Raw genomic sequence first — 259,245 nt, forward strand, 5'->3', positions numbered from 1 at the left:
CCTGAATAATTCGGCACTACCCTATTAATCCAGGAACACACTGTACAATTGCCAGCATCAGCAAATCAATCATGAGCAGTAAACCATGCTGGCTTGCTGGAGGAGGAAGGCAGGAGCATGCTGCTCCCATACCAAGCCCCTCTTGTCCATAAACCCCATCCGACATCTCCATCCTCCCCAGCTGTGCCCAGGCAGGCTTCCAGCTGCAGACAGGGAGCAAGGAAGGGCACCAGGCAGCAGTCCAGCAACGAGGAACAGTGGCTGGAGAAGTGGGAGGAAATTAATCCCCTCCAATACGTAAGGAGTGTGCATGGGTAATTCCAAAAAAGGCTGAGAGTCAGGAGGGCTGCTCAGCCCCAGCAAGCCCACAGCATGACACAAAGCAGAGAGCCATGCCTGCAGCTAAGCGGTTAAATAAGGCGCTGCCCAGAGTTGTGCATCCTCACCCCCAGCTGCTCAGGCAGCAGAGCCCAAGGCTGCAGCTGCACAGACTGGATGTTACAGGGAGTGGGACAGAAAACTTACTACTGCAGTCACAGATTTTCTATCATTACAACAGCTATTTTATAAAACAGATCTGGCCACGCACACAAAATCCATTATAATTGCACAGATTACATCTACACTTCTTTCCCCACAATAAGGTCAGTGCCTTGGAAAGACTTCTCTCGTCCTTACAATTGAGTGCTTGCAGAAAGGTCCAGTCCCACACTCAGTGGTCAGCCACATATTATTATTTTGCTTTCTAGCAACTTACGTGAGTTAATTTGAGCTGATACCACACAGAAACACTGCCTTTATTATTATGGTCATGGAGAAAGTAAATTAATGCAAAGGATTGCACACAGAGGCCTAATCCATTTGAGGTAAATCAATGCATTGCACATTTAAATTGCTCCACTTTCCTTCAGAAAAGTACATTGTAGTGATTCATTAGGCACTGAACTGTTCACAAGAAACAGACCAATTCTCTTAGGCATGCCAGTGCATCTCTGCTAGTTAAATTTAAAAAGCAATCAAATCTACTAATAAGTCCTTTTTTCTGACATTTACATCAGTAGAGAACATGATTCCTGACAATTCAGATTAAATAAATGAGGGACAAATTATCTCAGTTAATACGTAAAACCAATGTAAAACTTGACAATTTGTCTTTTAATAAAAATAAATAACCTATCGGTGATGCTCCATTTCAAAGTGCCTTCAATAACCTTTAGCAAAGGTTATCAAGGTATGAAGAAGAATCACATGGCACAATCAGAGTCTATTTTAATACAACTGAAGCACATATTTATAGTTTCCTTTTAATATTTATCTATTCCCAGAAAAAAGAAAAACAACCAAACCACAGGTATTTGCAGAAAGGCACCTTTTCAATGCAAAGAAATGGTGTCTCTCAGTACAACAGCACTGTGCTACGGTGCTCCCATCCCCACTCCGCTCTTCAGGGAGGGCTGACCTGGATAACAAATGGAACAAGCAGCACAGGGAACCCTCACTGCCTCGCCTCTTGTTCTGCTGCCATCCCTGCTTGTTATTTATTGCAGAAGTATATTCATCCCTCACCCCCAAAGACCAATTTTCCGAATTTAAAATAAAAGGCAACAGGAAACGCGCACGAGATCGCCGCATTTAAATCACCAAAAGTCACTTTGTGCTTTATTAAATGGTTAGAGCAGAACTGAAAAGGCCTAATAGGGAACATGAATTTTTTTAATCCCTTTAAGATGGTCTTTAAGAAGTCCAATGCCATCTGCAAACAGGCCTTATCCATTTAGGGAGCTATAGTGCAAGCTTTAAAAACGTGAATTTAAGTTCATGACCAAGGCGTTCGAGCTCAGGCCTTGTAAGGGGATTATGCCATGCAGCCTGCAGTACGGCAGTGCTCCCACCATCCCCTCAGGGCCCCCGGCTGCAGGCTGCACCACTGCCCCATCACACCGCATCAGGCCCAGCTCAGCTCTGTGACAGCATGAGAACCCCACAGCCACGGTGGGCTGTTCCCTGCCCTTCTCCAGCCTTTAGGTCACCAACACTGTGGCTAAGCGATAGCCCTGCCTAATTCAGGCAGTATCCAGATGCAGGAGCGCTCGCTACCAGCCTCACAGCATGAGTAGCAACAAGAAGCCAGCACCTGACATTGCACAGGCTGCGACTGCTCCCCAGGTGGAAGGCAGAAAGGGTTTCTGCTCCATCAGCATCCAGTGGTTTTTAATCGTCCACCTCCTGCCAAAGCTGGACAGAATCTCGTCATTATCAGCCCTGTGCATCAGAGCACCTTGGCACTCGCCGAAAGCCCCTGTAGACAGGGGAAACACTGCACTGATGCAAAACCCCTGCAGCGGCTTCTGCTACACGGATTTTCCCCTTTCAAGCAGAAGCTGCAAAAAGCCAAACACGGGGCACACCCCAGGAGCAGCTGAGTGCCAGAGCTGATGGCCACACTGCCTGCAATGAGCTGCCTTCTTCCAGGGCTCTACCAGCAAGGAGCCCCACATGCAGCCTCCTAGGAAAAAATTGCTAATGTAACTCCCACCATATTGTCTAAGAGTGAGGTGATTAATCTGTTCGATCGAAGGAGCCAAACACCATAAATGTTTGAATGCATCTTTTCTTTAGATTTTCGTAAGATGCCCCTTGATGTTAATTAAACTCTTCCAAATCTTCTTACATGGCAAGGACGCCCATGCAGTGCCAGGGCTTTTTTGCCACAGAATACAAGGACATGGTGCCAGCGTCAGATTCTCCCAAAGCCAGCAACTTCCAGCCCTGCTGCCGGCCCAGCAGGCTTGCATGAGCTGCCTAACACTGCCTCCAGACTTGCTGGCTCCAGACTTCTGAGAGCTCGTTAAGGACATCTCCTCCTTCTTTCAATACCAGCCAGAAGGGACACCAAGTACAGCCTGACCCCTATCCACTGCCACAACTCACCCAGTGAGGGTACAAAGTCATGACATCACTTAAAAACACAGGTAACTGTATTTGCTCCCACGTCTCATTACATTTTCCAGCCTAACCCCAAGCCCTTTTGTTTCTCGCAGCGGTGCCACTGGATTTATTGCTATAGACAAGTTCAGTAGATACCTCCCATAATAATTAGCCAGAGCCGAGTGGAATCTCAGTCGTGGGATGCTCTCATGCACAGTTGCTTTGAATGCTGCTTCAGTTCAGCGTGCCAAAAGCTTTGAGGCTTCCACAATCAATCAAGTGACCCAAGTCAGTCACTCATGACTAGGAAAAGGCACATTTCTCCTTTCTCACCATCGATGCCAAGTGTTTGAGACAGCCCCTTCCTTTCCACCACTGCCATCAGCCCACTCCACCAGTCTCCCAAGCAGCAAATCCAGAGCTCCCAAAGCACCAGCTCTGCCTGTGCTTTCCCCCTTGGCTTTTTTTGACCTTTCAGGATGCTGCAGCGCTGCTGCTCCCTTCCATGCCCATTTGGTAAGGCCAACTAAAGCAAAATCGGCTTCAGGGACAGTCTGCCATCAGTCAGGAGGACGAGGCAGCAGCTCTATTTATATACTTAATTCATATTAAGGAGCACAGGCCGCCGCTACAAAGAAGGGCAAGTTTTGGTAACTGACATGCTCAGAGGCAGGAAAGTACTGTTGTGATAAATCCGAAGTAAAAAAATATATATATACCTATCACTAAGAGTCATCCTGAGTATTTATTTCTACAGCTCCAGTGCAGGAACTTCAACTCTGTGATTCCCAAAGAAAACACAGGCAGATTACTGATGGGATTAAGAGCAGTGCCTGAAGAAGTGATGCAGGCAACTAGATTCTCCACAGGCAAAGCCCCAAGGCTGATCCCATCAGGTCACATCACGGTGATGCTGAACCTTAGAGATCCAGGACAGGGGATCTTCTGGACTTCCTAAACAGAGGCTCAACTTCTATTAAAAAGCAGAAGCTCCTAGGGAATGCTCCAGCTAATTGCCAATCTAACCAGCCTCAAGCAGGCACCCCGTGCTCCTCAGCACAAACCTCTGTGCAAACTAATGACATACAGATGCAAACCAGAAAGTTCGCTGGAACAACTATTTCTCATTTCTATTCCCAGACAAGGCTAGGCAGCTAGGATACAGTAACTACAAAGCACCAAATGCAGCTGCTGAGCCATCCAAAACACCCTTACAGCAGATTCACTTTTAACCACTCTCATTATAAGCAGGAATTCCCACCCTCACCGAGCTTCACTCGAGGATGCCGTGCTCCCCAGCTCCTGACTGAATCCTGCTCCACGCCCTGATGCACCCACCCTGGCCTTGCACCCCTCCAGCCCCCTCCAAAGACCACAGCACAGGGACAGCCAGGCTGGCCCCGCTCAGAGCCGCAGCCAGCACGGCTCCTCCGCTCTGCCACCTCATCCCACACCTCCACCGCTCTGAAAGGAGCGATTATCTGCCCAGAACGCGCCTGGATGAGTGTCCGTTACCGGCACTCCAAATAGGAGCTAATTAACTGGTTGTCAGCTGAACGTTGCTAAATCGAGAACGCAAAGTAAAATTAAAGACTGGACGTTACAATGTGTAGAAAGACCTGAAGAGATTATTGCTCATTTAAGAATGTCTCTGTATTTTTAAACATTTAGAAGTTGCAGTCCAAATAATTGCTTGTCAAGACATTATTTGAGAGAATAACTGTAGCTACTAAGCAAGCTGTGTAATTAGGTTATTAAAAACGTAACATAATTTCAAAGGCTTTTAGAGAGCAGACCTCTACCTAACACACAATCATCACAGCTTTACCTTCTTCCCCTCCCTGGGTTTCCATCTCAAGTCAAGAGGCCTCACAAAGCCAGTTCTGATGGTACACGTGGCTTTGCTGGACAAGGAACCATCACTATGTGCTGCTGGGAAGGTAGATGTAACTCTTCTGCTTTGACTCAGAAAAGCACGTTCAGGAATGCAAAAAGAGAAAGAAAAAAAAAAAGAGAGAAAAAAAAAAAAGAAAATCCATCAAAGCCAAAAGCCACTGACAAAAACTCAGCTCTCCAAGTCCAGCATTCCCTTCTGCCTCACACAGCCCAGGACAAGGGCTGTCCCATCTTTCTGACTAACCCTGAGCACCAAGGGGACCCAGTGACTCCGGGGAGGGAATGGAATCAGTGCCCCAAAGCTTTGCAGGGCAGAGCCATCTCTGGGGTGGGGAAAGAATTCTCACTTGAAGGTGTTCTGCAAAAGAGACAGCAGTTATGCATTTCCATTTCTGCTGATAAACAATGCACTCATAGGACAGGTAAAATAAAGTACATAGCCCGGGAAACTGGGGAGATAATATGCCCAGAGGGCAAAGACTTCGCTTCTGGTGCTTGCAAATGGAGCGCCACAAAAACAAAACAACTGAATTTTGAAGCAAGGAGGAAAACAAAAGAGCAAGAATCACAATAGCTGAGTCTCATGAAGAGCTTCATCCTGGCTACAGAAAGATAACGACGCTAACCATTTTTCTACTAGATGGCAGTGTGGTGTCACGCTATATAAAAGGAATTCTAGAAAGAAATCGCACTCTATTTCAAGCAGATCTGTGCTCAGACTTGACTTCAGACAGCATGATGTATACCAGCACCCTCATTGTGAGGGGACCTGCCATTAATCTGCCAGCACAATAGGACCGACACCCTTAGCTCCTCAATTCCCAGCGAAGCAATGGGAAGGGACACCCAAACCCTAACCGCAGTGCTGCACAGCGCTCAGCCGTGGACGGGCTGCATGTTGTGACCATCGCAGTGTTGTGGAACGAGCTTTGGGAATGCAGGGGCACCTCCGGCCGGGCAGCCAGCTGCACTCCGGTCCGATTGGCAACTTCTATGGAAAGTGCAGGGGTAAAGAGAACAGCGCTGTTAAAATCCTAAACGCAAACCTAAAATAAACAGGGTTAAGGCTGGAGGGCAGCACAAATATTTACAGCTAACACTCAGACGCAAAATAACCTCCGCTTTGCCAACATTCGCGTAACCTAAACTTCAGCCCTTCCCAGTCAGCACTCATCCGAGGGGCACAGGGAACTGCAGCACGGCCAGGGGATGCGCCAGAGCCCCGGGGCAGCCCGAGGAGCCCCACGGCAACCCGGGCCCGACCTACACTCGCCGTCGGCAGCTCGCTAAGCTCCTTCTAATTGCGGCAGCCTGCGGGTTATTATCATTTAAACGCTCAGAGCGCAGCGCGGGGGAACGGCTTTGTTCGCCCCGAGCTCGCTGCCATCCGCCGCAGCTCTCACCTGGAGGGCCGGAGCCGCACCTCCTTCTTGCTGTCCACCACCGAGGGCACGCAGTTGGTCAGCTCGGTCCAGTCGGCGTGCAGCCCGCAGCTCCAGCCGGTGGAGAAGCGCGAGAAGAGCCACGTCTCCCGCTTGCCCGGCCGGTGGCAGGTGCACTTCTTCTGCCCGGCGCGGCACTCGCACGGCTGCTCCAGCTGGATGTTGCGGACCAAGTGGCGGCCGAAGGTGGTGCCGCCCGTCTTCTGGATGTGCAGGAAGACGATCAGGTCGTCCCCTTTGATGTTGAAGTCCACCCTCCGCAGCAAATCGCCGGCGGAGAAATTGAAACGAGGCACGAAGCGGGCCGGCGTCTCGTCCTCCGCCCGGTACGGGTCGGCGGCCGCGGCGGGGCTGAGGGCGCGGAGCCGCAGCAGCTGGCACTCGGTGCCGGGGCAGACGTACTGCAGCACGATCACCGCGAAGAGGAAAAGCATCACCAGCGCCAGCAGCACCTTGTGCGACCGGTCCTCCATCGTCGCCGGGAGCGCCGCGCATCGCCGCCGACCGCCCTCGCCGCTCACAGCCGCCGCGACCGCCGCCGGGGACCGCCCCGGCCGCGCTCCGCCGCCATCGCCCCTCCGCCGCCGCCGCCGGCCCTTCCCGGCAGCCCCCGCGCCGCCGCCCGCCCCCCCTCAGCTCCGGCTCGGCACGGCCCCGCCCCGCGCTCCGCCCCGCCGCGGGCCCGGCCCTGCCGAAGCGGGAGTGCCGCGCTGCTCCACGTGCGCGCCGCCGCTGTTACGGTCCCGGAGCGAACGGTCCGCAGCCGGCCCGCACCCCTCGGCTCGTCCCGCGCGGTCAGCCCGCACGTACGGGCCTGAACCTACGGATCGCCTTTCCGCTGAACAGACTCCCGTCCGTCCTTCGACCGTCCCCGTGTGCTGTGCTCACCCCCAGCTCAGCTCCAGCTGCGCTTTTTTCCCCACCCGACCCCCAGGTTTTGGTGCCGGGCTCATCGCGGTGCTCCACACGCCGAGTGGATTCCTTGTGTTCAGGTGGCAAACACACACCGTCTCTGTCGGCGTATTTTGAAAGCCCTCTGCGCCGTGTGAGCGCTCTAAATACAGCAGTCACAAGGACTCTCTGGGCTCATCACCGATCCAGCGCTTCGTGTATTCATGCCATGCCAATGATGCTCAGCCCTCGGCTCCTGGCATGTGTGCTGCTTTCCTCTGCTCACCCGATCAGTTAAGAGCTGGATTTTCCAATGCTCACAGCAGCCAGCAAAGAAAATGATTCAAAACCACCCTCCCAGACCGTTATTCATGATAAAAAGAACAAAAAAATCCCAAGCAGCCTCCATTCTGCTCCTCCCATGGGGCAACCACAGGTTACCTGAAGTCCTTTCACCAAAGACGTGGGGCGTTTGGAGAGGATGTCCTCATGGTTTCTATCCCTGAGCAGCCTATCCTGCCCTTCCTGCTTTTTTTCCTGATGCCTCAACTATTTGAAAACATTTACACTCACAGTAATAGGCAATTTCATCACAAAGATTCCAGGCATGAGAACTACTGAGTTAATTTGCTTGTGTTTATATCTGTCTCTCCAAAATGAATGGATTGCAGCGTTTAATGAAAACGCTGTGTTCTGAAATTCAAGCTTTAAAATTATAAAGACGTTTTCGTGCTTTATATCCATCACTTCCTCACAATCGTTTGTATTAAAAAAAATGTATTTGCCTCCAGCTTTATTTATTTTACACTATGAAATAACAAAGACGTGTGCTGGGTTAAAACTGATCCTGAATGCTAAGACATGAGAATTAAAAGGAGGGAATAATGATGGCCTAATGTCTACGCTAAATTAATATATACTATAAAAGATATGATGCATACTGGGTTGGTGTTCCCAGCAGAGCCATTATTCTGGAATGAGCTAAACAAACAATGATCATCCTTTCAGCGATGAGTGATGGCCTCCAGCCTGCTGCCTTCTCACCCGCTTTATGCAAACGATGCTCCCAGCTTTCATCCGGGGCCACTAGCAAAATGAAGATTGCCTCAAATGAAATGAAGGTCTGCTGGTTCCCTATGGGAGCAGGGCTCCTGGTCAGCAGGCACAAGGCGAGGAGCTGCTGGAATAAAAGGAGCTAAAGTGACAAAACGGACATGAAAGCAGGATCAAGCTGAGCTGGTGCAGGAACTCCTCTTGGGCTGACCCCGTTCACCTGCAAACCTTTCTGAAAGCAGTGGTTTGTGTGTAAAGGCAGGTATTTGCCCAGAGATGGATCAATGCAAAGCCTCGTGCCTCAAGCACAAAATTGATCTTTGCAGCTGTGGGAAACTCTTGTTAGCTCTTTGTGCGGTACAGATTATCACACCCATGTCTCTCTCATAAAGACCTTCACAGCATCTGAATTTCACCACTGTGTTTGGCTGACAAATGGTGACTGCTTTGAAAAGGCATGGCAGCTCCAAAGTAAGCAGGCTGTCAGTGTGCAAACTGAGCTTTGCTGGGCATTAACACCTCTGCCTCATAGGGAGGATCATGGTTTCTTGTCAGCAGGAGCTGCGAGCCCCATGGGCAGGGACACACCAACTGCTGGGAACCACAGCAGCCAAGGTAGGGTTATTCTGAAATCAGAGGAGAAACCATATTTGTACAACGGCACAATTAGAAGAACCTGGTTAAATGAATCATAAGCAAGCCCTTTGCTTTGCTAAATCCCCTTGAAAGATGATGATTCTTATTGAGTATCTGTGCAGGAAGGTGGAGAAGAAAAATGGAATGACTACAGGAGAGCCTCCTATGTTACAAAAATAGCATATTTCTTAAAACAATCATCATAACTGTCACCAGCCTAGCTTCTGCAACTTGCTTTTATGGTATGATTTCTCTTGGCTGGAGACAGCCAATGGCTAAACGCATTTGTGGTGAGGGCATTCAAAACCACTCTTTCCCCAGCACATCCTCAAAACGATGGAGCTCATGCTCCAGCTTTGCCCTCCACTGCCCAGCAGGACCCCTCCTGCTCCCGCAAGCTTTGTACAAACCCAGTGCTTTGATAGCCTTTCTTCTCTGTCCACTCTGGGTGAAATTGGATCCTGGAGTCAAGACACGTCAGCCAGGTCAGCCAGGCAACGTGAACACACCACCTTGTTGCTGGAGGAAACAAGGCTTAAGAAAAGCACTGAGCAGAAAGACCTTCTCTAGCCAGGGCACTACATGGGAAGAGGAGAACAGCTGGGAGCAAGGAAACATCCAGCAAAGGGCTGGGGAGATGGGATCATGGGACAGGAACTTCCCCGGTGCCTCACAGCATAAGGCCCTTATCTGGAAAAAGGGTATGCAAATGAGCAGAGGCATGGAGCAGCAGGGTGATGAGTAAAACTAATTAGAAAATGAAGCTTGATTATTCATGGACTTGACATATCAGAGAGCAGCTAATCAAATGAATAATACAAGTTTGCATATTCTTTGTAACATGGGCATCAAAGCCCTCAAAGCCTCACTTCTAGTCGCTATGGCATCACCACTGCTCATTCCTAACACCAAGCACACTTGACGAGAGTGTAATGTCTCTCTCTGGATCATGCAATGCTTCGAGGAGAGCCTGCAGTGTGCAAAAGCTCCTCTTTCTTCCAGCTATTGAGCTCACCTAGCAGTTACCCCTCCCTGTAGATCTTCACAAATACAAACATTGCTCAAAGCTCTGTGGTGCATGGGGAACTGGGCAACCCTTGAAGGCTGGAACCAAAGAGCAGGAAACTGGACAACCTTTAAAGGCTGGAGTTAACGACCTGGAAATGGAAAGGACCTACCTGAGATTGGAATATAATCCTTGATGGTTTCATTCCACTGCTGACTATTAAATAAGCTTTGCAGAAATCACGTGTTGGGTGATGGGCTCAGTGGGAGGTATGTGTATAGTATCTGCTGGGTGCAGGAGGCTTTCAGAAGTGTCTCCTTCTGTACACATGGCCTCAGATGCCATCCATCCAGGATGCTCTTTGCAATGAACCTTGGATTTCCACCATCCATTGGAGCTGGCCAAAAGGCAGGCTAGTTTTCAACTTATGAGCTGTCAGCAGAATTCCCATTTCACACATAGATCTGTGAAAGGTTTTAGAGGACCCTAGGAGGGGCTGGACATATACCAAGCTAGTGGGCAACAGTCAGTATCATTCATTCACTCTCTATCTCATCACCACTGATCCTTATCCCAGCATGAAATTGGCCGAGAAACTGCTGAAACATCAAGTTCCCTTTTGATGAGGACAGCCTGGGACAAGTCCAGGGAACAGGATCCATGGGGATGAAAGGACTCTTTCAAGTATGCCACTGAATCAGTGGGAAAAGTGAGAAGTTGGGACGGCCGTACTGCTGCCACTGTTTGCTTGTCTGAATAATTACAGTGATGGGTATATTAGCTCCATCTGGCATTGGAGCCAAAGAGCAACCAGGCCTTGAAAGAGATTATGGGCAAGGTGTGCAAAGTACGAAGCACCTTCTTTGGAGGGACTTACCAGCAGATTAGCTGGCATTAGAAAGGGGGTGAGCACAGAAGCCATATGGCCTGAAAGACATTTTGTGCCTAGTCCTGAGATCAGGTTGGGGCCAGTCTGCAACTGCAGCCTGGCAAAGCACTCATCCTCCCAAATCCCCCCACCTCTATTTACTTTCTTGTACACCAACTTGCATACATCAGCCTCATGGTTCTGACCTCTTTCAGAACAAAACCTGCAGCACTCTCCCTATTAAGGTAGCTAAAAGCCTAACTCTAAGGTAATAATAATAACTAAGGTAATGCAAAGTGGGCTTCAGAAGCAGTTTCACACCTTAGGGAAGACTATAAAACAATATTTGTTGCATCTTTCTAAAGCCAAGAGGGAAATCATTTTGTGTTGCTCTGAAAGGAACAATGGGAAAAGTCACAATATTACCTAATGTTATTACAATAGATACTCCTGTATGGAGTAAATACAGAGGGATTTGGTCCAAAGGGACTCAGAAATCCAAGCAGCCTATGAAATCTGCCCTCCGTAGTGAAGGATAGAGCAATTAATTTCATTGACTTTGAAAAGGATGTAGGTAAAATGGTATCACCCTTTTGCCTGGACACTCTTCGCTCCAAGAGTAGTTAATAATCACTTGGAGTCATTCTGCATACAGATTGCACCTTAGATGCAATATTTGCTTCTTGAAACTGACGCTGAATTCAGGAACCACAGAATTGGGGAATTAACCCTGTGTGAGAGGGGAATCACATGGAGGAACAACAAAATCACAGGAAGAAGTCTTAAATTTCCACAGATGGTTTCCTGTGGTTACCTCATTTGCAAAACAAAGTGAAGAATAAATGAATGTGAAGTCAAAAGAACCCTGAGTATAATCAAATAAGGAAAGGAAGCTCTGAGGCTGGCTTCCTATGCGGAGCCTCCGAGCAGCAGCTGATGGATCTGCAGGGAGCGATCTCACAGCCCAGCGAAACAAAGAGCTGCTCTTGTTTCACAGTGAGATTCTGCAACAGCAGATTTACCAGAGACAGCAGATGAATAATTCACCCTTTACATAGATGTGGCGATAAATTTTCAGTCCTTTATTTTCAAATCTAGTCTTGTAAAAGAGCATCCAGCAAATGTTCCCCTCCAAATAAAAAAAAAGCAAGAGGGATAAAGCAAGACTTCCACTTTCCTGATGTGTGAAAGACTTCTCAGAGAAGAAAACGAAAAAGAAGAAAGAAAAAGGTCACCTTTCTCTGTATCTTCCTCCTCTGCCATTGCAAATCCATGAGGAAATGCAGTATGTATGTTATATTGCAGTGAAACTTCTGGATTTAGGCAAGAATCAACATACAACTCAGCAGACAAACCCCAGCTGGGCCACGTGCAAATGAAGGACATGGAGCACGGCAGCCTCGTTGCTTCCTGAGAATGCCTCGTGTTCAGTGTTAACACACTTTGCAGTAGCTAAAAGGAAGAAAACAGGAAGCACAAATCCTTACCTCCTCATCCCAAATTGGAGCCACTGGGGCCAGATGGCCTGGGGCCACGTTTTGCCCTGCTCTGCATTTGCATTCCCAGAAGCACAGCTGCTCTTTGAATCCCAGCTCTGACTGCCAGTCCTGCATGTGCAGCGCTGCCACCTTCTCCAAATTAAAACAGGAGCAGCTATTTTCATCTGCTGCTGGAATCCAGCTGCAGAAATTCCTTGCAGTGCTTGTCTTCTCTTCCCAGACGACCCAGAAGCATGGCAGGGTGTTAACACATCCCATGTGGGTCTGTCTTGCAGGACAGCAGGGTTTGGAAGCTGCTGGTGGTGCTCATGCATGGTCAAGCACTTGCCTTTTGCTTTGTAAAATCCAACCCAAGGAGGCTTTTAAATTATAGGAGCTAACAGAAAACCTCTTTTATTTTGTCTTGAACCTTTGTTAACTGCTGATTGATCAAATTGGGAAATAATTGGGCAAAGAAGAATGGTAATGCTTTTGTTCCTGCTCAGCCACGGGTGGCATGGTCTGCTGGTGCTGTGCACACACTATGCACTGTGCTGTGTTTGCACTAGATTACAGTAAGCAAAATTACCTGTGCAAGGAAATGGTAAAACAGCGATTATTTTATTGCACTGCACTGATTCTATTCCTTCTGCCTACCTTCCCCTATTAAAGATAAGCAATAGCATGGTACTGTTACAAGCAGCGTATGACAGCACCTCTCAGCATCAACATTCAGCACATCTTCCACAAGGAAATGCATCCTCCATCTTCACACAACTTTTACAGACCTGCCTGGGTCCCAGACTATATTTTTATATAGCAGTGGTAAATTCTTGCAGTTGGTTGTGCCTGAAAATACTCAGGAACAAATTGATACATTTCTGTATGCTCTCCCAGCCTGCCTGCTTGATGCCTGTTGGTATTCGCAGTACGCTGATCCTGGGCAGCTTCAGACTCAGGGTCTCAGCTCCTACCCAGCACAAACCTCTTGGCCAAGAAATGCTGCCCCGAGCTCTTGGATCAGTGCTGTGGTGTACCATGAGCTGAGGAGTTCCAGAACTCCCTCAGGTTCTGAATTTTCAAGAGCTGTGAGTCTGACCCTGGATAAAATCATCTGCCAAAGACCTGGGACTGCCAATTGGAGGCTGTGACTCTGTGCAGAACACTATCTACCAAAAGAAAAGAAAAAAAACCACACAAAAACTTATCAGAAATATTATTTTCTTTCATGCAGAGAATCAAACTTTAAATGATTCCATCTGTCACTTTCATCTGCACCCTGTTCCATTGGCTGGATTTTGCTCATTAAGATAAATTTCAAGCCGACAGATCATTTTTACCTTCAGGGCTTTGCTGAAATGTGTGTGGGACTTCTTCCCCTCCTCCCTTTCTGACAGTGATGACAGAGGAGAAAGGGTATTTGTCCTATGCTGCGTTGCCGTTGTGTGCAACAGCTTTGACCTTCCAGAAGAGAAAACAGTACATTCAGATTCCTCCGCCTTTCTCCCATGGGACAGAAGCTGGCCAAGCCTCTCCAATAAAAGTTTCCCATTCAACCTTGCATCGTAAAACCTTCTGTTCTTTATGACTCTCCTCCTCAAAGATCCCCCAGCAAGCCTCCAGCCCTTTAAGGACTCATGCTGAAGAGCTTCTGTGTTGTGCAAATGGTTCCAATGTCTTTGTTTCTTCCCTGAAAAGGCATAAAAGAGATTTGCTGGATTCCTTACCTCACAGCCAAACACAACTACACGCCGTGCACTTTGCACGTTACAGCTCCCTACGCCATCAGCCCCAATGACTTATTTTACTGTAAATGTAATTAAGCATTGGAATGGTTTCGGGAGGAATGGGATCAATCATCCATCACTTAGAGTCTTTAAATCAAGGTTGGGTGTTTGCAGCCGGGTCCTGCTCTGTGCTCAGGCACACAGAGGCTCTCATAGTGCATTTTCCTGACTGTATATAATCACACGGTCATGGTCAGGCTTGGTATTGAGGAATTAGGGGATGGGCGGGATGGCCTTTGTCAAGCAGGATGTAGGATTAGTTGGACTTAATGGTCTGTTTTGGCCTTTAAATCTATGAATAGAGCAAAGGAAAGAGAAAAACAACCAAAAAAAAAAAAAGAAACCACAACAGAACAAAAGTGCCTGTTATAACCAGCATGTTTCTCCCTTCTGAAAGCAGAACTGGAGGGACTGCAGGCAGCTGGTGTTAGAAAGGAGTGCTGGAGAAGACCAAGGACACTGCAGTGCCCAGGCACTCGCATCCAGAGCCCCTCACTTCCATGCAGTTGCTGCAGCCAACCTGGCCACCCAAACCCAATGGGATCTTCTGAGCTCTCATGGCAAACACTGGGTGCGAGGATGTGCTCAAAGCCCAACCCATTTTCACTTTCTTTCCCCTTCCCCTTGATATCACTTGTGTGTTTCAAAAGAGCTGTAAGTCTAATGCTTTTTCTGTTCCTAAATTAAGCTAATTAAAATTTTAATTCGGTAGACATTATCTTATAGCATAATTAGAAGAGCTTATATTTCAGTGGTTTGGTTGGTACCAATCCTTTTTACTTTAAATCGTGTTTCATTAATTGAACAGAGCTTAGATAGGTGCTTATAAGGTAATAAGCTAACTATCTGTTCTTAGCAAAATTCTCCATTTTCCCCAGCGATGCTCCCTCTCTGACCCCACATGCTTTACACTGGAATCGTTCACCCTCAATGCTGATGACATCCCGTGCTCATGTGGGCATTTGGGGGACTGTGGGCACCCCTTGTGGGCACCAGCAAAGCAAACACTAACGGTCCTCTTTGGCAAATGGCAAACACAAATTCTGCCCACTGACTGGATGATAATATCTGCTTAACCATGGGTTATTGCATAATTAATTACTCTCAGAGCTTTATTAAGTCCCTAAGAATCTTTCTATAGACTAGGCTGGTATTACTCTGCCATACATTTTAAAGAGATTACTGTTAATTAATTTAACTTGTCTGCGTACCTAAAACTCAACTAAACCCTCTTTTGTGCCATCTGCTGTCATTTCAGACATGCAGGATTTCCAAACTCCCATTGAACTACAAACAGATTAATGCTCTCTACTCAGATACAAAATGTCCAAAAAAGACACTTTCCAGCACCTCCTGCTACGCACTGCATGGTGCCTGGGAGCAGCCCACAGCACTGGGATCGCCCTTCCTGTGAGTTATCCATCCCACCAAGAGAGAATTTCCCTCTGGGACTATCGACCCAGAGCTTTCCAAAAGCACTAAATTCCCTGAAAGTGTGAAATAAAACATTAAGCCACAATTTATCTACTCCTGGGGCTAAGGCGCCCAAACCAGTGAACATAAATCGCTCAGGACATTTATGATCTTCTGACAGATTTCTCTCCTGAAGTAGGAGCCTGACACACGTAAATCCTCACAAACGCTCCTCCAGAGCAGAGCTGGGCAGTGGCAGAGCTGACACACGGAGGTGGGCTGCACGGCTTCCCATTGCTCACGCTGTGGGGCACGAGGGTTGTTTGCTGAATGCGAAGTGCAGCTCCCTCCCCTTCATTCTGTGTGCCTCCATCCCCAGACATGGCCTCCAAATCAACTCAGCACCCAAGACCAGTGCAACCCATGAGCTGAGGGCTCCTGGGACTACCAAAAACCAAACAGCAAGTAATGATGTTCATAACAAGCCAGACCTTCCAGCCGGCCAGGCCACACAGGCTGGAGAAGATTTTGTCAGAAAACAATTTCAAGTGAGAGGAAAAAAAAAAAAAAAAAAAAAGCAAAAAGCAAGAATAACTGACTGACCCAAGCATAAAAATTCTTGGTTTTCTGCTAAAACACACACAAAAACTCACAAGAGTTTCTGAAGGCTCTGTTTGTTCATTTCTCAGGTAGAAGCCGCTTCTGAAAAGAGGAATATTTTTAGCATAAGGTTGTAACTAAGGTTAAAAAAAGAACTGTTCCCACCCAGCTCTCTTTCATAAACTCATTTAGGATGAGCAATGTGACAGCAGCTGGCTCCCACCACGCACATTTCCGGCAGCATCCTCTCCCAGCACCAACCTCCCACACAGGGATGCTTGGCTGCAAGGAGCACACAGCAGGCACACAGCCCTCTCTGGGGGGCCAGACCCACCTGCTGGCAGAGCCATAGTGTCTGCAGGGACCCCAAGCTCACCCCCCATCTGTGAGCTGTAAGGCATGGCATGACCAGAGCAAGCTTGCAGCATGGCTGGAAGTTGGGCAAGACCAAGGAGCTTCTCGCCACCTAAGCTCAGATGCTCACCTGCTTGTTCAGATCTTGTTTCGAAACCAACACAAAATTGCTCCACAGCTCCAAGCAGAGTCCATTTCCTAACCAATAACTCATTTCCAGAGCAGTCAGTAGTTCTGCATAAAGGCCCTGTTTCACCTGCACACCACTTTGGCTCAGGATGCGCTCCCTGCATTGTAACCTCTCCAACAGCAGCATTTTCCAGACTGGCAGCTAAGTGGGTGCTTAGGCAGACATTCATGGAAACAGAAAGCTAAATCTGCTTTGCATTATGCTTGCTCCAAGAGGGGCTGGATGGAGAGCAGCAGCTTGCAGCTAGGCAATGGGTATGAGCCAGCACCTCATCCAGACAGTTCGTTTGCACTTCCCAACAAATGCTGTTTATTTGCAGCAAGCGTACCACGAGGCTTATGGCAGGGAATGGTCCCATCTGACACACTCTCCACCTGTCTGCCGAGGTGAGGTGCATCCCTCAGTGAGGCGCTGATGGATCAGTCCAAACACCCTTGCCAGCCAAAACGTGGGTGAGACAGGCATAAAAGAGACACGCTCGGTTCTGATGGAGCCCATTCACTGAGCTTGGGTAGGCATTAAAGCAGCTGCAGTGGCTGTAGCTCAACAGATGCTACACAGTGGCATCCCACTATGTCCTAAAGCATTCACAGCCTCCAGCCTGAGTCAAGTCCTCCCTTCCCACTTGACTGCTTGGTTTACACAGCAAAACAGCTCTCCCAAATATTCTTGCATCACACCCAAGGAGCTTGCTGTTGGGCCCCAGATTTCACAATTTCACTGTGATTTGTAATCAGTGCATCAGGAACGGGTGATTAAAATATCTGTCATGAAGAACAATGCAAAATTAACACAGAAATTGTATTATTGTGGGTCATTTAGTTCTAAGTGCAACAGCCTCTGCTTTTTTTTTTTTTTTTTGCCACTTAAGCGATATGCAGCATGAAACAGCACAAATAAATAAAGATGTAGAGAACATTAGATACACTTTGTAAGAGCAAATTGCACACGTTCACATTTCATTCTAGTTAGATCAAAATTAGATGGTTTTCCTCCATTATCTCAGTGGATACGCTAAAAACCAGTGATTTATGAAAGAAACCAGTGTGAATGCCACTATAATTGATTAACCTAAGAGACTGGTGACCTACTTGTAGGTATACAAATATGATTATAATTGTGCAGTAAGTAGTTGAATGTTCCGCAGGACTTCTTTATAATGTGACTGTAATGCATAAAAGCAAGAGGGAAACGAAAGGTTTCCATTTGAGAATAGGTGCTGAGAGCTTTCTGCCCCTCTCAAGGTGGATAGGGGCAGAACCAACCCCTCCTGACCAGCAGTTCATCCCATCAATAGGTTGTCACAACAGCTGGCAACAATCCCCAGGTGCTCACAGCCTGAAGACCCCTGCACTGGAAACCCTGGAGATGATACGGGATGTGGGAGTTGTTAGGGTGGGATTGAGTTAATTAGCACTGTGTCTGATGAGGGCCATAATGGCATAATAAAAGAAATGAATAAAAGCAGGCTGAACTGACGTCAGCAGATTGATGGGTGCTTGCTGCTGGGTCAGGGCTGGAGCAGCATGTGCAGGGCGATGCATTGCTCACAGTGAAGGAGATGGGTGGGGAAGGGGTGTTGGAGGGGACCCTGCAGGATCTGTGTGACATATGGAGGGCAGAAAGAGGAGAAGCATTACAGGACACTCATAATTAAGCTCTACCACAAGTCCACAGAAGAGTTCCAGAGAAGAATTTGCACCCCACTTCCCTAGGAGTTACCTCTGACTCAGGCACACAGGTGACAGGATGAAGATGGCTGCTCTTAAGTTCTGCATTCATCCATCCAGACGCTGACAACCACCCAGGGGTGACTGACTGGCTCTACTTTTGTATTCTTTTCCATATTCAGTTGTCTGGAAGAAGGATATGTTGGCCACAGCAATGCTGCATTTGAGAGAGGCACTGGCTTCCTGAGTGAATAGTTCAGGAGATTGTTATAGTCAGCCTGAAGACACTGACAGCTCTGTCATCATGCCTCAGGCCAGTAAGGAAAGTGTAAGGAAGAAATAGAAAACCACAAGTTAAATCCGTGCTTTACAGCAATCAGGCTCTGCCTCTTCACTTTTGACCTCAAATTCCAACTTCCACCTAAATGAATTAGTGAAGAATAAACACTGTTTAAGTTGCAGTATTTTGAAGCAGAGAGATGACTCCTAGCTCAGCCAGCTATCCTGGCCATCCAACATAACATGCATTAAAGTGACAGAGGATGACAAAGCAGAGGAGCACATACTATCTTTAGCCCATGTGCAGTCCTGCATTCACATCTGCTATGGGAAATTGAAGCTGTGCTCTACATCCAGTACTGTGCAGCACCTATCTACCAAAATCAGCTGGGGACAGATAGTGGCTATTTACTAAACTGGTGGAATAGTACCTGTAATTGTCCTTAACAGGGAAAGGCCAGCACACCAAGCCCACCTCTCTTCACCTTCTTCATTTCAGACCCCTGGTACTTCCAGTTTAAGCTCTGCAAACATGAGTGTAGAGATCAGCCTACTAATATGAACTGTGGGGCCAAATGAATCTCTATGGGGAGCACCTGTGCCCCCCTCATGCCCTCAACAGACAGCAGCTGTTCCTCCTTCCAGAGTGTTGCTTTAAGTAAAAATCCTGCAATGCAATAATCCCAGCTTCAAGCCTATTGCAGAAATTAAAAATGACTTGCTTCTGGTTGGATGCAAAGCTTACTAATTACCTACCAGCATTCGAGTGGCAAGTTTGCCACATGAATAATTGTGTATCCACAAAAGTGTTTCACTGGAAGGGTTATTAGCAGGAAAACAGGAATTCAGTTGGAAGGCATTAATAAACCTTGAAGACAACAGCTATTATGGTGATTGATCCTCAATCCAAGTGTACACAGCTCCTGCAGGATGGAGGAGCAGGAGATGCTGTGCAGGAGGGGTGTTCTGAGAGCAGGGAGGAAAGGCAGGGCTGTTGCAGAAGTCAAGGGTAAAAATCGGTACTGTCACATCCAGAAGGGTTAAGAAAGAAAAACACACTTCCAAGGCAAACTCAAAATTAGATCGCTTTAGCAGTCTGCAGAACTTAAATCCCAGTCCCAGCCCTCAGGTTTCCCCCAAGTCTCTGCCTGTTTCAGGTGGGGGCTCACAGGGCTCGCTGCCCCCTACCAGGATCACCATTGGGTGATGGGTGCAGCCCATGATCTGAACGGAGCTGCTCGCACCACAGCATTCCAGTGCATGCCAAGATGCAGGGTGTTGAGCTCATTGCAGTATTTTTCCTTCTGAACGGAAACAAAAACAAACTCTTGCCAGTTTATTATTTCAGCTAATTATATGAACCAACAGTATTTCATCCAAGCCATTTTAGAAAAATAATTGGAGAACGTTCACAAAACCCAAGCAACCATTTTTCTCCTGCCAGCGTGGCAGATGCAAACATAAAGAGTAACATGTCCATACATCTCCAATCTCAACTTCTTATGAAACAAAATAAAAGCAATCTGGTTGTGAACTGATCCAAAGCAAATACAATATTTCAGAACACTTGCATTCCGTAGGTGGGGCTGATTTATATGCAATCTAAGGACCAGTGTGCAAATGTGAGGGGAAGACTATTGTCCCCTTCACACTTTCTGAACTCACAGGCATTGTTTTTGATCTCCATGCAAGTGAGGAGCCCTTGGCTTCCACAGTAACATCTTTTGAAGGAAGAACACTTGACAGATTTCTATGGCACTCCCAAAAACAGCTGTTTTATCAGCCTGAGGTTCCCTTTGCCATAGATAACACTTTGACGTTTATTGTGTGATCTCTAAGATCACACACAGTGGTCTTCCAAACAGGAGCTGCTGAACGCATCCCCTGCCTGACTTCCCTTTGCAAGTGCTATTTCTATTCCCATTTGACAGATGGAAAGAGAAGGAAGGAGAGGATGGCATCTTCCTAAGGCAGCTCCAGGCACAGTCTGGACATCAGACAGCAGCCGCCACAGCCCAGGGCAGGAGGACACCTGTTGCAAACACCATTTTGTGCTCGAAGACCTCATTTGTGTTGGAGTTTTCTGCCACTCCTTTTCCAAGGAGGTGTTGCTCCACCTGCTGTCGCTTTCTCGTGCTGAGTTTTCATGATTAGTTTCCAAGATTCAGCAGCTTTTCGATAGGCAGAAGAACACCTTGGGTTCGTGGCACTGCAGTCTGACTTAGAGTTAATGGCCAAAGTAAATCAGAAACGAAGGGGAACCTAACAAAAACTGGAAATTGTATGCACTGGAAGTGAAATAAGAGAAAGAGGAAAGGGAAAGAAACACCAAAAGGATAACTGTCATTTTGATAACTGTCATTTTCAGAAAGGAAGCCATTGGTGGATTTCCAAAACCAGTCCCAGTTCTGTTTTCTCTGCCAAACCTTGGTCTATCATTTTGCCATGAGTATTGCACCCAGTTCCTCAGGGACTCTGAATGCAGTCCTCCAAGCTACCACCAGGCTGGGCTGGCTCTGACAGATACCTCCCAAGAGTGGGGGAGGCCAGCAGCAAACATGAGCTCATAAATTTCATGCCCAACAGTTGCATTTGGCTGTGTCTGCACACCGGGAGCGTGAAGAGTGCACTGGGGGACTGCATCCCAGAGCACACATTTCATAAGCCAGGCAAACCAGTCGCTCCGTGAATTAGTGGCAAATCTTATGGCAATGCCAATAAGCAGAGACACTAATTAATACCCTCTCGTAATTCAATTCATTTAGGGCTCGGCTTGCTAACCAAAGCTCTTCTTCTCCTGCATCCGGCTGCTGCAGACCTTTGAGGAGGGCTGCACGCTTCCTGGCTGCTCCTTGGGAGCTGATTTACTGCTGCTGTGTCGGGATTCGCACAACATTCAGGGCCTTTTCTGCAATGAAATATGCTCAGCATGGAGGTCAGGCAAACTGTGCCACGCTGCATTCATAAGCATCCTTCAGTTAGCACTGCAGACCATCGGCAGTCTCACAGTTCAAATAGTGGGAGTCTGGGGGTTGTTCAGGGTTGAGCAGGGGTTCAGCTGGGACCAAGCCCTCCATTTATTTCCCAAATGCTCACTCTTCTGCCATTTTTATTTACCATGATTAGTACTCCCTTAATGCAGACTCTCCCTGGCCTTGCTCTGGGATGTGCTGTACTCCCCACCACAGCGTGGCCATGGCTTGGATTTGCAAAGGCACTTTGTTTCTCATGGGATTCATATTATCAGTGCAAAATATCTCCTTCCTTTTCATGGCACAATGGCTCGCTCTGATCCAGATGAAAATGTGGATGTTTCCATAATTGCACACTGACCTGTGCTGAACAAGCCTGCTCAAATGCTATTTCAGTTCTGCATGGCCAGACTTTATCAGATTTATTCTATCTGGAGGAAGTCACATCACAAATAAATAACTTCAACCGTACATTGGCGTATTTTAAAAGCAAATTATTTGGCAGGTATTCTCCCTTTCTTCTCCTCCTTATTCACCCAGTTTATAGCACCATTAACAAGCACGCCCTGAGCTGGAAGAGCAGCCTTCCCAATGACAACCTCAGTGCTCTTGCACTTTGTGAAGTTTTGAGTTTCCTCTTCCTCTTGCCCCCCAGAGTCTTCATATGCTGCAACATTTTGTGAGTTGCCGCTGCCAGCCCAGGATCTCCATGCTTGGTGCTTGCTCCTTGTGCACTGCTGACCTGTCCCCTCCTCGCGCCATGCTCCTGCCACCTGTCCTTGTCCCCCGTGATCCCCTGTAGCAAAACCATCCAGCCCTGGGCCTGGCCGTGCATTAAGGACCATGTATAATCCCAGCCAGGTCAGCAATTTGTTTTTCCATCCCCAGTGACACTAAATTTGCACACCACTGCCACCAACTCTTCACTCAAGGTTGCTCCTTCCATTGCCCCTGGTCCCTTTCCTCTGCAACTTTGACGAATGGCAGAACTCCTCAGCCATTTTCCTCCAAGAGAATTAAAGTTTTAATGATCAACCTTTATAAATTACAACAGTGATGCTCTAAATAATAAATAGTTTCTGGCCAGGTCTAGCCCTCTGAGCTATTATTCTCCAGCATGATATGCTGAGCCCCTATCTGCATATATTTTCCATACTGTATTCAAGTCCTCTTATGTCATTGAGATAAGCAGTCAGGAGATATGTGTTTTCCAAAATGATGTCCTCGTTCATCATTTCTTCCTCACTGCTCAGCCTGATTACATTTAATTCAAGAAGAAAGAAGCCTCGCCTGGGCCCACTGAGCATATAAGGTTAAAAAAGCAATGCAAATGAAGCAACGGCTTCCTGGAGAAATGGCTACAGAGCACAAAATAACAGCATGTCTTATCAGCACCGGGGCTGTGTACTCTCCTCCTCGTTTCAGAGAAAACTCAGAGCACGAATGACCCATTCATCAAGATCAGCAGGTACAATTCTGCTTTAAACACATATGCTCAGCAGCAGCCACCCTCCCGATTAATAGGAAAAGAGCTCTGAGCCTTAATTTCATCTGATATTAATGCAAAGCTTAATTACAAATACAGATAGGGGAGTAAAAGCTTCCTAAAGCCTTAGCCCTTCCCAGCCACACTTTGCTTAGGGAGAAATATCTTTTGTTCCTACAAGTTCTTCTCTGTCACAGTATTTGGCCACTCCATAATACAGCAAGGAGGGGTAATGCCAACAGATGCCAAGGCACAATGCAGCGGTGAGTGGTGGAGTGGTGGAGGAATCCTGGTGATGCTGCACACACAACTGTGCCCAGGATGCAGCCTCCAGCATGGCCACTGCTTGTCCCCCTGCTGCACAGTGGCAAAGATGATGCTGTCGGGAAGGCTTCGTGGCCTCAGCTTGGCTTGGACATCCACATTTGATGCCTTTGGAAATCAGCATTGCGGATGCTGTTGGCTGCATGGCTCTGCAATGCCCCCCCCTAAGCCCTCTGCCTCGCCGAGCTGCTGCAGAGCCAGGCTGGCACCCATGGGGTTACGGAAGGAATTTCCCACTAGGAAAGGCAGCTCAAATGTTTGCTCTCATCAGACTTCAAAGAAACGCCAAAGGAGCCAGGGAAATGAAACACATACCAAGCCAGCCAAATGGGCAAACAAACACAGGAGAAAACGCTAGAAAAAATGAACTCAGACCAAAACTCCGGATTTAAAATGGGAATTGAAAAGGTCTTAAAGAGCTGGGCAGCTTCCCAGCACATCCGGAGAGCAGCGGATCTGCAGCTCCAGGAAAGTCGGAGAGCAAGCCCAGGACTGAGCAGTGTCCTCAGCGTGTCCACAGCCTGAAGGAGCTGAGCCCATGGGCACATTAAAAGTGTATTTTCTTACTGAAGAAAGTGCCTGCGTTTCACAGGAAGTGCCTATTTTAGGATGAAGGCAGCAGCAGTTATCATCTGTGTAACTGAGTTTGCATTAAATGTGATTAGAGGCAGTTTTTAGCATTGGGACCATTTTTGCCATGTGTGTATCTGAAAAACCTACCCAAAATGTTCTGAGTTTCCTAAAGCCCACCCAGAACCCAGCCAGCAAACAGGTTGTCAGCTGTGTTCCCCAGCTGTGTGGCATTCTGCTCACAGTCCCCATGAATGCTTTTGAAACACAGCCTCAAAGGGATTGGGATGCCGAATTCCCATTGTGGCAGCTTTGAAGACTAACTCATCCTAGTTTGGTTCCTCTCCAGCGTGGTTCAAACTCAGGCTGTTCTTAGGGTTTACTACGATCAGAGAACTACTGGTTATATACAAGTACAAGAAGAAAACATGCAGAAGATTGGGAAAAAAATCTCACTCCTCCACCTGGAGCAGGTGAGCATGTTATTTGGCCAGATTGCATGCCTATAAAAACTCAAAACACCACAAAAATAAACACCATAAAAATAAACACCTACTATGCACTCCCATATAATAGAAGTCATGGGCTGAATGAAAAGCCAAGATGTGGAGATGGGAGAGAAGCAGCCCATGACCTGTCTCTGCTGGAACCCACCTGGGTGAAGCAACCCTGGGTTCAACCTGCCCTCACTGAGGCACCAGCAATCTCTGCCCTGCACAGGGAGCCAGGACACCAAGGAAGGGAAGGCATAATGTCCATTTGAAGCTACAAAAGCAGGCAAAATGTAATTATAATTACCCAAACTGGACTTCTGCCAGGACATCAGGGCTAATGGTCTTGCTCTTGCAAGAAGTGCCAATGGGATTTTTCTAATGATCACAAGTGGTCAGGACCTCAGTTTCACATCTCATTTGGAAGATAATGAAGAAATCTCCCATTTATTTTGGGTCCTAAGGGAGGTAAGAACAAATCGACTATGTCAAAGGGCGTGAGGACTTAGAAATGGGGATGCTTTTACTGGAGGTGTGACCGAGAGCTCTGACAGCCGGGAGAGATGGCAGAGAGACAAGAAGGAGCAAGGAGGAAGCGTGTGTGATTTCATACAGCTCCTGCTGGTGCCTCCACTTTTTCTGAATGTGCCGTGACTCCGGTGACATTGCTGAAAGGAAGGTGAATCTTTTTTTCATATGAGTTATTCCCGCTGTAAAATGTATTTGGAGGGAATGAGTTTATAAAGCTATCTCTGAGATAATTGGCAAGGATACTCCACTCTCCTGTGAAGGTTATGAGTGGGTTACAGGAGGGTCTTCAGTTTAAACGTGGAGCGATGAGAAATTAATAGATCTTACAGTGTCAGTCCCAAGGCAGAGGATCGTGATAAACTGGAAATGGGCAGAGAGGCTCTCTTCAACTCATGGGGGAGGGCAGAGAGATGTATCAGACCCCTGGGAGCTACTCAAATTCAAACTGACACCTCTGCAGAAGACAAGGGTGGTGGTTACCAATAGAAGGTCAGTGCAATTGGAGAGGCAGCAGACGTAGCCTTACCCTCTGAGGAGGACAAGGAGGGGTCCGAGAGGCTCCGTGTGCTCCTGGGCTGGAGCAGGGAGCTCTGCCCTGGGAAGATACACACTGACAAGCACTGGATTTCAAAGAGAAAGCTGCCTTACACATACAGGGTGATTTCACTGTTTTCAGCAATAATTGTTTCTATATCTACAGAATTTGCAAGGCCTATATTGCCCCCTTTTTTTCTGCCAGGAGCATAAGAAAAAGTGATCACACATAACAGTAGGGAAAGGCTTGGACAAGAGGAAGAATTTGCAAGGCCTCCTCTGGAAGGTCATCATGTGGATGCTGCATAGATGGAGTTGCCCAAGTGGAGAAAGAACTGGCTGTGATATTGATGAGAATGAGTTGTTAAAAGAAAGCACTTTGGGCTGCAAAGTATACACTGCCATTGAGATCAATATTGGAATCGGTTTAATTAATTTGTATGGTCAATAACCTGGAAGGGGGAAGGCACACGCCAGCTATGCAATCTGTTCACAGTACAAAACAAGCACAGCAGAGCAGTCAACACACAAGGCGATGGCTCTGCCTTGCACCACAGAATCATAGAATCATTAAGGCTGGAAAAGACCTCCAAGATCCCCAAGTCCAACCCCAGCCCACCCCACCATGCCCCTCACCACATCCCTCAGTGCCACATGCCCATGGTTCTGGAACACCTCCAGGGATGGTGACTCCACCTCTCCTTGGGCAGCCCTGTGCCACTGCAGCACCACTCTTTCTGAAAATAATTTTTTTTGTAATATCCAACCTGATCCTCCGCTGGCATAATTTAAGGCCATTACCTCTCGTCTCCTGCAAACACTCACCCTGCAGTGAATGCCAGGACAGGAGAATATGGGGAACGTGCCATCATTAGTGCACACCAGCACTGCTCCCATTTCTGGTGTGAAGGAAAGGGGACAGCTTATGGGAAGGTGAGGACAGAAATATCAATCCTCAGGGAGTGAGGCTGAGAATTCCCTCGTGTTTTCTGATCTGCAAACCCTGTCAGGGTCTTTCGATTCTCTCGGAGCAGAGAAAGGAAGAGAGAGATGCTGAGATAATTACTATCCTGGCAAAGAACTTATTCTTATATCCAGAAGGAGAGTTACAGCCTCACAGCTGTCTTCAGGATGGAGTGAAAGCATTTTTTCCATGGTACATTGCAATGGCAATTAATTTACTCAATAAGCTTAAACTAACCTTTATTTTAAAGGGGAAAACAACTAGTTGTATGAGACATCTTCCAACGTGACATTTACTAAGGACAACGGGATAATCATTTGAAAACCAATTAAAGGTACATTTTTCACGTTTCCCCTCTGGCAGCCCCCCGTGCTCAGTGTCTCTCCTTCCACGGCACATTTCCAAATGCTCAGGGCCACATAGAGCCCTGAGTGCCTGGGGACAAACCTTGACACAGGCTCTGTAAAAAGGGAAATGTCTTCTTCTGGATTGGTGATCATAGCATTGGACAATTCTCCTGCACAGGAGGCATGTGAAACTGTTCAGGTTACCTTCTCTACTGCACAAAACTGGGAAGCCATTTTAAAGAGCTCCAGTCTTCCAGCAGATGATGTTGAAATGTCAAATTCTGAGTTCCAGCACTCTCCTCCAGTCTTACAGAAGACTTTTTTTTCCTGGACAAACATTGCTGAAGTGCGTTCAAGAGGAAAAATGCCAAATAAGTGCTCAACAACATTCTATTCTACTAAATAATCCCTTTATCTTAATGGAAACAGTATTTGGACCATTTAAAATAATGCATTCTACCTTTTTAATCAACAAAACCTTTATAATAATGCATGTGTAATTACTGCCAAGAACACGACAGTATCTCATTCTAAATTACAATAGAGGAGGCAGCAATGAGCTGAAAGGCACAGTTCATGGAAAAACTAACAGCTCGGTCTGGCTGGTGCTTTTCTTATGAAGCATTTAGTCAGGAGTTGGCATAAAACTGCCTGCAAGGGCACCGAGGCTGGTGCCAGCCAAGCAGTGGGAGGTGGAAGGGAATCAGACAGGTCACTGCATCAGCAACCACCAGCCCTGAGAGCTCTGTTTGTTTTGAAGCTCTCCTGCCTTCATGCCTTTGACATGTAGCACACGGAGCAGCAAGATAAAATGCCTCCTGTCCCACCTATTGTTTTGTGGGATGACCTGTCAAAGCCTAATTAGATCATTCTGTGCATGGTTCTTCTGGAGAAGCTTTGTGATCCTTGAATGTCAAGCTGTCAAGGAGATAACCTAACCTTTGGAATAACAGTATGTTAAGAGCAGGAGCTATTTGTTACTGGCAATGCCGCCTACTTGTCTTTGGTGAGGAAGGGCAAACCGAAAATCCAAGACACAATAATTCCAGTACAAATGAGTGAAACAAACATGCAGCAAATGGGATCCGATAAAAAATGTCTGCACAAATCAGCAGCATTGCAGAGAGCTTCAGGAGGCCTCACGGAGCACCATGCCTCGCTCGGACCCGTCTGCTTTAATATTTGATCTCCTGTGCTGGCTTCAGCTGCTCCAGCATGATATCTTGGGGCTTCAGATCTCTGAAAACTGTGCTGCTGGATTCTAGATGAACAAGGAAAGTCTGGATAAGACTGCTTACCAGAGGGAATTAGCTTACAATATTACTTTAGGCAGAGAGACCTGTGGGAAAATGAAGTGTTCTATATAAATAACTCCTGCAAATGTGTAAGAGAGACCTGGGACAAGCTGATAAGAGAAAACAAATTGCATGCAAACAGATATTATAACAGACAAAAACACTCAGCTGTCACATTGACCGATGCAGTGACCAGAGAGGCACCAAGCACGATGAGATGCAAAGTGTGGGTGAACACACACTTACAGCAGCACTGATGCGGCCGCAGCCCCTGCCCAGTGGGCAGCCTGTGCCCCTCTGCCCACGTGGTGGGATGCTGGGTTGTCAAACCAGGGGACCAGAGTGCAGCACTGAGCGCTGACTGCAGACATTTGGAGGGGAAGGGGATATGTGTGTCTGCATACTTTCTGACATGCGGACAGCAGAACCCAGCAAACCCCCAGCAGCTGTGCACCAGTGCCAAACACGAAGGTAACGCAACTCCCTACTCCTACTGCCTGCTATACTTAGCCATATACCCAGGAAACGTACTGGTCTTTCAGCTGCAACCACAAGTGGGAAATCACATGCATTCAGTTTTCCACTGCTCCCTTACTGAGTTACTGCTTCCTGAGACAGCGTCCTCCTCCTCCACTAGCCTGACCTACATTCTTTCTTTCTAAATGCTCAGCCTTGCATCTGCATGTCTTGGAATGCATACTTGTCCGCTTGCACTTGGCTTAGCTACTGCTCAGGTTGTCTGTCGGTGAGCAGCTTTTTCTTCACCCCGTTCCCAGTCTTGTAATCACTTGGAAATCTTATCAGTACATTCAAAATTTTTTCTTCCACGCTGTAGATAAAAATATAACAAAAAGCTCAGAACAAAAGCTGATCCTTGGGAACAAAAATAAGATAAAGAGATTTCATTTTGGACAGAGGCCACTATTATTATTAAATGTGTGCCCTAATGATTAAATAGCATTTTTGATTGATAGAAAAAGTTTGCATAGAGACATCTACACATATTAGGTCAATAGTATTGCTTTTATTGAGCCTGAGTGTAATCTAATGACAAAACATCGTGTTAATGTGACAAGGTCTTGTTCTCACAGCCTTACATTGACTGACATGAATTATCTCACTTTCCTTCAGCACTTATTCACCAGGATCTGCCCTTGCATTACTCGACCCACATCACCACCCAGCCCCTGTCACTCACCTTGCCTCCAGGCTCTTTGAATTGTCCCTGATTTCTGAGATTAAACATTTCTGTCTAGCCTAATGAATCAGGTCACTTGTTGAGCAAGTTGATTGAACTGGGTTGCAAAATAGGTCTTTCTTGGGTACATGAGAGAAGGCCGTATCTTCCACGCATCCAAGGCACTTCATCCCACTTCTACTCACAGTAAAGAGTGCCATACTGTAACCTGTTAGCATGGAAACATCTCTGTAGGTTTGGAATTGGTGAATTCTTTGACACCTGGAACTTCTACTTCAAGAGATATCAGGTGAAGTGTCCTTGGTCAAGTAAAGAAATCTGGCATAATGCAAGACTCAGCAGAGGAACCATGTGATTTCTAGGCCAGATCAAACCATTAGAGCAGTCCTAGTGAATACAAAAGCCAAAACGCATTGCTCAGCCTTCCCCACTGTGGTGTCATAGAACCACAGAAACATTAATGTAGGAAGGACCACTAAGATCCCCAAGCCTAACTACAGCCCACCCACACCATGCCTATAACCACATCCGCATGGTTCTGGACCACCTCCAGGGATGGTGACCCCACCACTGGGCAGCTGTGCCAGTGCAACACTGCTCTCTTGGAGAAGAAGTATTTGCTAATATCCAGCCTGTTTCCAGACACTTCACAAGAGGTCACATTGTCCTTATGTTCCTTCTTCATTATGTTCCTTCTTAATTTCTGTTTTCCAAGGGTCAGGGGTTTTGTTTGCCTCTTTATGACAGATGTAGTGTAAAAATAATCCTGTGGATCCCCTGTTGGCTGGGTGGGCACAGCTGCCTGGAACTGCTTCTGCCCACATCTGCTCACTGAATACCTTATGTCCATAAAATGGGCATCAGCATCTTCCAGCTGCAACTGTTCCATTAAGACACATGTCAAGAAATATCTGTCACACCAGCCCTTGGTCAATCCTGCACTGGGAGAAAAGAGGAGGCAACTCCTCCAGTGCCCTATGAAGAGGAGAAGCACAAGGGCACACACCTGCCACCAAGGAGAGAAGGCTGCTGTGAGCTGAGCAGCAGGTGGTGCTCCTCCTGCCCTTTGCACACACTGCAATGAGGTGATGACATTGTGCCATGTTTTCCAGCCAGGAGATTATTGGTATTTATAGCAGTGATATAGCAGATCATTTGGACATGGAAAAGAGACAGGAAATCAATTAGCATCGATGCATGTCTCCAGACTGTGAATTTGCTCATACAAATCCAAATAACCTTCCCTCTCCACAGCCTGTGGTGCTCAGGATGGAAACAGGTCCCGATCGTCCTCCAACAGGCCTCTGAGCACAGGAAGAAATGCAAACAGGAACTTGTGGAAGCAAACAGCAATTGCTTTGCCTTGCATGCAATGAGGACTGCGACTCAGCTAAGCACTAAGTGGAACTAACAAAGCACCAGCAGAATAACAACAGAAAAAAAAAACATTAAAACTGAGCTGTAAAAAAGGCATTACTAATTCATGTGGCAAGCACAGCTTTATTGCTGCCCATTCTCCACTCTGCCAGGGGTGCACACAGCAGACAAGATGCAACACTGCTCTCTGCTCTCCCAACCCCACTGCAAACAGAGCTCCTGCAACCTCTGTCCCTCTGTGAGCCTCGTGCTCTGACCCAGAAAAGGAAAAACCACAAAGCAAAGTTTTTGTGTGATCAAGATGAGTAGATAGAGTAGGATCTCTATTCCACAGGCATGGGAGGTGCTGATGCTCCCTGGATGCCCATCACGCATGTGTCTGTATCTGCTGCAATGGCATGGTGGTGCTTGGTGCCCAGATATTCCAACCAAGTTTTTGACTGAAAATGTTCCAATGTGGGGGAGTGGGAGGGAGCGATGTGCTGGCCGTCTCCCTGCAGATAAATCGAGGCTTTCTGGAAGCTGTAGCGCTCTGAAGCACAGCTTGGGGAGCTGCAAAAAGCAAACCACCAAGGAGCTGTGTGATGTGAAACCAACTCCTTTTGAATATCATCTAAGAGTGAGAGCATTCCCCCTGGAACTGCGCACAGATGAAGGAAGCGGCCCATACAGGAGGGAGAGACAGCACAGAGCGAAACAAACCGTGTCTGCATGCCGTGAAACCTGGAGCGTGTCAGCACTCAGAGCAGAAGGGGGATGGACAGCCTGAGACCAAATCCCTCGGTGTTTGGGACCAAGGAGGAGCTCGGCAGCAAATCACCAAATTGCCCCTGGGGTTTGCAACCCCTGGTTCAAACTGAGCATCTCATCATCCTGAGCGTTTGGTGACCCACCAGCCTGAGTGCGCGCCAAACCGTTCTGCAGTCGTCTGCTGTTCCTGTCAATCTGTCTCCCTGTGTACAGACAGGGAGAGAGAGAGCAGAGATCTCTGACAGTGGGCAGATTAATAATACATTTATTTTCTGCATGCATCATGGGGAATGGGAAGAGCCGTAATTCAAGAGCCTCCCTGAGAGTTTTGCAAATTTTTCACAATAGGAGACAAGAGCAGGAAAGGAGCTTTGTGCCTCAGCCCCTTAAAGCTGGTGCCACTCTGTATTTTAATGTAACATTTAGAAGGTGCACAAGGACCTGTGTGCACCATAAATACAAAGTGCAGATATGAAACCGATCAATACAACTAGCACATCACTTTCCACAAGCTCTTAGGACAGGGAGACAGCAGCTCCATGTGCATCTCATAGCACTGGTGCTTCTTGACATCGTTAAGAAAGAGCTTCTGGGGCACCCGTAAGGGCTCCCAACTGGAGCTCATCTCCGTGGGGGAAGCAGGGCAGGGGTGGTTCTCCTGCGTTCTTGTCCGCTTAAGCACCTGCATTCCATTTTAGGGAAGGAAATGGTTATTTAGAAAGCCAAGGCTATTTCTTGCAGTCTATTTTTTTCCCTCTTAGCTCGTTTGCACATTCACCTAGTTTCAAGCAAAGGGAAGCAGAAGATGAGATTTTCTGATATCAGAGTTGCTTTACACATCTGACAGGTGGGTACAAAACAAGGTGATAATGAAGGCATGTTGGCGTGTATTAATCAAAAATGCACGCAGAAAGGCACAGGCTGAGACTAGTAATTTATACGTCTTGCTTTTTTTGCAGCTTTTTGAAGCCTTAAGAAAAGGAGAACCTAGAGAAGTCTGAATAAGAATTACCACTGGATGTCTGCATTTCAGAGGCAGATCTGAGCAGGTCTCCCTGAGTGCTCCCACCCCGCGAGGTCACCATTTCCTCAGGGCTGCACAACTAGAACAAAACCAGCTCACACTGGAGCAAAAACCCCAAATAAGACATGCAGATCAGGACATGCTGGGAAAAGTTGAGCTTCTGGCTTGGCTGAGGGGCCTGTGGGCTAACCTGGCCAAGAAACTGCCTGTCAATTTCACAGTTTGGCTGAGAGGTTGAGGGTAAGGAGCGGTGCAGAGCAGACGGCTTTGTTTTCTAATAGCCAACTACTGTTTTGAGACCACAGACCCTGTCAGTACAAGTACACAAAGTTTTTTGTTGCAACTCCTGATAAGAATGATAGCATAGGACAATGCTGTGCTACCAAGAGGCAGTGTACTCCATGCCAGTAAACCACCAAAGTCAACCCCCACAGTAGAATCATAGAACACCCCAAGTTGGAAGGGACCAATGATGATCATCAAGTCCAACTCCTGGCTCCTATAGGACCACCTCATTCTGCTCTTCTCTGGGCTGAACGAACCTCAGCCACTCCTCATCTTCCTCCTCCTCCTCCTCCTCATCTTCCCCCTGCAGACCCTTCACCACCTTTGTAGCTTCAGTATATGGGACCTCTTGGGAAAGTCTTGTTGAGCCCCTACAACATCATGCAGATGCCAGGTGCCGTAAGAGTGGAGAAAAAAACAATTTCAAAGGAACTGGAATCAGCTAAGTCATATTTTTCAATATATCTGCATTATTGGTAACTCTTGTGATCATGGCATAGTATTCTGCAGCCTTATATATGCCCATGCTAGATTCTGTTAGGTCATCATTTGAGTCAGTAGAGCTGCTGTTCCATCGGCATTTCAATTATAAAACTCCTTTGCAGAGATTAATAACATAGCTCATGCTTTAAGCCAAGAAGCAATTTTTTCCCCCTTCAAAATTTCATTAAAGTCTGCTGATAGAGCAAAAAGCACAGTGACTTTCTTTGTACTTTCAGATGCTACTTCTATACTCTCTCACTGTAGAAAAATTATGCTCCAGGCAATTAGTTCTTAGCTGGGACTGGTTGTTCCTGACCTCCAACGTTTCAAAGGAAAATCCAGATCCTACACAGCTCAAACACCACTGCAAGAAGTCCGTGCAACAGCAGTGATTCCCCAGATGTACTAACGGCTATAGTCTGTATAACAAAACAATTAGTATTAGTCTCAATATACTGGATACAGCCAATTCCCTGTGAAATAACATTTAGAATTAATTCTGCAAATGATTTCATGCCTATTATAGATGTGAGCTGCACTGTGTGGTTTGATGGGTCTGAGACACTACTCTTAAGCACATGGAACTGCTGCATTCCCTGCCTGTTTTGCATCAAAGTAATGGCTACAGGCCATGAGAACAACATTGCTACGCTACTTCATATCAGTCCCTTAAAGACACTCCTGTGTCTTCTCCAACCCCAGTTGGAGCTGGATTGTTCTCCCAGTTTTCATTGTTTTCTCCCTACATTTTATTGTTTTTATTGTTTGTTTTTTTTTCCCTTCCCTCCCTGTGAGATTTTTCCCCCCTGCGTTTCAGTAAGCCAAGCAGCTGGATTGCAGAAACAATCATCTTTACCCAAAGTGAAATTGAATCATGACATTATAGGATTTCTGTCCTTTCAGTTCTCAATTTCAGCATGTTTTGTCTTACTTTGCCTTAATGGTCAATAGAAAGATTCCCCGAGACCTTGAGAGGATAAAAGAAAACTTGTTAACATAATAACAACATTTCAGGGAATCATTGCTAAGCTGCTGATGGCTTTCGGCTCCTTCCAAGCTGTGTCAGTGGCTTTGTTCTGAGTACTGCTGGTAAAGATCTCACCTCCTTGCCCCAACAGAGTCCTGCAGGGTGGGTCCAGAGCCATCTGTGAATCAGAAATTCAAATTATTAGATGAAAAGATGGCTGAATACACACAAAAGAGCTCTAAGAACATCAAGCCCAACCGTCAACCATGTTCACTAACCATGTGTCTTGAATTACTGCCAGAGCCCCCAGCTTGGAGATCTCATCATCTTTTAAACAATATCGGAACAAGCAAAGGGTGGTAAGGGCCAAGACCTTGTGTGTTGCCTTTGTTGTCTGATAAGGAGCAGAGAGCAGACAGCCCTTCCCTGCTCCGCAATGTGCCAGCAAGGCTCAGCTCTGGGCAAGGCTTCACTGCCCAGGTAATGCAATCCAGCCCAGGAAATGCAAAGCCACGGCTGTCCCTGTGTTATTAAATCACAACCTGAGCACACTTTTACAAGTACAGTAGCTAGTTGTTTGGTTAATTAAACTATTAAATTAGGCTGGAAAATAAGCATTTGAAAGTTCCAAGCAAGACAAAGCCATGAATACTAAGAACTCCCCAACTTAGTGTGATTGATTATACAAACAAACCCTATGTATTGAAGAAGTGTTGCGAAATAACATCGCTTTCATCAACTTGTAAACGAACAGTTGTAGAGCGAGAGTGGGGGGAATAATTAATTACACCCTGAAACATTTTACTGATTGAATCCATGACCCCAGTTCTTGTAAGGTCATCAAATGATAGATTAGTGCTGCACAGAGTATCACAAATGGCATTTGTGCTGGGAAGCTCATTATATGAGACGTCAGGTCATGTAAATCATAGGAAACAAATACAAACATCCATCAGAGAAATGCAGACACTCATTACAGGCAGCAGAGAGGAGTTGAATTATTATGCAAAATTTATTTTGACTATTAAAATACAAAGAGATGACACAAAATTGTCCTTTAAACAAACATAAACTACAAGCATTCTGACAGGAGGTTTTGTTTATATATGTTTCATCTCTTCAGTGTGCCACGGCTGTAAACAGTGCCTGGAAAACAAAGGAGAGAGGGAAAAAAGAAACAAACAAAACCCATCGGTGTTCCAATATTTGGGTCTCCAGATCTTTGCTTTATTCAGGAGAGAGCTCATCTTCCTACCTCTGCATAATCGATGCAGAATAGGACGGAATAGAGTGTAATTACTGCGTGTGAGTCATTTGTTACACATCCTGTCTGCTCGGAGAGAACAGAAGTGAGTGCTGCTTCCAGACAAGCCGTTTTTTGTTGTTCAGGGAGATGCACTACACAGGTTGGCAGGTGGGTGTGGATGCTCAAGAAGAGAAGACCAACAAGGAGGAGCCACTGTAGAGGAGGGTTTCTACAGGCCTCCCAGTGTTGGGACAGGAATCCACTCACCAATTCCCAATACTACGAACGGATCCGGGAGTTGAGATGGCTTCTTCTGGAGTCCGTTTTCTTGCACATTAAAGGAACCCTTGGGTGTTCATCCTATTTCTTTTTCATTTGCTTAGTGAAGCCAAATTTGTACCTTCTAACAGGGCAGATGGGTGTATTTTTGATTTGCCCACCAGGGAAGCAAGTTCTTTCTTAGCTCCGGGTACAAGAGCTGAACACCAGAACCATAACAAATACTGGCCATTTGAAGCACCATGAATTACAAACTAAGCACAACTGCCCCATTTTGAATGCAAGAAAAAGCATCTTTTTCACTTTTAAGAAGCTCAGTGACACAACGAGATACATTTTTAGAATCATAGAATGGCCTGGGTTGAAAAGGCCCACAATGCTCATCCAGTTCCAGCCCCCTGCTATGTGCAGGGTCACCAACCAGCAGACCAGGCTGCCCAGAGCCACATCCAGCCTGACCTTGAATGCCTGCAGGGATGGGGCATCCACAGCCTCCTTGAGCAACCTGTTCCAGTGCGTCACTACTCTCTGAATGAAAAACTTCCTCCCAGTATCTAACCTGAACCCCCCTGTCTCATTTTAAAGCCATTCCCCCTTGTCCTATCACTGTTCACCCTCATAAACAGCCATTCCCCTTCCTGTTTATACGCTCCCTTCAAGTACTGGAAGGCCACAATGAGGTCTCCCCAGTGCCTTCTCTTCTCCAAGCTAAACAAGCCCAGTTCCCTCAACCTTTCTTCATTGGAGAGATGCTCCAGCCCCTGATCATCTTAGTGCCCTCCTCTGGACTCGCTCCATGAGCTCTGCATCTTTCTTGTACTGGGGACCTCAGACCTGGACGCAGCACTGCAGATGGGGCCTCACAAGAGCACTGTCATAGAGTTTAAGGGTAAGAAGGAAGGTGGGGAGCCTTTCCACAGAATTGCTTGTTTGGCTTCACAAAAGGCAAAAGCAGGGATGGTAGGTCATGTTTTCAGGTACAACACAGGTACTTTGGTACTGAAACACCTCCAAAATAAGTCTAAATCCCTGGGACTGGAAAATCACAGCATCCCTTCTTGAACGAGGCTCCTTCCAACAGGCTCAGGATGATGTCTAATGAGTCACATCTCCTCTCAGTCTTGTTCCATCTTTCTCTATTGTAAATCACTCTAATCTCGTTTTATGAACACCATATAAGAAGGTAGGCACTGAAAATTACAAATAATCCGTCAAACTGTGATTTGTGAATAAGGAACGCAATATCCCTCCTGCTACCTGGAAGTTGTTTGTTTGATGGAAAGGAGGAACTGGACCTTACAATGAAACGGAATAAACTAGATTTATTGGATCTTTTATCGTCTGAAAAAAATGTTTACACTGTTACTAATGTAAGACCGATTGATACCATTTGTACTTTTCTTCTACTGCTGCTCCATGGTGGGATAAATTAGTATGCTCTGAACTTTCTTTGGGTAACAAGCCGTGAGCATGCGGCCACTGCCAGTCTCAGTACATTCACTGCTGCCAATATAAATTGCCTAGTCCCTTTGCAACCAGATAAATGGAGTACAATTCCAGTAAAATAAACACAATCCCAGCACTGGAAGAAATTGCATTTGTTGGTAATCCCTTTTCTAGTGAAACACCAATGGGGGTTGTGTCAAGGAACTATAAACAGAGTTGCTGGAGATACAGTAAGCAGTACTTGGGTTCAACCAGAGATACAGAAGAAGAAAAATGCTGTGGGATCCTGCTGGCCATGTTTTAGGAAAGCATTGCAAATAAAAGCATTTGCAGGGTTAGTGCTTGGGAAAGCCCTTGGGCCAGTGGGCAATGAGCTCAGCAAAGCCAACAACAGCAGTGAAATAGGGGCAGGGAGGGTGCTGTGGTAGAAGCTAAGAAATAATTCATAATAAATAAATGCAGTGCCATTTTATGTCAGGAAAGGCTCCCAGTGCCACCACAGCCCCCAGCATCCCTCACATACCTGCTCAGCTCCTATGGACAGCTTGACCCCCCCAGGAGCTACGCAGTGCCTCAGTGATACATCACAGTGTGGCTTGATATATAATCCAAGAGGAGCTCACCTGGTGACATCTCTGTCTTGATAGAAGCAGCAGCAGTCAATGCATGCTATTTTCAGCTTGTTTTGAGCATCTCCCCTGCTGCCCTCTGAGTCGAAGCCCCAGGTGAGTTCATCCCAAAGGGAAGAGCAGCGATGCTGGAGGTGGGCACACAGGGCTTGGTCCTGTGCCTGGTGTGGGGAAGGAGCTTGCTGGCTGTCCCCCCCCCACACGCCCCATTCCTCAGCCCTCACCCCAAGTCCCTGTTTACGATGGGGACAATCCTTGGGCACCCACCCCACTGCAGCTCCTCCAACCCTGATGTGCACCAGCCATAAAACCAGCGCCGTATTCTTTTAAACGAGGGAGGCTTTATTACAGCCTCCTGTAAATCAGGCCTGAAATTACCGCTGTGGTTTCTCAATAAGCCCGAGTCCTGCTGAACAGCTCATGCAGCTTCTGTTTGAAATTCTTATTTTAAAACCACTTTTGTTGCTCCCCCATGAAAGCAGCTCGATTTGCAGCCGTACAGCATGGAGCAGCACGGCCCACCGAGCGGGAGAGACTCTTTCCCTTTAATGACAGCCATCTGCGGGTCCCTATAACTTAGCAATGTTCCCAGCTATGATTGATGGAGGGTGCTTAGCTTTACGGAATAATCTTTACTATTTTACAGGGTTCCCTTTTTCTCAGTTAAATGTTGTTTTCTGAATAATTCCAAGCTGCCAGCAGGTTTACAGAGAAGAAAACCGGAATGAATCTCTCCTCACTTTTATTTACTCCTCTTTGAGCACTGTGTTTCTGCATCCATTTTGGAGATTTACGGCAGCATTAAGTTTGCTCCCCTCGTCCTCGTTTTATAGATTTCTGCCGCAATCATTTTGAAAGCCAGAAAGCTGACGGGAAAATTAGGAAATTAGATAGTGTGTTCCTATTCCCTCCAGTGCCCTGATGAAGAAGTGGGGAAAGAAGGAAAATGAAGGTGTAATAAATATCAGAATGCAGCCTGGGGGCTTTGTGATGGAGGTGGCACCTCCCCTGGGCATCACCACTGTACCCCAGTCCTCCAGTGCTGCTCTGATCAGGAGCAGCTGAGCCCCAGAGTGGCTCTGCAGTGGCTGTCGAGGCAGCAGTGATCCCATGTGCCAAGTTCACAGGCTAATTGTTTATCTCATTTTAATTGCTAATGGTGGCCCGTGGCGCAACGGCTCCCTGCACTGAAGTTATCTCTGCTGAGTTTTTAGGATTATTGAAAATAATCACCGCAGAAAGAGAAAAGCAATGGCAGTAACTGCAGGATCGGGGGACGATGGATAGGATTCCTGCTGGACATACCGTGCGTGACCTGGGACAGCCCCACCACCAGCTCCCACCGAACAGCCTCTGAACACAGAGGAATCTCATGCATGTGATGCTCAGGGCTCATTACATATCATCCAAGCTCCAGGAAGATTGCACACACTGCTGGACAAACCATGTTTGCTTTCACCTGAGCTTCGCTTCTTGTCCAAGGTGGCTGCACTGGCCAAGTGCTGCCCTGCAGAGACCCTTCCACCACCTTCAGCACACAGGATATTGTGCTGGTTTGCTCCAGCAGCATCAGCTTGCCAGGAAAACAACCTTCAAATCAGCCCTGCAGATCATCCACATGACTGCCTGGACTCCGTTTAAACCTCTCAAATCAAAATAGGCATGCTGAGAGTTGCAGAAAGTTGCTTATCTAGCGACAAGCGAGGGCTGGGTATCTCCCAGGAGGTGGTACCACCCGCAGCCAGTGACAACTTTACCCACAGCATGAGCAGTACGCACCCAGCTGCAGGTGTCTGCTCTGCTTGAGCTCTGTAGTCGTTGCAAGCAAAATAAAAATGCTGGAAATCCTCCCATCAGGTCAAAAAGTTACCTATTTGCTTGAATTTCTTCCCATACTGGATTACAAAGACTGATACAGTTCGCTCTTGCCCTGGTTCCAGGGATGCATTTACTATGGAAGGAGTTTTTCTTACTCATTTTACCCAAAACAAGACTGATTTTCTACCTACCTTTAAAATCTGACTCACCCATTTTGTACGGTGCACTGGCCCTGGTTTGGGTTATGAACAGATATTTTAAGCAGAGAGAACATGCAGTCCAACTTTCCTGCTCTTTATAGAAACATCTGCAAAACGAAGCAACAAAACACATCAGAATACTGAAATTGCCCACGGAGTGAAATTCTGAAATTGCATTCTGCAAAAACTGACACACCATTGTCATTTAGCCCAGTAAGTTAGAAAGACATTCAAATATAGCTTTTATTTTGTCATCACAGACTCCAGCTCTATACGACACAAAATGTGACTATATTAATGCGTGATATGGTATACAAATAAAAAGGTGCCGCTTCTTACTCTTCACATTGGTGCAACTTTATACTTCAGAATGTAGACCTAAAAACTCATTTAAATTATAATATAAATGATACTCACTGCGCGACTTGTACTTTGATTTGATGTCTGATATTCTGATTGGCAACGGAGCATTTTTAGTGCAGCAAGTACAGCGGGCATAAAATAGAACGGTTCAAATGAAGTAAAAAAAAATTAAAAAAAATGAATAGAAATAGACTAATGACAAAGTAAGGAAAAATCAGGCATGCTGCTGGCTGCGGTGTGGCGGCCCAGCTGTCCCCATCAGCCAGCCAGCTGGGCAGCAGGCGAGGAGGCCGGGCAGATGTCTGGCTTCTGCTGATGGCTTGATGGCATTGACGTGTTCCCACAAAGCATCTTGATCCCATCAAATCAGCGCTTCCCAACAGAAAAAAAATTGTTCTGCTGGAAAATTGTTGACCCATCTATTGGCGGCTGATTGTTCAGCTGAGTGCTGTGCCTCCAGATGAAGAAAGAATGCAGCAAACCCTCTTCTTCCTGGATCGGAAGGGCCCAGTCCCTGTGTCCCTATGTCTAAAGGTATTTGTTGTCTTCTCTGTACCTTCTGTTCTCCTTTGATATTTCTATCATTGGCAAACAGACCCTCAGGTAGGACTGAGCCCATGAGGATGGCGCCAGCGCTTGCAGAGCAGCAGCCATAAGGGCACATTCTGATTACAGGCAAGTGCTGATTGAGAGCCCATCATTCTTCATTTGTGGGTAGCACAAACATCTCTAGAATTTCTGCTGAGTTTTCCATCCATTGTAAAATCTGATTGGACTTGATTCCTAGTCCTTACTTCCTAACTTTTACCAGTCCAGGATCCCATGAAAGCCTCTTTAGTTGCTTAAAAGAGGTCTCTGGTTATAATGTCCATCAGTCAGTGTTGTCCTGCTGGCTTACTTTCCAGTGCATTTGCTTTTGTTAAGTACCCAAATGAGCAATATCTGCTTGTAGGTATCACTAATGTGATTATATATTTTTTAAATTTTATGTTCGTTCCAGTATCTTCTTAGCTTGCTTCCTCATTCTTCTCTATCATCTCCTGCTTTTAAAGTGAAATGCATCTTTTCTATGATGCTGTTCCATAAGGATGTTGAATTCGATAAGAACAGTCACTACTATAGAGAATAGCTCATTTGTAATCATCTTCAGTGAGTTCCTCAGGTGTGAAACAAGAGTTGCATTTTCTCACCTGGGCTTTCCAATTGCTTCGAATAGAAAAGATCTCTTATGTCATTTCCAACCCTGACCTGAGTCTCATGACCCCACATTGCCTGGAAAACTACAGGCTCCTTTTACTACCGAGGTGCTGCCTTCTTTGTGCAGCTGTGAAAGTGTGCAGGGTTTGAAAGATATTCAGTAAAGCCTTGGCACACTGGGCCTGGGAAGGAGACTTCAAAGCTATCACGGCACAACCCATCCCTCTCCCATCTGGTGCAGCGACGCTGCTCCTTATTGACTGGGTTAGAATTAGAATTGATTTTCATAGAACGGCGCTGTTGATCCTCTTGGATTGCATTGCTTTCTTCTCTGGCTGCTTGTGCACTTTTCAGCAAAGCTGGAGATTTCTCTGCCACGTGTTTGGCTGTGCCCAGAGCTCCTGCTGACGGTGGGAGTGATGGGGAAGGGGCTGCTGGCACCGGGAAGCAGGTGATGAAATACTGTACAAATCCTTCCTAGTAAATCAGATTTAATTCTTTTATGCTATTACAAGCTCAATTGAAAACAGTGCAAAAAGTCTTAGTAAATCTGTCCCCTAGGTGCCTTATGTCTGTATTTATTCTGTCTTTATAAATTCATTCATTTACCCCGTTCAGTTTTAGCTTCTGGGTGTTAGTTTTTATCCAACATGATTTAATTTTATACTTGGGATTGGGTTTAAAGCTTGCACCATGAACTAAATAAGTTCATTAAATGCTCTAAGTTTCTCTGGTTACAAGTATAAATTCATCAGCATGGAAATAATGACATCTTAAACCTATTAAATTTAAAATATCTTTATGCTCAACCCCGGAGCTCAGATATGCCAGCCAATGGTAATCAAATGCCACCCGACCACTCAAAAATTTCCAGGGAAGAGAAAATGAGCTGGCTTGAGTATGCCTGCGAGGCAAATCAGGCTGTCAAAATCCTATCATTCTTGGGAGAAATTTACATAGCTCATATTAAACACACCGGTGAGACTGGGAACCCGGAGTAATTAAATGCCAGGGGGAGGATGAGGCCCTGGGAGGTGAGAGGGGTGCCGGGGGGGGCAGTGGGGCTGGGGAAGCACCGAGCTGCGCACCCACAAACTGCAGCAAAGCGCTGCGGATGCCCGTGGTGCAGGAGGAGGTGAGCAGATGGGGAGCAGCACCTTTTTGCGTGCTCAGCCCTCGCTGCAATTCCGAATCCTCAGCCCCAGAGCAAAGCTGCACTGCGGTTTGGTTGTTTCGTTTGGTTTTCCGAAAGGCGACCGCTTCGGTTTAAGGCGGATAGATCCACACTGTGCGGAGTGTGAGGAGCTGTAAGCCTCCCCTTATTGACGTGACATATTGTAATGGCTTCTTTGGTTACCTATCAAGTTACTGTGTACTTAGAAAGCTTTAATCTGTAGATTATTTACTCAATAGACTGTAACGGCTTCACATAATAGCCCATAACGGCTTCCAGCAGTTATAGCCTATTGTGTCAGGGAGTTGGTGTTGATTTTTCCACCCTAAATCTAACACAAAGCATCTGGGATAATATATGGCATTGTGCTGGCCTAATAGGAAGTGCCTGCGCTCTCATTTTGTTCAATTCTTTTGCTTTTAAAAAGTCAATATCAAGAAAAGTGTTTGTTTTCCTAAAAGCACAGGAGGAATTTTGTTACTCTCAGTGCTTCTATGGTCAAAAGTGGGCAGAAAGCTCAGAGATGGTGAAGGCTGAGCGTGCATTGCCAGCATCCTGCCATGGTCATCAATGACATCAATGAAAACATAGAATAAAGAACCACAGCATCACTAAGGTTAGAAAAGACTGCTAAGATCCCCAAACCCAACCCACCTCCACCATGCCCACCTCCACCATGCCCATAACCATGTCGTCCAGTGCCACATCCCCATGGTTCTGGAACACCTCCAGGGATATACAGATGCAATATCTTCAACACATTCTTAATGTTTTGGGTTTGTTTTTTTTTTTTTTTTACTTTTAAGATATTTGGCATTTAAAGGACAATTTCCACCAGGTGAAAACATCTCTAATTTTGAGCCCAACTGCTCCAAATTGATTTGATTTCATTTAAAGCCTAGGTAATTAATTAAAACCACTTGACAATGCCCCTTTAATATTTAACCAAAGAACACACTGTGCTCCAGCTGAGCTGCTAGATGTTTACGTCTTATTAGCAGGCTTCCCAAAGCTTGGAGAGGAGGATTTCCGTGCAAGTTCTCACCCCACCTTTTAATTACACCTAAACAGCTCATTATGGTTCTACTACAAACTTTGCTCACGAGAACATCCTGCAACATGCATTTAGCATGTACCGACAGTGCATCCCTACACACTGGGTCTCATACATCACTCTATTTTTACTCACTGGAAGATCTCAGGAAACCTCCCTGCTCCATTTGGGGCAGAGCGAGCACCAACGCTCGTTTCCATATTAATTGCAAACATGAAATAAATGCTCTGTTAAGACACGCATTCATACCAAGCTATAATTAAGCAATATGTAGACGTGCTCCCAGTACTCAATAAGCTCAGGGAAACTGCAAGTAGCTGGGGCTGTGGGCGGCATGGGGAAGGGTGAGAATGGCTTTCCCTGGGGGATGTTTCACCATATGCTTCTCCCCATAAGCTGTGCATGCAACGGGGAGCCACGCTGATGCTCAGGGCTCCCATCCCAGCCCCTCTCCCACGCTCTGCTTTCCATCCCTGCTGCACTGTCCCCATCCTGCTCCACACCCATACCCCACTGCAGCTCCCATTCAGGCATTTATACAGGGTAGTAGAGCCCTTTGAGCCACTTTTTTGCATCTCCCTGGCTGCAGGGGCAAGGTGCTGGTGTTGCTTGGTCAGACGGGGGTGGGATGGATGCTCAGCATCCTTGGGGGGGTTTCCACGTGGAGCAGAGAGAAGACCCAGTGCAGGTTGCAGGCGGATCGAGCCTCCCTCCTTTGCTCAACCCGGGGGCTGAGATGATAATTTGCTTGCACTTGAGTAATTTCTGAAAACATAAACAACATCTTGCCATGTGTTGGCCTTTTTCTGTTTCTTGGGATTGATTTCAGCCCGTTGTGACAACAGAGGGATTCTGCAAGAAAGCATTGGCTGAGGGAGTGAGATCATTAACGCCAGCTCACGAGTCCTAATTGCCCCAAATGAGTTACACACTGAAATAGCCTGGCCCAGTTATCAGCCAGAGCATCCCTGAAAGCCGGGCACTGAATGCAGAGAAGGCTGCATCTGAAGCACCATTCTCAGCCCTCTCCCAGTTGCTTTTCTGAACAACTCCACCAGGATTTATACCGTTGATGTGAGATTATTCCCTATACTTCTATTTCTTGTTCAAATGTATAGAAATTAATTTTCTGGTCATAATTTCAGTACCTCTGGGACATTAGCAGGATGGAAGTAAAAATAGAACATCATTACGGTGTCAGGTAATGCGGATGAGTGTGACTAATAACCTGAGTGTCATTGATTTAATAATCTAATAATGTCTCTGCACACTCAGCTCGCAGACTCACAGTTTGCAGATCAAGATTTAAGCCCGGCTGCAGCTGCAGATCGGAATCAGTACCTCTGCTTTAGGGCTTGGACCGATGATAAGCAACCTGCAGCTGGTTTTCCAAGATGAAGGAGTGGGAAGGAAACGGCTGGTGTCTGCAGGTGTTGCATTCCCATGGGTAACAGCAGTGGCAGGTCACAGCTCCCACTGGGGACATTTCCCAAGCTCAAAAAGAAACGCTCATCAAGCAGCAAAGGTCTGGCAGCTTCCAAACAGCTGCTGGCCCATCAACAATGTCACCTAAAAATGCAAAGGAAAAGAGCTCTAAGGTTAATTATGACACTTTCTTAGAAAGGTGTGTTCCACAGCCTTGGAACGAGAAGGAAGGGAGGGACTGGTTGGACAGGCAGTCATTGCCCCTTCCCTGGCATCCCCAAGGGCAGGGTGACAGATGAACCCACACTTCTTTCCCTTGCCACTGTGTGTGAAACTGCACAGAGATGCCCACTAATGAGACATGACATCATGTTTGTTATAATTCGGGTGTAACAGGGACTATTGACCTTCTCAAACAGTGTGTGAAAATCCTGTCTGGCTAAGCATCTTCAGTGCAGTAAAATTTGCCTCTACCTCGGTGCCAGCCTCTTCTCACAGGTAACAGCAACAGGACAAGGAGGCGATGGCCTCAAGTTGCTCCAGGAGAGTTTCCAGTTGCATATTAGGGAAAAGTTCTCAGAAAGAGCAGTGAGGCACTGGCACAGGCTGCACAGGGAATGGTGGAGTCACTGTCCCTGGAGGCGCTCCAGAACTGTGGAGATGTGACACTGAGGGATGTGGTTATGGGCATGGTGGGGTGGGTTGGTGTTGGACTTGGGGATCTTAGTGTTTTTTTTCCCAACAATTATTCTGTGATTCTATTCTATGATTCTGTCTGGGGCTGCCCTGAGGCACCTCAGGAGGCAAGTGGGTTTTAAGCACAAGCTTTGACCCCCGGAAAACCCTTTGCAAATAATTCCACTTTTTCCAGACCATGCCCCAAAGGCCTCATTGGTCTCCAACCCCTCTTCATCTCAGACATATTTATTTGTTTCCACTTAACTTCTCCCAGATAAGAGGAAGACTCCCCAGGGAGTTACCATAGAAACACTCGATGCAGACCTGGCAAGATCAGGGTAGCAGAGCCCAGAAAGATGGTAGAGATTATGAGAAATTTCACAACCACTCTCCAAGCGCCATTCCACTGGAGGATGAGCAAACCCAGGACTTAAAATAGAAAACATCCCACATGGTCACCAACAGAGTGGCTGCAAATGGCTCCTCTCTCTGGGGACACTCAGTGCCCTGAAGCCACAAACGTCCACTGGAAACTTTGAAAGAGCTCTCAGGGAGTTCCCATATTGTCTTTTCCAGATGCCTCGCTGCAAGCAAGCCCTGCAGCAGTTCTTTGCCGCACTCTGGGAAGCCCTGCTCCATAGCCATGGTCCATTTCTAATTAAGAAATATCCATCTGTGGTAATTAGCTTTCTACTTGCTGGGGGTCTCAGTTGTGCCCTTTGGGTTTTCCCAGCAGCCAGGCATTGGAAGGGTTCTCTGACAACTTCCCAGCCTTAGCAAAGCCCTGCTGACTCTCACACCGTCTGCACAAGTGTTTAAAAAGCACCCAGGTCTTGGCTAGTGCCTGGTGACATTGAGAACCCTTTAAGCAAGGAAATGTCCTTCTGCATAATGGACTGAGAATGATGGGATTAAATGCAAGAAGGAAATGTAAGAAGTCAAGGAGCTACCTGCCATTAACAGCTGTCTGGTGTCTCGTTCAGGGCGATTTACCACTGCTTCTTCTGTCCAAGCTGATCATTCAATAAAACACTATTGTGAAAGCAGATGTCATTGGAAGCACTTTTTGATATAGAAAATATTAATTTTCTGCTATTCAACAGTGCACCCAATTCCATTTTTTCTATTAAACTCTTCCTAGACTTTGAACAGAAGACAGTAAGAAATTAAGAGTCATGGTTTTCCAAGTGAGCCAAATTTTTGGGACAGTTACTGTGCTTCCTCCTGCCTGATGCTCATACACAGAGATATTGAGAGCCATTAGAAATAAATTATCCTTAACTGCAAAATAGAAGGGGATTCATCAACAATATTGATTTCTCTTTCACGTACGTGGAGTTGCTTTGGCAATTAGCCTTGGAATCACTGTTTCTTTCCTGTAAACCAAATTTTAGTTGCAGAGTTAAAGAAAGGAAATTGGGAAAGGAAATATTGGGAAAGGAAAAGGCAATTTGTAAGAAAAAGCATACACTGTACCAAACACGTGCCTCTGCCTCTAAATGTAGGCTGGGAGGTTGGCAGGGCTGGGTGGAGTCCTATGGGGGTTTATGAGTACATTTATCTTAATTGCATTCATGTGGCTGTGGAATGGCTTGATCTGGTGATAACTGATATCTGATTTTTATGCGTATTTCTGACAGATGTGAAGGACACACAGAGCAGGGAATGGATTGGATGTATGGATGGAGTTGTGGAAAAGATTCTTAATACTGTAACATAGTCAGGCATTAAATCTCAAAAAGAAACAGGCAAATTATGCATCTAACTACTTATCATGTAAACTTAGAGTGAATGTGAATGATACTCATTTCTTGGTTTACGAGCACCAGAGAGGCATGTCATAAAAGGGAGAATAATATGATTAAAATTAATGTAAAATACTATGGGAAGCATAACTTTCAAGTTTCATTTTTGCAATGCTGGAACTTCTAGATCTAGCTAGAATAAAATAATCTCAGAGCACATCGCTTTCCACTGTAACTACACTCACAGAAATTAATGCTCCTGGAGATGAGCACTTGCTTGAACAACAGCACTGCAACTGATCACTAACTGGCTTCAGCATCACTGCAAATACCCAGCAGAGCCCCACGCTCTGCTGCCCCACGTTCACTATGTGGTAAGCTAAGCTCCTATGCAATAAACACAGTGAATAAAATACAGAATTTCTCTGACCATAAGATCATGATGGTAATCCCTGGAATGGCAAAATTCAGGAAAGAAGTCACACTTCAGGTTGGATATTAGGAAAAAATTGTTCTCCAAAACAGCATTGCTGCAATGGCGCAGGGCTGCCCAGTGAATGGTGGAGTCACCATCCCTGGAGGTGCTCCAGAACTGTGGGGATGTGGCACTGAGGGACGTGGTGATGGGCATGGTGGGGTGGGTTGGGTTGGACTGAATGATCTCAGTGCTTTTTTCCAACCTTAATCATCCTATGATTCCATGACTAGCCCATTAACACCACCCCAGCCAGCCGTCCTTCCTACAAGCCATTTGCTCACTTGGGCTGCCGCGCACTGCTCTTCCAATTCACCACAACACATCATTCACTAGTTCTATTATTCTGTGTTAAATTCACTCATACAGGTTTTGTAAACTTACTTCCAAATTTTTATCTTGATTCTGTTCTCCTAGAGATTATTTATCCTTAATTTCCATGCTGATCTATAAAAAAATGCCTAAAACATGCAGCTCTAAACTGCCTAAAACTTTTCAGCTATACATTAGCCGAACCATGCAGATTATTACAGAAAGCATAGCTTGGAAAATCCCTAAGCTACTGTAATTAACCTATTTATACCTTAATTTTCTTATAAGATGCAAAAGAGTTCAAAAATTTAAAGAGTGTCTGTGCTGTTTCCAGCTTTGTGTTGGAGTTCAGGCCGTGCCTCCTCTGCTATGCACAGCTCCTGCCATGTATTGTTTAATCATTTTGAAGATGAGACGATTGCATCTGTGACCCACGAGGGCTTGCCAAGCAGCTCATCACATCTGCAAACCCCCGAAGCTCATGTGGAGAGTTCCCAGACCTTCTCTTACATATTCTGAAAAGAACTACTGCTGTTTGTGCCTCCCATCAGAGCTGCTATTTCATTTCCAAGCGGATGTAAATTAACACATTTTATTAATCAGACAGCATTAATGTCTGAGCAAAAAAATTTCAGCCTCCTCACAAAACCGTAGCATAGCTGTTATGAGATCCCCCTGGCTTTGCTCATGACCAGGAACAAATCTTTTTTTCCAGTCGCAGACATGCTTGGAGGCTAACAGAAACAAAGCCCAAGAGAAGCACGTGCAAAAGGACAGAAATATTTTCCCACATACCTGCTAAGAAAATGCAGCTTACGTGGTGCATTGAAGTCACATTTCCAGTAGGATCAATCTTGGTTGTAAAGCATCTTACTGGAAACAATATCAAAAGGCGAATCAGTCACACATGAAAGTAAGACAGGATATAGGAGTCTGTCTCTGTAGGACACCATGGAATTCTTTCACTCTCACTACATATATATAAAAATATTTTTTGCCAGACCGCTCCCCCATCCCCTCTAAATTATAATAATGTCAAAATGTAAAATGTTTGGGTTTTTGTGTGCACCTGGACTTCTGGATGCTCACCAATCCCACCCACAGACATGAGACCTCATGCCTGACTGATTTCAGTGTGGGTTGTCTGAAGTGTTTTGGAAGATCACCAGAATCCCAAGAGATTTATCCTCATAAGCTTTCTGGATTTAATAGTGACAACTTCTACTGGGCAAATTAGGCAAGTCAATTTTACAGCAAAGGCAAGTCAAATATGCTATAATTAATTCAAATTAACACACCCACAAGATTCTGAAGCCTGTGATCAGTCAGGTGGGGATGCCTGCAGGAATATCCAAATAGAAGTCATTATTAAGAACCTTGAGACTAAACATTTCAGAGGAAGCCAGAAATAACCTGCACAAAAACAGGCTGGATTGCAGGAAACCAAATGTTATCTTTCTGTAGAACTTTACTATTAGCAGTGACCAGCAAAGCGAAACATTTCCTGTAAATCTGGTTCTTTAACATTGCATTTAATTGTTCAGTATTCAGCCTCTATGGAGGACTACTGGAGTGCATCTCGCTCCACATATGGTCTATAATAGGAAACGATACCTCTGAAACTCTGAATAGCACAATGCCATTCAGGAAATTAGAAAATATTACGTTTTGTAGTTAGAACCTTCACACATCACTTGCTGATTTTGTTCCTTTATGAAAGCACAGTGTCCAGCATGAGTATGTACTGTGATCAGGCATCGATGAGAGAACCAAGGTGAAAAAAGCTTATCCTGAGACAACAGTTATTATTTAGATGCAGGGGGAAAAGAAAACAGTTTTGACGTTAGAATGAGAGCGTGGACTCATCACTTCAGCATTATATTTCATGCCCTGGGCAAAGCTGCAGGAAATGGAGACCAGGGAGGGATTTTGGATCATAAGGATGTGGATGGCTCATAGGCCATCACTGGAGGATGGCCAAGATCTTTTGAGCTGTCCATGGGCTACTGAAAGGAATAGAGACTGAGCAGAGATTCATGTGAGAAGAACCATGCTTGTTTGTCGGGGCTGGACACAGGCTGCCCACTGCTTCCCCTCCCATCCCCATAGCAGGCAGCAGAAGGGCACCACAGAGGAAGTAAGCTCAACAACGAGGGACACATTTTCTACAGGCTGTACTGAGACACGACATGTCCAGGAGTGATGCTGAACACCATCACTCTCCTCCAGCTCACTTCCCAGTTGCCTACTTACATGAACATTTGCCAGCTGTCAAGCTCTTGCTCAGTTCCAGTGAAAGCTCCTGGATTTTCTCCATTCCCGGTGATTATGTTGAGCTGCTGGGATCAGCTCCTGCTGATACTGGAAATGCCAGATCACCCCTCTTTAAATCCCTCCTCCTTGCTAATATGAGCAACACATCCCCAACACAGGCAGAATGCTTTTCAGCAGGACACACAGATGATAGAATCATTAAGGTTGGAAAAGTCCACTAAGATTATTTAGTGCAACCATCACCCCATCCCCACCGTGCCCACTAACCATGTCCTTAATGCCACAATGACAGCCACCTCCTCGGTACTGGCTCCTAAAGTTGAGCAGAGGTTCTTTGTAGCAGAAACAGCTCTCAGAGATGCTAAGGGCTCACACCACTCATGAGAGAGTTTGTACAGATGTAAAATCTTCCAGCGCTGTCTAAATGAGAAGAAAATAAGCCATCTGGCCATGGCCAACAAGCCACAAGCCATGAGAACGGCCAGTTTGTATCCTCCAGCCCACTATCCTGTCTCTGACTCAACAGAGCTGTTGATGCCTAAAGAAGGGGTTCAGACCAGGGCAGACACACAGCCTGTGTTCTCTGACTGTCTCCAGGGAGCTATGCTTAGTGACTTTCTACGCTTGAGGCGACTTCCATGTGTTATCACCCTTGCTGTATCGCTCTTCCATGAACTCGTCTAATTGCCTTTTGCATCATTTAAGCTTTTGGCAACCAGTCTCCTGTGGCAGTGAGTGCCACAGCTGAACAACATATTGTGATAGGAAACAGCTCTGCTGTGTGCACTGACAAGTACCCAAGCAGCTACTTTGGGTTTCCCACCCCGGGCCAAGCACTGTGTGATGGTGCTCTGCTGTGCACACCCCCACAGACAACCATGGCACTGTCTTCAAGCTGCAAGGCAAGCCCAGCCTTGGGGTCTCGCCTGTGTCTCCTTGTCCCAGTGCCAATTTCTAATGGTAAGAAATAATCATTAGAAGCAGAATGAGACCAGGACCCCATGACAACTAGTAATAAATATGAATGGCTGGAATTTAGGCATGGTCCAAGTTCTACTTTCTCACAGACCTACAGCTCAGCAGCCACATCTGCTTTACCTGAACACCTTTGACCCATTCTGGCCATCAGACCAGAAAATTTTGCCAAAGATGTGGAGATGCAAGATCTATCTAAGCACTTAAAGATTCCTCTATTCCATTCTGTTGCCTTTTTTTTTTTTTTTAAATCATTTTCTCCTAAAGCTCAATTTAGCTATCACAGTAGAGATGTGGTGTTTTCATGCGAATCCTTAAATTTACAGACGTGCTGAGCTGAAATGGGATTTGCAGCGAAGGCTTCCTTGCTATTCCTCCTGTCTCTTATATACCATGCAGGGATATGCTGGTGGAGGCAGCCAGAAATAGCTCTGAGACTTCCAAAGTCAGAATTGAATCCTGGGGTACCGAGAATGGGTGAGAACCAGCACAGCGCAGCCCTGGTCTGAGCACTCACTCAGGACTTCCCAAAACAAGGTTGAGATAACAAAGCCAACACTGGTGAATGCCATCACCCTGCAGCTAGTATTTTCTGCCAAGCTGGATGAACTGATATTTTCTGTTAAGAAATTGTTTTGCTGAAAGTTTCTGCCTGGCTCTCTGAAGCACACAGCACCCCAGTGCAGGAGCACAGTGCTGCAGACAACACACCTCTGCACTGTGACACCCAGCAGCTTTGCTCCCAAACAGCACCAGCCAGGCTGCAAGAGTTAATGACAGTGTGTTGCTGATAGTGTCAAGAGAGTTGCTGGGTCACTGTGTCTTTAGCCTGATTTAAACTGGTAGCAGCCTGGATCTCATTTTTAATTACATTTTGACTGTAGCTGTCTGGTTATTTGTATAAGGAAAAATATTGGCATGCCAACCAGGTCATAAACTGTCAGGCAGATCATGTAGAGGAAAATGCCATGTATGCTACTGTCACAAGCATCATTCCTAATAACAATGCACTCTGTGAAATATAATATTTAGCAAGTTGTGCTTAAAAAGCAGATTGCATTTCTGATATCCCCTGCCAACGAGGTATTTAACAGAGTTGTGCTGGCTCTAATGTCCCTTTTGCATCCTTTCAGAGACAAGAATAGATACATCACCATCGTGACGTTAGCAAACTTGGAGACTGCAGACACTTCATGAAATAAATTGGGACTGGCAGGCTAAGTACTCGAATTGGCGATGCAGGAACCACTGGGCCTGTCTCTCTACTGACACACTATTGCTGGGAGAATCGACAATGAACCTCGCTGCCTTCAGCATTAATGACTGCAGCTTTGCAGCAGCGTAAGCTGGGGATACGGCTGCAGCATCGCCTCCACACAGCCCAGCGTGAGGCAAAATTAAGAAGTGACAGCAGTGCCTTGGCAGGTGATCTTATAGACATGCTGCCATCCTGCTATTCAGCCTGCCATGTGCCTCACCTTCTTTAAATGTGCTTTTTTCCTCCTCTCTGGATGCCTCAAACGCACTGCCGCATCCGCTTGTCAGAGCGCTGTCATGAGCAAAATGACACATCAGCTCTGAGGCTCTTGACCTGATCTTGGACTCGATGAAAGAATGGTGAGAAAACAGAAATAGCTTATGTTAAGGAGTAAAAATAAAATAAGTAGCAAGAATGACTTAATTGAAACAAGAAACTGAATGAAGATCCATTAATGTATTCCTAAGGGATCAGGAAGAGGATGGCACTTCCAGATATGGCTCTAAAGCTAATCCAGAAGCATCATCTCTCCTCTGGGGATCCAGAGGACGACGTCACCTGTCTGTGCTGGAGGCACCTTGGGAAGTGCAGACCTGCTGGACAACCTACCACCTGCAAAAACAACAGAGAAAACAACTCAATGCCCTATGTGTAGCTCAGCAGTAAGAAGATGGGAATGGCCAACAAATTTCACAGCAAGTCACAGCAAACCAACCTACTTCCCTTCATAGCAAGATGATTAGTGTGTAGGGAAAGGTAGCAGTGGACGTCATACATCTTGGCACAGGAAGGCTTTTGACACCATCACATTTAACTTTCACATAAGACAAATGAGAAAATTGGAACTAAATGAAATTTCCCAACTTGTCACTATGGGCAACAGGATTGTGGTTCAGCACGACCTTCCTAAGTGGGAGAGATGACCCAGTGTAGTGCTGGTAAAGTTCAGGCAGTCTGTAGAACACAACTACACAGCAGTTTGAGACTCTCTGAAGCCATACTTTTTCTCTTCGAATGGCAGAGCAACATCTGGGTTTCATCCTAGTCTCACTTTCATGCAGTTGGCAGCGTGGCTTGCTTCTGCTTCCGTGCTATGTGCTCCTGAGGGGCCTGGGTGCCAGCCTTCATCCCTGACCCACGAGCCATTAACTGGTATCTGCAAGGAAAACCAACTCCTGAAAAATCTGAAGTTCTTTCCCAAATTTTAACAGCACCCAGATATTTTTCCAGTTTTTCAGTGGGGGTATTTTTACCCCTTAGCATAATCTTGCCTTTAAAACATTACAAACCACATTTCAATAGATAAATAATTTAAAGCAAAGAAAATAAATGCTCCATCAAAGAGCCCAGCTGTTCAGCCATCCGTCGGGGCACGCTATGCTGGGATAGTTGGGGGCTGAATGCAGACCTGATTGCCCATTAAAGAGACGTACATTTCACGTTGCTGCAATCAAGGCTCTCTGGAGAATTTTGCATTGTGCCCACATGTAATATGTCAGATACTTGCCAGCAGGGGAAACACTGTAAGAAGTGAATGAGTTTTCCTCTGTTCAGTGACATTACTAATGACTCATGCAGGATTATGGGTAACAAACCTTTGAAATGAGAGGTTGAGTTGTACACTACATTATACATCTGAATTTCATGGTATATTAGTGACAGTGATTGGTAATACAATATGATGGGAAATTGCTAACATCAGAGAGAAGTTAATATGACGCACTGCGATTTCTCAAAGAGTTCCATACTTTTTCCAGCACCACCCATAATCTGCTCATTACTGCTCTGCAAAGAGCAATCCCTCTCATGGAGTGAGGGGCACCAGTGCTCTGACAGCTGGTCATAAATTTGAATAGAAGATGTGCAATCTGAAACGTTCCTGTTTCCATGGATCGTTACCCAATTGTATCTCCTCTAAGAAGCAGGTGATTTTTTAACATCCTGCGACAGTTTGTTTCTGCTGATATTTTCTCTCTCCAGATAAATCTGATGCCAGCTCATGTCTTACAGTTTTTCTTCCCATTCTTGGTCTATTAAAATGGCTGATACAGTCTGTACGCACGTTAACTAAACACCGGTTAATGGAGTGTAACTAAGAAGAATGAATATATTTACAGAAAGAGTATTTCTAGGCATTAAAATAAGCGTACAGTTCTTAACACAAGACATTACGTTTACAAATGTAACCACAAATTTATGTTTATAGACTGGCAAACCCTGTGGCTATGAGTGTCCTCTCAGTTATTCCCACTTCAAACAATCTAAACAAATTTTTTTTAACTCTTTACCTGATAATAACCTGGAATATTTTGTAGCTATTTTACAATGCCAGTAAATGACCATCTGGACTTCTCTGTTTTTAGATTTAGTTATTGCTGGGGGAAATGGGTGAATTTACTGGAGTGATGGCACTGAAGGCCGAAGCCAATGAACCCATATTGTAGCTGCACCAAGACTGTCACCCTCCGGAGGGGACTTGAAATGATAAGTCATTTTCAAGACAAAGTTAGCAACACCACTTTGTGCCTTGTCCATATTCACCCCAACGACATTCATTTCTTCTTCTTCTGTTTCTTCACTTCTGCCTGCAATGGTGGAAGTGGCCAAGTGAAATGTTTCTAGCTATTCCAAGGCTATTTCTGAGTCCAGCCATGACTGTACAGAAACACTCCAGGTTTAACAGCAAAAATAGTTCAGTTTTATGGTTCACTCATCTCTGACGCTGACCTGCTGACCAGTAGCAAAAATAATCTCTGCTGTTACGTTGCCCTGTGGAGCTGAAGGGATGAACAAAAGGTCACTTATAAGCTTCAGTACCATCAAGTGCCTCAGTGCTTGCATCCATCAAACCTACTTAGGAGCACAGGGTTGATCCAGTAGAATCTTGAAGTCAATGGCTCTGAGGCTGAAGCACAGTCACCCCTCCTCTGTTTATCCACTCCTCTTCTACCTCAGGTCTGTTCTGTGCATTCACATCTCACCCAAACAAATACCTCCCAGAGCTGTTCAGGCAAGATGTCCAACACAAAAGAACCTTCACACGTCCTAGAGACTTCTGGCAATACCTTGAGTAGATGAAGACAGAACTACACCTCCTGCTACTGATACAGCTCAGCTCACACGCCAAAGGAATGGATTTAGAGACTTTTTTTTTTTTTTTTGGTTTAATCTTCCTTTTGTTGGAGAAGCTTTTGGATGGATGTCCAAAACTCCTTGTGTGGCAAGTCCACTGAAAACCACAGCTGAGATCCCACCAGTGGGTTGGACAGGAACTGGGTGATAATTATGACAAGTGAATGGAAGACAGTATCTCCCTCCAGCATTAAATTCAAGCCCTGACCTTTTCCAACATAATGACTAACTCAACCTTTACATAATAATGTGTGTGATATTTGGAGAGTATAACATATGTGTCATTTTAATTAATTGAACAGAAATAGATTTACAGAAGAGAAATGAATTAACCAATCAGCAATCACCTTTCTATCTATTCCGTGTCAGAATAATTAGTTTATTCTCCTAATCTCTTGACTCCTCTAGAAATCATAACCTCACTGACCTCCTTGAGAATAGGAGCTCATTTGAATAGTGCCATAATTGTGCTCTGGGTGCGTTATCATCCAGTTTCATTTTTATTAAGGTAATCTTATCCCTTCTTATTATGCCTGTCTCTGACAGCCTGACCGAAACCTCAGCAAAGACTGCTCACTAACAGGAGTGTTCTGTGGATAAAGACAGTGGCAAAAGAATCCTTCCTCCTAGAAGACGGGCTGGTTTTGTTGACTGGAGGATCAGCAATAACTTCACTGCCATTCTGTCTGTCTGTTCAGACATGTGTCCTGACATTGGCAGTAGCAGATTGCTACCAACTAGCAAATGCTTAAACAAGATCACAATTTGTTCCAGAATGATAAAATGACCCTACAAAGTGAATTACACTGTGAAAAATAAATGTAAAATACTGTGTAGATGCACAAATGATTATTTCATTATCTGGCCAATGTATGAGCGACAGATACAAATTGTTCCAATCATAGCGTGATGAAAGAGTAATGAACAATGGGTTCTTGAATGAGCACAGGAAGAAAATAATGAATTGCAGTTTAAATGAAATCAGGAGTCAATGGACTGGATCACAGACTGTCCTTCAGATGTAGGAATTCTGCATTAGTTAAACACTGTCATTTGAAGAAACGTCCTTTAAGAGAAAGGAATCTAAATGGGTCAGAAAAAGAGGCAAATAAGACAAGCCTGGCCACTGGCTTGTTTTTGCAAGCTGGATTGGAGCATTCCTATTCCTGCTGCTTTGCTAATTCACATGGCAATCTGCAGATTTGTATCTTGCACTCAGCAAAGATAACAGATCATTTGTAATTCTGCCTTTCCCCTACTTTAACCTTGTTTCTTCTCTACTACTTGGTTACCTTTAGGTGACATCTCTAGAGATCCCTTGCCCATCACATAATTTCTGCATGTAATGAAGACCAAGATAGCAATAGCTTCTGGGAAGGAAAGGGTCAGCGAAGTTGAAATAACTCATGGCAAAGGCCCCTTTATTTATGTTTGTTGGAAGTCTATCTGCAATAGCTGAATTTCTCTTCTTCAATTGTGTTTCATACCAATAAACCAAGAATTAGGATTTCTAACATTATTTCCACAGATACGTGTCATGTTTATGCATCACATCTATCTGTCACGTTACACAACATCTTGTTAGATCTACAGAGCAGCGGCATTTCTCTTGTGAGTGCAGGACATCTGACCATGCTTGCTCACCACACAGAATTTCTTTACACTCTAATAAGACATCTTCCTCTGCAAGCAGCCTGTAGAAACCAGCTGGTTTCACAGGCAGGGCTGAATGAGTGACACAAACCAGCTCTGTCACTGTCTATTGCTGCTCTACTGCTGCCACATCCAGAGCCCACACTGCTCCCCAGCAAAGGGCACAGTGCTGTGGGCTGGGTGTCCCCAAGGGACATCTTTTGCTGCCTTCTGCTCAATAACCTCAAGACATTTGGGTCACAGAGTCATCAATTTTAGGAAAGACCACTAAGATCATCTAGTCCAACCATCAGCCCATCACCACCATGCCTGCTAAACCACTTCACTCATTTGAAAATGAGTTGCAATCCCGGCTCTGCTGAACACTGTCAGAAGACAGAGAGTGATGGCAAGAAAATGTCCAACTGTCAGCTCACTGTAGAGCAGAAACATGTGGCACCTTACCTTTGTGGGTGAAGAGGCTCGGGGTGAGCGCCGACATGCGAGAAAGATGGCATCACTGCCCACTCCTGGCTCAGGTCCCTTCTGTCCAGTTTGATAACAAGTAACACCACTCTGGTCTTGAAGAGCTGGATATTAGGAAATATTTCTTCTCTAAATGAATGATGGTGCAGTGGCACGGGCTGCACGGGGAGTGGTGGGGTCATCATCCCTGGAGGTGTTACAGAAATGTGGAGATGTGGCACCAAGGGATGCAGTGATAGGCACGGTGGTGATGGAGTGGGGTTGGAATTGGTGATCTTTTCCAGCACTAACGGTTCTACAGTTCCAAGAGGCATCAGTCAGCTGGGGTGCTTCTTCAGGATGAAAAGTGAGCAACAGTGTCCATGCTGTAGTTAAAAGTGGGGAAAAAACCAAACACATTAGATTATTTTGAGTCTGGAGATATGACCTGACATGAGCACAAGGACAACCAGGCTGACCCGTGCTCTTGGTGCCATGGCTGGAAGCCCTGAGATGAGGCAAGGCTCCAGCCCTGTGACTCCAGCAATGCCTGCACAGAGCCCAGAGCTGCAGTGCAGAACAGCCAGCTCCTCCATGCCAGCATTCTCAGCCAGCAGCCACCCAACTCTGCGGAGCATGACAGCACTGAGATGCTGCAGGGTCCTCTGCAAAAAACAAAAAATCCAAAGCGCTAATTACAAAGTTACACCCTGTGCTTAGCAACTGAACTTGGGTGGCAGAGCCCTGCCCACCCAGGAACTGTATCACCCCAGGATGACAGCACAGCCAGGGCCAGGCTGTGCAGCAGGGATCCCCAGAAGCCAGCCTGCTCATTAAGAACTCATCCACAGCAGGAAAACACCTGGAAAACTTTGCTCTGCACATCAGGAAACAACAACAACAACAAAATATCCAAAGCCAGAAAAGCCAGTATGGGGAGCAGGGAATATTTACAGTGGGGGAGGTTTGCAGGCTGCACATTATGAATGTGCCTGGGTATGTTATGCACCTTCCATGCGAGCATGCGTCACTGCAGGGCTTTCTGTGGGTGTGCATTTGTTTGGTTGGATTTACTCTGTCCTTGTCTCTGCGTGCATAGCTGCACAAGTAATGAATGCGCCTATTAAAGCGCAGCCAGAACATTTGTTTCTGAGGCTGGTGGAGAGGAGTCCTCACACCAGCAATGTGCTGCGTTTCTTTTCGTTTGCTCAGAATGCTTTGCACGCTCGGTTCAGTGTTCTTCCGAGGCAAATGCACTGGGTTGATTTCTAAGGCAACTCTTAATTACATATACCTGGCAATGGTCTCGATGTGAACACCTGAAGCAGATTTGAAGGCACAGATTTGCTGCACAGGACCATGGCTCCCCACATCCTCCATGTGGTTGTGGTGCACAGGACATCGTTCTGGATTAAACACGAATGAGATTTCAGTCTCATCAGAAAAACACCCAATATCAATTACAGTGAGTGCTCAATGAGGAGCCCAACACAGCCTTTATCATAACTCTTTCGCATTAGCGAGGCTGTTAAAACAGAGCTTAGAGAAGTTCAGAGTGAGCTTTCAGCACTGGACATTTCCTGACTCCTGGACCTTTGATTTTCTTTTCTCATCATTACATTAACACTTTTGTTATGGAATATTTATGATGCACACCACATGCTTAATGGATTTCCTCCTTTATTCGCAGCTAAGCTGCATTAATACAATACTCACACTATTCAATTTGAAATCCATCAAGGATTCATGGGCTTAATATCACCATCACTTTTAATGAGAAAGGAAATCTGTAAATCAAACGAGCCAAAGCGAAGGCTGAGAGGAAGCAGCAATAGCAGTTCAACAGTACCCTTCATATTAAAAGCACCTGGAAGCAAACTCTGTTAACTGGATCAGTTTTAAAGCAGTGAATTACTAAGAAGCTCAGTCCTAAATCGTGGCTGTGGCTTCTAGAACAGATGCCATCACATCACTATGTGTTCCACTCCCTGTTTTCCTGTGCTGTAATGTGCAGGTACATGAGCAAGGTGATAGGAAAGATGGATTAGAGCTGAACATAGGACTCAGTGGTATCACCACTGCTCCTATTTATTTATTCTCATGGGAGGAAGAAATCAGCTGAAGACCAGGCATGCACTGGTGTGTTTGTTTAGCTCTCATTTGCTGGCATGAACTCCTTGGCCTTGCACTGTTGGCACAATCAGATGCAGATGAGCACTCACCATTCCTCATCAACCCTGTCATCTATAGTTTCTCCAAGCAAACTTTCTCCAAGCACACACACAGCATTAGCAGTTGTGTCACTGGGAGCAGTGCAGCAAAGGAACAGTGACCAGTGTGATCGACAGCTGTTGTTGCTGACTGCCATGATTTCCTGGACTTTTCTGATATGTTTGTCACAATAAAACAGCAATATTGATAAGGAAAGAATGAATTCCTTTCTCCTACCTTTCCACACAAGCAGGAGCTAACCCTGAGGATTAACAGATGTAACAGATGCTCCTACTGAGGCCGCCACGATCCCCTACAGCCCAGTCCAATTGCACCAAGTCCTAGCCCAACATTTAGCCCCATTCAGCTGCAAGACATGCCCAGAAAATAAATATAACAGTGCAAAGACGTGTCAATGCTTTGCAGGCTCAAGAGAGATAACTATCAGTGGATGATACTTTTATGAAAGCACTCTGGGAGCCTTTAAGGCCAGACCTCCCCATTGGATCTACATTAGTGCATTTCAGCTCCCCACGTTGTCGGATTTGAGCTCCTTGTATTTCTTTATTGTCAGGCTCTGTTTCAGCAGGAGGCCTCAGGAGGTGCCCAGCTTTGAAGATAATGGGGCAATCACACATTTGAAGTCTTTCCCCCCGTTGGTAAGAGAGGTCCTTGTACTGAGTTTAAAGGAAGATCTGGCAATATTTCTATTCATCATCGTGCAAAGGGCAGAAGTTACAGATTTAAGAGTGGAAGGTGATTTCCCCTTCTGCTCTCAGCAACGAGGAGCAGTGCCGCAGGCTTTCAAGCAGCTTTGCTGACAAGGTTAAAACCGTCAGAAATGTACTGTGAATGTATTGAAACAGAGCTGCTTTTGCTCATATGCATCCGATTTCTACCAAGAGGTTGGGTAAGGAAAAAAGCGATCAATAATGTGAGTTTGTAACCAGTGGCAGAGTCACCAGATGGGAGGCAGAAGAAATTTGGATGCGGGCTCATTTGCTGTTTGCTAAGCATTTGACTTCCAATGAAACAAATGCAGTCAATGAAGCAAAGCCAACCCGACAGTGCAGGAACCGAGCTGGGGGATGGCACATCGCTCCCAGTGTGCTCAGGGGAGAAATGGGGACAGCAGAGATGTCATGGGCTGGAGGGAAAATCTCTGGAGACAGCTCCACTTACCTCAGTGAATGCCAAGTGCACACCTGGTGAGATATAGGATGCAGTCAGCTCCAGGAGTGCTGCTCAGACAGGACTCACTGCCCAACATGGCTTCAATGAGGGACTTCCAGGTGTCTGCACATCACTGCTGAGCTGACATTATTGCAACTCGCTGCTGTTTGGCAGTGCAACACCAAAGGCATCAGTACCCAGAACCTGGCTGAGCCTGGGCTGAAATAAACCACAAAAAAACCCCAAGGAGTAAATCAGCACCTAAAAAGAAGCAACAAGAAATAAACAGATTAGTCAGCATTACAGAATTTCTGCTCAAAAGCAGAGAAGGCTGCTGTAAATGCAGACCTGTGGCAATGGAAAAGCCCTTAGGAAAGCTCAGGGGGTCAGGAGAATCACCTGGAATGAGTTCATAGCTCCATGAGGACAGCAGCTCACAGATCTGGGCATGTTCTGCTCAGCATTTTCATCTCATCGTTTAATCTATCCAAAAACACAACACTCTGAAGCAAGGTTAGGCTTTTTTTTTCTCCTGTCCTTTCAAAAATTGAACAAAGGTGGCAATGGAGACAGACGGACTCCAAGCTGAAAACACGGTGACTCATGACCTTTGGATGAACAAAACGCTGTAAGAAATAGCAGTATGGATCAACGTGGAGCACTTGCTGGTGGCTGAAGACAGATCTTCCCCCCAGCGTTTTCAGATGACTTTGTGATATGCATCTTTCCCTTCCTACTGTTTGCCTTACGCTTGGAAAAAAAAAAAATATGTTATCTCAAGAGTCCTTTGAACATTAAAATGTATGCCGTGCATGTGACTTCCCTCAAATATCTTAAAATATTCTAAATGTGAGGATGTTGGCGCGGTGCCTGGGATCCTGTCTTTTTGGATAAAAGTTTCAGATAACCGACACTTTCCATTACCATTTCTCCCTGAAGAGGTCATCTCCGATCCGGCTCCACTGCAGAGCAGGGAAGGTACCTGGGCTCCCAAGATTCACAAAAGGTGACAAAGCTGCACAGCTGCTAATGAAAGCCGCTGTGTGTGTGTCTGACCTAGTTCTGCCTCGCTTTACCTGGGTATCTTCAAGCCACTTAAAAATTAAAATGGTTAATAATGCATCAGAGCCAAGCGTTACCCAGGGGGAATCTCAGCTTCGCAAGTGAAAGGAAACACTGCAAGTCTTCTTCCCTGCCTTTATGCCAACCATGCACACACTTAACGTCAATTGATTGATATCCTGAACCTATTTAGGCTGATTTTTAAGAAGTGGTAAGTTAGCAAACATTCATTCACTAAAAGAGTACAGAGTGTTGCACTGACACAGCTGCCCAGGGGGCGGTGGGAGCACCGTCCTTGGAGATGCTCCAGAACTGTGGGGCTGTGGCACTGAGGGACGTGGTGATGGCACGGTGGGTTGGGCTTGAGGGTCTTAGAGGTATTTTCCAGCCTAAAAGATTCTATGGTTCTGTAACAAGTCACTTCTGCACACTGTACACCTCCCAAGGAAAACCCACGTGGATTTCCACAGATCCCTCTTACTGCCATCTCCTCCCTAGGTGTAGCTTCCCGGGCACCACAGGGCTCAGGAATTCTGTTGATGGCTGCTGCACCTTGCACTGACGTTAGAGGAAATATTTATTTGGGAAAGTTTCATTTTACCATAATTTTTACTTGACTGCCACTTAGTGGCAATTTAAAGTAATAGCTCAGGGAGGTTTCCTGGCAAACCCACAGCCCCACAAATGAACCTGGCTGTTGGTGGCTCTTCCCAGTGGTGTATGGTTACTATCTCAAGAATTCGGGTTTCATTCTGTTCTCTATCCACAGGTTGGGAAGCAGGTTATCAAATCCCATCTCCTGTACAAAGCATTGAAACATCAAAGCTGTTATGAAGGCAACTTCCAACTCAACTGTGCTCTTAGTTCGTTCAGAGGCTGCTGCTTTCCAGCAGGTAGGACTTCCAGAGGTTGGGATCAGATGGTCTGGAACAACACCAACGTGGGAATTACCACAACAGAGCAGAACACTAAAAAGCCAAGTGAGATTTTCACACTTCCCAGTGCCCAAAGCCTGACATCCTTGCCATGCAGCACCTTTCATTGCTCCAACTTCCATTTCTACCTCCATAATTGCACTGTCGAAAAAGATGTTCTTTTTTGGTATCCTGCACAGAGGTGGAAGACAGATGCTGAAATCACCACTTGCTGCAGCCTGCACATTGCAAAGGCCGTGCTGTGCATTCCTTTCTTTCCGTATTAATATACACATATTTTTAAACCAGCGTTGATAAATGTCAAGACAAGTTTCTTGGTGTGAAATAGAGGTACATCCTTGTAACCAGACCCTGAACTCAGGCAGGCATTTCTATGACCTGATTTAAATAAATTAATAAATACTAATACTCAAACCTCAGGGAAGCCCTCGGTTCACCTCTAACCCCAGCTCCTGTGGGGTTCTCTATCTCAGCTTGCCTGCAGCAGTCACGCCTGGGCCTGGCTGCTGCTGTATTTTGCCCTGCAAAAACAGCTTAAAATGCTTTAGAAGCACCATAGGCCATGAAAAGATGTGCTCCGGGTCCTGCTCTTGGCACACACAGGCACCACAGCAGCACCCCAAGACAGCAGATCCAGAAATAGGTCGGAAAAAGCCATTTCTTGCTGCACTGAATTTCTTTGTGATGAATTTTAATGGCACTTCAGATTAGTTCAGCTGCTGTGAGCGGTTTGCATCCCATCTCTACCTGCTCTGACACCAAGATGAAATGTTTACCTTTCATATGGCTGCGCTTTGTGCTGTGCTGTGGGAATCCAGCTTTTCAGAGCTTGAGCCTGACGAGGAATTTAGATCCTTTTTCATCTGCTTCATCAATTGTCTCCTCGAGGAAACATTTTGCCAACGCTGTGGATGATTTAAAGGCTCAGGAGCACATGCCAGGAGGTGGCCTGGAGTTCTCCATCTTGGGGATGTCCCCCTGCAAACACAAGGGATCTCAGGCAAGGTGACTTTGGGCTGACACCATTTCCATCTAGCAACAACCAGTGCTACAAGCACAGGATGCAAGAAAGAAGGAAAAGAGTCTGCAGCAGGATCTGTTGTGATAGGACAAGGGGAAACGGTTTCAAACTAAAAGAGGGGAGATTTAGTTTGCTTATAAGAAAGATGTTTGTATGATAAGGGTAGTGAGGCACTGGCACAGGTTGCCCAGAGAGGTATCCCGTCCCTTCAGACATCCAAGGTCAGGCTGGATGGGTTCTGAGTACCTGATGGAGCTGTGGGGTGTCCCCGTTCAGTGCAGGGAGTTGGACCAGATGACCTTCAAGGGTCCCTTCCAGTTCAGTCCATTCTATGATTCTATAATATAGGGCTGATGGTGGCAGGCTTCACAGCTTCCATAACTCTGATTTTGACTCATTTTCAACATATTTTACTCCCTTGGAACCATAAGAAGCACTCATATGGGGATGTCTGGCACAGACATGCCGACAGCTGTATGCAAGCAGGTAGAACCGCAGAATCATTAAGGCTGGAAAAGACCACCAAAATAACCAAGCCCAAAGCCAACCCACCCCCACCATGCCCATAGCCACATCCCTCAGTGCCACATCTCCACAATTCTGGAACACTTCCAGGGTTGGTGACCACCATCTCCCTGGGCAGCAGTGCCAGTGCAGCACTGCTGTTTGGGAGAAGAAACTTTTCCTTACACCCAACCCAAACCTTCCCTTGTGCAACTTGAGGCCATCTTGTCTCATCCTAGCGCTGTTACCTGGGAGGGAAGGCTGACCCCCACCTCATCACGACCTTGCGAGCTCATCACTAGCTTATCACAAGCTTGCACAAAACTGTGGACATCAATGAGGTCTCCCGTGAGCCTCCTTTTGTCCAGACTGACCCATCCCAGTTCCCTCAGCTACTCCCCATCAGACTGGTGCTCCAGACCCCTCACCTGGTGACTGCAATGCCTTGGCTGCTGATTACATGCAACTTCTCAGATCTAAGAAAACCCATCTGTATCAGGCAGCAGCAGGAGCAGGTAACATTTAGTTCACTTCTTGATAGAAAAGAGATGATGGTAACAATATGAAATCAACAAACCTAAATATACACAATAGAAATAAATCACATCAGTGGAATAAAACACAATAAATCTGCCAGTAGTACAGGTTTGAACTCAGACTGCTTAAGGCACAGCTGGTTATTGGGGGCTCTCTCAACCTGATGATCCTTTGCCTTCTCTAGGGGGATATTTCTAAGGAGGCCCTGGTGCCTTTTGCTTGCCCATAGGCAGTGAGGGGCAAAGGCCAAGGGGAGCCCCTGGGAATGCATTTGTAACGCACGTTTCATGCTCCCTATGCAAAGTTCAAGGCACTTTGTAGGTGGGAGAGATTCCCCTCACCAACACCCCCCAGCAATGGGCTCGGCAGGACAGCATTTTTCCCTTTCAGCCAATATTTTAGGGGAAATGGGATAAATGTGTTCCTTAAAAAGGGCAGCGTTAACATTCTGGCGCGCTCTCCTTGCCTCGCCCAGGGCAAGTAATTTTTTTGACAGGTGAATAAAATATCATTAGCTTCTCCACTGTCATCAATCATCAAAGTGAAGGATGGGCAAGTAACCTCTCCAGACAGTCCTGGGGACTGCATTACCCCCTGGTTTCTAAAGAAGCAGAGCTGGGAGGCTCCCATTCCATCTCAATGCACGGGAGGCAGACAGCTAAAACCTCTCCCCAACTCTGACTTTTTCCCCTTGACTGTTGGAAGCTGACAACGGCATAGAAATGTAGATTTCACGTCGCCCCTTCAGCCTTGCCCAGCCATTTGTGCCCAGGTAGCCCAAGAGCTCACAAGCTGCGCCGCGCGTTGAATCGCGGCGTTTCTGAGACCTCCGGAATAAGCGAAGGAGAGAGAATGACAAATCTGAAGCTTTTGTGCAGAGGTCACACACTTGATGCTTCTTTCGCATTTGTGTGAGTTAATTTACTTTAAAAAAAGGAAAAGAAAAAGAAAGAAAAAAAAAAAGAAGAAAAAAAAATCTTCACAACAAAGAAAAATGAACAGAAATCTGTCCCTGAGACTGCCGTGGCCATGAACTTCCAAAGCTATTGTGATTTCAATAGAAGAATAGAAGACACTGCCATCGAAAATGCCATTGATATTGTAACAGATCATTGCCTAAATAGACCATAACAGCTCCCATTTCAATGGTTACCGAGAAACGCTTTAACCCCTTCACTTCTGAGCGCCTGCACAATCTCTGCGTGACACATCAAAGGAGACACACCAGATAGTATGAATTTCACACCCTTTTTTCGCCTCTGTCAGCTCTTCTGAGCTTCCCCGTCCCTTTCCTTTTCCACACTGAATCAGAGCTATCTGCCAGCTCAAATCCTTTTAAGTGCAGGCAGAAAACCTGCGGTTAGGGCATTGTCTCAGCCCCCCAGCAGCATTCCCCAAACCACCCAGGAGAAGGCAAAGCCCCCCAGCATCACCGCCTGCTCAGTGGCAGTTAAAGTGCCAACACTTCACTGAGGAGAGACACACATACACTTTATACACATGCACATATCTGGTTTGAGTTACCAGTGGACCCAACTCCAAGCCTTTCCAACTCTAAAAGGAGTTTTGACAAAAAAGTTAAAAAAGAAAAGAGAAACAGAATTCGAACACCTTTGAATGACAGCTCTTGTCTTCTAGACCCAAGGAGATCTCTGTTCAGGTGTTCTTTGAGATCACTCGTTTACCTCATTAAGCACTTTTCTTCATCCCACTGCTGGAGCACTGTACATTGGCCAGAACCTTCCCAAGCACTACGTTCCTTCACCACTATGTGCTCTTCCTTGTCACCTTGATTTATGGATTCTGGGGAGGAAAAGAACACAGGCAGGTTTCTATGGGAAAAAAAATAAATCTTTCCATAATGCTCCATGTTAATTGAATCTAAATCCTTTAATTCTTTACTAATTGAGCCTGGAACCACGTTTGCCATTATTTAGCAGAGGATGGGTGTTGGGCAGACTGCTTAGAGCATCATTCCTTCTTGCACCGAGCTCCAGGCAAAGACAAACCTGGCACAGAAATGCTCTCGGTGCTCTGCATGGATGAATGCAGCACCCATGCTTCAGCACACTTTGGTGCTAAGGGCTGAGCCAGGTGTGCCTCTGTAAGGCACCAACCAGGACATCATTCCTTTCTCCACCACCTCTGGGGAGAAGACAGCAATATTTTCATGGAAATCCCATTCTTTATGGGCTGCAATTACTTTTACTTTTCCAGAAGACTCAGGGAAATAACCTCAAAAGCCACTCCCATCAATAACAACAACAACGAAAAAAGCAACTGATTCACAGTTGCCACAAAATGACTCTGATAACCCTCTGTCCTGTTCTCGCCTCTGGGAGAGCCCAGTACAATGAGAAATAAAGCTGCACATTGGAGGGCTGCAGTGGCAATTTCCTCCCCATATGTTTCTCAAGACACTCTCTTAATTTAGTTTGCCTATAATGAATTCTGTCATTATTCCAAACATCCATTCTCATGACCTAGACTTATAGTGTATCACCACCGAGTATCTTTTTTTGGCTATCCAATCTCCCCGGGGAACTGAAAATTGTCTCCGTCTGCAGCACAGCAATGCTGGGGAGCAGCCTGGAAAACAGATCCGAGATTATTCCTTTCTGTGTCAGTCATTTAAGCCTCTTTGTGTTAAAGTTGACATTTGTCTCGATGCTGTCTCAATAGGCCCTGCTGGCTGGGTTTCATTCAGTGCTTTGAGCCGGGGGAGAACTTGCCTCTTGTTTTACTTTCAGGCCATTCTTGTGCCAAAGCGTGAAGGGAGGGAGCTGAATAACCACAAACAGGTGAGGCGGGGAGAGGCTTTCTGTCTCCACTCTCCATTTGCGAGAGCTGAGCTCTTTGGATGCCTTTCAAAGCCAGGAGAAGCCAAAAGCAATAATCCTCACCATGGGAGCAGGCAGGAAGGAAGGGTATCTGGTGTTGGCCAGAGCTGTCCCAGCTCAGGGACGTGCATTCCCATGCAGTGACATCGCATCACGCCAGGGCAGCTTGTTGAGGCCAGAAACGCAGGGATTGACACACATCCAAGCTCCACACCCACCTGGAGCAGCAGCAAGGATGCTTTTTAAGTCTAAAGCATGAGAAAGAGGTGTTAAGATGAGGGGTCTTTGCATTTGCCACTGCTGCCGTTCTTCACTTCGGCCTGACTTCATCAGCACCACCCGAAGGTGTCAGAAAAAGGTTTTTCAGCAAAGTACAACTGTTTTTATTCCCCTCCTCCTTCCTACCCCATGCTTTCATTTACTCAGGAACATAAAAGAGCTCTTCTTTTTGCCGGACATTCACACAGCCCTACGGGCTGCCTAGGCAGAGTGAAGCACCCTCCATGCAGGGATGGGATGCAGGCTCCAGTCACCCTGCCCAGGGCTCTTGAAGGAGAATGCTCTCCAAGGCAGGGATCTCTGCCAGCTGTGCACCTGGCAAAGCATCCTTCTCCTAGAGAAGCACAATTATCCACCTGTGGTAACACCCCAGCAAGGTCTGCGTTCCTGCCCCAATGATATCCTGTCTGCATCCCAACCCACGCTCACTCTCTTCAGGCTTCACATCCCAGGGAAGTGTAGAATATTATGCCAGCATCATCCTCTTCCTTAGGTTGGATATTAGGAAAAAAATATTCTCAGAAAGAGCGGTAAGTGGTGAAGTATTGGAACAGACTGCCCAGGGATGTGGTAAAGGTATTCAAGAAAAGGGTAGATGACACACAGGACACAGTCTAGAGCGGCCACAGGCATGGGCTAGATGATGTTATTGGTATTTCCAACCTTAATGATTCTATGATTGATTAGTATCAATCAAGCAGGACAAGGAACGACAAAGCATTTTGGGTAACATCAGGTTTCAGCCTCTGCAACTGCGTGAGCTCATCAGTGGTATTACAAGCACATCTCACACCAAAAGCTCCTGTAACAAGGGGCTAGGGCAGAGGCTGGGGAAGTTATAACTCTCCCAGGCAGCCCAGTGCCAGCTCTGGCCTTTGGAGGTAATGCAGAATTATTGCTTGGCACCAAAGACCTCAGGCCTTAGGGACCCTCATTCAGCACCTTCTCATTTCCCAGCGTCTCCTCTTCTTGGAGTTGGGACAAGGAATGCCTCTTACGGGGTGTTTCTGTGACACCTCAACACACAACATGGACACCATCCCAAGCACAGGAGGACACGAGCACCCAGCTGCTAAATGCACATCACGACCACAAAGGGGTTTGAAACATTTGTGGTCAAAACAGCAGTTTCACTTTTCAGGGCCCATGCATGAAAGAAAATGCTTCCCAGCCAACACTAGCTGGCAGAGCTGGTTTGTAATCAGCCAGGACAGATGGGAACACACAATACCTTGAACCCAATCAAGAAAACATCCCAGGAATGCTTGTTAATGTGAACCTTTAGAGGGGTAAAATGGTCATTCGAATCAGAGCAGGATGATTGATTCCAACCTAAGAGAAAAGCACAAATCAAATTGATTCCTATCCAGGGGACAGAAAGGTTTGATCTGAAGCAAGGCTTGACAGCAGATGAATTCAAATTTTTTCAGCTTTCAAGATAAACAAATGCAATGGAAATGTGGATGTGCAGGCATTGAGGAAAGCCAAGTGGGGAAAGTCCTATTTGTATACCTTGCAAAATCATGGAAGGGTGATGTGCCAACTCCTTCCACCCAGATAGCTGAGTTTGCTTACCTGGTTTACCAATAAGTGGCATCTACCACTTGGCTGATCACCACAAAAGCAAACAAGAGCTGTGCCATGGAAAAGCTTGGGTTTGTGAAGGCAGTCACTTCCCCTTCTTAAAATTTCCCTCCATGCAGAATTATAATCTCATATGTCAGCATGCATTTTGGTTTATAAAACAGGAATGCAACACATTTAGAAGAAAAATTGCACCTGTCAAATGCCTTACCCCATGAAATAAACCTGTGCAATTTCACTTTTCACCTAGTAAATACCCAATCGCTTCCCAGAATGGCCCCTCACAGTATTCAAATCTGTTTCCATTAATATTAGAAGTTAGGAGGGGTTGGGAGAAAAGGAAGGAATTGATTAAAAGCAGATGGTATTCATTATCTTGCTAATCACAATCCTGCAGGGTTTTTACAAAGAAAAAAGAGAAAGAAAAAGCAACATCAAGAAAAGGTCATGCTAGGACTTTTCAAATAAAACATTAGAAAAATAACACTTCCAAGGATTTACTCTCCTCTCATGAGAAAATCAGCTTGTTTCATATCACAGCTCAGCCACGCTGGGAAAATGCCTTTGTGATAGAGACATCATTCTCACATTTTGTGTTGGGACTGCAAACTTTGGTGGAAAGTCTGAGAGAAAATACGTGGTAAGGATGGCGACCACCTGCACCTCCCAGTGGTTTTTCCTGAAGGGAAGTCACAAATAAGCAAGTAGAGCAAACAAAACCAAACAGGAACAAAACAAATAACAAGTTAATTGGCCAGAATCAGCGTAACAGGAAAACACTGAGGTTATGTTCGAGATGACTGGCTGGAGTTCACTCACTGCAATTTTCTTGGGAGGATTTTCGCTGTTGGTATCTGAACCTGCTCCCAATAAAGCCAATGGAAACGCTGTTATTAACTGTCCATAGCACTGGGTCTGGAGAGATACCTTTACCAAAGGCCTTGGCACTTTTTCACACTATGAACTTGCCAGATTCCAAAGAGTCGTGTTCAGCTTTGCTTCAAGACAGCAAAACAGGACGCCACTCAAGAAGAGGCAGTTTGCAACACAAAATCCCAGTGGCTTTTTTTTTGCAACTGCAGGAGCACAAGCATTTATTTGTTCGCCACTACCCTCCCCTCTGCCATTCTGAAATGCACCAGTTCTTCACAAAAAACTGCCCAGAAACCAGACCTGGGGGTGCTCCCACCCACCTCTGGGCATGTGGAACATGAGCACCGGTGGGCTCAGGGCTGGAGCCACAGCAGTGGGGCTGTCTGAAGACAGGATGCAACAACCAGCCAGAACAGGCTCATCCTTCTGGAATGTGAAGCACTGAGAAACCACCAGCAGTTGTCACTGACAAAAGGCTTCATTTTTTTTTTCCCCCCTCTTTTTTTAAATAGGAAGTGGTTTTACAACACAGGGCCAAAATGTTCCGCAAGCAGACATGGTGCTACGTACAGCTATGTGCTGGTGAGATTTTGTGGTCTTCAGGCTGAGATTCCTAAGCAGCTATTTATATGATAATTTATTTTTTAAACCACAATGACTTGAGTGCCCAGAATGGCAGCAGATTCATTGTCAGCTCTCTTTCTGTGCCACCTCACGTGGTTTCCAATAGCTGAGAGAGGCAACCAACAGCATTCCTGCTCCCCACCTGGGTGCTGCCACCCATCTGTGCTGGTATTTAGACTTGACCTAAGGTTTTCCATCAACTATCCCAGATTATCCTGCTGTCATTTTCTTATTTCCAGGTCAGTCCTTTTTGGTAGGCAAGGGTCTTGTCTGCAACAAATTTCATTTTCAAGATGGGGTGAAAACATGTGAAATGGAAAGAGAGAAAGATAGATTTCAGCTTTGTTTGGAGGCACAAGTACAAGAAAAACAAGCAGATCTGTGAGCTGTTGTGCTTAGGAAACCTAGCTTTCTGCAGCTTTCGCCTGTGGGTTTTCTGAAGGCAACTAACCACAGCTGAGATTCACACCATGACCTCCTGCCCAAGGGGACCAATTTGTGTCCCTCTCCACCACTATGCTATTTATTTTCACGAAACTTAAATCTCAGTCACTGGGACTTTTACCCACGAGAGATGGAAGCAGGCAATTGAGTCAAAACCTGTTCAGAGTGGGGAACACAACCAGACAGGATGATGCTGTAAGTCTCACCAAAGCACCATTTTCTTATGAAGCCAAATGAAAAGCCCCAAAGCCATTCCTTGGATTCCACACCGCATCCTGATGGAGTTGGCAGATCTTATTAAGGGTTGAAGTCTGACCACGCACACAGGTGGCATTCCTCAGCTTACTTTTCTCCCCCCATTATTATGCCCACAAGACCAAGTCCCAGCAGTATCTGCGAGAGCATTGCCAGAAAGCATATATTTCTGATTAGCACTTATGAAATAAAAAGATCCCAGATAAAACGAAGGGACAGCGCACTAATGCTGATGCTGCAGAAGGGAAGGGGCAGCCCAGAGCCCTGTTGGGTGCTCAGCTCTCAGGTTCCATGGAAAAACTCCACCAATGCACTGAGAACAAAGCGCGACACGCGTTCATGGCCAGCTCAGTTGTGGCCGCCCAGTGGTGAGCTCAGCCCAACACCCGGCCAGGAGAGGCCACCACACCCAGCAGAAGCAAAGCCCTCCAGGAAATACGATTCTCCTCCATCGGTTTTTGTTCTCATAATTTTGTTTTACTTCATTCAGCTGCCTTGACCTGCAAGTAACACTGCTGGGTCAACCCTCTGTTCAAAGAGCTCTTACTTCTCTCTTTCCCTCTCCCTCTTCAGGTATAGATACACTTAATGAAGGGAAAAAAGACCACAAAACGACGGCATGTATTTCATTTTAAGCTCAGTCATGCACAGCTATTCTGGAAAAGCACAAGGAAATATCCTACTCTTCATACATCGGCCACAAGTCAACAGTAGCAGAGCACATTTCCATTACTCCTTACTGTACGCCATGATCCGATGCTGAAGTCAAAGACCAAGTCAGTTGGTGGAGCTAGAAGAAAGGCAAAACATCCCACAGTGGTACCAGGCACTTCAGCCTGGAAAACAACACAGAAAACCTTTCAGTTGGAGCGAGCACATTGTTCTTCTTCCTTTGCCCAAGCCACTTGGTTGGACCTAAACCAGATCTTTAAACAACTATCATTTGGTCTAGGACCAGATACAGCAAAACTGCAGCCAAAATGGCCATCTTTTCAAAGGGAAGTCTGCTTGCCAGGGTAGGTGCGGGTGGTCATGGATGGAGATGGGGTGTTTATCCACCACCCATATCTAGGCCATCAAAATTCACCCAGAGGGGTCTTTCTCAAATGGAAAGACATCACCAGCCAAAACAAAAGCTAAACAAACAAACACTAAACATATTTCACAAAATATTTCTTGATTTTTTTTTTTATTTTTTTTTATTTTTTTTAAACGTTGTCACTTGTAGGGCATGGAGGAGGTTTGCAGACTGACTTCCTCAGGGAGTTCAGCCCTGGGAACTCACCAGCACTACTCCTGCACTCATGGCACAGTGTGACCACATTATCTGTGTCCAGGGGGCACCCCCAAACCCCTCAGCACACAGAGCAAAGGAGCAGCCATGGGAACTGCAGCAGCTCCTTAGCCCTCAGGAGAGCAGCTTTGCAGGAAGGGGCTCCAGCTGAGAGCATGAGATTTTTTTCCCCAAGACAAAATGCCTTTCCTATCCCCCTCCCTCTCCCCCAAACACACACATTGAGTTGATGGGAAACTGCTCGCGAAACAAGAAGTATCCCCCGTGGAAAAGTCTGAAAGAATTCAAAGAGTGAAACAGCTGCATTCTTTAAAAGTCACTGGAGTGGAGTTTGATGGAAGGTAAGATCTTCTCCATAGTGTTTTTTAATGCCTTTAAGAATTCAGTGACAGAGATCTAATTTTCTGTTAAGTTCCACAAGGAGGTTACAAACAAAATCCACCAAGATAAAACCTGCTGCTCAGCACCATGTGCTCGAGGTTTTTTCTTTCTTTCTCACTAGATAATCAAACCTTCACCTGGATACCAAACAGCAGAGGCTTAGCCATAATTTTAAGATAGAGCTCACACGCTGAAAGACAGATCATGTCTTCAGCACGTCCTGAAACATGCTGTTAGATATTAATTCTGTTGTAAAAGCGCACAACTCGAGGCAAAGATGGCTCTGCACTCACAACACAGCAATTGCCCCAGTGCATGTGAAGACCACAGCTCACCTCTGCCTGCTTACAACACCAAGGTGGGCCGGGTCTTTTATAGGGTGACAACATTGTAGTTTTACAGCCTTTCAGAATTACGCCAGGCTTCACCAACAGCACACTCTATGGAGCCAAAGGAACTGCTGCATGGAAAGGCTTTGGGTGGACTTTGGGAAGTATTCCTGACCTGCTCTTCCAAATGAAGCCACCACAAGGTCATGGAGAGGCAACTTTCAATGAAAGATTTTCTCAAGACGTCCCTACTTTAATGAGCAGCATGAAATGGAAGCAGTCAAGCCTGGCAGAGCTAGGGTCAGCTAAATACTCACACAATTTAAGTTGTAAATACGATGCACTTATTCACCCAGCAGATGGACACAGCTCAGAGCGACCATAAAACGGTGATATTTGGACACCAGTGCTCCAAGTTCATGCATTTGATGGTTGGACTACATGATCTTAGTGGTCTTTTCCAACCTTTATGATTCTATGAATCCCCTATATCCCCTATATCCCTATATCCCCTATATCCCCTAATATCCTATCTATATCCCCTTTAATAAAGCTGAAGACTTCTGATACTCTGCGATCACATACTCATTTCTGTAGCCTCCAGGATCATGCCCATACACACGCTCCCAGCTCATCCCCCTAAGAAGGACATGAGAGATGATGACGCTGTATGTTCATTGCCTTAAAGATATACGCTGCATGTCTTGAGGCCTGGTTGTTTTGGGGTTTGTTTTTTTTTTTTTTTTGCACAGGGAATATAATTGGTTTGAGATCACATGAATCTAATGAGATTTCTTTCCTGAGCGTGCAATAAAAATGCACATTTCCTGTCCACATCACAGACCCAGATACAGATGTTCTGGTTCTCTGAGCATGTCACATTACCCAGGTCCTTAGGAACACTGAGAGCTGAATTTTACTCTTGGTGCTTTGAAGCGGATGGGGGAAAAAGGCAAATTTATATTCTTTATGATGGCAGATTTTTTGCTTGCTAAGACAGTTAGCATTTCCGCTTTGCTTAGAGAAAAAAAAAAAAAGTCAAAAAATGCAATGCAGCTCAAAGCTGCCTTCGTTCTTTGCTGCAAATGAAGTTTTATGTCTCTGAGAGGGTAACAGAGCCAAAGATCATACAAAATATATCTCATGCAAAACAAGGCATGAAACCAGGAATCGATGATTGACAGCACCACAATGGCCCAAACAACACACTGAAGCCAAGTTCCTCTCCCAGGGAGCTCAGCTGCACACTAGTGCACACTTTCCAAGAGCAGCTCTGCCCAAATCTTTGCAGTGGGAGGCAAGGCAGCCAGCTCGGCATCCATGCAAACAGAAATACCCCAACAAAGTGGTGTGAGCACCTCTCCTCACAACCAAACGTTTACTTGCATGCAGGGAAAAGGCTGTTTGCATGTCTGCAGAGCAGTGCTGTACTGACAAGTCTCTGTGTTATGGGGGTTGTTTTTTTTTTTGCTCTGGCAGGGCTGGAAGTGCTCAGAGCACAAACACCCAGCGTGCACCACACAGCCCCAGCTGGTCTGGTAACAGAGAGCACACCCTGGAGTACAGATACAAACAGACATAGAGGAGCACAGAAATAACAGTGAATACCTTCAAACAAGCTCAGACTGCACGAAGCAAGTGATAATTTCAGAAGGCTCACAGGCTTACGGTTCCTCTGTTTTCAGGACTGCCAGGCATTCAGCACCATTTCCAAGGAACCAGGTTAAAATCACTCAGCTACATCCTCTGCCCACACAGATCTTTGTGCACCAGCACCTGTCACCGATCCCAGCATACACAGCCAGGAAAGCACTGAAGCAAAGGGTTGATGCAAAGCTACGGCTGTAGGCAGCAAAAGGCAACGACCTGACCCAAAGTGATGCTGTGGGTGAGGGCAGGGGTGCCGCCGTGCCCACAGGGTGGCTGGCACAGCCCTTTGCCCAGCCCCAGGCACGGCCCGCTCCCCTTAGCTAAGTTGGCAATGCCATCTAGTGCATAGAGGCAGAAATAGCACAGTGTCCGCGGGCAGACGAGCTGTGCAGCGCCAGATGTGCAGCCCAGATGTGCTCCCAGCTGGGGCCAGCAGTGCCACCAGGCTCCGTCCTGCCGCGCTCAGCCCTTGCAGTGCGCATCTACACAGCCTCAAACATCGCCTGCCCAGGATTGTTTCCCACCAAAGGAGAGCCTGGCATTATGCAGAAAGCCCCACTTGCCTTGAGAGGGAGGGGAAATCCTTTCCTTTCCTTTCCCCAAAGGGTTTCAATTTAATTGTTCCAGCTTCATCAGCTTGCGGTCTTACGGCCAACACAGCTCAACGTTTTGGCTCTCTGGCGTCACTCGAATGCAAAACATCTCCCACAGAAACATTTTTTTCATGCAAGACAAATACTCTTTCAGTAACAAGAAACATTTTTCTTAAGGCACGAACAAAGGGTGAGGTTTCTGCAGACAAAGGAACTAAAGGTTTGGTTTTATGGGGCACATTCTCTGACGCAGACCGAAATCTTTTTGCACCGGGGGTTGTGTTTATCCTGAGCTTTTACTCTTTCCAAAAATACATCTCATCTGATTGTAATTTTCACCAACAATTTAAAACTTCTTCTCTCTCTCTTTTTTTTTTTTTTTAATGGAAATCACTCGGCTTTTAAAAATACTTTTACCAAAAAAGCCACCATCCTTCACTAAGAATGTGTGACCTCTACAGGCAAAATATTTCAACAGCCATTGAAAGCAGAGAGCCTGTGAAGAAAATAAGTTGTGAACTTCTTGTTTTGTTGACAAACAGGTCCATGTCTCAATCCCTAAGACACAGCTCTCTCTCCCAACATTCTCCTGAGCTGTTGCTCAACCTGGTGTAAAGGAGACAGATTTATTTAAAGGTATGAAAAAAGTTGAAAGCTTTATCACAAAAAAGTCATAGACTTGCTGCTCCTCTTCGCCTTGCAAATGCAAATGTCCTTGGTATGCTTTATAGACATGAAAAGTCAAGAAAGGGAAAAAATAAGTTTACCTAGGCTTGATTTGGGAATAATTTAATAGGGAGCCCAGGTCTACCCACTTTCAACTGAAGGTTTCTGATCTGTTTTGTTTCCCCATGCCTGTACACCCAATTAGTGGGGTGATTTCTTTTCAGGTAGTGGCATGCTCAGGTTAAACCCACCTGAGCCATGCATGGACAGGGCACGAAGCTGCATGGAGTGGGAGGGGGACCAGCATGGGCTCAGCCCCAGCGCTGCTGGAGGCAGCAGGAGCTGCTCCATAGACTTGGAGCAAAGTCAGGGCTTAAGTAGCAACTGGAGGGATAAAAGCTCGTGGAATCAGGCCTTAAACAAGCTTCTGACTCACCACAGCCTTAGAGAATGTCTGAAATAATTAATACCGTTACAGGCCCGCATGTTAAAATAAATGAAAATCAATAATGTTAATAGACATTAATTCATGCTAATGGAATCACTCCTGCAAAAGCGGAGTTAATAAGCCCAGCCAGACCACTACCACCGTCTACACATTGAAAAGATCCAAAACATTTAAATATTGACCACATTCCTTTGAAATTAGCAGTATTTCCTTTGGATTACGCATTGATCTCGGCTGAGCTGTGCTTGACATCTGGAGCAGTTAAAACAGCAACCTGAACAGCCATAATCTGCCCCTCGTTTTGAAAGGAGAAAACCAGTTTTAACTTACTTGCTCTCGTTAAAACCACTCGGCTGTCTCGGTGAGAAGCCAGCAGAGCCACAAAACCTCTGCCTGCAATTGGCTGAGCTGCAGCTGCTGCCAGCGCTTGGGGCAGTTTGCATGGCTCCCCAAAATCCCTGCCTTCATCAAGAAAGGTTCCTGCACAGCCCTGACACTCACTCCTGGATGCCATTTTGTTGCTTTTTGCATTGACTCACCCAACCAGCGTGCGTGCTGTGGGGGGATTGGAGGGAGGTTTGGGTTGTTAGTTCTTTTTTTTCCCCTTTTGAAAAGGATGGAATACAACCTGCATGCATCAGGACAGGTCCAAACCCAGGTTTGCTCATGGCTGTACACAAATCATAGCATCACTGGACCACAGAACCAGGTTGGAAAAGACCACTAATATCAACCAGCCCAATCCCAACGCACCCCACCATGCCCGTCACCACGTCCCTTAGTGCCACATCCCCACAGCTCTGGAGCACCTCCACGAATGGTAACCCCGCCACTCACTGGGCAGCCCTGTGCCAACACCTCACTGCTCTTTCAGAGAAGAACTTTCTCCTAATTCTCTGTGCAGGGGAAAGTTCTCCCTTCCAGAAGCCTCAGTCCTGCGATCATCTGGAGGATGCCGCAAGCAGGAGTGACGCTGGAGTGGCCACCAAAGGCTCAGCAGAGCTATCTGCTGTATAGACATTACCTTTTAGCTAAGAAGCCAAATGTCAGAGTTATTCAGCATGAAATACACAGGGAATACAACACACCTAATTTATTTGGCTAATTATTTTCAGGCAGCGAGGCTCTGGAAGACCTCCGTCAAAGACAACAGCGTCTTTGTAATCTGTCCTCTCTCAGTCCTTGGCTGCCTGTGGGGAGTTGTTCTCCCACATACACACTGCTCCTCAAACGTCCCTGCTCAAACCCCAAAATCCCACCAACTATTTTGTGGCAACAAATGCTTATTTAATAAAGAAGTCTACTGTTTCTGAAGGCACACACATCCTAACATCCTCATAATGAATAAATAGCTGTTATATATTCTAAATCTCCTCCAAATGTGGGTATTCTTGGCTATTGTTTTTTTTTGGGGTTTTTTTGTTTTGTTTTCCTTTTTCCCCCCATGGAAGCAAGCAAAAGAAACAAAGCCACAAAACACAGCCAAACGTCACCCCCTCCCCAGCCATGGAGGCACCGCTACCTCACAGCTCTCAGTGCCTCCTCTCATTCCCCAACACGTTTTACCTGGAACGTCCTCAAAAAGAGAGCATGGAAAATTCAGAGCTGACAACAAACTCCTTTAGGACTGTTTCAGCAGGATACAGGTCCTACTGGAGGAGGAGGAGCTTTTTGCTTTATTACACAAACCCACGCATGCACTGGAGCACAAATCCCCCCACCTGCAACCAGGGCATGGTGAGCAAAATCTCCTAAACTCAGAGGGAGGGTCTGAAGACCACTGCACTGAGAAATGCCTCCAAAACCCAGCCATGAAGGCACAGATATATATATATGGGATTGCCCATTTCAACTCTGATACGTATCCACCCCATCATGGGGCTTTAAATGAAGGCATAAAAAGGAGGAGAAAAAAAAAAAAGAAAAAAGGAGAAAAAAAAAAAGGGGGGGGGGGGGGGGGGGGGGGGAGGAGAGGGGAAAGGGGGAGAAAGAAGAAAAAGGAAACAAACAAAAAAAGAAAAAACAGCTTCTTTGTTAAATCAGAACAGTTTTTCTACTGAAAAGCACCGTTGATACCTCCCTACGACCTTGCTTAGATAAAAGTCCCTGGAAATGCAGATGCACCTCCTGTTAACATCACTGAAAAGCCTCCTGCAGACTTCACAGCCCTCAGATACACTTCTTGCACAGAACAGCGAACGTGTGTGGCACTGGCGTGGGGGAAACAGCTGAGCATGTACAACAATTAGCTTTATAAATGTAAGGCTTCAGCTATTGTCTTAGTGGCCTGTCCCTGGGGATCCTCGGCGTTACTGTATTATTGATGATGCTAAATGGGGTTTTCAGCAAAGCTGTTTTGAAGGCTTGCAAATGCCAAAACAGCATTTCAACCCATTAAAGTCAACAGACAAAACCGTTTCTTCTAAAAATAATCACTGGTTCTTCCCACCAGAAAAATTTAAAAAAGCCAAAAGAAAAAGCAAAAAGCAGAAGCCTGGCCAATTCCTAATGTGCCAAGTTGCAGGCAAGCCTCATTTTACAGCGAAAGCTCAGAGAAAAAATCAGATGATGGAAGCAGCAATGGACATGGATGGTAGGTGAAGAGTGGCCACCCTCCACAATGGGGCTGAGCAACGCGGGCAACCACATTCCACCCTGCTAATCCCAAGTATTCCTGTTCCCAGGAAAAGATGGGATGTCTTAACTGCCACTAACATCCTCACCATTACAACATCCTCACCATTATGTGGATGCAAATACAGTCACGAGGCAATTACCAGCCCAGCCAAGGGCCAGGCATTGTGGGGCCGACAATAGCTCCTCCAGCCATTTAGAGGAGGAATAAATACCCTCAACCTTCTCCAAGATTTTAAGTCTCATTAGTATAAATGAGTAACCCAATTAATGAGGGTTTTAGCATATTGATTTGCATCAGATTACAGGAATTAATGACACACATAGCAGGAGACAAAGCAGCAGGGCATGAAGATGAACGGCGATGCAAAGCAAGGTGATGCAGAGCGCTGATTCCCACTGAGCCTCCTTTCAGAGCAAAGGTCTCCTATCAGCTTGCTCATCCTCTGCTGGAGATGTGGCAGTGCTGCAGGGGCACAACCCCAGGGTCCTCACCCCATCCTCAGTGCTGAGCTGCTCAAAACATGGTGGGCATTACTGGACCAAAACCCCAAGCAGGTTTGTTGGCTGATTGCTGCCCTTCCCACGGCATGGCCCATCCTGAGCTTCCAAGAGAGACTGGCTTATGAAACGTGCAACAAGGGCAGGAGGTGGAGATTTTAAGAGCTGCTTTGGGATGAATACAAAAACCCTTTTGTCTTAACAGGTCCAGGGCTCTGCTGGAGGTTAAAAGGAGGTGCGTTGTGGCAAAGGTGACAAAGACAAGAGGATCCACAGCAAAGAACAAGAAGTATGGGAAAAGCCAGCCAGGTCAACACGGAAACAAGGGACAAAGTAAATGACAGAAGGATCCCAAAGGGAATGTGGGGATCAAGGCAGAGCAAGTTCCAGAGAAGCAGCACCCAGTGGGAGGGAGATGGGAGGGCAATGCAGCACTGGGACGCACCGCCAGCAACCTCTGCTTGGTGTCACATGCAGGGTTTAAATGTGCATTTCTTACCTGGTAATCCTGCACCACCTGCCAGGTATGGCCAATATCTCCTTCCAGGCCCCGTCTCGGCAGGCTGCCCAAACCAGGGCAGCCAAAGGGGAAGGTCCCATTCAGATGAGGACAAAGAATGCCTTCCCCTCCCCTCCAGGCAGGCAGCCCCTCCTTGCTCCAACAGTTATAAAAGGGCTCTCAATCCATGTAATCCATTAGATACAAATTACAGCAATTTAAGCACACTTGACTCAGAATTACAGCTAGCCCATAAAGAGCTGTGTCTTCCCAGGCAATTTACACTGTTACATGCCCTCAGTCAAACCGCTGCAGAAGATTAAAAAAATATAACAACAAAAAAGAAACAAAAAACAAACAACAACAAAGTGGTGGTACTTGAAACAGCATTATCACAGACTGTTAGTACTGAGGTTGGATTACATTCAGGTGGTCAAAAAAAACCAAAAAAAAACCTGCCACTATTACACAATCGTTAGTCAACATATGTCTTGCAGATATGGATCACCTTAAATCATTAAATCATTGCCATGTGAAAGGAAATGCCACAAAGGAATGCAGCACAACTGCTCAGGACAGGGAGACAGCAGCATCAAGCCCAGGGGCACTGGTAAGGACAGCACAGGACAGGGCTGACCCAGAGGCATTCGCTCTTGGCCACAAATCCCACTCTGTAGTGGGATTCTCACCAGCCAGGAGTGGGACTACAAAATGAAGGTGCCATTTATTTTCTTCTAATGGGAGATGGATGTATTCAGGTTGTAGCAGCAACGATGCCCTCCAGCTCCCACTGGCACAAATCCTTGCTGCTCAGCACCCGAGATGTCCCAGCCGTGCCCGTGTTGGCAGGACCTGCCCATCTGCTGCCCCCAGGATGGGGATGTGCCAGCGAGTGGGCCTTCCACAGCTGAGAAATGCTGAGGTTGTGTGCTAGAAAGCAAAGGCAAGGCAGCAGAACTGACTTGAGGGCAGCCACACAGCAGGCAGCCACTTTCACAGCAGGAAGGTAGGAAGGAAGAGAGTGTCAGAGGTGTTGGTAGGGTGACAAACAGGGCCACGGGTTACTGTAGGACACGCTACATTAAAAGCATATAAATAAATGGGAAGGTTTTTTTGTTTTTGTTTTTGTTTTTTTACATGCCTTGCTCCGAAGTAGCAAGTAGAATAGCAGGTGTCAGTGCGAGCAAGGAGCCAGCTCTGAGGCAGAGGTCCTGCATCCAGCCAAACAACAAGCGAATGGCAAGGGAGAGTTCAGCACCATCAGGTTTCAGAAATAATCAAAAATTACAGCAGCTCCTCTCACTGGATTCTTTATTCCGACTCTGGAAGTACACCACCTTCTCTTTCGAAGCCCACCAGTACTTCATTCATTTCAGTAATTCATCTATGCATGGAAATTGTTCTTTAAAGCACGGCCACAATGGCAATGGTTATATGGAAAAAAGAAACACTGGAAGGAATGGAGCAGATGCCTTCTGGCCAGCCAGCAGCCCGCCTCGGTCCCACCCGTATGGTTTAGTTTATGAGCTCATGTCAGAGAGCCGATTTCACACACAAACACAAAATAAAAGCAGGAACACAACTTTTGATCATCCTACATTGATGTTTACTCTTGTTTCCTGTAGCCCCAGGTGACAAATCTGTCCTTGATATAGCAGAGGACTGTTGCGCTGTTAACAGCATCAGCTGGACATGTTTAAAACGCACGTCAGGTCTTTGCATTGTCCACTTCTACCAAGCTAGTGAGTAATAATTAGTAAGCAATTAGACGTAAAATGATAAAGTCAGAAACGTTCTTCTTTAAGTACACGCTGGGCAGAAGGCTCAAAAGAGGAGAATTTACAAGCAACGTTCTGACAGATGAACACTTAGGCCAAAAAGTGAGATGTTGGAAAAGTCAGCCACTCCGAACACAAGGGCTTTTGTTCCACCATTCTCTGAGCTCTGAAGAAGTTTAATTTATTTTTTTTTTTTTCTTCCTTTAACTTTGCCGGCCTGCCAGCTGGGTATAAGCCAGAAGGGTTATCCAGTCAGACCTTAGCGTGGTATATTTACAATGGTAGTGCATCTAAGGTTTGTTTATTTCAGGGTTAAAATTCAAATGGCTAGAACCATTTAAATAATTAAAGGGCAATCAGAAAAAAATGCCATGAAACCAAACAAATCAGTAAAAGTCATGGAAACCATCAGCAATATTTAATTCAGAAATTCTCTTTGTTAGGGAACTTAGCTGAAAGAAAACAGCTGGATGTAGTTCAACCCTCTAAATTAAAAACAATCTAACAAGGTCTATAGGGATAACTCTTTCAGCTACATATTGGAGACCAGATTCACTTCTACCAAGTAAATGTAATAGCACTCAAAGCTAGAAAGGAAATTCCTCAGAACTGAGGTAGTTTCTAAGTATCAGCACATTTTCCAATTCCTCACAAGGCAACTTAGCTATTTACAATCCATTTTTTCCCACACATAAATTTATAACTTTTTCAGTTTTATGCTTCCGTGATTTATTTTCTAAAGAAAAATAGCCAGAATATCCCTACTCCACTAACATCATGTTTTAATAAATAACGGGCTACTTCTAGCAAAATTAAGCCTCCAGGATTGTTTCCACCGGCCAAGAATACTTCATCTTTATAGCTTTGCAGAAATTTGGTGTGAAAATAAAGTTGAATATAACGCTGACCCTGAGCTAACAAGTAATTAATGCTTCAATATAAAAATAGAAAATTATCCTTACAACACAAGACTGGAATATAGCAAACTTTCTCTCTCTCTCTCTGGATTGTGTTCCTGGCTGGATCCCAGCACCCAGCCAGACCTAAAGGCTATACCTAAAGCAGGAGACACGCGGAGTAATTCAGAGTCTTTCTGAAGACTCTTTTTCACCCCCCCAAACTCTTTAAATTCTTCTTTTTTTCTTTCTTAAAAGCAAAATTTCTTTTATTTAATGAATTGCTGTTCATCACTATGCTGTTCCAACCACAAAAGGCACAGACAGAGAGAGAAGGGCATCTCAGGCAGTGCTGGAAAGCTGTGCTTGCTCAGTGCCAGGGCACCAGGTCCCAGGTGACCAAATGCACCAAAAAGGGGCATTTTCAGCCCAGCCAGATCCTACCCCCATCTGTCTGCAGCACTGCAGCTCTGCCTGGCTGGTCCTTCCCCTTTGCACCCAACCAAACCTGCAAGAACAAAACCAGCAGCCCCCCTTGCTTCACCCTCGGCAAAGTATTCCTAAAAACAATAGTAATAATAATAAATCCAGCGCTCATCTAACAGATTTGCAGTCAAGACAGATGTTGGCATTTGGATCTGTGACACGACAAGTTGCTTCCAACTGAACAAGTTTAATGCCTTATTCCCATGGGGGATGCATGTTGGGGACTGACCTACACGAGTTACAGCTAATTGCAAGGATCCGGGGGAACACGTGATATAACTCTTCTCAGCATCCACGAAACTGGATTTCTCCACAGTCTCTTCCAATTTAACCAGACATCCCGTAAAGAAAGTACAACCTGCTCCTGGCATCACCACCTTCCGCACATGGGGCGTTTGGCACGCTGACCAGCTCTGCCTTCATCTTCTCTTTCAGCATATCATAAAGACAAATTCCTTCCACTTCTTTCCAGATAAGGCAACTAACATAAGGCGGATAAATGGGAAGTTAACTACATGAAACACGTTTTCTGCTTGTTTGGTAATTATTTTTCCCCACAAGATAACATGATAAATAAAACCTGCTTCTGTACAGATATTCCTCATTTCAGAAACACATACTTGTTACATGCCAAGAGAGGACCGTGGGTTTCTTCTTCTCGTAAGAGATGTGGTAAAATAAAATAACATTAAAAAAAAAAAAAGAAAAGTGATAAAGACGAATGCAGAGCTAACTACAGGCTTGTATATACATTTTTGTTATCCACCTCTATCATGGACTCTTGGTGAACGGGACAGACTGACAGGCCCCATTCCTGTTAATCCCAGAATAGCAAGGGAAAAAAATACCAGTATCTTAAAACCAGTGGCAACATAGTAAAAACTGTACACTGTTGTCCATTAACTTAAAAAGCAAAGTCACTAGATGGTATAAAAGAGAAAGCAGGTGCCTTCTAACGTTTGATAATAAAAGTCTTGTTTTCCTCCCTATGCTGCACAATTATCTCCATTGTCTTTGCATGGCCAAGACCAAAACGCTAAGGAACAAGGCTGCTTGTGATAAACCGCTACTGGGAGCGGCAGAAGCGTTCACTTTTTTATCACTCTTGTTGGAGTTTCCAGTAACTTCAGTCGCGTTGAACTCGAACTCCGTGGAGCACTGCTGGAACTCACAGCCGCTGCCGCTCTCCTCCCCGCTGCTCTCCTCACCTGCAGGAAAGAGACACGCTGCAGCCCTCTGCCTTCTGCAGCCCAACGCTTTGCTTGCAAATGGCAGAAGAGAGAGAGAGAGAGGGAGAGGAAGAAGACAACAAACGCACAGACATTTCCGTGATGCTCTTGGTGTAAGGAGACGGCTGATGCCCCGCAGTGCAGAGCACTTTGGCATTGATGAGCCCCCTTTCAGAGCCTGCCAGACACGTCATTCCCCACCCTCCTCACCAACACGCTTGTGATAGCTGACGCTTAACCAGCTACCCTGCGTGTTAGCATGAAACCCAATTAAAAATAAATAAATAAAAGGCAAACGACAGCTAACGTACTGACGTCAATGAAGTCGACGTCGTTCCCACTGTACGCATTCTTCAGCTTGTTGGTCATCACCCTCAGAACCATGATTTGCCGGCGAATCACCATGTCTGGCTTGGTAATATCAACTTCCACCTCTGGGTTGTTCACTTGACTCGCTAAGCCGTTTCCAGTCACTGCAAAGTCATACCTACAAAGAAACCGCGGCGGCTGTTACTGGAGCTGCGCTCAGCGGGGACCATGACAAAGGGTGAGAGTGGGGAAATCCAGTGATGCCACCCCCCATCTGGTGATTTCCTGAGCCTAATGCCTTCTTCCCACACATTACCCCTCACAAAGCACTTCTTCAGTACCTCGAAGCCTTTGGAGCATGGAAAAATCAAACAGTGTTTTCAGATACCCTGTGCCCCTGTGATTGGAAGGCTAAGGAAAAGAATTTTCTTCCCAGTCCAAAATAAAAAAAAAGGAAGATTGGAGGTTTATAATAATAATAGCTTACAACAGCATAAATCAGCTTGCTGCAGGCAACACAGCAAACGAGCCGTTGAGCTGCCTGATGTCCAGTTAGATGACACTTCTGGGAAAACAATCTTTGGGGTCATAGCTACACCCACGAAACCTATGGGAACTGTGGGAGGCAAGAGACATTCTGGTTTTGCATAATGTGCCTTTGCAATCAAGCTGTGGTATTATAGACGTACTTCTTACCACGCAGACATGAGATGCAATTTCTCTAATAACCCCGGCAGGAAAAAACATCTGTGATTTTGAAAATGAGATAACATAACCCAGCTCATCGAAGCAGACAGCAGCCGTCCTGCTCTGCCTGAGGAGGTGTGCGTGCTTAGGTCTGCACTGCTGCACACCTCAACAAAGACAATATGCTGGTTTAAATGAGAGACTGAGCAACAAAACCCACAAGAATATGTCTCCTGGAACAGGTATTTGCAGTACTGTCCTACAGAGCAGAACTCGACACCTTTTATCTTATAGACCACAGATACGAACTTCTCTTTCTTCTGATCCTGGTGCTGGGCAGTGAGATGTAAGCAGATGTCTAAAGGCCTTGCTCAAACCCTAAATTTTTAAGAGTTTCTTTTTATTATTTGTTATCAATAACACATGTTGCTAAGAGATCAAGAGACCAAAGTGTGGATGAGCACTTCTAGCTGCTTGGAGCTATAGGGAAGAGAGTAACAGTGAAGCCCAATCCAGCTAGAATGGCAGTCAACAGGGGCCAGCATCCCCCAAGGTCCCCCCACTACTCCGTGCTTAGCTCTGCAAAGTCTCCAGCTCCCCTCCTTGCTGGTGCCAGACCTCATGTGCAGCAGGAGATCTGCTTTGAAAACCTCTGCAGAAGATGCTGATGAACAAGACCTCAGGAGAGGCAGAGTCATTTCTTTTGACAGAGTCCCAAACCATTACCCTAGCTGAGCAATGCAGAGTTCAAGGCACCCATGAAATGATGAAAAATGAATGCAGTGTGGCTCAATCTTGTGCCTCAAAAATATCAGGAGCAAAAACTGTAAATGCTAAGAAAAACTGCTGGAAAACTCTGGACTTTTTTTTTGTTTTTAATGGAACAACTTGGATTTTGCTTATTTCTTCAGTAAGCAAACAGAAGAAAAATAAATTTCTATTTCCAAAATAAAAGTTAAACAGTTACATAAACCATATGACAGAAATCCTCTGGCTTACTTATGTGTTGGTAATTTCTTCCTTAGAAGGATGAAAAAAAAAGAAAATTTGTAACTATTTTTCCATACAAAGTGTGCATGAAAACCACTGGTCCCCTTGGGCCATTGTCCTCAAACAGAACAGAAGTTGATCTTTCACCAGCCTCCATCTCCTTTGCCCAACAAGAAACCCAGCAACAGCTGCCGGTAAGCATCGTGTGAGAAGCACAGACTGGAGACACTGAGGTAACAATCAATGTAGGAGAAGCATCCCCACTCTTTTGGCCAAGATTTTGTACACATTGCTTTCCTAAATCTGCAAGCAGTCAGTAAAACATCTAGGTGCAGAGAGATGCTGCATCTGGATATACCCTGAAAACAAGCCACCACACAGGGCTTAAACAACCCTTTAGTTTTGCTTTAGTGAAGCACTGGCACAGGTTGCCCAGAGAGGTGGCGGATACCTCATCCCTGGAAACATCTGAGGTCAGGCTGGACCAGTCTCTGAACAACTTGACTGAGCTGCAGGTGCCCCTTTGCCCCTTTTCAGTGCAAGAGAGTTGGACTAGATGGCCTCTAAAAATCCCTTCCAACTGAACAATTCTACAGTTCATTCAAGCTCCCCTGCCTACATGAAGGGAGCAGCCTGTGTGCGTGTTCCTAAGAGTAAAGGGCTCGAAAGTAAAGTGCTGGGCTGCCCAGGGGGATGGCTGGGGCAGGAGGGGAGTGTTCACCCAGCACAGCCGCGTCTCCAAACCTGCTCTTGGCGCTCCCGTTCCAGCACTCATTCTCATTGCCCGTGCCCACTGATATCTTTTCATCACTGCAAATATTGCCAGGGAGAGATGACCAAAACTTTTTGGCCTGCTTCAGCTTTTCTTTCACATCAGTAACCTATTAAAAAAAAAAAAAAAAAAGAAATGCAGGACACAGTCCAGAATACCAAAGACTCATTAAAAGTGAAGCTGGAAAGGTATTTTTATCACAACAGACGTGCACAGGCCAGCTCGTTAGGCTGCATGTAAAGCTGCGTCGTTTTGATGGTTGATTTACTTTTTTAATACAAAATTAAACACCACTCTTCAAACACATATTACTCATAAGCGAAGCCTTTAAAACAGGCACTTTCTGACACACAAGCATTGAGGTAATTCACATGCAGAGCCACGGGCAGACTACACCCCTCAGAGAGTTTAAGACAGCCAAGGAGTATTAAAAAACCCTATAAATCACCAATGGAAAAAGCACACTGCTCAACATGGGGGAGCAGCACCCGAGTGGTACCAGCAGGACGGGGCACTCACCAGCCTGTCCAAGCTCGTGCCTGCAGCTGTGGTCGGCCGCTCTTCAGGGTTGTAGGGTCTGAAACGAGCACTGAAACCACCCTCAGAGACGGAGCGAGCGGTTCGACCTTGGGCGAGTGTTTTTGGCTGGCCACATCCCTGGAAAACCTGGGCAAGGGAAAGAAACGAGCTTAGAAAACGGGAGCTCACAAGAGGCCTCCACTTTGGAGCCTGCAGACCGCCCTTCAAAATAATAAATCAGCTCTCTGTATACTTGAAAAGGCATTAAGGAAAAAAAAAAAAACAAACACAAATCAACTAGAATAGGGGAATATAAGAGACCGGATAAATAAAACCTGTGCACCTGTTGTCCATTTACCTTCTGAGACACTTGCATGCTGTTCTCCTGCATATTCATGATTGCATCTGAAATTTTCACATCAATGGGGTCCATGACTGACTCAATATTAAAAGGCCCCTCCAGCCTCTCTGCGACCAGCAGCATTGAACCTAACACAGAGAGAAGCAAAGGTTTTTAACGGAGCTGCCTCAAAGATAACTCTCACCAGCATCCCCCCAGACACCTGTAAAAGGCAACATGGTGTTGGCATTTGGAACTCCACACGACGCAATGTGAACAAGACACTGAGACAAGATGCAGTGATGACCTGGTCAGTGAGGACCATGAAGGTGCCACTGCAGTGTTGCTTCTGACCAGCACGCATCTCCAGGAAACATTCTACTGCATTCCCAGAGGTTGGAACATCACCAGGCTGCTTGTCGGCACTTCCCAGCCTGCCAGCACCTGGCCACGGGCTCATACACATCAAAAGCAGCACTAAATGAGGGAGAGCCTTTGCAGTTTGCCAGAAGGCAGTCTGTAATCAGCTACTCCCATTAGAACAAGCATTACTAAAACCCTCCTCTCCATACTCCATACTTATTTATTAAAGGTTTCCTTGTGTCATTTGTTTTTAGAGACTGCTTTCAGCGCTGAGAGAAAGGCACCAGGGTCTTTGTGCTAGTCCTGAAGATGACACCAACATAGAACACCGCAGCCTCATCCTTACAAAAAGCTCCAGACTTTGCTGTGCCTGGAGAAGAAAGATGATTGCACAGTCTGGCCTTGCGTGGACAATTTACTCAAGGAAGGTGGCAAGAGAGCAGGGTAAATGCTTGGCACATGTCTACTAAAGGGGCTATGGAAAAGTCCCTCAGCCAACACTAGGTCAGTCTTCCCATGCTGACGTGCACGTATTCATCAAAAACATCATTAAGCAGAGGAGTTACTGAGCTTCCATTACTTCCACCTGGAAATTATTATTAGTGTTGAAGATTTCAACCTGCGTTGCTTTCAAGCCTTTCCCAAGTCACTCCTGAATGGCAGCTCCAGGCACACGTCTTGTGCTAAGTGCTCATCTTTTCTTGCCCATTGCATCGCTTTCTCTGCAGTCTTTCCATCCCCAAAGCACTGTTCTCTCCTCTCCTGCATCACTTCACGCTGCTATGCCACAAACTCCTAATTTTGTCTTTGCATTGAACTCTTTGAATTCCCCCCGCTGTGACGCAAAGGCCAGCGCCATGGCCCCAAGAGAGCCCTGTCCCAAGGAGCTCCTCCCTCCTCCCAAGGATACGCCTGTTCTCCTCCATTAAGGAGAAATGGGTGTTTCACATTCAGCCTATTAATTTCCCTTGAAAAGTGTTTCTAGTGACATTCATTCTCCTCCTTAAGTGCAGAAGGGTACTTAGGAAAAGCAGAAAACTTCTGTGGACTTTGCTTATCATTTAAAGTCCATTAAAGATGCTCCACACGTGAAACAATTTACTGATAGCGCTGCCTCAGTGTCTAATTCTTTTTAAATGAAAAAACACCACCCTAAAAATTATAAATATATATAATCAAGCTACTTGCATATTTATAAAATTTAAAAAATCTATACGTCCCAAGAACTCAACACCAAGACCACCACACAAGCTGCAGAAGCATTCCTAGCCGAGAAACGCAGTCTGTAATGACAACTCAGTGTAATAAAGTGACTGGGCATTAATTAAGGACTGATCAGTGGATCAAGGCAACCTAAAAATTGCTTTGGAGGAAATGCAGCATCAGAGGGACCAGGGGTGCCATCCAAGGGATGTTTAGGGACAAAACCCACCAGGAGCTCAGCACCCAGGAAACACCCTCACCCTGCAGATGGACAAAACCACCATTAATGCTGGAGCTGCTGCAGGGCACGGCTGGAATTTGGCCGTCAGTGACTACAAACAGGTCTGGACTAAATGCATTTTCTTTTTTTTTTTTTAAGAAGGTAATAACAAACGAAACAAAGAATCTTAGACTGCATTGTGGTGGGCTCCAATAAAGTGATGCTTCAAATCTCTGAGTAATGACTGCTAGCATGAATATACCATTGTGCCAGGGGGGAGAAAAATGCTTTTGATGTGCTACCAAATGGAGACTTTTGTAAACAAGTGGAGCACAACTTAAATGTGTTCATCATTGTCAAAGCGCTTGCGGTTTTTCACGCGCATAAAGAACATCCCATCACAGTTTGCAGGAAGCTGCTCGTTTCAAATAAAAATATTATGAATGGGCAGATAATAAAAGCACGTTTAAAAAAAAAAAAAAAAAAAAAAAAAAAAGCATAGTTTTAAAAGAAAAAAAAAAATCATTCCATTTTGTAACTACTTAATTCTCCGAGTGGCCGGGGAAGGCCGCAGATCAATAAAGTGTTTGTGAAAGACTGAAAGGAAACATAAACCCCGATTCTTCTGGCTGTTTGGCGTCTTTGTAAACTTTGAGCCGGGCAGGCCATACACAAGACCATGGGAATGTAGAGCGAATTGGGCCCTTTGTTACCGATGGTGCCATGGCGTTACATGTATCACAGAGAAGGAATGCAGCCTCTGCTTTGACTGCCGATATAGAAAATGCATTCGGCCTCCAGCAGAGCTGCCAAAGCTGGCTATAAAAGATAAGGAAAGTAATAATTGCCTTTGGAGAATACATTCGACTGTAGCTCTTCACGAGCGGCGTTAGATACTGGCAAGGAGCACTAAATGAAACCAACTTTCATTAAAAAGAAAAATAAAAGGAGGGGAGAAGGGGGCTCCATCCAGCCCTCAGTTTTGATTCGGGGGCCATCCCACAAACTTCTACCTCCCACCAGGAGCTGGCTGGTGTCCCCACCAGCAGGCAGAGCCAGCGGTGGATTCCCTCTGGCAGCCACATTTGACATTAATAAGGCTGGCTGGGATTCAAGATGACATTAGCATCGCGGCACTTTGAGAGGGGAGGCAAGTTGCACTACAGCCGTAAATAAAGCCTAGGTGCAACTCGTCTCCCCAAAAGATCTTCCTCTCCTCAGCCCTCCCCAGCTCCAGCTCAAACTAATTGACATTTATAAGGCAGGGCAAGGTGGCTCAGCAAGTTTGATCTGCTTCACAAAAAAAGTCCAGCAGAGTGAAAAATGTACCCTGGTCACTTATTACAAACACACAGCGTGACAAAGACCGTCTCTCCTCAATGTGCTGGGGGAGATGGAAGTGGATTTGGAGGGGGGAGGAACAACAAAAACACCACACCGTACAGCTCCGTGCCTTAAAGACCCTTTTCCTCCTGCATACATTTGTCCTTGCTACTGGCATTGAGACAATCCTTGGCGACAAAGCACCTCGCTCTCATGAAGGAAAGCAATTCTTTTGCATTGTGCCACAAATAATCAGAAACCCACATCTTCAGTCTCACTGTCTGACTTGAAGAACAAAAGGCAGTTCTCAGTCTTAACCCCAAGATCTGATTTAAAAGGGGAGGGAAGGAGGGAGAAGACCTTGACCATTCATTAACAACAATCATCATTTCTAAAAGGGAAAAATTCTTTGTGCGCAAAGTAGCGCTCCAGATATGTATATGGAGCCTGAATTCTACATCTTCGAGCAGAGTAAATCTTTGTAAGGAAAAAAGAAAAATCATGAAAAGGCACTGGAGATTAACACTGCTCATTCAGGAAAGCCTCACACACCCCCCAATCGCAAAGCTTGCTTGAAACAAAGTATACCCCTGTCTAATGGGTGCACAATTGTGCTGAGGATGGATGGCGAAATAATTTAAAGACAGTTAAATGAGAGAAAAAGAGTAAAATTCAGCCGTTATGTCACAAGCTGCAACTTTAAACGGTACTTTGCAGAAGGAAGGCAGGAAGGAGGCTTTGTCTTGAAAAACCTACAGACTCAACATCCCCGTTTTGGAAAAGCTTTACACAAGTGACTTTCACATAGAGCCGCTAGCCATAGAATACTGTCAAGCTGGGAGAAAACAGGCAATGGACATAGAGAGAAGCAAGGGTTACTGAAGAAAAGGAAAGGCAAAGATAAGAAATAACGCTTAGTCATACTACAGTGAGAAATACTCCTATAAATTAGGTGCTTCTCTAAAAAACAACAACAGGAGCACAAACACATGCATACGCAGATGCTATTCTACACTCGCATGTAACTTTGCACATACTTCCACAGTATTTATTACAAGTTTCCCCCTTCAACTGCCTTTATTTTACTAGTTTCTACTTTTTTTACACGCAATAAATAACTTGGTATTTAAGCCCAAAATGCAAAACAGCAGAGCCCTTGCAACTGGGTTGCTGCATTTTTTTTCCTTTTAAACTTTTAAAAACATACACAAAGGACATTTGTCACATGTTTCCCCCTCAAACACGAGATCTATTTAAGTTTATTTGCCTCAAGAGTCAAACTGAGATGGAAAAAAAGCCTGCAATGTAAGCAGCACCTCTTCAGTTATTAAACTGACCATAGAAAGCACAGCTTCAGTTTTCAGTATCTGTACTTCACCGCAAGAATCAGCCCAGAGTGCAAAAAAAAGCAGCAAATACTGCCAGCAAATGTAACAAAGCCTAAGACTGTACTTCAGTAATGAGTGGCCAAGAAGCCCTTTAGGGAGGAAGCGCTGCAAGAAGCTTTGCTTCCATCCTGGAATCGTATTTATTTACTTTGTCTTGTTTAATAATCTTAATTATCGCACGCAATCCCTGATCAGCCTCATGTGACAGGGCTCGCTGGCTCCCCCCAAGTTTCGTTTTTAGTTGCATGCCACCTACAGCAATTAGCTGCTTGTGCTTTTGTCTGTTTCCTGGCATTATGCCCTTCCCTTTCATGGGATTCCTCTTTTCTACTTGGACTAGATGTTTGCAAGTCTCCTGGCTTTGAGCTGTTTCAGCAACAATCGTAGCTGAAATACTTAATATTCTCATGAGAAAGAGGGCTGGGAGGAATGGAGGGGGGCGGGGTGTCAGACTCCCAGAGAATGACTTGGAAACCCAATTTAGTGTCACATTTAATTCCCTGTGTGGGATATACAGGCAAAAATATATGCCTTCTGAAAATATTATCCTGCACACAAGTTGGCACAGTCAGTTAAGTGAAAAGCTGATGCACAAAACATGAGAAAACAAGTTCTGTGATTTGAATGCAGCCTGAGATGCCAATTATCAGCAATTTCCCCCCAACCTTTTTTTTTTTTTTTTTTTAATCTCACAGCTTAATGAAAGGGAAATCTTTTCTTCCTAACAGCTCCTTTTTCCAAGAGCAGGATTGGAAGAGCACCACAGCCTCGTCAGTAGCTGCAGGAACTTCACATGTGCACTTCATCACACATTAACTGGAGTGAAGTGACTGCTCCCAAAGGATGCTCTTACACAGATAAATCAAGATCCTCGAAAAGGAGAACAAATGAAAACATTTAATGTTACCTATTGCCTGTGTCCCCAGAACATTATGCGCCACAAATTCTGCTGTCCTGACCCTGAGGTGGAATTTAACATTTCAGACTATTCATATACCTGACTTGTCAGTCTATTGCATATACCAAATAACACCATTAATAAACATGGAAGAGAAATAAACAGGAGGAAGACGATGGCAGAAATGCTTGCAGAGCATCACTTACAGCCTATCAACATTTCTAAAGGACAGCAGCTGAGCACCAAATGAGCTGTTTAGAAATGGATTTAGACACATGTTCCATTCAAATTTTTAATGTAAAATACAGGCCTACAGCTTTTCCCAAAGCTCACCACGGCTGCATAGCAAGAAAACTGGCTTTAGGAAGGACAGCTGTATGGTGACAAAAACATGCAAAGAGTCATATGGAAAAAACAGCTTGTACGTACATTACAAAGAAACCAGAGAAAGGATATGAGAGCTTCGTGATGGAAATCCTTGGAGGCAGAGGGAAAAAACTAGGGTCTGATCCAGCAAGGGAAAGCAGAGGCTGCAACAGCAGATCCACTGGCAGTATTGGTCAAAATAGCTTAGAGGTAGCAAGTCTCCACACTAAATTGGGACTCTCTTTCCATGCTTCTTAGAGGTCATAATCTAGCTCAGCTTCCAGGCTTTTGGACATTGTGATGAATCAAGATAGAGGATGCGTATCACGTACAGCATATATTCTTGCTATAGCAAGAAAAAAACACTCCAAACCTACAAACACATGGCAGCTTTACCCTCCTAAAGTTTGCTTCAATAGAGATTGCTGATGCAATGAAAGTTTCGTTTATTCAGAAATTAACATGAACTGCAAAAGCTTTACCATATACAGAGATGTAAAAGAAAGAGGTACCTGCCACAGACACCTTAAAATCTGCTGTAGCAAACATGGCCACTGTCAAAAGCCATTCACAGGAGGGACATAATATCAGGGAGTACTTACATGCAGTTTTAACCCATTTTCCTTACCCATAAAGATATTCCACTCTGTATCCAAATCCCCTTGGTTGGCCAAGCAGCCTCTCATGACATTAAAGCAGTAATTGTAACAGGGCTTCACTGATATCAGACCTCGACAGTGAGGGCAGTACATCATTTTCAGCAGTGCTTGCGTACCCTGCGGTGTAGGGTTCACCTTTAAAAGAAAAAAAGAGAAGAAAATTAGCCCTTAGTCATTAAAGCAAATACCCCACACATTTGCCATGGGGCTGGTGGGAATGGAGCTGTGCAATCAAGACCCGTCAGGTCTTCGCTGACGTGTGTGCTTCCAGGGATCCGGAAAGTGGATGAGGAGTTTTTGGCCCTCCTCCTTGGGCAAACCTGCTCTCAGGGGTCGCAGCCAGTCCTCCCCTCAGCATGAAATCAGCACTAAAACACACCCAGACAGACGTCATGGGTCCCCTCCTTGTGCTGGAAGGACAGCAGAGCTATCTGCGGTCATCGAGTCACCCTTGAACCCTCAGCAGAGTTGTTCTCAGAAATGACTCACGGTCATTCATGTTTGATTCACTCCCTGGCCTGGCTTCAAAACATTCATTGAAGCAACTTCCACGCCGTCTGCCTGCAAAGCACTACCACCAGCACCACACCTCCCTGCTGGCTGCATGGTAGATCCATCTGAGGCACTGAGCAGGCTCTCCCCCTCAGCAGCCAGTCTGAGGGCTGATCAGCCATATGCAAAAATGGAAAATTAAGTCAGGACTGCAGACATGCTGACAAAATAGAAGCAGTCTCCAGAGTTTTTAAGCAATGCACTTGTGACCTCCCATAAGGCATTTACATAGAGTGCTCTAAATAGGTTGTGATCCAAGACTGAGGGGAGGAGACGCACGTGCACCAGAGCAAGAGGAGAGGTCATTCAGTACATGTGGCACACCTCTGCAAACTTCTTGCTCAGGACTGTGCAAATCTATGGAATAAAGACCCACACAGAACTGCCACGTTCACCTCCATCTTCACCAGCCTCTGAGCAGCAGTTTCTGGAAGCTAGGAAAACACCTGAGAGGTACCCCCATCGCCTGCCCTGTGCTCTCCCTTTTCCTCAGGCACCACCACTGGCTTCAGACAAACCTCTACCTCTTGACGTCCCCCAGGGACTGGGGAGATTACCAAAACTGGCTGGCTTTGCCAGTAATGGCAGCAGAGTTTTTTCGGAAAAGAGAGGAAAGATAGAAATCTGTTGTCTTTGTGCCAACTCCAAAAAGAACACAGTTTCTCTTCAACAGGCAAGGAAACCAGGCAGAAAGACTGAAGGACAATTTTCTGTGGTTGAGCTGGGTTTTGGCTGGCTAGCAAGGATCATTCAGGCATCATCGGTACCCCTCTTATCTGTGAGGAGCACTGATTGCAGCTTCCACTACTCAGGCACTCAGGGTGCTCAGAGCCTGCTGCTGTCAACAAGAGCCACTTGAATTTTTAGAAAGGAAGCGAGATGCCTTCACACACCCCAGACAGAGGGCCCACGACAGTTCTGAGACATGAGTTAAGATCCCAAGAAATAGCTCTGTGCTAAAGAGGCAGACAGCAAGATGCCGTCAGAAACCACCGCATGTCTGGCCAAGACAAAATCCTCCACCATCGCTCTGCACTGAGCAGCAGGACAAAGAACGGTTGTCCCTCATCCTGCTGGCTGAGCTGAGCCATTTGGGGACTTGACAGAACTCAGCACTGAAGCAGGAGCACACTTGGTCCCAAACCCTTACAAACAAAAGACCCCGCTGCCCATTTGGTGGAGCAAACGGAGCCGTGGTGCTCAGTGCAGAGAGCTGTTTGTGGCAGCAGGGGAATCTGATCTGGAGGCTTCAGAGCACGGCTGTCTGGAAGGCGCAGCAGGAGCAGGAGCCCCAGCAGAATGCTCCCCATTGGGGCAGAGCTAGTTCAAACACTGGGAAGAGCTCATGCAACAGAAAACAGCCAAATCAGATGATTTATAGTAGGAAAACTGGAAACAGACAAATGTAAAGGTATCATCTGCCAGCCAGATGGTTCAGTCCTTGAACAGCAAAAAAGCTAAAGAAGGAACAAAACATCTCACAGCCACAGACAAGAGCTCTGAAGGACCCCCATTTCCGTCACTTTTCTAACAAAAATCCAGTCAGTGCCAGGATCCCCATGCTTAGCGAAGGCTTGTGAGCAGATCTTGCCCATCTCACCATTGCTCGCCCTCATAGAAGTGCCTTGCATCCCTCTTGGGAAGAAAATCAGAAATAGCACCATGATGCCCTTTAGCCAAATGCCAGAGCAGCGTTCAGCAGAACTGAGGACTCCATCAACCCCATGATAGAAAGGTGAGGTTTTATGCAAGGGACCACATGGCAGCACGTTATGAAAAACCATCAGCCCAGCACCTTCCTATCTTAGGCTCCTTGTTCACACCAAGCGGCTGTGACCTTGCAGCATCCACCCTGCTTTGATATTTCATCGGGTTGATCTTTATGGATCCCAGCAGATGCAGGGGAAACCGAAGCTGCCTTCCCACGTTCCACTGCGGACGAACGGTGCTACGAAGACATCGGCCGCTCGCTCAGATTTGGTGCTGCAGGCATCCTTGGAACAAAGACCTGGTTTGATTTTAAAAACCAACAGAGTTTGACTTCCTTTCCTATACAGGGTCATTCTGAACCTAAGATAAACCCCATAACAAACCTCTGCCCGCAGTGACTGCCCAGTAGAGCCATAGCCTATGATGGATGTAGTCCCACAGATAAGCTCTTATTTTACAATACAACTGCAGGAGGGAGACAAAGGAGGAATTCACCAGTCCTGATTTGACATTTTATGGCTTTAGAGAGCAACGGGAAAGTATAAATAGAGATTGCCTATAAGAAAGGGTTTCAGGGAAGATTATGAGTAATTACGCCTCGTTATAATACTGATAAATGCTTAACTACCACATATCACTGCAACAAGAACCTTAACCCCTGGCAACACGCCCGTGCCCAGTCCAGACCAATTCTGGATCTGTCAGAGGGATGTGCCATATGTTGCACTGGCAATTCTTCACAGGCTTTTAATGTTCACTCTGCCATGCCAGGTGCAAGCTCTTAAAACACCATTGTATGTAACAGAAAACCCAGATATGCTTTGTTCTAGGGTTGTGTTTATCTTGGAAAGCAACTCAAGTTCATTCAAACGCTACTCTAGAATGACCCTCAAAACCAAGTAATCTCCTTTCTAATAAAGCTGAGTCCCAAAGAAAGCTTTATTTGCCAAAGAGGATTTACTCCAATAGATTTGAACCCAGGTAGTACGTTGCAGTGCACGTAGCTTCCAAAAAGCTTACAATAGAAGTAAATGCACTCCAAACCCCTCCTTTTATCTTGTGAAATTTATTTCCTTTCTATGCCATTCCATGCCACTGCAGCAATCCATCACCCTGTGGTTTCATCATGGAAATTACAATTTGTCCATGTCTATATGCTTTGTCAAACGTGAAGATTAAAGGTTGCTGACAGATGTATTTTGGCACCTATCTTCACATACAGATACAAACTTCAAAAAATTACAGATTTTCACACAAAAAAAAAGGTAAAAAGAGACAATTACGGGATTTCTGAGTTTAACTTCAATGTTTCATACTGTATTTGTCGAGGTACACCCCAACTTACATTGACTGGTGAAGATGCAGTCATGTTCCTGTTAAAAGGAAGCGTGTTCTGTGTAACAAAACCTGAGTTTTGTGGATACCTTGCTACATTCACCACATTTTTTCAAGTTTCACATGTTTTACTCTGCATCCTTAGCCTTCTCCTAGCAGTTAGGACTTGTACCTGGATGCATGATGCTAGTAGAAACTTCACCGTTGAAGCACCTACCTACCAAGGGAAATGCCTCTTTAACAACCTCCATAAAGCCACCAACACTCCAGAAAACCAATTTGTGCAAGCAGCGAAGGCTCAGAGGCCCAACCAGCCTCCATTCCCTCGCTCCTAAGGCAGGAAGGAGCTGAGGAGGGATGACAGAGGTCCAGCTGTGGTTCTGCAGGGAGCTGCAGCCAGGCAGGGAACTCCCACCAGCTGCCAGAGCCACATTTCATTCTCTCACTACCCGAAAGTTAACATTAAGAATCTTAATAACAACATTTAAAATCCTGTCAGCTTTAATAACTATTTATAATAACACTGATAACTTAGGCTTTCTTATTTTCCAAGCTTGCACAGTTACAGTGTTGCCATGCCAGCAGCACTGCCACCAGAAAACAAAATCCAACAATTTGGAAATAAGAGCAGTGAAATTACTTTTGATTTATGTTGTGTTCACTTCACAAAAACCAAATTAGGGCAATACTAGAGAAAGAAGATTTTAAAAGCGACTCCTCAGTGATATGGAAAGAAGATTTCATGACAAAAAAGGAAACAAGAACAACAAACCAAGAAGCCTCCACGACCAGCTGAAGGACCGGTGAGCAGCCACTTGTAAGACAAGTGAAGCATCGTTGGTTTTGGGGACTGACACAGCCTCACTTGTGTAATATTTTCCTCCACTCCATGTTTTGCAAGAGCACACACCAGTCAAACATTCAGCTCCCTGTGAAGATCACTCAAGCGGTTCTTGGTTTGCTTCCCCAGCCCAAATATTCCAACGAAAGTGTTTTGGAATTAACAGCACATTTCAGTGTTTAACTGACTCTGCTGGCCCAGCGTTGGTGCATGAATAATTTAGAAAGCATCTGATTTAACCACAGATCTGGGCCTCCAAGGTGTTGCACAACAGAACGCATTTTAAGAGATTTGGGAACAGCACAGCTCTGTGCCTCGTCAGTATTCAATACCCAGGATGATGCTTTCTGCAATTTTATCTGTCTGGTTACAGTCACCAGTCCTCTGAGCAAGAAAAAGTTCAAGAGTGCATTTACACTTAATTCTCTTCTCACAGTTTGCCTTTTCTCTTTTCCCCCTTCAGTGCATGCAGACGTGACACTGTCAGGCAGGAACAGCAGAGTTCCTGAGAACCAACGCACCATGCACTTGACCAGCTCAATTTTAACATTAATGTGTCAAAAGCAGACTACTACATGCTCATCCTGAAGGGTTTGTATTCTTTAGCAGTTGCCATAGGATTATACCATCCCACACGATGCCACCAAACACAAGCGCCCTTTAAATACAGCTTCTTCTCTGAGCACCCGCCTCTCTCCACAACCCAGAGACACAACACACAATTCTGAGCTTTTTGTTTGCTTAAAGAAGCCGAACAGTGAGACCGTTTGTTTGGGAAACGACACCAAAAAACTTCCTTAGTTATCCCTCCTATTGTTTTCAGAATTAAGAGCCGAATCACAGTGTGGGGAATGGCAAAGATGGAAAAAGAAAGAAGAAAATCCATCAGACTGGAATGCTCCTGCATTGTGCCATCAGCTCAAAACCCACAGCCATATCCATGCATGTTCTCAGCCCCTTAAGCCTGTAATGACTGCTGCTCAAGCATGCTTTGAAGGCTATGCCTAGCTCAGACCCTCAAATGGCTGGAGCTGAGGCAGATGCAGCCACATTCTTGGCAGGTCTTCTCAGGGTCATCTTTGATGTGGAGAATTGCTTGGTATTGTTTTCTGCATTGACGTTTGCCCTTGGCACGTGGAAGGCAATGTCCTTGTGCACGGTGGCCCCTCGGTACAGCCCCACAGTTTGCAAATCACTGTCTGGACATAACTCTTCCAAGGCCTCTCTGCAACACTAAAAGGGCTCCTTTGCTCTTATGGTTGGTTCTCAGTTGCCCACAGAGCAGCAGCATCTCTCCCTCATCTCTTCTCGGTGCATGCATGCAAGCAACAAATTTCATTACTGTCCACATCACTTCACTGGGAGGATCTGCTCATGCCCAGGGCGTGCCTAGCTTCATCTGATATAGAAAGATGAACTTTCTTTTGGAAAAGCATTAAGGATACATTCTCCTTTACCAAGGGCGAAGGCCACACAGAAGGAGATAGGATGGTAATTAACTAAACTTTTAGATCCAAATGGTAATTAGGAGGGGCACAATATTTAAGAGCTTACTGTCCACATATTTTTGCTGATTGAGGCCTTAATTACATTCAGCATCCATGTAATGAAGGGCAGGAGCCACTCTCCAGGAGATGCAGTCAGAGGTAAGGGAGCTCACAAAGGCCAGTAGTAACTTGGTTCACGCAGGTTTAACTTCACCTTGGATGCCTTGTTGGAGATGAGCAGCTCAGAGCAAAGAGTTTAAAAGTCATGGGTCTTCCAAGCAGCTGTGGGAAGGCAGATTACCTGCCCCCTCCACAGTTAGCTTCCATAAATGGTTCTCAAGGGAATTGCCTCCTCGGCTGCTATCATCACACTTCATTAGAGAAGAAATGGCGATACCAAAGAAGCTCTTCTACCCACCACAAACACCTCCAGCAGCTCCCTCATGGCTTTTAATGTCTTTTGAGGACAGTAGATCACAAAGTAGGTGCATTCTTCGTATGGACCTGTGCATCTATTTCACGCGGTTTGTATCTGCTCTTCCAAACTGAATATCATTTCTTGCATATAACTTCAAAGCTGCTGTCTGTCCCTTACAAAACAAACAGGGCCCCTGAGGACAGGCTGGAAGTCCCTTTCCAGAGACTCAGCTGTATTGAGGCAACTGCATCTCATGTGGCTTTCAACACATAGTGGATGTGATTCGGGAGCCTTCACTGCTCAGACATAAGTGTAAGGAGGAAAAAAACAGTAAAAACTTCAAGAGAATAGTTTATCAGCATAAATTTCCTGGATAGCTGCAGCAAACTCTCCCCACTGGCACAACAGTAGCCTGGTTTCCCCACGTCTCCTCCTGCACTTCATCACATGGAGATGGGGGATGCAAATGCAGCAATTCAATGCTTCATGGCTGCACTCTGCATCCTCCAGAGGCCTTTGCTTCTGACTCTTGACCTCTAACAAAACCTTCTCTGCTACACTTTGGGTCAAGGATGCTACTCCTGACCCTACAAAATGCTGACAACATGCTCAGTTCTTCACTTTTTTCTTCCCCCTAACAACAGGAACCTCTGTCCCATACCTGCACCCAATGAGCCACCAGGCATTTTGCCCTCAAAGATGTCACGACCCCAGACAGGGACATGGGTTTAACCGCGTGTCACCAATTAAGGAAACGTCTCTGCAGCTTGAGAACTGCAGGATTCCTGGTTCTCACCCTTTCTCAGGCACTCTGAGCTCTGGCCTGTATTTGCTCTGTTTTTTCCCCCAGAAAAGAGCCCGCTCAGCTGGGGCAGGAAATGTCAACGCTGGCAGCAATTTAACCCTGCTGATTTTAGTGCTTGTCAAGGGCTAAGTAGCAAGCGAGTGATTACGGGATGGGCAGATTTCCGTCTCCCAAAGGCAGGGGCAGGAAGGTCAGAGAGAAAGCACCAGTCTTCAGCAGATGACAAAGGAAAGCACTGGAGGCCTACAGCCAGCCATAGATGAAATCCCACACAGGAAACATTTCAAGCAGGCGTAAGCAACAACCTGAGTTTTTTTCCTTGGATTTGCAGTTCAGGACAGATCTGGAGAACTATGTACTTTGGACCCAAATTAGGAAATTTGAGGGGGGAAGACCTGAATACAACATTAAAGTGCACTTTATAGACAAAGTTTGAAAAAAAATCCATGCTTTCTCTGAAAACCGTATGACTGTCTCACAGTTGTGTATTTGGGCAGCAACACGCACCTTCTGACCCAATCAGTGCTGAATTGAAGTTATTTTCTAGCATTCTGGCTCTGAAATCACACATCTGCAGCTTTTCAATATTCTTTTCCTTTTCCCCTTTCGTCCCCAACTTATGCAAGAACAATACTTTCTAAATGCATCTCCCTAGTGATGATGTAAAAATATATAGTATCATTAAAAAGCTATCAATGCTGCTCTTCTGTAAAGTGCTCCTTGCTCTCCTAACAGCACCACTTGAAAGCAAAAAACAGCTGGATCTCGCAGTAGTTTGTATTTCTCCTCCTGAGAATTTTCAATTACGAATTTTTGACTTACTCGTTACAAGAAGCATTAAAACTAATTTGCATTACTTTGGACATTTTTTCATAAAGATGAAGATTTATTCCTCAAGCTAATCCCCAGTACAAGCAGTTATCCCACTACAGCTCCTCAGTAAAAATAATAAGGAAGCAAAGACAATGAAGTCATTATATAGAGCTCAGCAAAGCTGGACTAATCTATATGTAATGCAGGAAACCCCAAAACGCAACCACAAAGCAGCAGGCATAAAAACATTTGATTTTAAACCCACGTATGGAATTTCCCAATTGTGTCTTACAGAAACGTGACGTTAGGTTTTCACTGAATGAGACTAAAACACCACTAGGAAGATTATTCCTTCCACTGCTGCAACTAAAGCTTAGTGCTCAGCAGCACAGACTTCTGCTCCAAAAAGCAGATCTGTTACATGATCTGTAATGCAATTTGTGAAACCGAAGTGTTAAGTGCAGTAAGTGTAATTCTGCATGGAGCATGAGCTATTTTTGCAGCTGAGTGGGTCTCTGGATAACCTTGCACACTCAAGCAATTAATTCCAGAGTTGAAGGCAACTCTACAATTGAGGATCTTCAAAAGGGAGAAAGAAATCACAGTGCCACCTCGGGTTCACAACTTTGATTCGTAACAGATGCGAGGACCGTAGCCCTCGTGGTACCGTGTCAAGTCTGGAGACATTTTGATGAATTCTGAGCAGATGGAGCATGAACACAACCCCTCACTCACACAGGTTTACTGTCTATCAACTGATTGCATTCCCCAAAGCCATACTGGCATTCAGCATCTGGACCCCCCAAATACTTCATCTTCACTGCCCAACATTGAAAACTCCATCCTCTTTTTCCCTTTCTTACTGACCATATCTACCACAACACCAAGCAACCAGAAATGAAATAACAGCAACTATATCTGAAACCTCAACCGAGAGGCTGGAGGCTTTGCCATGATCTGACATGGAAACAAACACTTGGTCTGATCCAGCTCCAACACTCCCTCTCCCACAACTCCTTTCCCCCATAGGATGGCATCTCTGAGGCTGGAGGATTTTGTGATCCCATCAAAGGGACCCCACATAACATCCATGGAGCCCCCAGTGCTCACCCTCACCTAGATGAGAGCAGCACAAAGATACATATGAGTGTCATTGCTATTAAACAAGGAGCCTAGGTGTTAAGTACCTACAACGGCTAGCACTAGCAACATACTCCTGGAGATTGGATGTATTAACAAAGAAATTCCACCCTTGTTAACATTCTCTGTCCTGTCACACACATGCAGTCCTATTACAAGAAAAATTAACGTGGAAACAGATCTTTTTTTTTTTTTTTTTTTGCAGTCACAGTATTTTCATGTCTTCCCTGTAAGTCAAAGCAATCTGAATGATCATGTCACTTATTAAAGTTAATTGTGCTGCCTCCAAAATTGCATTCTTCTTCTAAGAGTGCCTCATTTCTTTTTTCTTTTTTTCTCTTTGTTTTTTTTTTTTTTTCCTTGCACTTAGGATGATTCAAACTCATGCCTGCCCTTCCAGCCTGGTGCTTTATTACTCTGCAACCAGGTAAAAAGAAAGTAAACCTTTCTGTTTGATTAAATGATTATGCTACATCTTCTAGACCACAGGAAGTGAGCCGAGGTTGTTAAAAGGAAATCACTAATTTTTTTTTTAATCTTACACAATCAGTTTAAGGGGATTATCTAATCCATCTGTTCCATATACCACACAACTCAAAGTAAATTACAGACAAGTCTCAGGGAAGAAAACAAAGTCATCCCATTTAGAACATTCTATAGTGGTCTATGAGAAGAGAGAGGTAAACATTTAGGTGAACAATAACGTATTAGTTTGAACCCCCAAAAGTGACAGCCATGGAAGACTGAGGCCTGACTTCTGCTACATCTGTGGCACCAAATACAACAGGCTCTTGCCCTGCACATATGGCTCCAGCTTATTATTATCATAAAAGTACTGTTTGTTCATGCTAACAGCCTCTCTCCATGCCTGGGAGCAAGGAGCAAGTCATCAGCTGCTCCGTAATAGATGCCCATAACGTCCATGACTCGCTGTAATTTGAGGGCAATATTAAGAAGGTACAGTAATTACACAAGCAAACATGTTTATCTCCACTGCAGATGGAACTTAATTTCCAACCTGTTGCTGTTCCACACGCAGGAGGACAAGCACCAAACAGGGAAACACCCCTGCTGTTGGCCTAAAGCACTGGACTGTGGTGGCCCATGGGCAGAACATCTCCAGAACGTGACTATCACAAAACACACAGCTGGGCTCTCCTACCAACAGATGGAATCCTGTCCCATCTACGCTCAACCACCCGTCATGCGCTTAAGGCACCTATGGAAGAGCCAAGTGCATCTATAGCATTCTGCAGAAGCGTGATGACAGGGAAAGACGCAACCCACGGCAGGTCCATGGGAAGGAGGCATGAACACAGAGCTCACCGCGGACACTTTGCTGACGACGTCCCTGGCGACGGCAAGGCCTTGCGCGAAGGTGCGGGCTGCCACAAACGCTCGAGTCACTTGAAGCTTCAGCTTGCGCGGCACGTCCCCGAAGGGCTTCAGCTGCTCCGTGTACTTGCTGACACACTCAAGGTACTCATCCGTGAAGTGGTACTGCGGGTTCACCAGCCGGAACATACGCTCCAGCAGACGTGCCCAGAAGTCGTTGAGCATCTCCTCTAGGTTGACATTGCCACCCACGTAGTACCGCTTCAGTTCCACGAAGAGGTCCTTGAACAGCTCTGAGTTCTGCATGTACAACCGGCCATACGTCCGCACAAACATGTCGTTCAGCGACTTCTCGGCGTTCTCCAGAAGCTCTTTGAAGAACTCTAGGAAAGAGCAAGAGAAGCCATGGTAAATGTTGGTACTGGGTTAAGCATTTGCACGTTGCTTAACTTGAAAACGCAGCACAAGGAGACCCAGGAGAAATTGATTTTTAAATGATTTCCATACCTGATTTTCAAATAATTTCTCAAAATTCTTGCTTGCTTCTCATAAAGTCAATCACCCTTCAAAACCACTTTCTAAGGCCTCCTAAGGCTTGGATGAGTGAAATATCTTTTGTCCAGTACTAAATATCATGACAAAAGTCAGTAAAATGGAAAAAATTAAGCAGCCTTTACGTTACCATTCAGCCAGCTTGAAATGTTATTCAGAAGCCCCAAATTATCAGAAAGTAAAATATTTTAAACAGTGTTCTAAAAAAGCTGGTTTTCAAAGTAATCTTTTTAATTACTGTCAGTTCACTTTCTGCAACGATGATAAACCAACCTCAAAAACTAAACAACTTTAGTACATTTTTAAAAACAGACCCAAAAATCTACCTTCGTGTTCTGTCTCCTCTCTTTCAACTCTGCCAGATCTCAGGGCAGGGCCTGTCTCTAATTATGTAATTGGTTCTGATTGCAGACAGGACTTCAGATGTTTATGGCAGTACAAAGAAAGTGCAATTAAGCCCGAATTTGCTCAAAATCCAAGGGCTAAACGCTTGACACTGACAAGAAGGCCAAGAGATTTTTCAGCTGACGGAGAACGGCTCCGGGTTTCGTGGCTTTCAAAAAGCAAAGGCCAGCTTCAGTTCAGTGCTTGAGAACACCAGACAGGCTGGTGCCGGAGAGCAGCCACTGCTGGAACACCGTCACGGCATCGTGGCAGTGACGCACACATCTCTGACGCCGGCTGCAAGGTGACCCAGTGACATCTGGCACTCCTCATGCATCTGCCAGGTCAATTTAAAGAACATCCCCCTCCAAGTCAGTGCTGCCAAAGACACAACGCTTGGGAGAGGCTTCGTTTCCAACGGAGGGAGGTGCAGATACTGCTGAGGGCAAACTGGACACTGCTAATTAAGCTGATCTACATCAGCACAAGTGAAAAGACAGTCTGCTCCTATGTAAGTGGCAGCGGTTCAAAGGAGAAATCCCAGCATTTAGTAGGTCTGATGGAAGATCACAAGATCACTCTACTTGACAATCTTTGCCTTGGATATCTGTTAGATGAGATAAAGTAATAGAGGAGAGATCCATTAAGCTTTTTAGGCCCTTTTGGAACACAACTCCACTTGTATAGGCATGGGAGGGAGCTAAGGCAAGCAAGACTACCAGGGGGACTTCCACCATGTGCTGGTAGTCAGCATAAGCTGCTCACAATTGAAATTTTCTCTGCCCACCCAACAGGACCTGCAAAACTCTCCCAGGAAAACAAAAACCACAAACGTGCTGGTGCTCATCCATGTGCTCCGAGCCCAGCAGGACATCGGCACCCAGGGTGCAGCCTCAAGGGGGGCCTAGGGAGAGGGTTATTTTACGCATGCCACTGCAATTGAGGATTCTGACCTCTGCTTTTCTGTGACTCATATTCAATAAATATTTTTTAATAAAACATGCCTCTGTTGGTTTTTTTTTTAATCCTCAAAGGAGTAATGTTTAAAGCCAGAAGTCGTTAGAAGGAGGGGGTAGAATATTTTGGCGTGGTGTGAATTTAAACCTTGTTAAAATGTATTAAAGTATGCTGAAGTTCAGATTTTAGTCTTCAAAGTGGTCCAGTACAAACAAAGACTAACACAGAAAACATTTTCTGGAAAAACTGAAACATTCTTCGAGTTCCTGACGAACAAAGTCATGGGGCTTGGTGGTTGACATAGCTGTATATAATGCAGCCTCTTAGGAGCACAAGAGAAATGATCCAGGGAAGAAGAGATTGATTTCAAACACCCGACACGTCCTCTGTCCAATATCAGCAGGAACCTCCACTTTCGTTCCCATGACTGGCATTTCCTCTCCAGGAAGATTTTTTTCTGTTGAGTTTATACTATAGAGATTAGCTTGGTGTATATTAATTTCTAATTCACTTAATCATTTTGAAGGCTCACTTCCTTCCTTAGCTCAGGCCTTTTAATATCACTAAATAAGCTGTTTACTTAAACACTTTCATACAAGGCACAAGATCTGGCAGATGCATCAGCAGAACTCTTCAGTAACAACTGTATTTTAAAATGACATTGATGTGAAATCTATTACGTATTTCCAACTATTGGTCTAAAGGAACCCAACGCAATGTTTTAAGCCAAGAAAGTTGCCTCAAGCAATACATCTATATTGCCATAACCAATTCATTCTCCAGCCTAGACTTAATTACTGGTTATGCTCTGAACTGAAAGTTGAATAAACTGATTCAGGCTTTACAGCCGTTCGTCCCTTCACAAATTTTAATCTGGGCTAAAACCAGGTATGTTCATTAATTATCCTAAAAAACAAACAAAGGAAAAAAAAAAAAAAACAACCCATAAACCAAATTAGTTGTAAACATATGTGCACAGAGTCTTCCCTCTCCCCTTAAGGACATCAGTTTGGGTGAGAAACCAACACTTCCCCTGTGCAAACCAGGGGTAAAGACATCTGCAGCAAAGAGAGGAAAGTCCAAAAGTCCTTTTTATGACTTAAATGCTAATCTGACTGGTAACTCAGTCTGTCTCATTAGATATTAATCCTCCCCTTCACAGAAACAAGCTGATTAGCAAACGCCAGTGTAACCCAGCATTAACCTTGCCACCACAAGAAGAAAAATGGCAGGTTCCTCTCTTACATCTTGACTGTTTGCTGGGTAAAATAAATGACCACCTTTCATTTGTATTAGAAGTTGACTTGTTCTCAAACAAAGCAAACACACAAAGGACTTGGTTGCTTATTTTACAGCACTGTAAAAGCACGTTTTACAGCTGTGTTGCAAGCAATCTGTACTCATTAAATTATCACTCTGACAGGCTTCCTGTGAAAAGCTGTCAAATGCAAACATTTTTCACAGACGACAAACCATAGTTTGCCAGTGCTCTCCGAGACTCTGCTATCCAGAGAGATGTCAGGCTCGCTTTGGCTTCTCGGTTATCTGGTTTAAACTCACAGACCAAGGGGTGGCCCCCAGACAAACAGACAAAAGCAAGCAGCGCACAAAATCAGGAAACGTTTCACCAATTGATCCCCAGAAGCAGCAACGTGGTTTTCGAGCAAATCCAGCACATCTCACCTGCCTGGTCTCCAAGCTAACAGCAGAGCACAGAGAGATGTTTGGGTTACAGGGAGAAGTTCTGCCATTTTGCTGGGTCTGATCCTCACAAATGCAGGTCACAGGCACTTGCCAGCAAGGCTGTGGCACAAGCTGGGACACAAGTTGCAGGACAGACAGCAGACAAAGTGCTGAGAGAATGGACAGCAGCAGCATTTGGGTTGCACAAAATTAAGGAGCAGCATCTGGGCAGTCAGCATCAAGGCAGAAATCTCACAGAAACAGAGGCTGCTTTAGACAGAAATCCTCCACAAGCAGTGTTCACGAAGACCCACTTTCAAGCACCTACACCGATCTCTCTGTGTTTGGTACCAGTGTTATTCATGACTTACTGAATGCTGCAAACTGTAAGGAGGTGTATAATGAGCTGTCATCTCCCTAAGAAATGCTGCCTTCCCAACACCTCATACAATCCTTGTAAATTTATTTCTGCTTGCACATTTTCCTACTTTCCCCACCTCAGCTGAGACCCACTGATGGAAAACCACCTTGTCACTCAGGAAGGTGCCAGGAGGAAGGGAGCAGGGCTCGGCCATGCCAACCTTTGATGGTCCCAGGGCTGCCATTCACAGAGATATCCACTGGCAGCAGTCAGAAAATCTTTCCTAAAACCAGGATGAAACTCTGAAATTTGTAAATAAATCCTCTGGACTCCATGGACTTTGCTGCTCAGAGGAAGATGACATTTATAATGCAATTAACTTCTCAGGATAGAAAAGGATGTAATCTGCAGACAGGCAATCTACGGCTCTGGGCTATGTTTATTCTTTTAACACGTTTGAATTTCAGTGTAGAATTTCAGTGCCAGCACTCAGGGGAAAATCTAGGATGTCAGGAAAAAGTAAGAAAGACTGGACATGACACATCTGATATTTCTGTAATAAGAGTCCTGGAGGAAAAGGAATTCCTGCTTTTAAACAAGCCCTTCCATAAAACAAATTTCCACAATGGGAAAATTTAACCACAGTTACTTGGCAGTTTCCTTTTTCCAGGTAATACAAGCAATCACCTGCTTGCAGCTTGAGGGCAGACAAGCCCTGCTGGTAACCCAGCACTTCTTGAAGGTGCTTCCACATTACACCAGTTTCCACAGCCAGAAAAATTCTAAACAACCCTCCTTCCAAGCTGTGGATATGTTAGCTATTTGAAGAAACAATCACTCCACCCACTGTAGGGCACAGGGCAAATTCCACCTACAAACCATAAATCCACTTCCTTGGACTCTTTTTTTTTTTTTAATGCTGAGTTCACAGGTCTCATCTGAAAATATCCTCAAGGAGGAACGGATGTAACATTTTCCTATTTCTTGTGCTAACATTTTCAGATATTTAGAGTGGGATTTTCATATTAGATGGCTTTTGATGGGGAAAGCCCTCTGCTATACAGTACAGCCCTACCTAAATCAAAGGCAGCTCCTGGAGATTAGAAGAACACATCAAAGGGGCACGCTGCAGTTCACCCACAGCCCATTGTGGCATTTCCCTACAAACACTGGTAGGGAGGGCAGCCCCAATCCAGGAGCCCTGAGAGCTCAACCCAGAGCTGCTCACCCTGGAGTGTGAAGTTTTGCTTTGAATTTCCTCATTGTCAGGGATGAAACGCACAGGTGCCCCTTTGTTGGCACGTGTGTCCTTCCAAACCAGGGCTATGCCACGTTTCCCTTCCCAGCAGCCTTCAGACATTCTAAATTTCCCACGCATCAGGTTAACTTATTTTATAGCCACGTTTTCAACTGGCCTTAGAGTTATTCTGATGAAGATTTCCAAATTAACCATGCAAACTGGTAGACGTGCAATTATTGAACACACCCTAAGAAACAAATAAAACCAGATTCAAGCACACGGAGGGAATATGCTGTATTTTTATGGGCACAACTAATTAGTTTTAGATAATTTGCCACCCGCACTTTTCAGGTATACTTTTAATATGCTGTCCAGATTATGATTAATTAAGGACCGTCTGCCTTAGTGAAACCTTTAATTTGCTTGTCTGTATAGATAATGACATTTTCTAGTGTGTGCAGCAGAGTGCTGCCACAAAGAGATTAATTATACTTTCCCATGAATTGGTTTACTCATAAAACGTGCATAGCAGCAAGATGGATTCCCAGGCAGACACCCTTGTCCAAGCTGCAGCATAGAGGGGCCAACCCCATCCCCTCATATAGGTGCATATATATATATATACACCCATAAGTGCATCTGTGAATGCAAAGCCCAGCCTACAGCTCCTCTGATGATGCACGCAGAATTCACATCTGATAGAAAGGTCTTGGGAAGAAAAGGCACCAAAGTTTCACAGTTTCAAAGCTGAAGCTATCCACAGCTATGCCACCTACCCCAAAGGAAAAAGATTTTTTTTTTCCTAAACGTGCCTCATTACTTTTAATACGCTTTCACTTCCTTTATTACATATATCACATTTGTAATTTCCACCAGGGAAAAACAAACCATAGCTTAACAACTTTTTTCCAGAAGTGCTGAGAAACCGATGAATACATAGTGTTAACACATTTATTGAATATGAACTCAGGAAGGGCAGGGCAAATCCACAAGCTGTTCCTCTGTCCTGCTTTCAAACATGTGTTAGCACTTAGTGACATGGGAAGAACTCTTCCGCATAGTAAGAAGAAACACAGGCTTAAATCACCAGTGTCACAGAAACAGCCATGATATGTGAGCCTCAGAGAGCTGGGAGGCACTGCCAAATCTCCCAGAACTTTGCTTAATTATTCAAATGCTTCAAGACAAAAACAACTGGGACACAACCTCACAGAGGGGGAAAAAAAAAGTAATAATTTAAAAAACAAGTAAACAAAAAACATTCCTAGAACTTCTTGTTTCTGATGGGCCCAAGAACATTCGTGCGTACCCCAGGGCTGGCAGGAACTCAGAGAAGCTAACAGCCCAAGAGCAGTGCTGTCACACAGTGATCAAACTCTGTAAACGAATGAAGCAATGAAAGAGAAGGAGAAGAAAAAGCATTACTGTCTGTGATTCAAGAAGCAAATAACAGCACATCATGTCCTGCTCCACCTAACACCTATCCTAACAATTAGGAAAGCAGAAGTGCTCCAGTCCCTTCTTTGTGCATCCTGAAGGACAAACACAAGCTTCATATCCTCCTCACCTCCATTTCTAGAGACCTTCCATGCTCACAATTCTTGGGCCATCCATAGAGGTTTTATCCCCCAGTAAAACACCCTTCATCCCAAGCTCCCAACCCAGCAACCACGACTCGACACCATCTTCCCCGTCACTCCTCCCTTACTGCTGCCTCTCCTTGCTGCCCAGTCTCCTCCTGGCTAATTTTCACCACACCCATTCCCCTGTTACTTCCCAGCTGCTTTAGAACTAGGTCCAGCTGGTACCAAAACACCAACTTCCCACCCCAACAGAGCAAACAGCAGCTGTGAAACTTCGAGCTGCATCCTGCACTTCTTAAGAGCACTCAAGGGTATTTGAGACGTGCATCTTTTTCTAAGTCTCCCTTCCTACAACTGCTGTTGAAGAGACTGAGGAGGACCTGTGCTGCTGAGTATTTGACAGCTTTCTCACTCCTCTTTCTCACTTCTCGCTCTTTCTCACTCCGTCTCACATTGCACTGAGCTCTCCCAGGCAGAGCCAGTGCTCTTCTTCACCCAGTGTGCAAACAACTGGATGCTAAGGTACGTGTAACACTGATAAGGCAGCAGCACAAGCCAGCTCCAGGGGAATATCATGCAATCAAGCCCACGGCAAGAACCCAAACGCCACCAGCTCCATCAACATCCAGGGAGCAGCTCCTGATACTGCACATGCAAAAAGAGTCTGCACAATCGCTAGGTGGTTTCTTTGTGCAGGAAGGAGGAAAAGAGAGTTAATTTTAAACAGACAAACAATAGCTCATTGACAGGTTGACAGCAATTAGTAACCAGAGAACACCAGACATGTTTCCTGTAACAAAGTATAAAGCGTGCGGCCCACATCTTTGTCTTTTGACAAAATAAAAGCATAAGAAAGGTTTATCTGCAATCCTAACAGCAGAACTGCTTGCACCTGAGATGGCAGAAAGAAAACTGACCACACAGAAAGTGGTCTTGCCCATAGCTGAACCCTTCACTCACTTATAGAAATCTCAACTTTTTCCCCTTCATCTGTGGGGCAAGAGATTCCCTCTACATAGGGTTTCCTTCCCCCAGTGATGCTGTGACCTCAAGATCTTTCTGGGCCTCCCAAATCAGAGGTCAATTCCCCCTCACTGTTAGCTCAGCGTTGTGAACCTTTTCAAAGAACGAGAAGAAAAATCATAGTGTTTTTTTGTACCTTTTTAAAGATCTCCAGATGGAAAGGAGCCAGCTACAAGAAAAAGAATAAACAAACTTCCAGGGCAGAGAGAGCAGAGAAAGCAGACAAAGCAGACAATTTGCTTCATTATTGTTGGCGTGAGTGGGAAAGTGCAAACAAAAACCCACAAGTGGGATTTTCTAAAGGAAGTGTGTTGGTGGTTGCTCCCTTCTGCTTCTCCTAAATCACTCCATCTGTATCCCAGACAAGCACAAGTCCAAAACCAAGTCTGAAGGACCAGCTCTCAGCAGGAGGCAATGTTTTTCATTGCAAAGCACGAGGGATCATCCCACCATTCTCCACCCAGGTTGCTATGTGAGGTTTTGTGACGATCCTTCCTGGAGAGAAAAGAATGAGGCTGGTCATTCACCTACTCTTGAGTGGCAGCAGATAGACCACTCTGCTTTGTCATCTGTATGTTAATGCAACTCCAGCAAAGCTGTCAAAAATTTATTCAAAAAACACACAGCTCTTGCACAACAGGCATTAAAGGTCCATTGCATCTCCAGTCTCCCTCTGCACAACTCCTGATGCACTGGGATCCTCAGAAAAGCATTCTACAGGTACCAAAAGAATGAGGTAGCCTGGCACAAGAGCAGGACAAGGCTCCACTTCTCTGCTCTTGCAGGCAGTTTCTGATAAAAGAGTTAATGTGACAGTAAGGTCCCAAAGGGCAGTTATTTTGGTCAGGTATAGCATCCTGATTATCCGCCAAATTCTAACTTTAGGAACCAGACAGCCACAGGGTTCATCTTTCACTGTTTGTCTCCGCTCTGTCCGAAGCAGTGGGAAGGAGACCACCAACATGGAGGACAGAGAAGAAAGGCCTCGATTAAGGGAATATGCCTTTCCTCTTCCCTTGGGATGGCAGCTGGCAGCTGCCCGCACCCAGTGCATAGTGCAAAGCAACACAAAGGCTGTATGTGAGCTACCCATCACCTGCAAGGGGACAACGGACCAGGAAAGTTGTGTCCCACTCCCACCTCTCAAAACCTGCGCCACATGCAAAAGCCCTGACCTACATCCAGCCCAGAAGAAATAGCCCCACTGAACCCAACCTGTGGCCCCACGTGCCCCTTGGGGACCACTGCCCAGCTCCTGCTGCTCGGATTCGCTTTCCTTCCGCTCGTTGTCCCACAAGGGTTTCATTTTACACTTTCATATTTGTTTTATCTTTGATACTAATGGAAAAGTCAGGGGGCAGCGGGGAGGAGCAGAGCAGAAATGGGACACTCAGCATTTAATAGCTTCCCAGATGCCGGCTGAGGCTGAGAAGTTTTGTGCAAATCCTCCTGTTGCTGAGGCACAGCGAGCACCAAGCCTGCTGCACTTTGCCTCTTGGACATAATATTCTTAAATATCACTGGAGGCAAAATCTTGCTCGTCTTCCCTAAATACAGAGCACTCAGAAGAAAGAGACAAAACTTGGTTTAAATGCAGCAGCTTGCTAAACTCAGAGGCAACGAACCAGCCAGCATTTCACAGCAGTCATTTAGCAGTCCCTCTGCTTACAAGGGCTTTAGAAATTTGTTTTCCCCTCATTTGCTGTGCAGTGAACCTAGAAAACAGAATTTCTCCCTAAAAAAGGCTTGGTACAACAGTTGTGTCTTCTGAGAGATTCAGAAGGCGTCTTTAACAAAAGCAGACAACCAAAGAACAGCTTATCTAGGAAGAAACAGGATAGCAGAAATGCTAAAGGAGAGTTATCTGCTGCTTCCTGCCCTGCTCCAATTCCTCAAAACAGCTGAGCCCAATTTCTGTTCTGGCATTCACCTCATCCTCCCAAAACCACTGCCCCCAGCATGGAAAACTTCAGCCTGAAAGGTCAGTGGAGATGAAAGTTCAAGCTTAATAGAAGGGATCAAGCATTTAAACAATCTTAATGTCACCATTAATCCTTCTAAAATTATTAATCCTTAGGAGAGCGGAGGGGCACTAAGCGGTGAAGATGAAAAAAGGCTGCAGCCACTGCTGTGCCGTGAGATGAGGTCACACTGCACAGCTTCACAGCTTCCTCCGTGGCAGCTGAGGACAGACACCACATCAGAGCACTCCTCCTGCATCCCATGGCTATTGTCATATAGGGAGATGCTTATATGGCCAGGGAACATCACCCACTAGTTTCTCAGTGAAACCTGTAAACATGTATCTGACATCACATATATTAGAAAAACAAAACCAGCAAATCCTCACCTTAAAAACATCTAGCAATGGAGAGTCCAACAACTCCCAAAGCACGTATTTTTTATTAAAAAAAGAATTTCCCTTATTGCTGGAAATGTGTACCTTTCTGCTATGCTGAGGCTGGGCTAGGTTTAAATTACAACAGGAGAAACCCCCAGGAGCACGCAGAGCTGTGCTGTAAGCAAATATTTAGACAGGATATATAAGATACTGCACTCCAAAGCTCCAGTCTTCTCCCTGTGTCTGCAAACCAAACACACACAGAAGAACCTGGTGCTGTACAATTACATAGGAGAAGCTGAAGTGACTTGTGGCGAGCCATTTGAGGACTGGTAATCAGGAGCTTGGTGTATGCTCCTGATTAAGAGGAGATAATCCATTGCTGAAGCACACGGCTTTGGTGTCAGATCAGAGCAATTCTGGCAACTGTTCCAACATCACACAGCGCTCGAGCAACAGCTGATGCAAAATGCTCCCACAGCAACAGGGCACTGCCGCCTCCATCCAAGGACTGTCCTTTTACAGTGGCAACTGCTGCAAAGGTCAAGCACATAGCAGAGGCAGCACAGATTTGCCTCTTCTCTTGGACCTGAATGTCAAGGCTAAGAGATTAGCAGCCAGAGAGCCTGCACCAAAGATTTCCAGAGAGCTGGGAGGTCATGGTTTGCTTCGCGCTGTGAGGGAGCTGCTTCCTGGAGTGTCATCGCCAAACACAGCAATGTGACCCTGCAAGGGGAGTCACTGCTCCATTTGCTGGGAGTTAAGTGAATTTAGGTCTCTGCAATAACTCATCTTGCCTTCAGTCCAGCTTCACAGTGTAGATGATTTCCTGTTAAGCAGAGGAGGATGCATGGCTTGTATTCTGTCAGCTTTATTTTCATTCAAATGGATCTGGCTACTGGTAATGAGGCAGCCCAAAAGAGCTCCAAATGTTAAAATAGGAGCAAGGGGCCATGCAGAGGAAGAGTTTGGGGGGATCGTATGCTTTTCAAATCTCATCCCCAGAGCTCAGGGCAAATACATGGGTCTTGATCATCTCCTCCCCTTCTGAGTTGGACGTGTTGCATCCAAGCAACTGCCAAGCCACCTTCACCAGCTTTGTGTTCCAATCACCTTCCTCTTTCCAGTTATTTCAACTTATTTAAACTGAAAAAACGTTTGGAGTGCATCAGGATTCAAAGATACACCCAAAACACAATCACAACAAACCAGGAAGGCATCTTAAAGCAGTGTTTCTCTCAGTCTCCATTCCACCCACAACTATCATTAACTGGTTGTGTAAAGGATTAAAATGTGTCCTTGCAAAGCTTGTAAAAGACAGGAATGCCACATACTCAGGGCAGAAAAGTCAGACCAACTCAGTGAGGCGTTGGCAAAGTGGAGAATTGATCCAGAAAGAGTAAAAAGAACGCGCCCCTGCCACAAAAGGACATTTGACAAGAAATCAAACATGCAAAGCAAAAAACAGAACGTGTGTGACCAGATTACCAAGCATCAAGATTGTAGAAAGGAAACAACCACCACAAACAGCCTATCAGCCTATAGGAGGCAACACAAACCCCCAAAACCACCACAGCAGTCCAAGCAGAGCTCCAAAAACATAGCATTTTTTTGCAGGGAATCTTGAGAGAGGGAAAGGACTGAGAACTTGAGAGGAGGACTGCTCAGCCACCATCACCAAACAGCACCTATGAATGGGGTGCAATCAGCCTCCAGGTGACTCGGCCAGGGAGAGGGAGGCAGTCCTGATTAAAAGTCTTCCAAGAGATAAACAAGGAAGGATGGGCATCAGTTAATTTCTGCTTCCACCCCAGGTAAGATTTTAAAAAATGCCTAAATCAGTTCTGTCTACAGCAAATAAAGATTTAGATCTGATATTAACAACTGCTTAAAGACGGGAACGTCAGGCTTGGGGACAAGCTTAAGAAGTTGCTAATTCTCCTTTATTAGTTTCAGAAAGGGCAGAGAAGCACGCTTCAGGGACAGGCTGGGCACAGCAAATCTAGCTTCCAGGAACAGTATCACTCTATCTGCTTCCAAATTTGCCTTTCAAGGACTCCCAGGATTAAGATCAGAGGAGCCACAGTGGTGAGAGCAGCAGCAGGCACGCTGAGAGCTGCTGATGGCAGAACCACGCCGCGCCAACAGAACAGCTTTGCAGGGCTCCCCATCAAAGCCCCCCCAGACTGAAGCACTGTGCTTTGAGAGGGATCCAACTTAGCCTAATATCCTCTTCTTGTCACACAGTCCTGTGGCCATAATTCACCATGAAAATGAGAAGACACACCTGGAAATACATCTACACCACGTCAGGGATGCTAATAGAGCGAACCAAGCATGCCCTTTGTGTTCAGTGCAGCATTTTTAAGAAGCCTCGTTGTTCATTAAAGGTGAAGCAGATGCTGTTCCTCTGGCCTCTTTCAAAGGGCTTATCTATGGGCTGGATTTCATTAAGTGCCTTGCTCTGTATTTAATAAGCTTGCAAGTCTAGACACTTTGGTTCTCTCTCTATCACCCCTTTGGTGTAGCAGCAGGTAGAGACAACAGAGGTTTAAGAGGGAAATACTCAGCTAGTAGATTTAGATGCTATCAAGAGGGTTGCATAATTTCACTTTGACTCACTGCAATTTCATACTCGGGGACTTTTTCCTTCTCACAGGTGCCAACTTCTTTTGAAGGAAAAGGGCTGCTACTTGCTGCAGCAGCAAAGAGGAAGTCCCTGGGAGGTTCAAGGCACAGACTTCAGGGTGTTGGTTCACGTGGATTCTCCACTAACAACCAAACAAGGGAGAAAAAAACCCCGAAGAACTGTGCATTGGAATCACCCTCTGCTAACAGATGGCAGTGATGCAATGGACACAAAGGCTGTCCTGACAACCAATCCAGTCCACATAACTCATCAGATATATTCACATGCATCTAGGTGTCACCTCATCCCCACAGTCAAGAAGAACAGTCCTTCTTGCAGGAGCATGATGCTGGGCACACAGTGAACACAGGACACTGGCACAGGTGACTGCCAGCTACTTCCATAGGGATTTTCTTCCATCAGGCTATGAGGAGAGCACAGCCGTCCTGCTGATTGGAGGGCAACAATGAGAAAAGACATTTGCTTATCAGTCAGCAATTGGTGTCACTTGAGCGATGGGAACTCAGCCGAGACTTTGTTCACTTTGCTTCTGACCCTGCATCACACTTGAACCCTCGGTTTCTGCACAAAGACATCTCTGTATTTATTTATTTGCTGCTCTATTTAGCCCCAAAGGCTAAGTGAGCTGATACAAACCCTGCTGGTTCATAGCAGACTGGAAAAGATCTGCATTTTTGTGGATCGGGGCTGCAAGATGTGCATGTTACAATCACATGCACCACGGGGATATACAAACAAACTCACTGCAATCTAAGTTAACAGCAGTACAGTTTTTTGAAAGATTAATCAGAAAAAGATCTCTCTTTAGGAAACAAACAACTGTAATCAGCAAATATTTCTTTCACATGGGATTGCAAAACAAGCCATGCGCTACCCTCGCCACCAGAGCAATGAGTCATGAACTTCCCCAGCAAAAGGGGAGGCAGAGCAGAACAACTGCACACAGAACAACAGGATGGGAATTCTTAGCATTTTATGCAAAGGAAAGTAAGTTCAAGGTCTCTGCACTCACCATCAAACTTCTTGTATCGGGAACTAAACATTGTTTGTAAGTGATTGCTAAGCTCTACGACGGCGTTTCTGAAGTCGTGTTTGCTCAGTTGACTGTATCTCTCTTCCATTTCTTGAGTGCAGCACGTGTAGGCTTGTGAGCAGACTTTCAAGTGGTCGCCTTAAAAACAAAGAAAATACTCTAAGTTAGAGGAATTCCCTTTGCGACACAAAGAGGTCAGAGTGCGAGGCCCCGTGGTGGCACCGTCGTCTCCAGGGAGTTTTAATTACTTTCAGTTCACTCAGTTAATACATAATACACCACATCAATGACATTGGTCCTTTTTGAACAGAAAAATCCTTTTTTCCTTCTCCTTCCCTTCAGCTATCACTGAAGTATTCTAAGAATCAAAGATATCACTGATATGAAAATAAACTTGTTTTATGTAACTGCTTGTGAAAAGACTTTACATTTCCCAGCTTTTAATTTTACGGTTTTCTGTCATCTTGGGTGAAACTGTGTTTGTTTTGCAGAATTCAAACATATTTTTCTTCCCTCACCCTAAAAGATGGCTCTCATAAAAATCTTATGGCTCAAGATTGCTTAGCCAGAAGAATCGTAAAGGGCTCCAGTATCTCTCTTACCCCTGAGTGCCTCAGCACAAGGAGGCAGATGGTGAGAATTCCCCCGGAGGTCCAGCAACAACCTCCAGCACTGCTGGGACTCACCAAGACTCACCCCAAGAGCTGCAGGGCAGAAAGAATCACTACATACCTTCTGAAGAGCCACCCAGACTGCTAAAGCATCGGAAGAGTCTGCAGTGAACAAGAGCTATTTCTGCTCTATGCAAAACAAAGCCAGATTGTGATCAGTGCAACCAGATCTGGCCCACGACTGCACGATTCGCCCAGCTACCAAACCTTCACACTGCTGTGTGTGACTTTCTTGCCTAGAGACCACTCTCAGGCCATTTTTCAAAAGTTAAAACCATACATATTAATTAAACACACACATTCCATCTCTAAGACTGCCCTCTCCTAAACAGCTTTCCTTTTGTGCCATGGGATTTGTTTGTTTTCTCAGACATTACAGAGACCTTGACCAACAGATAATTCTGCCACAACTAATTTATTGCACGAGACTGTCTGCTGCTCCAAGTCCAGTACAGAGAACAGCCCTGCTTAGACAGCCTTCAGAAAACAAACAAAAAAATTCACTGTCTCCTTAGAGACTCTTTTTTTCTCCCTTTTCGTTTTACACACTCCTTTTCCTCCCAGGAACACCTCCAATGACAAGCACACTGCACTAGGACTAAGACACAGTGCTCATGATACCGGGGCATACAGAGCCTGCCTCCCCAGCCAGCATTCAACCAAGCAAGTCCCTAGGCAAGGCCACACTATTTCACTTTGCATCCCTTTTGCTCCACTTCCAATAGAGGGCTAAGTCTCCTTGACACTACAGAACACAAATAAATAGCAGCAAAGTGATAATTCCTGCTAGAGCAACAGCTAGACTTGAGATGTCAAAACTATTTAATTTTAAAACACTTGAATTTTTATTTTTTTTCCTAAATTTCAGATGGAAATATTTTACCTGACACGTGCTCCATGATTCCTGTACCATTTTCATTAAGCACTTCTTCCCTCGGTGATTACAATTTACATACTTGTAATTCTTTTGTGTTGGAAGGGCAAACCTCTACCCTACTTGGCAAGCTCAAGCCTACTGTCAGCGGGATTTCTTTTCCTCACTGCACTTCAGAGACACTTCTGAAGTTGTCCACAAATGCCTTGGGATCCTCACAGCAGTGATGTCTTAACAACTACCGCAATTTATTGATTGATTAAAAAAAAAAAACAACATTAAAATCCATTAAAAGCCCAGCGTATTTCACAAATACAAGGAATGTTTTTGTATCTGTTTACACTACTAAACTGAAGTTAACGTCTCGCCTATCTGACAATGCCTTTTTCTATTAGATTAACCTGCTGCTTATTCACCATTGTAACAACTTTTGCCTGGGAGGTTATAAATAAACCTAATGTTGATCTGCCTCCGAAAAAGAATTACTTTGTTTTATATTTCAGAGTACTGAATCAGGAGCTAACATTTCAAAGCAAAAACGTCTTTAATCCCTTCTGTCTCAGATTTGCACGGTGCTTCTCCAGTACACACTGCAAAGCCAGGCAAGGGGAATAGTACTGATAGGATCTGCACAAGCCTGATTTACTATTTGGTTGATCATTAACGAATTACTCTCCAGAACGCAACTCAGGCGTTCAAAAATGAATGACCAAGCAATCTAATTATGGAAGATATTTCTCGGTCATGTCAGCACTATGTGGTCTTGGCTTGTGATCAAGAATTAGCTCTGTCTGGAGCTGAGGAGCTCCTGCCACTGAGTGCTAATGCAGGGCAGGATGCACTGTGTTACTCCGTGGTTAAAAAACAAAAAACAAAAAAACAAAAAACAAAAAAATGAAAGTTTAAGACTGCGGGCTGCTTTTATTGAAGCTTTACTATGCCACAATGGAAGATGCCACTGAGAAGTCACTGAAGCCCATGCTTCCCATGGGGAGGGTTGTCCCTTAGCACCTCCATATCACTGACTGAATGAAACATCAGGCACTGGTACCTTGTGAGGCATCTCATTTCTAGCTCTCGCTTCACACCAGCTCGTAGGGCTCTCTGCTTTCTCTACTTGGGCAGCACTCATACCCATACACAGGGCTCATTCCCATGTGCTAGTTTGACCCAGAGCACAGCGACCTGGAGTTCAGACCAAGACACCACTCCTAGGTCCTCCTGCTGGCAGCCAGAGCTCCTCTAAAGAAAGGAGTGAAAAACTAGGTATTTAGGCCCACTTAAGCAGACATCTAATGTTTATGTATATTACATAAAGAACACTCATTGTGTGTGCTCGCTGTCAAGGACACATTTGGCAATAATTATTTCTCAAGTTGATACTCATCAAACAATGCCCATACAAGGCAACCCTTCATCTGCTGTTGAGTGTTAAAGACTCTGCAGCTTTTGTAATTTATCACCATATGAGCCCAGCAAAATATAACTCTGCCACAGCTTCCTTTCAAGTTACGCTTTTATTGAATTGTTTGCAATCATCACACTGGGGGCTGTGTGGCAAAAAGAGCTTAAGTAGCAGAGAACTACTCTAAATATCGACTGCACATGTACACCATACCTGCAACTTGTCAAGGACTTGTGGCAGATCTTTTCCATAGCCTGTCACAGCAAGACGTTATATCTATTTTATACTACACACATATATAGAGAGAGAGAAAAACAATGGACCAAAACTAGAAGAGAAGCTTGCTCCTTAGCTAGTTAGCAATACACCTCTGGGGAATGGAATGGTTAAAGACAGAAATGCAACAGTACACCGTGTCACCATCTGCAGATCTAAGGAAATGTGCTCAGAAAGGTAATCTTGCAAACTTATTATTTAAGCCATTATAGAAATACCACATTTAGCAGGCTCTAGGCACATGAAGTTTCTTCCAAATCAAGCAACTATTACGCAACATGTTGGAAAACATGTTTTCATCAAATGAGTAACTGTGCAGTACGAACTCAGGGGCTCCATTATCTTGAAAAGCAGCTCCCTTCACCAAACAATTTTCCAAGACCTTTTCAAAATGTTGTTTCTGGACTTCCAGGCTAAACATGCCATTCCCACCCTGCTCCTTGTTGCCCTGACCAAGTACTTCTGGCTGCAAAAGCAACTTTCAGAAGCCATTAACTGGGAGGCAGAGGGGCGTTACCTCTTGAAAAGTCTCCTGTGCACAGTCTAGCCCTTCATTGAAGCTCAGTCAAGGAGCCAAAAGCACTTTATGGTCAGAGATGTTACTGTTGGACTTGGCTCCTGTGTGTGAAAACCCAGGCTGGTGGAGCATTTGGAGCCTTCCCTGCTCACCTCCAGGAGGGGCACGCAGGGCCACCAGCATCTCAGCTCACACCCCACCACTGCCCCTCTGGTACACATCAGCTCGTGTCATCTTTAAAAGAGCTTTATGACTTCCTCTGAATCTACTACAAAAGGAATCCTGGACTGTAATGCCGGACTCTAATCCGATTTCACACTAGACTTACATTCTAATTATCACAGAATATTAGGCTTCCACCCATCATATATAATTGACATGCTACAGAGGCTTTACAAAACCCCCAACAAAGATGACAAGAAATACTAGCATCACCCTTGAGCACAGCTCTGCTGCTCCAGCCCTACTTTAACAAGGGACAAAAAGAATAAAGAAAAATGTGAGACTGTGATTGTCTCCTGTGGAGTCACGGAGAAAGACAAGGCTATCGAACCATCCATCCAACCTGACCACCTCTAATTGCACCAGATAATACCAGATAATACCAGAAACCTCCCAGTTTTCCTGGCTACAGGAGCAGGGGATGCTCAGCACCTGCAGAACAGCCCATAACGCCTGTGAGCTGTCGGCACAGCCACACAAGAAGGGGTGTGCTGCTCCCATCACTGCTTGTGACGCTTTTAGATATTTGCTCATAAAAAGTGCTACACAAACGTGGATAGCATCTAGTCACAGCAATATTTTTAGGTGAAATTATACTAAGTTTCAAATAGTAAAAGGAGGAAAAAGTCCTGCTCTGGGCAATGCCTGACACCCAGAGCAACCCTGCTGCCCTCTCCTAGGCTGTCTCACATACGAACAATGTTTGAAGGCACACTTGGTGCCTGGTATAAGCAGCAAACTTGAATTTTGAGTGGATGGCTCTTATCTGTGCTTTCCTCTTCCACCAGTTGGTCAGACTTCACTGCTTGCTTTAAGGCAGTGCTGCTTTGGCACTTGTGTTTATTTTCCTATGGAGAATACTCCTGCAGAGATGGTCGCGTGCCAGGAAGGAAGAGATGTAAAACAGCATTGAGATTCTGCTAACAGAGGCAACGCATCCGCCAAGGGCTACAGAATGAGAAACTTCTGAGCGGGTCTGTCCAGGCTGGGACCAACAGACCACATCTCCTTGATGCTCCTGAGCACATGGTGCTATTTCCATTCCAAGTCACAGTTTCAAACACAGCTTGCACACTTCAATCAGAAGTGCTGCATGCAGCCACCTCCCCACATCTTCCACATCGAGCCCTTTCACAACGCCAGGAGCCCTCTATCCATCCAAACATTGTAGCTGCAATGTCTGCCCTGTCTTCCAGCCACCCAGCAGTTTTTAAACCAGAAGCAATCCTCATGCACAGCCATGTATGAGAGCTGGTTATGGAAGTAGAGCAATTTGGCAGTGCATGCCAATGTGCAGTGTATTTTACATCCCACTCAATTAGCAAACATTTTATATAAATGGTTTATTTGCCTTATTAATATTAAAGCCACTTGTTTCCTATGTGTTTCCACTTAGGTTATTAATCAATGCGTGTTTCAGTTTTTTTGCTGATTACTCTAATGGCACAGAAAAATTCCCCAGACTCACAGAGAAAGCTTATAATATTGAAATGATTTTTTTTTCTTCTTGCAAACTTGTCAAGCAGTCAAAACACACTCTTTGATACCCAAACCAAAGCCCTTTCACCCATGCTTAACAACAGTGAACTATTTTCGGTCAAGCTTTACTGCATCTGTTAACTCAGCTGCTAATCCATCTCGCAGGCGTGGGGAATGCCAGCACACACAATACCTCGTCGACATACCTCCCTTCAACACAACAAATAATTCTAATTATTTCCACCGCGCGTACCTACAGTTACTTAAAATATCGTACACAACCAAGGTCTGTCTGGCTTTTATTTTTCCATTTTGCTTTGCTGACAGCTTCAGGTTTGCAAATTTACTGCCAAGAGGGCCAGGGACCGAAAAGAACAAGAGAGATTTATGCGTATGTGTGCACATTAAGCCAAATGCACATTAGGAGCCTTGATTTTTGTTCAGGAAAGAGCAACCTAGGACAGAAAGAGGTCCCTTGCCTTCCAGCCGTTTGAGACCAAATGTTGATGGTCATACTCGTCTTCTGGCCAAAGAAGCATAGTCCTGAAGCATAGTATCATTAAGACTGGAAAAGACCTCCAAAATCACCAAGTCCAACCTCAACCCACCCCCACCATGCCCATAACCACATCCCTCAGTGCCACATCTCCACAGTTCTGGAGCACCTCCAGTGACGGTGACCTCACCAGTCCCTGTGCAGCCCTGTGCCAGTGCTTCTGAGGACAATTTTTTCCTAACATCCAACCAGAACCTCCCCTGGCACAACTTGAAGCCAGCACCTCTTGCCAATTGCACCTGAGTAATCGGTATTAAACTAATCACAGGGTCGTTCAGGAAGAATCCAAGCCTAAGCCAACAGTGAAGCCAACATGAGTGATTTCAGGGAATCCCAGGCTCTTAACACAGTTCTTAAAACCAAAACAAGATGAAAGCCTATTGCCCACCTCATCTGCCCCCAAAACACCAAGAATTAACCTTGCTTTGGGCAAGAGTGAGGCCCTAGGTGTAGCTATGGAGGCTCCAGAAGGCTCCAGCCCTACACCAGCACCATCAGCGAGCCCTCCAGTCGTCTCCAAGAAACCTGCTGACCTGAGGAATAACATCGCTGTTGTTTCATTTCCACACTGACTCCCTCCCATGCAGGGTGGCCCGAATGCTGCAAGGTTTTACACCCTGGCAAACTCTGCTGTGATAGAGCGCTTTCATTTCCACAAACAGGATATTGAGTCAATTAGTGGCACACCAAACGTAAACCAGACAGATGAAGATAATGCATTTCTGCAGACATCAAAAGGGAGAGAAACCACACAAAGACCTGAATATACAAATAAGGCAAGAAGAAAAAGTACATAATTAAGCATACTATTTAAGTAAGCCTGGAGAGCAAAACAGCACTGCTCAACTGGAGGATTCTCCCTGGCTCCAGCTAAAACAGAAACCTTCAATGAAAACCAAGAATTGTTTCTTAATTAAAAAACAAAACCAAAAAACCCCACTTCACACTGTTGAGGGAGAATCTGGGAAATGCAAATTCTCCTTATTATCACTGAATTCCTTAGGCATGAAATTGTTTTCATAATGTGCCTCTGCATACGTGCCTTAAGTGAGAAACAGCGGGCAATTTGTGATGAAAATTATTCTTTTTTTGTTGCTCTTGTGGTTGGCTTTTTTGTTTGTTTGCTTGTTTACTTCTCAGACAAGGAGAATGATGCACACAGTGCACAGAAGATCCATCCCTAGGGCTGTCCCTGTCCCTCCACCAGCATACTTGTAACAGTAATGCTGGGTACACTGAAAGCCAAAAATAAAGCAGTCACGATAAAACCCATTAAAAGCCTGCATACAGTCAGCAATCAGACTTTAGAATACAACAGAACTTGTCTGGCGGATTTTACAGGGATAACATGCACTCCACCACCATCATCCCCCCAAAAAACAAAGCGAACAAACAGAAAACAATCACCCCAGTGAGTATAATTTCATGCAATTAAAGGGGAAAGAAAATCCATTTGGAACAGCAAATACACAGAATTACTGAAGCCTCAGGCGCAAGGAACAGTAAATAGAAGAGATCTGGCTGGGAGACAGTTACTTTCTTTGTAAGACTTTTCATTTTTTCCTTAAATTCCCCAGCAAGAAAGCAAACAAAGCCAAAAAACTGCTCGTTTGTTTTTTTCCATAAAGCTTTGGGATATTTGCCAAAAGGGCAGCTTTTTAACCCAAACGGATTCTGCCACAGACACCGTTATGTGAACTGGAATATTTTTCATTCCTAACAACGTTTTCCCGTGACACTTCCAGCTCCTTTCCTCCCTCATCATCCAGACCCACCGGCACGCACCTCCCGGGATGCTCACCACTCACAGCACAGCACCACACACAATCAGGCAGCAGAGAACAGCAACATACCGGGCACCGACAGAAAGGGTTGGTTTTTTTCTTCTCTTTATAAACATATTTGATTCCAGCTTCGATGCACAAAACCACGCTTCAGAATCACACAGTGGCTTCTTGTGAGATGTACCCAACCTGGGCTGTGCCAGCAGCACGGTCATCTGCTGGCTCAGCTCAGCTCCAGCAGTGTTGTGCCCCTGTGGTCAGCCCCCTACACCCTTGGGTGCCACAGAGAAGCTCAAAAGAAGCAAAGGGTTGCTGTTTGCGAAAGCAGAACAAGCATGCATCGTTGCCCAAAATGCAGCCACCGTGTCCATGTGTTGAATTGCACCAAGAGGAATGGAAGTGATAACAGTATGGGAGCCAGCAGCTTTAACACAAGCAAAAACCTAAGAAAGCTCCAAATTATAAAGATGTTTTTAATCCCTTAAGCAAAAAAACAGAGTTCGTGAAATTCAGCCACCATTTCCTGTTTTTGACTTAAAACTGGACTTTATACAAACAATTGCATAATCTATAAATTGGAAAAAGGTTAATTAACTTCCACAAAGATCATTCATAATTTCAAGACCTACAATAGACACTGCAGAACTTGCTGCCATTCTGGGATAGACTATTTTTGGAAGAAGACAAAAAAACACCCTCATATCAATTGCACAGCATAGCACTGAAGGACCATATACAAATCCAAAATGCCCACACAGTGGCAGGATGATGCTCTCCATCCATGAGGATGCACTCCTTCCTCCTACCTTTCACAGGGCTGTTTTGGGGTAAGGAGGACAGCAAAGGCGAGCAGAGGCTCTGCACAGAGCCAGGGCCAACCAAAAGTTGCTAGACATGGAGTGACCCATGTGCCATTGACCACCTCTACCTCAGCACCCAGCAACATCCTTCCCAGGGAAAAAAAAGTGATAAAAAGCTCTGCATCCAGGAGAAACACTCCATCTCCTCTGTCTGCAGAAGCATCATTCGTTTGCTTGGGGAAAGTATAAACAAAAAGACAAAATGCTTTAAGGCTTGAAGTATAGTCAAGCCCAGCTATAACCTAACAACTGCCCCACGCTAGGAAATGGGGCACTCTCCCCTGCTACCACACGTCTGCCTCATCCATCAGAAGGCTTCAAAGAAGTCCAAATCATGAGCTTAGAGCACTTCTGTCCAAAATGGTTGAAGTTCAAGGACCAAGGAAGAATAAATGCACTTAGGGAACGCTGCCCACCTACACTCGCAAATCCCCCCTTATTCAAAACAAAGAGAAACCAGTGGCCTCCACAAGACCAGAGCCCCCATCCTAAGCTGCTAGGGGAAGTAAGGTCTCCAAAACATCTCTGACACCATGATGACATTTCTCAGAATGAACTCACAGGCATACAGGGTCCATCAGCCCATCCTATCGGCACCAGCTGAGGCCTGGCAGGCAGGGATGTCACCTCCCTGCACAGAGCAACGCCAGCTGAAACAGAACCCAGACATGGTGAGAACCACCCATTTGGAGTACATTTACCAGCAACTGCAGAAATGCCTGCTCCAACACACTCAAAGCCTTTAAGAAGGAAGAACTACCCCTTTATTTTATTTTTTCCCAATCCTCTACTTTCCATTCCTTCACACAGAGCGCAAACCAACCAAACCTACGCACATCCTCCACGAAGAGACCGTAACCACTGAATTTTCCCCTTGCATCGCTCCCCATTTGGCCACATCCTTCCACCCCCTTGCAGAATGGGGCAGACAATTAGCCTTAATCCTCGTTAGTTCTGTATGTTTCCTTTAAATCCTGTTACCGCATTCCTTCGTGCAAGCAAGCGCTGTCTGAGAGCAGGAGGCTCAGCCTCCTCCGCCCGCAGCCTGACCCCTGGGTCCGACCCGAGCCCAAGGGCTGCAATGCCAGCAGACCGAGTGATCGTCACTGATTGCTTCTGAATCAGAAAGGCAGGTGTGAGCTGAGAGCACAGGGCAGAGGTAAATGAAAACCGAAGGCAGGGAGGATTAAAAATATATATATATAAAGATTTGCTTCAAGGAAACGTTCTCCTTTGTCGCTATAGGAGACAACTATGAAAACTTGGTCCAAGGGAAGCGTTTGAAGTCTAGCTGCTTTCATATGCATAACATTTGAGTCACTCTGCCAGAGGAGAGCGGGGCTGCTACATTAATTTATTTTGGAAGTTTATCCAAGCCGCTGGTCAAAGATAAACAACACGCTGGGATGGGAGAGAACATCAGAACTGGGCTGCCCAAGCAGCAGGGAACTTCCACAGCTTTGATAGCACAAATGCACGAGATGGTGTCAGCACGACCCAGTGCTCCATCCCAAAAACGAGAGGCAAAAACACTGAGAAGGTGTTGCTTTTCCTTGGGAGGCATTCTTGCTATAAAATGTCATGCAGGGGATTCAGCTTAAAAATTTCAAGCACAGTCTAGGCATTTAGACCCGACCCATTAGTGGCCAGCTGTTAATAGGCTGAAGCTGTAATTACTCCAACTGGGGGCTTTCTGGTGTTTCAGCCGGTACTGTGAAATCAGTATTACAGCTGCTTTACTGAGCTATTGCTGCAGGTAGGAAGCACGTTCCAGCCCAAACACCCTGAGAACCAAAAGTAAAATTAGACCTTATCAGCAGCTCTCCTCCTGAAGCCAGTAAGTGCATCATTATTCTTAAATCTGCTTCCAGGGGGGACATGGAAAAAAGTTAACAGTAACGTGCCTGAGAAGTTACAGCAAACACTCAGCACTCTTCAACATGCCCAAGGAAAAGCCTCTCTGAAACTGAAGTCTCACAGAGCACAATTCCTTCACGAACAGCACCCGCATGTCAAGACTGCAAATTAGCCCTCACAGGCTGCCCTAATCCTTCCCATTCAAAGCTTAAGGCAAGAACAAGAAAAATTAAAAATAAAACAAAACAAAAAAAGCAAAAAAAGAAAGGAAAAAAAAAACCAAACCCATACAGTTCCTTGTGAGAAGATTTTCCTGGATACCACATGGTTAACATATTGCCCAAGTGGAGACACACCCCAGAGGAGCGATGATGCTAACTTGTGGTACTTCAAATAAATCTGAGCCAATCAATCTGGAAGGTCTGTTTTCTATTTGTGGGTTTGGGTTCGCTGTTTTGTGTTTCTTTTTTTGTCTTTGCTGTTTGTTTGCTTTCAGTTTGGCGGACCTTCCCTATTCTAACCTCCAAAACCCAACATGCCACGCTTGCTGGGAGGTGATGCACAATGTTCATGCGATCTGCGTACTCAAACTGGCTGATGAGGAGTCTGCCAGCTCCTAAAGCATGGCCACAGCCTTCCCTCACTGTGACAAAGGCTTTGTTTCTCCTCCAAATGCCACTGCTTTGATCTTAAATGAGCTTTCTTGGGCGCTGGTTGGCCACGTGCCCACGGCATCTCTTCGGTACCCTCACCCCTCAAGCTGAATTATCCACCTCTTGTGCAGGTCACCAAGAGGCAGCAAACACGCTTTACCAGATGTGAGTTTTATCACCTCAACTCCAACTACTCTTTTCTTTACAGGACTCCTGGTTTTTAAGCTTTTATCAGATCGCTGTGATTACAACAGCTTCACTTACGTGCTCAAAAGCTCCTATAAAACCTCTAGTTCAAGGTTTATTTGGCCTAGGTGTTTTTCAACTTGGAGGGACGACTTACAGATATGAGCAATTTGTCCGTGTGCTTTGACCACTTGTTCAGTGAGCTCAAACTGCATCTGCCTTCCCAGCAAAATTCCATAAACTCACTGACCAAAAGACGTTCTTTTAAGAATACTTATTTAAAGGAGGGGGGGGGAAGGGAAGACCTTGCAGCAAAAAGGAAGTTTCAATTACTTTGTGCAATCAAGCAGAAAAATTAAGATCTAAGCACACTTTATTAGCTCTGACAAGCAAATGTTGGTGCCTTTGTTTCTGATGTTCTGATGTGTGCAAAACTTTTACTGAGTGTGTGTGTGTGTTTTTGGGTTTGTGGGTGGTTTTTTTTTTTGTTTGTTTTTGCTTATTTTGTTTTTGCTTTAATAACTTTTAAACCACAGAAATACCCTTTCTCCATCTTCTCTTTGTTACAGCTGGGCTGTGCAATGGCGTTCAAAGTAAGGAACTGACACAGAGCTATCGCAAAACAGCTGATTCTTCTCTAAGCATCTTCGAACATTTCCATGTGTCAATGCTACTTCACAACCACATTCATCTATCTAAAATCCACATGAATAAGCGTTTCCCCTGCCTACAGAGTTTGCCAAGCACAGTTACAGTGCAGATAACTTCAGAATTTATAGCAAGTTAAGAGACACTGGAAAGAGATACACAAAAGGCTGACTCTTCTCAGATGTATTTTGCATCCATACTTTCTTCCATGGCCTGGCTCTTAAGAAGCATTTAACATTCAGTTTGTAGTCTGCAGCACAGGGGCAACCAAAGAGCTCTGAGGAAGCACACATATAGATAACAGTGCCTGCAATGAAAGGGTTGTGGCTCCTCTAGAAATAAGATTTTTTTGGGGAGGGTCCACAAGTTTAGAGAGCTCAGGAGAGCTGCTATTCACCACGAGGCTCAGCCTGAGACACAACTGCCTTCACCAGCTCATGGCTATCTGTTCCCCAGGGCTGCAAGGCGGTACAGCAGTCAGTCTTTCCAGCTTCAAGGACCAAAAAGCCCCATTTGCTCAGAAAACAACATTCAGTCCAAGAGCAGGTCCTGGCAGACAGAAATGAAACTTCAGTTACAAGCTGAATGTTTTCCATGAGACATTTTCCACGAGCCAGGGGAAGGTAAGGCACTCACTCCATGCCTTCTGTTCCCCAGCTATTTCCCCAGTTCAGCTCAGCACAGGACGAGCTTCTCAGCCCAAACACCAGCTAACATCTCTCTCTGTGGCACACCAGACCTACAGCTTGTCCAGGTTTTGGACGCAGTGTTTCAGATGGGATGCTACACTTGCAAAGGATGCAGAGCAGTTCACCCTCTCCTGGTGTCACGCATAGCAGTAGCTACCATGACATGCAATGGGCTCTCTGCATCTCTCAGATATTCATAACCCATGATCCAGCTTGAGAAAGCTGTGTTGTTTTGGCAGGAGGCACATCAAGAGCATTACAAGGAGCATCCAAGCCAGCTTAAAAGGAGAGGGTGTTTGTCCAAGCATATTCCATTTCTCCATATTGCCAACAGCTCAAATGAAACAAAACTCACCCCAAGTTAACTCAGCGACACAAGGACTTACAGCCTTGCTCCACTCACCAACAACATCAGCAGGCCAGAGATGGCCATAAACACCACCTTTCCTCTACAGAAACAGACCAACCATAGCATTCACCATCTCCACTACACCTTGAGGTGTGCCACAACACAGCTCTCATCCAACCCAGCTGGCTGGGCCACCAGCAGGAAGGCTACAAGGGAGGTTTCTGAGCAACTGATGTACTATGGGGAAATCACTGCAAGGAAGATCATACACTGCCATTTACAGCAGGATGCTGCAATTGGACTCACCTCTTCAGCTTTATGGGTTAAAAACTCACACCTTTTGCAGTGGCAAAAGGCAGGAAAGAACATCTTCCTCAAAGGGAAAATCAGCACAAAAAACAAGGAGGTGGGTCAGATTTAAATCTAAACAGGTCCACTGCACATCCATCCTAGGGCCACTGTTTATAAGCAGAGAAAGGCAACTTTATACACAAAGATTGCACATTAGTGGTTCCTGGCTTTTCCCAGGAAGAAAAGCTGCTTTTCAGCTGAACTGCTAGTGTAAATATGACAAACCTTCAAACCACACATGGCTGAGCCCAAAATGTTACAGGGAGAAAGGCAAATAAGCAGCGCAACTGGAGATGGAAGAAGTCCCGCACCAAAAACACAAGGTGACCTTTGAAACGTCCTGAAACTGGGCCACCATGGGATAAAGCCATCCCTGCGGCCCCGTGCCACCACAGGCAGTCCCTAGTGATGGTTATGGAGGAAAAGTGCTGGGACCAGAGCACAGCCCCCAGCACTGGTGGCAATGCGAAGCACTGCCCACATCTCTCACATCTCAGCTTCATCTCTCCTTAAATGAATCACGTCGGAGCAAAGACCACAGCAGAGTTTGTAAATAAGCTTTTTTTTTTTTCCACCTGAAAAATGTGTTTTTAAGCCCTTGGCTGCTACTCGCACCAAGCATTACTTTTCTAACTGCCCGGGTATCTGTTGTCCAAGGCGCCCAGCTCACACAAGCAGCGCACTGTGCTCAGCCCACATAATGTGACTTATGTCCAAAAACCATCTCGCTGGTGGAACAGACCCCTCATGTATTCCCCCAGCCTGGAATCAGGCAGCCATCTGTATTTGTGGAAAAGGTAACCTTGAGAGCTTTAACCCATCCAAGAGGCGAGAAGGGGGGTGGGAGAGAGGATTAAGATAAGGATATATCAGAATTAAAAATTCCCCCTTCCCTCCCCCATGGAGCCCTATCTGCCATCCCATGCAGCTGTGAACACTGTGTTATCTGCCTGCGGGTTCACACCAGCACTCCTCCTCAATTAGCATAGATAGCTCTCAAATCCTTTCAACAATTTGTAAGCCAGCTTCTTTGCCACCAGCTTTGTTCAAGCAAAATTCTCCCAGGAGGGACTTGGAGGTCCCAGATGGAGGATGCAGAAGACAACTGCCCACAAGGAGGGCTGGAGAGCACAGGAGACCATTTCAACTTCTTAAGACAATCCCATCCTTCTGGTTTCCCCATTATAGAATTATTGAAGTTGGAAAAGACCCCAAGATCATCTAGTTCAACCCCAGCCCACCCCACCATGCCCATAGCCACGTCCCTCAGTGCCACATCTCCATGATTCTGGAACACCTCCAGGGAGGAGGACACCACCACATCCCTGAGCAGCCTGTGCCAATGCCTCACTGTTCTTTCAGAGAAGTAATTTTTCCCAATATCCAACCTGAACCTTCCATAGACCAACTTGAGGACATTACCTCTCATCCTATCAATGTTACACCTTGCCCAGGAAGGTCTCCTGTCTGTAACTACCAAACTACTACAACTGTGGCACCAGCAGCATAGTGGACTCCTGGCCAGTGAGGTAGGAAAATAACCAGCCCAGCTGCCAGCATCTTATCTCCATTCGGGCTATTACTGGCAGGTATCAAAAAAGTTCAATTTTGTTTTTGAAGCATGTCCCTGATCAGCCTGGCTCAGCTGGGGGAACTGCAAACAGACCTCTGCCATCCCTGTCCCAGGCAGCACAAAGTCCGCTCACAGAAAGGCAAATAGCACAGGGCAGCCCAAAGAGATTCAACAACAGCAAAATAGGTTCGATACTAGGAAAAATTTCTCCTCTGAAAGAGTGCAAATGCATTGACACAGGCTGCCCAGTGAGATGGCGGGGTCACCATCCATGGAGGTGTTCCAGAACCATGGAGATGTGACACTGAGGGACACAGCTGTAGGACTTGGGGATCTTAGTGGTCTTATCCAGTCTTCGTGACCCTATGAAAATGCCCCTACCTGCATATCAGGGACTGGTGAAGCAAAGGGACATAAATGCCAGCACCACCCTTAACCCATCCTGAGACAGCCAACGAGAGCTGGATTTTTTCCCAGTCCTTTTTAATAAGGGAGAGAATCTCCCTCCTTTCACCCCAGGGCTGCTTTGTTACCCAGGCACCACCTGAGGCAACAGCACTCTATAAATGTTTGCAGCTAAGAAAAGAATGGAGGAAAGACAAGAAGTCCCACAGCAGGGAGGCATTTAGCAGCCCAATGCTGGCATAAAGTGACGCTGGCAGGGCTGAGATATGGCATCCCATGCATTGGGGTGTCCTCGTGGGGACAGACCTGTCCCATGAATGAACTGCGATAAGCGGGCCAAAAAGCACCCAAAGGCAGCCCCTCTCCTGTTCCCGTGCTATTTCCAAACAATGCCGTTTTTCCAAAACAAAGTGTTTTGCAATCCTTGAGCAATCCTTTCCTTTTGAAATAAAAGTGAAATTTTCTTCGTTCTCCTCTAGGGCAGACAAACACACAACCACAGCAGCAACCACCAGCTCCAAATACAGCCGCCCTGCAGACACAGCGCTGCACCGGCAGCTGCTGTCAGTGCCTCAGGAATGCTCCCAGGTTCAATTTTAACCTGGAATTTTCCTGCTCAACAGCTTGACTTCTTTTCTGCACCGAGTTCCCACAACCGAGGGATTCCACACTATTCAACTCTTGGATGTTCTTAATTTGTTTCCCTAGAAGACGTTGCTTGGTGTCTCAGAATATTAAAACAGACGTATCACTAAGAAGCCAGAGTGTTGAAGACGACCTGCTTCTCACAGCAACATACAGATCTTAGCAAAGGCATGGGAAAAGTGACTCCACAGCAAAATGCAACCAAAGCCAGTAACGTGATTTGCTCCAAAAGAAATGGAGATGAATCAAACCCGAAGGAAGCAGATTTCATGGCTGTGTTAACTGCCCTGCAGCAGTTCAAACTGCCAGTCCAAAGGCAATATACAGTAGAATTTACATTCTGCGGTCATTCAGCCACTCGTGTGGTGCAAAAGGCCTGCACTTGAAAATAAAAACCTATTGAAAACATTTCTGGAAGAGATTCATTGTTTAAAAAACAAACCAAACAAAACACCCACGAGATGAGACCGAGCAATGCAGTCACAGAAAACAGGGATGGATGCAGCTCAGTGCATATTGGTGGGGCAACATGAAGGGTTAAAGTTCGTGGTGGCCTCATGCAGCAAGAGCATGGAGGCTCTATTTAGGAATCAGAAATAAGGAATTTTGCCAGTTTTTACCCCTGATAAATCCGCATTCCAATCTGTCAGCTATCTTGTTATCCCCAGAGCTGCTGAAGTGTCTCTGGCTGTAACCACGCATGACTCCAGCTTTGAGTAATGGAAATAAAGTATGCGTCCTGAAACTGCGGCGTTCCTTTCCCAACCCCAGAGGAAGAAATGGACCCCGAGCAGCTCAGGGCCTTGGTGCAGGCAGCAGGAATGCTGCACACCCCGTGCCCTCAGCTGCCCACCCCAGCAACCCCACATGGGAGAGGATACCTCAACGTTTTAAAGAAGATGCCAAGTTTTCACCTAATTCAGCAGCTTTGATCGTCTTCAGTAACAAACAAATACCCTTGTAGATTCACAGGTCCAGTTTGGTTGGCAATTCATAACCTGCAAACATTTGGAAGCAGTATTGTAAAATTAAACAAAGCTATCATTTACAGGAAACCCTGCCTCGAGTACAAATTATAGAGTTGTTAAGTTTATCTGGCAATGCCTTGCCCCTGAGTGCTATATAATTATTCCTAAATCTTTCAGGAAAGAATGCAAATATTTTAAAGCCGTAATTCACTGACAAGGAGGAAGTCCCATTTAACCTTTTGTGCATATTTTGATACCTAGAAATTAACCCTTCCTCACCACAACTATTCCTGGTGAGCTCGCTGAGCTCTCTGCAGCTTTAGGATTGCTGGAAAACGCCAGCCCTGGAGCCAGGCGTGCCAGTTCCTGCACGAAGCCTTCCCGGTAAGGGAGGTTTCTGCTGCTGAAAAGGCTGCTGTTCTGGCAGTCCCTTATAAAGGAGCCTTTAACAGAGCAGAGAGTTATGCAAAGTTCTGCTCTCTGCATCTCTTCAGCAGGGTGGGTTCAATGGGGCAGAACAGCCCCGAGCTCCATCCGTCTGCTGTTCCAACCAGCCACATCTCCCCTGCCCGCCAAGCCACCGCTCTCCAATTAACCCACGCTAATCACCCAAAGCCACATGGCTGAGAACGGTGCCACCTCTCTCACAACGCAGCCCCTGTTAAAAACCACCCAGACCCAAACCTTGTCAAAAGGCAGCACTTGGGCTATTGTGTGCTCTGCCAAGCAGCATTATTTATTTACAGAGCTCAGCGCTGGGCTGTGTCCCCCAGCAGTTTCCAGCACCGCTGCTCAGGTAGCAGCAGCTGCTGCTGGCTGTGCACCAACACCACCCTTCCTTCACTCACACATGAAAAGCAAACGTGGCTGCACCAAGGTGAGGCATCCAGCTAATCCAGGAGTGTCACAAAATCCCAGCATGGCTTGGGTTGGAAGGAACCTTGAAGATCGTTCTGTCCCGACCCCCCCTTGGCATGGGCAGGATGCCAAACAACCTCAGTGGTGCAGATTGGTGCTTCCAATGCACAACAGACCCTGGGTTTTTCTGCTGGTGGAAGCAGGTTGATGGATTTCCATCCTCACCGCTAGCTAAAACCAACAGTTCTTAGTACAAACATAAACACTGCACTGAGAAATCACCCAAAATGGATTGAAACCCCACTGTGTGAAGAAGCCCAGATGACCCAAACCATTACCTGGCTCTTTCAGAAGCTTCAGTAAGGCGCTGTGACTGTGTCACTGTGCCTGCAGAGTGGACACAGCCCAGATTTATGGTCCCCACACCACCTCTGGGCTACAGTGGGATGCTATGAAACCAAACTGAGTAGTCACTGTGCTAAAGGAAAGCTCTCTCATTATGAGAGCTAATGAAAGCCAACCACAATTATTATGTAAACAGCATTGAATCACAAGCAGATGCTATCGAAGCCATTTTTTCCCCCCAGTAAGAAGAAAAGCACATGGTCCCATGGCATCCACAGCTAAGTGCCTGCATGGAGCCAAACTCAGTTTGTTTGCTTTCCTTCAGCCCAAACATGAGCAGCAGCACTGCTCTACCCTTATCTGCACACGGGGTTTGTGCCCTGCCGTGGGACCAGCATCACCTCGTTCTGTCCCCGGGCCTGCTGCCACCTCAGCACTGTGCACAGCAGGTGCTGCAGGAGCACACCTTGCCTGGCACCACCAACACCCATCACCAGCAGTCTGCAGACACACACCGCTGCTCCCATGCCCCAGCAAAGGGCAGACCCAAGCTACAGAAACAGTCCATTATCCTCCTGCAACCTCAGTGGGAACAAAAAAAATATAATAATAAACCTTACACAACTCAGAGCAAAGGCAAAGCCAGATACCCACACACACCTGGCAAGGGAATTCACATGCAGCAGGTTTCTAATTGTTCTGGTGCCTTTGATCACAGTGATGCCCTGTCCTCTCATGGGAATGGACCAAGGAAACCCAGGATATGTGCATGAGGTTGTTTCCCCCCTCACTGCTATCACACAAAGCCTTACCCTATCTCAGGGAAATTTCTTCGTAACAGCACCCACTGGAGCTGGGCGAAGCTGTTTGCTCTTTCATTTTCCATGAGGCAAAGTTACCTTCTGAGCTGACAAACAAACAAAAAGGCACCTTGTGAAGCAGCTCCCTGAAGCCAGATGGCTAAAACACACTCCAACAAGATCCTTGTGTTTGTAGAAATAGCAAAAAGCAGTGTTTCCAACCAGTAAAATCCTGGCTCCATCCTTATATTAAATCCAAACAAGCTCTGCTCTTCAGAAAGGGAAACAAAATGGACAGCGCAGAGAAGCAAAAAGTTTGTATTAAAACCCTTGTAATCTTCTTAAAACACCATTATTAAAACCTGCAGCACCAGCCAAGAGTGATTTATCATTGCCTGTCATCACACCCTGCAGCACGGGGATTTTTATACCTAACAGTCAGTGCTACCAAGCTCCAGCCCCAACGCATCATTTCTTAAAGCTGGCTCTTTTCTGCCAGAAAAATCCCCAAATCCAGAAGAGTTTTTGGGGATGCCAGCCACGTGGAGCGATGCGACCCAGCACCAAGCAGCGAGCTTGGCATCTGCAGGACCCAAAACTGAGGTGCTTTGAAGCAGGAGGATGTTATAAGTCAATGTAGGTAAACAATACACAGACAGTTACTCCAGCTTCTTTCTGAAGAAGAGTCAATGGGCCATGAAGACTTGGGCTGCCTCTTCCGAAGGCACCATGAGGCACCTGGATCTCACAGAGCTCTCTGAAATCCAGACACCCTGACATTTGGGGTTTTCCTATGAAGCTATTTCTCTCACACACCCCAAATCACCAGCAATTTCTAGAATAGCACAACAAACCACAAGAGGTTAAACCTCCTGCGCTGCACTTAAACTAACCTAACTGTGACCCCAGGAAAGGAACAGCCATTGGATGTTGTGGTTCTGTAGAAACTCAATTACCAAAGCCAATTTCCTATGAGTATTTGAAAAAAAAAAAGAAAAAAAAAGAAGGAAGAAAAGCAGCAACAATGCCGACAATGTGTATGGGCCACATATTTTCACCTCCTGAAAGCTGGCCCGTAAAAGATCAGTTCCTATTCCCACAGAAATGTTGAAACATATTTTAAACATTTCATCATTGTTTGCTCCCATCTGAATTTGCTTAAAATCCAGACAATTCTCAACTCCTCAATTGGAAACATTAAGAGAAACGTTCCCTCAAAATCCTTTGGTCCGGGCAGATGAGAGAAGGATGGACATCCCAAAACCTCTGCTGGAAAGGGAAAGTAGTCCATGAAACACTAAGGAAAGTCTTTAGACTAGGAAGCAGGTGAGATAGCCCCTAACAAAGTCATTCTTTTTTAATTAAAATGCTTGGCAATTTAAAATAACAATAAAGGAGGCAGCAGCTTCCTACCAGAGATGCACAAAACCCAGCAAACAGACTGGAAGAGGTTGCTACAGGGGAGCTCACAAGGTAATTCAGGGAGCAGGGGCGAGAATTCAAGAGTTTTCCTGAGCCCTCACATTGCTTAGCAATGGGAGAAGGAAGTTATCTTCATAATCTCAGAAGAAAGAGAAAGCAGAAGGAATGCAAGGAATGCGAGGAGGTTATTGCCCCGGAGACCAGCGCTGGCAGCCCCCCGCCCCCGGGAGCTGGAGGGGGGGCACAGAGCTTTTTGGTTAACAAGGACTTCCTTGGAAAGGGGAAAAAAAAAAGAAAAAGAAAAAGGAAAAAAAAAAAAGGCAAGCAGAACAAAAGCAGGGAATTGAGTCCCGAGGATCGCTCTTTTTTGGAAGGAGGTGAAAGATTTTGCAGCAGACACAGCAGCACTTTCCAGGGAGTTGTGGGGTCATCAACCATGGTGGTGTTCCAGAACTGTGGGGATGTGGCACTGAGGGATGTGGGGATGAGCACAGTGAGGTGGGTTGGGGCTGGACTTGGACATCTTTCTAACCTTAATGATCCTACCATTCTACCATGATTCTCCACCATGGTGCTGCCCAAACCTTCTCCATCAACACACAGCCCTGGCTGCACCCCAGAGACAAACACATTGCCCACACCCAAGACAGCACCTGCCAGCCCACCCCACCTCCACACACACCAGCACCCTGCTGGGACCCTTCCAGCCTCCATCATTGCCTACCTACACCTCCAAGAAAAAAAAAAAAAAAAAGCCTCATCTGAGACCTTCTCCCATCAGGGTCACCTCACATCCACAGCTCACAGCCTCATTTCAGCCTAAGCATTCCCTGCTCCTAGCCCAGAAGGGATGCACACACAGTGCAGGGAGACACAGCATCCCAACGCACGGCAGCTCTGCCCGGCGCCTCGCTCTGCTGCAGTCTCAGGGAGAATAAAAAGCCTGTTGACATACGAAAGCCACAGAAAATCTCCCTGAAATTACAAAACAGTCCTAAAAACATTGTGCAGGAGGCCTGAGCTGCACAGTGTACACGCTCCCATTCAGCCTTTTAAAAAAACAGCTACACGTCTAAGGAAACATCTGATAATTAAGGCGATTTTAACAATAGATAATCATTTGACTATGAATCGTACGGAATGTAACGACTGCTTATTCTGGCAGAAAAAACAGAACTTTCTATGAAGCATCTGCCAAGGAAAACGATACTCCCACTCAGCCCGGACCGCGGTTGCCGGTAACCACACAGTGCACGAGAACACAACGTGCTGCTGTAGCGGAGCAGCCCTGCAAGCTGCCGGAGCTCAGCGCAGCCCCGGCTTCTCTCTGCCCCATCTCCAGCAGTCTCTCTGCTCCCAGGCTGGTGCTCGCACGCTGCCAGCTGCCCCCCGCTGCTCCCAGTTGCTCGATGACATTAAAAGCGGCTAAAAATACATCCAGGGTTTTGCTCATTTGCTTTTCCGAGCTCGTCACAAGGATGTTCTCCGACGGTTTCCTCCCAGCCCATGGACAATCGTTCTGTTAATGCACCCCAGGGTGGGAGACAGCAGTCCCGGCTCCATCAGGCAGCCAGGCACACTTGCAGGCAGAGCGTGAGGAGCGTGCAGTGCTCCCTGGGGCCAGTCCCTACCCCAGAGCCCCCCAGTGCCCACAGCTGTTTCCATTGCCCAGGAGGGCACAGCTGGGTGACGCAGTGGTGACAGCACTCAGGTGACAACGGGGCAGCAGGGCACTCCTCCAGCAGATTCAGGCAAGATCCTAAAAGCCCAAAGCTGAGGGGCCAAGTGATTCCTCAGCCTCAAGGAAAAGAACCTCTCCCATGCACCACCAACAGACACACCTATTCCATGAGATTGGATTAAATGAGAAATAGAAGCATCGCTCCTAAGATTGCAGAGCTCTGCCTGCTTGCAGCCACCTAAAAGCCAATGTTTTCCAAATCTGCTTCAAGGACTCCTCTAAAACCTCCACACGAGGAAATGAAGAGATGGGAACACATTATACCTCCACAGGGCACTCCCAGGTTAACAGATGATACCTTCCACCAATCAGAGAGAGCTTTTTTCCCTTTTAATTGGGGAAAAGAAACACCTCCTTCCTGCAGCTCGCAGGAAAAGGGAAGAGATTTCCACGAGTCCAATGCCTTGGATCAAGAAGGAGCCTCAGCTCAAAGGAACGCTGGATTTTTGGTTTTAAATCACAGCCACCCACTGGGATCTCAGGGATGCCACCATCCCCACCACCAATTCACTTCCTATACCACACCAACAGAGATGCTCTCAATGCCAACCCTCCACACCAGGCAGCTTTAAGTGCAACAGAAGCAAGACCGCACATCACCGTGACACAAAGTATCACAGGGCCATAGGGCAGAAGCTCCTACAGACCTCATCTTAGGAAAATCCCAGCGCACATTCCTCCTGGTGGTATCTCTTTACACCTCCAACACCAGCTTTAAATGAAAGGAAACAATTTCTCTGCTTTCCTTGCTACAAAGAACAGGTTGTACACCTCTCATGGAGCAAGCAGCTGACCAGCTGTGCGCTTCTTTCAGAAATGCCCACTTACATCGGCAAGATATAATTAAAATACATGATATACCTGCCATTTACATATTCTAAACCTAATCTAAATAAACATTAACTCGAACTCCTAGGTAATTATGCACAAGGAATACCCATTTAATCCAACCAGAACAGCAATGGTGTGGATAAAATAAAAAGAAATAAAACATCAGCCCATTGCAGCACAGCGTTGCACAAACCTGCTGCTCTGGAAGAACATAAATAGGGTGAAATACCCACACGAGATGCCCCCACGTCCTAGAAGGACTCCTGCACCCACCAAGTGAGGACATGTCCCACTTGCTGTCACACAGCTCGTTGCAGAGATGTCTCTGCCCACACTGCTGCATGTTGACAACTCAAGGCCACCAGATCTGTAGGCTGGGTAAGCCCCGCTCTGAGAGCAGAGAAACCCTACAAAAAACAGTTTGCTACAGCCTGTAGGGCACCTTTCTGGAGACACACGAGGAAGTCTGGCTGTGCACCGTGATCTGAAGCAGTTCTGCAGGAGGATGGGAGAGCAGCACACAGCCAAGCAAACCAGCACTGAAACGTAAAGCAGAACCCAATAGAGCTGGGCTCCTTCCCTCACACACATCATCTCAGAGCACATCGCCTTCAGCTGAATCACCAATGGAGACCAAAGGTCTGGCTGATGACTCATTTTTGGAGGCACCATGTGCACTGCAGACCTTCTGTACCCATGTCAGACCTCAGCCCCCATGAGGGTCACAGGAGACACCTGGCAGTGCTCACAAATCCCAAAGCAGCAGGATGAGCTGTGAGCACCTCTTCATTTACATACAATGGCTGAGGAGCAGCCCAAAGGGGGGGGGTCAGGAGCCTTTTAACACCACACACACCAAAACCACCGCATCTGCAGGGGAATATGAAACTGCAGCAGGTGTTGCACCCCACGCAAGGTTTAACTCCAAGGGCAGCAGCATTCAAGGCACGTCGCACTTTCAAGGAGCACGCAGTGCACTGCATTTAGAGCCTTCCACCAAGCCTTTTAACACAGAACTGCAGAGGACCTGTTGCAGCTGCAGTTTTCCCACATCCCCAGCACAGTGACATAACCCAGGTGGTGTGTTCAGCGTGGCACAGCAGAAAGCCCCTTACCTTACCTTGCTCCTCGCACATCTCTGAGCCCTCCTTACAAAAGGTCAGCTTCATGAGCACTGCTACCAGGATCCAACCTGACATCCCCCAGAGATCACCTTAAATACCATTCTATGAGACAAGGACTGGGACAAACCTTCCAGACACCGGGGGTGCAAGGAAACCTGCCCATGTCCAGCTCCTCAAATCAAAGATAAACCCATTTATTAGAGACCTTCCCAAAGCAGGGAGGGTGGAGAAATTGTTTTAACTGCAACTGGTCAGACGTTTCTCATTAAAATATTTCTTGGAGAAGTGAACGGGCCCTCAATTTCACTCAGTCACGGGAGAAAAGAGAACCATTAGTCTGCCAAAATAAAAGTGCATCCGATTGAAATCATTTCAAGGATAACGTATGCGGAACTGGAGGGAGCGCCAATGCTAAAGATTACCCTCAACTTCTCTACCCGCCATCTAAAGGTATTTACTTGGGGTCTGTCTGTGTTGTGACAGCGTCCCAGACTGAAATGAATGCCCCTAACACTCCACATTTTTGAACCATTCAGTCATGCATTTTTGTTATTGTTAAAAGTAGTGCGAAATTGCAGTGCATGAGCCGGAGTCCTTGGTGGTCTCCGAGGATTCCAGCTAAAAAGGCACTTCCTTTGTTCCGCGGAGAATGCGGTCCAGTAGGTCATTCAGAAGGGGAAATAAAAGCAGCAGCCCTGGGAGGGAGACGAAGGATGAAACAAAAAGAATAAAATGTTTTGGGTGTGAGCACATTAGCTACCATTTCCTACGGCTGCCGACTGCGAGCACTCCTGTCCCCGGGATGCGCGAGTACCTCGGGATGGGGGGGGGGGGGGGGGGGAAACAACCAAGGAGGAGGGAAAAAAGAAAAAAAAAGGAAAGAAAGAAAAAGAAATCATTTCGCTGAGACTTCGCCCGCCCGTACCGGGACGGCTCCGGGGAGGGAAACGGCGGCCGCAGCACCGCCTGCGGCAGCGAGCGAGCCGGCAACAGGCGCGGGCCCGGCCCGGCTGAGCTCGGGGAGCCGCACCGGGATCCGGAGCCGCAGCCCGGCAGCGGGAAGGCAGCGCACCCCGCAGAGCCCGGCCCGGCGGAGCGCGGGGCTCCGAGCACAAAGGAGCCGCGATCCTCCCCGACTCACCGCTGATCTCGTGGCTGGGCGCTTCGCTCTGGCTGAAGCCTTTGGCGGCGTAGAGCCTCCGCACTTCGGAGCAACTTTTAGCGCGGGGCTCGGCAGCCAGAAGCAGCGGCAGGCTGAGGGCGGCTAAAGTGCAGACGAGGGGCGGCAGGGAGCCGCGCCGCCGCGGCATGGTGCAGGAGGGCGGGGGGGGGCCGCCGGGGCCGCGGCCGGGGGAGCGCGGCCCGAAGCCGGAGCCGGCCCTCCGCCGAGCCCGCGCCGCGCAGGAGCCGCGCCCGCTGCCGTGCACCCCGCTCCTCTCCGCCGCGGCTCCGCTCCGCTGGGCCGTGCGTGCGGCGGCGCTCTGCAAACTTGGCCCGGCAGGAAGCACATGGGGTGGTGGTGGTGGTGGTGGAGGAGGTGGAGGAGGAGGGAGAGGGAGGAGGAAGAGGGAGAGGGAGGAGGGAGAGGGAGGCGGGGAGGGCGGCAGCCAAGCAGGATCGCGCAGGGCTGGGACAAGCCTCTGCAGCCCCCGGGAAACTCAGGAGCCGGGATCCACCCGCCCGGAGAGGCGGAGCGGAGCTCGCAGCCCAACGCGCGGCTGCACGCTCGCCCCGAGCGGGAGATCTTCCCCGCCGCCCGGACCCGGGCCGGACCCGCCTCCTCCCAGCGGGGCTGCGGGGACCCTACCTGGATCCGAGGGGAGGAAATCCCTCGGTGCGGGCTGGAGGCGACCGTTCGTTTTGAACTGGAGCTGGAAATGCAGCGGCTCTGCTCCAGGTTTAATACATTCACTAAGCCGGTGAGTTTTGACATCGCTGTGACAGGTTTGAACGGTGAGCTTGAAGCACTCGTCAAAACTGACATTCGTTGGTTGGTTTTCTTTTGGTTGTTTTTTATTTTTTTTCCCGCCCACCGTTTTCTTGTTTCCAAGAGTTTTCTGGAGGAATGCCTCAGCAGCAGCACCTACATGTGCTGGATGCTCAGCCATGTGCTCACAGCCCTGCAAACACACGAGCAGGGCAGCTGGGTGAATGCTGGGGGCAGCCCATGTGTGCACACCTCGTGCTTCAGCCCAGCCCCGCTGCCTGCTGCTGTTCACTGGGAATCACAGAAGTGGTTCCGCAAGAGTGAAAGGCACCATCCTAATTTCAACAGGCTGCAGTGTTGCTTAAGGGTTTGCTAAAGGCCAGGTGAGGATGGTCCACTACTAAAAGCAGCTCGTTAAGCTGTGTCTCATTAGCCGCGTGCTGTGTTGAGGGACACGGTGGTGACTGTTGGACTGGAGGATCTTAGAGCTGTTTTTCAGCCTTAATGATTCAATGGTTCTCCGGCAGAGGATAAGGGATGGGGGAGGACTCAGCTTTCCCACGCCACCACCAGGACCCCCAGTGCTCCTCAAGTCAAACCAGCTGCGGCCCCACATGTGCCATGGGGCAACACGGGAACCTGTGGCCTTCAGACACCCCCCCAGCACATGGTGACCAGAGGTGGAACGCACAGGGTTCCCACTGCTTACAGGAACACAAACTGTCCTTCACAAACCTTTCAGCAGTCAGGCCAGGAGCTCCAGGGTGCAACTGGAAATCACCCCAAAAAGTGAGGAAAAGTGAGAGGGCACCATGATGGGGAAGCTGACACAGGTGGAGAAGCTTGGGGACAGTCACCCTGCCATGCACGGGGCCGGTGGGACGAGGCAGGCCTGAAGTTCTCATGAAGTTATAAAGTGTCCCGAGAGAGAATAATCCTCTGGGATGTGGCCCTGCAATGTATGACCGAGTTCTGGTTTTCAAAGTGCTACCTCACCCTCCCAGCCTTTATTTGAAGAGACAATGTGAATTTTAAAGAGAACTCAGCGGGGAGCGCTGCATTTTTTATTCCAAAGAGAGAGAGAAAACGAGAGTGAGAAAGTCTGTGGGGTTAGAGACAGCTTTGCCATTTGTTGTTCCCCATAATCCCATACCTCGGCAGGATTTAAGAAACCTCCTGAAAAACACGGAGGGTTTTGTCGACTGCTCCATCAAGTAGTTAAATCAAAGGCTGCAGCAAAACAATGGGAGTGCCTGAAATTTTTCATGAAAAACTTTGTTTAAAAAGAATGGAAAAGTGGCCTCTCTCTCTCAAAAAAAGGACATTTTTCACTGGATTTTTCCTAATTCTGCAGTGTTTCTTCGCTTCTGGCAGAATAAACCTCCCCGACCTCTTCACCCCAAACTTCTTGAATCATTCCCCTTTCCCATTTCTCTCTGTTTCCCAGGAGAAAAGTGAAGGGGAAAACTTCCATTTTAGTTTTAAGAAGATGTTGAGTGGGTTTTCTTCGGGGCAAAAAGTCTCACTTGCATCTCTTTCCTACCTCCCTCAAGGTCTCCTCCAGCTGTGTCTCCACCACCAGCCTCAGTGTTTCTTTCCCAGCCCCACAAAACCTCATGGCCCCCTGTAATGGAGGCTGTGGACACAGAGCTGCAGCTCCTGGGGACTCCCTCCTGCAGCACAGGCATCCTGATGGTGGACACCAAGCGTGTCATGGCACAGACAACTTTAAATCCTCTCTGGAGGAATTGGTACAAACCCTTCACAGGGGTGCAGGAAATCAGCACAAAGCTGTCACCTGGCGTCTGTCACGAGGATGTGGGGATTCTGCTTGTTGCAAAAAGAGGCTCTGAATATGGGTTTTGAATGTCAACAGCCTGATATTTTAGGATGAGCAGATCCGGTGTTGGAGCACGGGCTGATGTCTCCATTTCTTTTTATTGCTTATTTTTATCCTGGGACTCCTTCCCCCCATCCAGCACACAGAAACATCCTGCTGTGGCTGCTCAGTGCAGGGTTCTGGGTTTGCCTCTCAGTGCCTTCTGCAGCAGGGATGCTGCACATTGGGTGCACGCTTCCTAGGAGAGTGCAAACCAAAGCAAGCTGGAAAGATACAAGGAGAGTGATGGGGAGCAGGCTGGGTGGTGCAGTGGGGCTGTTCCCATGCTTCACTCAGCATCCCATTCCCAAAACCATTTTCAAGACATGGGGCTCACTGTATAGAGCTCAAGACCATCTCCATTTTAGGGAATGCGAGCGCTTGTCTCTCCCCCAGCTGCACAAGGATTCGGCTCTGTCCTGTCCCCAGACACCCGTGGAGGAGACTTGGGGACACAGAGCTTTGAAGGGCACAGGAATGCACTCATTTGCACAGATTTCCATGCCTGTGCTTCCCAGCTCTCCCCAAAACGACTGTGCAGCAGATGGCTCTGACGCGCAGCGCTCACACCCAGCGGATAAAAATATTCCTCAGCAGATTCCCAGCAAGCTCACGTCACTCAGCGTCGCTCCAGGGCTGGCCACAGCCACTTCTGCTCCTAGGGTCCCCAGGCTGTGTCCCCCCTGTTGCCACCACAGGGGTGTCCTGCTCCATGTGGCACAGGAGGGTTCCCTGCAGCCCGGTTGGTTGAGAGAGCTACAGAGCTACGGTAGCTGGCCAAGAAAACAGTCAGCAAGGGGAAAAGCACTAAAGATGGGAAGCAGGACTCACTGGGATACAGATAAATCCACACACGCACTCAGCCAGTAGCACAGCACCCTCAGGGCTTTGCCCACTACCCATGCAGCCTCCCAGCACCCGGATAACACAGCACCCCACTGGTGGGCTCACAGAACCCTGGAGTCGGGGAGATTAGGACTGGAAGACCCAGTGCCTGGCAGGACTGAGCTCAAGCTGCGCTGTCCCCTTCTGCTCCCCAAATCCCTCCTCAGTGCAGCCTGTCCCAGCTCCTGGCTCAGTATCTTACAGTACAAAAGCTTTTCCTAATGTAAATCAGAATTGGCACTGCCTAAAATTGTGTAATATCCCCACATTACCTGAGCTTGTCCATGCCAGCTATTAAACCCATGCAGTACAGCCAGAATAAGCAGTGTTCTGCTGTGCTCAGCAAGGTCATCCCAGTCCTGCTGGTACTGGGCACCTCCACAGGCCTTCCAATGGGACAAGCAGCACCCATCCAGGGCTGGAGCTGGAGCTGGAGCACAGAGGTGAAAGTTGGCTCCTTGTGGCCTGCAGATACGAGTGACGCTGTCAGGGTGAGCTCTGCAGCTCCTCATTGCAGCACCCAGCACTTCATCCAGGGACTTTATTTCTCCCAGAATGCTATTTAAAAAAGAAATTTTCATTCCCCTCCACTCTCACCCCCCTCCGCAGCCCCCATAGTTTAAAGTTTTCAGATGGAAATGTGCAAGTAGGAACTTGCGGGCAGCAAACTGGAGCTTGTGAGGAGAGCAGAGGGAGAAAAAGCAGCGAGATCTGCTCCGAGTGCCAGCAATTGTTTTTATCCTTTCCAGATGAAGGGAAAAGATCGTGTTATTTGTTCAGCGTAAAGTTCCAGATTTTCAGGAATGAAATCTGAGAGCAACATGTCAACATGTCTTGGGAGCTGCAGTGGATGGCGTCCTTTGTGCTCCCGGTGCGCTCAGCGGGTACAAAAAAAAAAAAAGAAAAGCTCCATTCTCACACTCTGAAGTGGTGGCATTAGATATCAGCAAGATAATGGGCCCAGCGCCCGGCTCTGGTGCTGCTCCCAGCAGAACGGCCCCAGGCAGCCGGCTTTGATGTGCTCGTTTATTTGTCTTTTCTTTTTGCAGATGATATTTTTAACCAATATTGCGGTTTGGGCATAGATCGGGGAGAAAGGGGAAAAACTGAGAGTCATTTTATTGCAGTAGGAGGAAGAAAAGGGGGGAAAGAAAGGAAAAAAAAAAAAAAAAAAGGGAAACCGCTCGGCCATTTGTTACCCCGCAGCCGACGTTTCCTGTCGTAAATCACCCAGGAGTGCGGTCACACAGTTGGAGGGACGTGGGACGTCAGCAGCGGTGCCAGGGGCTGTCCAGCACGCAGCCCTGAGGCATTTGCACTTGAATCCACAGGGAAAGAGAGGGAGATGGTGGGGTCAGGGCGGTGGCCGGTGGTGAGGTTCAGCAGGGATGAGTGATGGATGTGTGTGGCTGTGTGGGTGGCCACAGGACCAGCAGCATGCTCCATATGGGATGGGGACAGTGGGAGCAGTGCTGCTCCTTTGATGTGCTGTCTGGTTGTCCCCAGTGTGGAAGCGCAGGGATGAGGCCGGCATCCTACCTACTGCTGTATCATTGCTTTGCACCCCTTTGGCCCTGATCTGGTCTAAAATGGCAGATCCAGGGATGGCTCTTGGTGCAAAGCAGCTTGCTCTCCCCCTGGCAGCACACTGTTCTCCCCATTGCCTGCTCCTATAGAGACCCTGGGATGAATACTTAGCCCAGGATCTTATATGAGTGGAAAAACATTCAGCAATTCTCAGTGCTGATGGCCAAACCAAAGTTATCCATGGAAAAATGCATTTTTACGCAGAGCATCTTAACTGAAATTGAGGAAACAAAGCTTGATGGAGCTGCAACAGGTCTGACAGCAAGCACTGTGCTGAGCTCCTGCCATCCAGGTTGCACAACACCGAATGCAAGTGCCCAGTGCTTGGATTGGTGTCTTACCTCTTTAAAGAGGAATTTTCTTATTAGTCTTTTTTTTTTTCCAAGTCCCAAGGCTGCAGCAGGAATACTCACACCCAAAACATGCAAAACCAGATGGCAGGGATGGAACTCCAAATCAATTATTTTTTAATTTGAAAATTCTTTTAAATTTAATTTGGTCCCTAAAGCGGGCCAGGCTGCCTTGGGGCCTCCTTCTCCAGTTGCACGCTGCTGGAATGATGATACCATGACATTTCCAATGACAGTGGCTCCTGGGGGTGTTTTCCTACACAGCCCCTAAGCCACACTCATCTCAGAGGCACACAGTGCTCCTGAGTTGCTGCAGCCACATCTGAAGCACAGCATCGTGCAGCTGGATGAAGCAAAGGGTCCCATCCACCCCAAAATGGGCTTGCTGAAAGGGAAAGCAGGAGGTGCAGATCTGGAAAGGCTGAAGCACACCCAGAGCGCTTCACCATCTTTCCCGTTCTCCCTCATGTTGCTAAAGCAATGGACTGCTGTCTGGTGAAAGATGCTGCAACCTGCAGCAGCAGTGCTGGGGCTTCAAATGCAAGAGCACCTGGCCTTGCTCCCAGTGGTATTCTCTAGTGGAGAAATGTCTTACACGGCCAACAATTTGGTGCTGCACAGTGCTCAGGGCTCAGCCTCCGAGTGCTGAGATGTGATGGAGGGTGGAGCATCAGCAACGTGCACACTTGGATGAGCTCTCAGTGCTAATCACACCAGGGTACACTGAGACCATTAATTCTTCTTTAACACTTTGGTTAACTGGCCACACAAATCCCTTGGCCAGATGGACAAGCAGCAATTGTGGCACTGATCCGGATGGCAACACGTGGGGATACACCCTGAAATGTGCCAGAACGATGCACTCAGTGCCTCCTGCACTGATTTTATTGCCTGCACAGCCAGGTCCCACTTGGGTTTGGCAGCAATAGGAATGGCTAAAGGGGAGCAGCAACCCCTCCACCAGCACAGCCCAGGTCCTGGCCTGACAGCAGCCCTGGCAAACATCCGCACACCCATCTTACACTGACAGCAATAAGATCAAGAGCAAACAGCAGAGCTTGCAGCCAGGTGCCACGTGATGTGTTGTAAAAGAGGTGGTAAGAGCTGTCTGAGCAGCGTTGGGGAATCCACTTATCTCACACCGCGGACGGAGGGACGGGAGGAGCTTGGACTGGGAGATGGGATTATTGCGGTGCCCCACCGTGGAGCTGCCCGAGTCTGGCACCCATCAGGGACCGCTTGGTCTCTTCAAACTCAACCAGCGATGTGTATCCGGCCCCAAGCGATCAGTCGCTAAACGCTGTGAAATGCTTCAGGCAAGCAGCATGGAGGTCCGAGGATGCGTGCAGGCTGAGCTGCAGAGCAGTTATCGTAATTACGGTCATTATCATTACAGTTAGCACTGTCATGCCAGCATATACGAGCAGCACTCCTCCTCCCTAGAGGTGACTGTGACAGTTCTTCCGGAGGTGACACCCGGCACAGGACACCCCATGGCAGCTGCCACCCCCCCGCACACACATGGCACCCTCCAAGTGCTCCATGGCAGAACAGGGCCATCTCCCACTTTTACAGCCTTCTCCCTTCGGTCCCCTGGAAAGACAAATAATCAGTGGGGGAGAAAACCTTCAGCTTCACAATGCAGCAACAGCACGAAGGGAAGCAGGAGGTCGGATGCTGGCTCCCCCTGAACACCACCGCAGACATGGAGTGGGGGAACTGGCGACAAGATCTTGCCTCTATTTCTGTGCCCTTTTTTAAAACTTTTTTTTTTTTCATTGTGGTTGCACATTTGGTGTGTGCAGGGCGGTTTCTGTAAACACAAGGCAGCGTATGTAGTACTAAATAAAGCAGCATGCAAATCCCATAGCCACATTCACAGTCCGCAGACATGCAGTGTTTAAAAGGTGCAAGACCCACGTCTCTATTTATTCCTTCCCCAGCAGATAGACGACTGCTCAACATTTGCATCCAAGCTGTTGCACACAGTTATGGCTCATTTCCCCGTCTGGACATTCTGCTCTGAAGAAAATCCCAGTGGTGCAAACAAAGTTTTTCCCCAGTGCTGGGATGGAGCGGTGACCCATTGCCATCCCCATAGCTTGGTGCTTTGTGACCATCCGTGTGCACAGAGGGTGAGAAAGACGTAAATAACTCCACTTTTTCTTCCATATGTTTGACTTTAGTTGGTGATTAGTGGACTAATTCTCATCTTGTTTCTATTGCAATGGCAAATATGCTTTATCCTCTTTCCAATGGCTCCCTTGGGACCCAGAACAATAGTCCACAGCAATGAGTCCTGACAGTGCCACTGGTGCTGGTAGGAATGGTCCTAAGCCATGTTTGCTAAAGGAAAAAGAAGAGAGATTTATTTTTTTATGCACCTGCAAGCCCAGATCCCTGCTTCCTGAAACCAGACCAGAATGGACTAAGTGTGGTACATGAGGGATGGTGGATATAGGAAACTGTGTGCCCAAGAATGACTCCTAGGGCTGTTCTGAGGGTGGAATTGTCATGCCAGCATGACACAAAACACAGAAGCCACCCCCAGAAGGGCAGGATGCAGCACAAAGATTGTGTTTTCCTGCCCCTGCAGCTCGGGTTGGGCTGGGGGAGAGCACAGGGCAGCATCCAGCAGCAGCACCTGTGCTAAGAGGCAGCAATTAAGGCAGGTGCTACCGGGCACAAACACAGATCATCATCCTCCCACACGCCCTGACCCCCCTGCAATTATCCATGCCAATCACCACCCTTGCTGCTTAGCCCAGCAGCATCCCAGTATTGCCCAGTGTTCCCTATGTGTGCTGGCAGCACACACTGAGGGATGGGCCACACCAGGGCCGCCCGCAACACGCAGCCAGCACTGCACCTTGCTGCACTGGGAACAGCATCCTCTGCTGCGACGGGGAACCCCAGGACATGTCCTGGGTGGTGCTGCTGGTCTCAGATGGATGTCATGAGTCATTTTGTCACCATCTTCCCTTTACTACTTCTCTATTTTTTTTTCCAGAAAACATTGTTTTTCCATCAAACGGGAACGATCCCACCCAATACCAGGAATCTTGCTAGAAGAAGTCCAGATGACAAGTTCTCAGAAAACACTGTCAGCTGCTGACATCCAGCTTCAAGAGCCGTGCTCCAGCGTTAACCATAACCAAGGGGGACAGCGCATCGCCTGGCGCATCCTAAAGTGCCACGAGACGCCTGCACCCCACAACGGCCCCATTTCACACCATGGGGAAGGAGCCACTTCAGTGCACTCCCCAGCAGAATGTACACAAACGTGACTCTCCTTCACATCGGTAATAAACAGCCTCTTGCTTTGCTATCTGCCCCGTGTTTATTTTCCCATTTGCTGGCGCGGTGGATGGTAATAGAATATGACACTGATGGGATACAGGCTGCTGCAGACCCAGACTGGTTCTGCTTGTTGGGAACATGGCAGGGCAGTCAGGAAAAGCCTCTGTGTGCCTCTGGCTGCCCAGGAGCATCAGGAATAATGCTGCATAACCCTAATGGTGCCTTTGCTGTCCCAAGTGGCTTTTGCAGGAGGAGATACGGCCCCTTGCTGCCTGGGGCTGGATGTGAGCTTCAGCTCCGAGCACGCTTTGGGCAAAACAGCACCAAGATGTTTGTTTTCAAAAGGATACAATGTTTGACAAAATAAACGATATTTGATTAATGCCGACTGCTTTTCTGTTGTTTTTTTTGTTTTGTTTTTTGGTGTCTTTTTTTTTTTTTTTTTAATGCAGTAAACCCTCTGACTGTATAAACATGCCAGGGCTGCTTCATCTGTCTATATCAAAACTTCAGTTACCTCATCTCTGGGGAATGTCCTTTAGTAAGGCTCTGACAATCTTCTTTAGGGGGTTGGTGGCTGCTTTTTTTTTGTGGGGTTTTCCTTTCTCCCCCTCCCCACCCCTCCCCAGTTTTACTTGTTAGCCCTTCCCAGCAGCAGACTGGCACCCACTACCTGATTCACATGGTCAAAACCTCTTCCCACAGACCTTTTCATCGTTTTTGCAGCATCTCTTCCATCACAATTCTTCACCACGACCCCAACGAAAGGCAGAAAAACCAAAGTCCCCCTCTGAGGACCATCCTCCTCCAGTAGGATTGTCCCACATGCTCCCCCTCCAGCTGCAGATTTCAACACCTCCAGACCTGGGTCCTTGCTAAAGCAACAAATTAGGCACAGGCAGGGTTTGTAATGCAGCAGAAGCACCTACATCCCCGCTCCCAAGCTGGCACAGATGAAGGAACAATCCTGAAAATCTCCCCTGAAAGACAGAACTGAAGCACTCTAGATCTCAGTTCTCAAACCAGCGAGAGCCATGAGCAGCAGCTGTTTCAAGCAGCTGTTAAGTGTGTTAGATTATAGCATCCCATGCTCTACACAGTACTAGTCAATTGATTAATGGACGAGGCGTTCTCATCCAACAAAAATATTTTGGTTTTACATTATAATTTGAGGCACGGTTAGTACAGAAGTACATTACACATGTAAAGCACGTGCTGGAATCTCATCCTACCCTCAGACACTGGCACAAGGTGCTTCTCCACCCTTTGCAGGCTGCTGGCAAACTCACCTGGTGCTGTGCCACTGCTGCTCCATCCTCAGCAGGCTTGTACTGCCATGGGCTGAGCACGGTGTGGTGACAGAGCTCACACAGAGGTCAGTGCTGGGAGCCCACCATCAAATGGGGCTCTGTGGGGAGATCTGTGGGGTTGAGTTGAGAGGATGAGAAGGATTGGCCTCAGATTGCTCTAGGGCAGGTTCAGGTGGAATATCAGGGAAAACTTCTTCTCCAAAAGAGCAGTGCTGCACTGGCACAGCTGCCCAAGGAGTGGGGGTGAGGGAGAGGGGGTCACCATCCCTGGAGATGTTCCAGAACTGTGGGGATGTGGCACTTAGTGACGTGGTGATGGGCACGGTGGGGTGGGCTGGGGTTGGACTTGGGGATCTTAGTGGTCATTTTTCAACCATAATGATGCTACGATTCTAAGTTCACTCTCAGTTATGGCTAAAAAAAAATAATTGGATGAAGATTATAAACCATTGCAAAACCTTTGTTAAAACACAAACCCACTGCAGGGTGTAAATCAACAGCTTTCTCCAAGTTATCACGCGTTATTTTAGAGACTTGGCAGATACAAGGCTGCAAAGCTGTTTTTTGTGATCTCTTTTCATAACAAAGTCTCAAACAACACAGCTTTGCTAAACAGCATGTCCATGCACCGAGAAAATGGGCTCAGCATGCTACAGAGAGGCTTTCTGTTGACAAGCATCAACATCACACCGCAGCAGCGCAGAGTAGGGAAACCAGGCAGCTTTTGTAAGATACCCAGCGAGACACAGCCTGCACTGTCTGCTGTTTATCCAAGGAGGAAGCAGCACACACAATACCTTCAGCACGGGATTAGAGGCAAGAACATCCTCCATGCTGATCACAGAGACGCATGCTGGGGCAACAGTACTGCATGCCTCTGAGCAGACCCATGGCCCTCCTGTTCCCACCCCCAGCGCTCCAGAGGGATGAAAGAAAATGATCAGATGCGACGAGTGGCTCTCATCACATATTCCCTTTCCTCTGTTTCCTATGGGAGCAGAGGCTCATGGGCACAGCCAGCCACAGTGCTGAGAGCAGGGCAGTGGGAGGCTTGAAGTGCAGAAGAAATCCCTCGGCCCCCACCTTTTGGGTCCCCATCCTCATGCAAAGCTGGAAGTGAGCTCCCAGTTCCCCTCTCCACTACGTTGTGAGCATCACAGCATGGAAAGCAGTCACAAGGCTTTGAGTCAGTGCAGATCAGCTCCACTACTTCAAAGCAACAAGAGGTGAAGTTTCCCTTCTCCAAACCATTTGATTGTGTGGTTTGGATTTCCATTCTCCCAAAGATACAGTTCCTTTTTTTTTTCTTTTTTTCTTTTTTATAAGGTCAGAGGCACACAAACATTTAAAGCATGCACGTAAGTGTGGTTGTGTGCGTGCATGTGTGCACACAGGCACACTACAGCTTAAGATACTGCAGATAGGATCACTCCAGTAAAAGCAGCATCTTAATCTGAAATATGTAACCATTCTGGCTGGGAACCAAACCAAACATTCCCTGGCCCCTGCCCATTTAATCAGCCTAACCGCAGCCCTTAGTGGTGCCCCTAAGTTGGGCATTCCAGGCTGCCCATCCAGGACCAGCGCCGAGCATCACAACGCCGAGCATCGCCTCGCACGCCAGGAGCTTACTTGATGTGCACCGTGTCTAGAGCAAACGACCTTTATTTTAGAGACAGCTTAAGCAAAGTAGCATGCAAAGAAACACTTGAGCAAGAGTCTCATCTGCCTCTGGGATCCTGCAAATCCTTTTCTTTTCCTCCTTTGTAGCACAGTGTGTTGGATGCATTATTCATCCCCATAAAGCACGGAGGTGTGCACAACCATGCTGTCTGCCCTTTGTCTGGACTGCGTTTGCAGATTTCCCATGGAAAAGGTGGTGCTTTGCTCCAAAGAACTCCAACAGGGTGTTGCACACATGGGCATCCTTGGTGGGGACCCACAGCTGGAGACAAGAGAAAGGCAGTGGTCCCATTCTCCATCTCACTCCCAGCTGCTGAGAGGTTCTCTCACTGCTGCTTGCCTGACAGCACTGGGGCTGGTGGCACCAGAGCCACGCCAAGGCTAGCAAATACCTGGCAGTCCCAGCACATGTACCAACAGCACCTTTCTTCCTTGACCTTATATTCGATCTTCCCAGTCCTGCCGGGTTCTGTTCCTGGCCGGGTGCCTCAGGATGACTCCCCGATTTGGAGAGAGTACAAAAATTGCATCAACCACAGAAAAAGTCTGTATTAAGTCAACTGGGAACAGGGGGCTGATATTTGCTGAGAGTACTTCATAAATCTAGGTGTTCTTTACCCCATGCACATTCAAACAACTCAAGATGAAATGCGCTCTTCCGTTAAAGGCAAGGCAGAGCTCAGTCTTCCAAAACTGCTAGGGACAATTTAATATCAACCTTCTTATATTAAATAGGATTATCTTTAAAAACACTGTGATGTATTTACTAGTTTACCATGAACAAACCCTTTTTTTTCTTTTCTTCTCTTTTTTTTTGGTGAAGATACCGTATTATTTTATAAAATCCACTCAAGTCCTTTGCCCTGTCTTTGGCAATGTGCATATATTCCAGGGAGGTTCTGAACATTTTCCTCATTTAAAAAAAGGGATGGGAAGGCACTGAGTGCCGCAGCACTGCTCAGGGCCAGCAGCCCAGCAGCAGGGCTAAGGTGATGGCAGCAGTAGGGCCAAGGCGTGGGGCCATGCTGCCGGGGTCAGTGTTGGGCACGGCAACCCCATCTTTGTTGTGCTGGTTCAGCAGCTGCTTGTTGGCCAAGGTGTCGTCCATGTCCACGTCGTATGACAGCTCTGAAAGCAGAAGGAGAGAGCTGGTTAGTGGCACATGTGGTGTGGGGAGCAGCCAGCCCTATCTGCACTGGGGCAGCCTGGCACGGGTGAAAAGGGCAGAAGAGCTCAGTAACACCTCCTGGGTCCTCCAGCCAATCCCTGGTATCCCATGGCAAACCTGAAGTCTGAAAGACTAAAAATTCACAACTCTAAGGCACTCCAGAAAGAAGAGATCGCTGAATCATAGAATGGTTGGGTTGGAAAGGGAGGTGGTTGAGTCACCATCCCTGAATGTGTTTAAAAATCATTTGGATGTGGTGCTCAGGGACATGATTTAGCAGGGGGTTGTTAGAGTTAGGGTAGTACGGTTAGGTTGCAGTTGGACTTGATGATCTTTAAGGTCTTTTCCAACCTGAGCAATTCTATGATTCAGTTCCAATCCCTTGCAATGGGCTGGGTGCCCTCCGACAGATTGGGTTGCTCAGAGCCCCATCCAGTCTAACCTGGGGCACCTCCAGCAATGGGGTATACACAGCTTCCTGGGCAGCCTATGCCTTGCCTCCCTCTGAATAAAGGATTTCCTCCTAACATGTAACCTAAATCTCCCCTCTTTTAGTTTAAAACCATTTGCCCTTGTCCTGTCACAATCAGATCATATAAAAAGTTAGTTTCTCTCCTGCTTGTAAGCTCCCTTTAAGTACTGAAAGGTGTCCCCGGAGCCTTTCAGGCTGGACTCCCCCAGCAACCTCAATCTTTCCTCAAGGAGAGGTGCTCAGCCCCTCTGAGCATCTTTGTGGCCTCCTCTGGACCAACTCCAACAGCTCCAGATAAGAGGATTTGGCTTGTTGAAGTGATACTCCCAAAAATCAGCCAAGAGTGGGTGTTCAGCAAAGCAAAGAGTGTCTGCTCCGCACGCACTGCAGGGATGGGTGCACGAGTGAAGAAATCCTGGCCAGCACAAATATCCTCCCAAACCATGTACCTCCTGCTGTGAGGACCTTTTGGAGTCTTTCATAAGCATGCACAAAATATGTTGCTTACAGCACTTTCAGCACACCCATCCCATCAATTGTCCGCCTCATCAAAGCACCAGAGAGTGAGGAATGGGAAAGGATGTCACGCCACCAGCCTGCTGCTGTTGCAACACGGGGATTTTGAGAAGAAGCACATGGAAGCTCCCACCCAAGAAAACTGTGTAAAAGTTCTGATAGTCCAAAAAGTTCTGACAGTCCTGGCAGAGCCTACAGAAAGGATTGGAAAGGGTTGGAAGGGACCTCTGGAGATCATCTAGTTTAACCCCCTGCTAAAGCTGGTTCTGCCCTGTTCAGCCATGCCAGTTTATCACCTGGATGCTCTCAGTTAAGCCTGCTGGCCTTATCCCTAGAGCTGGGCCATTGGATGCAGAGGAAGCTGGTGGCTTCAATCAGAAGACAACCTGGCTCAAGCCATTCACAAGCCCTCGTGGATCACCAGCATACTCATGGGCTTGGATCACCCCACCCCACCCCTGAGAAAGAATCCAAGAGCCTGAACAAACACTCCAGCTAAAAAACGCCACATCAGCCCAATGAGGACCACTGCCAAGGCAAACACTGCAGCAATATTTCTTAATCAAAATCCCCAAACAAACACTGCAAAACAAAAGCATAACAACAGCAGTATGACAAGTGAGGTGGCTCAGACCATCAAGAAGGGTCAGAAATGGCTGGAAGGGAGAACAGAAAGCCAGGTGCAAGCAAAACCTGCCTGGTAAATGACCTATAATGCCTCCAGCAGATTCCCAGACAATGCAGTTCCTCCTCTCTGCAGCTCTCCTGCTTTTATCCTCAAGCTGCTGTCCCCTGGCACAGCACACACCTCCCCCATGGGGCAGGGCAGGCACAGGGTGCAGCTGTTGAACCCTCTGGGAAAGGTCCAACCCAAGAGCATCAAAATGATGATTTCAAACTTTAATCATTTGAGTGTTGGTTTTTGGTTTGGTTTGGTTGTTTCTGATTTTGTGTGTGTGTGTGTGGTTGTTGGTTTGGTTTTTTTTTTGTTTGGTTGTTTTTTTTTTGTTTTGTTTTGTTTTTTTTTTACAGGGGAAGTTTTCAAATTCTGAGATTTCGCCTGACTGTGAGCAAAGACCACTTTTCAAATCATGAGATTTCACCCCAGCAAGGATGCTGATTTTCTCATTCATTCTTTGCCCAAGGAAGAAGAAAAGGGAACAGAAACCCTCTTGTCATTAGAGTTTTGAGAGATGCTTTCCTAGCTTTGTTAAACCACTTCAAAGCTTTGTGCTGGGGTGTGGCATTGGTTTCAAATGTTCCTTGCATCGCTTCTTTCTCTGGACTTATGTTCAGCTGTATCTTTAAGCTAATGGATTTAGCCATATGTCTTTTATTTTGTATTAATAACGGGGCCTGTAACTGGTGGAAATACATTCCATTTAACTTCCAATGACCTTCGGTATCACAGAATCATTAAGGCTGGAAAAGAACACTAAGATCAACCAGTCCAACCCCACCCCAACATGCCCATAACCACATCTTTCAGTGCCACATCCCCATGGATACGGAGCTCCTCCAGGGACAGTGATCCCACCACTCCCTGTGCAGCTGTGCCACTGCATCACTGCTCTTTCAGTGAAGATTTTCCTAACATCCAACCTGAACCTCCCCTGGAGCAATGTAAGGCCATTCCCTCTGGTCTTTGATACATGGAAGGAAGAAATGAAAGATACTCTCCTCTGACTGATCAGGGGCCAGCTGATGACCAAGTCCAAGCCCAGCTACACCCTGTCTAATTTGCAACAGTTTCTGCCACAGAGTGGCCCTTTGACTGCAAAGGCTTTTGGGGAGGAGAGAGCAGTAAAAGGAAGGAGAGAACTCAAAAAATGTGTTTCTGTTTATAATCAGTTGGAGTCCAGAGGGTATGACCAACAATCTGTGTTAATCATGTATTCAATCTTCACTCATTCTGGCCCCTCTTGTCCTCTGGGCTGTGGATTAGATAATCCCCTTAAAATAATAGTCAATCATTAGCCCGGCGTCTTTTTTGCCTGCAAGCAGAGCGCTGTGCTGTTTCCTGGCATCCTTCTGCAGCCCATACAAGACCCCCAGCCCAACACAGAGCACACCCCCCTTTCTAACCAAAGCCCCTCTGACATGTTGCTGCTCCTGGGATAGTGAAAGCTGCAGCTCTGCTCCCTGCCCCAGCTGCTGCCAACACTGACATGCACAATTTTCACATCCTCAGAATGCAGCTGAGACGTTCTTCCATGGACTAGGACTAGGTACACTGCTTCTGCACGAGCTTATTGGGCAAAATTCACTAAGAAGCCCTTTATTTCCTGATCTGCATGGTTACAAAAAGCAGCTAAACCAGGCAGGGATTGTTTTTCAGTTGGCATAAGAAATTCCACCGCAGCTGGCACCAAAAAAAGCCAGGAGGATAAGCACCGGCATGCCAGGAGTGTTACAGCAGGCAGGCACATTCCTGCACAAAACACACCGATGTCTCCTGAAACAGCCCCTTCTGCCCCTAAAAGGGCAAGGCAGCCTCAAGCAAATAACTGATAGCAAACCCTGCTCTGACAAATGACATCAAAGCAGGCAGTGCCTGGCTCCAGCGGGCAGCTCTGTGGCCAAGCCAGGAAAGGAGAGCCCAGAGCCTGCAGCCAGGGAATGTCATCTTGCCTGCCAAGGCAGATGGCTCAGCAATGGACCTAATATAGTAACAGATTCATCATGGATGGCCGTGCACAGAAACCGCTTTGCACAGCCACTTGATAGCCCTGCTGCTGCTGGGGTTGCAAAGGGGATGTGGAAGCATCATACAGCATGATCACAAAACGGGGCTGCTGAGCCATCCAACGGACCTGGGGGGACGTGGTGATGGCCCTTGTTTGCACGTGATGAAAACTGCAGTGTGAAGGGAGCGAGGAATGGATCATGAGTGTGTACTTTCAATCAGCACAGATCATATCCAGTAGGAACATCTGACAGCAGGGCAGTGTGTCAGGCTCCTGCCACTCTCGTGGTCAGTTGTGAACATCTGCCTGCATGTGTCCTTCAGGACTGGTCAAAGAAAGCATATGATACCATCAGGATGATGATCTCAGTGGTCTTTCCAACCTTTCTGTGATTCTATGACAGTTGCAATCTCTGGAATGCGCTGCTGCTTTCTTCAGTTTTTTAAGCAGCAAGGCTCACCAGTCTGGGAAACAAACGGCCCATGAATGCAGGAGACTGGATGTCTCCAAAGCAAGACTGGGTTTCCAAAAGAGAGATTTCTGGGCTCTGTAAGCCCAAATTGATGAGCTCACAACAAGTGTAAGAGCCTGCAATACCTCAGCTCAGACCACCTAGCCTTGGTCCCAGCTCTCTCCCTTTCTATAGCACTGACCAACCCAACATCACAGTGTTTGCACCTGAAATCCAGGAAATCAGCCCAATTGCATCACTCCTGGTCCTGCTAGAACACAAAAGCTCCAGTCACACCAGCCTGCAGCTACCTGACTTCTCCATGCAATCAGTTCATACTACAAGCACACCTCTACTTCCACAACATCCAGACAAGTCCATGGAGTTGCAAAGCACACGTGGCCACAACTACGCAAAAAAGTCAGGATCTCCAACCCTCCGCTTCTCCAAAATGCCTTCAATTCCTCATAAGGCCCAGCCAAGCCTGGCTTCATCTCCCCAGGGAGCTTTTGCCCTCTGGTTTATTATCAAAAATCCTGGAGCACCAACAGGTTTGCCATCGTCCATTGCGCAAGGAGCAGCCTGGCTGTAGGTGCGGCCGCGCGGTGCGTAATTGTGGCGCTGAGTGGAGCGGCGATGCTTGTGTTGGCATGGCAGCGAGATCACCGCGATGGATGCGCAGCATCTGCATGGTCTTGCGCCTCTGTTTTGCTGCCTCCTCCGCAGCAATTTAGGAGGTGCGGCTCTTGGCAATGTGAATTCAGATGGAAGAAAAAAAAAAATAAATAAATCCAGCTCAGCATCATCCTGCTGCCACCGGCAATGTGGCTATGGGAGATGGTGCTGCTCAGATGGTGTGGTAAAACCAGCTTCCCAGGCAGTAATCCAAGGGAACGGGGTTTGGGACTGCTGATTTGCAAACCACGGCTTTGCCCTGCTTGCCTGCCCAGCACTCCATGGCTGCAGTGCATGCCTTCATGGAGACCCAGAGAGCAAAGCAGCATCAGTGGAGGAAGCAGCCATGGAGACAGGAATCAGAGACTATGGGGACACGAACATGTGGAAGAGACAGGCTCTGGAGATGGGTTCGGAAGGGTGCAGGGTTCAGCATGGAAGGGTGAGGAGCTCCAGCTCAGGGTGCGACAAAGGGTACATGGACAACAAGCCACAAACACTGCAGGACAGCCATTATGCACATCCCAGCCCCCCATCTCCCAGTTCTGTCACAGAAGTCTCATCCAAGGATGCCTTCAGGCTCTCTTTGGGATAAAAAGCCCAACATGCCACGTGGAATGGGGCAGAGGGGCTGCTCTGTGACCCCAATTCTGCCCTTCCACCCCACTTAGACCAGAGGCTGGAGGAGAGGAAGAACTACCATTTCTGACGTGGGGCTGTGTTTACCTCAAAAATACTCTCATTAAATTCCTCTTTGCTCCTTGGTGTACACTCTAGATTTACCCTGAAGAGAATCTGGCATTTGCAATTGCATTAATCATTTTTCCTTTGGCAGCAAGTGAAAGGGTTTCTGAACTGTACTCACAGAACAGAGCCACAAAAGCGTGCTTAGCAAAACACATTCATGTAATCTATTAAAAATTAACAAATCTCATTAGCATTATTAATTGAAAGCATCAGAGTTCTTGGGTCCCATTCCCCTGTCTGATATCTAGATGTACTGGCTGGGAAATGACCTGCTGCCTAAAGGAGCTAGGAGAAAAGAATTAGGAACAAGGAGCTATCCAGGAATAGTCCAAAGCATCCACAAGGGCAAGACTCAAGGAGAAAGAAAGGAAAAGCTGGAAACAATAGATTATGAACAGATGCAAAGAGAGGCAGCAGTACTGGGTCAATGTCCCTCCACATCCCCCAGTCTTTTCCCAACACTGATTTCTGGAGACCCCCAAGGCCTAAACCCACAAAGTGTTCCCTTCTGATCACTCTGCTGTCACCTGAGACATCTAGGACAGTCTTGATTTTGGGAGGTAACATTCTTGGGAATAGCAGAGCAAATTGAAATGCTCCAAATTTCTTCTAATGATGAAAAAGCAATTAATGACACCAAACTTTTCTCCACCTTTGCTCCTTCAGACCCTGCTGGCATTGAAATTAATGGTGTAGCCAGGACCTCTTCCACAATGGGACTGGCTTGGGCTTGGGGCAGGCACTCTGAGACTTTTCCATGTGCATTACAATGCAGTGAAAAGATCAACACATTGATCTTCAAACTGCTGTTGGCACATGTAGCCAAAACTCTTTGCTACAACACAACCAGGACAGGCAGCTTCTGCTGATGTTTGATTCTCCAAGCTAGGGACATTCGCTGACCTCTGTGTACTACAAAGACCTGCCAAGATACAGTCCTAAGGGGAATGCCAATGGCCCTGGTTCCAGCTAAAAGCAGCCCTCAGGGAAGGAGGATGTTTCTCAATGCTAAATCAGAAAACTCACAGTGGTGTTAGGACACCCAGAGACATCTGACATGTTCCTTCGTGACTCACTGCATGTGAGAATCAGCCTTGAACCACGTCCAGGCCACAGAGATTGGGGTTCTTGACATCAAGAAGAAGTGCCATCATCCCTGGAGATGTGGCACTGAGGACATGGTTTAGTTGGTATGGTGAGGATGGGGAGGTGGTTGGAAGTGATGACAGTGGTCTTTTCCAACCTTACTGATTCTATGAAGGAAGCAACCAGAGAAGTGCTTCTTCAATCGGAAGGGACTGGGGCTTTGCACAATGTGCTCATTCACTCAAAAACCAGATTCCTCCAGGCCACCACTCATGATGCCAAGGTAAACAACTGAGATGAGGCTTCAGGTGACAATCCAAAAATTTGGGCTGAGAACTGCCCTATGGGCTCAGCCCCCCAGTAGTGGGCAGGTATGGTCACACATCTTTCCTACTCCTGAAGCAGCAACCCAAAGTTTTGTGCTCCTCATCTTCCTGGAACAGCCAATGTGGAGTGAAAGGCAGTGCACACAGAGCATGGGTTGAGGTGAGAGCACTGCCAAGGAAAGGGAGCTGAGAGGCTCCAGCACTGCCCAGCGTTTTTAATTGCATTAAGCTGCTAAACTAAATAAATAAATGCATACGAACCTGGCTTGGAATTAAAACCGCGCTAAAGTAACTCCAACCCATAAAAGTGGAGTAATGCAGGAGGCCCTGGGAAACATCACCGTGAGCAGCTTTCCCACTTTATATAGAAAAAGAAGGGCTGGGTTCACAGACTGGAACTTTTTAATGGCTCCAGGTCATGTTCACTGCGCTGTGTGCTGGAAGGAGCCCCGGGAACAGCTGCTGAAGTCTGAAACCAGGATCTGGCTTTGCACTTCTGCAGCGAGAGAGCCCCAAATTAAACCCAAATGCTTACTGGGTGCACGTAACGTCTGACACAAACCCAGGGCTCATTCCGGTTCCGTGGGCAAAGCACAAACCCTGGTCCCAGAGGTGGTGCCCATGGGAAATCCAGTGTCACCCAACCGAACAACAGGGAACCATGTCTACAGTGCAGAGCTGGACCCATCCCACTTGCTCTTCCATTGGAGCCAAGGGGCTCCCCATGCACGGTCACACAGGAGCACCCAAATCACTCAGAAATCATGCAGCTATCAGCTCAGCAGTGAGGTAGGGAGTGGACAACACAACGGGCTCCAAGCTCCAGGTCCAGGAGCTCCTCCTCCCCCTCCACTCTATCTTCAGCATTCCCAGCTCAGCCTCAGGAATGTCACAATCGCAGTGGAAAATCAAAATAAAAAGGCTACATAATCCAGTTTGTAAATCCCTTGAAAAATACAAAATCCTCTATAAAACGGATTACAGAGATTAAAGATAGAAGTTTCCTGGAAATCGAGAAGCATGTTTCAGCCTCCCTCCTCTCCTCGCCCTCCCAAGAAAGGGAACAGAGGCTCACGGTGCTCCTCCCACATATGATGCTCAACCACACTCTTTCCCAGCAGCAATGTGCCCCTTGTCTGCAGGCGGCTAATGGGTGTTTCTTCTTGATTTTGCTCTTGATGCTGCTTTGGGACGTTATCTGCTGCATTCACCCAATGTGCATTGGTGGAAATGGGAATGCAGATGAAAATCTCCCTGCATCAGGGAGAGGGGGAGATGCCCACAAGCCTCCTGCATGCTTTTTTCTTCATATCTTTCCAGGCAGATCCCAGCAGGCTCTGGGGAACAGTGCAATCATAGGCTGGAGGGAACCTCAACGCCCACTCAGCCCCAACCCCTGCCATGAGCTGGGTGTCCCAAACCAGATCAGGCTGCCCAGGGCCCCATCCAACCTGGCCTTGGGCACCTTCAAGGTTGGGGCATCCACAACTTCTCTGGGCTCTGCAAGCTGCAGGAGTCCAACAACAGCCACAAAGGGACTTTCATCCCTGCAGGCAACCAGCTGGAAATCATCCCCCTGAATGGCACTCTTCTCACAACCCAGATGTTCCCCTTGGCTGTGCCAATGGTGACGACGTTATCAGCTGGAGAAAGCCCAGACACGCATGTGCTGGTTATTACTCTGATAAATTAATATCTTGACACACAGACGGTGGTAGCAGATCAATTTCCTGTTGGGAATTTCCACTTTGTGAGAATTTCTGTACTGCCATTCTTGTTTGGAACAACCAGAAAGATGGCAATATTAGCAGCAGAGCACGCATTCAAGTTCCCAACCTGGTATTGCTCAAGGATTGGTGCAGCTGCAGATGCCTGTCGGGAGCTGCAGCCCAGTCACTCTGAATGATGATCACAGAATAAGGATCAAAACACAGCTTGATCAAAAGGACATTTTACGAACACTGCAGCCAGAGTTGAGTGCTGATGTGAATACTTCCATTTGCCTTTATATTTGCTCTGCTCAGTGCTAATAAAATTAACACCCTTTCAAATAACACGTTCAATTTTTATTTGCTTCATGTTTGTATGCCTTACGGCTTTGAAAACATATCCTCTGAACCCTTCCATCACTTGTTGAATGGCGAGCTGTGTGAGGGTCAGAAAATCACTTTCTGCAGAGGAAGAAGTGGGCTGGGTGCTTGTACTGCTGCTTCACCTGCTTCACTTGGATTTTTCCACCAAAGGTTTTCCTTATTTCTTCTTGTTTTGTGGCGTGGTTTGTTTTGTTCCCCGTGAGAGAGGCTAAAGCAGCCAGACCTTTTCTTTCCCCAGCAGAAATCACTGTCTGTAAATAAACAATTAAGAACTGAACCGAGCACCAGCGGTGTTGATGCTCCTTTGAATGCAGACAACAGAAAAAAAACAAAGTGGTGAAAAATTCAGCCTCCTTTCTGCTCCTACACTCACACATTAGAGGGAAAATAAACTTTCCAGCCCAGGACAGGGAATGCCTTATTGGTGCAGTACAGCCATTTAATTCTAGAGATGTTCATCTCAAAAGCCAGAGCAGAAAAAATATGTTATCCCCTTTTATTTATTTATCTTTTTAGTGCCAACTCACCTTAGCTGAAAAGCACATTGAGATTGTAATTATGGGAAGGCCTCATCGAGTAGATCTGTAAACTCGGGCTATTGGTCTGAATTACTGGAATCAGCACGGCTAATTTAATGTGGCTGTGCAAAATAGCTCAGATTTGGAATTTCTTAATGGCCTTAGGAGAAGGAGCCTTTATGCATACTGCAATCTAGGCTTCATTCTTAGACCAAATTCCTTCTCATAGATTTTGTGAATGCCCTGTTTTGTAGCCAACACAAACTCTGTCCAGTAAAATAATGTAAGGACTCAGAATGAAAGGAGATTAGCTGTTCCCTGCTCCTGTTATTTTAAAGCAGAAATAACTTTGGCTTCTACTGATTCATAGACAAAGCTTGAAATGCAAAGCATGCTCAACTCTAGATTCAGCATGAAAAGAGCCTTAAAATATTCTCGAGTGCAAGTAATGGACTTATTAGAGGGATGAAAAGAGGCACTTTTCACAGAACCCCAAGCTCTTTAGTCCTGTCATATCAATAATCTTGCTTAAGAATTTCATTCTATTTACATTTTGTTGCCTCCAAAGTATCCTGCCCGACTGATATGAAACGAAACATTTGCACGTTTGAAGAGCTGCTTTATTCCTGGTAGCACTCAGCAGCACTGTGCTGAATGGCTGTGGATCACCCAGCGTGTGCGTGCCGACGTGTGGCACAGCGATGTTGCCCGGCACACACCTCCATCTGACAGCTCACAGCCCAGGAGGTGATTCTCAAGTCTTGCTTAAAAGCATCATCTTTAAATAATGACAGTCAGTGCTGGAACGCGCTGTACCTGCAAGCTGTTCTCCTCTCCTTTATGTTTTACACCCACAAAAACAAAGCTGACAATGAGAGGGAGAAAAAAAGCTTTACGGATATCAGGAAAGAGATCTGCCTGGTTGTCTTTCAGCTATCAAAATACACTTTTTTTTTCTTTTTCTTTTTTTCTTTTTTAATGGTTTAACATAAAATCAGCACTTAACTACAAGAAGTAATCTTGCCCAGAGACCCCAAAGCAGTGACAAGTGGCCCTTCCAGGACACCTCTGCATGGTGCATGGCACTGAGCAGTGGACAAAGCACATGGACTGCATCTGCCTCCCAACCCAAGGCCTCACAGCTCACTGCAGGCACTAATTACACTCTCTGCTTTGCAGAGATTAATTAAGCACTGCAGCCCCACAGTCCCTGAGAGCCGAGCAAAGCTTCCATTCGCTGATGACTCAAGCTGAGTGTAGATTGCGATGTGGATCCGTGAGCATCAATGGGAGAGCAGGGAACAGCATCCGAGTGCCCTAATTGCTTTGCAGCAGCATCCCCCTCCTCTCCAGGATGCTTTTAATTCCTCCAGACGGGTCCCAGCATACCCCCCTGCATAGGGACTGTTCAAGGCTGTGCTCTGCAATGCTCCCTATGGCAAGACATGGAAAACCAATGTGCCAGAAGCAAAGTCCCGCAGCCACCTTTCAGTCCCCCAGCACCAAGACAAGCAGCCTGCAGACCAATGGACACAAGCATCTCCTCAGCTCCTCCAGGAAATCGCTGTTTCTTTAGTAATAAATGCCCAGATGAAGTAGGTGACAACTGCATTAAAAAATATGATATCTGTGCACTGGGGAACCGGATGGCAAAAGGGGATTGGCAGCCCCTGCAGCTCACAAGAAGTGCTAGCTGTGCTGCAGCTGTAGCCTGGGAAACCCATTAAGACCACATGGGGTGTCAGATTGTATGTAACATGAGTGCTGGGCTCACAGGCACCGCATGACGGCAGCCCCACAATGGAGCAGGGCGGAAAAGGGACCAAAGGGACCGGAGGTGACCAAGTTTCTCAGCACATGCCTGAGAAGGCAGAGCCTTCACCTCCTGAAATACGGAGGAGCAGGTGAACCAGCACAGCCCCCTACATTGCAGGCTTGCCCCGAAAGAGCTGAGCTGCAGGGGAAGTCAGCAGGATGCAGAGGATGCTTGGAATGCCACAAAATGATGGGGTGGCTCAATATGAGAAAGCTCCTCTGCCCTGTATCTCCCACTGCAAGGTACTGCAGAGCAAGCACTGAGTTGTACAGAGAGGAAAGTACCAGCATAGTTGTGCTCCCACCCTGCACCAAAGCACTGAGCTCCAAAGGTAAGCAGGAGGGAAGCACTGCTGTTAGGTGCTAATGTGCCACCCAGCATGGCCACTGACATCCTTGTCCCCCAGCTCATCCTCCTCCGCTCCAGTAACCCCACCAACAGTAACATTGGAGAGGACATGGTCCCATGTCAGAGAACTGCTCCCAGTCCTTGAAGTGGAGAAGAACAGCACTACAGGTGGCCAGGGAGGTTCCAATGGATGGAAGTGACTGAGGAATCCACAGGCAATCCCACACTGCAATCCCAATACCCCATATCCTACACCACAGGACACAGATAAGTATTTTTACAGATAAGTTTCTGCACTTTAATGTATGCCAGGGCTAATCTTACTGCCACTAGCAACTGAAACCACCCTCCCACCTCCTGCTTCCCACCCCAAGCACAGCAGTTTCCATTCCGCACAGAGAAATACCTCCTTGCTATCTTCTTCTTTTCTGATTTTATCTGTTTGTCAGTACACAGAACCATTTTTCTTCTTTCCACATTTTCTAATGAATTCTGGCAGGGATGGAGCTGTTTGTAAATCACGCAAGTATTTGTTTTACTGGAAACATCTGCTTTAACACATTTGTTTTGAAAAAACATTTTTTTAAACAAAGGTATTAAGCTGCAATGTAAATTGGGCACATCTGTTTATGAGTCACTGCAATAGCACTGCCTCCAATGCACCAGATCACACGGATCTCCAGGGGCCTGATCCAGCAGAAATTGGAAACTTACAGCTCGCTCCGCTCCCTTTTCCGGCACTACTTCCCATAGAGCGCTGCTGGCTGATTCAATAAATTAAGGCTGCTAAATAAGAGAGGCCTACTTAGCATCTGCTGATAGCACGAAGCCCAGTGCGGCAACATGCTCCAGCTCTACAGGTTGCCCAAGGAGGCTGTGGATGCCCCATCCCTGGAGGCATTCAAGGCCAGGCTGGATGTGGCTCTGGGCAGCCTGGTCTGCTGGTTGGTGACCCTGCACAGAGCAGGGGGTTGGAACTAGATGAGCATTGTAGCCCTTTTCAACCCAGGCCATTCTATGCTTCTATGATGATTCTATGCACATCCAAACTGTGTTGGTGAGAGCACCCACAGCACTCCCAGCTGTGGGGAGGGCAGAGCCCCACACACAGCCCCACGTTTGTTTGCTGTGTGGCACGGCTGCACCTCGAGCCTCTCTGTGTCTTTGCAACAGCAGAAATAAAGCTACAAGGGCCAGGAGTGGCAGCTGAATGTGACATCAGCTGTTCCCTGACAACAGACACCAAACCAGGAGTGAAAGATTTGCCCTGAAAGCAGAGGGGAAGGGACAGCATTTCTGCTACAAATGAGTTCTTTCACATCCTCTGCGCTCGCCTTAGCGGATGATTTATGGGGACAGGGGAAGAGGAATAAACATTGCAGTCTGTGTTCTGCTCTGACTTCGGGGAGCATCCAACAAAACTTTTTTCTTTACTTTTCACCAGAACTATTTTACGTGGAAACCAGGAGAGGACAAACAAATGTACCAAAACTACAGAGCACTCAGAGGAGGGCTATCAGGGAGGCAGAGGATGTTACTCAGCCTCTGATGGAAACCACCGGCTTCCACCTGCCAGCTGCAGTCTGCATCACACGAAAGTCCAACAGCACGCTGCAGCAGATGTCTGACTCCCCGTGCAGGAAGCATCTTCAGCCTCCATATCCATGGCACATAAGAACTCCAAAAGAGCTCCGAGTCCAGTGATTTTACAGAGACTCAACATATCGAGGATGTTTGAATTAAAACAAGAAGGAAGGGGAAAAAAAAACAAATGAAAAAGGATGAGCATCACAATGCAGTTGTGATTTATATTTTAGGAATCCCTGCTGGGCTTCCTGTGCTGGACCTAAGGTGGTGACATACGTGCTGGCAGTCTGTCCAGCTGCCAAAGCAGCTGGAGCTCCAAGCAAGTGATGTCCCACAGCAACCAGCAGTACCTGCCACCACCATGCATCCATCCCAGCACATCTGGCCAGCAGCAAACAATGGCACATCATCACGCAAGGCAACAGCTGGTCAAGGGGTGCAGCAACATTCTGGGCAAGCACGGGCTTTCAGCAACCAGGGAAAGACAACCAGACAGAGCCTCTGGATAAAGGGAAAATAAAGGCACTGCTGGCAAGCGATGTCCTCAGCTGGGCTTGTAAGCATGACGTGTGCTGGGCACAGACCCAGGTTCCTGCTGCAGCTGCCCCACATAGGGGGACCCATGCAGGGAGCATCCAGGACAGTAAGATATTGTCAAGGGGCTTAAATACCACTGAAGTCATTTTCTGAAACAACAGAAGCCGGTCAAAATGCCAGATTTCCATTCCTGCAGAAAATGTGGAATGTGCTACTGTTCCAAAGCAGAACAAAGGCAAAATATGTACATAAATAAAAAAAAAGAAGAAAAGGCAAGATGACATAGAGAGACCAAAACATACAACTCCAACAAAAGTCGTCAACTCATTTGGATTTCGTCTTTCCTGTGGTATAATTAAATGCATAATCTGAAGCATACTTCTAGACAAAAAAAGCCTCTCTGGAGCACAAGCTGACAATGTGACATCCTGATATGGGCAAACAGGCTGTTTCTGCATTTCCCTGCTTGCAGGAGCAGAGAGAGATGCTTCAATTTATTTCCAAAGCAAAAAACCTGTCCAAAACCCCAGCATACTTCACTACAGCTCAGCTCCAGAACAGAGGCATTTTCAAATCACAGCTTCCCATCAGAAAGCTTCCAACCTGCTCTAAGAGCATCATGGTGGCAGGTCAAATGTTGGGGACTGCTTTAGCCCCAAGTAAAATATGCCATATACTTCCAAGCTGGCAAGGCTGATGAATGTGGCTTTTGCAAATCCAAAAGCGCTTGGTTGTATGAAATCTTTTGCTACAGAATAAACCCATCTGCACTCTGCTTCAAGCCACAAAAGCCCTGGAGACCACAAGAGCTGGGGCTGGACAGTGACTGCTGAACACAGGCCACCAACACCCAGCACATGGGAAGGAGGACTTCTCCCCTACGGCTCACAGCTCATTTATCTCCTGCACAAGGGGCCGTGGAGCTGGCGGGGGTCTGTGGGGAAATGGATGGAGCCAGCGCTCAGATACACCTGGCTCAGTTCATGTAACTACTGTTGTTGGCCCCAGCAAGGCTGGTAGATGGGTGCACACAGGTTGCAGCTAATGCACAGCAGTTGAAGAGAACTTCTTCCTGACGAATGATGAATTCCCCTGTTTCTGACATGCACTGAAAGCCAACAGAGCGGTGTTGACTCAGTAACCGATCGTGCCCTGGTAATACACGAACTGATGAGTGATTTGCAGGCCAGTCGCAAATGGAAGCTGTTTTTACTCACAACTACAGCAAAGCAAGGGACGGGGAGAAGAGAGAAAGAAGTGAGAATTAAAAGAATTAAAAACACAGAGTCCTGAGAGGTTTCTCTGGAGGAAATCTCCCAGTCTCTCTTTTCATTATCTTTTCAACAAGGGCTAAAAAACCCCCACACAGATAGGAGAGCATCAACCACCAGCACCAGACCCCAGGATCAGGTCCATGTAGGTGAGCACGTGTTTACAGAAAAACCTGAAAAACAATTTTTAAGAGCATAATGCTCCATTTGCAGCAAGTAAAGACTTGCTGGATCTCAGGTAAGATCGCACGTAAGTAAGCACCAGAGCCTTTGGATGCTGCCATAGTGCAATGCTGCAGGTTGGGCTGCTATGTCATTGCCAAGATATCCTGTGTAAAACAAACATGTTTGTTCAACGATTGAAACCGAGACGTCAGGATTTTATTTAAGACAGTCTGGAGAATTTCAGCATTTCTTTTTCCCTTTAGGGCTCAAGAGTGCTCTGAAGGCTGTAACCAAAGGTTTTCCAAGGGGAGGTGACTTCCACGGTTCACCTGAAGCAACATCTGTCTTCTCAGACATCTCCCTTAAAGTCAAGCTGAATGACAGCAAGGCGACAACCACAGCCGAGATCCCATCCTAAACCCTTGTGGTGATACAGGGCCACTGACCCAACATCAACTGTGTTTGTAGTTTTTCACACAACTCCTCCACTGTGCTTTATGGGCAGATGCATGTCAAGGACATCCTGAGTAAAGCTGTGATTGATAGCCCTTGATGGATCTTAGTACCATGAGTTTTTCTCTTGTGTTCTTGACTCCATACAAGCTCCAGGCGTCCCTGCTACACGATATCATAGAATCATTCAGGTTGACTCTAAGGTCACCTAGTCCAACCCCCGGTCCATCCCCACCATACCACTAAACCATGTCCCTCAGTGCCACATCTACGAAAGCCTCCATGGATGGTGACTCCATCACCTTCCTGTTCCAAGAGGAACAGACTCACCCCTCTGTCTGAGAAGAACTTTTTCCTAACATCCAACCCGAATCTCCCCTGGTGCAACTTGAGGCCATCACCTCTCATCCTATTGCTGCCACCTGGGAGAAGAGGCCAACTCTCACCTTGTCACAACCTCTTTTCAGGCCGTTGTGAAGAGTGATGAGGCCTCTCCTAAGCCTCCTCCATATTAAACAACCCCAGTTCCCTCATCCACACCTCATAAGACTGAAAGCCCAAAACAGAACACAGTACTCAAGGTGTGGCTCCCATTCAAACCTTGCTGTTGCCTGCAGCAGTCCCCAGCACTGTAGTGGGATGCTCCAGTGGATCCCTGTTTGGGATCTCATGCCACACCAAGAAGGGCTGCGCACCACAGCCTCATTTATTACATCCCTGTAATCACTCTTATCAGCTTACCTGCAGTAAGGCATTAGTAAAAGCTAAGCCACTCATGAATGGGGCACTCTCTCCTATGTGCAAAGTCAATCAACATGTTGTATTGTTATCGAGCTCACAGACAAACCTCTCTTTGTACAGCAACCAGCACAGATACAATGCCCTGGCTATCGGTATAAGGTTATCTTGTCAGTCCATTAGCAAGAACCACCTGCTCTGCTTCTGTCTGAGATATCCCCTTACTGACATTCCTTAAAAAGAAATCCATTTAAACTATTTCATCTCTCCTGGAAGAAAAAAGAAGTTAGTATTGAGTCAGGAAGTGTGTTTCCCAGCTTCAGAAGAATTCATGCATTTTCAAGCCACAGAAACACAGATTCATCATTCCTTACAGATAAATATGACTATCACCACTGCAACTGGGCAGATCTTTGCATACTTGAAATTGTTCAGATGCGTTCAGTCATGTAAAATGCTGCACTCAGTAACGCTTTAAAGATACATCAGCTCCCAAATTACGCTGTTGAAAAGTGGCTCCTCAGACACTCAGTCATAAACTGTTACTCAGAACTGCAGCCGCGTTCAAGCCCAAATAGAAGGAAAACTTCTTGTCAGAAGCATGGCACATGAGAAAGCAATCCCAGAGTTACCAAGACTTGTGCATTTGTACAGCACAAGAGCAGCAAGTCATTTCATCCAACCTTCAGTACATCTCACACAGCTCCATTTCCCAAAGTCACCACACACCGAGGCCAAGAACCAGCCTCATCTGCCCTGATGTGAGATTCCAGAACTACTGAGAACAACTTCTGCCCACACTGTGACTGCGACACATGCGTTTGTGGTCATGCGACTATCAGGGATTTAAACGCCCTCCACTGATCCTGCTTTAAAAAATCTGCTATGCTACTCTTTGCTTTGGGTCAAAGTGGAAGCTGGCTCCTACAAATCCAAGATAAAAACTGCTTGGTCTGATTCGCACCTGCAACCACAACGCTGAAAATGTTTGAAAGAATAAATCAAAATAAAATACAATTAAAAACCAGAAAAATAAGAGCACAGGATGAATATATCCAGTGGATTTACTTCCCGATTTCATAAACGTTCTCTGCATACATGTAGCTTACCTCAAGGTGCATTCTTATTTTAAGGCATGAACCTTCTTCAGACCTCCCATACCTTTGGAGGAACTCTCAGTATAGAAGTTGCAAGAAAGCATTAAAATGTACACATTATGTGTACAGTGAGGCCCAGCAGAGTCGCATCACCACCAACAGCCAACTGAAGAGTGCTAGAAACATCCCTGCTCTGAAAGCGACCAATAATTTTCCCAGCCTACCAATAAAAAAATCATTGTTGCTGATTTCCATAGCGAGTTAATGAACTTGACACTCAATTACAGCTTCAGCCAACTGCTACCCCTGTCTCTTCTCGCTTGTATTTGGACAATGACAAAGAACACTTGACTCCTAACCAAATATTCACTAAAAGGAGACATTTCAACAAACACAAACACTTGAAACAGCAAAGCAATAATCAAGCTATTGCACTGTTTCAGTTGGTAGCATTCCAGCACTTCCATCGGGATAATCCAGCTGACATTTGGCCTTGAGACAGGACGGATGCCTTGCAACGCAGCATCTCTGCTGAAGGGGTATTCTGAAGTAAATCTGGTATTTGGAGATGTCTTTTTCAGCAGATAGATAAACAACCAAAGGAACTGGCTGCCCAAGCATCAGGCAGAGCAGCATCAGTAGATACCTGCGGCTCGGATATGGGCACCCTGAAGGCATTTACAGAGAAACAAGCACTGCAATAAAGAATCTGAAGAGGTGATCTTGTAAATATTTTACATTTTGCTGGTCTGCCTCCAAGCAGTGAGCAAGCACCAGCAGACACAAAGCAGGAGAAAGCAGGCTAATGAGAGGAACGCGACCAAAGGAATTGGACAAGGCTTTCTGAAACAATTCTGCAAAGCAGATGCACCAGTGGTCAAGTCAGAAGCCATTAAAAAGTTATGGATCTTGGAAAAGAGAGGGCCATGCTATGTCTGGGTTTCAGTGTGGGCTGCACACAAACCCCACAGAGGAGACAGAGCAGAAAACAAGTGGGGGGGAGAAAAGATGCACCCAAGCATCAAGCCAGCAAATGGGGCTCCAGCTGCAAACTCCCTTTGCCCTTATAAGCAACAAATGGAGATGAGAAAGGCAACACCCAGTGCTGCGCAGCCGGAGCAGTCAGGCAGGAGAGCTGTTTTACACACACAAACCACAGAGCCATCCTTACATATCTTTATTGCACACATCCATCCTTATACCTCTCATGGGATGAGGCCAACTTCCCTTCTCAGGATAAACTATTTCTACTCATTGCTGCCAAATCCATCTGTTCCCAAGACAACTTTTGTTACTGCCTAACACAGATACTTTGGAAGGGTAAATCTTCCTCCTGTCCCCTGACCCTGCTTGCTGGATCACTTCAGATATTCCCGGGTGTTCTTCCAGCCACTAAAAGGCACATTTCCACCCAAAAATCTTCATGATCGCCTACAGGCAGCTCAGGGCAACACCAGTTCCTACTCCAGCTGCTCAGCACAGGAGCATCTCCAGCACCTATGTTTCATTTTCAGGCTTACTGGCAGCCAGTTCGGAAGTTATAAGTGGCATCGTGAGTGAGAATGCCAGAGGTGAGCTAATTAGTGGGTGGCTGTCTGGAGCAGCAGCTTCCCCAGGCTTTGCTTTGGGTACACAGTGTAGGATGACTGATCTCAGCAGTGTGAGGATGTCTGTAAGCATAGATTTCTGGAATACATTCACACCGACTCATGATCTGGGGGGAAATACTACTGTTTATTCACTGGCATGCTTTGCCATTGGTGTGGCGTAAATACACACACACGTGTGGACACATCTCTATTTTTGGAGCTCCATGCACAGGGTGCCGGGTCCATAGTTACTCCATTGACAAACAGGAAGCGCTCTTCACTGAGCTGGAAGGCTTTCAATCCTCCTCTTATTGTAAACATTATCTGCCTTCAAAATCCTTAATGTGTTGCAGATGTGACAAACAATAAAAGACCTATCATAAAAAAAAAAAAAAAAAAAAAAAAGCTTGCCATCTCCGTGTTTCCCACTGGGGCACCATAATAATGAATTTATTAGCATACAGCACTCACCAACATATGTTTATAGTCACTCACAAACTTTTGACTTGACAGTTTACAAGTATGTTTAAATCATTAGCTTAAGTTGAGTGTCCAGTTATTACTGGGTCATTATAAATAGGAAACAAAGGTAGCATTTCATACAACAGGCGATAAATCAAAACTAGGCTGTATTCAAGAGTGACTTTGTTTGGGGATTTTTTGCTCTTTTTTTTCAGATCTCCACATTTCCCAAACCTTTGGAGACCCAAACTGCAGGGCAGGAGAACCATAGAATGATAGAATCATAAAGGCTGGAAAAGACCTCTGAGATCCCTAAGTCCAACCCCAGCCCACCCCATCAAGTCCATAATCACATCCCTCAGTGTCACATCTCCACAGTTCTGGAGCACCTATAGAGATGGTGACTCCACCACCTCCATGGGTCACCTCAACTACCAGCACAGGCACAGCATCCCCAATGACCTGCTTTTTGGGTGGTGTACATTCTCATGCAAAGACCTTGGGCATGGCCAATGCTGCTAACGTTTTCACCCAACCTCCATCCAAACCCAGCACCCATTTGCACACAGCAAACACACTGCAAATACTCAGTGGCAACACAACATTAATGTGTCTTGTTAAAGCCTTTATCTTACACAGTGATCCCACTGCAAATGAGATTTTAAGGCAGGGCCAAGAACTTGTGGCACGCTGTCCAGACGTGGCCCACAGCCTCGCTGTGCAGGACCACATGCTTTTTGCTGTGCTGCCCTTGGATAACAGGAGGACACATGCAGCAGAGCTGCCTGCCAAGTCGATGTGTAAGGCAGAGCCAACACTCAGCAAGGGAGGAGTTCTCTGCTGCTATCACGGGGCCAGGGATATTTCCTCTTGAGCTGAACCAGACTGCTAAGAAAAAAGAAAACCAAGCATCCAAATGCATTCCCTCACTGCAAACCTGAGGGTGAGCAGGGAAATGCATTTAAAGAGGATTTGCATGCTTGATCACTCTGCTAGGACACCTGCACTGCTGGCCATCCAGCCTCGCTGCCTTCGTGCTGCCGCAGGGAACCTCAGGAACTCAACCCCAGCCACTCCCAGTCTCTGCATCTCTATTACAGGGCAACCACCTTGGGGAGGAGGGAGACAAAGCCACGCCAAAAGCAGAAGTTCATTGCAAAAAGTATTTCCAGATTTCAAAGCCTGGCATCATTTCAAATCGGCATGCTAACCTAAAATTTAGAATTTGTGGAACTAGGGGGAGATGTGGAATGGTTTCTGGTCCCTTTTATTTTGTGTTACATACATATGATATGATGGAAAAAAAAATAATTGAAAAATATCCCTTTCAAAGTAAAAAAGAAACATTCTCAGAATGTTGAAAGTATTTCCACACCATCAGCAACTTTTCCCAGGCTTGTTTCCAACATAAAACTTGAACAGTGTCACTGCTGCCTATCCAGTACCAACCAAACATGATTCTGTCGCTGTCAGATCAACTTCACCTTTCTACTCTAAGGAAGAACACACAAAAATGAGTATCATTGCACACACAGCTAAGGAAGAACCAGAAAGTCTCTGGCCGGCACCATGGCACAGTGCTGTACTCCAGGCCAGTCGGTGCCCAGAAGCTGTGATGCCCAAACACAGCTCTCCCAGCAGCCTGATAGACTTAACTTGCTGGGACACAATGCCCCAAGCCATGGCTGCTTTTCCACTGTGTTAATATTTACCCAGTCTCAGCAAAGTCAGTAGCAAACACCCTCCAGCAGAGTAGCACAGGGAGGATAAGCCCTCTTTTCACGTAACATGTTCACATACCACATGACAAGAGAGGTCTAAACTGCCAGACAGGCAGGTTATCTGGGGATCAATACTGTGATTAAACCAGCCTACAGAGATAGGAGGCGGCAGAGAGGATTATACACACAGCTGATGATATTATGGGGAAGGCTGGAAGAGGAAATTAGAAACACATTAAAATAGCATGGAAGTGTGATGCAAAGATGGTGGAAAATGAAACACGTATCTCTGCACTCAGCTCAGGACAACGTGGATTACCTGTGTTTCCTTAACATACACTTTGATATTGAGATCTTGCATGAAAGAAAGGGCATTTTATTCTTCTCCGAATGATGCATTTCTCTTTCAGACCTGGGTTGGAGAACTTAAGGAGCCTTTTCCTTCTCCAAACCAATATTTGAATATATGTATTTTATATATTTTACATAATGCGTCAATAATCTTTGATATGAAACGGGCATTTGATATTTCAGCTCTCACTTCATTAAGGATATTTTAATTATCCCAGGCCAATGGAAGGAAGTTTATAAACATCTGTGCTTCGTTTAAGAGCCCAAATTTCCCTCTTAAACTTCAAAGCTGTAAAGCTGATTTTATCCAGGTTCAGTTGTCTGGTCTCTCCAAGAGCACAGAGCTGGGACCAGCATTAATTGGGTCGAGCTTCCAGCCACTGCCCCCCAGCCAGCAGATGCCACACACCCACCATGGACGTGGTGGTCTCACTGCTATGAGCAGGAGGGAGGATGGCAGCAGTTAGGGGGTCAGGGGAAGGCACCCACCCACCCACCCACCTTTCTGTAACTGCTCAAGTCGCAGCTGGATCTTCACTTCCACCTCCAATGGAAGGTGGTGACCTTTTTAATTACATAGCCATGAAGCATCAGGACACCTTACTGACATCTCAAGGAGATCCAAAGACATAGATCATACTGATGGTCAATGCTGTTGATCCTAAGGGTCTTGAGTGCTCAAATCACTTCTCAAAAATGAAACTTAGGTGTTTTTTTTTTTTCTTGAGTTTGTTTTGTTTTTAAATTAACCCCGTCTCTCTAAACTCCATGTCAGAAACAACCAAGAGGGTTTGCTGTACTCAGACCATCTTTATTGACTTTATGAATTTCTCCAGAAAGCAGAAAAGCTCACCTTTAAATTCCTAAGAGTAGGCAGCAGGGGATGAGCTGTACCTACAGCTCAGCAAGGCTGAACGCACCCCTGTAAGCCCACCTGGAGCAGGAAGCTGAGCAGACCCAAGAGTTGTCATCCAGACCTACTGACCCCAGAGGAACAGCCACCCCCAGAACTACTGTCCCCATTACCTGCTAAGAACCGGAGCTGGTTCCTCACTCGCAGCTCTCCATCTCCAGAGCCTCTGCCACAGTCATCTTCATCATCACAGTCTCCACTCCCCTCTTCCTCCTCCTCTGGGGTTTTGCCTGTAGCTTTTCGGTGGGGCAGAGCCGTCCCTTTGAGCAGCTGGAAGACAGGATGCATCGAGATCACTGAACAGCTCCCACCACCCTCCCTACTTCTTCATCTCCTGCTTGCAGGAGTGAGTGACAGGGCTCCATGGAACCACATCAGTGGGCTAGGTTGGATATCTGGAATATTTCTTCACAAAAGAGTGGCGGTGCATTGGCACAGGCTGCCCAGGGAGGTTGGTAGAGTCACTGTCCTTGGAGGGGTTTAAGAAACGTGCAGATGTAGCACTGAGGGACATAGTTAGTGGGCATGGTGGTGGTGGGGTGAGTTGGACTTGGTGATCCTGGAGGTCTTCTCCAACCTGAATGATTCTATATGACCCTGGTGCATGCCTCATGCCAAAGCACAGAAGGGCTCTGGTTCATTCATGGGCAAACATGCACACAAAACCTCAACGGAACAAACAGGAGAAGGAAATAAAACCACACTGAGAAACTCCATGCCTTGGCTTCTCCCTGGGTGAAGGACATCTACCAGCCATCAAAGCCCACAGGTCAGCAGCAGAATGCACTTCCAGAGCTGAGCCAGATGAGCCCTGTGTGGGGGCAAAGCCCCCGGGGATGTCAGACACAGAAGCAGTGGCACAGCTGAGCCCTGTCCAGTGGTCAAGGGCAAGCTGAGCTCAGCCCCAGGCTTGGTTGCTGCTGCACCACTGCAAGTCTTTGTGCTGCCAGCTCAACATAAAGTGATCTGTTGGAAAGCACCATGGAGCTGCTCTCAGGGATTATGGTCTGTCTGAGGAGTAACATGTGGGACAAGAAATGACAGATCCCTCTGGCACTGCTTTGGGAAACCAGGACAGCTCTGTATGCTGCAAATCCCACAGCAGAGTGCCCTCATCCCAGCATCATCCTGCTTGGGGCAGGCAGTGATGGGAACACCCAGAGGATGCTCACAGAGATGAGCTTCTAAAGTGCTGGATTAAGGCAGGATTTGACTTCCCCAGGTAAAGCAATGCAGTGAAAGAACCCATAATCCACACCAAGCAACTCCAACATTTCCAAGCAAAAACAAAATCAACAAAAAACAGCTCCAGAGCTTTAAAGTCCTAACTGCTTCTGAAAGGTTGCACATCACTGAGCAGGGGTTGGATACCTGCACTGATGGCCAGGGTTGCTCTCAGCCACAGGTGGGAGCTCTCAGCACCATCCGTGCAGAGTGGCAGGATGAAACACATATTTAAGACATTGCCTTCCTCTTCCCACTGACTTTCCCTATTTTGCTTTTGCTGAAAGAACCCAGTTATTTCATCACCAACCCAGCTTCCCTTTGAAAAAGTGTGAGTCAGCCCATTAATATAGGCTAAAAATTTCTGTCACTACCACTCCACCATTAAAAGCCTCTCAAATTTAATCTCTGCTTTAAAAAAAAAAATAATAATAAAGGATAAGTAACAGAGAAGATATTGCAAAACGGGAGCCTTCTGCTTACTTCAGGGCTTTAGTTGGTTCCAGCTATTGCAGCAATATGCGTGTCTTTCAAGGCATTTTTTAATATCTGGAATCTAGGTTATATTTTTAAACTATTAAGCAAGTCTTAGAAAACAGTTCCTAAAATATTTAGCTGCTGAAGTTTATACAGCCTTGGAGGAATGCTTTCAGCATCTGGCTCTCTGTCCACAGCAGTGTCCACATACCTTATTGTTTATATTAGAGCAGCACAGTGTAATGAAAAACAAATGGCTCCAAGTGAGACCACTCCAGCTCCCTGCTGCACCCTGTGGGGAGCAGCACCGTGGCACAGCTCTGCTTCACGGGTCCACGCTGAGCATCACCCAAGGGTGACAAAGGGACATGGCAAGGATAAGAGTTTTCCCTTATATATGTGTCCCCAAATGTTAGCCTTGTACACCTGAATCAGAGAGCATGGCACCATGGCAGTGCTAGCAGGTGAAGCGCAGCTCATCTCCCCAAAACATAGAGATGTGTTTTCGTGGCCATCAGCATACTTTGGCTCAGACCGCCCAAGCTCCCAGATCCAGAGTCTTATTTTATTTAGATGTTTGCAGGCCTTTCCCAGAACACTGTGTGACCACAAAAAGAAAAAAAATGATATGCATATATACACCAGTACAGAGCTGGGCGTAGCATGGGGCAGACCTCACACAAACCAAACACAGCGGCTCAGCCCTTATCGCTCCTTGCATTTCTCCCCTCCAAAGTCAGCCCACAGTGCTTAGGAAATGTTTGTAGAAGTCATGCTCAGAGGCACAGCATGCACTTGTTCTTGCTGCACGCAGACCTGATGGTTCTCACGTTGTGGGACCGAGGAGCACCATGGCTCATTCAGACACATGCCAGGAACAGACAACATCCGTAGAGTCTTGCAATGCTGTAAATAGAGACTTCAGCAACAAATAACCACACCATAAATATAGACTTCGTCAACGACACAGCTAATAGTATAGCTCAGATGGGAGCATGTCAGCTGAAAAATACAGTGAGCATGCCCCACACAATTTAGAACTCACTGCCCCAGTGCGCCACCATTGCAGGATGCTCCCATTGCAGCTGAAGCATGAAGCACACCAGCAGGAACCTCACCATGCACCTCAGCAGCATAAATTCCATTACCCAGAAAGAGGCATAAGGAGCTTTCTGGCAGAGAGAATTAAGTTTTGGGATATTTTCAGATTTAATAAGCTCAGCAGGGGCGGGAAAATAGCAGAATTTTTCAGTTGTTTTCATACATTAAAATCACTCTCATATTACTATTTTTTTTTCTTGGCATGCTATAAATTAGCAGCTTAATTTCTCAACCTTTATAGCCACAATGAAATGGGAACTTCCCAAGAAACAACACATGGGCCTCAGCATAGCCAAGCACTTGCTGACCATAGCGTCTGATTGGCACAGTGATGCTTGTGGGCATCAGGACAGCCTCAGCCTTGCAAACCTGCCTGGGCATCAGCTCACTCATACAGCAACATGTTGTACTGAGGGACATGATTTATCAGGAAATGTTGATGACGGGTGGACAGTTGGACTGGATGATCTTGGAGGTCATTTCCAACCTTGGTGATTCTGTGATTCAAAGGTCACTGACATAGTATGAAACACAAGAAAGTCCTACCAGAAGAGCAGGGCCAGCAATGCCTCCTACCACGTCCTTCCCTGCTAGCACAGACAGGAAACCTAGTGATGGGTGGGAATCCCAAAGTACAATCTTGGGCATTCAGATAGAGAGCACTGCTGGGCACCATGGCTTCAGTTGGCACAACATTGTGGCCTCACTGAACCATTGCACAGCCACCAGCACGGTCTGTGTGCTTTATGAAGTTATATTCAGAGCACTGAACATAGCTTCTCCATCCTTAAATAGCAAACAGAGCTGACTGTTACCCTGACATTATAGTTAATTCATGTCCTGTGGTGTACAGACTACGCTAAGAGACAGAAAATACATAGTCTGGTGATCACTAAAGTAGTATGTGAAGCAAGATAGCTTCATCTTAATCACAATTCACTCAGCTGCAAGAGTTTACAATCATATCTGCTCTTCTCTGCTAAACCATAATGGCAAAAATACTCTGTAATGTACCCAGTGTAAACCAGAGTGCTAACTGTGGGAGCCTGTGCGCATACACACATCTCAGAGGTGTCTGTGGGGCACCCATCTCCCATCTGCACCGTAACCATGGGAAGAAGCACATGGGCCACATCCTACACTCCCAACTACAAGATCCACCAGCTCAAACATGCATCGGATTTGTGTCCAATCTCATTGCTTTCACATCCTACCCTCACTCCAGAAGCACGGGCATTGGTACGAGGGATGGTGGAATGCCCCAGCTGGTTTCCACACAAATATTTGTTCCTCAGTTTGTCCTGTGCTCTCCCCCCCCAAAAAAAGAAACAACAATAACAAAAAAAACACAAGCAAGATCGGAAGAGCGTGCCGAGTATTTCTGCAAGGAAATCTCCCCAGGGCATCCCAGTGTGATTTATACCATTATTCATAACCACGCAGTGACCAGACACAAACAGATGCAGCAATGTGGGGTAATGACTCAGCTGGAGTTGGACGGGCGACCGTGTGTTGAAATCTTTATAACTCCTTGTTCTTAACAACCACTTCACTCAGAGCTCCCCATCCCACCAGCCCCCTGAGCCACCTGGCCTTGTTTTTCCAATTTTAACCTAAACAAGGAAGGCTACAACATACTTTTTATCATTAATCTCCCGTCTCTGAGAAGAAATGAGCGTTGTGTTCCTTGGACTGCAGTTCAACAGCCGTTTTCTCATTTTGGAAACTATGCTCACTGTATTGCAAATATCAATTTGAGCAACATCAAAATTGTGTCCACAAATTCAGATGAAATATCGGCCGTGTGATACAAGCACGGTGCTCCTCTAGGGCAGAAATCATCCCTTTCAACAGACTTCAAAAATATGCAAAGCAAAGAGAACAGCCAAACAGATTGTTAAGGAGAATAGAAGACTTTTAGAAAAACATTTAATTCCTTCATGAGTTTAGGGGAGAAGTCTGATTGATATTTGTAATCTTTTGGTGGACAGAGCTGTCATTTAATTTAGCTTGCATGACTGAAAGAATTTAATAAAAGTGTTCCACTGAGTTTTGCTGAAATTCTTTGCATGTTTTTAGTAAGCCTCTGGAATACGATCAAACCTAAAAAGCTGGAGAGGACGGAGACTGATCTCGTAGCTAAAATAATATTCAGAATTGCAATATACATTTAGTAATCAAGCGTTCACATCCAAAGAGCTCTACTGCAGGAACTCTCTGGTGCTCAGCCACACGACGCTGCACACCATGAACCAAACCCAGCACGGCCAACCAACCTCTGGCTCTGCCAGGAACCTTCCAGCCACTCTGCTCAAGGGCTGCGCACAGAACATTGGATGCCATCCTTCTAGAGGTTTGGTAAGGAGCTCAGAGGAGCAAAGCTGTTCTTTCTCCTCGCTTTCAGACACCCAACACAAAGGCCACCACACATTCCACCCAACTCTTACAAGTCCCAGCAGGTCAGGTTTTCCTATTTTAAATTCCAGCCTGCTGAAAACATTGTCTAAGGGGAGAAAAATAGACCTTGTAGCCAATCCTGACCTTTAAATTCGCAACACTGACTAATTTATGGGTGGCTTTTAAATCAGGGCAGCATCATGGGAAACGTGCAGATTTTCACACGATACTGTTCCCTGTTAACAGCTCATTACAATGTACAGAAGTATATTCCCATTATGAAATACAGCTGGAGTTGTTTTGCTTACGAAGGTCATTATCTGATCACCAGCGAGAACCAAGGCAAGGAACCCATTTTAAAAGCCTGAAGTTGTGGACTATTTGAAAACTCATGTGTTTTGAATTTGGTGGCCTGATCATGCACAAGCATTCTACGAGGAGAATCAATTCTCTCCACTTCCTTTGCTTATTAGCCCTAGAAATAGCATGGAAAAAATTATCTTTTATTAGCAAATACTTCCTTCATTATTTAACCAGCCCTCATCATGGGATTCAGTGATGTCCTCCTCGCCATCTTCCCATCTCCCAGCTCCGTTCCTTTTCATCTTCTCTGTGGGCAGAAGGCCCTGGCGACATTGAAGCAAGCACAAGCCAGAACTCAATGCAACATCAACAGCATCAATTTTACTTGCTTCTTTCTGAGCTCTTGAGAGCTTTTTCTGTTTTGGGCAGCAACAAAATGCAACGTGCATTACAGAGATACCCAATGATCCCTGGCACTGAGTACCCATTGCCATTACAAATAAGGGAATTTAAAATCTTAAGAATACATGTGAACAGCAGGATCTGTCTTGTAAGAGTGAGGGTGTGTGCATGCATGCACGGATATCACTGCCCTGCTGACAGCATCAATCCCAGACAGAAGGGCCCAGGCCCACTGTGGCCACATGGAGACCCTTCCAGTTGGATAGATATTGGCCACGCAGACGTGGCAGAGGAGAAACCTGTTCCTAATTGTACTCTTGTTTCAAGCTCAGCACAGCAAGGAGCAATTGCTAATCAAACGTTAATAAAGGGGAAGTAGGCTTTGGACCTGGAAAAGTCATTTTCAGTGCTTAGAAAAACAATGAGTTGGGCACGTCAGCTGTTTTATCAGCTGCTCAAAAAGCAAATTCTGCACGTCCCCACACTGCCTGCTTCAAACCATTTCGTATTTGTACACTGCTGAAGCCATCTCAGCAGACCAAGCCCCAGGCAGCACAACAGGCCAAGGAAGGCTCGTTCTATATTGTGCTCTTTGGCCAAAAAAACAGAAGTGTTTTACTCTGTTTCCCTCAAAATGCTGTTTCTTGGAATAGGAGAAACCCCTACTGTGCCCACCTTGTGCCACTGGCATAGCAGAGTCCCCTGTACTGCCTGCACACACCCCAAGGAGATAAGATGCTCTCAGCTGCCATAAAGCAGTTTTTCTGGTCACCCTTGATAGTGTGAAAAAGGCAGTGACAGCAGTGAGTTACTGGCCAAAGGGCGGCCCTATGTTATGGATCATCAGCTTAACTCCAGATTAGCTATCAAATCTGACAACATCCCTATGGGTAAAGCACGACAGATAAAGACCCCTAAATGTTGGCAGTAATTTAAATGAGTCCACACTGGACAGTAAATCTCTGTTGGCAACAGAAAGGGCTGTGAAGCCACTAGGAATCACTGCAGTTTGGTGACTGCTGGCTGATGTCTGGGGGCAAGATGCACCCATGGACATGGAGGTTAAACCCTACTGGCTCCAGGATGGGCAGAGGGACTGGCTCCTGTCTGCTTTCCCTAGTACAGAAAGTGTCACTTCCCTGCCCCAAACAAATGTTCATTCATCACAGGGCACATAGGAAAAAGATTACTTGGGCTTTACGATCATTCACCTTGCTGGCAGTTCCTTCCCCTTCCACCCCACAGCCATTTATGGCTTGTTTTTGTGCAGCAATAGGAAGGAGCAGAACAGTGAGGTGCTGAGCAAGGTCCAACCCTGCCCAGTCCTGCGGCCACATCAGTGCCACTGCTGCAGAAATGCTGCTCATCTCTTTGGAAATGAGAAGCAGCAGCTCCATCTCCTTTGCACTTCTTTGCAAATTACCACTGGTACTTCACCATCCTTTCCTACGCACCTCTGCCCACCTCCATTAAGCACAGGTCTCCTTCAGACTCCAAAATCAATCATTAACTCCAACACACTGTTGCATCAGGGAGGTAATGTTTCAGCACCTGTCAGGAGTCTGTCTGGATCTTTTCCTGCGAGGATTGGGCTCCTACAAGCTACCAAGACTCTAAAACTAAAGTAGAAACAATTTTTTGTGCAAAAACTCCATTGCAGCTCTTCTTAACTTCTTCTAGCTGACCTGCATCATTTCCTCAGTCTCTGCCCCAGCGCACATAGCTGCTCGAGATTTGGTGTCACTTAAGCCAAAGCACCTCGTGCCCCATTGTGGATTTGGTGAGGGCTTTTGGTGCTCAACCCAGGAGCCATTTGTCTTTCATCTCTTTCCCCTCTGCTCGGCATCCCTAGACAGGAAGACATGGACCCATTTCTCTCCATGCCAAGCAGCCACCCCTCAGGGGGTTGGCAGCTGAGCAAAGGAGAGGTGTGGGAACTTACATGGGCCAGGACCTATCACTATTATCCATATTTTCCATATTTTGTTTGGTTGTGTTTGAGCACAGCCCTGCTGTGCCATTCAAAAGGCATTCAGGAAAGCATCAAGCACACATCACCAGAAGATAAAACATCAGACAACAAGAAGCAACAAGGAGTTGCACTTGACAATCCTTATGGGTCCTTTCCAACTCAGGATATTCTATGATACCAGCAGTATGGTAGCATGGAGAGACTATGATTCTAAAGGCAGGAGCACAAGGAACAAGAGAACAAGCAGAGATGGAGCTACCAACCACCTTATCCCTATCCTCTCATTCTGGCAGAGATGGACAGAGGGAAAGTGTCCTCAGCCTGTGGATGTTTGGGTCAGAATGCTATACTCTGCTTAAGGGATGGGTACTAAAAGCACAAGGCAGATGCACATGCCTAGCTTAGGAGCATGGTGCTTTTGCCTCTCAGCCATGCACACATCACAGCAACATGATCCCACACCACAGCACCTGGAAGGACAGGCAGGTGCTGTGCCACCAGCACACCTGTAGCCCTGTTAGAAATGTTTTTGTAGGGGTCTCCACTGCCCTCTCTCACCCACCAGCCCAACCCACAGTGACAGGGCTGGGAGATTTCCTTTTGGCTCGGTCTCCAGCACACGTGACCACTCACCAGCTGTCAGCAATGTCTGTCAGGGCTGCCTCTGAGCAAACAGCTCATCCTTGGCACCAGGTAGGAAGTGGCAAGCCTGGAGCTGTGCCGGAAGGATTTATCTCCCCTATTTTCCTTCTGCCACTCTGCAAACAAATCTCTGTCCCCAGCAGCATCCCTTCCTCCCTAGGAGCTCCCAGCAGAGAGAGACTCCCCAGATTTCATATTTCTGTATATAGTGCTGACCTGCTGCCAGAACACTCACCCCTAACCCCACAGTGCCACCCTGAGGGTGCCACTGCCCACAAGGCATTGCTCTTTTTAGCCTCACTTTCACATTTGTTTTGTCCCAAGCCCAGAAAATAACTTCAGATAGTCCCCTGTGAGTCTCACAGAGTTGTACAACTGCCCCATGAGGCAGTTACCTACTCTCTGATGAGACAACCCCAACGCAAGGTTAATTACAGAGCTGTTGATCTCAGCAGAGATTTAATCCCTGCAAGAAGAGGAAGGTTTCATAGCAAACATCCCCAAATTCATCAGCAATGGAAGAGAGAGCAGCCAGTCTGCCCATCCCAGAGTGCACGGGAGCAGGTGGTGCCTGGCTGAGCACCTGGGAGCTGTGGGCTCCCTCCAGCAGCACCATTCCATCCCCCAGCCCCACGTGGAAGCATAGCGGGGACACGGTGCTGGCACTGCTGGGGAAGGCGCCCAGCTGGAGTGGGGAGCCCGGGGCCCCCAGCACTGCTGCCACAAGTATTTATGCACTTCACATTAAACAGGCACTCAACTGAGACAAACCAGACCAAAAGTAATCCCAGGAATGGGGTCTTTCCAGCCTCCGTGGACCCTAATTAATGGCTGATGGCTGGGTTGGCTTCTGGGCAAGGTCATTCCTCTCCTCTGCACCCAGAGCACGACTGCTGCTTGCTAAAAGCCGAAGAGGAGAAAACCTAATTTTGAGGACACAGCTTATCAAGTGTCAAGACTGCCTCCTAGGATCAGCCTACAAATAAGATGAGGTCTAACCTGAACACTGCTGAAACACCAGGGTGCAAATCATCACCATTATTATCTAGCAAAAACACAGCCCGCAAGGCTGAGCATCTAGGGAGTTGCCTTGGGGTGGTTCTCCCCCCCACAGACACATGGCCACCAGCTGTCACAGCTCACCAGTTTAATTAGGTCCAACTCTGGTCACTTTATATCCTCCCCCGGAGAGACCCAACACTGGCAGAGGAAGCCTTGATACTCACCTCCCCAAATCTCACCCTCCACATTTAGGAGCGATGCGCTGCCCAAAAAGGTCAACTCGCTCCTTCCACGCTCACAGGCAGGAGGCACTCTTTGGGTCCTGCCAAGAATACAAAGTCATTTCCTGCCCATCGTGACAGACCTTGGGTACAAGACAGCCACCTGCAGCCAGCTGTCCCCAGTTCCTCCCACTGACAGTGCTCCACCAGGCAGCATCTCCTTACACATGTCCCCAGGAAGAACAGCCAGGCACATTTTCTTCCTTTAAATATAGTTTCCTCACAATACAGCCAGCCAAGGCCATAAGCAATAAATATTGCTGCAATCCAACCTCCTGTGTTTGCTCTTAAGTTTTATGTGCTGCAAAGGCCATCCTTTGTAATGCATGGTACAACAGCAAGAGCACTAAAATATCACCTGGCCTTTGCAGTTAGTTACATGTCAAAAGCAAGCTAAGAAGTTTAATGAGCATCAGCGTTAACTGACAGAGCCCTCCTGAGAGTGAGGGTTACTTACAGGTGTACTGACACACACAGGTTACAGCAGCCCCATTGAGGAAGGGAATGCAGTGCCAGCACCAGGCCTGCCTAATTACCAGCAGCTGCTTCATCAGCAGGTGAAACAAAAGGAGCAAGATGACAAATTATTCATCACTTAAAGCATATAAAACATCATTCACTTTCTGACAGCAGCATGATTGGCTCTCAGGGTTGTGCAGCGGCCAGTTGCACAGGGGACACAGCATGGGGAGTGCAAGGTGTGCTGCACCACAAACACCTCATGTACAGTCCAGGGCAGCTCCTAGCAAAGCCTCCTGAAGCCTGGGGCAGGAGGACCCCAGATCCAACATTGCTGCTCTTTCCTCCCTTCCTGCTGCTACAAAGTTGTGCTCCATCAAGTTGAAATGAAAAGCACCATTCTTGTTGCAAATCTTTTGCTAAAGAACAAAAGCAATCAGATTTGCTCTGTGGCCAAGGAGACCAGGGGTGACCTTCCATGCCTGCTCAGGAAGAGGAAGATTAGCTCCCATGACCTCAGTCTGGACCACATTTTAAACTCCTGCTGTTAAGCCAAATTTTGGGGAGAAATGCCCCAAATGAGAACCATACCAGAGAAGCTCTTTAGCAGAATCAGGAATGCTGCTGTCCTATGCGTGGGGCACAGGGGAGACACCCACCTTGGACCCACCTACTGATCCTATTTCCCAGCCTGAACCACATCACATGGTGATACTCAATACAATTAACAATGCACACAATAACATTAACTGAGAATTAATTTCTTATCAACAGATCCACTGCATCTTGCTGCACAACAGTTCCTCCAGGTTTGTTTCCTCCACAACAGGATAAACCCCAGTGCTGGTACAGGATATCTGGTGTTTGTCTTACAGCACTGCTGTGCATCAGCTGCTTGTTTTGGACACAAAAGAAAATGAATCCTTTCTCAAAGGTATTTTTTCCCAACTGATTTCCACCACATTGTTTGGAGGACACACACCAGGCACCTGCCTCCTTGCACGGTCCCCCCGGGGCTGAAGCCACAAGGGCAAAGTTGAATCCCTCTTCTTGCATAAGACTGCAGCAACCAGGGAATTTCAGGGAAGGAGAGCAATAAAATGCTATTTATGTTACGTAAACACTCTGAACAACAAAGTGGTGTGGAAGAAACCCAAAACCCTGACCCAAGCTCAGCCGCCTCAGCTTCCTGGTCCTGCTGAGAAAAGCTGGGAGCAGAGTCACCGCATGGGAAGTGCTGGCTGCTCCAGGTCACTGCCAAGCTGCACAGTCGTCTGACACTGGTAGGAGGTGGAATACTGCTGATGACCACTAGATAGAGAAGTGGCACTAGCAGAAAGAAGGTGCAGCTGAGGCTTTCCTTTTTCAGACATTTCCTCCAAAAATCGGCCTTCTGCATAGTGACAGGATTTCTGCCATCACCTCTAATAAAAGCAATGGGTCAGTGACAGACAGCAGCAGGGAGATGCTCAGCACCACCAAGTCCCAGTGTCACCAAACACTGCCAGAAACATGGCTATTTACCTCCCTTTCCTTACTTGAAATGGGAAATACCTCACATTCCTCAGCATATTTAACTGCTGCAAGAAGCGAAAGCGTGGGGCTCAACAGAGTTACACTTCTCCATGTCATGCAAGACCACATGCAAAACCAGCAAGGAAGTTCAGCAGACGCAGCCCAGATTACACGTTAGCCAGTCCCCATCTGTTTAAAACCACCCGTACAAACACACCAAGCTCAATTAATCTCAGGCTGTTCAGGAAAAGCCACTGAGGGTGACCTGTGGGTACAGCGTTCCCACAGCTGTGCCGATAACGCGGGGATGTTTGCAGATACACCCTAACACATGATAGCTGGCGTGCTGAAAGCAAGGAGGGGAAGAATGGTTTTGGATTTAAAACGCCACCAAACAGTGAGATACGATCCAATATAGTTATGTTCTGCCTCCAGAGGGTCACTCTTCCCCTGATTTACAAAATCCTCTACTTGCTGCTTCCATAGAGAGCATTTACAGTGGTGTGTTAACAAGAATGGAGGCACAGCTCAAGAGGACAGCATTGTTGCTCCTTAAATACCAGGCCTAGACTTGGTGGAGCTATGCAGTATTTTGTGCAGTAAAGGAGGAATTAGCTGATCCACTCCAAAATGCATTTATCATTAAAATAAAAATCTTCTGTCGTCTTGTTTAATGGCCTTAGTAAAAAATAATTGCAACGTCTGGTTGCTTTCAACAACATGTGGTTTTAATATTTTAATTGTTACAAACTGTTTAATAATGTTGAACAAAAGGCGTGTCCAAGCAATTATTGTGTTTATTAACTTTTCTTTTGAGAACTTGATAAATTATATTACACATATACAGCACTTCAGATATTGCAGCATTACCTTATTTTGTTTAAAAGTGGCAAGTTAGCCAAAAGTGACTAGTTTTGGTGCAGGTTAAATAGTGTATTTTCAGTAGATGAGCACTGTGCATCACTTCATCCAGCAATCTGGGAGTCCATGCGTTCTTCTAATCATTACACTGTTTCATCTAGCCAGGGAATTGAAAGAGGGTGGGAGCAATGAAGCTCACCGAACCTGGCAGGACACAGAAAGCCATGGTTCTGCTGAATGTGAAGGAGAAATAGAGCCTTGAATGCTCATCGCCCTACCACCACGCACCCGATGGACCTCCCCACTCGGAGCCACAGGGACAGCGCCCACAAGGCCATTCCCAAGCCCCCAACACCTCCCTTGAGGACAGCCATCGCCATGCCCCATACACAGCCCATGTGTGGGTCTCCCCACGCGGGGGCCAGATCTGACCCTCTGCCACCCCCCCATCCCCATCCCTCGGATGTACCACGCTGTTCCCAGGCTTATTTTGTTTACATTTGATTCAATCAAGTTGTGGCCTTTTGGCCTCCTTCCAAATTAACTTCTAGATGACCTCTGCCGTGCCCTCTCCCAGCAGCCAGGCCTCCGAGAAACAGGCCATTAAACCCACAAACAAATATCAGATATATTGGTTGATCAAACCAGCTTCAAACACAGCTATTTAACCTCTGGCACATGCTTTTGCAAACTAAGTATATTTCGTCTTCAGCCATTCACCCCTCTTGGCTTACTTTTCTTTTTACCTTCCCCTCCATCTAGAGCTCCGTGCTTTACAGCCTCATAAAACTTGGAAATGTTGCTCTCATCCTCCCTTAAAGCCCACGAAGAGCAGCTCAGGGTCTGTTCACACGGCTCCCACTGCAGGACTGAGCCATGGATGTGAAGAGGCAGCAAGATCCTGCCCGGCCGTAACGCTCCCTGAAACCCTGTGCTCCCCTTATTTCCAAGGAAATAAATCAAAGTTGGTTTCTCAGGGGCTGTGAAAACATGCTGCCTGGATTCCGATCCCCAAAGGGTTTTTTGTTTTTTTTTTCAAGGGCTTATGTGGTAGTTAGATTTCTGGCTAGAGAATTTGCAATATGATAAAAACACAGTCCCTATATGGGGCAATAAATTACAGATTGTTTGATGTAGAAACCAAAGAACTGTCAGACTCTAGTATATTTGAAATATTCTAAATGAGCCCTTAACTCCAGTGTCTGGAAATGTACAATATGTTTCCAAGCCCTTCAGTCTTGAAAAGGCACATCTCTCTCACTTAATTTTCCTTTTATGGATTTTATTCTTCATTTTTAGTGAATTTCTTTCCCCCCTTCTCTTCTAAAACTGTGCTTTTCCTCCTAGAGATGGGCCTATGATAAACAATAGGATTCATCTAAGCATAGGAAGAGATCAGAAATAGGCAGAAGCTGAAACTTTGGGAGATGCTGCTCTGCCCCAGACTTCGTATGGGATGTTACTGCTCCATCTGCCCACCCGCACAACAGGAACAGCCACTGCCCCAGCTCATCATGCTGTTTTGCAGGTAACTGAAAGCTTAAGCCTTGCTCCCATCTATCAGCCTGTCCCCATGGTGGGGAGAAAATTGAGCAAACAGAGGAAATAACTCATTTGCACACTGCTTTTCACCTAGGAATGCTACTAAGTCACAAAAAATAGAGCAAGACCTCGTGCTGACAATGAATAACCTTTCCACTTCAATATATTCTCACGTGTGGGATGAGCGAAAACCCTTCTAGACAGAAACAGACCCCATTCACTCTGGGAAATAAAAGTTAGGAACTGCTTCCAACTCATTTTCCTGAAGGTGACCCTTGGCCTCCCAGCTGAGATAACAATGCTAATATTTATGGATGGGCCATTCGTGCCTCTGGGCACAGAGCAAAAATAACTCAAATCACAACTTGGTAGACCTCTAACAGAACTGAAGAGAAATCCTCACATCCAACACAGCCATAATAAACCATCTCGCCCACCAACGTGTGAAAAAAAATAGCACCACCCACAACCTCACATTCAAACCGAACAGAAATGGTCTGGAGTTACAATGTGATGAGTGGGCATCTAGTGTGACTCATCCAGAAGGAACCGACCTGAGGCTACACACTGCTCAGATGGCCAGGCTTCATTCGCTCATTCACGTTAGCATGATAAAAGGTGCTCAGACCACACTACTGCAAGCTGGCAAGCTTGTTGACTTCCTTTTCTCTCCAGGCTCGCTTTTCTGCGCTCTTTCCAGTCTCTGTGCATTTGGTTCTGGTGCAGGAACAACACTCGTTCCAAACTGGAGAAGTCTGAAGAGAATTGCTGCTGTCTGCCTGCACTTAACCAGATTCAGTTTGAGGAGATGTGAGCTAACGATTTCCTCAAGCAACACATTCACCAAACAAGTTCACCCAACTTCAGTTGGTGCCCCGCTGAAAAACACGCGTTATTTCAACGATGTGAGCAGCCTGAAGTTAACAAGAGCTACAACAACTGGCATGGCTCCTGTGTCCACCTGTATGGACTCAGGACCTGAACCTCCAGCACAACAGATGAGGAGGATTCCATAATATACCTGCAGCCACACGGGAATCCAGGTTAGAGCTCTGAGCACTGCGAACGCTCTTTTCTCTTAAGGGCTCTGGATATTTGAAAAACCTCAGAAACCACGGCCCATCGTGTTGGGTCAATGCATTGTTTCTCAGCCCTCCCAACCCTGGGAGCCCACACTGCTTCCCAGATCCGGAGCCAACACCTGAAAAACAACTGTAATTCATCCAGAGCTGCTCCTTCCACATTTCCTACTTCTTTGGTTTTCAAGATGTGTTCCAGATGTGAAGGAGATCACAAAACTTCTGTAGGCCAAGAAAATAAGTGTGGTGGTGAGCTCTGACACCCAAAATCCCAAATTTAAGTAACATCCACAGCATGATCCTTATGGTTCCCTTCCAACTCAAATTCTATGATTCCATGATTCTATGATACTTTACCAGCTTAAAAGCCACTTACCATCAATCCTCAGTACCAATAGCTACGATCATAAACAATTTTCACAGATCACTCTCCATTTTCTCCCTATTTCATTCTCGCTCTCAAACACAACTTCCAAAGGGATTGATTTCTTCCAACTCTTACAATTCCTGCTGCTCAAAGCAAAACAATTCATCCACTCCTCACAACACCACAACTTTCCATCCTGATACTACAAGCAAGCAAGAGAAAGTCCCATAAGAGCCCAGGAGCTGCCCATGTTCACCCACTTACCCCTATTTTTCTTAGGACAGGGCTGCACACAGCTGTACCCAGCCGAGCTGTGTTTACCCAGGGTCTCTCATTCCACAAATCTCAGCTCCTTGGCAGCCTGAACTGCTCAGCAAAGACCTAACTTGACCTAATCTGGCAGCCAGCATTTCACAACTACTTTATGTCAGCAGTTTCAAGTACACTAATAACCATGTTTTGTTCGGTGCGACTTTCTCACTGCAAACGGCAAAATATCATTATCACCTGCAGGTTGAAGCCTGCCCTCTACCCCATTTAATAGGGAGCTGATTATGCTATTTTCACCTCCCCCCCCTTCCCTTAATAATTACATGCTGTTGGCAGATGGCACAGCTCCACACATGAAGGCAGCATGGCTGCATTGCCACCACCGTGTGCCGGGACCTCAAGCACCCCATTCCCAGACAGTGGCTAACGAGGCGTGCTGCCATCGCAGGGCTCTGAGCATGAGCTGCTGTCACAACAGTCCCTGACGGCTGTGGGAGCAGGAAAGCAGAGGTTAGCAGAAAAGTCGCTACGCCAGCAACTTCAGGCAGCTCAGCCCTCCCAGCCCACCGGCCTCCGGTGCTTCTGGGCTGAACCCCAGGAAGCTGCCGCTGCCAAAAGCATCATGCCAGGGCCATCGTGGGCAACGTCCTCACCAGGAAAACTCTCCTGGGGGAGAGTGGGAAGCTCAGCTGTGTTGGAAGACAGCATTCCTACCCGAGTGTTTGCCTAGCTGTTCCCAGAGAGCATAGAGGTCCAAGCTGTCAGCCTGTAGGGTCCCCTCTGAGAGCGATACAGTGACACAGGCTGCAGAGCCAGACCCCTGTCTAGTGAGCATGGTGAAGGCAGGGCTGTCTCCAGGCAATGCTGTAGGAGAGCTTTGGGAAGCTAAACTCTCTCCCCAAAGCACTATGGAGAAGGAAATTTCCTCTGCAGAGCTCTCGCCCTTCACCACCTGAACACAGAGCAGAGCTGCCCCCTAACCCTTTGGCAGCAGTGGAGCTTGTTCACAGACTTCACCTAGGCTGGCACAATAGGGTAGAGACAAGATACTGCTTGTCTCTCTGCAACGACACTAGGTCTGAGACCGTGGGAAGGAAGCTCCCAGCATGGCAGAAAGGATCTCACTCAGCTCTGCCACATCCCCATTTAATGGCCACTTGTCCCTGCAGTGACGAGGAAAGGAATTCCAAGGACATACAGCAAAGAAGCAAGTGATCCTCTCTGTCTGCAAAGCAAAAGGGAACTTCAAACAGAGTTAACTTTGGGCATGAGCCGCATGACCAGCACCATATGCTCAGGGACACCACAGCAGCACCATCTCACACTGTGCCAGGGATGAACACCCAGCAGAGGTGCAGCACAGGGATGCAACCAGCACCTAGGCACAGGCTGATCCCAAATGCTCCTATTTAGCCCAAGGGCTTGAAGGAGCATCTTCCACACATGCTGGCAACAAGTGGGGCCGAGGTGGCACCAGCTCTGCACCCAAAGCTGCCCACGGTTGTTTGGCTGAGCCCAAAGACAGTGTAGGGGAAGTCATACTGATTTGGAAACCGCCCACAGCCATCCCTGCTGGCAAGACTGCAACAAACCTGGTTGATGTGTTTCAGCTTGTCAATGATCTGGCTGATCACTGGCTCAGGACCTTTCATCTTCCCCTCGTGGTTTCCAGGCTGAGCTTTTGCTCCATTCCTTGGGATTTGGGGACTGTACCTGCAGGAGTGAGAACAAAGAAGACTGTGATCCAATGGGCTAACACAGAAAAGATCCTCAGAGATCAATACAAACAAAACTAAGTACCAGTCCCTTCAAAAATGGAGAGAATAAAACAGTTAATAATGACACAGAAAAGGCAGAAGTTTCCCATTAATATCTGTTCTGCCTTTGCAAAGAAACAAGATGATGTACTTACATCTTTTGAGGACAATGAACTCCTTTCCAGTCCATTAGTAACCAAGGAAGACATTAAACAATATACAACGGGGATAAATATTATCACATAACTTGCACCCAAGAGTCCTAAGAGAGCTGGCTGAGAAATTCTGGCTTGCTCATGTTTGTTTAAAATAAGTCTTGGCAGACCACAGAGACTCCAGTACAAGAGTGGTAGTGTGCCCACAGCCAAAAAAAATGAGTGGGATGACCCAGTTAGCTGCAAGCTGATTAGCATAACATCAACCCCTTGCAAAATAATGACTATCGCTGATGTGTGATTTCAATAATAAAGAATTAAAACGTCAGAATATAATTAATGCTGTCAACATCGCTAATGGAAAATAGGTGTTGTCAAACAAAACTGATTTCAGTCTTTGATGAGATCCAGCCTTGGGGATCAAAGTAACTGCTTAGGCAGAACGTAACCTGACTTGGTGCAGTGCTGGGCTCCGCACCACACAATATCCTGGATTTACATGAGCGTAATGCATGCCAGTAAAGCACACATGAAGCAGATTGAGAGCAGCTGCGAGACCCACAGGTGCAGCCTCCCCTGGCAGGTTGCAGGGATGCTCTGCAGAGCAGCATGGCCAAGCCAGCTCTCAGCTTTTTCATCAGCAATTAGCAAATAAATTGAAATCACAGGAATCAGAGCATGCCTTCCTTTGGAGAAAAGCACTCCAGGTACTAGAGTAACAGCTTGTGACACTTGGAACATGAGGCAAGCATACCTGCACTGACCTCAGCCTGGGCTCCTGGAGCTCAGTAAGAGGCCGGGACCACTCACTGCAGCACACTGGTGCTTTACTAAGCTGTGGGTTGTTTGCATTCCCTGCAGCCCCAGTTACAGGCCCCAGCACTGTACAAACACAAAACAAGCCCTCATCTCCTAGAGCTGACAGCCCAAGCACACGCTGCCAGAACCCAGCGCAGCCTACGAAAGCAAGATTGCCAAGATAACATCAAGCACAGTATGTCTGTTTTCCTGGTGCTGTGGGTAAACCTGAGGAGTGTTTCTATGCCTCATCTCCTGTGTGTTGCATCCCTACCCAGCTTCCAACCACTGTGGTGGTATCTGCCAGCTCCTATGCCATGTGCACGCATTGGTACTTCACCCCGCACTGCCAGGGAAATAATGGACAGTGATTGGAATGAGGGGATGGAGATGGAAGGGATGGATGGGACCAGCTCTGGGAGGGTGCTCTGCTTGGGGGAGAAAGCAGAAGGGACATGGATTACCATCCGTAACAGCTGTTGGGGTACACAGAGGGTTTTGGAGATGCACAAGAGGTCGTCTACACTTAAACTCCAGATTAGTAGCACGAGAGTAAGACTTAGACATCCAGGGATGTGAAGTCAACTCTGGATTTACACTGGTGGAGGAAGAATGAGTCCCCAGCATGTAAAAGAACAATACAGTCATTGAGTTGTTTGAGTTGGAAGGAACCCTTAAAGGCCACCTAGTCCAACTCCCTTGCAATGAACAGAGACACCCACAGCTCCATCAGGTATTCAGAGCCCCATCCCCAGACCTTGGGTGTCTCCGGGGATGAAGCACCACCCTGGGCAACCTGTGCCAGAGCCTTGCTGCCTTTATTGGAAAAAAACTTCTAATATCTAATCTAAATCTCCTCTCTTTCAGTTTGAAATCGTTTCCTCTTGTCCTATTACAACAGACCCTGCTACAGAGCCTGTCCCCTCCCTTCTTACAGCCCCTTTACCTTTAGATACTGACAACTGCTACTGGGTCTCCCCAACAAACTCTCTTATCCAGGTTGAAATATTCACATCATTTAAAAACACAGTGCTGAAGTTGATTTCCACACCAACCAAAGCTTTTTCCAAGCAGGAGTTACCCATACACGAGCACCCAGCATCCCCATCAGCATCCCGCTGCACCAAGCGCCCCCCTCACACCGGAGCAAGCACCAAGTACAGATACACCCAAGACATAATAGCTGCCAGCTCAGGAAGGCATTTCCCCACTCAGTCAGAGGTTTCTTCCTGGCTGAGAGCTCACAGCCCCCGGCCAAAAGCCAGCTGGGACCACGTGCTCTGAGCTCCATCTCGTGGGAAGCCAGCGCTGCAGCAAGCGCAGAGCAGCCCTGCAGAAGTGCATTTAACCCCCTGCAGGGGAACAAAACACTGGAAGCAGCGAACCACTCAACCTGCTCCTTATTTGTCTCAGAGTCGCTCCGTGCCACTGTGCCAACCTGAGGAACGCGTCTGGCAGCTGAACACAATCGTCCGTGCTGCACAGGGCTGTCACAGTGCCAAAGGAATTACCGTTTTTCACATTGCTGTGAACTGAATTTAGAAACACTTTAAAGTGGAAAAATCTCCTGTGGTTTAAGCGATTTAACTAGCTGGATAAATCTCCCACAGGTTTTAGTAAGAGCAGAACTGAGCCGCTGTTTGGTGCATACCTGAATTATTACAATCTCTCTCCTAAGAAGCTTTACGCAAAGAAACTCAATAGCTTGGTTTTGAGTGGGTGAAAGCCCTTCTGAAATTCAGGCAGCACTGCCAGAAAGGATTTCTCTACCCACATGAGGTCATATATATAAGGGAAGAAAGCAGCTACAGCAAGGTACCAAGCTTGCAGGAGGAGTGCAGGCTGCTATGCATTCATGCTTGCAGGATGCTGCCAGACCAAGGGTTAAAGACTCTGAGATGCAGTTTCAATGAGAGACAAGCATTCCTGAAATGCCACAAAGGGCAGCTAGCATCTCTCTCTGCAGCCTGGTCCAAGCAGTCAGGCCCCCAAGGACCTTAATGGGACAAGGAGATGCCTTTGGAGACCCCACAGAGCTGGAGGATGAGGGGCTCATAGCACATAGCTCCTCTGTGTGCCGAGTGGGCTCACTTCCTCCATGGTTCCCCAGCCACAGTTAAGGAAAAAAAAAAGAGATTGAGCTATCCTGAGCCACTTCAAACATGTGCCAAAAGCACAGCCCCTTCTGCTTATGAATCTCCATCAACCCCATTGTACACCTCTACCATGGGGACAACAGCACCAGAGAGCAAACACACAGTAGGTAAAGTCCACCCAATGGTTATTGGAGCTGAAGGGATATCAGTGTTGCAATACGAGCATGGTTTGGCTTCCACTTCATAAGCAAAGCTCAAAGTACTCTGTTCTTTGATGTGCCTCCATGTTGGTCAGCAGCAGGCTCCCTGGGGATGGGCTCTTGCTGGGGTCACAGTACTCTCCAAAGACAAATGTCATGTTGCCCTTGCTAAAAACAACTCAAAAGACAACCACCTGATGAAAACATTGATGAGCTCAAGTCTTCTGTAGGGATAACACAGCTAAAGACCCTTTGTTCTCCTTTTCATCCACCAGACAAAAGTGCCAAAGGCTGAAGTCACATTAAGGGATTTCCTCTTTTCCTCCCCACCATCCACAAATGTCTCCTGTGAAAGTTTGGTCATTCCAGCCTAAACGCAGTTCTTTCTTGGCTTTCATTTCAGAGCAAGTTAGACAAGATGACAAATGCAATTTAAATTTATGGCAATAAAAGTAATATGTGCGTTCATCCTTCCTGGCCATGCTAGGATTAGAGATGAGTTACTGCAAAGCCTGACACATGATTTAGAGAAAGTAATCTTCTAAGCCAAAGAATTACACCTTTTAGAAAAAGCTTTTTTTTTCTTTTTTTTTCTTTTTTTTTAAATCCAAGTAGCACTTTATGCTTGCCTTCCACTCGCACAGTACTGACTCAGATGCAACTGAACAATTTACAATCTTTCGCAGGCTCTTCCTCTACTAGATCAGTGCAACACAGACTGCTACAAAACAGCTCAGTGGCCAAATCTTGCCTCTTTGGAGGGCAGGAGCCCTTAAGAGGGCAAATACCAGAAGTCACAGCCAGTTTACACCACCAGTAGCTCTGAGCAAGTTTCTTCAAAAGCAACCAGAAGGATACAGCACTCTCAGCAGGGAGCACTCAGACCTAAATCAGAGAGACATCTTCTGGTGGATTTCCAAATTCCACCTTCCTCCCAGCCCGGTCTCACTGCCATGTGAACCCTCTGAGGTTTTGCTGCAATATTTCCCTGCCAAAGAGCAACGCTGCCTCTTCCAGCTCACTCTACACGCTGCACTGCAGGCGGTGAGCGTGCTGCAAATATTAGCTTTTATTAAAAGTTGAAGTCGCAGGTATGAACAGCGAACACTGCATTATTCACTGCCAAACAACGGGAGTTTGAAGCGTAAAAGGACAGCCTGAATCCTCCCTCCATTCTTACATCAGTTCAGTAAAGTTCAAGACAAATAGATTCTGGAAGGATTGGTTAAACTTAAGACCAAGCAGCAGGCTTAATATAGGAAGATTCATGGTCTTCATTTCTGGAATACTCTGGAAACAATTATGGCCACTCAATAACCCACTGAATTTGCCTACTATCCTTTCATTATAGCTTACATTTGCTACAAAGCTGTGTTTTATGTGCTTGAAAAGTTATACAGCCTCCCTCTTTGGGGACTCCATTGTATCAGATATTTTGCAGCGCTGCCAGAAATAACCAAACCCTTCATGAGCTAAAGGGTTATTGCTGGCATGGAATTTCCTTTGTTCCAATTACAGAATCTCATTTTTCTCCCTTGCTTCCAATTGTGCTTTCGTTGTTTATGATTTGTATGATTAAAACAAACCACAGCACGCTGGCAAAAAAAGGGAAATCTGAGACTCCTAGCTTGAAGAAGAGGATCTGGCAAGGTGCTAAAAATATATTAATTTGGAATTGGTATAAGGAGAACAAGAGTTATGCGGGTGATTTAGATTAACACACGAGTTTGTCTGAAGCAATTTGGAAATGGTAATATCTAACAGAAATACTTAAAGCACTTACAAGTTCTGCAGCAGGCACATGTTGCTGTCATTCTATTCAGAACAGCTTGGGAGGAATATACAGCGTAAGCAGATTATTAAACTCTGAGAATCTAGATTTTAACAGGCTTTTAGTATTAAACGCTGTAAAAACTTAGTGCTATATATAAAGCTCAAATCATCTCCGAGATTCTAACTCCCATAGAAACTGAGACGAGTTCAATATCTCAGCACCCACTTGGCTTAAGTTGAAGGCTTTACATGAGCCAATTATCCAGCCAGGGCATCAGCTGTGGGAATCACAGCACGGGATGTTTTTTGCACACTGAAAAGTTTGAAAAACTGTAGCTCGTTGCCTTTTCTCTTTTTCTTCCCACTTTGGCTTGTGTTCAGCACAGCAAAATCACAGGCACTGCTCAGGGCATGAGCAGGGAAATCTGCTGTCCTCATACAGCTAGCAAAGCATTCCTTCTGCTAGGCCACGGCATCACATCTTAAAACCCCAAAAGAGAAAGTTAGCAAGCTAGTAACCCACAGATCAATCAGGAAGGAGGACAAATTCTTGCTATTAAGTTAGCTTAAGTTATTTAAGAAGTAAACGGGACGGACAAAGGACTACAAAATAAAACAACATAAAAGAAAATGTGGGAAACATTTCTTAAAGAAAAGCTAAAATACAGAAAGCAAGGTGAGTGGTGCTGAGCCATCAGTGGAGCCCACGGCACCTGGAGTACCTAAAGGCACATGCCTTTGGAGGAGGAAACAGGGTGGTTCAGGGCTTAGCTTGGGAAATGGGACACAGCAGGAAGGCACTGAGCATCTCTGGCCCAGGATTTCTCTCTAATTTCATTAACACTTAGGAACTACATCAAGGATATGAGAGGTAAATGGCCACAAGCCCTACGAGAACACCAGCAAAGCCCAGATGGGTCCATGCAGACCTCACTGAGCTCAATGACACAGCAGTGCCTAACCAGCTTTGTCCAACATCTGCACAGCACCAGATACAATAACAGCACACACACATCCATCCCCGTGCTGTTCCAGGCACCTGGAGGGCTCTTGTGTCACACACAAACCCCAGAAACTCAGACCCCTCTCTCACATCAGTAACAAACACAGAACAAACTACCATCTCAACAGCCTGAAATTGAAACCAGGGATTCAAAAAGCACCACATTTCTCATGAAAAGCAGCAAACTGGGCTCTGAATGAGGCCCAGCAGTTGCATGTCAGTCCAGCAGGAGGACGGCTGCAGCTGCACCAGAAATTCAGGCACACCACAGCATTCTCAGTGCCGCTTGCAAAATCACTTCTATGAGGTGAACAGCTGCTTGGCTCCCTCTGGGGGAAAAGGCTGAATAAACACACTGGTGGTTGGGGTTACCTGGAATGCACCTGATTTTCAGGAATGCTCTCAGATTCCCTGAAAGGGATCCCCGGCCAGGAAGCCCAAGCACACGGAGCACTGTTTTGGCAGCCTCAGCTCCACGTGAAGCAACACTATTGGCTAAGGTTGCAATCTTAGATGTTCAAATAATTCTTTTAAAAATACGTTTTGATGCTATTTTGGTCCCTTCAGTGTTTCAGGCCAGTATTAGAAGTGCAGGCTAATCACCACTGGAGGTCACCGAATCAAGAAGTTCTAATTAATATCTCAACAACTGATTTTATTTCTATTTCTTCCCTTATGCAAATGACTTCATAGCAAAAGATGCTTTGCAAAGTAGAGTTATTAAAGAAAAATTAAATATAATTATTAAAAAAAAAAAACTTCCAAGTTCTATTTCCACATTTACATTCCTAAGAAACAATTTTTGCAAGAAAATGCTCCAATTTTATTAATATTCCCCTCCTCCATTTTATGCTATTAATCCCACTCTTGTCTTTTCTGTTATCACCATCACAGCAAATGCAGCCTGCTTGTGCCCCTCCATGTACCCACCCCATAACCTCTGTGCATGGCCGTGCTGAGCTGCTGCCTCTCCCCTCCCTCTGGCTCACTGAAACAAAACCTGCCTGTGGCTGCAGGGATTTCACAGCAGAGCACAGAAAGCTCAGTGGAGGGTGGCACACGACTACTTCTCCCCTCCACCCTTTGCACATCAACCTGAGCTGCAATACAAGCAGATGCCAGTTCTGCCAAAGGTTTCTTAAGGCAATAAGCAGTGTCCTGATCTGGATAAGAAATGATGAGTAGTGCTGGGGAAAGGGAAGGAAGAAATGATTCACCTTCCCACGACTTCTTGCCCGTTCCAGCAAATGGTGTCATTCTGAACAGCAGAGCTGTGGTTGCAGATGTACTCTGGCAAGCTGCTGTAAAAATCACTGTGAGACTTCAGCTTCATAATCAGTTCCCTGGAAGAAAGGGGAAAAAAATTGATTCTCAGTCACGAAAAGAAAATACAAGGTTGATGGCACTTAACCAGTGAAGGCAGTCAACATGGCCAAACACAACAAGAGGACAGCAGGGAACAAACAGGCCACAAAGCATCAGTCTTGTTTGTGACCTCAAGCAGCATCGAGCATCATTCTCTGATGATATTCGGTCAAGGTCTGTGCTTTTCAGGGCAGAACTGTCCCGATGGAGGGGATGCAGCAGGGCCTCAGCCCACTGCAGCTCCAGGGTCACCTGGCCCAGGCAGGTCCCTCCCAGCAGTGGTACATAGTGACCAGGGCATGGGTCAACCCCAGGGCTCCAGCAGCAGACAGAAATGGGGCACGGGATGCAGCGGTCCTTGCAGCTTAGGTGTGCAGCTTGCAATGGAAGAGGTGACCTAGGGGCACTCAACAGCTGTCACTAGGAAATGACAGCAGATCTGATTAGGTGAACACTGCACAGAGCGGAGGAATATGAACAGTAGGGAACTGGAGGAGATCAGACTTGGCCTCACAACCCCCTTGCTGCAGTTCAGTACATTCATCTCTCTGGCAATGGGTTATTTCTCGGGCATGCCGTGCTCCCTGCTCCCTTCTCCCAGAGCAGGGATTTGCTGAGGTTCCTGTGAGCTCGGGGTCTCCTCTCCAGCCCAAGCTCCCGGCTGCCAGCTGGGGGCAGACGAAGCAAGGAAAAGCCCAGCGCTGGGTTTTGCAGGCGCAGATGGAAGCAGAAGCAGTGGGAACTCAAACCCCTCCCCGGCCCAGCGCAGCACAGCCTGCCAGCCTACAGCAACCTTCCCCTATCCACGCCCATAAACAAGAGTTTGACTGGGGAACCCAAAGGCCTTACGCAGGCTGGGAGCTCACCTTCCTGCACATATCTTTGGGCAACCACCTCCTGCAGTCACATATTGCACTGAGGAGAGAGGGCCAGCTCCTTACACCAAGCACAACAAAATAGATGGTCTCATTCATTGCCTTATTTCTCAATGAATAAGACAAGGTCTGCTGTCCCACCAACCCTAAGCCAATTCACATCATGTCCAGCTCCTCACATCCTGCATATCCAAGCAGCATCAGGGAGAATAAAAAGAAGAAAGCCTTTCTGCTGCCCAGAGTTCCAAGCAGGGCAGGACGAAGACAGAAGAAACTCCTCCATACCTGCAGGTATAAGCATGTGTGATTTGTTGCAGCAGATCTCATTAGGCTGTGTAGTCCTAAAACAGCATCTCCAACATGTCGAGACAAGGAAGGAATGTGAGTCCTGCTGTTATCTCATGGGAACTATAACTGGAATGTGGCTCTGTTGCTCCAAGCTAGTCCATCCCCAGGTATAAGAAGGGCTGAATTTGCCCTTTCCTGTACAGATTTTTATAGTATTTACAACAGCAGTAAAGGCACAGCACCTGCTTCACTTGGTAATACGCAGTGGAAGGCTGTATATATATCTGAGCTACTGTGAAAGACTGCACAGAATCAAAGTGAAATAAGCCCACTGGCTGCACGTTGCTTTGTGCAAAGTTTTAGCTGACAGCCACCATTTCTACCCAGGGGTATATCTGGCACAACAGCAATGCTCAGCAAGTCAGAAATGGCATTTTGTGCACTTACCTCCTCCTGCTCGACAGCGTTTCTTCCTGCTCTACGCGAGTCACCTTCAGGACTTTTTTGTCAATGAAGAGGTCTTCAGGGTAATTAGTGGATCGATACTGCCTCTGCTGAGCATGACCACAGAGCCGGCTGACCTGGAACATGCAAACACCACAGCATGAGGGAATATCGGGGCCGTGAGTACTGAAGGAAGACAACAAAGATGCACGCTGCTGGGTTAGGAACTTTGTACGCCACTGCCTACCTCCAGCAACCCCGGAGCTCCCAAATCACTCTCAGAATAGATTTAGGACTCTATGTTACTTCTCACTTCACTTACAGTGCCCCACTCCAAGGAGAAAAAAAAAAAATGAAGTGAAATAATTAGCAGAGAACACACTGATGCACTTGATCTCCCTGCAAGCATAGAGCCACTTGAGTCTGATTTTGAGGATTTTTAAAGTTGCCACACATCTTACCCTGGAAGGTGAAGACACCATCCCTACAAGGATGCACACACCCAGTCTGCAGACCAAGGTGATGCCTGATGGACTCCCTCCCATGCACATCCCACTGCCTAAAAACAAACTGTTGCCATAAGGATGCAGCCCAACTCCTGAACGAGCACCCTTCTGTTGAGTTAAACTCACACTGGCAGAAAGATGCTCATGCATCTTTCCTTCCTTCCCCAAATTCGCAGCACCTCAGGGTACCACGCTCCACCTTTCCAGCCAGACTGTTAGGAAACACCTCCCCTCAAAAGGCAGATCCTAAGCCCTCCATTCTGCAGCTCGAAGCAGCTCAGCATCTGCAGAGCTCATGCTGCTGGTACCCAGGGATGAGCATCATACGTATCATTGCTAATTGAAAGAAAATCACAGCCTAAAATACAGCAAGCATTGCAGCTCCAGCTGAGTCATGTCATGGGAGGTCTTGATTAACAGGTAATGACACAAATTAGGTCATTAGCATACAGATGATGATTTGTTAAGTGGCTGCAGTGGCAAGAATCCAAAAGACCTCATTAAAGTTCTCCCACACGGCCATTGCCCCGTGACTCCATGCCAGCTTCACAGCACTGCTGCTGCAATCCCACTGCAGGTGGACCTGTGCCCATCTCCTTCTGCAGGACACTGACAGTGGACAGCTAGACAGCTACCCCACCATGGCACCACCAGGCCAACCCAATGCTAGGAAACGCCCTTCTAAACTGCTTAGAATCATAGAATCACAGAATCACCAGGGTTGGAAAAGACCTTCAAGATCATCCAGTCCAACCATCCACCTGTTACTAATAGCACTCACTAAATCATCATTGAGGTTGGAAAAGACTACCACGATTATCCAGTACAGCTATCAACCCACCAAACCTATCAGTTTTTCTGCAGGACTTGGGCACGCTTGCAGAAAGCTCAGGGACCACAAAGGCACCACAGCCAACATTGATTTCACTTTCCTCAAGCCTCATCCCACCACCCACATCCAGGCTTGGGACCAACCACGTACCTACAATACAATCCCAGCAGCACCTCATTGAGCTCCACATCACAGCACTGCAGCTGCTGAATGGCCCTGAGCAGCACACCGATTAAAAGCACACCCACTGCCCAAAGCTAAGAGCATCTGATGTGCAAGAAGAGATTAATTGCGTTCTATTACATCCTGCATTTGGCTGGGCAAATAAATTACAAATATCACCTGTTTTGTTATCAAGAGTGGCAGTTTTTTTGCTCAGGATGCCATACAGTACAAAGTAAAAGTGAAGCCAAACAGGAAGCCAGGCACTGCAGTTTCTGTTTGTTGCGATAGGACACGGAGAAATGGTTTCAAACTAAAAGATGAGAGACTTAGACTGAAAAAGGAAGAAGTTATTTCCAATAAGAGTAGTGAGGCATTAGCACAGGTTGCCCAAAGATGTGGCAGGTACCCCTGCAGACACCCAAGGTCAGGCTGGGGTCAATGAGGCCAATGAGGCTCTGAGCGCACCAATGGAGCTGTGGGTGTCCCTGCTCAGTGCAGGAGAGTTGGACCAGATAGCCTTTAAGGGCCCCTTCCAACTCAAACAATTCTATGAGGATGTATGAGGTGCTGCACATCTCATCCCAAAAGGTGCCATCTGAGACAGTGGGGGGGTCAGAGATGGGTTCTGCTCCAAACCCTAAAGGGGAAAGACAGGGCATGCAGACACTGAGAGACAGAGGGCACAAAATGAGCAGCAACAAAAGCTCCACCATTGCACCCACATTCTGCACAGGAATGCAAAGCAGAGGAGGGACACGGGAAAAGGTCGGTTATTTTAAGCAGCCATTTGTGATGATTCCCTTTGATTTCCCCCAAACTCTGAAAAGCCTCCCTTCCCCCTTTGAAAGCGGCCTTTCAGCTGGCAAAGCCTATTGAACTCCGAGAGAAGAGCAAGGCCAGGATCAAGGCTTTTTTTTTTTCCAAGGATGCTGAAGCGTGCTGAATGGGAGAGGAGGGCCCAAGTGACAGCGGGAACAATGGCACCATCTGAGGCACCACTTCAAAAAGCAAAGCACCCCGGTGGATGGGGCCACGCAACTCCACTGCGGTTTGGGCTGAGCCCCAGACATGGAACTGGGCAGCACTGGGGCTTTACAGGAGAGTGCAATAGATAGAGCCCCAAATTGCAGCCCTCTCACAAACACAGCCCCAAAACAGGGCAGCAAATGTAGTCTTGGCAAGCACGAAGTTGGGAAGTTTGGGCAGCATGTGCTGCAAGTTCTTACTTAGTTATTTATTCAAGGACCAATTGACCTTCTCAGGAAAAAAAAAAAAACACACCAATGCGCAGCTCATCTTGTGAAGTCGCAGCCAAATGATTGTCACTTTTCAGTCAAAAATCCAGCTGGGATTTGAACATTAAGCAAAGTGAGAGAATGTAGAAGTAACAGATTGCCTGCTCATTTGCAGGGGCAGGATCGTGTGTGCATTGGAGGGGGAAAGGCGTTCACAAGCCATCTGCTGCAGCCTGCTGGGCCACCAGTGGTCCTGGGACAACATCTCAGCAAGTCTGTTTCCATCCTTCCTCTTCTTTGCCTCCCTGCTGCAACTAAAACACACAGACTCTGTTCTCCAAGCTCTTCCCGATCATCATTACTGTTCTAAAGCAAGCTCCAAATTTTAGAGTCCAGAAAATGACAATCTGAGATGCAACAAAGGGACAAATGTGGAAAGCAAAGCACACCCACAGAACGAAGCCAATGGATCTGTGGCTTTGAGTGCTGTCAGAGGCATCATAAACACACACAAATCCTTATTAGAAGTATATTCAGTGCAAGAACGTTGCAGTCTTATTTCATGTCCCAGAACAGGCTGCAGCTTGAAGCATTACGCTACAGAAAATGAATAATAAAATGGCAGAATGAGTTTTAAGCAAAATGGGTTGGGCTTTTTGGTTAGGGCACACAACACAACACCTCCCTCAAATCCCCAAACTTTCACAAGTGCCCAACACCACCAACTACTTCAACAGCCAAAGCTCGGTTTTCCTGCTCCATCTCATTAATAAACTTGCTAATTCCTTGATTTCATTAGCATTCTCCAAGCAAGCACGATGCAGCATGACACTGCCTCCCACTGACCACCACACACCCCCACCTCTGCCCCACAGCCTCAGGGCAGCCCAGCCTAGGTACATCCCCACAGGCAGTGGGCAGCTGTCTCCCACACCCCAGGGGCTGGATAATGGCTCTGCCTGGAAGGGAGCATTGATCTGAGAGGAGCACAGGGAAAACCCTAATGGAGCACCATCTCAGCGCTCCTCCATTAATTTAGAGATGCCAAAGGACTTGACTTGCAATAGACACATGGGAATTACAGAACAGCTTGGGTTGGAAGGGAACTTAAAGTCCCTCTCATTACAACCCCTTCTGTGGGCCGCGTGCCCCCCCACCAGCTCTGGCTGTCCAGGGCTCCATGCAACCCAGCCTTGGGCACCTCTAAGGATGGGGCACCCACAGCTGGGAAGCAGCACACAAGTGATGCCCCACACCAATCTGAGCACCACCTCTAAGAGGTGTGAACATTCTGAAGGTAATTTACTAGAAGCTTTCTGGAAAGGAAAAAAAAAAAGCTCATCAGCTTTCCCTGATGAGAATGCATCAGACAAGCTGGGTACCTGCTGCAGCAGCTTCCCATCCAGACCACAAACCCTACTCCAAAGGACAGCTTTCTTTATTTGACCTTTGCTTAAACTTTAAGGAAAGCTTCCATTTGTCTTCTCTGTGAACTCTTCTGCTTATAGATTCATCCTCCAGGAAGAGACAGTACTTTTTTTTTTCCCCCACCTTTTTCCCCCCCTCCAGGGGATGGCCTCATTTTTAAAGATTTCCTCCTGCAATCTTCTCCACTCTCTGCAGTTCACATATGTCATTTTATACCTATTTCTGAGTTCCCTTCGGGAGAAGCCGCGCATTAAACTGAGAAGCGATTAACTACTGTAAGTGATTTGAACACAGCCTCGGAAAGGGCGATTTGCCACAGTGCGCAGCTTTGCTCAGAACAGACCATCAAAGCCCTGGAAAAAAAACACGCTGCCTTTGGAGAACCCACAAAGCCCTGAGCATCATCTCATGCAGGATCCTCCTTTGGCCACTCATCCTGAGAGCAGCAGAGCAGCTCCGTGCCCTGGCGCTGCCTCCCCTCTCCTTGTGGCTTTTTCACAGCCCGCTCTGCTAAATGTCACACGTATCATTAGCATTATAAACAGGGGATGAAGGCGTTCTTTATCTTCAAAGTCACCATAAAAGTGAACCTGAAGTCTGTTACTCAAACGCTGCGACAGAAATCAGCTTAATTAAATTCTGAAGGGCTTAAAACAAAATATACATTGCAATGATGGGGGATAGAGCATAAACTTTTTAATAGTAGTAACCAAGCCTGTTTGCCATTTCTACAGGTGTAATAAAAATGCTAATATATGTTAATGTTTAGTCTGTGGTTAATGTTTTGTCTTGTTAATTTCCCCAGGGCTTTTATTACTGATTTAAATCTGCCACAGTGCTGGAGTGATTGCATTGCTTCCACGGACTGTGGCCCACTCTCAAACCCATTCCGATTAACAGAAGTGAATAAACATTTAGCTAGGACAAATGTTCTTATTCTATGCTTGTAATCATTATATACATTTTGTCAGGAGGATGTGAAAGAACTCCGCACTCCCTCACCCTTCTCACAGCAGAAGATATGATTATGGACATAACAATGAATCTACAGCCCTTTATTTTTTGGAAGCACGTCATTATTCAGCAAGTAATGATCACTGCGGTTTCACACGCTTGAGCAGGAATGCAGTGTGACAACATAGAAGTCTTCTGCACACATTTCTCTAACATTCCCCATTAACAGAGTGCTGCTGCTGTTAATCAACCCTGTTGCATTACGACCCATGATTCAGACATCACCTTGCAGGGATTACATAAGACAGCCTCCTGACCAAGCAGCCAGAACAGCAGGGATGGCAGGGAGCGACCTGCCCTCCACGCTGAGCAGAGCACTGTTCAATAATGCATCCCCTTTAAATAATGTAGCACTATAATGTGTAAGATGCACACAAACACTAATGCTTAGAATAACAGCGCCTGTCACACCAGGGCAGGCAGTGCTGGGGGACTCCTGCAGTGCATTACCAGGGGGCTGTCACCTCCAAAGCCCAGTGGACATCCCAGATGAGGAGGGATTGGTGAGAAGGAAACATAACCATGCAATTTTTCCACCGCATCCTCCAGTCAGAACAGAGTGCCACGAGATGCTTTGCAGAGGCTCAGTGCGGCAGCAGGAGCATGGAGGACCCCTCTGCACCCAAGGCTCAAGCAGAGGGCTGCCAAGGCACTCCCATTGCAGCATGGCACCCCACTCCCAGCAGCACCCAACATTCCATGTGTACATAAACCAGCACACCCTGCCTAGCTCCCACCCTCGCTGACCCAATCCTCCGCTGTGCTGATGCCCTTTTGCTCAAAGGAGCCATGACCTCCGTTGGAGCAGAGCCTTTCAAATGTGCATAAAATAACGCAAACAAGATGTTCCTCCTTTCTAGCACCGCCAGTATGCAGCATTTAATCCACCAGAGAAAGCTGCTTCGTGTTTAAGCAAAAGGCTGTTTATTGTTATTTATAGGTAGAGAGGAAGTTGGACTAAATGATCACAGTTGTTCCTTCTGCATTTATAATCTATGACATGCAATTAAAGCACAACTTTTGAAGTCAGCCTTTCCCTCCAGTGTTTTGTTCATTCCATGTTTAACACAAAACAGAGTATTTGTTTCTTATGGGCAGACCTGGGCAGCAGACCACAGGGCACACACTGGTGTCCCAGCACAGCTAACAGTAGGGACCAGTCAAGCAAAAAAAAAAAACCCACACTGGCTTCATTTTCAGCACACGCTGATGCAGTTTTCCCAAATGGAAACATTTCCTGGAACAGGGCCCCATAGCACACTAACGCACCCGTTATGTTTCTAAGTTAGATCCGTGCAGTCTGATGTTTCTTAGACAACCAAACCTCAGTTTTATTCCTGGAAAGAGGAACAGCATTGCCTGAATGATGAACACACAGCAAAGGGACAACGCAACAGAAAAGAAAAACAGGGAGCCAGGCCAACCAAAGTCTTGCTGAGGAGCAAAACTCATTGCGCACACTATTATGCTCATATCACCTCTGTTGCACATCCCAGCAAGGCCCTCCTGCTGCAGAGAGGGTTACCTTCTCCAGCTCAACAGGCTGAGAGGCAAAGCAAGGAAGCGGATTTAAGGATGCCCAGTTTCCACCAAGATCATCCCAAGTTCCTTTCTGCACCTCTGCCTGTTGCGCGGCCACCAACACTGGTGAGAAAAAGCACAGGGCACAGACAGAATCATTAAGGGTGGAAAAGGCCTCTAAGATCACCAAGTCCAACCCAACCCATCCCACCATGCCCATAGCCACGTTCCTCAGTGCCACATCTCCACATTTCCTGAATGATGAGGGCTCAAGGCATGTAAGGTGCATTTGCTATTTTCCTTCACTCTGTTAATAGGTTTCCTTTGCAGATTGCTGTGGATTTTAATATTGCACTTTTTTTTTTTTTGCCTGCAGCACTACAAAAAGGAACAATCAGAGAAATGAATTCCTAACAGCTTAATTTAGAGAGGAAAAACAGGAAAAAAAAAGATATCTGCCATCAGTTTGGGACATAAGGCAGCAACCTGGAGACAGCCTGGGAGAGGTTATTTAAGAGCAGTAGTGTCAGCTGGGTAGCAAATGGGGTCAATATCCACTGGTCCAACTTTCTCCCTACAGCCTCGAGCAGCGATTCAATTATTCTTTGAGAAATACATTGTTGAATAATTAAAAAGTTACTGCATGACATTTTTTCTTTAACCAGACTGATTCAATTTGGGAAGTATAAAGCCATTATAATGTGTCAGCTAGCAATTAGCTACTGTACACTGTTTGTTCTTGAATATAATCTTTGGGTAGAAGGGTAATATTCTCAGAAACGCAGCATTAACTTGTTTCTCAATGACTTTAATATGGCTCTTTTCAAATTACTGCTCATAAAATCTCAGGAAAGAAAAATCTACTGATGATATCCCATCTCCTTAATTAGTTCTCTTTCTATCAGGAATCCAATAGTAAGTATAACATTTATATAAAACAGAGCACGCCAGGCTTACTGCTAACTCTGCTTTAACTGGTGAGATCAAAGCAGGTAACAAAGAACAGCCATCCTGTAACCCATGAGGGTCTGTGCTCACAGGTATACACAGCTTTTTAGATCTGTACTTCAATGAACTCTTGCACCAAATCCCAAAAGGTTTTGGGAGCACTTTTTGCTATGAAACACCATTCAGTGAAGGGGCAGTTGAGCTGTGCAGAAAACCTTCCAACTCCAAAGCACCCCAATGCCCCCCCCAGCCATCAACAGAGGGCCAGAACCCCACTGCCTGTAGCTCTCCCATAGGAAGGGCCCCAGCAGCCACCTCTCCCATTCTCAATACCACCTTCTGCTAAAGCAACCAGGCTGGAGGCACAGAAGCTCACCAGATCATCAGTGGTTTGTTTGCTTTTTTAAGTTGCTCAACATCTCCTGCAAAGTGATAACAAGCACTGGATTTCCAGCTAAGCCCAGAGCACCACCAGGATGCGCTATGGGGACACGGGAGCCTCCCCAGGAGCACCTCCCAGCTCAGGGGTGCACAAGGCTGTGCCCACAGCCGCACCGCAGCCTCCTGGGGCAAAGCCTGCAACGGAAATGCAGTAATTGTTAATGGCAGAAAGTGGTAAAAATCACTCAGCACAGCAGGGATCCGTTGCGGTAATATTCATCCATCCAAGGCCAACGAAGTGCTCAAGAAGGCCCTGTGTTCTTTCATCCCTCACAAAGATCTTGTTATTCATCTTTTGATTTCTTAGTTTTGAAGCTACTGGATCCATATTAATTTTTTTTTTTTTCCCCTTTCCTGACAGCAAATTGTCTAATCCAATTAAAGGTCAGCACAAAATAATTTACTCAAAACACAGCAGACAAGGTAAAAAGACTCCTATTAGATTTTTGCCCGTGATAAAGGAATTACACTCTTCACAAAGACAAATCAGGCTTATTGAAAATGTAAATCATTATAAACATCTTTATAGAAAATATCTTCAGGGCTTTTTCTTAGACTTTGTAACACATCTTGCTCTTACACACGCTGTGGTTAGTACAATTGAATTACAGAGTGACTTACAGCAGTAGATTAGGTTCTGCTTGATTGAGAATATCTTTATAATGGAAATCGGTGTGCACTTTTAACCTTGTTACAATGCTGCTTTATATGTCTGATTAATATATTAGAGTGGCTCATTCCACAATAGGCTGCTTTCAGACAGGTGGAATTAATCTGGTTTTCATCGCAACACCTTTACTGATGTTGACAAACCAATGGCTGGAATTTGATCATCAGAAGCAAAATTCCTATCAATTCATATCCAGTGATTCCAAAACAAGGAGCAAAAGCACTGGACTGGAACAGATCAAGTAATTTCACTCCATTTCTGTATGTCATCTTCACTTTTTACTCACTTTGCAAGCTTTCACAACTCAGAGATACAGATTCCACAACAAACTCCTGGTAGAAAGCGCTCCTGAAGTGCTTTCTGGTTCCTAAGCAGTGACATACAATGAGCAATGGGCTCATGTTGGATAGAAGGAAAACTTTCATATGAGAAAGAGTGGTGCTGCACTGCCACAGCCATCCAGGGAACAGTGGGATCACAATCCCCAAAGGTGCTCCAGAACCATGGAGATGTGGCACTGAGGGATGTGGCTATGGGCATGTTCACACAGAGGAAGGATGATGGAAACACCAGCACAGCCCACTGGAATAGCAGAAGAAATAGCTGCTTTCTGATGCTCTGGAGGGCAGGTGCACAAGGTTGATTTGCACCATGACACGGATCAGTATGTGCTATCCAAGACTTAATAAGCTTTAGAGAGAACTAACTCAGTTGTCTTCAAGTTATCATCAGAAACCACTAAGCTCACTCACTTCATCCTTCTGCAGGTCAGTGCCTAAGAGCATCATCTCCACCACAGCAAAAGAGAATTAGGTGTGAAAATTGATTAGGTTAGAAAGATATACCTGCATAAAGAATCTCTACATTCACCAGCTGCTGGTTGGATTTTTCTTTTTTTTCCACCTCTTCAAACAGAAATAACTCTGCCACAGTGACTGCAGGCTATCAAGGCAGCTTTCTGCAGCCTCTCACTCAAATGAGCCTTTCACAGAATAATGAAGTTAGCAGCAAACTTCACCCTCATGCATACATCTGAGAGCAGGACCTGCACCCTCAGGGACTTATTAGTGGGGAAACCCAACAGGTAGAGATGGAGAAGGGCTCTGGCTTGCTCTGCCGCAATGCAAAGAGGCCAACAGGACAGCTTGGCCAGCAGTGGACATTGGAAATACTAGCCTCATCTCTCTGCAATTTCCTTCCAGTTAAATATATTGGTAGATGGTATCTTTCATGCCCAGTACCTCAAAGCTACTTTATAATAAGATGTAAAAATGATACAACGCACTGCTCTGAGTGCGTACTGCATGCTGGCAGAGAATTCAAAATGAAGCACAGTACTCATCGCAACCCAGAACATCATTTTCTGCATTGCAAAACAAAATGCTGATGCTCTGCATGGGCGGCTCTGGGCACTATTTCTGCTCTGCAGAGGACCACCTTTAAGCTTCTGTTTTGTTCTTGGTGCGTTCATCAGCATTGCTAATGGGGAAGTTGGTTACAGTCATAAGGCAGCAGCACTCACGGGGGTTATTGTCACTGAAAGTAAACTCAGAGTAGTTAGCATGAAGGATGCCCCAGGAATGACCTCGGATGGAGTTCCTGGTAAAAGCTGCAGTTGTGGACAATGAGGCCAGAAGAGAGTTTAGCACAAAAAGCATAACTAGACGGGTATCTGTGAGCACAAGCGTGGCACTGCAGGGCTGAGTAAGGATACGGTATCTGTAAAGGAGAGAGCAGAACACATTTTGCAGAAGTTCTGGATGAGAAGCAAGGGGGTCGTGTCCACAGGTGTGATCCTTGGGTATTCTCTCTCTGTTGAAAAAAAGACATCCAACCAGCTTCAACAAGGACTCAGACAGCTCCCTGATTCCCATTTAGCATGGAGGGCACTGACTTGTCCATAGGGACGTTTCAGACAGATACAAAGCAATGGAACTCACGCTGTAGAAGTAAATTCCTCAGGGCCAGGGCCTTGCTCCGACACAAACATCCTTCTGACAAACCAGATCTGGATCTCAGAAAGAATCTCAAGCACAAAGCTGGCTTGACTGAGAAGGGGCACTGAGGAGGTTCAGTGTAATGCTCCAGTTAAGAACACATCTCCAGTGCCCCGGACCATTGGGAGGAGCAGTTCCCACAACCAGCGCTTCTCACAGGTGGCTGAAGCCTTAAGACATCCGGAGGGGTTTTTCTGACACTGTGATCTTCAGTTCAGCCTGAAACTCATTTTTTCTCCACCTCAAATCCAATTATTTCAAGTCCTTGCATTACGTCCTTGACCATTACCATTTATTGTAAAATGAGAGCTTGAAACTTCAAAGCCTAAAGCCCAGAACTCAAACAGCAGATATACTCATACACCCCCTCACCCCCCAATACAATTAGACTTGGGTAACATGAGCACCAGCTCTCTCCTTTTCTACATCCCAAGCATCCCCCATCCAGGAAAGAGGAGAGAGAAAGTGGGCTCTGTGCAGCGAAGAAAGCAGTGTAACACTGCACAGCTGTATACCAGCACTTCCAACAGCTTGGACAGTTTTCCTCTGCCAGCTCTTAGCACTGATGTCAAGACCAAGTAGAAATCTAAACATCTGGAGAAAAACCAGTTGCACAGCAACAAAGCATCCCCTCCACTCAAACAAAAAGCAGGCCAAGTCCCAGTGTGCACAAACAGGTACACAGAGCTGTTAATTAACCTGCACAAATCTGTGCACTCCTTCTGACTTAAGAAGAGAAAAGATGCAGGGCGTCCCACCACATGCATCGTGCTCACACCGTGCCCTACACAGCATCTGAAATGAAGTCAAGCCAGGCTCAGTGGGCTCCCTATGCTATCCCCTCCCATAAAATGTAGCAGCCTTAGAAAGCTCTTTTTACGGCACAGACCATAAAGTTGCCGCCAACTGTGTGATCTGCCTCTGACCAAAGTCAGTGAAAAGATTCTTGTGAGCTTCGCTGTGAAGTTGGGTTTGGCATCAAACATGTTATCAAAGGATGCTCCCCGTGCTGCAGGGAGGGGGGGGGCACTGCCAGCAGCAGCCTTCTACTTTTAATTAAAAAAAAAGCATCACTGCAAATTCCACCGAAATGCCACAATGTGCCAGAGGCTAGAACACATCCAGTTAAAAGAACAGAGGAAAAGCAATAAAAAAAAAAAAGGAAAAAATAGAAAAGCTTACAAATAGAAACAAAATCAAATGCTACTTTAAATTAAAGCCATGTTGACATCTAATGGCATCTCCCCTTGCTTCACTGTGGCCACATCTGCTGCATCCACCTAGCGGCTCTGCAAAGCCCTGCACTCCATCCACCAGGGCCAGACCCAATTCAGTGATAAATTCCCCCCAGAGCCTCACTTTGCCCTCAGCATGGGCAGCAGGTACAGCAGCACACTGCTGTGCCCATGAGAACATAGACAAGGCTGACCAATGCATGAAGCACACTGCATCCTCTAGAGGCAAAGCTTTGTTAGCAGCAAGTTAATTAACAGCATAGCAATAATGAGCTGCTTCCCTAGGGCAGGCAAGGCACGCAGCTTCCAGTGGGCTGAGAATAACCTCTGAGCTTCACTGCTGCCAAGGGGCAAGCGGTGGCCAAGAGCACCCATGCCAAAGTCACTCCCATGAGCAAGATACAGACTCATAACTCAAATCATTACTCATTTAGCACCAGCCAAGCCACCAGCAACATGGGGATGTACAGATCCAAATCAGTTCAATACTTTGCTGTATGCTCCCCCAGCTATCAGAAAATCTCCACTATCTGAATCTCCTCAGCATAATACACCCAAGGAATTTTCAGAGGATCTCCTTGCTGATACCATCCTTGGTGGTCAGATTCATTTCCGCCCTGCAGCAGAACAGACACCTGCTTGCCCCTTATCACACTGCGTATCACAAGATGGGTAACAAAAGTAAGCAATGAACACACCATGGAATAGCTGAGCAGCTCTGAGCTTACTGAAATCCAAGCCTCACTGTATTTAGCTTTGAGCAAAAAAGAGAGCTGGCCACCAGCATTAGGAGAGCAGCCAGAGGATTAAACTTTTCCGATAATGAAACTGAAAACGCAGAGGCAGTGCACCCAGCTGCCTATCCCATAGCTGTACTGCATTAAAAGTACAAAGAAACCCATCTGAGCATCTCAAAGGGAATGATTCTGCAAACCACGCTGCCATTTCAAAGCCTCCCTCTGAAGACTCTCCCCAGCCCCAGCACAGAAAGAAATCCATTAGCAGATAGGAAAACATGGCAAGGCTCCCTGCTGCCATCCGGGCAGTGCAGCCCCCAGTCAGCTGCCTTAACAGCAGCACACGCTGCACCCACCCCAATAGGAACTGAATAACTGGGTATGGAGACAGGGCATCTCCATCCCCACCAAAAGCTCCTTTACTTACAGACCGTTGAACTTCACTCCCGCGCATGGGCAGGTGCTGCAGACAGAGCTGCTGGCTGTGAGGGGAGCAGAAGAAACTCAGCAGTATCAGCTGTACTGAGTACTCTTGTACCCAGAGGTGCAGGTCTGATATGTTTTTGAGTGGTAAGTTTGTCGGTGTTTTACATTATTTGCTATGAGCTTGTAGAACTAACCAGAAAGATCTCATGTTCCTTTGAAGCCTGCTCCCATTCCTAGATTTGGTCGTGCTACAAACATCAGTTCCACATTATGTTCACATCCAACCTCATTTACACCAGCAGGTAAAGCTCCCAGATGTACAGTGCAATACAGATAGCAAAGATGAAATCCAAATCCTTTTCTCTGATGACTTACACCTGCAGAGCATCCCCCACTCTGAGTGGAGGAGATGGCTGGAGCCTCACCCCCAGCCACCCATCTATTTCCACATGGGTCTCACCAGGCTACAAACTGCTTCTTGCTCAGTCTGCTATGATGGGTTGAAAACCCCAATGAGTTACAGGAAGGAAAAAAAGCATTGGGGAAAAATATTGACATAGACCAACTGTCTGTCTGTGCTGAGTTAATAATCTTCACCTCAACTCTGCAACCTTACAAAATAAAATTGCAGTGCTGGCTTCTGGGAGGGGATCCCAGAGGACGTCAGCTATGTGACACCCAGACCTACTGTGTCTGATGTAGCTCCTACAAGAGAGAAAGTCCCAACTCCAAGAGGCATGGGGGTTGGATATCTCATGAAGTTTATTCATGCTGTGTTAGACCGTCCTTGTTTGTGGTAGGAAGCACAGGCTGATAGTGATAACTACGTTCGTGGTTAAAATCACAAGAAGAGAGGGAAGCACCAGGCACGTTTTCAATATGGACCCAAAACACTGGGAAGAAGTAGTGCCATAAGAACCATACCAAAAGTCCAAAAGACAGACAAGGGTGGCAGTGTTTATGTTCAGGCTATCATCCCAATAAAGGGATGGAAGACAAGTTTTCCATAATTCCAGAGGATTTTCATGACAAATAACCTTCCCTTATGCTTCATAACATACAGCAAGTTGAATTTGGAAAGAAATTTTCATGCCAAGGTCAGAAATAAAGGGGCTGAGACAAAAAGCCAGCACAAGAGCAAAGCCACATGTTTCCAGAGAAAACTCCTGTGGCATTTTAGGCTTCGATATGGTGTCTGAAGCCAATCATATTTACAGGATAACAGTAAATACAAGTGCTTGCTTCCAGGTATGTTCTTTGAAACTCAATATGTGCCAATAAGTTTAACAGAGAAACTTCCATTCCAGCACAGCTACAAGAAATTGCATTCTATCACTTAAGGGCAAAGATGTATGCCCCAGATCCCAACTGAGCTGTGTTATAACTGCCAGCTCCTCCATCACTGCCCCGTTACTCTCTGAGCAGCTCATAGCTCAATTGTAAGAAGTCACTCTGGGCTCTGGTTGACACAAGAGTTTTAGCTGAGCAACAGCAGTACTTCAGGATTTAAAAACCCCAGTGACCATTCTCTTTAAGTGACAATTGCTAAACACTTGGCTTGCTTGCCTTGAAAATTTTCCTCTGCCCTGCTATAACACAGAAACATCTCTAGAGCAAAGAAAAGAATCACACCAGTATTAAATAATCAAGGAGGAGCTATGTTAAAGTACCTAACTATAGATGGCACTGATACATTCCAACTGCTATATCAAAGTAATGAATAGTTTGCCAATGCTCAGTGACTTTGTGGTTTGGGTTTGTTGTTTTTTTAATCTTAAAGTCAGTCAGTTTATATATTGGTCTAGCAAAGGATGGGTACCTAATGGCTCTACTGCCATGGCTTGCAGTGACATTAGCAGTGCACTGTGTACTTATCCTTTCACAAACACATTCTCAGCAGACAGATCAAGGTCTCAGTGTCTGGCAACAAAAGTGACAGCCCTGCCAAAAAATGCATGCTTAACATTGTTCCAACAGAAGTACAATAGAGGAAACACTGGAATCACTCTAGGATCACACAGCAACACAAACTACTGGTGTACACTTACATGAGTGCAACCCAACTTCCCAGAGATTTGGTCCTTGTGAAACCACTCAGGTGCCACTATGCATCTACGGGCTGTGAAATAACGTGGTGACACATCTCAGGCAACCACCAAGCAAGAGTGGCTCAGAAAACAGCTGAGAAGAGAGCCTCTAGCTGAATGCCACAGAGCTCAAAATCCATAATCTGATACATTTCCAAAGCCCCAAAAAGATAAGAGTTACAGTGCAAGTACTACGATGACCTACATAAACACAGATCTTTTGTAAACAGCAGCCAAGAATGACAGGAACAAGCAGCTAACAGGAAAACATGATAGATTTTAATCATCACTGGCTTTAAGCAAAGTATAACACCTTTGCCCCCATCCCCAGCTCCACACTACCTGCACAGATCAATCAACTGCGTCTCAAGAAAGCCTCCTCTGCAAAACAAATATTACGTTACCACATTCCATTTGCCCTTGGTGTTCAATCAGAACAGCAGCTTTTCTGAACAGGAAAGCCTCAGTTTCACAGGAGGTTCAGAAATTCACACAGCGTGTTTTTAGAACATCAGGTCTCTCCTAATAAGTAGTAAGTAGCCTCAACCCCGGGATTAAACACAGCCCAGCTAGAACGAGTTACCCAAATGAGAAAAACTAGACCTCCTTGAGTACATCAGAAAGCACAGATGAGAAACATGTTTGGTGGGCACAGCAGCGATGGGTTGATGGTTGGATTAGATGAGCTGAGAGTTCTCCAACCTTAATCATTCTGATTTTAAGTATATGCCTATACTTAGCATCTACTTAGAGGTACATTTTAGTAACGATAGAAGAGGAAGAAACAGTTTTCTTCCCTACCCCAGCCCACAAAACTTGAACTATAGATGGTCTCCATCTATCTCCCAAGGATGCTCAACATGCTGAGACAAAGCCGCCACCAGGCAATGCAACTCTGAATCCCACTGCATTATATGCTCAAGAAAAAAAACACAGGTCTTCATTTGAATGAGCGAGGGTGGTATTTTTTCCCTCTGTTAGTTTTCAGCACAGTCCCTGGAGCACCAGGGAGCCAAGGGACAGCTGAAAAGCACACCCTCTAAGAACGACCCAAAGTAGGCAAAGCACTCAATAAGAAAAAAGACACCAAAACATCTCAAGCCCTGATCTCCCATCCCACCTACAAGGCTGATGCTGGGGCAAATCCAGAATTTCAGTTCTGAGCAATGTCACATACAGAAAGAAGAGTTGGACTCACCCAAACTGGTGAAGGGGCTTTCTCATCATGCAGCACTCCTCCCCAACAAGAAGCCCAAGTCCAAAAGACACGCTCCCTTCAATAACCAGCCCTTATCTGAGTCCAGGGCTCTAAACCCTGCTCCATCCCTTCTGCCCAGGTAAAGAGCACAGGTGCAAACACTCTGCCTGTGCTCTCTGGGCCAATCACTCCTCTTCACCAGGTGCTCAATTACCAGTTCAAGCCCTGACCTAATAGCTTCCCCACAGCTGACCTTTCCAATCTTACTATTTCTGTGATTCTGATGCTTAGTCCCCCCAGACACCAGTTTCAAGTGCTCTGAAAAGTTTTAAAACAGAGAACTGAGGTGAAAGGAGAAAGGAGCTGGAAATCTGAGCCCTTGGGGACTGTTGGCTGTAGGAAAGGGGTAGCTTGCTTCCAGGACACAACCAAGCCCTACTGCAGCCAGGAGCACAAAAAAAACAACTCACAGTTGCCGAGAGTTTTCCTCCATTCTTCTGCACGTAGATGACTGCGTCCCGCACCAGGGAGAAGAGGTTCAGGAGGACGTGCTCCATGTCATAGACACCACGCATGCCCTTGGTCAACCCCTCCAAGGAGCTGATGTAATCTCTCCAGTGACGGTCGATCTCACCAACCCCTGCCAGGCACCCATACGTCACCACACCGCAGTACCCAGCGCAGGGCTTGGCCAGGAGCAGCCCCTGGCAGTGCGAGCAATACCACATCTTGAGCAGCGCCCGCCCGCACTCTTTGCTGAGCTTCAGGTGGTCGGTGGTGTTTATCACCTCGATTCCCAGGTTGAGTGCCTGCAGAAAGACCCGCGTGGCCTGCAGTGACTTGGACACCTGCGTCATCATCATCTTCGGGTAGTTACCAAAGGCCTTGAGGTCTCTCCTGGCTGCGCGCAGGCACTCAGTCATTTCCACCGAGGGATCCGGGAAGCCAGGATTGATCAAGTGGGAGTAGACCAAAGGAAATAAACTATCAAAAAATTCATTGATCATGTCATTAACGCTGATGTCAGAGCCCAGTATGTACAGCGAGACATCCGTGAAAAGTTCTCCAACAAACTTCAGAGCTCTGGGCCCCATGCTCTTGTAGTGGTTCCTAAACATGCTGTTGGTGAAGTTCCTTGCGTGCCTCACTACGATCTCAAAGGCTTCTGCAAAAGAAAACAAAACAAAACGGGTGATTAGGAGATGAGCTCAGAAACAGGGGGGATAACTTCAGGTCCTATCACAGCTGCAGAGGCTGCTCCCATCCTGACCAGTGTGGGTCAGCCATGCCTGCTGCAATACTGATCATCTTCAGCCATTAGGATATTAGGAAACATTTATTCTCAGGAAGAGCGGTGCTGCACTGGCACAGCTGCCCAGGGAGTGCTGCCCTGGAGGTGCTCCAGAACCATGGGGATGTGGCATTGAGGAATGTGGTGATGGGGGTTGGGGTTGGACTTGGGGATCTTGGAGGTCTTTTCCAGCCCCAAAAACAATTTCCAGGTGAACGCCCACATCCTTTAAGCATGAGCTGCATTTCAAAATTGCAAAAACAAGGATCTAGTTAACATTTCAGTTTTTAAAGAAAATATTGATCCAAGAAAAGGGCTAGACTGCAATTTTGCTCTCTCCCTCTTTCCATATTGATTTGAAATTAACAGGAATTCTATCTTCAGACAGTTTAAGACAGAGATAAATGTTTGACAATCTACAGTGTTCAAAATCAGGGAACAGTAAATGCCGACATTACATTATGAAAAGTAAAAGATGTAGGAGTTTAATCACAGAGAAGATTCAGACCTAGCTGGTAGCACCACATGTCCTCATGCCACCTGAAAGGCCTCTGCAGCTCCTTAGCTCTCCTGAATCCACATTTTATCCTCCCTGGACACAGCAGGCCCATGGCCCAATAGCGATGCTGAGCCTCCACCTATGGGTCTCTGACACCCCATGACGCTGCTGCTCTCAGCCGTGTCACTGTGAAAACCTGCACCCAGTGCACCCAGGCTCGATTTGCATGGAAATTATCCATGTTCAATAATTAAAGGGCGTGTTTAATTTTTAAAGCCATAAGTTCCATTTTTTTTTCTCTTTGTTAAGTCAGAGATGCATCTGTGCGTGGTCTGACTCCTCCACACAGGGATCCAGGATCAGCACAGCCACAGGCGGTGCTGGGTCCCCAACAGCTCCCAGACCACCCCCAGGACTCCACACTGCTTCCCCTGAGCACAAACCATGCACACAGGGACCTGATGCTCCCTGCTGTCTCCCATTCCGGCACGCAGAAAACTACGCTGTGAGCACTGATTGGAACAGAAATGACCAAACGCAACCATTCAGACCACATTTTCACCTGCCTGGTGCCAGCAACCCCACCAGAGCAGCAGTAGGAAAGCAGATTTTGGCTGCTCCGCTATAGCAAGTTTTAAAGGAAAAAAAAAAAAAAATTCTTTAAATAGGACACAGGGATTATGAAACTTTTTTTCTCCTTTATCCTCAAGAGCACCAGAATAGCTTTTGCCTGAACAAAGAACACAAAGCACTTTTTGGGGCAGCGTTTTTAACAGTGCCAGGATTCTCATGCTGTGCTCACGGCTCGACTTTAACCTCCTCTCTGTGAGTTCCCTTATAAAAAGTCACCCCGTCTTCCCTCTCCTCGCTCCTCTGTGCTTTGCAAGTTACCATCAGAGCCGAGGGACCCTTCGCTGATTAGAAAAATATTCCAGGCTCCAATGCAAGGCTCCTACAGTGAGAGATGCTGCAGAAAGGAACTGAGAGCAGCGTGCATCAGAGCAGCACGCACACACAGTCCCACTGCTTCAAGGGTCGTGACACGCACATCGTTTTTCTCATCAAGCTGCCTGAGAGTGCCTATTTCGTGTGCCTCGGAGCCTTTGCATATACCCATTAGAGAGCGCAACAGGCACAACAAAGGCACACGGAGCCTCCTGCTGCCCTGCTAATAGAAGTGAGAAATAATAAAACTTGGTCCAAAAAAAAAAAAACCCAAACAAAAAGCCTCCCAGATCCAAAATATCTCACACCCAAATCCCCTGGCAGTTGCTACAAGAGGACTAAAACCCAGGCACAACCCAGAGCCGTGCTGTGAGTGCTTCAAAGCGCAGGAAGTGTGTGGGTCAGCCCCCGTGCTCAGGGCTTTGCTACTGGGAAAAACTCATATCATGGCACTCCTGCAGTTCTGACTGCTGGGGAACAATTCAGGCTTTTATTTCTCTTTCTTTCTTTTTCATTTCAAGGATACCGTCAAACCCTGCCATTTAAAGATGCTGGTCCTCAGCTCTTGCCGAAGCAGAGCAAATATCCTGACAGCAGTGATGGGGCACGCTGGCAGACTTGCACCTACCTTCCACAGCACAGGGTTCACGTGTTACTGTCTCCATCACTGTAACTGTGCGTGCATCACAGAGCTCAACCACTCTGCAATGCCCCAGGGTGGGAGGGAACGGCCTCAAGCTGCACCAGGAGAGGTGCAGGTTGGATAGTGAGAACAATCTCTTCACTGAAAGAGCAATGGAGCACAGGCTGCCCAAGGAGTCACTGTCCCTGGAGGCTTTCCAGAACAGTGGCACTGAGGGACGTGGTCAGCAGGCAATGTTGGCAGTAGATGGATGGTTGGATCAGATGACCTTGGAGGTCCTTTCTAACCTAACTATTCTAACTTCTCATTGCCAGGTGAAACCAAGGGAAGTGGTGCAGGACATGAGGCACAGCACCCCCAGCTGCAAAGCTCCATAGCTGTGCTGTAGATATAGTGATGAGCTCTGGCAAGGGTGGTTTATTAGGGATATAAAGGATGGATGAAACAGTGAAACCTTTACTCCAGAGCACATTTATCAGGCAAGAACTGAAAAGTGTGGGCTTCCCTCCAGCCCCTGGGGGTGAATTGCAATGGTCAAGAAGGAAGGACGATGCTGTGCCACCATCACATTGGCACATATGGGCAGGTGCCATCTCCAATAGGATCTTGTGGCACGTGAATTCATGTGTTCCTAACTCAATCGGGTGAAGTTCCTACCTTCAGGTCCAGGGTTTCAAATGGTCTAGAGTCCCATATGTTTAAAATAAATGCTCAGCCACAAGAAGCCATACCACACGCTTTAGCATTCACAGAGGGAAATTCCAATATTCATCAAGAAAATCCCCCAAGTTTTTGCTTTTTTGCAAGCTCGCCAAGACATTTTCTGACATGGCAATTGCTGTGGTACTGCTGGGAAACTGAGAAAGCAGCCATAGGCATCCATGTGTGAGTGAGGTCTGGAGAGGGAAATATTTCTTTAATACCTCATGGCAGCAGCCTGTATTCCTGAAAGACACACAAAGGAGCTCACCAAGAGAGAAACAACTGTTTGCAATAATGGCCTGGCTGCCACAGGCACTGCTGGTGAGACGAACTGTGAGCCATTTTTCAAACAGCAGGTAATATTTATTTACAAACTTGGAAAAGGTTTGCAGTATATTGAGCAGAAAGGAAACAAAACCCAAGAGTTTTTCCCCTGGCAGCAATAAGAGCAGACTCCAGATTTGTTCTTTTATGATTTACACTACTGTGCAAGTTTTTAACAACATTATCTGGAGACAAAAGCTCTTCTAGGCAACATAATTACTTTTGTCTGTAGCACTGCAAAGCCCATCAGATGGTGCCACTGCTGCTCTTACAAGGTTTCTCTGAACACATTTGGAGCTTAGGAAATGGGTTTTTCACCCCTCGACTATGAGACAGCCATTTGGATTACTTTTGCAATAGTGTCATGATAAAATTTATGGACTCGAGCTCCCAAGGATTATGAGATTAGCTTCAAAGCATTTGTAATAGAAATTAAAACAGTTTAATTATTCTGTCTTCCCGCTTTCAAGCCATCAGGGCTCACATTTTCTCCCTTTGCTCCACCACCATTAGAGCAAAGAGGAGAGGTCTGTGTCCATTCTCCACATCAGAGGGGGCTCCTCTCCCCCATGCCCTCCCACAGGATCCAAGGTAGAGGTTTCCAAAGGCAGACCTGCTCACCAGCCAAAGCCGTACAATTCTGCTCATCAGAGAGCATCTTCTCCTAATTATCTGCGCCCATCAAAATGCCAGGCTCAAAACCCATTCATTTTAATTGTTCAGCTTATTTAGTGCCCTGGCATTTGGAAACACACTCCCTGAAGTTTTTCATAAAAATACTGAATGCTAACTCCTCATTAGACCCACACCAAATGCCTCAAGAACACGCTCCCATTGCACTGCAGGTAGCCATCCGACTGCGAGCAATTAGTCACGCTGCGGCTCACCCAGTTATTATTCATATCCTACACACAAACCCCTTAATGTCAGGGCTCCGAGGTGCCACTCTCCACGTGGGCTTCCCAAGAAGAACTCCCAAGACAGACCACCTGACAAAGAACTCCTCAAAGGAGAAGTCTTTCCAGGAGCTTTGTGCTTGACACGCGTCTGCAGCGCTGTTGATTAAATATGGGTTGCACATCTATTGTATAATTTGTTTTTCGGAGCATCAAGGAATATTCTGCTTTGTGCCTTGACAGATGTGTGAATGCTTAAGAGAGTCGTGAAAATTTAATAAAGACAAAGTTAAAAATGCAAACAGTCAAGGCTGGCACGAGGGGAGGATGAACATGATTCTTTATCAAAGCCAAGGGGAGCGGGGGGAATAAGGGCAGGCTCAGCTGAAGCTGAGGAAGCACAGGAAGGAAAGGCAGAGAGGGATGTATGGGGCTTCTGCTGCAAGAAAGTGGCTCTTTTTTTAGGGGCAGTGGACGGATGGCAGGATAGGCCTGGTGAGTTGAGATTGGACTGGATGATCTTAGATGACTTTTCCAACCTTAATGACTCTATGATTCTATTTGGAGACTCTTGTTATGAGAAGATGTTAATCTGCACCATCCACTTGTGTAGAGGGCAGTGGAAGCACAGAGCTGGCAGGGTTCAGGGCCAGGGAGGAGCATTTCTCTTTCACTGAAATATGCACACTCCCAATATTTCATATCTTCCTCTCTCCCTCTAAAGGGAAAAAGTTAATTAAACCAATCCAAGAGGACAAAACAAATCACTGAAAGCACCAAGCTTTTGTTAGGTTGTAATTATATCAATAATGTGCTCAGAACGAATGTCACATCACTGGGGAACTCTCACCTTCACCGTTGTTACTGCAAATATTTACACTCCAATTCACATCACTGTTCTCTCTCCATTTTGTTGCAAAAATAACAATCTCTACCCACCAGTGGGAAAAAATAAAGGTAAAGTGCCCCAGAAACCAGCTCTTGGTCAACCCCCACACTTCTACTAATTGGAGGCCCCAACATCCAAAATAATGGTGTTATAATGACAGCAAATATGAAGCTTGCCTCTTAAATGGACAAATTGTGCTTGAAAGAAGACAAGTGATTCTATAAATCCCGTCTCAAATTTACAAGGTGAGTATCTGGCAGCCAGCTCTTCCTAAAACACAGGACACCACTATGTGCGCTCCCTCCATTTACCTTAAACTAAGATGTATAAGCTATTTCCAACATTGCCCAACTAGCAAATTCCTTTATTCATCAAAATAGATGAAGATAAGTCAAGAAGCTGACTTGGAAAAATCTGGAAAAAAGACTTGTGGAAGTGCATTGGTCTCCTTCACTTCAGAGCAAGGCAGATCTGAGTCGGGTTTTCCAAGCTCCCTTTCATTTCAGAAGGCTTTTATCGGCCCTTTAAGTCTCCAACAATGGAGAGCAGACTATTTATTTAAGAAGCAAATTCCTTCCTTTCTAATCTCTCCTGGTCAAATTCTCTTTAAAGTTATCTCAACTGTCTGATGAAAAGCAAATGGTAGAAAATCAGTTCTTGATCCCTATAGTAACATGAAGGGCTCGCACGTCTTTAAGGGTACCTGTTGGCTGTTTTTAAAGCACTTCAGCCTCAAACCTTTTATTTCTGGTTTTGCTTCCTACCTGTGCTCTCAGAACTCAGAAAGGACATTTGCTCAGCAACAGAGTCAAACGCAATGAATATCGGTGTAATTTTCTTCCCCTAAAGAGCAGCTCTTCCCAAGACAGAGCAATGACAAGGCTCTCAAAAGCAATTTAGTGATGTCAGGCTGATTTTGTCTAAAGACATCTCAGGAGGATGGGGATTTCCCGCATGGAGATGAGAGTGTGGATCATTTCAAGAGCCCAAATGCTATCGCTCCCAACATATCCCAGACACACCAACCCCAGGCACCATCCCCAGCTCAAGGCCCCAGCTCCCAGACTTGGCCCTTTCCAAAAACTGGACTCTACCTCCAAATTAACTTGAATCGATCTCCCACACTAAATTTTTTATTCGCCCATTTTTAAGTGATGCATGGGCAGGACCCACGATTGAGACCTGATTTGATTAACGCTCCTTTCCCAAAAGGAAATGTTTTATCGTCTCCTTACTCCCTTTCATGGTAACTGGAGTGCAGGATTAGAATTTGGCTTTCAGGAAGGCAACTCAAACACTGATGCCAGAAATCGATCCGAGGCCGCACCGCCTGCTCTGCACAGACTTTCCTCCAAGAACATGAATAATCCCTGCAAGGTAACAGTGCTATTCATCTCTCCAAAGTTCCTCACGGGCGTAAATCCCTTGCTGAAGAAGGGGCCACGTGCTCAGCTGCCTTCCTAGTAAATTAAAATTCAGCTTGTTCTTTTTCTAAAGAGAAACACAAAGAGCACGGATCGATAAATTTACCAAAAGTTAGATGGCAGCTGGTTTGCTCAGTAATAGAGCAACCACTCTCAGACGTGGTTTAGCGCATAATCCCCGGATCAATATAAGTTTTGATTTATAAATAATGATAACAAAAGTAGCAAGGACAAATAACGCTTGTAAAAAGTAAACACTTTCTCCAAAGGATGCTTCCAGCATAAACCTCTCAGAGTAAAGACTGCATATTTCAAGGGCTGCACGTGGAAACAACACAGAACACATTGTCTGGCACCATTAAATATTCATCCCCAGCGCTGCTATGTTCAGACACGTGCATTCTGCAGCTCAGTGCCTCCTGAAGGCACACATCCTGAACAGATGGACACCAGCGATGTGCTAAGAGCACAGTGGCATCTACCAGCATGAGTTGTGACTGTGGGCAGCAGGGAGGTGGGAAAAGAAGTTCCCTACCTTAGGAAATGACCCTTGGTAGTGTTTGCTAAGCATGCACTTCTAACTATGGAATCTGTTCTTCTGAAGAAAAATTACCAGAGTCACTTCCCCTCTGAACACCTCCACACAAGATATTTCCTTACTGCCAGCACTGTGTTTATTATGGAGCCTTTCCTAGGCATGAAAAAGAGGCTGGAGAGGATAATAAATCCCATCACCTGACAATGTTTTCAATTACTCTGCATGTTAAAACGATGCTACCACAAATAGGTTGCAAGAGATATGCTGCAAAACCTATTAACTTACTGTAAATCTATTCAAGCCAGGAATTTCACACCTTGCAGAATTTTACCATTAGTCCTGGGAATGAGTTTATTGCTGGACAGGGAGGGCATGAGCCCATGAGGGTCATTTTGAAGACACACGACTCCACGACCCGGTCAAATAGAAATAGGGTTAGGGTGTTTAATGTGTTAGTGGTCAGTGCTTGCACACTTCCCTCTACATTTGCCACCAAATAAAAGGGCAGATTTCTTTTTCAAAGCTTCTCCTCACTTCCAGATGGAAGCATTGCCATCTCTAGGAGGTAACAACAGCAGATGTACAATTCAGGACCTGACTGTATTTATATTTTATATTCATGGAGAGGAGAATGTTCAAGGGAATGAAGCTCAGGGTCAAATTCAGAGAATCCTGACCCAATCCCTGCCCCAAGCCCACCTGTGCTTGCCAGGAAAAATATTTTCCCTCAAAAAGTTCTTCTTCGTGTCTTCTTGTCAAGAATCAAAAAGATTCATTTCCTGTGAGGTCTGCACTTAACTGACTGGCTCAGGCATGTCAGAGACAGATCCTTCTTGATAACGGAGTAATGGGAGTTGTTACAGCCCCTGAAGAAGGAGCGCAGCCGGCCCATTTTCTGCTATCAGAGCTGATTGCTGCTGCTCCTCTGCTGGCACTGAGAGAGGGAAGCTCGCATCTTCCCATCAGCATCCACTGCTGCAGAGCCTCCCACAGCAGCAATATGGAAGAGGTTGGTGGAAGGAAGGCGAAATTAAAGCCTGGCAGCCTTGAGCCGTGCCCACATCCATTCAGCTTCATTACCTCGAGGTGAAAGCTCTCGACTGAAAGACCTGCATGATTGGGACCAGCATTAGGAACCAGTCTGGCTCTTGCCATGAAGAGGGGCAAGCATTCTCTGTGCAAACTGCATCCCATTCTTAAAACAGAAAAGTGTATGCTGATAGAAGGACATAGCATCCTTCTGTGCTCACTAAGCCAAAGTTGCTGCTGAAAAGCCTCTCTCCCTTTCTCCTTCTGCCAATTGGATGGCATTTTATATACACAAGATATCTGAAACTGCAATAAAACCCCAGTGACAAAAATAAAACTAGCAATGGAAAAAGCAGCCCCTGCTCGGGGCAGCAGTGGGGGGGGGATGTTAGAAGTCTTCTGTAGCAAAAGCCATTGAAGTTTGCAAACATGCAGCTCTGTGCAAACTCCTGGCAGACACTGTGTCCCCCCTTGGGTCAGACAAAGAGCCCACGGACGCCAGGGCTGCAGAGCCTCCCCATAAACACTTCCACTTTAAGCCAGTTTAACTGGAAAAGGTCAAGACCAGTAACAGCACAACATGTGTTATCGGTTAAACAAAGTGAGCAGCTATCAGTTAAACAAAGAGCACTTAGACACAAACCAAACCAAAGAACCTCTGTATTCCAGGCACCCAGATGCATCTCTCCTGCCCTGCTGAGCCACTCTGTTTTGCGTGCAGCCTCCATGAAGTCTGCACAGTGATTTATTCTTTAGTTGTATATGAAAAAACAACTACCCAGGTAAAGAGAGTACAAAAGTAATGAAATAACACAGGTAGCAACATCCGAAGCTACTGATGCCACCAACATCTGCTGCCCAAAGTTAGCTGCTATGTTTCTGATTTCCCATCAAAAAGCATCATCTCCTTACTGCCCAGTCTGTATATACAGCGAATCATAGAATGGCCTGGGTTGAAAAGGACCAAAATAATCACCCAGTTTCAACCCCCCTGCTATTTTCTGCCTAAAAAGCTCAAATGGAGATACACATTAAACAGGCCTTTACCAAGCAAGTCTGCTCTTTTCATGGCACACGTTTCCATACTCTTATGAGTACGAACTATGGGCAGGATTAAAACCAGAGCATTCCTCACTCCAGCAAATGAGACCTGCAGGAAAACTTCGCCTTCGATAGAAGCTGAACCTATTGCCAGGTGCTGGAACGGCTCTCACTGCCTGCAGAATCTGTTGAAATAGATTTGCAGAGGGGATAACGTAGGATTTCTGTTGAGAATTTAAAACCAAAACAAACTGGGTTCTCTCCGCTGTGGGAAAAAGCTTGAAAATGTGACCCGCAGTGCTGGGAGACAAGAAAGGCAAATTAAGTGAAACCTCACAACGTATCGTTTTTCAAAATTGCCAATTTTAATGCTGATCACATTGTTCTCAGGACTTTAATCACGATTTCATAATGCCCTGAGGTTATGGGAACCAAAAACCACATGCTTGTGCTGAAATGAGACAGCAAAACATTCTGCAAATTCATCTTTCCTACGCTCATGAAGAACACTCATGTTTCACTCATCTTTAACCGCTAAAGCAGAACGTTACCAGCATCTCACTGGGACTCACAAGCTTCAGCTAACGTGAACAACTGTCACTAAAAGCTGAAAACCCCTCGTGTGTGCACCACCATTCCAACAGCAACAGGACTCTGCTCCACTTTGTCCCCATGCAAACACCCCGAGCAGAGAGGTGTATCTGCAGCTCCAAGCAGGGCAAAATCAAAATCACAGATCGAATAAATAGAGGTGTCAGTGACACTGCAGAAGGTGAGCATTTCAGGAGGTACTTTGAGGTGGATTTGACTGCACACAGTCTTCCTCCATTGCAAATACAATTTTTTTTTTTTTTTTAAAAGGTCTGGCTTAAATTACCAGCCTTATGATAACTGTACTTGAAGTGGGTGCAATTTGCTGCCTTACAGCTCATGCCAAGGCCTCTCAGCCCAGCTCTGGGTGCTCCCACTGCTGCACCCATGCAGGAGTAAGACAGAGAAAGGCTCATTTCACAGACACGCTTTATTTGTTTGTACTTCAAGAAGGTAAAAGAGAGTGGGGGGAGTAAAACAAAGTAAAACAAAGTTAAGTTTGTTAGATTTCTGGTGCTTTTTAAATCAACAACAAGAACATCGCTTCCATTCCAAAGCAGAGCGGGTTTCTCAGCCCACCTTTCCACTCTCCAGCTTGCTCTCTCCATCTAGAAAGTGAACTAGGCAGCAGAAAGCAAATAAAAAGGCTGAACTGCTTGTCACCCTTCACATTCCTGTGCAAACCCACTCCTGCAGCACACTGCTCCTCTAATAGCCCAGAACTGAAACCTTAAAACCCTGTCTGCAGGGAGAATTAGATTGGATTTATTGCAAACACCTCCTCTGGACACTTGTAAAGCAATTTGAGAGAACCTAATGGATTTAGGATTTAGTTAAATTGGTCAACAAAATAAAGAGATTAAGCGTGTGGTCAATCACGAGTCATTGAGTTAGCGCATCCTCAGGAAGCTGCCAGCCACCAGCAAGGTCCAAATAACAGCTGAGGAGGGAAAAAGAGGAGCAGAACACAGCTCAGATGGAAGGATGATGTGCATGGAAAGAAGACTTGGAGTGCCCAACTCTACCTGGCAGCAGTGTCACACACCAAGAAACTGAAAAAAGAAAAGCCACTTTTCAGCTCAATTCCCAAGAAAAGATTGAGGAGGTTTGCCACACACTGTTCTTTTGGTAGTCCAGGAAATAATTGGACCATATTCTGATTTCACATTCACAGAGGCAACACAGAAGAGCTTCACTCCAGCGATCTATCAGTCACACTCCTTGCCGCACCATTTATTTCTGAGTAGACTCGTTAATAACCTTCCACCCAACACAGTGGAACTACGAATGTTTTGTTCAGACAAGCCCTACCCTGCTTCTGTTAGCTCTTCCCTATACAAAAGCTATCTTCATTTCAGAAGAAGCCATCCGTTTTTCACAGTCGCCGAGTAATTACTTTTCAAACAAGCTGTAATGAAAGGCTTCCTCCATAGAGAGCTCCATTTCCAAGTGAGAACACAAGTATCCAAATATTTCAGTGGTTGGAATTATACTGTCATAGCCTACGTTGTTGGTTCATTTCATATCAAACTTTGTGAGGCTTCCAAGCATTTACACCACCAGCTCTCCTTCCCTTACTGTAAAATCTTTTTTATTGACAATTCAATCATGTCAGGTTTGGAACAGTAGACGCACTGATTTGATCAGCTATCATTGAATTTACAATATCTAAATGACAGCACCATCTCTGGCCCACGTCTCAAGCAGCTGCCTTCTATCGATTTATATTCTACTAGTAAGGAAGAAAAATTGCAGCACAATGTAGTGGTATAGTCTGAGATCAATACCAATTTTTTTCTTAATGACACAAAGGCCAAGATAAGGACAGCATAAGTCAAAGCCAGACAGATCAAATTTGCCCGATATCCCTTTCAATTACTGAGGTACATACACAGGGATGTGTAACATTAAAGCTGAGGGGAGCATTATCAAAATGGTTTAAAATTACAATGGACTTACAAGGCTGTCTGACGTCTTCATGGCCTCAGGCACCATGATGGACAGGTTGGGTTTTCCTCTTTCCAGCCACCATGGCACACAGCACAGAGCACAGCCTCGGGGGTCTCTACTACAGCCTGAAAGGAGGTGGCATGGAGGGAGGGGTTGGCCTCCTCTCACAGGTAGCAGTGACAGGATGAGAGCTGATCACTTCATGCTGTACCAGGGGCGGTTCAGGTTGGATATTAGGGAATATTTCTTCCCCGAAAGAGTGGTGAGGCACTGGCACAGGCTGCCCAGGGAGGTGGTGGGGTCACCGTCCCTGGAAATGGTCAAGAACTGTAGAGATGTGACACTGAAGGACATGTCATGGCCATGGTAGGAATGTGTTGGAGTTGGGCTTGATCTTAGAGGTATTTTCCAACCATAGGGACTCTTTGATTCTACTGTATGATCTGGGCTCTTAGAAAGAGCTCTCTTATAAAGTCCAGCTCATAAATAACAGAAAACCCCTAATTATTCCAGTGGTGCCAACATTTCATTAGTTCAGTTGTTACCTAACAAGAAGTTACAGGTGAGCACTTTCTTCATTAGCACCTCTGTGATGATGGTAGCAGAACCTTCCGGCCTAAACGCTCTGCATTTATGCAGCTTGAATTCCCATTCTTGATTGGCAGCCGGAAAGCAGTGCTGTCATGATTTATGCATCTTCCATACACCAACTTTTGATAATTACAGGTTCCAAGCAGCTCATGATTACACTATTTGCACTGTCCTAATTATAAGCCCAAACACACTTGGAAATGAACATTCACACGTAGAGATGAGGGAGACAACTCAGCTCCTGACTGCCATCAAAACAACGGTCCCTGAAATTATCTGCAAAATCCTGTATGGGAGACTTCAAAAGAGGAAAAAGCAGATTAAAGTTTTCCTTGCTTCTTTCCTGGAGGCAGAAAAGGGCAAGAGTACTTCGATAATTATTAATTTATACGACCTTGGTGCGTATGCATTCATTCCTCATAGCTCTTTCAAATGCATTTAGAACAACTGGTGTCAGAGCAGGTTTAACCAAGGTGTGTGCACCCATGAACAGCAGACAAGAAAACATCAGGAAAGAGAAGTGGGAAGGAAAGGAAGTGACTTGTTGGTTGCTCATGTACAACTCACTGCCCTGCTCTGCTCATGGCTGTGGCCTTTCAGTAAGGGGGTTGAAACTAGATGATCATCATGGTCTTTTTCAACCCAGGCTGTTCTATGATTCTGTGATTCTATGTTTTCCCTATAATACACTCAGCCTTTGGGCTAATGCTCCATTTTCTCCTCCCCTTCATTTCAGGCTCATTACAACCCCTCCTATAAATCAGAGCATCCTTTTGGTGCCATTACTCGGCAAAAAACGCCATGCAGAGCTTTTCACTTGGCACTGGCCATATTCCAAAAGCTCCTGGAAAATGCTGCTTCCACTCTGAAAAACAAACACTGATTTCTAATTGCCTAAAAGCATCAGGCATGCCGTTCAGAGACTGTTTCTTTGGAATAAATATTTATCGACACCCACAGCCCTCCTATTTCGGCGCTTTTTTTCCCCTATCTAAAAAGAAAATATGCACATTTTGAAATGGGTTTGCTTTTCCTCTGTCATAAAAAATGCAGGCTGCATTGCTCATTCATGAGGGTTTCGTTTTTAATCTGCCATCTCAGACAGGTTTGGTCCGCGTTTTGTGGCGAGGACAGGCATGAGAAAAAGGAAACTTTGCTTTCAGAAGAAAGACTGAAAAGAAAAAAAAAACACCAAAAACCTCCCCAGTGCATTTGCCTCTGAGAATCCCAGAAGCCCTTGTGGCAGCAGATGCAATTTGATGCTCACACTGGGTCCTTGAATCTCATTGTTCCCAGAGCACATTAACTTGACATTTCGAAATACTGTTTTTGAAAGCCGCACTAACATGAAGGAGTTGCTGGTTATTCCAGATCCGCAGGGCAGCAGCAGAAATGAGGGTGGTCATTAATTTCTCCCCCACTTGTGAGAAAATAAAAAGTCAACTTCTAATGAGAGCTGTCCCTGGCAAATGGCACAGTGATGGAGATGCACGCTCTGCATCGCAGCTATTTCAATCTCATTCCTCTGGTGTCAGCACATCCAGCCCCGTCCCAGCTTTGGGCTCTGCTGCCCCAGTGCAGTGCATTCAGAGAACAGGAGATAAGAACACCTCCACTGCATGCAGGACAGCAAGCGTTTATCAAAAGTTTTTATTGGATTTCTGGAGTCTTCCTTTCCTCCTCAGGCACTTCCGATGCTCAAGTATTAAAGATAAAAGTGGCAGCTAAAAGGGTTTACTAATGAATAAAACAGCATTAAAAGTAACTACCTAGCATTTTGCAGAACTTCTAGCTGCCTAATCATGATTCAAAATAATTTTAAGAAATCAAGTATGGAGGGTTTCATAACGCTGCCACAAAGCGCAAGTTGGAACATCCACATGGTGCAGAACAGGGGCTCAGATCCATCACTGCTTGTTTTCCAGCAGAGGATATTGGCCCATTACACTCAGATTCCAATTCCTGACCTCTGCAGTTATGCATTGATTTCAGGGTGCAGTGATCCAAGCATGGGAGACAGACAGAAATCATCATTGCTGTGCAGAGATCTGCTCCAGGCCTTGCACTGCTTCTTTCCTTCCTTCTTTCCTCCTGTCTTTCTTCTGTGTTGCCAAAGGTTTGAGACATTGCTCACACTGTTTGCTTGGCTGTACTACCACCAGGACCTTCTGACTGGGATGGGGAACACTGCAGGGCAGCAACTGTAGATCTGCATTTAGAAACAAGCATTTTGCCTTGCAGAGGGGTGTCAGGGTGATTGTATCACCAACACACTCAAGAACGCTCAGAGGTAATAAGCTGCCAAGAGACCTACTGGAAACTTGCCCTGGCAGGAATCTCTTCCTCCTCTCTCCACAAAACAAAACAAAACAAAGAACCTAATGGATCAAAGTGGATTCCAGTATCGTGCAGAGAGATACCCTTCCAGCTGCAAAAGGGACCTCGGAGCAGATAAGCTAACAGCTCCCTGTACAGCACAAAGCTGCTGCATGGATACAGCGCCCACCTCAGCAGGGGCTGCCCCAAAGCCCCATCCTGCAACTGCATCAGGTCCTGCAGTGGGCAGGGGGACAGCAGAGGAAGGCACAGTGCCACCAGAGCAAGGCCAGGACTGCTTGAGAGCACCCCAGAGGCTGAGCACAGTGGGGTAAGAGCAGCAAGCCAGCAATCGTTACTCAGTTATTGTTCTCACTGGGGCAATATATTAGAAAATGTATATATTTTTTTAAATAATTTCTGAGCCCAATTGCTTGGAAGACACCCAAGGAAATGCTGAACAAGCTGAATTAACAATCCTGAATTAAACCTCCTGCTGTTCTCCCTGTCTGAAGGTCACAGAGAAACACGTGCTCTAGAGCACGTCTGTCCCACAGTGGTCCCCAGCTTTGGGACACCTACAGGGCAGCAAAGGACCAAAGCAAGGACAGACTGCTTGTTTTTTTCTCTGCTGCAAGTGGGAGCTTTTACATGAGGGCTATTCATTTCTGCCTGTAACCCCACCTGACAGCAATGCCTCAAAGTCTGCAAAGCATCAAGAGCAGCCCTGCAGGGAGCACCCAGCCACAGGCAGAGCAGAGCTGCCTCCTGCACACCATGAGGCACCAGCTGCCTTCACCCACGGTGCTTTCATGCACTGCTTACAGTTATTTTAATAGCACAACCCTCAATGCAGGCACACGCATGAAGACTAAAATAGATGCTGTGTGCAGAAAAGTGGTATTTACTTAAGAAGATCGTTTTTGCAGCTGATGGACTAGAACTGTTTCCAGTGTGTACTCAGATGCTATCATGCATTCTGCTACTTTTCCCTAAAGAATCATAGAACATTCTGAGTTGGAATGGACCCATCATCAAGTTTCTCCACGTCCCGAGTGGATGGGTCCATGGGGTGGTGGGTCCACCTCACCCTCCACATGGCTCCTTTCAGCAGACCCCCAGAATCCATCTCCAACATCGACAGGTAGGAGATGTGAGACGGGATGACTGTCCCAGAGTCATTCAAGAAGAAAACAAATGTCTTCTCTATTTTAAAGAAAGGCACTGAGGAAGAGGGCACAGCTCATTCAGTCCAATAATCCTCATGCACTGTGTTACATTGGAACCAACGAGTTCCCAATGGCACATCCTCTCCAAGGTATTTCTACACTTCATATTTGAGGCCTTATTAGGAAACAAAGGATTTCAGACTAAAGCAGAGGTTCCACTGCCAGCACTGCCTCTGCATTCGTTATCTGATGCAGACACATTTGTTCTTGCTGAGCTTAATGACTAACAGACGAGCTGCGATTGCCAGTGCCCTATCAACTGCTCTTTGCTGTACACATACACCCAAGCCACATTTCCTAAGGAATATGCTAATATCTGTCATTCAGCTGAGCAGGAATTAGATCTAAAATGTTACGAAGAACAAACAGCCCTGCTTTTTTTCAGGGGGGGGAGGTTGAATCTGATGACTGACAAACAAACAGCCAGCCCCTTAAACGCATCAAACTCATCAAGATGAAATGTGTAATTGCACACACGCATATGGGGCATTGCACTGCAGTCAGCCATCTGCAGCAAGACCATATTTTAATTTCACTCAAAAAAGGAAAAGGATCATTTTATTATTTCCCCTCATGCACCAATTTTTGCGAACGCTTTGAAGGCAGACAACACGTGCTTGGATTTGGAAAGTATTCTTGCTCTTAGGAGTGAAACAACGTATTTTTAACAGTGAATCTGTGATTTTGGGCCAGCAAGCCCCATAATCACTGAGCAACACACAATGCAGAAGCTGTTAAGCATAAGGAGCAAGCAACAACATTTAGACAAATATTCTATTTTACACCCATCATTAATTGGGCAGGCTCTCCCTTCTAATAGCCATTATTCAAACACATCCAGTACAGACAATTATGTGATGTCTAAAAAAAAAACAATAACAGGAGGAAGAGGAGGATATGAGGAACATCATCAAGCTGTGGGTATCTCTGTTCAGTGCAGGGGAGTTGGACTAGATGATCTTTAATTGTCCCTTCCAACTCCATTGATTCTATTATATATATATATTATATAATATATAATATATATATTCTATTATATTGATGGAGCTGACATCTGGCCAGTGGTTCAGCACACAGCAGCCCAAATCACAGGCTACATACTGCTCCCCTACACCAGCCACGTGAATGCCAGCACAAGTCATGTTTGCATATGAATCCAGGCAAAGATTGATGCAGTTTCCCAGGAACTATTCCACTATAAAATAACTTGCTCCACTTTATCCTTTCTACCACTTAGCACTGGGGTTCCCACGTCCCAAACCTCCCACCAGCAGCAAAGACATGGGCCGATCCCAAAGCAGACTGGAATGAGCACAGCACGCTGGAACCTCACCTGGCCATGGTGAGATGGGGGCCTGGAAGGGAAGTGTGGCCACGACCAAGGAGAGCAGGGTTCAGGACAGGCAGGCACACTGTTCTGCACGGGAGGATTTATGGGTACTGAAGCCTGCACTCCCTGCATCAGCTGTGTTTAGTAAATAAGTCATCAGGCTAAAAATCAAGGCCATTAATAAACAAAGCAGGCTCATTTTATTTGTCTCCTGACATCTTAGGCTGTAGAGCAAGGTCGGGTTGAATTTTCTCTGCAGATACACAGATAAGGCTCTCATATGGGGAGGGAGGAAACAAACTGTATTAACTGCATGAAAGTAGGAGCAAGGACTTGCCTTAAAAGCAACATCCACCTCGTGTTGCCAGAAAGTTACCAATGCTCTTAACCATTAAGCTTTAAAGCATCTTAATGGAATTAAAGGATCTTTTTAATGGCCAAATTCACAAAAGCATATGAACAGATGATGAACAGTTTGCTAATTCCAGGAGAAACGCTCCAACTTCAGTGCTGGAAAAAGCTTCAGCACTGCGAGGGAGCCAGTGGGGAGCTTGCATGCAATCTGCATTTTAAACCATGGGAATGACAAGCTTTGTTAAACCCAACCTTGGCAGCGGTTGTACGTTCATACAGGATTTCATCTCAATGTCATTTAACACTCAGTAGTTACCACAGCATTCAGCAGCACTCAACTAGTCGCTGTGTTTATTTACAGCCTGCTGAAGTTAGAGAATACATCTACACGCTGACACGTGTACGTATAGATATGTTTTAATCCTTGAAAATGGTTAAGAACCACCACTCTTCTATCTACCTGCAGAATCAAAGGAAGGAACCCCAAGCCCTTTGACCACCAAAACCAGGCGTTACACACTAAGTTGCATTGCCTCCTCATCTAAATCTCACAACTTTCTTTTCAGTGCAGAAAGTCATAATAAAAACACACAGTCCTGCACGGCCAACTCACTCTGGAGTACCAACTAGCAATGAAAACACAGCACCCAGGTCTCTGCATGGTGATACCCTTCCTCATCCTGTGACCTCCTCGTGCCCCCCACAGCTCCCTACAGCTGCCCCTTCCCCCAGAACACAACATGCACAAAAACCCAAAAGTGCTGCCTGCAGTCACAATAGCAGGGCAAGGAGGTGCACTGAGCAGCAGTGAAGATGCTAGATTTTTGGGAAGCTCAGAGCCTTTTAGCAGCCACTGCTCCCCTCCATCCAGTTCCAAGCAATTGCTTCACATCAGGAGGTTTAAGTGATATTTATGGACAGTCCCCTCCTCAAACCCACCGGTGGGAGAGCTGCTCAGGGACAACCAACAGCCACGGACCCAGAGGTTCTGTGTGGAAGGGAGCTGCCAGGCACGGGAGTCTGAGGCGTACTGAGGTTATTTCTGATATTGAGCAGTATTGGAGAAAGGTTGGTTTGTTGTTGGGATTTTTTATTTTTAAGCTACTGTTATGCACACTGCACTGAAAAGCAAGACAACTATGAACACTAATCTATTTTGATCATGAATTAAACACAAGTGGAGAAGACAAGTGTGATCTTCAGCAGGGAGTGCTATGGGAAAGTAAGTAATGAGTCACAGAGCCAGAAACAGAGTCAGATCAAAAAGAGCTTTACAGACAAACCAGTCAGTTCAGTGCAGCTACGTGTACCGTAATGATAACTTTGATGAGTCTTTATCACACATGCCTCTGTGTCAATGAAGAAGAAATAACAAACGCAGAGAGGAAGGCTTTGCTGACACTTGTGTACATAATTCACAAAGGAGAAGCCGAGCACACAAACATCCCAGTGCTCAGGGCAACACCAGGAGGGAACTCTGGGCAGATCCTGGGTAGGAGAGCACAGCATGGAGCAGATATGTCTGAAGTTCTCACATTACCCCCAAAATCAAGCATCTCAGCATTAGTTGTGCATTTTACAGCATTCCTTGATGGAGGATGGTGTCAGAGGCAGAGATTCATCACGTTTAATGATGTCAGGATGAAGCTAATATTTCACAGTTATGTGCTGTTGGATGTTAGAACACCCTGTGAGCCCTACACCCTAAATCATTTTTGTTAACAGACATGTTTTGCACATGGCATCTGGTAATCATTCCAAACTGGTTTTCTGTCAGTTTGAGCAGTATCCCCTGTAAGCTTACCAACACACATTAATTTAATAAATAGGAGAAAGTTCCATGCATGTCGATGGCATCCATTAAAGCAACAACAACCCATCTCTCAGCATAAACCCTGCAACTTTGGACACGGAGGTGTTAAGGAAGGTTCACACAGGGCTCCAGTTCCACTGAAGTCCAGTTTCCTGACAGCTTTCCATCAAAACGTGGCTCTAGACCAATCCAAACAGATGGCTCTTTGCCCCATTTCTTTCTCTGAGCAACTCACCCTTAACAGCTTGGTTTCCAACAGCCATTTGGGGAGAAAAAAAATAAGTGACATCACAGAATGGCCAGGGTTGGAAGGGACCTCAAGGATCACGAATCTCTTACCCACCCGCCACATGCAGGGCCACCAGCCTTCCCATTTAATGGTAAACCAGGCTGCCCAGGGCCCCATCCAACCTGGCCTGAGCAACTCCAGGGATGGAGCATCCACAGCCTCTCTGGGCAGCTGTTCCAGCACCTCACCACTCTCTTTGTAAAGAACTTCCCCCTGACATCCAACCTAAATCTCCCCTCCCTCAATTTAAAAACAATTTCCCCTCATCCTGCAGTTACCAACCCTTTCAAAGAGTTGAAATTGAATTACCATTTCTCCAGTCTCACTCATTGAACCAAATGCTGTGTGAGGGGCCTTTTGGTGCAAGGAGCAGAGAATCCATAAGCTAGCAGCTCCAAACAGCACCCCTAAAGCCAGGTACCCATACTTAAGTTCAGTGGGAGGGCAGCCCACAGATATCTGTCAACAAGCAAATACCAGGAGCGCTAAAGGGAGCATCCTAAAGCTCAGCCAAACCAGCTGCAGCCCTAGCTCTCACCATCAGAAATATTATGCAGTGTATTACATTATAGCAACACCTCCTCGCGGACATGAGGAGGAGGCAGGGCGTGCTGTGCCTCATTGGTTTTACTGTCTTTCTGGTGGGAAGTGTTGTTATATGAAAGTCTGGGAGTGGCTTGGAACGCAGCGCAACTAGTTGTCTGAATGAATTGCTGCTTGTCACACCAATTTTACCTAAACAGCAGCAGACAGCATCTAACAGGGACACATGCAGCCCTAGAAATGCACACACACACACACAGCATGGCACAGTGCTCCCCAGTGACCGACCACGTACTCTCACATCCCCACGTTAACACCTTGGTTATTTATTTGTCTTCCTCTCTGCCCAGCTACACTAGACAAAAAACCAAAATAATATGAAATGACCTCACTATGCTGGTGTAATCACTGCTTCACACAAGGCAGATGAAGTGTAGATGGCCCATCCGTGAGCAAACTTGAAATATAAAGCAAAGTTCCCTTCAGCACACAATCTGGTGTCAACACACCATTTCATAGGAAGGGAATCTTCAGTAAATTGCACATTTAATTTCCATGTTATGGGAAATGGTTTCCCGTAGCTCTCCCAACAGTCACCTCCTGCTATTAATGACCACAAGCAATGCAGTGACCCTTATAACATCTGAATTCACAGCGAATATTTTAATTTCTGAAGGTGAAATGTGAGGCATACTCTCCTGTAACACTTATCTTTATGGCTCCCTTAATTCTTTAGAATTTATAGTCTCCACTAAAAGCACACTGAACATAATTGAAATAGATTTTCCAAGACGTATCTGGATTATTTTAACCTACCTTTCCTCGTTAGCCATTCATATCATCTTATCCTAACATAGGAAAAAGTATTTCCATGCTAAAAGCTTCACTGGCAGCCTTTTAAATTTCTGAAGAAAAATTTAATGATGTTTTTGTTTTAAAACTGTTGTTTCTAGCGGAGAAGGTTTTCAGGACTTGAGGGAGAGCACCAGCTAATGCATGGCTGCATTGCCCAAACGGATTGGACACAGACAAGAGGCACTGATGCCCCTCTGAATTACATCTCAAAAACAAAATGAGCCTAGAAAGGTACAGACAGGACAAGAAAAATTTCAAGAGACAAAGACAATAGTTTGAGGAATTAACTAAATTAACGTTTTTTCCCCACTGATATCACTGCAGCAATAGGCACATATGGGAACTCCATGAGAGCTCCATTCTGATTTATGGTTGATATTTTGTTTAATTGAATTTTGCAAGAAAACTGTTTTCATTATTGCAAAGTGGACCTCCCATCATGCAAAGTGGGGAGGAATCAAACGCTTAGAATCCAGCTCATTTGGCAGTGACACTTGAGGAATGAACAATAGCTTGGTACATAAATCTGCTTGTTTGGCTGCCACAGATATGAATTGTCAGGATGCTTCGGAACAAAAGAAATGACGTGTCAAAGCAAATCTTTACTTTAGCTAATCAAAAAGGCACACGTTGCCAAGCTGCTTTACACCAAAAGAAGGCATTTATCAGAAAGTATATACATTGACAGCAAGGCTGAAATGTAAGTGGATTGCAGGCAAAATAAGGATCTTCAAGTACATACAAGCTTGTGGAAGCTTATCACTGTCTCTTAGGTTAAGCCCCATTTGTTTATTGTCTGTTGCATCCTACTGACTTCCCCAGACCCTCCAAAGGAAGGCTGGCGTGGCAGGCAGCTCTCCCACTTTCCCAGTGCGCTGTGCTGGGAGGTGAAGCCCATTCCCAGCACTTTGCCTTTGCAACACAAAGCACTTAAAATCCCTCTAAGCCCTCCGAACCTGCTGGCCTCATTCAGAATCTCAGTAGCACAGCGTTGTGCAGCCTGCAAACCCTCAGAAAGGCTCCCTGCAAAAACATCAGCCCTCCTCCAGCCAGCAGAAAGCTGCTACATCCCAGAGGCAGAAAGAAAAAGCCACCAAAGGTCACATGCAGACTTCTGAAGGATTTCAGGAGCCGGGCTTCACAGTCCATTAACAAGCTGGGAGCCCAGCAGATTAACCCGAGTTCAAGGAGTGCAGCTGGGGCCTATCTCCAAGGAGAGAAGAGCAGTGCTAACAGGCTGCAGCACTGCTTGCTGTGGGGGAACCACACCGCGCTGTCGAGCAGCACAAATCACAACGCATTGCTGCTTCAGCTCTCCTTTTTGTATGTTCCCAAACCTTCCCTCCCTCCCAAACTCCTGGCTTTTTTTTTCCCTCCACTTTCCTCTAACCTTATGTGAAAAATAGCATGAGAAGAACTCTGCTTACTGAAGTCCCTGCATTATAGGAGTTTTTTCCTTCCCAGGATCTCTGCCCCATCATGACACCGATCCTGGTAGGCTTGCAGTCCCCCTTCCTGCAAAGAAGGCTGCAGAATGAAGAAGTTTAGGAAGAGGCATTTTTCACAGAGCTACGAGATCAGGGTGTTTCCTACAGGAGGGTTATGCTGTAGGGTCACTGCATTCTCAATTCAGCAACTCACAATAATTTATGGCCATCTAAACTCTCCGACTGCAAAGTGACTTCATCACCAGAGATGTCTCGCTGACTCTGCAGAAGAACCGATGCCATGGGACAAACGTGCTCCAATAGACAACACCATTTAAAAGAGAAGGAGCTGACAGTTGCATTCGGTGCTGCTGGGCTGTGTCAGTGGGATCCAAAAGTAAATGGTACCAGTAGCTGTGTGTGTCAGTACCTCATTTCTCTGATTCCCAGAAGCTGTCGTTTAATTACCTGACAAATAATTACACGTGACTAAACACTTCTCAGCCCCTTCCTGAAGCATCGAGCACCTTGGGGGGTTTTACTTGGGCCACAATTGCAAGAAAAACAAAACAATCACAGGATCTTTGATTCTAGCTACAAAATAAATAATACATAAAATGTTTCTATCCACCAATTGGAACACCTGACATTACAAACCCACCTTCCTTAGTTGGCCAGCATCCCCACCAGGCACTCTGCCTGCAGCACATGTGAAAGCAGAGGATGCAAAGCTGTGCTTCACTTGTTTGAAACCCTCATTCCATGTAAGAGCTGCCAGATGCATGCTGAAGCACCTCCTTGTTTGCAGTGGGGGCTCAGCAGAAAGAGCAGCATCTCCAAACACAGTTAACTGGGACTCCTGGCCTCCTGCTTTAAATGAATGAACACCATTTTTCCATTGCTATATTGTGCTTTTAGATTTCTGACCCTATCTCCTGCAGAAGTAGTCAAGCAGTGTAGACACAATACGATCACACTTCATAGTTAGGACTTTGGTTTGGATGAGAAATTGCCTTCTCCTGAAACAGTGAAGCAATGGTACATTTGGAAACATTATTAGGCTATTTAGTTCTTTATTAGCAGAGCCAGAGAGATTTATAGCCTACGGAAAAGGTTGTTCAATCAACAAGGAGCGACTGAAGTGAAAAAGCATTAATGCTACCACTGAGGCAATTATGGTAACACGATCACAATTCCTGCACGTCTTTGATTTTTGCCAACACAACGGATTCTTTATTACGTGGATCCCTGTTTAATTAAGATAATACGATTTGTAATAATAATATAAGGTGGGTGAAACAGAATCCAGTCTTTTTAAAACCCGAGCATTGCTTTCCCTCAGGGGATATCAGCATACAAAATGGGTTTCCGGCAAAGCACTTGCAATCTCAGAAGTCAACGCACCTATTAAATACTTAGGGGGCTCCAGCAGAAAGACAACACCACAGACAACAGTCTCCAGCGAGATAGAAATCCCAGCCCAGCTCTCAGGAGCAGAAAGTTGGTTTCGTGCCATTTGCCATCTTATCTACCTGGAAATCCAAACAGGTGAGGAAATGCCATCACACCAGCCTGCAAAAAACAGAGCAGTGATTCTCTAACCCTTGTCCTACCACAACACAGAGCTTTTTGAAAAATATCAGAACTCATTAGATTCTTCACTTAAAACTTCACTGGTTGTAAAAGGGACACAGATTTTTCCAGCAGAGACAGCGGTGTTAAAGAACAGAGGGATGCTCATGTTGGAGCAATAATGCAGGGGTGCCAGCCAGACTTTCCAAGCTTTCCCAAGAGTCCAGAAATTTGTCCAGCATAAAAGCAACAATCTCATTTTCCATTGTAGAAAATTGAAATAATAATCATAGACAGCAAGACAGATTTCTCATTGTAAATCCCCACTGCCTTCGCCCCACTTCCACTCATTCAGGGTAACACCCAAGTGCCACGTGCTTTGGCCCTCAAAGGAAGCAACAACAAAAGGGAACATGTTTCTGTGCCACTCGTTCCCTGGACTGAGCAGATCCCAAATCACTCCCACTACATTCATCCAACAGAGCAAGGCAGTGTACACAGAGCTCAGCCCCCCGTGCAGCTCCCCTGCTGGATGCCCCAGCCATACAAGTATATCCAGCCCCAGCCAAGGGCAGCTCTGCAGACACCATCGGAAGGATGGAAGACGACAGCCTGTGTTTTTTTTTTTTAAATGAAAAATAGAGGCTGTGACATTTTGGTTTTTGCTGAAACATCTGTTTTTAGCTACAAGGCATTTTTCTGTCTAGCTCTACAGAACTCCCAGGAATTGATTTTTTTTCCCCGGCTTCTTTACACAGTGCCACTGCTGCTGTGTTACACACTGAAAATATTTACGAAGACATCAAAACTGAGTCAGGGTAGGATTCTGGCAGAGAGGGAGGTATACAGAAAGCAGTTTCATCCCTCACACATGGGGAAAAAGGGGCTGCCTCCTTTCACTAACCAAAGAAACGCTGCAACTGGAAGAGCAGTCCCAAAGCCAAGGAAAATGAATGGCAGCTACAGCAGGGCCCATAAACACACCAATAAAAAGTAAGTTGCCATAAGGGACATCCCTGGCTTAGCACCTCACCAGCAAGGTAAGCATAATAAACTCAGCCTTAACATGGACATCAGTGTATTTTTTCAAGTGCAACCCAAATACCAAACCAGGGAGAGATGCAGGAGAAGCAGTGCCCAAATTAAATTCCATCTGTTATGTAAATAACTTTTCTTGTTGATAGAATTAGTAGCATGATTTCAGTCAACATCATCTGACCTTAAACAATGAAATTAACACCCAGAAGCGTTTTTTGAACAGAAAAGAAAAAAAAAAGGAAGAAACTCAAGACCTTTCTCTCAACTCAAGACCCTGACTGAAGCAATTCCTCCTGAGCCTGTCTTGGCACCTGTCAGAGACCGTGTTTTATTTTGCTTTGCACCAATGCAAAGAGGCTCTAAATATTGGTGAATTAAAACGATCACAAAACATAAAAGTGCTTATAAGGCATTTCCATGTCCTCCTGGTCTGGCAACTGAGTGGCTGACTTACAAGCCAGCTGCCAATACAGAAACAACAGCTCAACTCATTTTGCAAGGGGAGGAAAAGTAAAACATTTAAAATAGGACTTGCAAAGACACCAAGACTTTCTACCACTGCAGAAAGCCATCAGTGCAGCCCTATAGCTGACAATCAGCCTTTACCTCTGACCATCCGCACTGACTTGGGCAACACCGTGCTGGGTCCCATAGACCCTATACTTGATGAATGTTAAAGGAGAGAGAGCTCTCTCCATGACCATTTATCTGGGCCAGCACACAGTGTCAGCTCTCAGAGGAAGATCCCTGCCTGAGAATGGGAACTGTTAATGCCTGCAGAGAGTGAACGGCAAACGCTTTGCTCCGTTTGGATGTGATCCTAATTAAAATGGAAACAGAAAACCCAGAAGCTGCCCCATGCACCCAGGGACATCTCTGCAGTTTTTCCTCAAAGAGGCAACCGAAATGAAAGCAAAAGGAAGTGTTGGCATCCGGCCTTACAGCGACCAATTATATCTGCCCAAGACTCTGCGTTGCAAGAATAGATGGCATTTCTTTCCTAGAAGAAAAGGGCTACGCTTCAGGGAACTGCATGCAAAAATACTGTAACAAGAAGGGCAAATCCAGCACTGGGAGAAACAGGAGGCTGCCTTTCAAGTCAGATTTTTCAAACTTGAAAATGCTGACATTTTATGTGCTAGGAAACCTCCTAACTGCTGCTTGCTATTCACCACACCATGCTACTCACCGCTCATCTTGCACTTCCTAACATCCCCCTCATCTACCGCTTATTAAAGTGCTATTAAGTGATTAAAACAAGATCCTTGCCTCCTCCCCAGGCAGCATGTCAAACACACGCTAACTGCTTTCTGAAATCTTCATTATTTAGCTCTTGCAATCATATCACATAACCCTTATCGTAATCATTCATTAACCTTGGGTTTTAAATAATGTTATTAATAGAGGCCTGCTAATTACATATGAATTTGTGAAGTTAGATGGCACGCAGAAAGACACAGCAGAACGGGGCACATAGAATCATGGAATGGCTTGGGTTGGAGGGGACCTTGAAGATCATCAGTTCCAATCCATGGGCAGGGTTTTCCCCCACCAGCTCAGGCTGCCCAGGGCCCCATCCACCCCAGCCTTTAAGACTTCCAGGGATGAAGGGGCACACACAGCTCTCTGGGCAGCAGTGCAGGGCCTCACCGCCCTCCAAGTAAAAAATTTCTTCTTAGCATCTAACCTAAGTGTTCCCTCTTTGAGCTTAAAGCCATTCCCTCTTGTTCTATCACTATCAGAATGTGTAAAAAGGTCGGTCCCCCTCCTTCTTGTCAGCTCCCTTCAAGTACTGCAACTACATCGTTTTGCAAAGTCAACCACTATTTCATGTAAGGGAAAATCCAGCCCCATAGAGCAATCATCCCTCTGCCACAGAGGTTCAAAACCTTTATTAAAATCCTGACACGCTGCTCTACAAAACAGTAATGTATAGGAAACACATTTAAGCAGTAAGGACAACGCAACTGCATTGCAAAGGAGCAACCACAGTTCAGCCTAAAATGTCATTGTTAGTAGGAAAATAAACAAACCATGAACACTTCATTTTACGCTATTAAGCTTCTCAAAGTATGTGGGTGACACAGCACCGTACTAAGAAACGGATCACTCGCTTTCCCATATAATCTGTTTAACAGGCAGATGAAGACATTAGAAAGACAGAAAGGGAGTTTTTAATCTTCTGATCATTTACATTATATCTATATTAACAATCAAACGCATCACAGGCAGTGAAAGAACTGCTGTCAGATACCATTTTAATGACATGCATTCTTTTAAGTGCATCCTGTATTCTTCGTATCATTAAAAGCAGGGGAACATTAATACAATACTAACGGCCAAGCAAGCTTCAAGTTACGATAAGCACTCTCTTTCTCCACAATGACAGCCCATGTTATTGTTCCATTTCTTCTTGAAGACTGAAGAAAAGGTAGAAATCTGAATACAGTGGCTGACTACATACGCACTACTATCTGTGCTTATGCTCCACTATCTGCTATATCTCTCATGCTTTATTATGTCTGAAGGGCCACCAGAAACACAGGCAAAGCTACTTATTTGTTATTTCCAGTTCTTCCTTCCTATCTTTTTTGTGCCGGAACACCGAAACCACAGCTCTCATGAGCTCATCATGATGCTCTGGCTGTGTGTATTTGTAACACAATGCTACACCACCATCATCCAGGTGGACAACAGCCCCTAACTTCACAAAGAACCTACAACAGCATCTCCTTATCACTGAACCAAAGCTCCTTGATGAGCTCTTCCTCTGAGAGGGCAGAAAGAAAACCACCGTTTACAAGGTCAGAAAGAGCTCTGTGGTATTTTACCTCCCCTTCTCCTTTTTGCTAAATGAGAGCTCCAAAAGCTTTTAAGAAATGCACAAAGCCCATCCGCTTTCCTTCTCCTTGTAACTCCTGCGTGCACCGCTGTACTGGGTTCATCTGAGCATTAAGAAGAGGAGAATGCTACTGAAGAGGATAGCAAGTCATAGTCCGTTAGCTGTAATTACAGGAAAGACTAATTTATGAAGCAGATAAACCCAGGTATATAAATTGGCTCTATAGAGTAAGTGCACAGAAGGTAATGCTTTCTGAAGAATTTACATTGCTCCCTGATAATCAACGCTTAATTAGCTCTTTTTATCTTAATGCAGATTTTCTCTCTTTAATGTTCCTGTTGTCCTTTTACTATCTCATCTGTTCCCCCATCATTAGCGCCTTTGTCCTCTGACAAAAGCCCACTGCTAAGGGGGAAAGTGCCAAGGTAATTAATTTTTCAGCAAAAGCCAAGTTGTTTTCTCCAGAACGTTTCACACTTCACAAAACGTCAGAGATGTCAGAGTACATAAGCAGGAACAAAATCAGAGATCTGCTTCCCTATTAATGCTGCATGACCTCTTCAGCCATCTCACCCTGGGAGGGGGAAGCCGGGTGCTGCACAGAGAGCAGGAGGCAGCCGTGGGGCTGGCACCAGTGGGTCATAAAGGGAATATTTAAGAACACAGAGAGCAGGGAACCCAGTCCTCCTGCCTTGGGAGCTGGCTGAGCAGCTCTACGGGGAAAAAAGGGCATGCAGCCTGGAGGTCAGCAGGGAAGCAAGATTAGACCTTCAGTCCCCAGTCTCAAATCCATTCTTTACATACTGATGCATGCAGTGGGGCAGCCCAAAGTTTTAGTTCGGTGCTGTCCTTCACTACTACCTGTCCAACTGAGGGACCCTTTGGGACCTTCCTTTCGGCACATTGCCCGTAACAAGGCACAAGGCATCTTCAGGGATAATACATAAGGTCCTGCTGCTGTCCCTTTATCCTTCACTTTAGCTGCTGCTGCTTTACTGCAGCCTCAGCTCCAGCACAGGCACAAACCCCGCACTTGGAGCCTTCCAATACATCACAGTGAGTTATGTGCACTTTCAGACCTCTACAAAAACACTTATGTGCAGGGAAAAGGAGATATATCTCTGCCTTGCCAGGACAGCCCTTGGAGAAAGGCTCAGGAACAACAGCCATCGGCCTCAGGAAGCATTGCTGCCACTTCCAGTGGAGTTTTACAGCACTTCAGATCAAGGGGCTCAGGTCACTGCCCGCTTTCATCACTTGGTGTAGTTAACAGCTGGTTGTATGCTGAGACCTGGCACTAATGCAGCAACCTGGTACTCATTCTCCCCATTCCAACCATGGGTATCTCAAAAGCACAGTTTGGTACAACTTCTGCTGGAGGGATGGATCAAAGCTTCATAGATCTTCCATTATCACCCACTGAACCACGAGCAGCTGTGTTACTGCAGATTTGAGCAACACTTCATTGACAAAACAGTGATGCTGGGCTTGACCTGGGCTACTGCAGCATCCTCTGCAGCCCCTGAGACCTGACATGGGCTCAGCTCTTGTCAAATAAATAAATAAAAAGAAAGCATCCATTTTCCTTCTTTTCTTATTCCATTTCTCTCGAGCACACTAAGTAACATGGAATATTTTTGGTACACTCATAGAGCTTAGATTCAAGTCCTTGCATGAATGACATCTCTCAACTAAGTTAGCTTGCTGGATTAGTCTCCGTAGACTTCAAACACCGGTATTGAAATGCCTTCCATGCAAGAAAATCTGCACATTTTAATATGCTCACACTCACTGGCGCTGTTGCTAACATAAACAAAAAGGCACAGCAAGTTACAGGACCAGAACAGAAATTGGCATTGTGAATGCAGCAACAAATAGTTCTAAATTAAGACTTATTAAAGATTTGTTGATTAGCAAGATTTGTTATGGTCATCTATTATTCATCCTATAATCTGTTTGTGTCTTACAGCTACACAGGCACCTGGAAAGGTCTGAATGGACAGAGCAGTTCTGCTCCCACAGATCTAGCTGTCAGGAAGCAATGTTCCTAAGGCTATACGTGCAGAGGATAAAAAGCCACCCAACATTCTGCAAAGTCACTTGGAGATGCAGCTTTTGAGTCTCCACCAAACCTCTGAATGCAATATCACACTACTGAGCAGTACAACAGCTTCATCTACATGGCTCTTGCAGAAAGCATTAGCACTGACTGCAGGCAGAGCTGGTAGCCCTGCATATTACAGTTGCCTAAAGCTTCTGATCTTTAAATCCTATTCCTGCTTACCTATTTCTTTTTTCCAAGCTCCGACCATCTGGATTGCAACTTTGCGTGCTTCTGGTCTGCCTTAGGGCAAATTTTCATTTCAGCCTAAATGGTTCAGCTGCTTCTGAGAACAAGGCAGTACAAAATCCTGCTGACCTTTTCTTTAATTAGCTGAAGTATTTCCCAAGCTTAGAAACGGAACTTGAGTTCTGACAGCATTATGTGAGAGCCCACAAACATGAACTCTTCTGTCACAGTTTTGGGGATGCGACTGGGTTGGGTTTTTGCTGTATCTGTGGAGATGAACCCAGACCCAACTCACTTGTGTTTGGAGGGGAGTGGGGAGTAGTCAGAGTTGAAATATGTTGTTGTTGCTTCCAGCCTTGAAATCTGCATTTTAAAAGAGTGCCTGGATTTTGGTGCATTGCTGCTCCTTTTTGCTAACTTACAAACAAGCATAGCTCAAGTGCTTGGAAGTTGGACAAATCTTCTCCAGAGCCTTGACAGCTCCGGGAGCTGTAAGGTGTGAACTGCACAAAGCCAGCAGTAGAGAAGGAAGCTGCACCCCAAGTCATGACTACATCTTGAATACGTAATGCTACACTGTGGTGAGTGCAGTCAAAAAAGGTCAAAAATGTGCTTTTTTTTTTTTTTTTTTTTGAGAATGTCAAGTTTTCCATCTGTGGAACAACATACACTTAGTGCTGTACATCATGAAACACCACAAAATCAAAGGGAAAAACTCAAAATATTTTAAGAAAAAGACCTGAAGCAATGAGGAGAAAGGAAGTGGCTCATTAAGGGGCAGCGTTTGTTCCATGCCCTTACACAAGGAAGAAAGCTTGTGAGAAAACACATACAGCCTTATAATTAAAGGCTGTATTCCAATGCTCAGGACAGAAGCAATCAAATGGATGTGGCACAAATTGCCTGGGTTGCTCACAGCCTTCATAGGCTTTTCAACCTCAATAACATTCAGAAATGTCTCCTTGAGAGCAGTTCTGTGATCTCGCTGTTGACTGAGCCAAAGCCAAGAGGATCAGTGGGATCTGAAGAGGTGACCTTCCATTGGCTCTGTAACAAGATGTGGTTCATTTTCGAATATTTACTTACCAGTGAGTCTAATTATTTTTCATGCTTATGTCACAGCTAAACATCACAAGGCAGACAAATAGGTGGTTTTCAACCTCTCGCCAGTTCAAAGACTGCCTTCTCATTTGATGTGAAGTGTTTGCTTGCATTTAATACTAGTAATTCAACATGCTTTACACCTTCGAGGTGAAAGCCTATGCAACCTAGTCAAAATAATCTTATACTGTCTATTAGTTCAAGAAGTAGATTCTGAACCACATCCCATAAAAAATGAATCTTTGTGAAATGTCAAATGCACCGCCTGCTCCTTGCTGGCAGCAGAACACAACATACAGGGCTATTGATATCATTTCCAGGCCATTATCTAATCTAACAGCCTAATGACAAGGAAACTGTATATCCCAGCCCTCTTCTACAAAGCAGAGGGATGCAATGCTTCACACCATGAGCAGAAGATCTCAGCCCATCTCAAAGACCTCCATCTAGTTCTTGCTAAGTACCCAGCAACTCCCAAAGGTTCCACAAGGAGGTCAAGCCCAGCTGTGCAGTCTGACATCAGGGACCAAGCACTCCCCTGACAAGCAGTGGCATAAATAACACTCCTAAAACTCTCATCCAGACAGAAGCTGAGCATCAAAATTAGCTAGTAAAGATTTTAATGGCACAAGTGGTAATTATTACCCTGCCGTGGGATGCTATTTTCTTCCATTTAAAGAAGTATTTGGAATTTATGAGCCAATATTTAAGAACAGTTGCTAGACTGTCTCCACTTGCATGGGAGGCTGAAGCAGACTGAAATAATTTCATAATTAAAAAGCAGTAAAATACGCGTGTCATTTTGATATAATTCCTTGGATATTCAGTAGCAATTTGATTTCATTTTTTTATGAGGTAGATTCAAGAGAACGTGTCGATCTGATAGGCTTACACTAAAGGAAGAGGAAAGAATGTGAAAGCTCATCTCCTCACATGGATTACTAGGCCTATTTAATTTCCTTTCCCTACGAAATGAACATCGTTTTTCACTGCAATCATAACAGGAATTCGACCAATACAAATATGCTGCACCACTACAATCTGTTACTCATCAATTTTCTTCAAAAAGTGAATTCCAAAGCCATGAACTGTAATCCTAGATGCAGCCTTACTGATCTCTCCAGCTTTTAAAATTGCTTCTTTATGACACTCCGTCACAGATTTTCTGATGTGAAGATGACAAATTTGGGAAGAACTGATCAGCAACAGAATTCTTTTACCATTGATCTGCACTGCTGTTTGTTTTGCCTTGTCTCAGAGGCAGGGTTTCTTAAAGCTCACTTTCTAACCAGCAGACTTACGTGACTTGTTTTTCCAAGTGCAAATTCAGATCATTTGTTGCCCAATTCAGATTGTTTTTCTAAGTATTAAATTAAATATGCAGCACTCCCGACATTTCATCCAGCAGAGAAGATGCACTGCTATTTAAATGCATCACTTCGTGGGGATGCACTTACTTCCATGTGCCAGTTGTCAGCTGTCCCCATGTGCAGCACCAACACAACTTCTAGGTGCTACATTGAGAGAAGAGTAAAGACAAGAAAGGGAAAGGAGGAAAAACTCATTTCTCCATGCTGGCCATCCATCCGGTCTACAGCATGAAATAGAGCTAAAAACATTCTGAGCATGCGGCGATTCTGTGAAAATGGGGCTGGAGATTTCTTCCATCAGCATCAAAACTCAGCACAGAGGGAAACAGGACACAGCCTCTGCCCTGCTGCACACGGAGATGACCCCACACAACTCAGCACACATCTTCCAGTACCCGCAGAGCTGCAGCTGAGATTTAATTCTAAGAGGAAGAGATGTTTTGAACACAGCTTGGTTGGCCACACATCAGGCAATCACAATGCTCAGGCTTGTCTCTCAAGCTCTACATAAACACTTACCCATGCTGTATGAGCCTGTAAGTTCCCAAGACCCTTCAGACCAGCATCAGCTACAGCTGATAACCCAGGGTTACGGGTTCTCCAGCTAGCATCAGACACAGACACACTGGTCTGAACTCGGTGCAAGCCCTCAGGTGTCTCCCTGCTCCTCGAATGAGAGGTATCTGCTTTGTTTGTAAGGAGCAAAACATCCTTAGAGCGACATACACATCCCTTTGCTGCCCTTTGATACTGGGAAGAGTACAGAGACGTGTGCTTCTTCTGTACCAAAGGAATAAAGTCAATGCTAAGCTACTGAGCAGTGAAAGACCTGACTAACACATTCCTGTCATTTAAGACCTTCTGAAGGATAAAGCCCAAACCTTCAAAACTGGATTCTCAGCGCCTCAAGCAAGTTCAGAACTTACAGACTTCTATGGGCCACTCACATAGAAAGCTCTCATCTGCCCTCACTATCTGAGCAATGTGTTGTCTTTAAAAAAAAAAAACAAAACAACCAAAAACACAGATTAACAAACTTCTGTTGTAAAATGAAGGATTATAAATCACTAACATTGATTTCACATCAGTGGTGAAGTCAACGTGAGTAACACACCTGAGGTGGCCAACGTCACTGGAGGGAATGTGAAGCCACGGCATATCGATGGTTTAATTGGCTCAGCATGAGCTCATTGCCACCAGATAAAATGCACCATTGGCTGCCTTACCATTGTGTCTTACTGCTGCTTTGGAAGTAAAGCAGATGACAATCTAGCAAAAGGCTTTCTTTACAGACAGGTCCCTGTCTTCACTGTGGGGTGCAGGCTTCTTCCTCCCTTCCCTCCCCAGAGCTTGCAAACCGGTTCGTTTGCATTCTGAGTACTTAGTGCAATGAGAATGCCTCTATTTATCCTTACAGGCCAAGAGATGGAAGATACTGGCGTGCCCATTTCTGTGTGGAGTGACAAAGGGAAGTTGTAATTTGACTACTTCGTATCAATAGGAGGCTCTCAGAGAATGCTAACACTTGAACTATCTGGAGATGGAGACTCCCAGCTCTGAGTGCAATTAACAGACCTGCAGAAGCAGACACCCCAAACTCTGTGCGTTTCATGCTTTGCAAGAGGGCCACATCTCTTCTGCAGGCAGGGCACCACAGGAAAGCAGGCATAGAGCTAGCAGGGGACGGTGTCCCATAGCAGAAGAAAGGCTCACATATAGCAGGAATGCCCCCACATCCCCCAGATTGGTGACACCTCCCCCCCCCC

The 259,245-nt window shown here is 46.3% G+C and overlaps 4 protein-coding genes and 3 long non-coding RNA genes across 10 annotated transcripts in view; 1 reads left to right on the forward strand and 6 right to left on the reverse strand.

The window, feature by feature from the left end:
* Window positions 1-6,739, reverse strand: part of HS6ST2 (heparan sulfate 6-O-sulfotransferase 2) — a 102,288-nt gene extending 95,549 nt beyond the window's left edge. Inside the window, exon 1 of the mRNA XM_042876615.1 lies at window positions 6,228-6,739. Coding sequence (XP_042732549.1) covers window positions 6,228-6,739 — 512 coding nt within the window. The remainder of the gene's footprint in view (window positions 1-6,227) is intronic.
* Window positions 6,740-12,148: 5,409 nt separating this feature from the next.
* On the reverse strand, window positions 12,149-19,007 carry LOC122183006. 4 transcript variants are annotated; one of them, XR_006180061.1, is made up of 6 exons: window positions 18,923-19,007; window positions 18,265-18,455; window positions 16,483-17,306; window positions 16,052-16,100; window positions 13,539-13,888; window positions 12,149-12,172 (listed from the first exon to the last, which is right to left on the reverse strand). It is a non-coding gene; the product is annotated as an uncharacterized LOC122183006 (long non-coding RNA). The 4 variants fall into 4 exon arrangements; XR_006180060.1 differs by lacking the exon at window positions 12,149-12,172 and adding an exon at window positions 13,192-13,367; XR_006180062.1 differs by lacking the exon at window positions 12,149-12,172 and having other exon boundaries at window positions 13,444-13,888; window positions 18,265-18,398.
* A 25,840-nt stretch (window positions 19,008-44,847) lies between these two features.
* On the reverse strand, window positions 44,848-50,466 carry LOC122182961. The gene is made up of 3 exons (XR_006180049.1): window positions 50,384-50,466; window positions 48,926-49,003; window positions 44,848-45,064 (listed from the first exon to the last, which is right to left on the reverse strand). It is a non-coding gene; the product is annotated as an uncharacterized LOC122182961 (long non-coding RNA).
* A 7,411-nt stretch (window positions 50,467-57,877) lies between these two features.
* On the reverse strand, window positions 57,878-61,324 carry LOC122182962. The gene is made up of 3 exons (XR_006180050.1): window positions 61,260-61,324; window positions 59,161-59,272; window positions 57,878-58,252 (listed from the first exon to the last, which is right to left on the reverse strand). It is a non-coding gene; the product is annotated as an uncharacterized LOC122182962 (long non-coding RNA).
* A 21,173-nt stretch (window positions 61,325-82,497) lies between these two features.
* GPC4 (glypican 4) lies at window positions 82,498-145,276 on the reverse strand. Its single transcript, XM_042876437.1, has 9 exons — window positions 145,103-145,276; window positions 119,852-120,010; window positions 106,057-106,448; window positions 95,599-95,764; window positions 89,228-89,358; window positions 88,870-89,016; window positions 88,323-88,459; window positions 85,904-86,079; window positions 82,498-85,571 (listed from the first exon to the last, which is right to left on the reverse strand). The coding sequence occupies exons 1-9, from the start codon at window positions 145,269-145,271 to the stop codon at window positions 85,363-85,365; spliced, it is 1,686 nt and encodes a 561-aa protein (XP_042732371.1). The 5' UTR covers window positions 145,272-145,276; the 3' UTR covers window positions 82,498-85,362.
* On the forward strand, window positions 145,270-154,021 carry LOC122183036. Its single transcript, XM_042876770.1, has 4 exons — window positions 145,270-145,429; window positions 145,624-145,880; window positions 152,533-152,735; window positions 153,600-154,021. The coding sequence occupies exons 1-4, from the start codon at window positions 145,270-145,272 to the stop codon at window positions 153,874-153,876; spliced, it is 897 nt and encodes a 298-aa protein (XP_042732704.1). The 3' UTR covers window positions 153,877-154,021.
* A 2,825-nt stretch (window positions 154,022-156,846) lies between these two features.
* On the reverse strand, window positions 156,847-242,059 carry GPC3 (glypican 3). Its single transcript, XM_042876576.1, has 7 exons — window positions 241,989-242,059; window positions 224,228-224,922; window positions 207,321-207,454; window positions 205,563-205,688; window positions 198,156-198,276; window positions 180,783-180,939; window positions 156,847-158,010 (listed from the first exon to the last, which is right to left on the reverse strand). The coding sequence occupies exons 2-7, from the start codon at window positions 224,873-224,875 to the stop codon at window positions 157,841-157,843; spliced, it is 1,356 nt and encodes a 451-aa protein (XP_042732510.1). The 5' UTR covers window positions 224,876-224,922; window positions 241,989-242,059; the 3' UTR covers window positions 156,847-157,840.
* Window positions 242,060-259,245: the final 17,186 nt, after the last annotated feature.

The sequence above is a fragment of the Lagopus leucura genome, unplaced genomic scaffold (assembly GCF_019238085.1).
Source record: "Lagopus leucura isolate 7727_CA_CO unplaced genomic scaffold, USGS_WTPT01 Super-Scaffold_100016, whole genome shotgun sequence".
Lineage (NCBI taxonomy): Eukaryota > Metazoa > Chordata > Aves > Galliformes > Phasianidae > Lagopus > Lagopus leucura.

Excerpts from the sequence above, each read along its gene's own strand:
- LOC122183036 (XM_042876770.1), top strand. The coding sequence starts at position 145,270 with ATGGTGCAGGAGGGCGGGGGGGGGCCGCCGGGGCCGCGGCCGGGGGAG. Across the intron at positions 145,881-152,532 it reads TTAATACATTCACTAAGCCG|CAGATAGACGACTGCTCAAC; the intron begins GTGAGTTTTGAC and ends TTCCTTCCCCAG. Across the intron at positions 152,736-153,599 it reads GCACAGAGGGTGAGAAAGAC|AAAACATTGTTTTTCCATCA; the intron begins GTAAATAACTCC and ends TTTTTTTTCCAG.
- GPC4 (XM_042876437.1), bottom strand. The coding sequence starts at position 145,271 with ATGCCGCGGCGGCGCGGCTCCCTGCCGCCCCTCGTCTGCACTTTAGCC. Across the intron at positions 120,011-145,102 it reads GCCCAGCCACGAGATCAGCG|GCGACCACTTGAAAGTCTGC; the intron begins GTGAGTCGGGGA and ends TTTGTTTTTAAG. Across the intron at positions 106,449-119,851 it reads CCGATACAAGAAGTTTGATG|AGTTCTTCAAAGAGCTTCTG; the intron begins GTGAGTGCAGAG and ends GCTCTTTCCTAG.
- GPC3 (XM_042876576.1), bottom strand. The coding sequence starts at position 224,875 with ATGTTTAGGAACCACTACAAGAGCATGGGGCCCAGAGCTCTGAAGTTT. Across the intron at positions 207,455-224,227 it reads GAGGAAAACTCTCGGCAACT|GTCAGCCGGCTCTGTGGTCA; the intron begins GTGAGTTGTTTT and ends TGCATGTTCCAG. Across the intron at positions 158,011-180,782 it reads CCAGCTCCGGTTCTTAGCAG|AGCTGTCATACGACGTGGAC; the intron begins GTAATGGGGACA and ends TTCTGCTTTCAG.